Source organism: Larus michahellis, chromosome W (assembly GCF_964199755.1).
Source record: "Larus michahellis chromosome W, bLarMic1.1, whole genome shotgun sequence".
NCBI classification, from domain to species: Eukaryota; Metazoa; Chordata; class Aves; order Charadriiformes; family Laridae; genus Larus; species Larus michahellis.
In genome coordinates, this window is record NC_133929.1 from 24,205,435 (window position 1) to 24,477,470 (window position 272,036).

Consider the following 272,036-nt stretch of genomic DNA (forward strand, 5'->3'; position numbering starts at 1 on the left):
TCATACATCCAGTTTTTAACCCAGCCATGGGCAGACAGATTCTCCAGGAGAATGCTGTGGGAAACCATGTCAAAGGCCTTACTAAAGTCCAGGTACACAACATCCACAGCCTTTCCCTCATCCACCAAGCGGGTCACCTTGTCATAGAAGGAGATCAGGTTAGTCAGTCAGGACCTGCCTTTCATGAACCCATGCTGACTGGGCCTGATCGCCTGGCTGTTCTTCACGTGCCGCATAATGGCACTCAGGATGATCTGTTCCATAACCTTCCCAGGCACCGAGGTCAGACTGACAGGCCTGTAGTTCCCCAGATCCTCCTTCTGGCCCTTCTTGTGGATGGGCATCACATTTGCTAGCCTCCAGTCAACGGGGACCTCCCTGGTTTGCCAGGACTGATGGTAAATGATGGAAAGTGCCTTGGTGAGCACTTCCGCCAGCTCCCTCAGTACCCTTGGGTGGATCCCATCCGGACCCATAGACTTGTGTATGTCTAGGTGCTGTAGCAGGTCCCTCACCATTTCCCCTTGGATTACGGGGGCTTCATTCTGCTCCCCATCCCTGTCTTCTAGCTCAGGGGGCTGGGTACTCGGGGAACAACTGCTTCTACTACTAAAGACTGAGGCAAAGAAGGCATTAAGTACCTCATCCTTTTCCTCATCCCTTGTCACCATGTGACCATCCCCGTCTAATAAAGAATGGAGATTCTCCTTAGTCCTCCTTTTATTGCTAATGTATTTATAGAAACTTTTTTTATTGTCCTTAACATTGGAAGTCAGGTTAAGTTCTAGTTGGGCTTTGGCCTTTCTAATTTTCTCCCTACATAGTCTTCCTGAGTGGCCCGCCCCTTCTTCCAAAGGCCATAAACTCTCCTTTTTTCCCTGAGTTGCAACCATATCTCTCTGTTCAGCCAGGCCAGCCTTTTTCCCCGACGGCTCGTTTTTCGGCACATGGGGATGGCCTGCTCCTGCACCTTTAAGACTACCTTCTTGAAAAATGTCCAGCCTTCCTGGATTCCTTTACCCTTCAGGACTGCCTCCCAAGGGACTCTGTCAAGCAGGCTCCTGAAAAGACCAAAGTCCACCCTCCAGAAGTCCATGGTGGCAGTTCTGCTGACCCCCCTCCTTGCTTCTCTGAGAATAGAAAACTCTACCATTTCATGATCACTATGCCCAAGATGGCTTCCAGCTGTCACATCCCCCACAAGTCCTTCTCTGTTTACAAACAACAGGTCCAGCAGGGCTCCTTCCCTAGTTGGTTCCCTCACCAGCTGTGTCAGGAAGTTATCCCCAACACACTCCAGGAACCTCCTAGACTGTTCCCTCTCAGCTGTACTGTGTTCCCAGCTGATATCTGGTAGGTTGAAGTCTCCCACCAGGACAAGGGCTAGTGATCTTGATATTTCTCCCAGCTGCTTGTAGAATATTTCATCTGCCTCTCCATCCTGGTTGGGCAGTCTATAACAGACTCCCGCCATGATATCTGCCTTGTTGGCCTTCCCCCTGATTCTTACCCATAAACACTCAACTCTATTGTCACCATCATTAAGTTCTTGACATTCAGAACGCTCCCTAACATACAGGGCCACCCCACCTCCTCTCCTTCCTTGCCTGTCCCTTCTGAAGAGTTTATAGCCATCCAATGCAGCACTCCAGTTGTGCGAGTCATCCCACCGCGTTTCCATGATGGCGACTACATCATAGTTTTCCTGCTGCACAGTGGCTTCCATCTCCTCCTGTTTGTTGTCCATGCTGCGTGCACTAGTGTAGTGATGTCAGTTGCTCTTCCCTTATCCACCAACACTGTAACACCATCGTAGAAGGCCACCGAATTTGTCAGGCATGATTTGCCCTTAGCAAAGCCATGTTTTAGCCATCACCAATCACCTCCTTATTTTCCACGTGTCTTAGTAGAGTTTCCAGGAGGATCTCCTCCATGATCTTGCCAGGCACAGAGGTGAGAGCGACCAGCTTGTAGTTCCCCTTATCATATCCCCATATCATATTCCATACCATATAGTGTCATGCTCAGCATATAAAGCTGGCGGAAGAAGAGAAAAGGGGGGGACGTTCAGAGTGATGGCATTTTCTTCCCAAATAACCATTACATGGGATGGAGCCCTGTTTCCTGGAGATGGCTGAAGACCTGCCTGCTGATGGGAAGTAGCGAATGAATTCCTTGTTTTGCTTTGCTTGCATGCATGGCTTTTGCTTTACTTATTAAATTGTCTTTATCTCAACCCACGAGTTTTCTCACTTTTAGTCTTCTGATTAGAAGGGGGGCGGTGACAGCTGAGAAGACGTGGGCGGAGCCAGCACCCCCGGCGGCAGATTTAAACGAGGCATAAACACGCCAATGGTTACTCGCCGACGAGACCAGCTCCAGTGCAGGTAAATCCGTGCTGGGGAAGGGAATCGCAGCAAAAAAAGGCCGGCAAGGGGCTCGTTTTTGAGGCTTTTCGAAGCCGGGAAAAGCGGCAAGCCCGGGCCGGTACCCGGCAGTTCCGGGGGGCGGTGATAGCTGAGGAGGCGTGGGCGGAGCCGGCATCCCCGGCGGCAGATCTAAACGAGGCGTAAATTCCCCTCCCCTCTCCGCTCCACTACAAAAGAAGCCTTTAGGGAGAACACCGACCAGGTCGCTGCGCACTTGAGTAAATAAGCAGTAGGTGGGCGTTGCCTGAGAGCACCACGACAAGGGTTGTCATCCCGCTGTCTAAGGAGCTTAGCTGTGGTTTCCACCCGGAAGAAGGTTGTACGCTCAGCCTCAGCCAGAAAGGATGTGGGAACCCAAACGGAGCTCCCACAGAAACACACAGCCACCCAGGTCACCGGCTGCAGGGAGTGCCAGAGCCTTTTGCTGGCAACGGGAGGCAGCTATGAGAACAAGTGTGTACCTTACAAACAAGTAAATGATCTGCTCAGCCTGGTGGCAGAGTTGAGAGAGAAAGTTGAAAGGTTAAGAAGCATCGGGGAGGCTGAAGAAGAAACTGACTGGTGGAGCCAGGCTCTGCCCTCCTTGATACAGAAACAGGAGCACCTGGCAGAAAGTAGCCAGGATCAAGGGGCCCCTGTACCCTGCTCCTGTCAGGCAGAAGCCTGAGTGAATGGAGGTGAGTTCATGGTCAGGGCAGTGGGCAAACTCTCTCCTTGTCTACCCTGTCCCCCCGGTACCTCTGAATAACAGATATGAGGTACTGGATGAGGAAGGCCAGTCAAATGAGGATGTGGATGATGGCCAATCTATGCTAGAGTCATCTTCACAGTCAGAAAGGCGTACCGCTCGTATCATTACCACATCCACAAGGAAGAAAAGAAGGGTTGTAGTCATTGGTGACCCCATCCTGAAGGGGGCCTGAGGGTCCCATATGCCGGGTAGACCCTCCTCACAGGGAAGTCTGCTGTCTTCCTGGAGCCCGGGTTAAGGACATAACTAGGAAACTCCCTAGTTTGATACAGTCCTCAGACTATTACCCATTACTGATTTTCCATGTAGATGAAGTTGTGACTCGTAGACCAAGAGCAATCAAGGGGGGCTTCAGGGCCTTGGGAAGGTTGGTGAGGGAATCTGGGGCACAGGTTATTGTCTCCTCACTCCTTCCAGTTGCAGGCAGTGACATTGGAAGGAACAGATGCATCCAATCCATTAATACATGGCTCCGTGGCTGGTGTCGTCGTCACAATTTTGGGTTTTTTGATAATGGTATGGCCTACATGGCACCAGGATTGCTGGCATCAAATGGGAGACACCTTTCTCAAAGGGGGAAGAGGGTCTTTGCCCAAGAGATTGCAGGGCTGATTGACAGGGCTTTAAACTAGATGTGAAAGGGGAGTGGGATGATAATATTAGGCTTGTCTGTGACAAGCTGTGGGATAACACATCAGGGTTAGAGGGATAGGATGCTAGTAAGGGCCTTTGACCTGTTTCCCTGAGGCATGCTGGGGACACTACATCACAGTCAAAGTCTTATGGAGACGAGCCAGGGGCTCCTGAGGTAGTCCAAGTCAACAGGGAAACACCCCAAGGGGTGCTCCTCTAAGAAGGCATCACAGCCAACAGCCCAGCTGAAGTACCTCTACACGAATGCACGCAGCATGGGCAACAAACAGGAGGAGTTGGAAGCTACTGTGCTGCTGGAAAGCTACAACATAGTGGCCACTACTGAAACCTGGTGGGACAAATCCTATGACTGGAATGTGGCTATCGATAGCTACAGGCTGTTCAGAAGGGACAGGCGAGGAAGGAGGGGCGGAGGTGTTGCCCTCTATGTTAAGGAAGGGATAGAGTGTGAAGAGATGTCCTTAAAGAATAGCCAGGAGGAAGTCGAAAGCTTATGGGTAGGAATTAGAGACCGAGGCAACATGGGGAACCTTGTGGCTGGTGTCTGCTACAGGCCGCCTGATCAAGGGGAACCTACTGATGAAGCCTTCTTCCTCCAGCTACAGGAGGCATCGCGCTCGAAGGCTCTCATCCTGCTGGGGGATTTCAACCACACTGACATCTGCTGGAAAAGTAACATGGCGAGCTGTAGATGATCCAGGAGGTTCCTGGAGTGCCTCGACAATAACTTCCTAAGACAGGAAATAGACAGCCCTACCTGAGGGGATGCCATACTGGACCTGATAGTCACCAATGCAAGTGAGCTCATCGGGGATGTCAAGATTGGAGGCAGCCTGGGCTGCAGTGACCACGCACTGGTGGAGTTCACAGTCCTGAGGGATACGTGCCAGACAAGGAGCCTAGTCAGGACCCTGAATTTTAGGAAAGCAAACCTCTGGCTCTTCAAGGAGTTAGTCAATAGGACCCCTTGGGAAAGGGTCCTCAGGGACAAGGGGGCAGAACACAGCTGGCAGATCTTCAAGGATGCTTTCCATAGAGCACAAGAGCTCTCGATCGCCAGGTGTGAGAAATCAAGCAAGAAAGGGAAGAGACCAGCATGGCTAGGCTGGGACCTGCTGGTCAAACTAAAAGGCAAGAAGGAACTGCACAGGCAGTTCAAGCAGCATCAGGTGTCCTGGGAAGAGTGTAGGGATGCTGAACTTGGCAAGGGATGCTAAGAATAACAAGTAGGGCTTCTACAGGTATGTCAACCAAAAAAGGAAGGTTAAAGAAAGCGTACCCTCCCTGATGACCAAGACTGGCAGACTAGTAACAACAGACGAGGAGAAGGCTGAGGTTCTCAACAACTTCTTTGCCTCGGTCTTTACTGCCAGCCTCTCTCCTCGTGCCTCCCAAGTTGAAGGATTGCAAGACAGGTACCTGGGGGACAAAGTCCCTCCCACTATAAGTGAAGACAAGGTTCATGACCACCTGAGGAACCTGAACATATACAAGTCTATGGGACCTGATGAGATGCACCCCAGGGTCCTGAGGGACTTGGCTGATGTAGTTGCCAAGCCACTCTCCATGATATTTGAAAAGTCATGGCAGTCAGGTGAAGTCCCTGGTGACTGGAAAAAGGGACACATTGCACCCATTTTTAAAAAGGGTAGAAAGGAGGACCCCGGGAACTACCGCCCTGTCAGCCTCACCTCTGTGCCTGGGAAGATCATGGAAGAGATCCTCCTAGAAGCTATGCTAAGGCACATGGAGGACAGGGAGGTGTTTCAAGACAGCCAGCATGGCTTCACCAGGGGCAAGTCCTGCCTGACCAACCTGGTGGCTTTATACAATGGAGTGACTGCATCAGTGAACAAGGGAAGAGCAGCAGATATCATCTACCTGGACTTCTGCAAGGCCTTTGACACTGTCCCTCACAACATCCTTCTCTCTAAGTTGGAGAGCTAGGGATGTGATGGGTGGACTGTTTGTTGGATAAGGAACTGGCTGGATGGTCAGTTGCATCCAGAGGGTGGTGGTCAGTGGCTCGATGTCCAGACAGAAAGGGGTGACAAGTGGTGTCCCTCAGGGATCCGTACTGGGACGAGTGCTGTTCAACATCTTCATCAATGACATAGACAGTGGGATCAAGCGCACCCTCAGCAAGTTTGCAAATGACACCAAGCTGAGTGTTGCGGTTGACAGGCCAGAGGGACAGGATGTCATCCAGAGGGACCTGGACGAGCTGGAGAGGTGGGCCCGAGCAAACCTCATGAAGTTCAACAAGGCCAAGTGCAAGGTCCTACACTTGGGTTGGGACAATCCTCATTATCAATACAGGCTGGGGGATGATGAGATAGAGAGCAGCCCTGCAGAAAAGGACTTGGGGGTACCAGAGGATGAAAAGCCGGACATGAGCCAACAATGTGTGCTTGCAGCCCAGAAGGCCAATCGCATCCTGGCCTGCATCAAAAGAACTGTGGCCAGCAGATCCAGAGAGGTGATTCTCCCCCTCTACTCTGCTCTGGTGAGACCCCACCTGGAATACCATGTCCAGCTCTGGAGCCCTCAGCACAAGAAGGACATGGACCTGTTGGAGGGGGTCCAGAGGAGGGCCACGAAGATGATCAGAGGGCTGGAACACCTCTCCCATGAGGACAGGCTGAGAGAGCTGGGGTTGTTCAGCCTGGAGAAGAGAAGGCTCAGGGGAGACCTTATAGCAGCCTTCCAGTACCTGAAGGGGGCCTACAAGAAAGCTGGGGAGGGGCTGTTTGCAAGGGCACGTAGCAACAGGACGAGGGGCAATGGTTTTAAACTAGAGCAGGGTAGGTTTAGATTAGACATTAGGATGAAGTTCTTCACAGTGAGGGGGGTGAGACACTGGAACAGGCTGCCCAGAGAGGTGGTGGAGGCCCCATCCCTGGAGACATTCAAGGCCAGGCTTGCTGAGGCTCTGCGCAATCTGATCTAGTTGAAGATGTCCCTGCTTACTGCAGGGGGGTTGGACTAGATGACCTTTAAAGGTCCCTTCCAACCCAACACATTCTATGACTCATCATCTAGGACTCTATACAGCAGCTTTCCACTTCTGATGTTTTCTTATAATACAAAAAAATCCAACAGTGAACAGGGCACACCATTTCTCATTATCTGAGAGTTCATTATACAGTGGGGCTTCTACACCACAAGTCACCACCTCATATGGTGGCATTCTGGAGTTTTTGCCTTCGGGCCAGTTTGTGATCACTTCTACGATTCCTGGACGATTGGGGTTTCCTATTCAAGTCTTCTATGCAATTAATGCAATCCATTTACTCCAGGTAGCATCGGTGGCATGATGAGTAGAAGGAACTTTACCCAGCCCAGTAGTGTTAATTGAGGCACCAGGAGGAGCTGTGCTTCAGTACCAATTACCTCTGAAGCAGCTCTAACTCCTTCATATGCTGCCAAGATGTCTTTCTCAGTTGGGGTATAGTTGGCCTCGGAGCCTTTGTATCCTCGACTCCAGAATCCTAGGGGTCGACCTTGAGTCTCCCCTGGTGGTGTCTGCCAGAGACTCCAGGTAGGGCCATTGTTCCCAGCTGCGGTGTAGAGCACATTTTTGATGTCACATCCTGTTCAGACTGGTCCAAGGGCTACTGCATGCATAATCTTTTGTTTAATTTGCTCCAAGGCCTGTTATTGCTTAGAGCCCCACATAAAATCATTTTTCTTTCGAGTCACTTCATAGAGAGGTTTCACAATCTGACTATAACCTGGAATGTGCCTTCTCCAGAAATCCACAACACCTAAGAAGGCTTGTGTTTCCTTTTTGTTAGCAGGTGGGGACATAGCTGTTATTTTGTTAATCACATCCATTGGGATCTGGCGACACCCATCTTGCCATTTAATTCCCAAGAACTGGATGCCTTGTGCAGGTCCCTTGACCTTACCTCTTTTTACAGCAAAACTTGCTTTCAGAAGAATCTTGATTATTGTCTTACCTTTCTTGAAAACTTCTGCTACCATTTGGCTGCCTTTGACTCCATTTCATACTGAAGTTGTAGCATGTCTGGTACAGCAGCACTCAGTGGTGGTGTGACTTCATTCAGGCCATGATAGTCTACTGTTAATCCCCACTCTCCATCAGACTTTTGCGCTGGCCATATAGGGCTGTTAAAGGGTGAGCGAGTCTTGTTGATGACTCCTTGGCTCTCTATCTGACGAATCAGGTTCTGGATGGGAACCAGGGAGTCTCAGTTAATGTAATAGCCTCAGTCTCTATATCTGCTGTACCAAAAGCACACCGATACCCTTTCGGGTCTTTGAAATACCCTCTTTTTGAGGTAGTCTATGTCAAGGATGCATGGAGCACCTGGGCCTGCCACACCAGAAATAGTGACAGATTCTGTCCCTTTATGATTTGATGGCAATAGGGTACACTGTGCACCAGTGTCCACTGGGGCTTTACACTTTTGTGGCTCTAATGTGCCAGGCCATCGAATCCACACAGTCCAATAAACTCGGTTATCCCTCTACTCCTCCTGGCTGGAGGCAGGGCACCTCTAATGTTGAGAACAACATCTACAATTAGCAGATGAGTTCCAGACTGGACTGGACAACCACTTACCACGGACTGGAGCTGGTGCTGATGGGGAGGTAGCTTGGGGAGTGGTTTATGTCTGTGCCAGCTGTGAATTGGCTTGTGGGATATGAGTAGCAGAAACACATGTCGCACAATACCCACTCCTGCAGCGATGTTTAACACAAAACCACCCCTACAACACATTCAGGAGCACCAGCAACAAAATCGCAATCTTTTCAAAGTAACATTCATTTTCTAAGCAGCCCAAAAGGTTTCCATCCCCTAGCTCTTTGACATAAGCATTGAAGGGCAAGATAAACCTTTCCCAGGTGAAACCAAAAGTGTAATTAGTAATAGAATCCATCATGTGATGCCCAAAACATACAGGCATAGCCATTATCCAAGTAACCATATTATACATCTGAACGCCAATCCAGACAAAAATAGCATGTTTAAACCACCGCATACAAATCCAAAGAGCAAGTAAACCATGCAACATATTCAGCAAGTCCAGCAGCATTGCATCTATTAACTTCAAACAATGCTCTCTAAAGGCACAATATAACATTTCGCTTAGGAACGACATTCCCTGAGCAAGCTGGAAGCTCGTGCCCCACGATGGGTGCCAATTGATCTGTCATGGTTTGGGACGGGGTGGACAATGACAAGACAACAGATGCTCTCCCCCATCTCTCATTCCAAGGAGAGGAAGAAGAGAGATAAAAAGATTTATGAGTTTAGAAAAAATTAAACTAATTTAATAAAATATTCATAATAAAATAAAAAAGGAAATAACAAAATAGATACAATATATAAAAAACCGTATCAAGCTCCCAGGGAGATATCACCAGCAGGCACTGGGGATGTTCCAGACTGGACTCAGGGACAAACGGGAACTGGATTCTGTATCTTCATTCAGGAACCCACAGGTCAGGATCAAAGGTAGAGAAACTGACAGGGTCCTCCTTGGACATTAGTCATTGAGGAAAGAGCACTATTGAAGAAGCCAAGCCATTGAAGAACAGCCAACCTGATTCATTTGGTCCCTCAGCTTTTTATACTGAGCATGGCAGATAGGATGGAATACCCTATTGGTCAGTTTTTGGTTACCTGTCCACTCCTCCCCACAGGTGTGACCCCTCCACAGGGTAAACAACCAAGTCAGCTGACCCTGGTTGCCATAGCAACGAGTGTAAGCAAGAGCCTCTCTCACTGAACAGAAAGTTGGCTCTGCTCCACCCCAAACCAGGACATGTGGCTGCCACAGTGAGGGGACAAGAGAGACTGTCTTCATATTGTCGTACGTTGTTAGTCACTTCACTTACAGTTGGTGTGTCGGCATCAGATCCTCCCCAGACCATTGTTGACAATGTGTAGGAACACATTGATGGTGCACTCTGCACAAACTTCCGCAACATAGGTTGTTTGGATGGCATTTCATCAGGGTCTACATTCACTTGCCAGTCACCATAAATCGCCTCTCGCACAGCCAGTTCTCTCAGGTATTTAATACCTTTCTCCATGGTGATCCATTTGCTTGGACAGCATTTGATAACATCCTTAAAGGCATACATGCCCTTATGGCTGACACGAGTTGCCTCCAGAGACTGAGTGTGTGTGACTTACTCACAATCGCTTTATCAATACCTCCATCTTTGGCCAGGTTTCCCAGATGCCTAGCTTCTCTACCTTCTAAGTCTATTGTATCAGCCCCATTGTCCCAGCATCGGAGCAACCAGGAGATTAGTGTCTCATGTTTATGACGGCTAAAGTCCTTTCTCACGTTTCTCAAATCCTTCATAGATAATGATTGAACAATTACCTCTGGATCTGATTCCTCTTCCTGTGCTGACAATGCCTGAGAAGGACTCTCTCCGTGATCTGCTTGAGAAGGACCCTTTCCTGGATCTACTTTAGAAGGACACTCTCCCTGATCTGCTTTAGGAGGATCCTCTCCTGGATCTTCACCAGAAGAATTCTCCCCCATGGTGTCTTGCTTGATCTGGTCTTTGTCATAAGTGGCAGGGGAATGAGCTGATCTCTTTTTTTGCTTCCTGGTCACTGGGGCAACTTTTACCGGTTCTAATGGAGTTGGAGTAGCAGTGGTACTCATTGTCAGAGTAGTGACGGCGTGTCATGGTTTAGGCCAGATTGGCCAATAATGGATAACAGATGCTCTCCCCCCACCTCTCGCTCCAAGGAAAGGAGGAGGAGAAATAAAGAGATTTATGAGTTTAGAAGGAACTAAACTACTTTAATGAAATATTAATCATAAAATATAAAGGAAATCATGAAATAGATACAATATACACAAAACCATATCAAGCTCCTAAGATGACATCACCGGCAGGCACTGGGGAACTCCCAGGCTGGACTCAGCGACAGGTGGGAACTGGATTCCAGATCTGTAGTCAGGAATGCACAGATCGGGATCAAAGGCAGACGAACAGACAGGGTCCTCCTCAGATATCAACCACTGAAGGAAGAGAGAGCTGACCCTTTGATCCCTTAGCTTTTATACTGAGCATGGGGCAGATGGAATGGAATACCCTGTTGGTCAGTTTTGGGTTACCTGTCCTGTCCGCTCCTCCCTGCAGGTGTGACCCCTCTACAGTCTTCTGCTTCCTAACCTCCAATGTGGCACACAGCAAAGTTAGCTGACCTTGGTTGTTATAGCAATAAGTATAAGCAGGAGCCTCTCTGCATACCGTTCCTTGGTATTCACTATAAACATCAGACCTTATCTGCTAGAAATGGACACTGTCTGAAGAATATGCCATTAATTTCAGAGAGTTAGAAGAGGCTTAGCTGAAAAGTAAAATTACTAAACAAAAAATTGGTTCTGTTTTACCTCAAACCAGGACACCCCACTCCTCTTTTTTTGCAGGCTCAACTTCACTTCTTTATTCTCAACTCCTCTACCTCCTTCCCCACACCAAGTGGTGCAGGGAGAGTGTTGGGGGGTTACAGTTAGTTCATATCAGTTCCTCTCTGCTGCTCCTTCCTCCTCACACTTTTCTCCTGCTCCAGCATGGGTCTGCTCCACAGGCTGCAGTCCTTCAGGATAAACCTGCTCCTGCATGGGCCACAGTTCCTGAGCAGGCTCTCCATGGGCCACAAGTTCTTCAGGAAATATCTAACTGCTTTTGCATAGAGTCTTTCACAGACTGCAGTGTGGATATCTTTTCCACTGCAATCCTCTCCACGGGCTGCAGAGGAATCTGCTCTAGCACCTGGAACACTCTCTCCCCCCCTCCTTCTTCACTGACCTTGGTGTTTGCAGGATTGTTTCTCACACTTTTTTTCCTCTCTCCTCTCACACTGCTATGCAACATTTTGCCCTTTCTTAAATATGTTTTCACAGAAGTGTCACCAGCTTTGCTGATTGGCTCAGCTTTGGCCTGCAGTAGGTCTCTAACTGATCCAGCACAGGGACAGTCCCTGGTCTCTCCTCACAGAGAGAGCTCACCTCTGAGCTCCTCCCACCAACAAAAAAACCTTGTCATCTAAACCCAATACAGGGCTAAAATGCTGACCCAGGGTGTTCAGAAGGGAATCCTAATATGGTTTGTGAGAGTAAGGATCATCTCTAGTTATGCGAGTCCTCAACAAAGTGATACCTTGGAGGATCCTGTATCTGCAGTAGGAAAACTTATTTCAGAGTGAAAGCTTCAGGCATAAAAGAGTTTATTTTGTGGCAATGTAACTATATCATTAGGGCACAGCCTTGAATTAGCCATATTGATAAAAGCTCTATCATGCACCCAGCTCACTGGTATAAAGATGCCCTACATAAATTAGTCCCGTTCCCACAAGTAAACAGTTATACCGGCAACATTTTCCACCACATTAAAACTCAGATTCTGAGGCGAGCAGCTCCGGTGCCAGCATGATCTGCAGCAGAGCACTCAAGCACAGCATACAGGGGGCTTTCCTGACCTGGGAAACCTCAGGGGAGTGGAGAGAGCCGCCAGGAGGCTGCAGCTCCTGTGAGAGTGGCTGACAAGACCTGGGCGGAGCCAGGAGCAACTGTGTCCAAGCCCCCCACACCTATAAAAGAAAGCCCTAGGGAGCGCTAGCGACTAGGAAGGGCACTGTAACTGCCAGCTTGACCAGGGAGCAATGGTATCCACCCCGCAGAAGGCTATCCTCTCTAAACTCTGTACCTGCCACAACTGACACAGCTTCCCAGACAGAGCTCAGATGGGAACATGCTGCTACCCAGGTGTCAGGCTGCAGGGTGTGCCCTGCTCTTATGCCAGTACCGGACAGCAGTAGTGAATACACCTGTGGGAGGTACACCCAGGTAAAGAAACTTCTCAGCTTAGTGGCAGAGCTCCAGGAGGAGGCGAGTTGGTTGAGGAGTATCAGGGAGTCTGAGAAGGAGATTGACTATTGTAACTGCACCCTACCATCCCTGGGACATACCTGTCAGGCAAACAGGACACATGATTCGGAAGATTCCTTATCTTCTCTCCACCCAGCAGAACATGGTGACTTAAGGGAGAAGGGGGAATAGCAACAAGTTCCTGCCCGGTGCAGCAGGCACATCTCCTCTATGACTACCTCACCTTCCCAGGTGTCCTTGTACAACAGGTATGAGGCTCTGCAAGTGGAACTTAACAATGATGAGGATAATGGTCCATCTAGGTTGGAGGTGTCACCAAGGTTAAGTTGACCTACACCCTGCATCAAAACTACTTCCATTAAGAAAAACAGATGGGTTGTTGTCATAGGAGAGTCTTCTGAGGGGAACAGAAGGCCCAATATGCCAACCAGACCCACTTCTTAGGGAAGTCTGCTGGCTCCCTGAGGCCCAGGTTAAAGATGTTGCAAGAAAACTTCCTACCCTGATATGGCCCTTGGATTATTATCCATTATTGCTTTTTCATGTAGACAGCAACGAAGTTTCAATAAGAAGTCCAAGGGCGATCAAAAGAGACTTCAGGACCTTGGGACAACTAGTTAAGGGATCAGGAGCACAAGCAGTGTTTTCCTCTGTCCTTCCAGTTGCAGGGAATGATGAAGGAAGAAACAGGAAGGCCCAGCAGATCAATACCTGGCTCCGAGACTGGTGTCACCAGCAGAATTTTGAGTTTTTTGGTCATGGGTCCGTCTACACAACACCAGGCCTGCTGGTGACACAGGGTACACCTGTCTCAAAGGGGGAAGGGATCTTTGCGCAAGAGTTAGCAGGGCTCATTGAAAGAGCTTTGAACTGGATTTGAAGGGGGAAAGGGATAAAACCAAGCTCGCTAGAGATAAGCCATGGAACAACATGCCAATGTTTGAGGGATGATGTGCTAGTGAGGTCCTTCAGTCTGCTTCATGATGTGCTGAGTACACTGGAGCACATTTGAAATGTATCTATACTAATGCACACAGCATGAGGAATAAACAAGAGGAGCTAGAAGCTTTGGCCCAGTCCCAGAGCTACAACATCATTGCATAAGCGAAACCTGGTGGGATGAGTCCTGTGACTGGGGTGCCATGATGGACAGTTATAGGCTCTTCAGGAGGGATAGGCAGGGCAGGCGAGGCAGGGAGGTGGCGTTGTATGTAAAGGAGGGATTGGATTCTATGGCACTTACAGCTGGCGACGATGGTTGAGAGCCTCTGGGTAAGGATGAAAGGGAAAGCAAATAAAGTGGATGTTGTTGTGGGAGTCTACTATTGACCACCCAGCCAGGATGATGACACTGATAAATTATTCTATAGGACTTAAGGGATATCTCTAGATGAATTGCCCTTGTCCTTATGGGTGATTTTAACTTCCCAGACATCATCTGGGAATATCATACAGCAGACACAAACAGGTCCAGGAAATTTCTGAAGCATGTTGAAGATAACTTCTTAGTGCAGGTACTAAGGGAGCTGACTAGGAAAGGTGCCCTCCTAGATTTGTTCGTAAACACGGCGAAGTGGTGATTGGTGGCTGCCTTGGTCACAGTGACCACGAAGTAGTTGAGTTTCAAATCGTTGGCGATAGGAAAAAAACTACCAGCAAAACTTCGACCCTGGATATGGGGAGAGCAGACTTTGGGCTGCTGAAGGAGCTAGTTAGTAAGGTCCCCTGGGAATCTGCTTTTGAAGGTATTGGGGTCCAGGAATGCTGGTCACTTTTTAAGAGCCATCTCTTAAGGGCAGAGGACCAGGCAATTCCAAAGTGTCAGAAGTCAAGCAAGTGGGGCAGAAGGTTGGCTTGGCTGAGCGGGGATCTTCTTCTAGAACTTAGGCAGAAAAGGAAAGTGTACGGACATTGGAAGCAAGGACAGGCAACATGGGAGGACTACAGGAATTTCTTCCTAATATCTAATCTAAATCTCCTCTCTTTCAGTTTAAAACTGTTACTCCTTGTCCTATCACTACACTCCCTCATAAAGAGTCCCTCCCCATGGTTTGAGGTAAAACAGAACCAGTTTTCATTTCAGTAATTTTACTTTTCAGTTAAGCTTCTTCTAACTGACTGAACTCTCTGAAATTAACGGCGTATTTTTAAGGCAGTAGTTGGCTCCCAGAGTGATAAGACCTGATTGTTTCTAATATATGCCTGTCATGGTCCTCAAACCAGGACAATGCCAAGGAATAGTATGCAGAGAGGCTCTTGCTTATACTTATTGCTATAACAACCAAGGTCAGCTAACTTTGTTATATGCCCCATTGGAGGGTTGGAAACAGAAGAGCGTAGAGGGGTTCCACCTGCAGGGAGGAGCGGACAGGACAGGTGACCCAAAACTGACCAACAGGGTATTCCGTCCCATCTGCATCATGCTCAGTATAAAAGCTAGGAGATCAAAGGGACAGCTCGCTCTCTTTCTTCAGTGGTCATGTAAGAAAGGCAGGTATTGCTTTTGCAGAGGAGAAAAGCTGTTTCCATCAGAGGTGACATGATAAGGGAATGACTAAGACAAAGAGGCTCCAGCAAAGGCTTGTAGAACATCTCTTATCACACAGACAAAAGGACAAACTGATTCCTACTGGATTAGTGTCTAGAAGGGTAGTCAAACATTTAACCAGGGCTAATGACATTGAGCAATTTTTTTACCAAAAAGGAAAGAAATAAACTAGTCAGATAATCCCTTTAGGTGTAGCATAAAGAGAAGTAAACAGAGGCAAGACATCCGGGAAGAATTTTAGGTGCCTCGGACAGACTGTGAACCCTGGAGTACCCAACCAATGGGAAAAAGGGGAGGGAAAAATTCGGCCGGGATTAGGAAATAAAAAGGTGTGTTTCAAGAACTGGAAGTGTGCCTACTTGCTAGGTCACCCACTCTTGCAAGAACGTGAATAAAAATGTGCCTCACAGAGGATTCTGCCTGAGCCTATTTCATTCAGACCGGAACTTGTTTCTCACAGTCAGGGTCCAAGGAGGACCCTGTCTGTTCATCTGCCTTTGATCCCGATCCATGCATTCCTGAATCCAGTTCCTGAGTTCAGCTCCTATCCGTTGCTGAGTCCAGTCTGGGACTTCCCCAGTGCCTGCTGGTGACGTAATCATCATCCCGGGAGCTCGATATGTTTTTGTATATGTTGTGTATATTTCATTATTTTCTTTTTATTATTTTATTATTATTTCATTAAAGTAGTTTAGTTTCTTTTAAACTCATAAATCTCTTTCTCTCTCTTCCTCCTCTCCCTGAAGGTAGAGGTAGGGGAGAGCATCTGTCGTTTGTTTCAGTGGCCAGTCCAGCCCAAACCACAACACAGGGAAAGTTCATAATGGACATTAGGAAAAGGTTCTTAACTAAGAGGGTGGTTGGTCACTGGAACAGGCTCCCCAGGGAAGTGGTCACAGCACCAAGCCTATCAGAGTTCAAAGAACATTTGGACGATGCTCTTAGTCATATGGTTTAGATTTAAATAATCCTGTGAGGAGCAGGGAGTTGGACTTGATGATCCTTATGGGTCCCTTCCAACTTGAGATATTCTATGATTAAAAAAATAAATGTAACTTCAGACTGACATCTTCCTATTTCTTATTAAAGTATAACAGATGGCTTCCAGCACTGGCTGAATTTAAGACTGATGCTTTTCTTAGAAGCCTGCACTTGTAAGTTAATAAAAAAAGTGCAAAGGTCACAAACTGACATGCCCATATTTGAGAATGAAACTGTTAATAAAGAATGCATTAATATATACAGTTTTAAAATCAACCTTTTTTTGTTTAATGGCACACATTATAATGCAAAATGGAACCCATTTCTCTCAGAGGCACTAACACATGCCAAATAGGCAATTATCACAGTGAAATAGATGTCTGTTCAGAAGGAAACGGCTCCGGCCTGGCAGCTGCCCATGATAAACAAGGAAAGAGAGGCTGAGCAGGTCAAACAGTACTTAAGTTGATCAGAATAGAATTTTAAAAGTAAGCAGATTTAGGAAATAAATGGATTTGCTTACTTACATTCAGTTCTCCCTGGTTCTGTACTGCATAGCATATAGAATAGATGGGCAGCATAGGGAGGCATACAGAATACAGAGACATATAGCAACTGATGAGTGAGTGGGAAATATGAAGATGATTCTTTTCATATTTGGGAAACAGAAAATAATAGGTATAACAATTATTAAGTATTCTTATCCAGAGATTCAACAAGGATAAGTGCTGGGTCCTGCACTTGGGTCACAACAGCCCCATGCAACACTACAGGCTTCGGGAAGAGTGGCTGGAAAGCTGCCTGGTGGAAAAGTGTCGGAGGATGTCGGAGTGGGAGACGGACCCGGAGTAACGATGGAATCTCAATATGAGTATGATCGTTCTCCCTTTATTCAAGTTTTCACAGAGTATATATAGACAGGCAATAAGAGCACGCGCTAGCGGCAGCTATAGGATTGGCTTACAGTCTCTGTTCACGCGCTGTCCATGCAGTTCATTCACAGATCAGATTGGTTACAAGAATTCACATAGTAAATTGCTTAGTCATTAGCACAACATGTTTTCTACCTTCTCAGTTCCCGTTTTTCCCATGTACTAATTCCATCTTCTACCACCTGTTTTGCTCTTAATCTAATCTCTCATAGTAGGGAGGCTGGCTCACGTGATCATTTTCTCTCAGACACATTCCTACAATCCCCCCTTTTTCTTCTTGAGCCAGCCAGACCTTATGCATGGCATTTTCTATCATGTCAGTCACTTTGCGGAGAACACACGAGGCTACCATAATCAATAATAATATAACCAACAATAGCATGAGCCCTTGCTTTAGTAAATCTGATAACCATCCCGTTATACCCCATGAGCTTAACCAATCGAAACCCTTTTTAACCGCTTTTAATTTGGACATGTTATCCTTGTTGTGACGCTCTTAGCAGGTTATATACTAAACACAATTAAAAACAGAATCAAAAAGAACCCTGCTAAGGCAATAAATACCCAGATTCCTAAATTTAGCCCAGAAAGCCAATTTCTTTGGATTTACCCACGAGAAATCCTTTTGTAATATTTCAAATACATTGCGGTTGCTGACAGCACGAGCGACCCTGGAAAAACAATCGTGGTAACATTTCGATCATCATAGTTACTGGTTTTGAAAAGGTATGTGGCAAAAATACCCACTCTAACGCAGTCAGGCTCTTTGCGAGTGCATCATCCCACTGTCCTATCAGGGCATAAAGTTGAAATTCTTGTAGGAAGGTGTTCAGTGCATCTTGCAGCAGTAGTAGACTATATCTTATCTTGCAACATACTGTAATGCCTTCGGAGCTGTTGGGGTTAATGAACATAGAACGTATGGGGGGGGGAGGGGCGCGGGGGCAGACACAGTGCTTCAGGGCATCCCCTGTACCTTCAAAGTGTGCTCATGTCTCTCTCCCCCTCTCTGACCTGAGACAGCCTCCTTATATCCTGCACTGGATTGAGTGGAGAAGTACAGGCTAGAGTCGCTGCATGCATGGCCAGTGCACGCAGCGAGTCCCACCAGACTCTCCTGCGCTGGATCGAGTAGAAAAGTACAGGCTAGAGTCGCTGCACGCGTGGCCAGCGTATGCAGTGAGTCTCACCAAACTCATGATCCAGCTTTGCTAACAGCAGCTGTCTGATACGTGACTACATTGTTGTAATCCCTTCTTGTTATCTTCTTCTGTGAAGGTCGGGTTCTCATGGATACACACATAGTTTTTAGAGCAACATATTCTACAACTCGTGCAAGGGTACGATGCAAAGCGGCATCTACAGCTGATCGTATAATGCTTATTAAACACGGCAAACAGCATACTAAACATAACAGACAAATTCCTTCCACACAGGCAATGAGTATAATTTGCTTCAACCAACCCCACCCCCAAGTCCATCCAGCAAAGAGATTTCACCCAGTGGTCTCCACAAGTTGCTGGTTCGGTCGGTGCAGTTCCTGCAGCTGGGCATGGATGGATTTGGAGTGGTCACTTAGATTCATACAATGCAGTCCTTTAAAATCTTGACAACCATGCCTGTGAGCTGAAAGCAAAAAACCAGTAGCAGTTCTGTTTTGCAACATCGCATATCGAATACTATCTACATCTAGCAATACCTCAGAAATAGCGGTACTAGTAGCATTGTTAAACTTATCCTTGGCAGCAAGAGAGTCCTTGTTATCAAGAATCCTTGGCAGCAAAAGAGTCCTTGTTAGCTAGAGAGCATGCGGACTCCCTGTTCTTGCTGGTACTGTGCTTTGATCTTCTTCCACAACAGGCCAAGATTCTCAAGCAGCTAGATAAGGTGTCTGTGAGTCCATTACAGGCTTATGTCATCCAAATGTTTTTCTTGCAAGCACCCGAGAATGAATAACAATTGGTGTGATATATGTGTTTTCCAGCACCCAGGTGCGAGTCCCTTGAGTGTATTTACAGTCCTCCTCGCCGATCTGACGTTGCTTTCCCCTATTCCACCCCCTTGCTCAAGAGACCGCTTCTGCTGGGGTTCATTTTAGTCTCGCAGGGTATAACACAGAGCAATCTACTAAGGCATGCAATAACATATACACATATAGGAAAAAACCAAAACCATATCTCTATGGTATTGCTTTGAATCAGGTGTCCTATTTCTCTTTTTCTGATGCTTTTTCATAATGCTTATGGCATACTTTTGTGCTAACATGGCACATTTCCCATCTAATTGTTCCTGTTTGGTTTCTTTTTTTTTTTTTTTTCTTTTCTTTTTTTTTTCTTTTTTTCTTTTTTCTTTTTTTTTTTTTTTCCCCATCACTTACGACTGACATAAAAGTCTGCCTTTGCAACAAGAGCTCAGTTTCTCATTTTTCCTTAAGTTTCTCATTTTCCTACAGAGCATCCTATAGATTTTGGCTCAACTCCTTTTCCCAATCAACCATGACCTTATAGACAAACAACAAACAACCAGCGATACGCCCTGCATGGACGAGCCGTTCCCGAGACCGTAAACGTGTCGGCTCGTGAAAACTCCCCCAATATTTCAGGACTTCCATCGGTTCTACAGCCCATCCTGGTGTATCTACCTGGGGCGCGCTCGCCTTACGTCTAAACATTGTGTATACACAAACTTCTTCACTTGACGGAGTGTCAGCCCTAGATGCATACGAGAACAGTACCACACCGGGCAGAACGCCTGCTCCAGTGGAGTCACCTAACGACACTGCACACAACAAAAAGCAAACAGTAGCACACATGCTGATCAGCAGGTATAAGCCGGCGCCCACACACACTTACACAGCAGACATACAAAACCAGCACTTTTATCTCAGGGGGACGACTGGGGAGGGGAGGGGGTGAGGTGGGCAATGGCAGGAGCAAACAGCTCCGGCTCTGTCCTTCTCTGCTGACATTCTGCCTCCTCCATCGGCCTCAGGTGGAGCAGAGGGGCTCAACAGGGGATCGTCCCGGACCTTCGGACCTGGCCTGTTCGATCCCCCTCCCGTGGGTTGTAATGCTGCAAAAGCCCCGGCTGCTGTGGCTCGCTCCGCCTTCATATCTTGTAAGGTCGATAACACCAACCATCATGTCGTCGCCAACGGTGATGCCTCTTTGTCTCCTTTACTTATCATTTCCCACAGTTTTTTCCCAACAGCCTCCCATATTTCTGGTTTAAAAGCTGTCTGGGGCTCTGGTGCGAATCTGTTCTCTCTGCACCAGGTTAACAACCTTCGGAGCATACGCTCATCGTATTTCACCCCTCTCTTAGAGAGGATATGCAGGAGAAGTCTTAATATAGCCCCTTCTTCTTTTGTTACTTGTTGTCCCATCTCCTGCCCCGGCTTAATCAGTTTGAGCAACAGTTTCGCTGGTGTTTCAATCCCTCTCTTAGAGAGGATCCCAGCGAGTAGCGTGGCCGCAGCTTCTGTTTCCATAGCTGCGCCTGGGAGGTGAGGAGTGACCTCACACCGTTGTCTGCTCCCGCTGATGCGCCCAAGCAGCACGTCTCCCAGCCGAAGTTTCCCACTCCCCTCCTCTAGCTGCTTACCGCAGTCTCGGAGAACTCAGTCGCGCTGAACCATCCTCTGCTACCAGATGTCGGAGGATGTCGGAGTGGGAGACGGACCCGGAGTAACGATGGAATCTCAATATGAGTATGATCGTTCTCCCTTTATTCAAGTTTTCACAGAGTATATATAGACAGGCAATAAGAGCACGCGCTAGCGGCAGCTATAGGATTGGCTTACAGTCTCTGTTCACGCGCTGTCCATGCAGTTCATTCACAGATCAGATTGGTTACAAGAATTCACATAGTAAATTACTTAGTCATTAGCACAACATGTTTTCTACCTTCTCAGTTCCCGTTTTTCCCATGTCCTAATTCCATCTTCTACCAGCTGTTTTGCCCTTAATCTAATCTCTCATAGTAGGGAGGCTGGCTCACGTGACCATTTTCTCTCAGACACATTCCTACAGGTTTTGATGATTCCTAAGTGTAACTTCAGTAACAGTGGTGGTTTTGTGCTAACCCAGCAATTAAATAGAATAAGAAAAATAAAAAGAAAGGACAGTCCAGTTAGCAGATGATACTTTCTGTAATTCACTGGAAAATGCAAGGCACGTCATTCAGTCTTACTTTACTACATCTCTCTGTCTGCAACAGAACAATTACAATTTTGGCTAAGTAATTTATCCATGAATTAAATACTTGATAAAACATTTGTGGTTTGTGTGTGCACGTGTGTAGTTGCTGTTGGTTTTGTCACAGATGTCACAAAGTTAAACTGAGCAGAAACCTGTCTTGAAAATTACTATGACCAGAAAGCAAGAGGCTACACTGGGATCCTGTTTACTGGTGACCACTGGGAATGAACAGGGATTACTGATGGGTTAGCCTGGCATGGCTGGCTAGCCTGTCCCTCCTCCTTCCCACAGACAGCTCTGTGGGCCACAGGACATTTCTGAGGGCCTTTTACAAAGGCAGAATTACATAGTTCTTCTTTCATTTACATTTTACACATAGTCTTACTGGAAGCTAGTAGAACAGAAACTGTGATTCCTCTTGTTCAAGAAATTACTTTTTAGTTACAATAAAGCAATGAAATTTAATGCATTTTCTGAGATATCAAACTTTAAAATTGAAGTCACTGGTGAATTACACTTGCCATGATTTCTGTATTTGATGTACACTCCTAAAAGTTATTATTGAGTAGAAACACCTCAGATGGTGGTTTTCACAATTCCTTGTTGTTTTTGTTGATATTTATAGGAGAAGCCCAGGTGTACAAGCTAAAGAAGAATTGTGGAAACATATTCAGTAAGTAGTCCTCATGGGATCTGACTGCTGCATTGCTCCTAATAGTTATTTACACTCCATGCACTGCAACTATAAAGCATTATGTTCTGAGTTAGCTATGTGCCACGAAACATTATACAGGTGTAAATGACTTTACCTGGATATGTGTAGAAGATACCACAGACCACTGAACACAGATGACCATCAAATGTAGAGGAATTAAACAAAACCACGGTATTTTAAAGATTTATTCCTGTGAGTCTTCCAAAATGCCTTTGTTTTTAATATTGACACTCCTATTCTGTTACACACAGAACTACCAGTTAGGAAGATAGTTACCCATTCCAAAGAATATTCAATGTTCAATATTCACAATATTCATATATATTATGAAGCAACAAGATCAGATTGCAGGGAGGTGAGAAGGGTGGAACAGGATGCGACATGCAGTTGAAGCAATCAAGGTGAAGTTAGACACATTTCTCAATAGGTCAAGATAGCTTCAGGGCTGAAAACAGCTTGCTTCAGTAGATCTTTTCAGCCTAATATAATAAAAAAAAAAATGGTTATGCAATTGGTTGCTACTGTAACATTATTTACTTTGCTTAATCCTTTCCAGGAGCAAACTTGTGGAACCATCTGGCCTGTCTGAGGAGCAATTGAAAGAAATCCCATACACTAAAACAGAGCAAGCTTATATCAGGATTTTTCTTGGTGAACATAAAAGCCCACTTTTCTTATTTTACTGTGAACTCTGTCATACTGAAATAGGAGTGGGCTTACACATAATCCCTAAGCTTTTATCCTCTCAAAATGCTTATCTAGGATGGGTTGAATAGAATCATAGAATCATTTAGGTTGGAAAAGACCCTTAAGATCGAGTTCAACCGTTAACCTAACACTGCCAAGTCCACCACTAAACCATGTCCCTAAGCACCATGTCTACACATCTTTTAAATACCTACAGGGATGGCGACTCAAAACACTTCCCTGGGCAGCCTGTTCCAATGCTTGATAAACTTTTAGGTGAAGAATTTTTTCCTAATATCCAGTCTAAACCTCCCTTGTCACAACTTGAGGCCATTTCCTCTTCTCCTATCACCTGTTACTTGGGAGAAGAGACTGACCCCCACCTTGCTACAACCTCCTGTAGAAAGCGATAAGGTCTCCCCTGAGCCTCCTTTTCTCCAGGCTAAACAACCCCAGTTCCCTCAGGCGCTCCTCATAGGACTCATGCTCTAGACCCCCTCACCAGCTTTGTTGCCCTTCTCTGGACCCGCTCCAGCACCTCAATGTCTGTCTTGTAGTGAGGGGCCCAAAATGGAACACAGCACTCAAGGTGCAGCCTCACCAGTGCAGAGTACAGGGGAACAATCACTTCCCTAGTCCTGCTGGTCACACAATTTCTAATACACTCCAGGATGCTATTGGCCTTCTTGGCCACCTGGGCACACTGCTGGCTCATATTCAGCCAGCTGTTGACCAACACCCCCAGGTCCTTTTCTGTAGGAATGTGTCTGAGAGAAAATGATCACGTGAGCCAGCCTCCCTACTATGAGAGATTAGATTAAGAGCAAAACAGGTGGTAGAAGATGGAATTAGTACATGGGAAAAACGGGAACTGAGAAGGTAGAAAACATGTGCTAATGACTAAGCAATTTACTATGTGAATTCTTGTAACCAACCTGATCTGTGAATGAACTGCATGGACAGCGCGTGAACAGAGACTGTAAGCCAATCCTATAGCTGCCGCTAGCGCGTGCTCTTATTGCCTGTCTATATATACTCTGTGAAAACTTGAATAAAGGGAGAACGATCATACTCATATTGAGATTCCATCGTTACTCCGGGTCCGTCTCCCACTCCGACATCCTCCGACATCTGGTAGCAGAGGATGGTTCAGCGCGACTGAGTTCTCCGAGACTGCGGTAAGCAGCTAGAGGAGGGGAGTGGGAAACTTCGGCTGGGAGACGTGCTGCTTGGGCGCATCAGCGGGAGCAGACAACGGTGTGAGGTCGCTCCTCACCTCCCAGGCGCAGCTATGGAAACAGAAGCTGCGGCCACGCTACTCGCTGGGATCCTCTCTAAGAGAGGGATTGAAACACCAGCGAAACTGTTGCTCAAACTGATTAAGCCGGGGCAGGAGATGGGACAACAAGTAACAAAAGAAGAAGGGGCTATATTAAGACTTCTCCGACAAAAACCCATGCAGCTAAAAGGATTAAATACATGCTTTACATGGTGGCAGGGACTACAGCTGTATTAAGAGATTAGATAACTTTTTTCATTGGGATTATATAAACTCAGTATAGACAGATAAACTGTTCCATACCTTCTGAGATGTGAGAAATGCAGTTTTTGAAAGGATTTAGCCCATAACAAGGCGATCCTTCTATTAAATTTTTAATGCCAGATCACAATTCCTCTTTTGCTTTTTTTTCAACTTTTTATTGTAACTTGTTTTGGAACCCACAGTAGAAACCTAATGGGAATTCCTAGCAAGTGATGAGTCACTGGCAGGGAGTGGTGGTGGTTTTTGTGTCTGCATCTGCACCCTTATTAATAATTCACCATTTGATTTCATGATTCAGAAATGGCAAATTTAAATAGTCATGGAATTGTAATGGCCATTCTTCTTAACTAAAAAACCCCTTTGGCTACGCAGATGTTTTACTTGAACTATTGAAAATAAACCCTGTAGAACTATACTTGGGAGCTTTCTATATTTGCTGTTTGCTTTAGAAGAAAGCAGACTTAAATTCTTGTCAAATATTTTTATACCCAAGACCAGTGAGAACACCCCCCTGCCCACCAACAATGATTAATATTGCTCATTGTCAAACAAATGAAATGCAGTGTGCCAGACACAATAACAAATATTTCAACCTTTACTTCAGGCTTCCAAAGTGGTCCTCTGGTTAAGCTGACTGCAATATCAATCTTATCTATACTATTAAATGTGCAAATTGAAGTGACCATATGACCAAATTAAAAAATAAAAATAACTATACTCTACACCCTAGGGATTCACTTGTTTCCCTTCTCTTTGACAAGCAGACAGTCATGTAAGCAAACAGCTGAGCCAAACTAAATAAAATATATTCATCATGAACACAACAGGGAAGAGAAATGAGGAGTTACCCCAAATCTTCAGGATTTCCTCCTTTCTTTGCTTTCTCTAGGACATTGCATTGTTACATAAGACACACTACACTACACATTCATGCTTTTTGCTAATAGTAGTTTAAATAAAATATAATGGAGAATATCACTGGACTGGAAGATAAAAGGCTTTTTATGTTAGCCACAAGAGGAAGCCTGTGCTGTCCAAGTAATGAAACTTGGCATAAGGAAAAAAAGAAAAGTTGGCTATAAATTTCATCTAACCATTATTAACTGAGTGCATTTCCTAGTTTACAGAAATTTCTGTATATAGTAAAAAACAAGTAAATCAATCAATCTGCTACATTTTGTGCCTTCTGTACAAGTGAGCATTAATATTAATGTTTAGCAGTATATTGTTGTATATTTGCACATAATAACATTTGACTTTTATACAGCTGAGAGGAAGCAGGTCTGGACAAAGCCAGTAAAAGTAGAAATTCTGACATTTGGTATTTTAATAAAAATTCTATTTTTCATAAAAGAAGGAAAACTATAAACTATGGACCTGGAGATAAAAATGGGTTCTGACAAACATGGGTAACTGAGAACAGAACTCAGGTGGATTTTAATATCAGAAACATCAGTGTAGATCACAATTTCAATAGGTAAGAATAAAATAATCATATATGGTGCATGTTCTTAATAAGGTTGAAGCTGATTTTCTCAAAAAAGAGATTAATAAAATCTTTTCAATCACAAGTGTGTTTTTTTAAAAAACATCTTTTAAACATAACTATATTAACACAGCTTTAAGAGACAAACTTTCTTCTTCCTCCCCCTAGCCCAAATTAAGAAGGTTGTTGGGAATGTGGGGGCTGATAGTGAAAATTACACTTAGCTATAATAAAATTTCACCAATTAAATCAGGGAGACTCATCCTTCCCTTCATGAGGATAAATATGTTCTTTTTGTGGGGAGTGAAAAAGAAACAAGGAGCAGCCACTGCATTATGCTCAAGGATTTCTATTCCTTCTTCTATTGCATCCATAGGTCAATAAAAGTAAGCACCCTTGATCCTCCCCTACCACCATGCATGCTTGGGAATTTCAAATGCTCTGACATTTGGCATATGGGAAATGCAGCAAAGTGCAAGTCCTTGAAGAGATTCAAATCTGTATCCTACTATTTTATTACAAATATTTCATTGTTCTTTATGGTGTACTGGGTCTGGCTGGGATGGAGTTAATTTACTTCAAAGCATCCGGTATAGTGCTGTGTTTTGGATTTGTGACTACAACAGTGTTGATAATACACCAGTGTTCTGGCTATTGCTGAGCAGTGCTGGCACAGCAACTCAAGCTTTTTCTTTTTCCCCCTGTTGTGGTTTGGGCTGGATTGGCCAATGAGAATGACAGATGCTCTCCCCCACCTCTCGCTCTGATGTTAGGAAGGAGAGACATAAAGAGGTTTATGAGTTTAGAAGGAACTAAACTACTTTAATGAAATATTAATCATAAAATAAAAAGAAAATAATGAACTAGATACAATATATACAAAACCGTATCAAGCTCCCAGGATGACAATCACATCACTGGCAGGCAATGGGGAAGTCCCAGACTGGACTCAGCGAAGGATGGGAAATGGATTCCAGATTTGGAGTCAGGAATACTTGGATTGGGATCGAGGGCAGATGAACAGAGTCCTCCTCGGATGCCAGCCATTGAAGAAAGAGGGTCGACCCTTTGATCCCTCAGCTTTTATACTGAGCACGATGCACATGGGATGGAATACCCCTGTTGGTCAGTTTTGGGTCACCTGTCCTGTCCGCTCCTCCCTGCAGGTGCGACCCCTCTACGCTTTTCTGCTTCTGACCCTCCAATGGGGCAAATAACAAAGTTATCTGACCTTGGTTGTTATAGCAATAAATATAAGCAAGAGCCTCTCTGCGTACCATTCCTTGGTATTAACTATAAACATTGGTCTTATCACTCTGAGAATGAACCATTTTCAACACAACATGCTGTTAATTTCAGAGAGTTAGAAGAGGCTTAGCTAAGAAGTAAAATGACTGAACAGAAAGTCGGTTCTGTTTTACCTCAAACCAGGACACCCCTGCTCTTTCCCCTTCAGCAAGTAGGCTGGGGTGGACAAGAAATTGGGAGGGGACACAGCTGGGACAGTTGACCCAAACTGACCAAAGGAATATTCCATGCCATATGATGCCATGCTCAGCAATAAGGGGAGAGGGTTTTTGGGGAAGGTAGTCATTGCTTGGAGACTTGCTGGGCACTGGTCTACTTGTGGGAGGCGTTGAGTGATTTGCATCACTTGTTTTTTTCACTTTTTTTCCTTTCTTGTTCCTCTTTCTTGCACTTATTATCTCTCTTTATCTTGACCCATAAGTTTTCTTGCTTTTGGTCTTCATATTCTCTCCCCTGTCCTCCTGGGGAAGAGGGGGAAGTGAGGAAGCAGCTATATGCTGTTTACCTAGCAGCCCAGGTCAACCCACCAGAAATGCTTACAAAGCAAAATAAATTTATCAATTCAAGGCATTACACAGTTTCTGTTGGTCTGTCTTAACATGAAACGTTGTGCTGGGTTGACCTTAGCTGGCTGTCAGGTGCCCACGAAGCCACTCTATCGCTCTACCTTTTCAACAGGACAGGGGGAGAAAATAAGATGAAGCAGCTCATGAGTTAAGATAAGGACAGGGAGATCACTTACCTATTATCATCACAAGCAAAACAGACTCGCTTTGGGGAAGATTAATTTAATTTATTACCAATTAAAATAGAGTAGGATGTTGAGAAAAAAAAAGACAGAACTTTAAAAAAAACCCTACCCTCCTCCCACTCCTCCTTTTTCCCAGGCTCAAATATACTCCTGACTCATAGAATTGTCTAGGTTGGAAGGGATCTTTCAGATCATCTAGTCCAACCATCAATCTAACTCTGACAAAAAACATCACTAAGCCATACCTCTAAGCACCATGTCTACCCATCTTTTAAAAACCTCCAGGGATGGTGACTCAACCACTTCCCTGGGCAGCCTGTTACAATGCTTAATAACCCTTTCAGTGTAAAAAATTTTCCTAATATACAGTCTAAACCTCCCCTGGCACAACCTGAGGTCGTTTCCTCTTGTCCTATCATAGAATCATAGAATTGTTAGGGTTGGAAGGGACCTTAAAGATCACCTAGTTCCAACCCCCCTGCCATGGACAGGGACACCTCCCACTAGATCAGATTGCTCAGAGCCCCATCCAGCCTGGCCTTAAAAACTTCCAGGGATGGGGCTTCCACCACCTCTCTGGGCAACCTGTTCCAGTGCCTCACCACCTTCATGGTGAAGAACTTCTTCCTAACATCCAGTCTGAATCGACCCATCTCTAGTTTTAATCCATTCCCTCTAGTCCTACCATTACCTGACATCCTAAAAAGTCCCTCACCAGCTTTCTGGTAGGCCCCCTTAAGATACTGGCAGGCCACTATAAGGTCTCCTCAGAGCCTTCTCTTCTCCAGGCTGAACAACCCCAACTCTCTCAGCCTGTCTTCATAGCGTAGGTGCTCCAGCCCTCTGATGATCCTCGTGGCCCTTCTCTGGACACGTTCCAGCACATCCATATCTTTCTTGTAGTAGGGGCTCCAGAATTGGACGCAGTGCTCCAGGTGGGGTCTCACGAGAGTGGAGTATAGGGGCAGAATCACCTCCCTCGACCTGCTGGCCATGCTTCTCCTGATGCAGGCCAGGATAAGATTGGCTTTCTGGGCTGCTAGTGCACACTGACAGCTCTTGTTGAGCCTCTCGTCCACCAGCACCCCCAAGTCCTTTTCTTCAGGGCTGCTCTCAAGCCAGTCACTGCCCAGCCTATATTGGTGCTTGGGATTGCCCCGACCCAGATGGAGGACCTTGCACTTGGCCTTGTTGAACTTCGTGAGGTTGGCATGGGCCCACCTCTCCAGCCTGTCAAGGTCCCTCTGGATGGCATCTCTTCCCTCCAGCATGTCAGATGCCCCACACAGCTTGGTGTCGTCGGCAAACTTGCTGAGGGTGCACTCTATGCCACTGTCCATGTTGCTGACCAAGATGTTAAACAAGACCCAGTACCGATCCTTGAGGGACTCCACTTGTCACTGGCCTCCACTTGGACATGGACCCATCGACAGCCACTCTTTGGGTGCGGCCATCAAGCCAGTTCTTTATCCACTGAATTGTCAGTCCATCAAACCCATATTTTATCAGCTTGGAGACCAGGATGTCATGTGGGACAGTGTCAAAGGCTTTGCTCAGGTCCAGGTAAATGACGTCAGTTGCTATCGCCTGTTACTTGGGAGAAGAGACCAACCCCCACTTCTCTACAACCTCCTTTCAGGTAGTTGTAGAGAGCAATAAGGTCTCCCCTCAGCCTCCTTTTCTCCAAGCTAAACAACCCCAGCTCCCTCAGCCGCTCCTCATAAGACTTGTTCTCCAGACCCCTCACCAGCTTTGTTTCCCTTCTCTGGACCCGCTCCAGCACCTCAATGTCTTTTTTGTGGTGAGGGGCCCAAAACTGGACGCAGTACTCGAGGTGGGGCCCACTTCCCTAGTCCTACTCACAACACTGTTCTTGATACAGACCAAGATGCTGTTGGCCTTCTTGGCCACCTGGGCACACAGCTGGCTCATATTCAGCTGGCAGTCGATCAACACCCCCAGGTCCTTTTCTGCCAAGCAGCTCTCTAGCCACTTTTCCCCGAGCTCGTAACCTGCAAAGTTCTACCTGCTCCACACCCAAGCAGCAGAGGGGAAGGGAAATGGGGGTTGTGGTTAGTTCATAACAGTTCATCTCTGATGCTCCTTCTTCCTCACACTTGTTCTCTGTTTTGGCATGGGGTCCCACCCACAGGATATAGTCCTTCAGGAACAGACTACTTCAGTGTGGGTCCCCCACAGGCCATAGTTCCTGCTAGAAAAACTGCTCCTTCATGGACTCTCCATGGGCTGCAGCTTCCTTCGGGGCATATCCACCTGCTGTGGTGTGGGGTCCTCCATGGACTGCAGGGTAGATATCTGCTCCATCATGGTCATTCATGGTCTGCAGGGGGACAACCTGCTTCACCGTGGTTTTCTCCATGGGCTGCAGGGGAATCTCTGCTCCAGCACCTGGAGCACCTCCTCTCCCTCCTTCTTCAACAACTTTGGTGTCTGCAGGATTGTTTCTCTCACATTTTCTCACTCCTCTCTCTCTCACAGCTGCTGCGCAGTGTTTTTCACCGTTTCTTAAATATGTTATCACAGAGGCACCACTAGCATCACTGATTGACTCAGCTTTGGCCAGCAGTGGGTCCATTTTGGAGCCAGCTGTAATATGCTCTGTCTGACATGGGGGCAGCCCTTAGTCTTGTCAGATAGAGGCCACCCCTGCAGCTCTCCCCCACTACCAAAATCTTGCCACGTAAACCCAATACACAAATAAATAGCATTTTCAGTTATACCTTACAGAGTCTGAGTACTTTTCTTACTGGGATCATAACAGACCAGCACTCCTGATGTAAAACATTTGGTGTAGTTGGCAAGATCCTGTGAGACATGCCTTTTTGGAGAAAGAACAATGAAGAGAGAAACAGAGTGCCTAGGTGGCCCCTGAACACAGCTGTGGAGGGTAGTTGCAAGGCATTTAGTCTAGGTGGTTTCCCTGGTGAATTGGGAAACTGAGGAGGAATTGTCTGAATGCTCCACTCCAGATGAAGTATTATGTTGTCTTAGCAAACAGGGGTTAGGGAAAGGAAATTAAAGGAAAATTTGTACTGTCTTTGGTTTTTTCTAACATGCTTGAAATGGACATGGTGACATTTAGAGATGATGCAAAAAGAACTGAAAGCGCTGCAGGTGCAGCTCTGCTTGGCAGACACTGGGCAGCTAGCAGGAGGTGCAGACACCTGCAGTGCAGGGGGGGTGCACGGAGCAACCTGGGAAGGGCACCACTGAGGTACGAGCTATTTGCCATGGGACGAGGTTAGTAAGGATGAGTGGACAGAGGGGTCAGAGGATGAGTGCGGCAACAGCATTTCTGTCTGGCCATTAGTGACTCACAAAGCAAAGGGGCCCCCAGGGGCACCCCAGCACACAGTCTGGGTGTGCAATTTTACACAGCCTGAGTTGCAAGATCTAGCAAAAGCATACCAGCAAAAGCCAGGAGAAAGGCTGACACACTGACTGTTTTGAGTATGGGACTTGGAAGGAAATACTGAACTTTTAAATCCTAAACAATTAAGGTGTTTGGGTGTCATCTCGCAAAAGCCTATGATTACCCAATGGCTAAGAGGAGCACAGGGTAATATATCCCACTCCCTGCAGGAGCTTTAAAAGTAGAGTATCCCTTGCCTACTGACTGGGATGATAAATCAGCATCCTGGAAAAGTATAGCTGAGGCTGGTCAGTATTTACGGGAACTGACCGCATGACAAGGTGTGTATTCACATAACTTTTTAGGTCCTGATATGGAAACTTTTACACCCATCATGAACACCTGGATATTAGAGGGTGCCCCATTTGCCTTGAAAGGGACAATAATTTCCTTGCTAGGGGCTGCTCCAGGAAAACCAGTGGGAGATGTTATTCTATCACTAGGACAACTTGATGCTTATCACAGTGAAAAAGAGGAGACAGAGCCTGAAGTATTTCAAATGCAACAACTCAAGGGAAAGGTTACTCAGTGTGAAAAATAGTGAAGGTATTGTTGGCTTTCGCCATAATAACAAGGCTATAAATCTTTGACTTATAAGGATAACTAACCTTTAGTAAATTAGGAAACACGAGAAACCTCAAAGATAACAACTAACAGCAACTATGAAGCAACATCTGAGAGAAACGAAAGAGAACTTCTCCAAAAGACCCCACAAATGATTAACAGAAGGAAACGGATGCATAGGAGAAGGGAGTTGATGATAATCGATCCTACCAGAAGGAAACAGATGCATAGGAGAAGGGAGCTGATCCTACCAGAAGGAAACAGATGCATGGGAAAAGGGAACGGAAGATCATCGATCCTCAGAAACAATTGCCAGAAGGAAACACACAAATAGAAGAGAAAAGGGACTAATGATAATCAATCATTATCAACAATTACTCTGCCTAAAATAGTGAATACGTATGCAATATTGAATGTCTATAAGACATGGGTGAAGTATTAGCTGGGGTGCCTCTGACTTGAGTCATGCACCCAGCACTGTGCTTTTGCTTTATTGACTTGGTCCCTATAATAAAAAAAGTGCCATTTCTGTTTAAGGGATATGGCTGTTTATTACAATTTTGGGGGCTCGTCCGGGAGAATTCACTTGGTCCCAGTGGGCTCCGAGACCCCGAGCAGGAGGTGCACCCCACCGATTTCGGCGGCCTGCTCGAAGGACTTCCCGGTGCCTGTTGAGACTCCAAGCTGATAATCCCACGAGAGGAGGGACTCATAAAGCAAAAGGGGTAAGTCTCCCCAGGAAAAAACGTGGTAGCCCATAATTCTTGTGCATGAAGACCCAGGCAAGAAAACAGGACTGTAAGTACTGCTTGGTTGGGTGGGTTTGGGGCTTGATTGCTGTGTGTGTGGAACTCGGACCGGACAGTCTGGATCTGGGGAGCGAGTGTGGAGTCTTTCTAACCGCGGTTCCAATCTCCCGCGAGGGAATTGGCCGGTGAAGAGACGAAGCGTCAGAGATTGAGTGAAAGACAGCCCCGGGAAAATTGGGTGCTTGACTGCTGTGGTAAGCAGAAGACAGCCCCGGGAAATGGGACAAAAGATAAGTAAAAAGAGTCCCAGGGAAAAGGGGAGCGGGAAAGTGCCGGCAGATATACCCCAAGACAGTCCTTTGGGGATAAAATTGGCTAATTGGAATATTGATCCGGATACTAAAAATAAGGATAAAGTTAAAATGATTCAGTATCATATGATAGAATGGACAAAGGAACCTATATGAGCAGACCATTTGTATTGGCCTAGATATGGGTCCTTTGAAGGGTGGATATGCCAGGCTTTAAACCTTTATGTAAACTCTAAAGAATCATTCAGCCCAGAGGAGAGTGAATATGCCTCCTGCTGGAAAGGGGAGATTTGGCCAAAAGGAGTTAGTACCTTTAAAATATCTGAGATCTCAAGGGAAGAAAAGGAGAAGCGGTGGGATCCTCTGGAAGTTTTGCCCCCTCCCTACCGCCTCCCTCCAACAGCCCCCCTTCTCCTGGAAAAGAGCTGACACCTAGTGCTAGGAGAAGGTCGGACAGGTCTCAGAGGTTAATTGAAAAAGTATCACTTACAAACTCTCCTAGGTTACGGAGGAAAACTTCTGTTAAAGTAAAGGAATCGGAAGACCAAGACACGGTGCAAGAAACACCAGGAGTTAGTTTATTCCCCTTAAGGGAAGTACCCCTGGGGGGAGCACAAGGGGGGATAGGATTTGTAAACGTTCCTTTGACTCCCACTGAAGTCAGGAACTTTAAAAAGGAATTAAAAGGGTTACTGGAAGATCCAATAGGCCTATCAGAACAATTAGACCAATTCCTAGTCCCTAATATTTATACCTGGGAGGAAATGCAGTTGATAATAAGTATAATATTTTCTCCCGAAGAACGGCAAATGATTAGGACAGCTGGGATGAGAATTTGGGAAAGGGAAAATCAGCAAGGCCCACCTGGGGACCAGAAGATGCCAATAGTACACCCAAATTGGAATCAAAATGATGTAGAGGGTCGTAGGAACATGAGTGATTATCGAAATTTAATTATTAAAGGTTTAAAAGAAGCCGCTCCTAGAGGGCAGAATGTAACCAAAGCATTTGATGGGCAGCAGGGAAGGGAGGAAACCCCGACCGAATGGCTTGAAACGCTGTGACCTGACATGAGACAGTGCTCAGGAAGAGATTCAGAGAGTCCCACAGGGCAAACATTACTGAGAGTTCAATTTGTTACACACGCCTGGCCAGACATTCAAAGAAAATTAAGAGAAACTAGAGGACTGGCAGGATTGGGGCCTGAACGAATTATTGAGGGAAGCTCAGAAAGTATATGTACAAAGAGATGAGGAGAAGGCTAAAGCAAAAGCTAAAATCATGGTAGCCACCATGAGGGAAGGAAATATTCAGAAAAATCCCAGGGTGATGGGGGGGATGGGACGGAATCCTGAGAGGCGGGAGGAGACTTTTAGACGGAATCAGATCCCTCCCAGAAGGGGACCATCGTGAACTGAGAAAAGGAATGAAGGAAGTGGATGTTTCTATTGTGGGAAACTTGGGCGTTTTAAGAAGGAATGTCCTCAAAGGGATAAAGATCAGAAAATGTTTAGAGAAATTGAGGATTAGGGGTGTCAGGGGCTCTACCTCCTGGGGGATAGCTATCACCTTGAGCCCTTGATAAACCTAAGAGTGGGCCCCCAGGAGGAAGTATTAGAATTTCTAGTAGATACAGGAGCTGAGCGAACTTGTGTTTGTAACATACCTAAAGGATGCATTATAAGTAAAGAAGTAATTAATGTAATGGGAGCAAAGGGGGAAAGTTTTAAAGCCCCAGTGATCAAGCAGGTGGTTTTTGAAGGTAATGACAAAATAGGTGTAGGGAATATCTTGTTAGTGCCTGGAGCTGGGTGCAATTTGTTAGGAAGAGACTTGCAGATCCAGCTGGGGGTTGGAGTAATCCCCGAGGAGGGGAAAATGATTGCAAAAATAAGATTAAGTCAGGAGGACGAATCCAAAATTAATCAGCAAGTTTGGGCTGCGGCTGGTAACAGAGGAGGTCTGAATATCCACAGGCAGTACCCCATTTCAATGGAGGGAAAAAAAGGCCTCCAGACAGTAATTGAAGAACTCACCTCTGATGGGACACTCGAACCCTGTATGTCTCCTCATAACACTCCTATCCTACCTGTAAAGAAACCTGACGGGACATATAGGTTGGTGCAAGACTTACGGGAGGTGAATAAGAGAACTTTGACTCGGTACCCTGTTGTACAAAACCCTTATATCCTTCTGAGCAAAGTTCCCCCGGAACACAGCTGGTTTAGCGTAGTGTATTTAAAAGACGCGTTTTGGGCATGTCCCCTGGCTGAGGAAAGTCGAGATATCTTTGCTTTTGAATGGGAGGACCCAAACACCGGACGTAAACAGCAGCTTAGATGGACAAAGCTACCTCAAGGGTTTACGGAGTCTACCAACCTGTTTGGACAGGCTCCGGAGGAGCTGTTACAATCTTTTCACACCCCTCCGAAAACTCAAATCACTCAGTATGTAGATGACTTATTAATATCAGGGGAAGAAGAAAAATTAGTCAGAGAAGTAACAATTCAGTTATTAAACTTTTTAGGAGAGAAAGGTTTAAGGGTTTCCAAGGGAAAGTTACAATTCGTAGAACCTGAAGTACGATACTTAGGGCATATAATAAGTCAGGGAAGCTGCAAATTAAACCCCGAGAGGATTGCCGGAATAATATCCCTCCCACCCCCAACTACAAGAAGAGAAGTAAGGAAGTTATTAGGACTACTAGGGTACTGTAGATTATGGATTGAGGGGTATACCCAGGCGGTGAAATTTTTATACGAAAAATTGACGGGGGAAGATAAGATAGAGTGGACACAGAATGACAATGAAAAACTAGAAGAACTAAAGTCAAAACTGATAAAAGCTCCAGTTCTGAGCCTACCATCATTAGAGAAACCCTTCTATTTGTTTGTCAATGTGGAAAATGTGATAGCCCATGGAATTTTGGCCCAGGAATGGGGAGGGGTGAGGAAACCGGTAGCGTACTTATCAAAATTATTAGATCTAGTCAGCCGAGGTTGGCCAATATGCATCCAAGCAGTAGCCGCTACCTCAATACTAGTGGAAGAAAGTCGAAAACTCACTTTCAGGGGTAAGCTAATAGTTCACACTCCACACTCTGTATGGAATATCTTAAATCAGAAAGCAGATAAATGGTTGACGGATTCTAGGATGTTGAAATATGAGGCCATTTTACTAGACAACGAAGACCTAACCTTGGTAACAGGTAAGAATCAAAATCCTGCCCAGTTTCTATATGGGGAACCTAAAGAGGAACTAGTACACGATTGTTTAGAAGTAATAAATTATCAGACAAAAATCAGAGAAGATTTGACCGACCAAGCCCTATCAGTAGGAGAAAAGATATACATAGATGGATCATCTAGGTGTATACAAGGGAAAAGAATGTCTGGATATGCAATAATAGATGGGAGTAACATGACGATTATAGAAAAAGGAAAACTGCCATCTAATTGGTCTGCTCAAAGCTGTGAGTTATACGCCTTAAAAAGAGCATTAGAATTTCTAGCACATAAGGAAGGAACTATTTATACAGATTCTAAATATGCATTTGGGGTGGTACATACTTTTGGAAAAATCTGGGAAGAAAGAGGATTACTAACTTCAAAAGGAAAAGGACTAGTTCACGAGGAGTTAATATTGGAGGTATCAGAAGCTTTAACTCTACCTAAGGAAATTGCAGTAGTCCATGTAAAGGGGCATCAGAAAGGACTAACACCAGAAATAAGGGGAAATAATCTAGCCGACCAAGAGGCGAAAGAGGCTGCTGAAAATGGGGAAGAGAAATTATTAGTTGTTCAACAGAGAAAAGAGGAGCGAGATAATATTCCTCAATTCACTGAAGCTGAAGAAAAGGAATTGACTAGAATAGGAGGAGAAAAGACTCTGGAAGGAAAATGGGTGTTGCCTGATGGGCGTCAGATAGTAAATAAAACATTAGCGAGAAAAATATTGGAGGAATTGCATAGAGAAACCCACTGGGGAACACAGGCCATTTGCGATCACTTTCTTAGAAAATTTGGATGCATAGGGGTGTTCGGAGTAGCTAAACAAATCACCAATAGGTGTATAACTTGCCAAAAGGTGAATAAAAAGGTAATGAGAAAACCCATCCATGGAGGGCGGGAGTTGGCCTTACGCCCCTTTCAAAGTATACAAGTGGATTTTACAGAACTTCCACAAGTCCAAAGGTGGAAGTTCCTCTTGGTATTAGTAGACCATCTTACCCATTGGGTGGAGGCAATTCCAGTCACTAGAACATCGGCTAATGTAGTAACAAAGATCCTGCTAGAACAAATTATTCCTAGATACGGAATGGTTCATAGAATAGACTCTGACAGGGGAACACATTTCACCTCCGAAATAATCACCCAGATAACTCAAGCCTTAGGTACTCAATGGGAGTTACACACTCCATGGCATCCCCAAAGCTCAGGAAGGGTTGAACGAATGAATCAGACTTTAAAAAAGGCTTTAACCAAATTAATGATAGAAACTCAACTGTCATGGGTCAAGTGCCTCCCTTTAGCATTACTCAGGGTTCGAACTCAACCCAGAACGGATCTCGGAGTCTCTCCCTATGAAATGATGTTTGGTTTGCCCTTCTTGGCTTCACAGCAGGAAATGGCTACTTATGAAGGAGGGGAGGCTAGTATTAAACAATATGTAATGCAGATTGCAAAGAACTGGGAACAACTAAGAAATAAAGGGTTGCTCCCACAAACTACCCTGTTGGATTTTAAGATCCATAACATTAAAATTGGAGAATGGGTTTTAGTAAAAACATGGAGAGAGCAATCTTTAACTCCCCAATGGGAGGGTCCCTTTCAGGTGCTGTTGACTACGGAAGCTGCAGTACGGACGAAGGAAAAAGGGTGGACTCACGCCAGCAGAATAAAAGGACTAGTAGAAGAACCTAGAGATTGGACTCTGACTTCAACTCCCGGGGACACCAGACTCACCTTAAAACGCCAACCAACGCGGTGATGTATGGGAGAGGAACTGAATAATAACTTAGAAATCACAGAAACTTGGGGAGTGAAACCAGAACTTTATCGTTGGTTTTGGGTACGGCCGGGACAAACCTTAAGGAAAATTAAATATCCTCCTTGGGGAAGAGCACTCCCGTTACAGACAGAAGGGTCAGGGTTGTATAAAACTGAAAACACTCTGTTTGCACTTGCATGTGATTTATATAAAGAAGATAGTCGGCTATATCCTAACCTTGAGGAAGAACTACAGCCCCCTCCAGTACCCCGTAGTATACCTTGTCTGATACATCCCTATGCTAGACATCATAGTTGGGTGAAGTGCGAATGCTTAGGTTGTAAGCAAAATTGGTATTACCATTCATCCCGAAGACATCCCTTCTGTTTAAATTGCCGGAAGCAAAATTCGAGTTTGGCTCAAACTCAGATACGATATACCAATATCATAACATTAATTTGTGGGTGGGAATTGCTAGTGCAGGTTCTGTGGGAAATTCCTGAAGAATGGTGGGAAACAGTGGTCTCTAAGTGTAAAAACCGATTTGCTTGGAAAAAGAGATAAGAACCCTACCTGCTGCAAGAGCCAGGGATACCGGATCAAAAGAGGATGGAGGGCAAGACCAGGTTGGCCACTGTACTCGCTGCCAAGAAGAATTATTTCTCGGCTGTTGGAAGCACCCCAATAGGCATGAGAGGTAGGAGTATAAGCCATACTGGACCTCCACTCCTCATATTGTTATTAGCGGTATCCTTAGTATCCAGTAACGAATGCATGAAGTGTTACCAGCAGGTCTCCTGGAATAGGAAGATGGTTTCCACTATGACAGTGCATTCGCATATCAACAGCCACTGTTATAACTGCCATGAGTTAACAGTGTGCAAATACGACCAACACAAATATTAGGTTGGGAAGAATTTAGGAATAGGTGGAACAAGACTAGGAGTACATTGTCCTAGAGGGGAGCAATGGCTCTGCTTTACTAAAGCCGGGCATTGGGACATATCAGACAGAGGTGGGGTACAAGATATGATAAAAGCCAAAATAGTGAAAAATAAAATAGAGCAAATTAAGAAAAAAATAACTCCAAGATTTAATGGAGAATTGTATGCAAAAATCAGAAAGCAGTTGGAGGAAGAAATAGGACTCCCAACATTAGGAAAGAATTTGTTTGTAGATTTGGGGGAAAGAATAAGCAGGGAATTAAATGTAACAAATTGCTGGATTTGCGGAGGGCCTTTAATGACGGAAGAGTGGCCTTGGAAAGGGAGCAGTTTAGGGCCAGTGGAACTCCTTAAATGGAATCGTACCAGTAGCACACGAGAAGACCGACCTGAGGGATGGATTTTGAGTTCTAACACAATAGGGGAAGAATGCCTATGGAGAGAGGGTAAAAATTATTTAAAGAGTGTGGGACATTCTCCTTGTAAAAGACTTAAAATCAGCAATGGGACTTCCACCTGGTGGTACCCAGAAAAGCCAAAATGGGTATGGGCCCTAACTAATAATACAGGAAATTGTGAATATGACAGTATGACCAGACTTTTTAAATGTAAAAAAACAGTCCTAAACCCTTATCAAAACATTCCAGAAATATCCAAGTTTTGGGAAAATATAGCAGAGACACACAGAGTTTTGGAAAGCCCCTGAAGGGTTATTCTGGATGTGCGGAAAAAGAGCTTATTCAGAACTACCTTCTAAGTGGAAGGGTAGCTGTACCCTTGGTATTATCCAGCCGGGATTTTTCTTATTGCCTGGACCAAAAAGAGATGATTTAGGAGTACCAGTATATGAGTCCTTAAAAAGAACTAAAAGAGATATTATAGGAGGATCTCAGAGGTGGGGTGAAGAGGATTGGCCTCCTGAACAGATAATCCAAGTATACGGACCAGCCACTTGGGCTCAAGATGGCAGCTGGGGTTACTGGACTCCCATTTATATGTTAAACCGCATTGTCTGACTACAGGTGGTTGTAGAAATAATATCTAATAGAACAGCTCGAGCAATAAATCTAATAACGAAACAGCAAAAACAAATGAGGGCTGCTATCTACCAAAACCGATTAGCCTTAGACTACTTACTGGTGGAAGAAGGGGGCGTTGGTGGAAAATGGAACACTTCAGATTGTTGTTTAAAGATAGATGATAATGGGGATGCAATATTGGAAATAACAGAAGAAATCCGGAAAATTGCACATGTACCGGTTCAAAAATGGGAATCTATGTTAAATGATAATTGGTGGAATAATGTTTTTGGGGGAACCTGGTGGAAGAAACTAGGCTACATTCTCTTATGTCCAATTGCTGGTTTATTATTTCTTCCTTGCTTAATCCCTTGTTTTATACGCTTAATTACAACAGTAGTCCAAAGCATGCAAGAAGTTTCCATACCCAAGAATCCAAAATTGGCAGCCTCAGGCTCAACTAAAAAGATAATGGTATTAAGGAAAATAAGAAATACTCCACAACAATTGGAAGAAGCAGAATTGATCTATGAACAAAACAAATGGATTAAGCAAAATGAAAGTTATGGCTCAAGCCAAATGTAGTATAAAAGACAAAAAGGGGGAATTGTGAAAAATAGTGAAGGTATTGTTGGCTTTCGCCATAATAACAAGGCTATAAATCTTTGACTTATAAGGATAACTAACCTTTAGTAAATTAGGAAACACGAGAAACCTCAAAGATAACAACTAACAGCAGCTATGAAGAAAAACAACATGAAGAAAAACATCTGAGAGAAACAAAAGAGAACTTCTCCAAAAGACCCCACAAATGATTAACAGAAGGAAACGGATGCATAGGAGAAGGGAGTTGATGATAATCGATCCTACCAGAAGGAAACAGATGCATAGGAGAAGGGAGCTGATCCTACCAGAAGGAAACAGATGCATGGGAAAAGGGAACGGAAGATCATCGATCCTCAGAAACAATTGCCAGAAGGAAACACACAAATAGAAGAGAAAAGGGACTAATGATAATCAATCATTATCAACAATTACTCTGCCTAAAATAGTGAATACGTATGCAATATTGAATGTCTATAAGACATGGGTGAAGTATTAGCTGGGGTGCCTCTGACTTGAGTCATGCACCCAGCACTGTGCTTTTGCTTTATTGGCTTTGTCCCTATAATAAAAAAAGTGCCATTTCTGTTTAAGGGATATGGCTGTTTATTACACTCAGAAAGAAGTGTTTCTGTCACTAATACAGGCAGGAGTGCCTGGGGAACAGATAGATGGCAAACCAATTCCTTATTTGTAGAGTTTGTATAAGAAAGAAAAATCAAAGGAGAAGGGCAGAGGGCCCATACTGGGCAACAGGGACAACAGGGTCGAGTAGTCAGTTACCCCTGTGATTATGGGGACAGCAGAAGCAGGGATTCCTCTTCCAAGGAATGGACTGAAGGGTCCGAGGATGAAAGTAGTAGACCAGTCCCTGTGTGCCCTTTAGTTATGTAATAAATAAAATCATGTTTGTTAATCAAATCAGGCTTTCTTAAAGGCTTGTGAAAAATTACAATGTTTTGACTCTCCACATAATTAAATCACAGGCATCTGGTGTGCTTTAACACTTCAAAGGGAAGAGCTAAATTGTGCGATAAGCTGAAAAGAGTCACCCAAAGGACATCGATAAAGGTGAGGAGCCTTCAGCCTCACGACCACCAGGAGGCGGGACAAGACTGACCCCCTAGCAACACGTCGCTCAGACACGGAATATACCAGGATTGACACATATACGGGAACCAGAAGAGTATATAATCAGCTACTTTCGGGAAGTGGGTGTGCGCCGTTGGCGGAGCAAAGACTCCCCGGCCGCCCAGCGCTGTTTTGCTTGCTGCCGCTTGCTTATAAACTAATTTGATTAATTGGACTGGTTCCTGTCAATTATTGGGCCACAATCTATAACAGTTATTAACAAAGCAAAAGGACCCTCTGAGGTGCCACAGCATACAATATCGGTGCAAGATTACACTCAGAGCTGCAGTGTGGCAGATTTGTATGAGCAAAAGCTGGGAGAGAGATTAGGACAGTGATTACTGCAAGCGTGAGACCGAGGGGGCAGTGTACAACTGAGCCCCCAAGAAATTATGTGCCTGCAGTACTCTAATGCGGTTTAGAGATGGGGGAGGGGGGCAGTATTTGAGAGAACTGGCTATTCAACAGGGTGTTTAAAACGCTTCCTTCACTAGCCACGATTCAGAGGTATTCACCTCAGGAACACAATCCTGGCTGTTAGCTAGAGCGCCTTTTCATCTTAAAGGGACCGTCACATTGCTTCTGAGAGCTGCCCAGGGCAAAGCAGTCGGGGATGTAATTCTCGTGTTAGGGCAGTTAAGAGAATACCAAGCTGAAAGGGAAGAGAGGAGATTATGCTCTGTGGATAAACCACAAAAGAATAAAGTTACCCAAAAGGAGATGTTCATAGCTTTACTCTGGTCTGGAGTCTCACTAGACAAAATCGATGGGAAATCCACCCCCTGTTTGTGGGAAAAATATAAGCAATTAAAAGGGAAAAAGAGATCACAAAAGGAAATTAGGATGATGGATAAACTGATTATGCCCTCTGCTCCCCCCTCTTCAATGAAGAAAGGGAGAGTATGCCAGGACCAAAAAATTACCCTGATCTCGCCTCAGTGGCTCACTGGAAAACATACAAACCACCATATGCTGTACATAAAATGCCTTTGTTTTATCTCATGCAGAACTGCTATGTGAAGCCTCACACTACTGCTTTCACTTGCTGTGTGCTACATATCAACAAACATGAAGTGCTGGACGCTCCTGCCCATCAGCTGCTCTGAAGCTCATTCCTGTCTGCTACATCACACAAGCAACTGGACTGTTTGGTGAAATTTGCACCACCATTGTCTTACAGACATGGGACAGGGGATGAAATTTTCAGGATGTCTTCAGTGGTCCTAGCCCTAATATCATTGCTGTTCTACACTTATTTTCACAACCAATATTTGTTTTACTTGTCATTATTCTTGTATTATTATTATTCATAGTGACTGCTTTGTATATAAGAAACTTTCTATTAGCTAAATCGCTTACTAGTAAAATCTGTAATTTATATCTTTAAGAAAGGTAAACTGTATGTGGACCAAGGGGTGGAATTTAGTGATCCTGACTAAGAGACCATTGTACATCAAGGAGTTGGTGATCCGCATAACAGTTAACCTGAGTAGGGCCAGGCCTGTGCTGTGCTGCACTATATTGCACATACAGTTTGGTCTTCAGGCCTGTGTTATGCTGCACAAATCCCTTGGCCACAGGATAAACTGGTACTGGTGATTACACCACCTGCATGGCCTTGCCTTTATCTAGGAGTGCAGATAGAAGTTCTCATGAGGATATCCTTTCTGTTTGACAGTGGTAATGATGAATAGAGTTATTTTCTTGTAGTAAATTCTATAATAGCTTGAATGACCAAGAGGGGAGAACCTCTTCTATGGAGAGGGTCTGCCCAGCGTACTGTGCATGGATGAGAGGCCTGTTTGATGCTACACCACCTGGGATTCCCAACATCTAAAGGGACATAAGATTATCTATACTGTTCTCTCCTTATAGCTTTAGCTCTAATAAATAGCATTTTAGATGATACCTTACAGAATCTAAGTGCCTTTCTTACTGGGATCATAACGGACCAGCATCTCCTGGTGCAAAACAGCCACTATCTTAAAAGAAAGTGGAATTAGTCTGTAGAAATGTCCACTATAAACATATTAAAACTTCCAATAAAAAATGGAAATTTAACTTCTTGTGGCCATTTCACCTTGTTTGTTTCCCAACTGGAAAACAAAACTTAGTTTTAACTGTCCCTTACACAGAGTCAAGGCCTTTTCTGCTTCTCACACTGCCCTGCCAGTGAGTAGGTTGGAGGTGCACAAAAAGTTGGGAGGGGACACAGTTGGGACAGCTGACCCCAACTGACCAAAGGGATATTCCATACCATATGACGTCACGCTCAGCAATAAAACTAGGGGGGAGAATGGCAGGGGGGCTGCTGCTCAGGGACTGACTGGGCATCGGTCAGTTAGTGGTGAGCAATTGTTTTCATTTGCATCATTTGTCTTTCTTGGGTTTTATTTCTCTCTCTCTGTTATTTTCCTTACAATTATTTTATTAGTAGTATTATTTTAAATTATTATTTTTATTATTTTCAATTATTAAACTGTTTTTATCTCAACACATGAGTTTTCTCACTTTTACACTTCCAATTCTCTCCCCCCATCCTGCTGGGGGGTAGTGAGTGAGTGGCCGTGTGGTGCTTAGTTGCCAACTGGGGTTAAACCATGACAATACTGCTTAGAGAGACTGCGGTTATCTATGGTTATCTGGAAGTTTACATCAGCACTGTAAATACTGTTACTACCAGTGGACTAATGATGATAGACTTTCAGAAGGAATGAATACCTAGTGTAGAGATGGCTATGGGTGTAGCCATTTGGTCTCACTGATACTGACTGTGGGAAAGCAACGGAAGATCGGGGAGGATTGTAAATACGCTCAAGTGACTCGCACCTGGGGTGCTGTAAAACACATATATCACACCAATTGTTATTCAGTCTTGGGTGCTTGCAAGTAAAACACTTGTGCTTAGATAACATAAGCCTGTGATGGACTCAGGGACACCTTATCTAGCTGCTTGAGAATCCTGGCCTGTTGTTGAAGAAGACCAAAGCACAGTGGGAAAACTATGCCTGTTTGAACCCTTTAAATACCAGTGAGAACAGGGAGTCCGTGGGCGCTCTTGCTAACGAGGACTCTCTCACTCCACGGTGCCTGTGTCCCCTGCTTGCATGCCTCTGCCCAGGTGTTGCTTTGGAGATTCCCCGGTCTGTGAGGTATCGAGATTAAACTTGTTCTTTGCCTTTCATCCATGGTTTTGTGGTTGTTCCTGTGTCCTGCCTGCATCGGCTCACACACTGACACATTAGATTAAATGGAGTTATATCTGGCTTGGATCCAGTAATTCAGGCCCCAGAGCTTCTTTTACAAGGAAACAGTAGCAGCATCTCAGATAAAAATCACACAACTGAGAGTACACTGATGATAGTAACAATCAGAAATGTCAACATTTCAAATTACAAAAGTTATGTCCTTTACACAAGATCATCTACTTGTGTAGATACTTGGATAGCTTGCTAAATGTTTTTGACTTTTATTTGCATTAATTTCTTGCATTATTGTATTGTATTTTATTATGTACTGACATATGAGATGATTCATATGTTTTCAATTAAAAATTAGACATTTAAGTCTAAGTTGGTCCGTCTAGAGTCCCTTTATAATTAGTGGAAAAAACAGGTACCTACAGAGGGTAATTTATCTTAAATGTCTAAAATAAGTTTGATGAATTACCCCATGGGGTATCTTTGATATGACTTCAGATGCCTGAAATGTGTCTTACCCAGGGTGTCCAAAACCATGTCCTATCCAAACAGCAAGCTGTATTATCTGCCATATTTATGTGAATGTCACAGATATTAAGGCTTAATATGGATATAATTATTACAATATGTACTGGAGTATAAACATGCAAACACTGAAAAGTATTGCTCCATTTCTCTCTTCTCACTGAGCTGCTGTATTGACTGCTGGAGGAGGGGTCCAATATTTGGAGAAAGAGGATACACTACGATAAATCTCAGTTTAGGCACCCTTCAGCTTCCATACCTGATTGCATGTGTGTATGCCTCTCTGCCAGAGCGAATTGGCTTTTTGTAGTCTGTCTGTCCTCCATCTGACAGTACTTCATTCTCCATAACCAAGTCAGGCAACCCTTCAGTGATTACTTATGTTTTGCTGTGTGGTGGGTTGATCCGGGTCAGCAACTAAGCACCCACCAGCTACTCATTTCTGCAGCAGGATGGGGGTGTAAAAGTCAGTTCTTTGCCGGACAAGGAGAGAGGCAAGAATGCTTAGCATAGAATTACCAAGGGAATTTATTCTCTTATTTTAGCTATGCACATAACAGTACCCCAGCCTAATGTGCATGGGGGACCGCGATACAGAGGAAAGCAGGGTTTATATATGTTACAATACAGTTGTGTAGACCAATCAAATTACTCATGTTTAAGGGGTGGACTAATCAATTACTATTGCACATGTAATTGGTATATGCTTGTCCCGTGCAGGTGGTACAGACATATGATCAGTGGTGTGCTAATCCTCATTGTTCTAAATTGATGTCCCGTGCAGGTGGTACAGACATATGATCAGTGGTGTGCTAATCCTCATTGTTCTAAATTGATGTCCCGTGCAGGTGGTGGTGGTGATTTATCCTGAATTCTGGTTGATTGCAGTTCTGTCTGTGGTTATATGCCTGGTTTCATTGAAGGGTTAATCTTCTATTGTTTTGTTGTTAGTATGGGGTGTTCTCAGCTGGCAAGAGCTAGCTTAGGTTGCGTCTTCCGGTCATATTGACCCCGAGGTAAAAGCTCATAGTCCCAGGTAACGTTCATTCTTCTAAGCAAGTCATACTGGAGTTAGCATCTTGTCTTTCACGAGGGAGAGAATCTGAAGGCAGTCACTCACAACCTCCCACAAGCAGACTGATGCCCAGCCAGTCTCTGACCAATAGCTACCTTAGAATACACCCCCCCCCCTTGTTTTGTTGCTGTTGTGGTTGGTTTGCTGTCACAGCTGTGTCCCCTCCTAACCTCTTGCCCATCCCCAGCCCACTTGCTGGGGGCAGGAGAGTGGGTAAAGTGAGAAACAGAGAAAGCTTTGATGCTGTGTTACCTGAAATAAAAGCTCTTGAAAACAAAAGTAGTTTAGAGAGGAGATATTGCTTTATTCGACATCGGGTGCTAGGGGGAAAACCCACAAATCTAGCACACCTTACCGGGAATATTCACCCATTATTTATACACAAAATAGTCTCATAATTCCACCTACCTAAATACATAGAATCATAGAATCAGAATTGCTGAGGTTGGAAGGGACCTTTAAGATCATCGAGTCCAACCTTTAACCTACCCTGACAAAAGCCACTTCTAAACCATGTCCCTAAGTGCCCCATCTACCCTTTTTTTAAACACCTCCAGAGATGGTGAATCCACCACCTCCCTGGGCAGCCTGTTCCAATGTTTAATAACCCTTTCAGTGAAAAAATTTTTCCAAATATCCAATCTAAACCTCCCCTGACATAACTTGAACCCGTTTCCTCTCGTCCTATCACTTGTCACCAGGGAGAAGAGGTCAGCCCCCATCTCTCTACAACCTCCTTTCAGGTAGTTGTAGAGGGTGATAAGGTCTCCCCTCAGCCTCCTCTTCTCCAAGCTAAACAAACCCAGCTCCCTCAGTCGTTCCTCATAAGGTTTGTCCTCCAGACCCCTCACCAGCTTTGTAGCCCTTCTCTGGACATGCTCCAACACCTCAATGTCCCTCTTGTAGCGAGGGGCCCAAAACTGAACGCAGTACTCGAGGTGGGGCCTCACCAGTGCCGAGTACAGGGGGATGATCACCTCCCTAGTCTGGCTCACCACACTATTCCTGATACAGGCTAGGATGCTGTTGGCCTTCTTGGCCACCTGGGCACACAGCTGGCTCATATTCAGCCGGCTGTCCACCAACACCCCCAGGTCCTTTTCTGTCGAGCTGCTTTCCAGCCATTCTGCCCCAATCCTGTAGCACTGCATGGGGTTGTTGTGACCCAAGTGCAGGACCCGGCACTTGGCCTTGTTGAACCTCATACCATTGGTCTCAGCCCATCGGTCCAGCCTGTCCAGATCCCTCTGCAGAGCCAACCTACCCTCAAGCAGATCAACACGGCCGCCCAGTTTAGTGTCATCTGTGAACTTACTGAGGGTGCATTCGATCCCTTCATCCAGATCATTGATAAAGATATTAAAGAGAACCGGCCCCAGCACCGAGCCCTGGGGGACACCACTTGTGACCGGACACCAACTGGATTTAACTCCATTTACCACCACTCTCTGGGCACGGCCATCCAGCCAGTTTTTTACCCAGCGAAGAGTACACCTGTCCAGGCCACGAGCAGCCAGTTTCTCCAGGAGAATGCTGTGGGAAACGGTGTCAAAAGCTTTGCAAAAATCCAGGTAGATAACATCCACAGCTTTTCCCTCATCCACTAAGTGGGTCACCTTATCATAGAAGGATATTAGGTTTGACAGGCATGACCTGCCCTTCACAAACCCATGCTGACTGGGCCTGATCACCCTGTTCTCCTGCATGTGCCGCGTAATGGCACTGAGGAGGATCTGTTCCATGACCTTCCCAGGCACTGAGGTCAGACTGACTGGCCTGTAGTTCCCCGGATCCTCCTTCCGGCCCTTCTTGTGGATGGGTGTCACATTTGCTAACCTCCAGTCAGCTGGGACCTCCCTGGTTGTCCAGGACTGCTCATAAATGATACCAAGTGGCCTGGCGAGCACTTCCGCCAGCTCTTTCAATACCCTTGGGTGGATCCCATCCGGCCCCATAGATTTGTGCACCTCCGGGTGCTGAAGCAGGTCCCTCACCATTTCCCTTTGGATTACGGGGGCTTCATTCTGCTCCCCATCCCTGTCTTCTAGCTCAGGGGTCTGGGTACTCAGGGAACAACTGGTCCTACTGCTGAAGACTGAGGCAAAGACTTCATTAAGCACCTCAGCCTTTTCCTCATCCTTGGTCACTATGTTGCCGGCCCCATCTACTAGAGGACAGAGATAATCCTTAGTCCTCTTCTTATTGCTAATATATTTATAGAAGCTTTTTTTGTTGTCCTTGACAACAGAAGCCAGGTTTAGTTCTAGCTGGGCTTTGGCCCTCCTGATTTTTTCCCTACATAGCTTCACTACCTCTTTGTAGTCCTCTTGAGTGGCCTGCCCTTCCTTCCAGAGGCCATAGATCCTCTTTTTTTCCCTAAGTTGCAACACTAACATAACTCCACCTAGACTCGCATATTCATTAGGATGACCAAATAGCCTTTTTGCACATGCATATTAAATTTTGCTGTGTTGGCAAAACACTTCTGTGCAAGCGTGAGCGTCTCAGTGGTCATTTGGGTAAGGAGACCCTTCCTCACATTATCCTTTTAAGGTATTGAGTCATCTCAGGACAGTATAAGTTTACTGTAAGTTTGCCAACTTCTTGAGGATGATAAGGATGTTCCTTGAAGTAGCCACAGCTCTATCCTAATTGGTATAGGAGTACATACTTGATGCATAAAAGAACCTTGAAGTGATTTACTACTTCTTGTTATCCCATCCTCGGTGATTAGCTACTTCTGGCTGTCTCCTCATTATCACTGTCTGTAACATCAGCTCAGTGACTAACTATTTTCTCACACAGTAAGAAGGTCAGTAGGAAACAAACAACATTTTAGTTAGCATATGGTTATAAACAAAGCAGAGGCCTGTCTTTGGTAACAACTGTGCAAGGACTATTCAGTAATAGCCAAAACACATATTTGTTACCAACACTGTTTTAGCCACAAGTCCAAAACACAGCACCGTACAGGCTGCTATGAAGAAAGTTAACGCCATCCCAGCCAGCCCCAGTACATGCTGTTCCTATTTGATTACTATTTCGGGCTCTCGCCATCTGACAGCTTTGCCCTGCCAGCACAGCACAGCACAGCACAGCACAGCACAGCCTGTATACCTCCAGGTCTCCCTGTGAGAAAAGGAGCTCGCTGCACTCAGCACCTTCTCCAACCCCACACCACAGCCAGGAACCGCAAAAGTGGCTAGTGGTGGACGGTGGATAATGGCCACCCTTCCACACCCTTCACCCCACCTCCACTGCTGCCCACCTCTTGCAACAGGTGTGTGCCAAGAGAAGGGAGCAGGAGAGTTAAGTCCCTTGTGCATGCGCACCTCCGCTGCAGAAGCCGGGGTTCCCTCAGTTGCGCCTGCGTGCACATTGTGAGCCAGATGGTGGTGGGGACATTAGTCTGAGGGAGTGAGGGGGTGTGTTTGGGGCATTGACCTCGTGGGTCCTGGTGTGTCCGAGGTACTATTGACAGGTATGGGTTGAGCCCACGTAGAAGCTGGTGAGGTGGTCAGAGCTTCCTGGAGTCTGCTGGAGGGATAACAAGCTGGGGAGACAGGTCAGCGATCAGCTCTCGCCAATGAAGGAAGAGAGGTGGATGCTGGACCCCTGCTCCTTATGCACGCCCAGCTCCCCCGACTGTTACTTCATGCCGGCTTGCCTTTGTGGGTCTGTGGCAGTGGGAGGAATCGAAGGAATCGCAGTGCTGCTGCTGTTGCTGGGTGGGGAGAGTGCGGCAGGCAGGTGAGTGCCCTCAGTGGAAGAGCTGGCCCCTGATGGACACCACCCACTTCCCTGGGCAGCATTCCTTTCCACTTCCTTCTCCCAGGCAGTGCCCACCAGTGGCAGTTTCATTCTCTCCTTGTCTCCGCTTCGGTCAGCTGTCTCTTTGGACTTATACTATGCCTGTCCTTCCCAGGTGCACTGGCTGACAGCACAGTAGTTCCTTGCTAAATGGTCCCTTCAGAAAATGAGCGAGTGAGCTTGTCTCTGCAGTAGCAGCCTTGGGGATGCTGAACTGCGAGGCAGGATGGGGAAAGGATGGGTTTGAACCAGGCATCGGTCTGGCAAAGACTTGTGTGTGCTTCTTCTTGAAGCCACCTGCTCCTGTCTCTTGCCTTCTGTTTTTCTGCGGTCTAGCTAGATTGTCACTGTTCTGGGATAGGGGCTATCTTCTGTGGGCACTGCCCCTCACGCAGTATGAATCTGATCTTGTAGGTGTTAAATAATAAAGCTATTGCTAACTCTTTAACTGTAAGATGTGAGTTGACTTTATTTGATGCTTTTATACTTTAAAATCGGACCAAAAGTTTGCAGATATTTGATAGCTAAGATACTGCTGGAATACAAAGGCAATAGTTGTAAGGCACACAAGCTAGCTTCTTTCTTCTGTGAAAAGATATTTATATTTAAAGTCCTTGACATGAAAAACCTTTCTGTAACTGTTAGATTAGTATTTGACTTCAAAGCTCTCTATTAGTAGGGGTTATTTCTTCTATTATGTTTTCTCTCTAACCTCTTGTAATGAGGGGTGGATCTGTACAGGTGTGTCTGAATACACCCTCAGTTTCTGAAGACATTCTTGCCTCAAGTGCCACATATAGCTTCAGAAGTGATTGAATGTAAAGCAAAATAATTCAGAATTCTATAAAAGTCAGTTTCATTGTGGAGCTACAGGGGAAGAGAGAAGTGAAGATGCAGGTATACTAAAATACATAATTGACTTTGTTGTACTTCTGCCCCTAATAATAATTATGACCTCTATGATGGTAGTGGCTTGTAAAACTGGGAAGACAGGCCTATTGGTAAAACTGTGACAAAAACTTTTAATTTTCCTAAAAATAAAATTTCTGCAGAAATTTTGATTTCACGTGTTGGCTCTACCAACTACTAATCAACAAGAGAAGGATTCTGTATACTAGTGGAGAAGCACATATTTGAAAGCTTTGCTTCAGGAGGTTATGTCTGAATTGATATCACTACTAGAAATAATGCTTTGATAAATTAGGACTACTGCAAAGGTTGATTAAGATAGTCACTAATTTAAATGACAAAGAAACAGAACTTTTTCTCCTGTTGTCTTCAGATGCTGTAATCTTATTTTTAAACTGTTTGACAAAAAATTTGCCAAATGGTTTCATCCAATCCTAAGCACTCAAGAAATATTAGTCTTGTTAAAGTGAATGTCATGAGGTAGTTGTAATGCTTCAACTTCCTTGTTATGATGAAGGCTATTCATAGAATATTTCTGCTCAATTACAAGTACTTACTCTCCTTGGATGTTTTAGGTTCCAAAATATAAATGGGTTACTTAGTAAAAAGTATTTATACTTAGTGGTATAATGGGGAGGAGGGGGAGAATGAACTAAACTCAGGAAATCCAAGTGGTGGCATAGATGATGATAATTTTTTTTAATTTCTAAACAGTGCAGTAGCAAACACTAGGGAGCATAAGAACGTGTCTTAGCAAATGTAATGAAATACATGTTTGTGTATGTGAAGTTTTGATACCTAGAAATCTGTTAGACAATGCTTGTCAAGTAAGATAACAAAGTTTCCTTAGAATGTCAAACTAACACTGTTAAGGATGTGCTGTGCTGCCATGTGCACAAAACTTTAGATACTGTTTTGGTCAGTACTAGTACTAAACTAATAGCTGTTAGCCCAAGTGAACACCTGTATCTTGCACTTAGAGTACCTTGTGGATGCTTTCAAAAGGTGTGTGTTTGGTTTTTGTTTGTTTTTTTTTAAATATACATATGCATGTATATATACTTTTTTTAATTTTGTAAAGACTTCTAGATTACTTCTAGAGCCTTCTTATATCTACTTAATCTTTTGGGTGAGGGAATTGTGTCCTTCCATGATCGTATCAATACTAAATAAAACTTTTTTTTTTAATCCTATAATGATCAAGTGGGGAAAAACTAGATCTGGCTAACTTTATTTTGTCTAGACTCTGAAAATTCTTACTTTGAGTAAACCCCAAATAGTTTGGATTGTTTTATATTGGTTAACTTGTCCTGTTTGTTTCAGGCAGCTCAGTAACAATAGAATTATTTATGCAGGTGTTATATGTGCTATTTGAAATACTTTATGGTAGCAAGTTGTTATGAAGTATCACGACTGGCATATGAGAGCATACAATTGGTTTAGTATAGCGTGCAAGTTACTATTTTTCACTGCTATGCTATAGAATTTTTCATAGCATTATATGGTAGAAATTCATGAATTCCAGGAAACTCTCTCATCCCATCTGAAACTGAGGCCTCACCATTTTCTGTTGAGTTGTCCCAATTTAATTTGGACAGTAGAAAGCAAATGTCTCTCTTCTGTTTCAAACTACTATGTTTTCACAGTGTATTTCTAGTAGCTTGTATGACGATGACTGAATAAGTAATGAATGAATGGAATGAAATTAGATAGCTAAACAACTTGGTAAGTAAAACACATCGCTAATCTCATTTTAATAAGGATACCAGTATTTTGAATGGTAAAATAAAATCCTGTGATGCACCTGAATTTAGCTTTTAATGAAGTCTCTATTGTAGGTTTAAAAAAAGCAACCTGACCTTACTAAATGAATATAGGAGGACTCAGCTTGGAAATGGCAATCCAGTAGTTGTAACTGATCTTTAAATGGATCTTCTAGTAGTTTGCATTAATATTATCTTCATTTATTACAATTAATAGGAAAGCAAAAGCACTGTATAAACTTAGTGTTCTGATATTTAATGCCCCACGCTGCTGTTTTGGTTTTGTTTTTTTTTTTGTCCTAATTAATTTGGATTATGACTAGAAATACCAGTTTGCTAAAGTAGTGTTAAAAGCCTGTGATAATGACTTCAGTAGCAACTGATGCTGTGCTGTTGTAGAATTCTATTTTAGTTGTTGGATGGTAATCATTCAGTTTAGTTGAAAGCTTGCATCGGGTGTAGCTGGAGGATGAAGCTGCTAGGCAATAAGCACTCACCCAATGTCAGAGGCCTATATTGAGTGGGGGTGCTATTTTCTGTTAAAGCTTATGGGGGAGGTAGGCAGTTGGAAAATTTAAAGAACAATACTTGCTTTGTCTTATCTGCACGTGCTACTATAATAGTACCTCTGATACTATTTGCTGGACATAGTCACAAGACTAGTCTATGCTAATTTGACTCGACAGACAAAGATTAATAGGGTTCCATGAGTATGTTTGTCTTCATTAGAGGATGATTGTTTTAATATTAATTATTGCTAGTGGAAGTAAGAAATTTCAAAAGTATGAACACTTTGAGACTAAAGATAATTTATTTTTGCCTTTGTCATGTGGATTTTCAGAAGGTGAGGAGTAAAATTCAGTATACAAGAACATCTTTTTGAACTAGTTAGTATAGTTGTAGTAGAGCATGAATATTTTGATTCCTATTGAAACGATAAGCTAAAACACTAAAGTTTGAGGCTAAATAGCATTTTTAAGTATTGTTCATAAGTGTAATGCTATTTTTTTTAGGGATGCATTTTAATCTCAAACTGATTGAACTATTAATCTCTAATAGAAGAGTAGACCTTAGTTAGGTGGACTTGTTAATTCAGCTTAAAAAGGATTTAGGTTTATGTGAAATAGGACAATGCTTCTGTTAATGCTGTTTGGTTTTTTTCTTAAGATATGAACTCCTGTGGCAGAATGCCAGTGGCACGATAAAACATCACTCAAGGCTTAGTTCACGAGATTAAATTGTTTGTGTGAACGTTGCACTCTTTCTGGAAAGCAGAGATCAATAACATCTTTATTTGTGCACTTAATGATACGAATGTTGCTTCCTTCAAATAAATTCTGGAAGGTGCTGAGTTTCACAAAACTGAATTTGGCTGTTAGTAGATTGGCCTTTTTGTAGTAACTGGTGTGTGGGGCAAACTGGAAGGAAACTAGAACTTCTCATTGTTGTATGGCAGGAATGCAAAGAAATCATGAAAGCATAAATTGTGAGTTGACTCTTCCTTTATTAGTGGGAAAAGGTTCTCGGGGTCACACAAGCTTTTTTCCTCTCAAAAATCCCTGCTGTGGTGATCCCACATAGCTGATGCTCTTTAAGTGGAAGAACAGCAGTTAAGAGTTTGTTTAATATAATCGATGTTTTTCTTGGTCATTTATATAAATAAAAATATACATGAGAGCTTGGTGTGTTTAAATTTTATGCAGAAATTTAGTTACCTTGCACACATAGTCATCAGCTTCCCTCCCCCCCCCTTAAGTTAAGTTGGTCATAAAAAGAGTTTTATGACTTCATCGTGTTTGGCTGCTACTTCTTGGAGTAAGATTTTTCAGCTTTTTTGGTTATACTGTAAATTTAATTAAATTGATCAATAACAAGCATTTCCCTCAAGCACCCCTTCTCCCCCCCCCCCCCAATTTTTTTTGTTACAGGCTCTACTGGAGTTTGCATTTGTATTGCAAACTTACTGTTTAGGTAGTGGGATGACTTTTATCAAATAAAATTATTTGAATGCCTGAGTAAGTGTGTCAGGATGGGATTTACAGCTATTAGATTGAAATGGATTCCTCTTCCTTGTTTTGATTTGTCTCTTTATTTATGAGTTTCTTTTTTTGATATACAGTTGAGAAAACTGATTTTTGGGAATATGGGAAGATAAGTATTAGAGGAAATAAATATGTTGTGGACTGAGGCTCTCTGGTTATGTAAACAAGAACTGAGGTTCAAGCATGGTGATGAAATCAAAAGTACTGTAATATTAAACATATCCCTATGGCTTTAGTAGAAACCTGTTGGTCACAGACGACGTATTCTGGTGTATATATCTGAACAGATCTCAATCCATGTTGCTGCTTCTGTTATCCTTGGAGAAATAGTAATCTTGAGTCATAGGAACAAATTGTTACTACATGAGAACTATTACTAGGAGTCTGCCTATCTTAGTAGCTTTATGTAAAATGGCTTTGTATTGTAATTATTTCCACAAAATTGTAGGGTATTAATAAAAACAAGGAAATACAGCGCATAGTGAGCAGAGATATTTTTTTGCAAAGAGGGTTTCTTGTTTGTGGTTTTTATGAGGTTTTTCATAACTAGTCTTCATAATAAATTTGCAGCCTTCTTTGTTTAGGATAATTAATAGTTTTCTTCTCTGTAATATAACAATTATAACTATGTTTCTCCTGTCTGTTATAAGTAGCTGTTACTGCACTGTGTGTGTAAAGTTCTTGCTCACAATGTCTTATCTTGTAGCTGTTATGTGCTCTCAGAGAACAGATTGATTTGCCAGCCTTGTGCTGTTTGATATGAATAATGTTACCTTTCATGCCAGTTGTGCTTGGATTTGGAGGAGAATATAAAGCAAGCTGTTGATGGCTAAAGGATTAGTTATATGCTGTAACTAACAGAAATAGAGGAGTATGCTGCAGAACAAGCTATATTGAAATGTTGAGGGGAGTGAATATCTGTACTTAAATCAGTGGTTTCTTGGTTTTGGGGATTTTAGTTATTCCTCCTTCAAGGTAGACCTAAAGGCCAAACTTACTACTGCTCCTTTACAAACTGTATGAGTATATGCTATTATAAGAGGACTATATATTGAAATGACTCTGCTCACATATGCGAGTTCTGTGTTGCAGAATTGGATCATCTTTTTCCATGGATATTCTGTACTTTTTTTTTTATATATAAGCTATTGTCCTGGTTCCGGTGGGGATAGGGTTAATTTTTCCTGGTATTCCATGCCATGTGAGCCATGCCCACCCTGAGCTGCCGGGGGAGGGGGCAGGAAGTTGCTGCTTAAAAGCGGGCTGGGGCGTCCCGGGTCCGGTCCGGCCGGCGAGCGGCGGGGAGCGGCGGTTCCGTAATCGCGTTTGTATATTCCCCTATCCGTGTTGTTGTTGTTGTTTGCCTGTTCCCTTTACTGTCCTGTTAAACTGCCTTTGTCTCAACCCAAGAGTCTTGCCTTTTCTTACGATTCTTCCTGTATTAGGAAGACGCGAGCGAGCAGCACGTGGTTCTTTGTTGCCGTCTGAGGCTAAACCACGACAGTCCTTTTTGGCGCCCAACGTGGGGCTCGAAGGGTTGAGATAACTGGTCATCATGTTGCTTGGTTTGTTCTCATGGCTGTGTTACATAAATTCCTATATGACTTATGTACTCCCTGCGATGCTGTTTACCATGTCTGGAAGAGGGATGAGGATTATCATTCTCCTGTCCTGTGGGTTATCTGTTTATGATATGATAACATCACTGTTCAGACGGCTATTTTGGGGTGTTTATGTGGTTTTGCTGTCCTGTCCGTACATTGGACACCATCTCTCAGAATTTGTTAATAATTTCCCCAGCCCTTTTGCCTCCCTTTTCTCCTTCGGGTCAGGTATGACAGCTTTTGAGAATTTTGAGTATCCTTGGGATACTCAAACCAGTGTGTTCCTAGTGCTATGTCTCCTGAATACGTTCCAGGTCTTGTTTAGGGTTAAGCGACTATTTAAGACTACCACCCGGAGATCTGCTCCGAGGCTGGATAGTCAGGGGTGGCATGGCATGTGGGAGAGCATGGGCAGGTACCTAGAGAACTACTCACCTCCAATGGTCTGGGACTTCACCCCTGAACAATTACAGGACCCTGATAAAGTGGTAGAATATTTGAAGGGAAAATGCTGTGGCTATTCTAGAGAGGCACAACTCACCGCGCTGTGCTGGGCCCTGGCCAGTATCTACCAGGCACTGCTCAGAATTATGCAGCACCCTCAAGGGGAAGAGATGGAAACCAGACCGGCGGCCCCTGCGGCTGCTGCAGCCCCTGCGGCAGCCCCTGCGGCTACTGCAACCCCTGTGACGGACACTGCGGCTACTGCAACCCCTGCGTCAGCCACTGCAGCTACTGCAACCCCTGTGGTAGACACTGCAGTTACTCCAACCCCCACAGCAGCCACTGCCACTGAACCAGGGAACCAACCCGTGCCGGTATCAGTTGCCCCCATACAGAAGAAGAAGTACACAAAGAAATCAGTTCGCTTAGTAAGAGATGATGATGAACCAGGGCCATCACAAGAGCAGGAGGAAGAGGCAGAACCAGAGATAATTACTCGATCCCTATCCTTGAGTGAGCTGCGGGATATGCGAAAAGATTTCAGCCGACTTTCAGGCGAGCACATTGTCACCTGGCTGCTCCGGTGCTGGGATAATGGGGCCAGTAGCCTGGAATTAGAGGGTAGGGAGGCCAGGCAGCTGGGATCCCTGTCTAGGGAAGGCGGCATTGACAAGGCGATTGGGAAAAAGACCCAAGCCCTCAGCCTCTGGAAACGACTCCTGTTAGGCGTGAGGGAGAGGTACCCCTTCAGTGAGGATGTTGTATGTCAGCCAAGCAAGTGGACTACCATGGAAAGAGGTATCCAGTACCTGAGAGAATTAGCCGTGCGGGAGATGATTTATTATGACTTGGACAATGCAGACTTACCCACAGACCCTGATGAGGTGCGATGCACAAGGCCCATGTGGCGGAAGTTTGTACGGAGCGCACCATCGTCATATGCCAACTCCCTGGCAGTAATGGAATGGAAAGGTGAAGAGGGACCAACGGTGGATGAGGTAGCTGGCCGGCTCCGGCGATATGAAGAAAGTCTCTCTTCCCCCCTTGTCTCAGCTGTGGAGAAACTGTCCCGGAAGGTCCAGCCACTTGAAGAGAATATGTCCTACTCCCCACCTGCACGGGCCAGCATCTCAGCTATTAGAAGCAGGCATTTCCCCACTCAAGAGAGAGAGTACAGAGGGTACACACCACGAGGCACCCTGTGGTTCTACCTGCGGGACCACGGAGAGGACATGAGGAAGTGGGATGGACAACCTACTTGGATCCTGCGGACACGGGTACAGGAGTTGCAAGGAAGGACAACCATAAAAGGGGATCCCTCCAGGAAAAGTGCCGCCCCAGTTTCCAGTGGGCCGTTCCCCAGACAAAGCAGAAGGCCTGATCTTGCTTCTGATCCTCTTGAAGGAACTTCCAAGTCATTTATGCAAGAAGTGAGTAATGGATACTATGACCAGTATTAGGGGGCCCCTGCCTCCGGCCAGGTGGAGGAAAGGGACAACCGGGTTTATTGGACGGTGTGGATTCGATGGCCTGGCACATCAGACCCACAGGAGTATAAGGCTCTAGTGGACACGGGTGCGCAGTGTACTTTAATACCATCAAGCTATAGAGGGGCAGAACCCATTTGTATTTCTGGGGTGACAGGGGGATCCCAAGAGTTGACTGTACTGGAGGCAGAAGTGAGCCTAACTGGGAATGAGTGGCAAAAGGATCCCATTGTGACTGGCCCAGAGGCTCCATGCATCCTTGGTATAGATTACCTCAGGAGAGGGTATTTTAAGGACCCAAAAGGGTACCGCTGGGCCTTTGGCATAGCTGCTTTGGAGACAGAGGAAGTTAAACAGTTGTCTGCCTTGCCTGGTCTCTCGGAGGATTCTTCTGTTGTGGGGTTGTTGAGGGTCAAAGAACAACAGGTGCCGATTGCTACCACAACGGTGCATCGGCGGCAGTATCGCACTAACCGAGACTCTCTGATTCCCATCCATGAGCTGATTCGTCAACTAGAGGTTCAAGGAGTGATCAGCAAGACTCGCTCACCCTTTAACAGTCCCATATGGCCGGTGCGAAAATCTAATGGAGAGTGGAGGCTAACTGTAGACTATCGTGGTCTGAATGAAGTCACGCCACCGCTGAGTGCTGCCGTGCCGGACATGCTAGAACTCCAGTACGAACTGGAGTCCAAGGCAGCCAAGTGGTATGCCACGATTGATATAGCGAATGCATTCTTCTCAATCCCTTTGGCAGCAGAGTGCAGGCCACAGTTTGCTTTCACTTGGAGGGGCGTCCAATACACCTGGCATCGACTGCCCCAGGGGTGGAAACACAGCCCCACCATTTGCCATGGACTGATCCAGACTGCACTGGAACAGGGTGAAGCTCCAGAACATCTGCAGTACATTGATGACATCATTGTATGGGGAAACACAGCAGAAGAAGTTTTTGAGAAAGGGAGTAAAATAGTCCAAATCTTTCTGAACGCTGGTTTTGCTATAAAGCGAAGTAAGGTCAAGGGACCTGCGCAGGAGATCCAGTTTTTAGGAATAAAATGGCAAGATGGACGCCGTCAGATTCCAATGGATGTGATCAACAAAATAGCAGCTATGTCTCCACCAACTAGTAAAAAGGAAACACAGGCTTTCTTAGGTATTGTGGGTTTTTGGAGAATGCATATCCCAGATTACAGTCAAATTGCAAGCCCTCTGTATCAAGTAACCCGGAAGAAGAATGATTTTAAATGGGGTCCTGAGCAACGACAAGCTTTTGAACAAATCAAACAGGAAATAGTCCATGCAGTGGCCCTGGGGCCAGTCCGGGCAGGACAAGATGTTAAAAATGTGCTCTACACCGCAGCCGGGGAGAACGGCCCTACCTGGAGCCTCTGGCAGAAAGCACCAGGGGAGACTCGAGGTCGACCCCTAGGGTTTTGGAGTTGGGGATACAGAGGATCCGAAGCCCGCTACACTCCAACAGAAAAAGAGATATTGGCAGCATATGAGGGGGTTCGAGCTGCTTCGGAAGTAGTTGGTACAGAAGCACAGCTCCTCTTAGCACCTCGACTGCCGGTGCTGGGTTGGATGTTCAAAGAAAGGGTCCCCACCACACATCATGCAACCGATGCTACATGGAGTAAGTGGATTGCACTGATCACGCAGCGAACTCGAATGGGAAACCCCAGTCGCCCAGGAATTCTGGAAGTGATCATGGACTGGCCAGAAGGCAAGGATTTCGGAATGTCACCAGAGGAGGAGGTGACGCGTGCAGAAGAGGCCCCACCATATAATAAACTGCCAGAAAATGAGAAGAAATATGCCCTGTTCACTGATGGGTCCTGCCGTATTGTGGGAAAGCATCGAAAGTGGAAGGCTGCTGTGTGGAGTCCTACACGACGGGTTGCAGAAGCCAGTGAGGGACAGGGTGAATCGAGCCAGTTTGCAGAGGTGAAGGCCATTCAGCTGGCTTTGGACATTGCTGAGCGAGAAAAATGGCCAGTACTTTATCTCTACACTGACTCATGGATGGTGGCAAATGCTCTGTGGGGGTGGTTACAGCAGTGGAAGCAGGGCAACTGGCAGCGCAGAGGCAAACCCATCTGGGCTGCTGACCTATGGCAAGATATTGCTGCCCGGATAGAGAATCTGGTTGTGAAAGTACGCCATGTAGATGCCCACGTACCGAAGAATCGGGCCACGGAGGAACATCAGAACAACCAGCAGGTGGATCGGGCCGCTAGGATTGAAGTGGCTCAGGTGGATCTGGACTGGCAACGTAAGGGTGAACTCTTCATAGCTCGGTGGGCCCATGACTCCTCAGGCCATCAAGGGAGAGATGCGACATATAGATGGGCTCGTGACCGAGGGGTGGACTTGACCATGGACACTATTGCACAGGTCATCCATGAATGTGAGACATGTGCTGCGATCAAACAAGCCAAGCGTTTGAAGCCTCTTTGGTATGGAGGGCGATGGCTGAAATACAAATATGGGGAGGCCTGGCAGATTGATTATATCACACTGCCACAAACCCGTCAAGGCAAGCGCTATGTGCTCACAATGGTGGAAGCAACCACTGGATGGCTGGAAACATACCCTGTGCCCCATGCCACTGCCCGGAACACTATCCTGGGCCTTGAAAAGCAAGTCCTGTGGCGACATGGTACCCCAGAGAGAATTGAGTCAGACAACGGGACTCATTTCCGAAACAGCCTCATAGACACCTGGGCCAAAGAGCATGGTATCGAGTGGGTGTATCACATCCCCTATCACGCACCAGCCTCTGGGAAGATAGAACGATACAATGGACTGTTAAAAACTACACTGAGAGCAATGGGTGGTGGGACTTTCAAACACTGGGATACACATTTAGCAAAAGCTACCTGGCTAGTTAACACTAGGGGATCTAACAATCGGGCTGGCCCTGCCCAATCAAAACTTCCACATACCATAGAAGGGGATAAAGTCCCCGTAGTGCACATGAAGAATATGCTAGGGAAGACAGTCTGGGTTAGTCCTGCCTCAGGCAAAGGCAAACCCATCCGTGGGATTGCTTTTGCCCAAGGACCTGGGTGCACTTGGTGGGTGATGCGGCAGGATGGGGAAGTCCGATGTGTACCTCATGGGGATCTGATTTTGGGCGAGAATAGCCAATGAATCAGATTGTGTGCTGTTAATTGCTAAGTAACACTGTCACTGTATGTCCTCATTGCTATAATTGCTATCAGTTGTACTACAAGTAAGGCACAGGGATGATGGGATAAGAACTGATCTCAGCAGCTGGCGCCCAGCAGTTTCCTCAAGATCTACATCTTCAGCCCACGGACTGCGTGCATGAGCCACACCAGGTGCACCAGTCACAAGCTCCGAAAAATACAGCATGCAACAGACCAGCACCACCCAGCATCTCACCTGCCCTGAGAGACTGTTCTAACAGATGGAGCCCAAAGCCGTGGATTAAAAGAACTCAACGGACACTTTGGAGGGATGGCCCATAAACTAAGGGCATTATATGTGTGTGTATATATATATATATATATATAACAGGGGAAAGTGGTGGCAATTCATTGGAACCTGCTGGGCATGGCATAGATGGTATGGAATAAGGGGTGGATAATGTCCTGGTTCCGGTGGGGATAGGGTTAATTTTTCCTGGTATTCCATGCCATGTGAGCCACGCCCACCCTGAGCTGCCGGGGGAGGGGGCAGGAAGTTGCTGCTTAAAAGCGGGCTGGGGCGTCCCGGGTCTGGCTGGTCGGCTGGTCGGCGAGCGGCGGGGAGCGGCGGTTCCGTAATCGCGTTTGTATATTCCCCTATCCGTGTTGTTGTTGTTGTTTGCCTGTTCCCTTTACTGTCCTGTTAAACTGCCTTTGTCTCAACCCAAGGGTCTTGCCTTTTCTTACGATTCTTCCTGTATTAGGAAGACGCGAGCGAGCAGCACGTGGTTCTTTGTGGCCGTCTGAGGCTAAACCACGACAGCTACTTTCTAGAATTTACATTTAATATGCAAGTCCTTATTGCGTAGTTAATACTAATGTACCTTTCTTTGGACATGTGTGAGAGTATATAAACAATGTCTTGGGAAATAAATTTACTGTGTTGATCTCCACTTATTTGCCTTGGAATTCAGTAGTTCAGAGACAAGACTCAAAGTTCCTAACTTTCAAAAAAAATTTTATTTGTACATACTACAGTCCAGGACAGTACTGTTATTAACTTCCTTATTCTAGGAAAGGAGCTTTTCTGAGGGCTATGGTATAAAAATTTGAGCAGGTTATGTACACGTTGTACAAGAATCAATCATGTGACTTGTTATCCTAATAGATACTTTAATGATCAAGGTTTCTTCCAGTAGTGTGGAATAACAGCTTTTATTTGAATGATAGCTGCTGTTAGACTGCTTGAAATACAGAAACATTTTTTGCTTTTAAAAAAACAACTACCCTTCTAGAATAAAAAAGACATATTTCTGATTTATTTAATAACGCAATCCATTCCTTGCTGACTTGAACCATCTGAAAAGAGACTATTAGAAAGCATAATTGTTAATTGGCACTTCTATCAGCAACAGTTATCTCCATTACTTTGTGTATGTATAATATCCCTTGGAATAGGGTAAGACTTATTCAACTGTGAAACAAGACATACCTTCTGAAAATAGAGAAAAATAGTTTGATCAAACAAGTTCAAAATCTTCTGTTTAGTGTGTACAGTATCTGAAGAAAAACACAAAGTTAATCAGTGTCTCCTTCTTGGAGACTGATCATAGGAGGGCTCCCTTAAAGGATTTAAATTGTGATATAAATCTTGCAAAGAATTTCCCCTTTGCCTCAAGTTGCTAACATCTCAATATAATACTGTCGATGTTTTTTTGTCTTGGTTTATGCTAATCAGAAAAATATTTCTTCTGTAGTTTTCAAAACCCAGTATCAATATCAGATGCATTTTGAAAATTAAACATTTCTTGTTTAATTAACACCTCACCTTAGTGTTGATGGCTGCAAAGGTAGTGGAAGTCACAAATTTGAATCACTAGCAGTTAGAAACTATTCAGTAAAATTTCATAGAATCATTTAGATTGGAAAAGACCCTTAAGATCATTGAGTTCAACCATAAACCTAACACTACCCAGTCCACCACTAAACCACGTCCCTAAGTGCCATTTCTACAACTCTTTTAAATACCTACAGGGATGGTGACTCAACCACTTCCCTGGGCAGCCTGTTCCAATGCTTGATAACCCTTTAGGTGAAGAAATTTTTCCTAATATCCAGTCTAAACCTCCCCTGGCACAACTTGAGGCTGTTTCCTCTTGTCCTATCGCCTGTTACTTGGGAGAAGAGACCGACTCCCACCTCTCTACAACCTCCTTTCAGGTAGTTGTAGATGGCGATAAGGTCTCCCCTGAGCCTCCTCTTCTCCAGGCTAAACAACCCCAGCTCCCTCAGCCACTCCTCATAAGACTTGTTCTCTAGACCCTTCACAGATGTGTAGTCAGCATGCGGTTTTCTTGCTAACAGATGTATTAATCATTAAATGTAATGATTAATGTCAGATTTTTGGATCTTCTTTTGTTTTAGAAGTGTTCTTGCTTTCTTAAGCTTAATTCTTTACCATGAAATGGTAAATGGATGATCTGGGTCTCACTCCACTGGACCCAGTATTGACCCCTGGGGTACACCACTAGTTCCTGGCCTCCAACTAAACTTTGTGCCACTAACCACCGCTCTCTGGGCCCAGCCATTTAGTTTCAAACACACCTGCTCATCCAGCCTATACATCAGCTTATCTATGAGAATGTTATGGGAGACGGTGTCAAACACCTTACACATGTCAAGGTAGACGATACCCACTGCTCTCTCCTGATCTACCAAGTCAGTCATTTCATCATAGAAGTTTGTGAATCCTTTCTCCTCCCCTTGGTGAATCTTTGGAGACTATTCCCAATCACCTTCTTGTCTTTCATGTATCTGGAAATATTTCTCAGGATTAACTGCTCGATCACCTTCCCAGGGATTGAGGTGAGGCTGACGACTGTAGTTCCCTGGGTCCTTCTTGAAGACAGGAGGGACATTTGTTTTCCTTCAGTCTTTGGGCATTTCTCCTAATTGCTATGATTGATCAAAGATTATGGAAAGTGGCCTTGCAATGACATCAGCCAGCTCCCCCAGCACTCGTGGGTGCATCCCATCAGGGCCCATAGACTTATGTATATCCAATTTGCTTCAGTATTCCCTGACCTGATCCTCTTCCACCAAGGGTACATCTTTCTTGCTCCATATTTTCCCGCTGGTCTCTGCTCTGGGACCTGGGATTTCTGAAGGCTGGTCTTGCTAGTAAAGGCTGAAGGAAAGGCAGCGTTCAGTACCTCAGCATTTCCCATGTCCTGTGTCACCAGGTTCCCCATCTCGTTCAGCAGTGGGCCCATGTTTTTCCTAGCTTTCCTTTTGTCACCTTTGTACTTATAGGAGCCCTTCTTGTTGCCCTTGACATCCCTCATCAGATTAAATTCCAAGTGGACTTTGGCTTTCCTAACTGTGCCTCTGTATGTTCAGACAGTGTCTCTATATTCCATTGTATTGGGTTTATGTGACAAGGTTTTGGTAGTGGGGGGGATGGCAGGTGTGGCCTCTGTGAGAAGAGACCATGGGCTGCCCCTGTGCCAGACAGAGCCAGAACAGACCCACTGCTTGCCAAAGCTCAGCTAATCAACAGAGCTGATGGCACCTCTGTGATAACCTATTTAACAGAGGATAAAAAACACAGCATAGCAGTTGAGAGAGAAGTGAGAAAAAAGTGTGTGTGTGGGGAAAAAAAAAAAATAAATAAATCCAGCAGACACCAAGGTCAGTGAAGAATGCCAGGGGGAAGAGATATCAGCAGTACAGCCCTTGGAAGACCCTGGCCAGAGCAGGTGGATATGCCCTGAAGGAAGCTACAGCCCATGGGAGGGACTCCATGCTGGAGCAGGGGAAAAGTGTGAGGAGGAAGGAGCAGCAGAGAGGAACTGTTAAGAACTGAAAGAAGAAGAAAAAAAAAAGTGGAAATCTAGTACATTAGTATAATGGAAAAATCTTAAAAGAAAAATTTAATTTCTGATTCTCTATACCCAGTATGGATTTTTTTCAATTTATTTCTGTAGGACTAGTATCTAGGATGAGTTGTATGCATATTTTCTGGATGATGCAGTGTTCCCTTTCTCTATTCTCTCTCCATCTGCATGAGAAAGGTGGTGCTTTAGTTTCTTGATCCTCAGGAAACATTTTCTGATAGCTTGTAGTTAGAGATTATCTGTATGGAGAAATAATATGCAGTGTTTTTCAGAGAATCCTGACCTACAAAGTAGGAATACAGCATTACATAGTCAAAACACAGACATGAATGCTGATGGTAGGTTATGAGTATGACTGTGTGTATATGATCCTAGTCACAAGGATAAGACTCAGAGGGAACAACAGGCAGTCTGTGTGTGGTAGAGAGAGATGAAAGAAACTTTACTTCACAACATCCAAAGAAAGAAGAAGCAAGAGAACATGTTTAACAACTTATTTTTAAAATAAAGTTGATGGAAAGGAGGTGATTTTTTTCAGTTGTAGCAACAGGTAAAATATGTTATCAACTTCTGTATGAAGATGAAATTTGCATCTAGGTAAAACAAATATGAAATATCTTTGTTTTCTGTTAATAAAATTTTTTAATGCAGCTTTTTTACAAGATGCAGCTTGATGTAAATAAATGTGTAAAACTTGCATTTTATATTAGTAAACAAAGTTCTGAAGACAAATATCTTAAGTTGCCAACACTACGCTTCACATTTGTGAGTAATACCGAGCATAGTGCCTGACAACAGAGAGAGACTTCAACACATTATCCAACCCACTCACTCGGCCTAGAGTCAGGTAGTACTGTGCGTATGTGATAACTAGTTATGAAATATCAATTTTTTTAAGTATATAAAGTGGTGAAAAGCCGCTGGGGAGAAGGGTACTGCTGCAGAAGGCACATAAAACTGTCCCATTTATGATCAAGCTATCAAAAAACCACAACCTCTTGCACTTTATGTTGTAATACTTCTGATTTTTATGAAGTAAATGTTTGCAGTATGTGCTTTGTTTTTCAAAAACGTGGATGATCTGAAAGTTTCTGTATAACACTATTAGATTTTCTGTTTAACACTATTTTGTAATTAGGGAGACAAGCATTGGAGTAAAAATGAAAAACCCAACAACAAACAGGGTTATGCTTTAATTTTATTTGATCTCTAGCTGAATTTTTATAAACACAGTAAGAGGCTGGGAAATATTTAGTGCCTGAATTATGCAAAGTATTCTATGAAAAGATTGTAAATTCCTCTTCTGGACCAGAATTCCCATTTAGCTGTCTGAGAACACTGCTGGGTAGACTTACAGGGATCTGGTCCAAATTAATAAAAATAATTGGATTGTGCATACTGAAACTGAGCTGATGATTTTTGGATAATGAAACTGTATCTCTAGGAGTTGATAGCTTACATGCAAAGATTTAGGATTTTTTTAAATAGACTTCAACACTTTTACATAATACATAGTAGGTATTCCCAGATCTGTCTTGGGTTTTGGTAATGGTATATTTCAAAGAATGAAAAAACAGATTATTATTTCTGCCATGTGGTTTTATTTTCAGTTAATTATTTTCTAAGTCAAACAAAACTTTCTTCTCTAAAATTCCTTTCTGTGCTCCCTCCTACCCCGGAGTCTGACCTTTTATACTCAAATGCTGTTTCATTGATATCAGTAGCATTAGCAGATCATAGAATCATAGAATGAATCACAGAATGTGTTGGGTTGGAAGGGACCTCTAAAGGTCATCTAGTCCAACAAGGGGAGAGCAATGGATATCATCTACCTGGACTTCTGCAAGGCCTTTGACATGGTGCGTGTCCCCCCCCCCCAACATCCTTCTCTCTAAGCTGGAGAGATACGGATTGGATGGGTGGACTGTTCAGTGGATAAGGAACTGGCTGGATGGTCGCATCCAGAGGGTGGTGGTCAGTGGCTCGATGTCCAGACAGAAAGGGGTGACAAGTGGTGTCCCTCAGGGATCCGTACTGGGACGAGTGCTGTTCAACATCTTCACCAATGACATAGACAGTGGGATCAAGTGCACCCTCAGCAAGTGTGCTGATGACACCAAGCTGAGCGGTGCGGTCGACATGCCAGAGGGACCTGGATGAGCTAGAGAGGTGGGCCCGAGCAAACCTTATGAAGTTCAACGAGGCCAAGTGCAAGGTCCTGCACTTGGGTTGGGACAATCCTCATTATCAAATTAGCAAGTATAAGTTTAGGCCTTGGGAGAGAGCGGAGACCTGTAGTATTATTTTAAAGTGAGCTTTTCTTTTTGAGATGTTAAATAAATACTGTAATAAAACTAAAGTTTTTTAAACTTACCTTAAAACACTGAAAATCTCCAGTCTCTCCACTGTTTTTGAAAGCTGAGCAATGCCTTCTTTGTCATAAACCATGTCAACAGACTGGACTTCCTGCTAGGAAGTATAGCACTGGTAAAATGGTAGGGCTTATCACGACAGATCAGAAAAAGATTATATGAAAATTGAAAGGTTTATCTAAAAACTGTTTTGAAAGGTTGCTTTAGTTTTCAAAGTCAAGTAGATTTGATTAACAGTTTTCCCTTACACAGCCTGGAAAGGGATTTCTGTAGGAATCTAAAAGCACAAAGTTTCTTGAGCAACCACCAATCCATTAAAACATTAATACATAATCAAAACCAAAAGGCAATAATAGGAATGGTGATACACACAGATATATAGGTTGCAATACCTTCGTATTAGATGCCTCAGCTTCCAGCTTTGTTAGGTGATTTGAGTTGTCCTCTAGCTCTTGTTGAAGGTTGTAGTTCTCCATCTTTAATGCCTCAACTTGCTTTAACAACTGGTCATACGAAACTGCAGCCATCCTGGGCTACCTTCAGCCCTGGAAAAATAAGAGAAAATACGAGATTTAAACATTTTAGAAAAAAACCAAACATATCTAAACATAAAAATACATCTCAGTCTTTCCCATTTACCACTCAACTTACTAAATGTTTCATTCAAATACATTAAACCAAACCATCTGGACTTCTGCAAGGCCTTTGACACGGTCCCCCACAACAGCCTTCTCTCTCAGTTGGAGATACACGGATTTGATGGGTGGACTGTTTGTTGGATAAATATGTTTTCACAGAGATGCTACCAGCTTTGCTGATTGGCTCAGCTTTGGCTGTTCTAGTACATGTAGAACCTTTTTCTTTTTATATACCTGAATATTATCAGTGCTGTGTCCTTTTATTGAAAGGAGAAATAGAATGATAATATTAACAATCTGAGTAATGCAGATACTTGTGAGACTTTCTACAGGGAGAATTTAAATGTCTTACCCATGACTACAGAGTTAAGTGTTAATGCTGAAATACAGAATTGGAGATGCTTTTGCATTAATGTACACATCTTGCCTACCCTCTCAGCGGTCCAAAACCTACCCGAAAGTTGGATTACGAGCATACGTTGTCACTTAATGCTACAGGGACAGGCAGGTTCTTCTAGGGATTACTAGTTTATTGTTACACGGAATTTCTAGCAATTAGCATAGCTTTCAGTTAAACAGAATTTCTAGTAATCAGTGTAGCTTTCTTAATATCTAGAGTTTTTAGTTACCTGGACTTTTAAGTCACCAAATTGGGTCAAATTCTTAATAATCAGTGAGTGATACAGTAATCAATCTAGATTCAGTCTTTACCTAAAAAACATGAGTCACTCAATCCTTGGAGGAAGAAGACAATGGTGGAGGCATCCCTGACCACTGGGGGATCATGGGTTTTGCCATCCAGCAGCAGTTCTGGTCTAAGTCCCACATAGGACTTGCAGCTGCTTGATTTTATAGTCAGTATCTCATGTGCTGTTATGCTTTCCTGTTCCATATTGGGTGGCACCACATCCTGGCTGGCAATAATGCTTGGTGGGCAAATAGTCTTGTCCTAATGCTGACAGGGGGTTTATCTGTTCTATAATGGGAGGGTCATCACATCCTGGTGGCAACTAGTGTTGAAAAGGGAAAGAGAGAAAGAAGGGGTGATATGTGATCAGCATGCTTACATATTATGGCCGTTTTGTCTTAGAAAATGGTGTTGGTTATGCTAGCTATGCTACCAGGGGTCAGAAGCAGGGGGTACTGGTCATATGTGTATTAACAGAAATCATATTCTATATTCTGTAATGTGTGCATAGTAGGTGTATTCAGACTGGCAACAGATTTTAGATGGCTTAATTTACTACTTAGTGGTGTGTCCTTTCCATAGCATTGTAATATTGATTGAGATTAACACAACCTTGTTATTCTGGAATGAAAATGTCTGCACAGTTATTCAGATGCAACTAGTGCTTTAATTTGTCTAGCTTCGTTTGCACTAATTTTCAGGCAGAGGTATACCCTTGGGTCCTGCTTTTCACTGTTGGCGGCCGAGGGGCGTGGGTTTAATTTTTTTTAACTATTCCTCTCCCTTCCTTAACGCTGTGGATGAATCCGCGTTAAAGAGGAATGCGGCAGCCACTCAGAGGAAGCTCCCCCCTCCCCCTTCCCGACAGTGCTGTCCAGTCCGCACGGCTGCTCGTTAGCCCCTCTGAAGCATTTAATGTCGGCGGCGCGTACTGTGTTTGGTATTGGTAGGGCTGCTTCCGGTGCCGAGAGCAGCAGCTCGCCGTCGTTTCGGCAAGTACTAAATGCAGCGAAGCGTACGTTTTCAGGAAGCGGCTCTCGCCAGAGCCCTCCCGCCTAGGAATATGGCCCGGAGTACACAACTGTTTCCCGGGGAGGGGGGGAGGACGGGACGCATGACTGTCTCCGGGGCGCGTCGTCCCATTGGCTGTGCGGCGGCTCCGGGCGGCACGTGACTGGGGGGCTGTATGGGTCGCGGCACTAGCGCAGCCGCTAGGTGTGGGTGGGGTCGTCGGTAGTGGGATTGAAGCACAAGCGGTTGCGGAGATGGGGTGAGTGCGTGCGTCGGCGCAGGGTTGCTGGATCCTGGGCCTTGCTGCGGGGGGAACCGAGGACGGCCCTCTGCGGTGCTCAGCTGTGCCTGTGGCTGAGGCAGTGGCGCCGGAAAGGAAGGAAAAAATGCTTTTGTGGTTAAAATGGGCGGGGGAAGGCTTGTTGCCATAAAAGGGCGGGGGAGCCGTACCTGAGGAAAGGAGCATCCGATAATGAAGAATAGAAGGGATATATAGCGAGTAGGGCTGAAGTCGTCCTGCCCCCTCGCGCTGCCATAATGGCAGCTGCCGGCGAGGGTCACAAAGCCTCTACCGTTGTGCCCTGGCGCGGCTGTGCTGCGCTGCAGCGATGGGGAGGAGGGAGAGGCGGGTATTTCAGAATGCGCAGCCCTTCTTTGCCTGTCGGGTCGGAACATGAACGTGTTCCTCTGAGGATGATGCACGTCCCGTTGTGAAACGGTAAGGAGCTCCCTTGTGCGTGGCACTAGCCTGGTGCTGTTAGTTACAGAACGCGGCGGTGCCGCCTCTGCGCTTCGCTGCAGCGGCTTTTTCTCTTCGTTGGAAAATGAGAGCCGTAAAGCGATGGGAAGCCGGCCTGTACTGCTGCACTCGGAAATGTACTGATAGGTGGCCAACTGCGAGCTATGGAACAGCAGCAATTCTTATAAGAAGAAGGTTGTATGTTTAGCGAACCCTAAAATTCTCTTTCTTAAAAATGTATTTAATATTGCAAAGATATGCTTAGATCTGTGATTTAACCTGAATGTTCTGGGAAACGTTAATGGGTGGGTCCTTTCTTTCTCTTTGTCAGATATGCAGCTTTTATTCCAGTAGTTAGGTCATTGTCATCAAAATACACTTTAGTTTTGCAAAAAACAAGATTCTTTGGAAGATGCATGATGTCAAATTATTCGATTGTATTTACTGTTTGAGTCAAAACTTAAGATCTTTTCTGTTGACTTAGGTGTAGGACTTTGACTATGAACTGTAGGGAGCATTTTTCATTATAGTTTTCTTCAGTGGATCAGCAAAACTCAGTTGACTGGTTTGGATAGTCATATGTTGAAAGATGCCTTTTAAAGGTGTAGCAGGAAATGTACAACTTCTTAGTTTGCATAAAAGTATTTTTATTAAATTGCTTATACGGATAATACAGTATAGATTAATTCCGATTTAAATCTTTTTCCTTCCTCTGTTTGTTCTGTTGACAGTGCACCTTAATATTTTTATACTTTATTTTTACTATTTAGTTCACTTCTTTGTTATTTCTAATGCACTTAATTTCTGAATGTTTAATCAAAATTACAGTTCTTTGAAAATGCACAGATATATGCACTGAAAGTAGTTTCCTGGAACCAGACTTCTGTATTTTTAAGGAAACTCCAAGAAACTGATAAAACTTTTTTTCCCCTCCTCTTTAGTTCTGTTAAATGCAATGATGCGCAAAAAAGGTTTGACAAAGACAACTCTTAACTTACTGAGTATGTAACAAAGTCCTTGTTACTAAAACAACAAGCATGTGAACAACCAAAGAACAGTTTTCGGTGATGGCTGTTTTCTACTCCTTCCTGCACATCTCTGATGACCTGGGCACACTTAATGCAAAATGAATGAGAATAGGAACTGAAGGTATGAGATTTGTAACACTGATGTTCCATTCATGGACACTCTTAATTTTGTACTGTTTTCTTAATTCTGTTTAACTGTACCCAAAGCCTTAGAGCCCTTCTAGTGTCCTCATTATGTCTATGTGCCCACATAGCCCAGATAAGGAAAAAAACAAACAAAATAACCTCCCTTCTGCTGAGTAGGCATTTTTTTGTTTGTTCTTTGATGCATGTGGAGATAGGAAGATTAAATAGGTTCACAACAAAAGCCATTTTAGTAAGGCTTAGGCATGCCACCAGGTGGAAATATTGTGATTTTCTTCAGTGTGATGCTGGAAAAGGCACGGATATTATTCTGCTCTATCTAGAAATACTCAGGATAATGGGCTTTTATGACTTGAGGAGGATGGAGTATTTTTCAGTGAGTATCTAAGGAGAGTATTAAAACCTGTGAATGATAAGTATTTTGAAATTAGCAGGCCTGGAAAAATTGTCCCAAACAGAACCAGATAAGACAGTCTCTGTCCCACTGATGCTTTGATAAATTCTTAAATGCCAACTAAGACTTGGAAGACTGTTGATATTTTGCCAGATTTGTAAAAAGGACAAGCAGAAGGATATCTATATATAAACCATTTAATCTGAAGTCCAACCTGGTGGCCTTCTATGATGGAGTGACTATGATGAAGTGACAAGTTCGGTGGATAAGGACTGCAAGACGGGGACCTGGGGGAGCAAAGTCCCTCCCACTGTAAGTGAAGACAAGGTTCATGACCACCTGAGGAACCTGAACATACACAAGTCTATGGGACCTGATGAGATGCACCCCAGGGTCCTGAGGGAATTGGCTGATGGAGTTGCCAAGCCACTCTCCATGATATTTGAAAAGTCATGGCAGTCAGGTGAAGTCCCTGGTGACTGGAAAAAGGGACACATCGCACCCATTTTTAAAAAGGGTAGAAAGGAGGACCCCAGGAACTACCGCCCTGTCAGCCTCACCTCTGTGCCTGGGAAGATCATGGAAGAGATCCTCCTAGAAGCTATGCTAAGGCACATGGAGGACAGGGAGGTGTTTCAAGACAGCCAGCATGGCTTCACCAGGGGCAAGTCCTGCCTGACCAACCTGGTGGCTTTCCACAATGGAGTGACTGCATCAGTGGACAAGGGGAGAGCAACGGATATCATCTACCTGGACTTCTGCAAGGCCTTTGACACGGTGTCGTCCCCCCCCCCACATCCTTCTCTCTAAGCTGGAGAGATACGGAGGATGGGGCCAGTATTTTTTCAGTGGTGCCCAGGGACAGGACAAGGGGTAACTGGCACAAACTTGAGCATAGGGAGTTCCATCTCAACATGAGGAGGAACTTCTTTCCTTTGAAGGTGGCAGAGCACTAGAACAGGCTGCCCAGAGAGTTGGTGGAGTCTCCATCTCTGGAGACATTCAAAACCTGCCTGGACGTGTTCCTGTGCAATCTGCTCTAGTGAACCTGCTTTGGCAGGGCAGTAGGACTAGATGATCTCCAGAGGTCCCTCCCAACTCCTATCATTCTGTGATTCTGTAATAAGAATGATTTTCTCCAGTAAGTCCCAATCTAAACAATACTGAAGTCAACTGGGGCTCTAATTCATTACACCAATTTTGGATCATGAACTTCATTGAAAGAGCAATAAATCAGATGTCTGACTCACTAATAAGGAAACAGAATTTAGCATTCTACTACCAACACTACTGGTAAACAGACGTGCTAATGACCAAAGATTTTTTTTATAATGGAACTATTATTCATAAGATAGCAAGTTATGATCATTGTGCCTACAATTCATTGATATCTAGATTATAATTTAGTGCTGTTAGAAAGGACTATCAATTCTGATTTCTTTCTACAGCCACAAGTTTTACACAACTATCCTATGCTAAACCAAATATCTCATTCTTATTACTTTACTATTCTGTTCGTTTTCGTAATTTACTCCCAGGTGACTAATGGGGAATTGTTTCTTCAAGGGCATATCACACTGAATTCAGGAAAAAAAAAACAAAACAAACTTATTCAGTGTTAGATCATACTGTCATTAAAGCATATTTTTGAGATTTTCAAATTAGTTTCTTATTAATCCTTTTAACATATTTCAAAAAAAAATTTCAAGCACTAAGTCTAAGGGTTCTGACTTGGAAGAGATTACTGCTAATGGAACAGTGCCTGCCCTACCCATCTCTGCAAGGTTCTCAGCCAGGGGAGAGGAGGGCTCAGCTGCTCACATAGCAGCTACTGAACCACTGCAGATTACTGCCTGACTATAAATGTAATCTGAAACAAGCATGTGTTTAACTTAATATACTGGGCCATTAGCAACAATGGTTCAACAGCTATTACAGGGGGAGGCGTTCCTGTGCAATCTGCTCTAGGTGAACCTGCTTTGGCAGGGGGGTTGGACTAGATGATCTCCAGAGGTCCCTTCCAACCCTATGATTCTATGATCTCCAAAAGACAAGCAGAGCTGAAAGACAAGGGCAAAAACCCTGCATAGCTGTTCTACTGTAAGCTCCACCCATTAATTTCAGCCATAAATGTACAATTTTTATAGAGTTACTTTTATCAATAGACTTAAAACATCAAGAAAATCAAGTAAGGTTTATTTTGTCATAATATTTTTAATATATCAAACCATGCTGACTTGCATTAATTCAATTTCTCTGTTGCCCGAATCTTATATGAGCTTCTCCAGTCTTCTGTCTGAAGCTTGACTCCATAGAATAGTTTGGACTGGGGAAGGTAGGGACCTTTAAAGGTCATCTAGTCAAACCCCCCTGCAATGAGGAGGGACATCTTCAACTAGATCAGGTTGCTCAGAGCCCCATCCAACCTAAACTTGAACGTTTCCAGGGATGCGTCAACTACCACCTCTCTAGGTAGCCTGTTCCAGCGTTTCACCACCCTCATCGTAAAATATTTGTTCCTTACACATAGTCTGAGAGAAGCCTCTTTTAGTTTAAAACCCTTACCCCTTGTCCTATCACAACAGGCCCTGCTAAAAAGTTTGCCCTCATCTTTCTTATAAGCTCCCTTGAAGTACTAAAAGGCCAAAATAAGGTCTCCCCAGAGCCCTCTCTTCTCCGGGCTGAAAAACCCCAACTCTCTCAGCCTGTCCTCATGGCAGAGGTGTTCCAGTCCTCTGATCATTTTTGCAGCCCTCCTCTGGACCTACTCCAACAGGTCCACGTCCTACCTTAGCTCTGGAGCTAAGGGCTCCAGAACTGGACGCAGTAGAATCATAGAATGAATCACAGAATGTGTTGGGTTGGAAGGGACCTCTAAAGGTCATCTAGTCCAACCCCCCTGCACCAAGCAGGGACATCTTCAACTAGATCAGATTGCCCAGAGCCTCATCAAGCCTGGCCTTGAATGTCTCCAGGGATGGGGCCTCCACTACCTCTCTGGGCAGCCTGTTCCAGTGTCTCACCCCCCTCACTGTGAAGAACTTCTTCCTAATGTCTAATCTAAACCTACCCTGCTCTAGTTTAAAACCATTGCCCCTCGTCCTGTTGCTACATGCCCTTGCAAACAGCCCCTCCCCAGCTTTCTTGTAGGCCCCCTTTAGGTACTGGAAGGCCGCTATAAGGTCTCCCCGGAGCCTTCTCTTCTCCAGGCTGAACAACCCCAACTCTCTCAGCCTGTCTTCATAGGAGAGGTGTTCCAGCCCTCTGATCATCTTCGTGGCCCTCCTCTGGACCCCCTCCAACAGGTCCATGTCCTTCTTGTGCTGAGGGCTCCAGAGCTGGACACAGTACTCCAGGTGGGGTCTCACGAGAGCAGAGTAGAGGGGGAGAATCACCTCTCTGGATCTGCTGGCCACAGTTCTTTTGATGCAGCCCAGGATGCGATTGGCCTTCTGGGCTGCGAGTGCACATTGTTGTCTCATGTCCAGCTTTTCATCCTCCGGTACCCCCAAGTCCTTTTCTGCAGGGCTGCTCTCTATCACATCATCCCCCAGCCTGTACTGATAATGAGGACTGTCCCAACCCAAGTGCAGGACCTTGCACTTGGCCTTGTTGAACTTCATGAGGTTTGCTCGGGCCCACTTCTCAAGCCTGTCCAGGTCCCTCTGGATGACATCCCGTCCCTCTGGCCTGTCAACCGCACCACTCAGCTTGGTGTCATCTGCAAACTTGCTGAGGGTGCACTTGACCCCACTGTCTAAGTCATTGATGAGGATATTGAACAGCACTCGTCCCAGTACGGATCCCTGAGGGACACCACTTGTCACCCCTTTCTGTCTGGACATCGAGCCATTGACTACCACCCTGTGGATGCGACCATCCAGCCAGTTCTTTATCCAACAAACAGTCCACCCATCAAATCCGTGTATCTCCAACTGAGAGAGAAGGCTGTTGTGGGGGACCGTGTCAAAGGCCTTGCAGAAGTCCAGATGGTTTGGTTTAATGTATTTGAATGAAACATTTAGTAAGTTGAGTGGTAAATGGGAAAGACTGAGATGTATTTTTATGTTTAGATATGTTTGGTTTTTTTCTAAAATGTTTAAATCTCGTATTTTCTCTTATTTTTCCAGGGCTGAAGGTAGCCCAGGATGGCTGCAGTTTCGTATGACCAGTTGTTAAAGCAAGTTGAGGCATTAAAGATGGAGAACTACAACCTTCAACAAGAGCTAGAGGACAACTCAAATCACCTAACAAAGCTGGAAGCTGAGGCATCTAATACGAAGGTATTGCAACCTATATATCTGTGTGTATCACCATTCCTATTATTGCCTTTTGGTTTTGATTATGTATTAATGTTTTAATGGATTGGTGGTTGCTCAAGAAACTTTGTGCTTTTAGATTCCTACAGAAATCCCTTTCCAGGCTGTGTAAGGGAAAACTGTTAATCAAATCTACTTGACTTTGAAAACTAAAGCAACCTTTCAAAACAGTTTTTAGATAAACCTTTCAATTTTCATATAATCTTTTTCTGATCTGTCGTGATAAGCCCTACCATTTTACCAGTGCTATACTTCCTAGCAGGAAGTCCAGTCTGTTGACATGGTTTATGACAAAGAAGGCATTGCTCAGCTTTCAAAAACAGTGGAGAGACTGGAGATTTTCAGTGTTTTAAGGTAAGTTTAAAAAACTTTAGTTTTATTACAGTATTTATTTAACATCTCAAAAAGAAAAGCTCACTTTAAAATAATACTACAGGTCTCCGCTCTCTCCCAAGGCCTAAACTTATACTTGCTAATTTGATAATGAGGATTGTCCCAACCCAAGTGCAGGACCTTGCACTTGGCCTCGTTGAACTTCATAAGGTTTGCTCGGGCCCACCTCTCTAGCTCATCCAGGTCCCTCTGGCATGTCGACCGCACCGCTCAGCTTGGTGTCATCAGCACACTTGCTGAGGGTGCACTTGATCCCACTGTCTATGTCATTGGTGAAGATGTTGAACAGCACTCGTCCCAGTACGGATCCCTGAGGGACACCACTTGTCACCCCTTTCTGTCTGGACATCGAGCCACTGACCACCACCCTCTGGATGCGACCATCCAGCCAGTTCCTTATCCACTGAACAGTCCACCCATCCAATCCGTATCTCTCCAGCTTAGAGAGAAGGATGTTGGGGGGGGGGGACACGCACCATGTCAAAGGCCTTGCAGAAGTCCAGGTAGATGATATCCATTGCTCTTCCCTTGTTCACTGATGCAGTCACTCCATTGTGGAAAGGTACTAGGTTGGTCAGGCAGGACTTGCCCTTGGTGAAGCCATGCTGGCTGTCTCGAATCACGTCCCTGTCCTCCATGTGCCTTAGCATAGCTTCTAGGAGGATCTGTTCCATGATCTTCCCAGGCACAGAGGTGAGGCTGACAGGGCGGTAGTTCCTGGGGTCCTCCTTTCTACCCTTTTTAAGAATGGGTGCGATGTGTCCCTTTTTCCAGTCACCAGGGACTTCACCTGACTGCCATGACTTTTCAAATATCATGGAGAGTGGCTTGGCAACTCCATCAGCCAATTCCCTCAGGACCCTGGGGTGCATTTCATCAGGTCCCATAGACTTGTGTATGTTCAGGTTCCTCAGGTGGTCATGAACCTTGTCTTCACTTACAGTGGGAGGGACTTTGTCCCCCAGGTCCCCGTCTTGTAGTCCTTATCCACCGATTTTCACCCAAACGTGTCTGTCTAGTGTTTATTGGCTAGGTGTAGGCCTTTGGAGCCACCTATCCAAGAGGAAACACTAAGCTCAGATGGAATTTATCTTCCTACTGATCAAAATCCATCTATAGGTATAGTTGTATTTGTGTGATACGTGGCACTGAACACGGCAGAATTTCACAGGCAATATAGCTGCATTAATTTAGTGCCTTTCCTGAGCTGACAAATCCTGTTTCTTGGTGCTACAGCTGGGAAAACCGTGCTGCTTTTGGTACCTAAGCCAACATGGCTTAGAAATTTTTGGTATCTCTGCATATACTACTGTATAGTGTAGGCATACTCTAAACATTAAACAACATTTGTATGCCCATCTCCTTGCTTTATCATGTTCACGTGGTAGATTTATTGTTACTTTATATTAAATGTGCCTATTTGATGAATGTAGCAACTTAAATATATTTGTAATTGAACTTTCTTTTACTCTAGCATCTAGATTGAGCTATGTGTTCATTATAAGAAGAAAATCTTTCTTGTGTTCTGAATTACTGACATTAGTTATGACAACACTTGAAAGAACTACATATTTTTTTAGTTATATTTAATCTTTGCATTGCACTGCAAGATGAAAATGACTGTGCTTTCTGAATCGAAGTGAAATTATAGTCCTTTACACCAGCTACTTGAAACTCTTATTTGGTATTAACAACTCTGAAAATAATTGCTTGTTTGCTTAACTATGTATCAGAAAATTTGAGCTAGATCTGTCACTTATACTGTTTTTCTTAAGATAATACTATAACCAATTTATCAGTAACTTTCCCCTTCTCCCTGCCATTGCAGTCTAAAATTAAGGGAGTGAAGAGTAGGAGAGGTGATGATGATCCTCACAGGGACAGAGAAAAAAATATCTTTTTATTTCCCTTCTTTTTCCCCATGTAGTTATCTTTTTTTCTTTTGACTTTTGTATATGTAATTAAATTTCCAGTGACTTGGAAACAGACTAGCTGTATAAGGTGGTCTCTAGGGCATTAATTTGGGATGTGGGACAACTTTATGTCCTTACTTCAAATCTGGCAGATCACCAAACAGAAAGCGATTCTATCACACTCCACAGAACTGTTGTTATTAATATATTTTGAGTAGATATTTCATATTTTATTTTTCTGAAATGCTTTCCTGGACCTGAGGAATGTATCCTAGAAAACCTCCATCAAACTTAGCAGCCCCCCTGCTACCAAACCCTTGCCATGTAAACCCAATACATTATCACAAAGTAGCGTTTTAACTTCAAACTCAAAGAGGAAAGGAAAATAGATTTTAATATAAAATACAGGTCTGGAGGGTTTTTCTTTGGTAGCTATTTTAAAGTGAATCGTATTTTGTGCTATTTTGAAGCTTATTTGCATTTTGCAGTTTCTTCATTTGATTAGGTAAATTCAACATGAACTGGCTAATATTTGTCTAGCTCATTTCTTCTTTGGAATACTTGAGATTAAAAAAAACCCAAAACATAGAATCATAGAATACCAGGTTGGAAGGTACCTCAAGGATCATCTGGTCCAACTTTTATTTTGCAAGCTAAAGCCCAGATAGAATTAAATCTGGCTAGGGGCATCAAGGATGACAAGAAAAACTTCTATAAGTACGTCAGGGGTAAAGGCAAGACTAGGGAAGACGTGGGCCCTGTCCTGGTTCCGGTGGGGATATGGTTAACTTTTCCTGGTATTCCATGCCATGTGAGCCACGCCCACCCTGAGCTGCCGGGGGAGGGGGCAGGAAGTTGCTGCTTAAAAGCGGGCTGGGGCGTCCCGGGTCTGGCCGGTCGGCGAGCGGCGGGGAGCGGCGGTTCCGTAATCGCGTTTGTATATTCCCCTATCCGTGTTGTTGTTGTTTGCCTGTTCCCTTTGCTGTTCTGTTAAACTGCCTTTGTCCCAACCCAAGAGTCTTGCCTTTTCTTACGATCCTTCCTGTATTAGGAAGGCACGTGTGAGCGGCACGTGGTTCTTTGTTGCCATCTGAGGCTAAACCACGACAGTCCTTTTTGGCGCCCAACGTGGGGCTTGAAGGGTTGAGATAACGACAGAATCCAACTAGAACGTGGAAAAAACGGTTTTGTTTTTTTTTTTTTCTTGCATGCATTTATTTTATTAGGTAAGTAGTCACTGGTCATCATGTTGCTTGGTTTGTTCTCATGGCTGTGTTACATAAATTCCTATATGGCTTATGTACTCCCTGCGATGCTGTTTACCATGTCTGGAAGAGGGATGAGGATTATCATTCTGCTGTCCTGTGCGATATCTGTTTATGATATGATAACATCACTGTTCAGACGGCTATTTTGGGCTGTTTATGTGGTGTTGCTGTCCTGTCCGTACATTGGACACCGTCTCTCAGAATTTGTTAATAGTTTCCCCAGCCCTTTTGCCTCCCTTTTCTCCTTCGGGTCAGGTATGACAGCTTTTGAGAATCTTGAATATCCTTGGGATACTCAAACTAGTGTGTTCCTAGTGCTATGTCTCCTGAATACGTTCCAGGTCTTGTTTAGGGTTAAGCGACTATTTAAGACTACCACCCGGAGATCTGCTCCGAGGCTGGATAGTCAGGGGTGGCATGGCATGTGGGAGAGCATGGGCAGGTACCTAGAGAACTACTCACCTCCAATGGTCTGGGACTTCACCCCTGAACAATTACAGGACCCTGATAAAGTGGTAGAATATTTGAAGGGAAAATGCTGTGGCTATTCTAGAGAGGCACAACTCACCGCGCTGTGCTGGGCCCTGGCCAGTATCTACCAGGCACTGCTCAGAATTATGCAGCACCCTCAAGGGGAAGAGATGGAAACCAGACCGGCGGCCCCTGCGGCTGCTGCAGCCCCTGCGGCGGCTGCAACCCCTGCGGCAGACACTGCGGCTACTGCAACCCCCGTGGTAGCCACTGCCACTGAACCAGGGAACCAACCCGTGCCGGTATCAGTTGCCCCCATACAGAAGAAGAAGTACACAAAGAAATCAGTTCGCTTAGTAAGGGATGATGATGAACCAGGGCCATCACGAGAGCAGGAGGAAGAGGCAGAACCAGAGATAATTACTCGATCCCTATCCTTGAGTGAGCTGCGGGATATGCGAAAAGATTTCAGCCGACTTTCAGGCGAGCACATTGTCACCTGGCTGCTCCGGTGCTGGGATAATGGGGCCAGTAGCCTGGAATTAGAGGGTAGGGAGGCCAGGCAGCTGGGATCCCTGTCTAGGGAAGGCGGCATTGACAAGGCGATTGGGAAAAAGACCCAAGCCCTCAGCCTCTGGAAACGACTCCTGTTAGGCGTGAGGGAGAGGTACCCCTTCAGTGAGGATGTTGTATGTCAGCCAAGCAAGTGGACTACCATGGAAAGAGGTATCCAGTACCTGAGAGAATTAGCCGTGCGGGAGATGATTTATTATGACTTGGACAATGCAGACTTACCCACAGACCCTGATGAGGTGCGATGCACAAGGCCCATGTGGCGGAAGTTTGTACGGAGCGCACCATCGTCATATGCCAACTCCCTGGCAGTAATGGAATGGAAAGGTGAAGAGGGACCAACGGTGGATGAGGTAGCTGGCCGGCTCCGGCGATATGAAGAAAGTCTCTCTTCCCCCCTTGTCTCAGCTGTGGAGAAACTGTCCCGGAAGGTCCAGCAACTTGAAGAGAATATGTCCTACTCCCCACCTGCACGGGCCAGCATCTCAGCTATTAGAAGCAGGCATTTCCCCACTCAAGAGAGAGAGTACAGAGGGTACACACCACGAGGCACCCTGTGGTTCTACCTGCGGGACCACGGAGAGGACATGAGGAAGTGGGATGGACAACCTACTTGGATCCTGCGGACACGGGTACAGGAGTTGCAAGGAAGAATGACCACAAAAGGGGATCCCTCCAGGAAAAGTGCCGCCCCAGTTTCCAGTGGGCCGTTCCCCAGACAAAGCAGAAGGCCTGATCTTGCTTCTGATCCTCTTGAAGGAACTTCCAAGTCATTTATGCAAGAAGTGAGTAATGGATACTATGACCAGTATTAGGGGGCCCCTGCCTCTGGCCAGGTGGAGGAAAGGGACAACCGGGTTTATTGGACGGTGTGGATTCGATGGCCTGGCACATCAGACCCACAGGAGTATAAGGCTCTAGTGGACACGGGTGCGCAGTGTACTTTAATACCATCAAGCTATAGAGGGGCAGAACCCATTTGTATTTCTGGGGTGACAGGGGGATCCCAAGAGTTGACTGTACTGGAGGCAGAAGTGAGCCTAACTGGGAATGAGTGGCAAAAGCATCCCATTGTGACTGGCCCAGAGGCTCCATGCATCCTTGGTATAGATTACCTCGGGAGAGGGTATTTTAAGGACCCAAAAGGGTACCGCTGGGCCTTTGGCATAGCTGCTTTGGAGACAGAGGAAGTTAAACAGTTGTCTGCCTTGCCTGGTCTCTCGGAGGATTCTTCTGTTGTGGGGTTGTTGAGGGTCAAAGAACAACAGGTGCCGATTGCTACCACAACGGTGCATCGGCGGCAGTATCGCACTAACCGAGACTCTCTGATTCCCATCCATGAGCTGATTCGTCAACTAGAGGTTCAAGGAGTGATCAGCAAGACTCGCTCACCCTTTAACAGTCCCATATGGCCGGTGCGAAAATCTAATGGAGAGTGGAGGCTAACTGTAGACTATCGTGGTCTGAATGAAGTCACGCCACCGCTGAGTGCTGCCGTGCCGGACATGCTAGAACTCCAGTACGAACTGGAGTCCAAGGCAGCCAAGTGGTATGCCACGATTGATATAGCGAATGCATTCTTCTCAATCCCTTTGGCAGCAGAGTGCAGGCCACAGTTTGCTTTCACTTGGAGGGGCGTCCAATACACCCGGAATCGACTGCCCCAGGGGTGGAAACACAGCCCCACCATTTGCCATGGACTGATCCAGACTGCACTGGAACAGGGTGAAGCTCCAGAACATCTGCAGTACATTGATGACATCATTGTATGGGGAAACACAGCAGAAGAAGTTTTTGAGAAAGGGAGTAAAATAGTCCAAATCTTTCTGAACGCTGGTTTTGCTATAAAGCGAAGTAAGGTCAAGGGACCTGCGCAGGAGATCCAGTTTTTAGGAATAAAATGGCAAGATGGACGCCGTCAGATTCCAATGGATGTGATCAACAAAATAGCAGCTATGTCTCCACCAACTAGTAAAAAGGAAACACAGGCTTTCTTAGGTATTGTGGGTTTTTGGAGGATGCATATCCCAGATTACAGTCAAATTGCAAGCCCTCTGTATCAAGTAACCCGGAAGAAGAATGATTTTAAATGGGGTCCTGAGCAACGACAAGCTTTTGAACAAATCAAACAGGAAATAGTCCATGCAGTGGCCCTGGGGCCAGTCCGGGCAGGACAAGATGTTAAAAATGTGCTCTATACCGCAGCCGGGGAGAACGGCCCTACCTGGAGCCTCTGGCAGAAAGCACCAGGGGAGACTCGAGGTCGACCCCTAGGGTTTTGGAGTCGTGGATACAGAGGATCCGAAGCCCACTACACTCCAACAGAAAAAGAGATATTGGCAGCATATGAAGGGGTTCGAGCTGCTTCGGAAGTAGTTGGTACAGAAGCACAGCTCCTCTTAGCACCTCGACTGCCGGTGCTGGGTTGGATGTTCAAAGAAAGGGTCCCCACCACACATCATGCAACCGATGCTACATGGAGTAAGTGGATTGCACTGATCACGCAGCGAACTCGAATGGGAAACCCCAGTCGCCCAGGAATTCTGGAAGTGATCATGGACTGGCCAGAAGGCAAGGATTTCGGAATGTCACCAGAGGAGGAGGTGACGCGTGCAGAAGAGGCCCCACCATATAATAAACTGCCAGAAAATGAGAAGAAATATGCCCTGTTCACTGATGGGTCCTGCCGTATTGTGGGAAAGCATCGAAAGTGGAAGGCTGCTGTGTGGAGTCCTACACGACGGGTTGCAGAAGCCAGTGAGGGACAGGGTGAATCGAGCCAGTTTGCAGAGGTGAAGGCTATTCAGCTGGCTTTGGACATTGCTGAGCGAGAAAAATGGCCAGTACTTTATCTCTACACTGACTCATGGATGGTGGCAAATGCTCTGTGGGGGTGGTTACAGCAGTGGAAGCAGGGCAACTGGCAGCGCAGAGGCAAACCCATCTGGGCTGCTGACCTATGGCAAGATATTGCTGCCCGGATAGAGAATCTGGTTGTGAAAGTACGCCATGTAGATGCCCATGTACCGAAGAATCGGGCCACGGAGGAACATCAGAACAACCAGCAGGTGGATCGGGCTGCTAGGATTGAAGTGGCTCAGGTGGATCTGGACTGGCAACGTAAGGGTGAACTCTTCATAGCTCGGTGGGCCCATGACTCCTCAGGCCATCAAGGGAGAGATGCGACATATAGATGGGCTCGTGACCGAGGGGTGGACTTGACCATGGACACTATTGCACAGGTCATCCATGAATGTGAGACATGTGCTGCGATCAAACAAGCCAAGCGTTTGAAGCCTCTTTGGTATGGAGGGCGATGGCTGAAATACAAATATGGGGAGGCCTGGCAGATTGATTATATCACACTGCCACAGACCCGTCAAGGCAAGCGCTATGTGCTCACAATGGTGGAAGCAACCACTGGATGGCTGGAAACATACCCTGTGCCCCATGCCACTGCCCGGAACACTATCCTGGGCCTTGAAAAGCAAGTCCTGTGATGACATGGTACCCCAGAGAGAATTGAGTCGGACAACGGGACTCATTTCTGAAACAGCCTCATAGACACCTGGGCCAAAGAGCATGGTATCGAGTGGGTGTATCACATCCCCTATCACGCACCAGCCTCTGGGAAGATAGAACGATACAATGGACTGTTAAAAACTACACTGAGAGCAATGGGTGGTGGGACTTTCAAACACTGGGATACACATTTAGCAAAAGCTACCTGGCTAGTTAACACCAGGGGATCTAACAATCGGGCTGGCCCTGCCCAATCAAAACTTCCACGTACTGTAGAAGGGGATAAAGTCCCCGTAGTGCATATGAAGAATATGCTAGGGAAGACAGTCTGGGTTAGTCCTGCCTCAGGCAAAGGCCAACCCATCCGTGGGATTGCTTTTGCCCAAGGACCTGGGTGCACTTGGTGGGTGATGCGGCAGGATGGGGAAGTCCGATGTGTACCTCATGGGGATCTGATTTTGGGCGAGAATAGCCAATGAATCAGATTGTGTGCTGTTAATTGCTAAGTAACCCTGTCACTGTATGTCCTCATTGCTATAATTGCTATCAGTTGTACTACAAGTAAGGCACAGGGATGATGGGATAAGAACTGATCTCAGCAGCTGGCGCCCAGCAGTTTCCTCAAGATCTACATCTTCAGCCCACGGACTGCGTGCATGAGCCACACCAGGTGCACCAGTCACAAGCTCCGAAAAATACAGCATGCAACAGACCAGCACCACCCAGCATCTCACCTGCCCTGAGAGACTGTTCTAACAAATGGAGCCCAAAGCCGTGGATTAAAAGAACTCAACGGACACTTTGGAGGGATGGCCCATAAACTAAGGGCATTATATGTGTGTGTATATATATATATATAACAGGGGAAAGTGGTGGCAATTCATTGGAACCTGCTGGGCATGGCATAGATGGTATGGAATAAGGGGTGGATAATGTCCTGGTTCCGGTGGGGATAGGGTTAACTTTTCCTGGTATTCCATGCCATGTGAGCCACGCCCACCCTGAGCTGCCGGGGGAGGGGGCAGGAAGTTGCTGCTTAAAAGCGGGCTGGGGCGTCCCGGGTCCGGCTGGTCGGCGAGCGGCGGGGAGCGGCGGTTCCGTAATCGCGTTTGTATATTCCCCTATCCGTGTTGTTGTTGTTGTTGTTGTTTGCCTGTTCCCTTTGCTGTTCTGTTAAACTGCCTTTGTCCCAACCCAAGAGTCTTGCCTTTTCTTACGATCCTTCCTGTATTAGGAAGGCACGTGCGAGCGGCACGTGGTTCTTTGTTGCCATCTGAGGCTAAACCAGGACAGGCCCTCTCTGGAAGGAAACAGGAGACCTGGTCACCCAGGATATGGAGAAGGCTGAGGTGCTGAATGACTTTTTTGCCTCGGTCTTCACTGGCAAGGGCTCTAACCACACCACCCAAGTTGCAGAAGGCAAAAAAAAGGGGCTATGAGAATGAAGAACCGCCCACTGTAGGAGAAGATCAGGTTCGGGACCATCTGAGGAACCCGAAGGTGCGTAAGTCCATGGGACCTGATGAAATCCATCCACGAGTCCTGAGGGAGCTAGCAGATGAAGTCGCCAAGCCGCTTTCCATTATATTTGAAAAGTCATGGCAGTCTGGTGAAGTTCCCGCTGATTGGAAAAGGGGAAACATAACCCCCATTTTCAAAAAGGGGAAAAAAGGAAGACCTGGGGAACTACAGACCGGTCAGTCTCACCTCTGTGCCTGGCAAGATCATGGAGCAGATCCTCCTGGAATCTCTGCTAAGGCACATGGAAAATAAGGAGGTGATTGGCGACAGCCAACACGGCTTCACCAAGGGCAAGTCATGCCTGACAAAATTGGTGGCCTTCTATGATGTTGCCACAGCATTGGTAGATAAGGGGAGAGCAACTGATGTCATCTACCTGGACTTATGCAAAGTGTTTGACGCTGTCCTGCATGACATCCTGGTCTCTAAATTGGAAAAGCATGGATTTGATGGATGGACCGCTTGGTGGATAAGGAACTGGCTAGATGGCTGCACTCAAAGGGTTGCAGTCAATGGTTCAATGTCCAAGTGGAAACCAGTGACGAGTGGTGTTCCTCAGGGGTCAGTACTGGGACCGGTGCTGTTTAATATCTTTGTCAGCGACATGAACAGTGGGATTAAGTGCACTCTGCAAGTTTTCCAAGAACACCAAGCTGTGTGGCACGGTCGACACACTGGAGGGAAGGGATGCCATCCAGAGGGACCTGGACAGGCTTGAGAGGTGGGCCTGTGTGAACCTCATGAAGTTCAACCAGGCCAAGTGCAAGGTCCTGCACCTGGGTCATGGCAATCCCAGGCACGAATACGGCTTGGGCGGAGAATGGCTTGAGAGCAGCTCTGAGGAGAAGGACTTGGTGGTGCTGGTGGACGAGAAGCTCAACATGAGCAGGCAATGTGTGCTTGCAGCCCAGAAAGCCAACTGCATCCTGGGCTGCATCAAAAGAAGTGTGGCCAGCAGGTCGAGGGAGGTGATTCTGCCCCTCTACTCTGCTCTGGTGAGACCCCACCTGGAGTACTGTGTCCAGCTGTGGAGCCCTCAGCACAAGAAGGACATGGACCTGTTGGAGTGGGTCCAGCGGAGGGCCACAAAGATGATCAGAGGGCTGGAGCACCTACGCTATGAAGACAGGCTGAGAGAGTTGGGGTTGTTCAGCCTGGAGAAGAGAAGGCTCCAGGGAGACCTTATAGCAGCCTTCCAGTACCTAAAGGGGGCCTATAGGAAGGATGGGGAGGGACTCTTTATTAAGGAGTGTAATGATAGGACCCAGGGTAACGGCCTCAAATTGAAAGAAGGTAGATTTAGATTGGATATTAGGAAGAAATTCTTTACTGTGAGGGTGGTGAGGCACTGGACCAGGTTGCCCAGGGAAGTTGTCAATGCCCCATCCCTGGAGGTGTTCAAGGCCAGGCTGGATGAGGCTTTGAGCAGCCTGGTCTAGCGGGAGGTGTCCCTGCCCATGGCAGGGGGTGTTGGAACTAGATGATCTTTAAGGTCCCTTCCAACCCGAACCATTCTGTGATTCTTGGAAAAAGCATGGTCTAGTCAAGATGGCCCAGCGCCCTGTCCAGCCAAATCTTCAAAGTGTCCAATGTTGGGGAATCCACCACTTCCCTGGGGAGATTATTCCAATGGCTGATTGTTCTCATTGTGAAAATTTTTCGTCTTGTGTCCAGTTGGAATCTCCCCAGGAGTAACTTGTACCCATTACCCCTCGTCTTTTGGAACCAGTGATGTAACTTATGTATTTAGCTTTCTGCTCTTTCAGATGCAAATTTCGTTGCTTCTCACACTCACACACTGCCTGTGCAGCATTTCCCCTTTGTTAAATAGGTTTTCACAGAGGTGCCACTAGCTTTGCCAGTTGGCTCAGCTTTGACCAGTAGAGCTGGCTGAAATCAGCCTTGTCCAGCACAGGGGCAGCCCCTGGTCTGTTGCCACAGAAGCTACCCCTGTAGCCACCTACTGCTACCAAAACCTCGCCATGTAAACCCAATACATTCTGTTGTGCAGCTGGCTGTAGATGAACAGATCTGTAGATGAGTTACATTGAGGAACCAGTATCTGTATTATGTGTTTTGGGGGGGTTTACTTTTGTCTAGCTCCATGGATTGAATGCCCATTAATGGCCTGAGTGTATGTCATGGTTTGGGCCGGACTGGCCACTGAAATGAAGGACAGATGCTCTCTTTTACTTCTCTCTCCTTCAGAGAAGGGAGAGCATCTCCCTTCAGGGAGAGAAGGATGAGAGAGAAAGAGACTTATGAGTCGAACAGAGTCCTCCTTGGACACTGACCACTGAAGAAAGAGAGTTGACCCTTTGATCCCTCAGCTTTTATGCTGAGCATGATGCAGATGGGAGGGAATACCCTGTTGGTCAGTTTTGGGTCACCTGCCTGTTCGTCTGCCTTTGATCCTGATCCATGCATGCCTGAATCCAGTTCCCATCCATAGCTGAGTCCAGTCTGGGACTTCCCCAGTGCCAGCTTGTGACGTGATTGTCATCCTGGGAACTTGATAATGGTTTTGTATATATTGTATATATTTCATTATTTTCTTTTTTGATATTATTAATATTTCATTAAAGTAGTTTAGTTTTTTTTTCTAAACCCATAAGTCTCTCTCTCTCCCTCCTCTCCTTGGAGAGAGAGGTTAAAGAGAGCATCTGTACTTCGTTTCAGTGGCCAGTCTGGCCTAAATCATGACAAGTACAGAAAGGCTCACTATTATATCTGTTAAAGAATATGTTGACTTTGTGTAGATGCTGGTTTTGTTCTCTTTGAACAGAGTAAAATGTATTTAAAGTGTACCTTCTGTACAAGTTGCAAGAATTAATAACATTGATAGTAAGGCATGCTAGTTTTCTAAAAGAGAAAAATAGTGTTGTGGAGATTTTTATAATTACCTAAAATTCATTAGATTTAAGATCTGAACAGATGATGTTACCATTCCAAATGTAGGGTCTGTGTATGAGAAGTATGGAATATATCTCATTACTTAGAGTTTTTTCTTGACTGCTGCTTCTAAAAATATTTTGTTTTCTATAATATGAAAAATCATATTTTAAATTATAAGTGCTTTGTGGCCAGGCTTTTCAATTTATTATTGCTATTGATGTACCTGCTATTATGATATGGAAAAGGCGGTCACTATAACTTGCATTTAATTTTCCACCTCAGTTTAGGCCACTGAGTTTTTGGACGTGGGGGCTTACATTATTTACTATGAATCTTTTTATGCATTAGAAGTATTTTCCTTTAGCTGTATAATTTGATCATATGTAGTTTTGATAGCATGCAGGGATATTCTTAACAGAGAAGCTTTGGCTGCATGAAGGAGTACTAAATTTTTGCCTCATAGGCATTATGGTAGTAGTAGTAACAGAATAATATGACCTCATGAAGGAGCCCTAAATCTTTTCCTCATAGGCATGATAGTAGTAGTGAGAAAAATATGAGTCTCTGCTGGCTTACAGTGGTCTCGCAGGAAGAAAAAAAAAAAAAAACCAACCAAAAAAAACCCAAACCCCAAAAATACCCCAAACCAACCAAAAACCTACAACAAAAAAAAAAAACCTGGATAGGGTTTCTTCTGATATCTTTGAGGTTCAAAAAATGCAGTATTCGAGACTCTGTAGTAACTTTTAGTTATGTATCCAAATTTTATATTTACAAGACTAACTTTAGGAACACAGATTGAAGAAATTTGACTTGACTTTGTGCTTCCATTTCTCCATCTGTAAATTGGAGGTAAGTGATATTCACTTTGAGAACTTTTAAATAAGCTGATAAATTCTGTTATCAGATAAGATGAAATATTCAGTATAGCCTTTATGTTGTGACAGTGTTTGGGGAAATACTGTAGAATATATTCAATGGAAATTAAAGTTACGACACTTGATCACTGCTCACACAAAATATAGTTAACATCAGTGTCACAGTAACTATTGCATAAATGTGTGCTTGAGGGCAGGATAAGATGTATTTATCTTGGTTTATTATTGTAAGGTTTTATTAATTATGCTTAATTTCTTGTAGGAGGTGCTGAAACAGCTACAAGGAAGTATTGAAGATGAGACAATGGCATCTTCTGGACAAATTGACTTAATGGAACGACTTAAAGGTAAATTTAGACTTATGCTTTAAGTAAGTTCATTTGTTTCTTAGTTGTTGTTGCTTTAGGATAAAATTTTCCGACTCAGCTGCATCTTCTTTCCATTGCTAACTTTGCAAGTTAGGCATAATCTCAGTGTCTGTTATTTTTGGCCAATTATTTTAAGACACATTTTCAAAAAAGAATATGTTCTTCTGTTGCTTTTGTGCTTTTGCTGCTGTTACCCCAAGGCTTCATATGAATTGCATTTGATATATCTTACACTTTATTTACTTCCTCATGAAAAAAATGGTTTTAATTGTTTAAATTATTGGTGGATTAGTTCCACCAAATTTTCTGAACTCATTTACATGCCCTGCCCTTTCCCTGTCACATTACTAGAACCGTATCTGTCATGCTGAAAATTGATGCCCCCTTCCCTAGAGCATGTGGTGGAACACGTACCCATCCCATTATGTGGGATGTGCAGAGGAAGCCCAGATCAGTGACTCCTTGTGTAACATCTGTTATCCCTATCACAGATCCAGAAATATTGTAGAGTATGTCCACATTTAGGCTCCTATGGTGGAAAAACTTATCATTTACGTGATGGTGGAGCATCTGTGGGATCCCTGAGAAAGAGACTATTAGGAAGTGGGACACAAGAGCATTTCATATTATATTTATGCCACACACTGCCCATTTTTAAGGCAGGCAGGCATACTGGTGTCATAATACTGTTCTGGTTGTCAGGATTGTAGTTTGGGCATCTCCTCATTCAGAAGATTAGTATTCTCTAACTGTACCATTAAGGTCGGTTTTGTTCACATTGTGTTCTGTGTATCCTAAAGCAAAACGTTTTAACTGTTTCCATCAAAAAAGTCATAGATTTGTTCATGAAGTATGAAATTAAGATAGAAATGATCTTTTAGATTTGTGCTCTGAAAATGTTTGCTCTTTATTATCCAGAACTGAACTTGGAAAGTAGTAACTTTCCTGGAGTGAAGTTAAGGCCAAAGGTGCTCACACGTTCATATGGGAGCTGGGAAGGGTCAGCATCAAGCCCTTCAGGAGAGTGCAGTCCTGTTTGCATAGGATCATTTCCAAGAAGAGGATTTATGAACGGAAGCAGAGAAAGCACTGGTTATTTAGAAGAACTAGAAAGAGAGAGGTAAACTTCATTTATTCATTCAGTATGCATTGACTTCTAATTTTAATATAAATATTTACTAACATACCTAATATTTAGCTATCATGCATATGATTTTGATCAGTGGTATACTTATCCTATCGGGGAAGGAAAGCAGGAATATAAATTAGATTAAAATACACAAAACCATCAGAAATCCTAAAACACATAATATAGCTTCTGCATATATGTATTTCATTGTTACTGTTTGTTTGCTGAAGGTTACTTAATTTTGCTCAGCAGACTTTCAGCACCTTAAATAATTTTTGGAGGTGTGGGGTGGAGCATCCCAAATGCCTTCATACCTCCTCACTACTATTGATAAGTGCTGAAACTGTAGCAGTGTGATGGTGCAGTTTTTCTCTTGTTTACAAATAGTTATAGCTACCATAGGTGGTTGATTGGTTACTTAATATTAGGAGTCATTTACCTAGTGATTCTCTTAACAAAAATGACTGCTAAACAAAGGCATCTTGAAGCTGTCATCCCCATATGATGTTTTATCTGTTGGCGGTTTGTGAATAAACACAGAATTTAAGGCTATAGAGCTGTGAATCTAACATCTCCCACCATCACTGAATTTACTTAAATCTATGCTAGCTTGTGAGTACCGGGTTCATAAAGCTATAGGTCAGGACTAACAGGAATCTTTTCACAGGCTGAGAACTGTAGTTTATAGCTCTTCAGCATTTCAGGAAATGCAGTTTAATGTGTGTAGAATGAATGGAATATATTATGAAATCTTTGATCTCTGATATTCCCATTTGGCATTCTAGAAATGTATGTGAAAACTAAGTTAAAAATAAGCTTGAGAAATACTTAAATGTGTACTTTAGCTTTAAAGGGTATCAGTTTCTCCAGCATTTAGTATGTCTTTGCACACTTAAAATAGTCATTCTAGACTTCATTGCACTTTCAAGTTATGAACAGGATTTAAAGCCATCACTTGACTGACCTCATTGGAATATAAGCCACAGTTCATATTATAGCAACTTGCCAACTAGGTAACATGAGTGGTTTGAGGTATGCTAACTTAATTTTAAGATAAAGCTGCGCAGTAACAACTGGGAGTGCTTTGTTTCCCTTCTTTGAGGGCAGGAATGGTGGTGTATATCAAAGTGAGATGGCTTTAGGTCTAATGCAAAATTAGGTTCTAAACTATAACTATTAGGAGTGATGTGATAGTTCATTGCAGCTGAAGGATTATTAACTCACTAGTACAGTCTCTGTAGTATATTTGAGTCTAAAATGAAACAGGGGATCAAAAATCAGGAGGCTATCAAATATTGCTGTAATTAATGGAAGCTTTTTAGCAAAAAAATAAAGTAGCATAAGATGCTTTTCTTTCTCCTCATCCTAGAGAGCCACTCCTTGAATGCCGGCCCAGTTAACTTTGTTTATGGTTTACTAACAGTTTATGTGATGGGAGTTCTGTAGTTAGCTGTACTGATGAAGTCAAAGAGGACTTAGTGTGATACCCTGTTGAAGGTAGCAGATAACATAGTCGAGCATTATCTCCTCGTTCTTGAAGACCTTTGAAAGTTTAACTGGTAAAGAGCATCTTTCCTGAGAGTGGACTACTGTCTTCTATGACTCTGGAAAAATGAGTAATGAAAACACAGCTGAAACAAAAGTAGTAATATTTAAATATCTGTGGTGCAATTGCTTACATTTCCTATACAAGTCTGTAGTGCCTTTCATTTCACTTGGTCCTGACCGTGAGGTATTATGAGCCTACTAGTTTCATATGAATCAAATGATTATAGGAAGAATGAAATTTCCTCTGGCACATTAAGAATATATATTTTTTAATGAGCTGTCTACCCTTATGTCCACTTGCATAAGCAAATATCTCCATAGTTTGTAATGTGCCACAAGGGAAGGGCATTCACTTGCTTTGCTCAAACCATTGCATTTTAAAATGCATTCTATCAGTCACTCTTTTGCTGAGATGTTGGACTGCAATGCTCACTGATTTATTGTAGAATACTTCTTCCAGAGTATAAAAAACCCCACCGCCTTAATATTGTGCTGTTTTTACAAAGCTGCCTTTTATATTCGAACTGGATTGCTTAAACAATATCCCACTTACTACCTGGTGTGGTGGGTTAGCCTTGGTTAAAAGACAAACCCACCCAGCTGCTCACTACCCCCCTCCCCCAATGGGATGGGAGGAAATAGGATGAACAGGAGTGAGAAAGCTTTTGTGGGTCAAGATAAAGACAGGGAGATTGCTTACCAATTACTGCAAAAACAGACTCAACTTGAAGAAAATTAATTTATTGCCAATTAAAATAGATATTGATTTGGGTAGTGAGAAACAAGATGACAGACATTAAAACAGGTCCTTTCCTTCTCTCCTCCCCACCACTTCACTCCACTCCAGCCTCCTCTAATCCTCACAATGGTGCAGGGGGGAGGGAATGGGTATGGGTGTGCTTGCAGTCAGTATGTAACATTTTCTCTCTACTGCTCCTTCATTCTCTTTTTCCCCTGCTCTGGCATGGGTTCTCCATGGACAGCAGTTCCTTCAGGAATATCCATCCGCCTCAGCATAGGTTCTCCATGGGCTGCAGGGAATATCTGCTCTACCATGGAGCTCTTCCTCCTTTCTCTGATCTTGGTGTTCCCTCTGTTTCTCGCTTCCCCCCTGTGGCGGTGTGCTCTCCCCTTTTCCTCCTTTCCCCCCCGCCTCCGGCTCCTGCTCAAGCCATGGTCATCAGCGGGAGTTGTTATGAGTTGCACTTGGACTATGGGGGATGGCTGGCAACATAGTCAAAACACTGTCTGGAGTGGAGACCTAGATATCTTGTTCCCATGTGAATATGACTATAGGTCAATTCTCTTACTCTATAAATAGTGGACAGCCCAAGAGCCCTTTGAGCTCTCCTGCATGGCAGGGGGCTGCATGACAGGATCTCCCCTTGAGTGTGGACGCTCGCTTAAGGTTCTACTCCTCGAGGTTGAGAGATTCCTTGCCACAACAGATTCTCGGTAAGTGACTAATAGCACGCTAAACTTTGAAATCTTAGCTAAGTGATATAAGGATTGATTGCACATATATAATCCTTTAGACATAAAGCATTGGCCAAGTCTGGGACTAGAATTGGATCCAGCCGCACCTAGACTCCTCTCTGAGAAGGAGTTTAGAAAGCACGGGGGTCCTTTCTGAGCCTCGTGACTCAACAGGAGGGTCTCCCTGACATCTCTGTCTGACCCTGTCCTCTATGCAGTAAATAATCAAGTGTACCTTTCCATCGAATCTTGTAAAACACTGTTGCATTCACTACTAACTTTGTTAAATCACTGTTTTATGTTAATAAATATTTCACTACTTCTCTCTTACAAGTGAAGTTAATCACTCCGCCTGCGACACTGCCCCCCCCCCCCTTCTCCTCTGTCTGTCTGGTGTTTCCTACCCTTTTTTAAAATATGTTTTCACAGAGATGCTACCAGCTTTGCTGATTGGCTCAGCTTTGGCTGTTCTAGTACATGTAGAACCTTTTTCTTTTTATATACCTGAATATTATCAGTGCTGTGTCCTTTTATTGAAAGGAGAAATAGAATGATAATATTAACAATCTGAGTAATGCAGATACTTGTGAGACTTTCTACAGGGAGAATTTAAATGTCTTACCCATGACTACAGAGTTAAGTGTTAATGCTGAAATACAGAATTGGAGATGCTTTTGCATTAATGTACACATCTTGCCTACCCTCTCAGCGGTCCAAAACCTACCCGAAAGTTGGATTACGAGCATACGTTGTCACTTAATGCTACAGGGACAGGCAGGTTCTTCTAGGGATTACTAGTTTATTGTTACACGGAATTTCTAGCAATTAGCATAGCTTTCAGTTAAACAGAATTTCTAGTAATCAGTGTAGCTTTCTTAATATCTAGAGTTTTTAGTTACCTGGACAACCACATTGTTGTACTCCCTTCTTGTTACCTTCTTCTTTGAAGGTCAGTTTCTCATGGATATGCACATAGTTTTTGCTGTGCTGTGCTTTGTACTGGTACCTAGAAAGGTGTTGGTAACACACCAGTGTTTTGGCTACTGCTGAGCAGTGCTCCCACAGCATCAAGGCTGTCTCTCCAACATTCTCCCCCTCACCAGTAGGCTGGGAGTGGGCAAGATCTTGGGAGGGGACACAGCCAGGAAAATAAAAAAGGAAATAGTGAAATATATACAACATACAAAAATATAAAAAATATTAAAGAAAACCCTCGAGTCTCCCTATGTGCTTTCTGCCAGAAGCTCCAGGTTAGAGGCTGCATAACAGACTTATGTCATTTAAGTGCAAGTGTTTTTCTTGAAAGCACCCGAGACTGAACAACAATTGGTGTGATATATGTGTTTTCCAGCAACCAGGTGCGAGTCCCTTGAGCGTACTTACAATCCTCCTCGCCGATCTTCCATTGCTTTCCCATATTCCACACCCTCGATCAAGAGACTGCTTCTGCTGGGGTTCATTTAGTCTCGCAGGGCATAACACAGAGTAATTTACAAAGGCATGCAATAAACATATATATATAGAAAAAGGAAAAAAGAAAACAACAAAAAACCATATCTCTACAGTACTGCTTTGAATCAGGTGTCCCATTTCTCTTTTTCTGCCGCTTTCTCGTAGCGCGTACAGCATACTTTTGTGCTAACACAGCATATTTCCTTTGTAATTGTTCCTGCCGTTTTTGGTTTTTTTGTTCGGTTGGTTTTTTTTTCCCCCATCACTTGCGGCTGACATAAAAGTCTGTCTTTGCAACAAGAGCTCACCCTTAAGTTTCTCATTTTCCTACAGAGCATCCTATATATTTTGGCTCAACTCCTTTTCCCAATCAACCATGATCTTATAGGCAAACAGCCACCAATCAGCCATACACCCTGCATGGGCGAGCTGTTCCCGAGAGTGTAAGCGTGTCGGTTGGTGAAAACCCCCCCAGGATTTCAGGACTTCCATCGGTTCTACGGCCCCCCAGGGTTCTGGCCCCACACGAGTGCACGTTTCCCACTTAACCCACAGGGTACACCATGGCTCCACGGTCCACCCTGGTCTATCTACCTGGGGCGCGCTCACCTCCTCCTTGTCCTTACGCCTAAACATTGTGTATATACAGACTCTTCGCTTGACGGAGTGTCAGCCCTAGTCGCGTACGAGAACAGTACCACACCGGGCAGAACGCCTGCTCAAGTGGAGTCACCTAACGACACTGCACACAACAAAAAGCAAACAGTAGCACACATGCTGATCAGCAGGTATAAGCTGGCGCCCACACACACTTACACAGCAGACATACAAAACACCACTTCTACCTCGGGGAGACAATGCTCCGACCATGGGCAGTTCCAACCCCCCATACAGGGACAGCACGATCTTGGTGCAGCCATGCACCCCACTAACCAAGCCCCACCCACTATTCACTGGTGTGGGGACAGCATGATCTTGGTGCGGCTGTGCACTCCACTGAGCAAGCCCCATCCATATCTCTACTGTAATGTTTTTGCAACACAGACTGTGAGATTTTTGTTTAAAGCATAGTGTGACTTTGTTTTCTGGACCCGTGGCCCTTCCCACTGTATTCCTTTTTAAAGTGGGAAATGTTAGCTTTAGGCTTTTTTTTTTTTTTTAACATTGCATAGTCATTTGCTGTCATGCAGTTTGCTATTTCCATATTACCACAGCTAAAGAAACATAATTATCTCACAAAAATGATGTTAAATAATGACTTCTTTGACAATACAAGTAGTATTCGAAGATTAAGATAAGATATCAGTATTTCACCTGTCAGCATAAACCAATCATCATATACAGTTTAAAATGCAGCTCTTTAACCTGTATTGTATGACATTCTTTAATTCTATTTTTTCTTCCATTCTATCCATTATAATGTACGTGTACAGCGAGGAATATAGTTTTCAGTCCTACTTAGTTAAAATACTTTACATTTGAAGTTAAAAGTATGTAACTGGTTTGTATTATTGGAATCCCGTCCTTGTCGCCAATTATGTAATGGGTTCTTTTTTGGAGAGATTCCAACATACAAAGCAGAGCTCACACAAGGAAAAAAAAAGGTTAACTCTGCTTTATTGTGAAGCCTTGCTACAGAGAAAAAAAAAAAAAAAAAGCAGTGAATTCAGCTTTATTGCGAAGCCTTGCAAAGCGGTTCCCAGATGTCCCAAAAGTTACTTCAGAGAGTCTTACCAACCCCATAGACCGTAGTAGCACCGCTGAGCAGCAGGATAACGAGAAGCCACATCAGTATGGCACAGGGAGGCAGGCACAGCGCTTGCTAAGCAGTTCCCAAATGTCCCAAAAGTTACTTGAGAGAGTCTTACCAACCCACAGACTGTAGTAGCACTGCCGAGCAGCAGGATAACAAGGAGCCACATCAGTATGGCAGAGGGAGGCAGGCACAGCGTTTTCCAGGGCGTCCCCTGTATCTTCAAAGTGTGCTCATGTCTCTCTCCCTCTCCAGCGTCCTTATATCCTGCCCCAGACTGAGTGGAAAAGTACAGGCTAGAGTCGCTGCACACGTGGCCAGCGCATGCGGCGAGCCTTACCAGACTCATGGATCCAGCTTTGCTAACAGCGGCTGTCTGATATGCGACCACATTGTTGTACTCCCTTCTTGTTATCTTCTTCTTCGAAGGTCAGGTTCTCATGGATACGCACATAGTTTTTGCAGCAACAGTACTGAGGTCCTTTTTCTCAGCACGTATACTGGGTTTGGTTCAACTAGTAATTTTCCGTCGTGTCTCACTCTGACCATCCTCTATTATCCCTTACACACATGCTCAGATCACTAATACTTCTTATCTATCAAATACATACACACATATATATACACACAGATCAGTCAGTCACTTATGACTTTATACACGAAAGTTCTTTAAGTTCATAACTACAGAATTTCATCTATCATAGCAGACTCGGGATTGTGTATTCTCACCCAGGGTCAAATTTCCTTGAGGCACACATTGACTTTCTCCATTCTTCAGCATCACCCACCAAGTACATCCAGGAAATTGAGCAAAAACAGTCCCACAAATGGGTTTGCCTTTGCCTGAGGCAGGAAAAACCCAAACGGTTTTCCCCAGCATGTTCCTCTCATGCACCACAGGGACTTTATCCCCTTCTACAGTATGCAAAAGGTCTGGTTGAGCAGGACCAGCTCGATTGATGGATCCCCTGGTGTTAACTAACCAGGTAGCTTGTGCTAAATGCTTGTCCCAATTTTTAAAGGTTCCACCCCCCATTGATTTCAGGGTGGTTTTTAATAGTCCATCGTATCGCTCAATTTTCCCAGAAGCCGGTGCATCATAGGGGATATGATATACCCACTCAGTGCCATGTTCTTTTGCCCAATTACTTATAAGACTGGTTTTGAAATGAGTCCCATTGTCTGACTCAATTCTTTCTGGAGTACCACGTTGCTATAACACTTGCCTTTCAAGGCCCAGGATGGTATTCTGGACAGTGGCATGGGGTACGGCATAGGTTTCCAACCATCCGGTGCTTCCTTCCACCATTGTCAGCACGTAACGCTTACCCTGGCGCGTTTGAGGGAGTGTGATGCAGTCAATTTGCCAGGCCTCCCCATACTTATATTTCAGCCATCGTCCCCCATACCACAAAGATTTTAACCATTTAGCTTGCTTGATTTCGGCGCACGTTTCACAGTTGTGGATAACCTGCGCAATAGCATCCATGGTTAAATCCACCCCTCGGTCACGGGCCCATTTATATGTTGCATCCCTTCCTTGATGACCTGAAGTGTCATGGGCCCACCGAGCTAAGAATACTTCACCTTTATGTTCCCAGTCCAAATCCGTCTGGAAAATCTTAGCAGCCTGGTCCACTTGCTGATTGTTTTGATGTTCCTCAGTGGCCCAACTCATGGGTATGTGGGCATCTACATGGCATACCTTCACGACTAGTTTCCCTAGCAGGTCAGCAATATCTTGCCACAATTCAGCAGCCCAGATGGGTTTACCTTTGCGCTGCCAGTTGCTCTGCTTCCACTGCTTTAACCATCCCCACAGAGCATTGGCCACCATCCATGAGTCAGTACAGAGACAGAGCATTGGCCACTTTTCTCATTCAGCAATGCCTAGGGCCAGCTGGATGGCTTTTACCTCTGCAAGTTGACTCAATTCACCTTGTCCTTCAGCAGCTTCTGTGACTTGCCATGTAGGACTCTATACAGCAGCTTTCCACCTTTGAGGTTTTCCTACACTATGACAAGATCCATCAGTGAACAGAGCATACTGTTTCTCATTATCTGAGAGTTCATTATATGGTGGGGCCTCCTCAGCACGAGTCACCACCTTCTCTGGTGGTATTCCAAAATCTTTGCCTTCGGGCCAGTTTATGATCACATCTACGATTTCTGGACAATTTGGGTTTCCTATTCGAGCTCGCTGAGTGATTAAGGCAACCCACTTACTCCAGGTAGCATCGGTGGCACGATGAGTAGAGGGAACTTTACCCTTGAACATCCACAGCCCAGCACTGGTAATTGGGGCACCAGGAGGAGCTGTGCTTCCGTACCAATTACCTCTGAAGCAGCTCTAACTCCTTCATGTGCTGCCAAGATGTCTTTCTCAGTTGGGGTATAGTTGGCCTCGGAGCCTTTGTATCCTCGACTCCAGAATCCTAGGGGTCGACCTCAAGTCTCCCCTGGTGCTTTCTGCCAGAGACTCCAGGTAGGGCCATTGTCCCCGGCTATGGCATAGAGCGCATTTTTAATGTCCCATCCTGTTCGGACTGGTCCAAGGGCTACTGCACGCACGATCTCTTGTTTAATTTGTTCAAAGGCCTATCATTGCTCAGGACCCCACGTAAAATCATTTTTCTTCTTTCAAGTCACTTCATAGAGAGGTTTCACAATCTGACTGTAACCTGGAATGTGCAGTCTCCAGAAACCTACAACACCTAAGGCGGCTTGTGTTTCCTTTTTGTTAGCAGGTGGGGACATAGCTGTTATTTTGTTAATCACATCCATTGGGATCTGGTGACACCCATCTTCCCACTTAATCCCCAAGAACTGGATGTCTCATGAAGGTTCTTTGACCTTACCTCTTTTTATGGCAAAACCTGCTTTCAGAAGAATCTTGATTATTGTCTTACCTTTCTTGAAAACTTCTTGTGCTCTATTACCCCACACAACGATGTCATCAATGTACTGCAGGTGTTCTGGAGCTCCAGTCTTCTCCAGTGCAGCCTGGATCAGTCCATGGCAAATAGTAGGGCTGTGTTTCCACCCCTAGGACAGTCGATTCCAGGTGTACTGGACACCCCTCCAGGTGAAAGCAAACTGTGGCCTGCACTCTGCTGCTAAAGGAATAGAGAAGAATGCATTAGCAATGTCAATTGTAGCACACCACTTGGCTGCCTTGGACTCCAGTTCATACTGCAGTTCTAGCGTGTCTGGCGCAGCAGCACTCAGTGGGGGTGTGACTTCATTCAGGCCACGATAGTCTACTGTTAGCTGCCAGTCTCCATCAGACTTTTGCACTGTCCATATCGGGCTGTTAAAGGGTGAGTGATCACTCCTTGGGTCTTTAGCCAACAAATCAGGTTCTGGATGGGAACCAGGGAGTCTCGGTTCGGGCGATACGGTCATCAATGCACCATGGAAGTAGCAAAGGACACCTGCTGTTCTTTAACCCTCAGCAGTCCCACCACAGAAGGATCATCTGAAAGGCCAGGTAAGGTAGGCAGCTGTGTAATGTCCTCAGTCTCTACGGGTGCTATACCAAAAGCCCTCCTACACCCTTTCGGGTCTTTGAAATACCCTCTCTTGAGGTAGTAGTCTATGCTAAGGACGCATGGAGCATCTGGGCCAGCCACAATGGGGTGCTTCTCCCATTTATTCCCATTCAGGCTCACTTCAACCTCCAGTACAGTCAGTTCTTGAGACCCTCCTGTCACACCAGAAATAGTGACAGATTCTGCCCCTTTATGATTCAATGGCAATAGGGTACACTGTGCACCAGTGTCCACTGGGGCTTTATACTTTTGTGGCTCTAACATGCCAGGCCATCGAATCCACACAGTCCAATAAACTCGGTTATCCCTCTCCGCCTCCTGGCTGGAGGCAGGGCACCTCTAGCGTTGAGGACAACATCTAGAATTAGCAAACGAGTTCCTATCTGGACCAGAGAACTGCTTACCACGGACTGGAGCAGCCGCCCTCCTGCAAAAATTCTTTCTTCCATCTGCTTTGCCTTGCAACTCAAGCACTCGTGCCTGTAGGACCAGGGTAGGTTTTTTTTATCCCATTTACTCATGTCCTCTCCATAGTTGCAGAGGCAAAGCCACAGGAAGTGCTGGAGCGGGTCCTATTTCTCTTGAATCGGTTTTGTAGGAGGGTGTTTTTTCTTAATGACTGAGACATGGGTCTGTTGAGGGGAAGAGTAGGATCCTTTCTCCATCCCAGACAGTTTTTCCAACAGTTTGTCATTTTTCTTAGCTATTGCCTCATTTTGCTCAGCTATTGTCTTGGTCATTTTCTCAGGGTTTTTTTTTTTTTTTTTTTTTTTTTTACAGCTGCCACAGTGAGGGGACGATAGAGACTGTCTTCATACTGGTGTACCCTGATAGCCGCTTCATTTACAGTTGGTGCATCAACATTGGATCCTCCCCAAACCATTGCTGACAATGTGTGGGAATACATCGATGGTGCTCTCTGCACAAACTTTGTTAGCAAAGATTGTTTGCATGGCATTTCATCAGGGTCTACATTCACTTGCCATTTACCATAAATCACCTCTTGCACAGCCAGTTCCCTCAGGTACTCAATACCTTTTTTCCATGCTGGTCCACTTACTGGGATGGGATTTGTTATCATCCTTAAAGGGATACCTGCCCTTTACAGCTGATAGCATTTGCCTCCGGAGACTGAGAGTATTTGTCTTCTTCCCAATTGCTTTATCAATACCTCCATCTCTGGCCATGTTTCCCAACTGCCTAGCTTCTCTACCATCTAAGTTTATGCAATCAGCCCCATTGTCCCAGCATTGGAGCAACCAGGAGATAAGTGTCTCCCCTTCACAATGACTAAAGTCCTTCCTCATGTTTCTCAAATCCTTCATAGAGAACGATTTAACAATTTTCTCTACATCTGAGTCCTCCTCCTGCATTGATGCTGCCCGAGAAGGACCCTCTCCTGGATCTGCTTTAGTAGGACCCTTTCCTTTATCTTCAGCAGAAGAACTCTCTCCCATGCTGTCTGGCTTGAGCTGGTTTTTGTTGTACAGGATAGGGGAACAAGCTGATCTCCTTTTCTGCTTTGATGCTGCCCGAGAAGGGTCCTCTCCTGGATCCTCAGCAGAAGAGGCAGGGGAAGGAGCTGATTTCCTTTTCTGTTTCCTGGTCACTGGGGCAACTTGTACCAGTTGTGTTGGAGTTTGAGTAGCAGCAGTACTCATTGTTGAAGCAGCTGGAGTAGTGACAGTAGGAGCTGGTGCTGATGGGGAGGTAGCTTGGGGAGTGGTTTATGTCTGTGCCAGCTGTGAATTGGCTTGTGGGATATGAGTAGCAGAAACACATGTCGCACAATACCCACTCCTGCAGCGATGTTTAACACAAAACCACCCCTACAACACATTCAGGAGCACCAGCAACAAAATCGCAATCTTTTCAAAGTAACATTCATTTTCTAAGCAGCCCAAAAGGTTTCCATCCCCTAGCTCTTTGACATAAGCATTGAAGGGCAAGATAAACCTTTCCCAGGTGAAACCAAAAGTGTAATTAGTAATAGAATCCATCATGTGATGCCCAAAACATGCAGGCATAGCCATTATCCAAGTAACCATATTATACATCTGAACGCCAATCCAGACAAAAATAGCATGTTTAAACCACCGCATACAAATCCAAAGAGCAAGTAAACCATGCAACATATTCAGCAAGTCCAGCAGCATTGCATCTATTAACTTCAAACAATGCTCTCTAAAGGCACAATATAACATTTCGCTTAGGAACGACATTCCCTGAGCAAACTGGAAGCTTGTGCCCCTAGTTGGGCACCAATAAACCTGTCATGGTTTGGGCTGAGTTGGCCAATGACAACATGACAGATGCTCTCCCCCATCTCTCGCTCCAAGGAGAGGAAGAAGAGAGATAGATTTGTGAGTTTAGGAAAAAACCTAAACTACTTAAATGAAATATTAATGATAATAAAAATGGAAAAAATGAAATATATACAATATATAAAAATATATACAAAACCATATCAAGCTCCCAGGGAGATGTCACTGGCAGGCACTGAGAAAGTGCCAGACCAGACTCAGTGACAAATGGGAACTGGAACACACTGGCCAGGATCAAAAGGCAGAGGAGCTGACAGAGTCCTCCTCAGACATCAGTCATTGAAGAAAAGTCAACCTGATCCCTCAGCTTTTATACTGAGCATGGCAGATGGGATGGAATACCTGATTGGTCAGTTTCGGTCACCTGACCTGTCCACTCCTTCCCAGAGGTGTGACCCCTCCACAGGGTAAAAAAAACAAGTCAGCTGACTATGGTTGCCACAGCAACGAGGATAAGCAAGAGCCTCTCCCACTGAACAGTCGGCTCTGCTTCACCCCAAACCAGGACACAACCCCATACAACGCTACAGGCTTCGGGAAGAGTGGCTGGAAAGCTGCCTGGTGGAAAAGGACCTGGGGGTGTTGGTCAACAGCTGGCTGAATATGAGCCAGCAGTGTGCCCAGGTGGCCAAGAAGGCCAATAGCATCCTGGAGTGTATTAGAAATTGTGTGACCAGCAGGACTAGGGAAGTGATTGTTCCCCTGTACTCTGCACTGGTGAGGCTGCACCTTGAGTGCTGTGTTCCATTTTGGGCCCCTCACTACAAGACAGACATTGAGGTGCTGGAGCGGGTCCAGAGAAGGGCAACAAAGCTGGTGAGGGGGTCTAGAGCATGAGTCCTATGAGGAGCGCCTGAGGGAACTGGGGTTGTTTAGCCTGGAGAAAAGGAGGCTCAGGGGAGACCTTATCGCTCTCTACAACTACCTGAAAGGAGGTTGTAGCAAAGTGGGTGTCAGTCTCTTCTCCCAGGTGACAGGACAAGAGGAAACGGCCTCAAGTTGCGCCAGGGGAGGTTTAGACTGGATATTAGGAAAAAATTCTTCACCTAAAAGGTTATCAAGCATTGGAACAGGCTGCCCAGGGAAGTGTTTTGAGTCACCATCCCTGGAGGTATTTAAAAGACTTGTAGATGTAGTGCTTAGGGACATGGTTTAGTGGTGGACTTGGCAGTGTTAGGTTAACAGTTGGACTTGATCATCCTAAAGGTCTTTTCCGACCAAAACGATTCTGATTCTATCTAGGGCATATTGCAAAGTTGTCCCACAATATCAATCAATTGTGAAGGAAATTAGAGACATGCAGCTGTTTCCATTGAAAGCTTCTTTACGTCCTAAAATGAATCTGACTGAAATCCCAGATGTTTTCAGAGGCCTCTCTGCAAGACAGGTTTCTAAAGATTTGGGCATTGAAAGCTACTTGATAGATTGGATGTGTGGTGGGTTCAACTTGGCTGGCTGCCAGGTACCCACCCAGCCGCTATCTCCCTCCCTCTCCTCAACAGAACAGGGGGAGAAAATACAATGAGAAAGTTCATGAGTCAAGGTAAGGACAGGGAGATCGCTCACCTATTATCATCACGGGCTAACCAGACTTGACTTGGGGAAATGTATTTTACTGCCAATTAATAACAGAGTAGGATAGTGACAAATAAAAACAAAACTAAACACACCTTCCCCCATCCCTCCCTTCTTCCCAGGCTCAACTTCACTCCCAACTTCTCCGTCTCCTCCCCCCACTTCAAGTGGCGCAAGGGGATGGGGAATGAGGGTTGTGGTCAGATCATAACACTTTGTCTCTGCTGCTCCTTCTTCCTCATGCTGTTCACCTCCTCCAGCATGGGGTCTCTCCCACGGGGACACAGTTCTTCATGAACTGCTCCAATGTCGGTCCTTCCCATGGGCTGCAGTTCTTCAAGAACTGCTCCAGCATGGGTCCTTTTCCAAGGGATACAGTCCTTCAGGAACAGACTGCTCCAGCGTGGGTCCCCCACGGACCACAGATCCTGCCAGAAAACCTGCTCCTGTGTGCGTTCCTTTCCACAGGCCGCAGTTCCTGCCAGGAGCCTGCCTCCAGTGTGCCCTCTCCACGGGCTGCAGCTTCTTTCAGGGCATATCTACCTGCTATGACAGAATCTAATGTGTCTGACATTTGAACTAATGGCTATCTTCCCTTCCAGTTTTCCATTGAAATGGTCTTTTTTCTTAGTTCCTAGAGTATTAGCAAGATTAATGGAACAGAGTTCTCTGTGTATAGTATTTCATAGGGACAGGGCACCTTGGTTCTTATCCAGAATAAGTAGTCTTTGATGTCCATCTTAAAACAGCATACTTGTTTGTATTCTTTCCAGTGCTGTGTTCTACCACGTGATAGTAAAATCTTTAAGTGTACTTGGGGCTTTCAGTTAAGCTTTAAACGAACTCCAGGTCACTCAGAACAAGGAGTATTAATTTATAGCAACTGGAGTTCTTTATGATCTGTGATCCTTTCCCACTGTTGTGGACTCTAAGGCGACAGGTTTTTTTTATTTTTTTATCAATGATAATGACAGCTTAAGCAGTAAACTGATCTTTGTTTAAAATAACCCTGGGGAAAAAAGGGAGAGGGATATTTTAATTTGAGATGAGTTCGCTGATCTGGTTATGAAACACTACACACGCAGTGTTACCATCACAATTGAGGGGGTGAAGATTCGTGCTGCTGAGAAAATGATCTGTAGAGACACGGTCAGATAACATCTGGCTTCATTATTAGTGCAACGATTAATAATCAGAACTGCCCTATTCATTATGCTGTTTGAGGGGACATGTAAGAACACTTAGGGCATCAGGATAGACCCTGAATAGCCAAAAGAATCAGAATTTGAGGGTGGGGGACACAGGACAGTGCATCTGGAATCACTAATTTCTGAAAGGAAAACCAACCACTTGTTTTCCTATGCTTTGTGTTTAAATTTGTTTGGCATGTTTAGTAAGTTTCTGTGTTTCTAAACATATATTTAACAAATATTTCTTTTCTAGTAGATTTTATTGTTTGCATTAAAACAGACTTTCAAAGAACTCATGGAATTTGAAAATCTCAATATTAAAACAATTTGGAAAGAAAACTAATATTTTTCAGAGACCTGAAATGGGAACACTTCCACCCAGGAATCTAATACATTGGGCACAATACATGCTGCTCGTGGGCAAGAGTGTTGGATGAGGACCAAGTGATTTATTAACTGTGTGTGAATTTGGCAAATTCACTAGATGTTTAGCTTGGCCAAAATGATCTTCTGAAGGGAAAAAAAATAATAATGGATTCAGTTACCAGAATAAATGATTAAATTGTCTGCATGTTTCTCTCTTGCTCATCTCCCCTCTAGTTCCAAAGTGTTTAAAGGGGGGGGGGGGGCGGGGTGTGTGGGGGTGTGTTTAGGTTACCAGTTTAGAATATAATTCCTATTAAATGTATCCTGCTTTCTCTCTGGCTAGTTCCAGGTGGATTTGGTTTTACTGAATTACTGAAGCACGTACCTAAAAAATTTTAATAGTATTTTCTGTATAAACAGCTAACATTTAACAGCTAAAAATTTGCCGTCTCAAACAATAATATTTTTTTTTTCTATGCAGACAATTCTGTTTAATTTTCCTATTTTATGTATTGCTTGGTTGAAAGAGAATTGTACCTGTTTTGTCTCTGGTGTTGAGCAAAAGCTACTGTTTGACATATCGGTAGCTTTGAGAGTAATTTTCAGGAATTTGTTACCTTTTCAAGGTTTTGTCATTTTATGGCCTACCAATGGAAGTGAAATTTTTAATTATAATTGTAATTATGTAATCTAAGTAGAGTAGCATATATTTTGTTGCCCTTCTTACTGGGAATAACATTGACATATTTATCCAAAAAATATTTCCAAAAGAAGAAACCACTTTTCTGTGACCCTGCACTCATTCAGCTATACTTATTGTTGGGTGCTTCAAAAAAAACCTCACAAAACCCCACAAAAAACAAACCACCACCACCCCCCACACACACATTGGGCAAGTCTTTTGAAATACTGATCTTGTAGAAAATTTCTCAAATTGAAAACCTTTTTTCCTCATAAAAGCATTATAATGTTCAAAAAACCACAACTTCATTTGCCTTGCTGCAAATGAAATAACTGTATTAGGGGAAGCTGTTGTCAGGAAAATCCCATTCCTGAACTATTGTATCAATTAGTCTTTACAATATGAAATTGTATGAACTTTCTTAAGATATATAGTTTACGCTGTATACTGCATAGTTGTGGTTAAGTCTGCATGACTAAAGGACCTTAGCTTGTTAGGGGCTGTTGTCACCCTCCTTGCACCCTAAAGAAGAAAGGTGTCGTGGTTTTGGCTGGATTGGCCAATCAGAATGACAGATGGCCCTCCCCCCCCTCTCTCCTCAGAGAGGAGAGGAAGAGATAAGGAGATTTACGAGTTTAGAAAAAAAATTAAACTACTTTAATTAAAATAACAATAAATAAGGAAATAAGAAATAATAATAAAATAATAATAATAAAAAAGTATACAATATATACAAAACCGTATCCAGCTCCCAGGATGACGATCGCGTCACCAGCAGACACAGGGAAAGTCCCAGACTGGAGTCAGTGACAGACAGGAGCTGAATTCCGGAACTAGAGTCAGGAGTGCTCGGATCGGGATCAAAGGCAGATGAACAGACAGGGTCCTCCTCAGACGTCGGCCATTGAAGAAAGAGAGCGAGCCAGAGCCCCCTTGCCCCTTTGATCCCTCAGCTTTTATACTGAGCGTGATGCATATGGGATGGAATAGCCTGTTGGTCAGTTTTGGGTCACCTGTCCTGTCTGCTCCTCCCTGCGGGTGGGACCCCTCTATGCTTCTCTGCTTCCGACCCTCTAACGGGGCAAACAGCGAAGTGAGCTGACCTTGGTTGTTATAGCAATAAGTCTAAGCAAGAGCCTCTGTGCATACCATTCCTTGGTATAATCAGGTCTTATCACTCTGAGAGTGAACAGTTTCTGAACAATATGCTGTTAATTTCAGAGTTTAGTCAGTTAGAAGAGGCCCAGCTAAAAAGTAAAATTACAAATCAGAAAATTGGTTCTGTTTTACCTCAAACCAGGACAAAAGGATACCCTGAACTACTGAGATAGAGGGGCTAGGATGCTGGCATTAATAGGGGCAGTATCAAAAGCCTTACTAAAATCCAGAAAAACTACGTCCGCCGCCTTCCCTTCATCCACTAGGTGGGTGACCTTATCGTAGAAGGATATTAAGTTAGTTAAACAGGACTTTTCCTTTGTGAACCCGTTGGCTGTACCTGATGACTGCATTGTCCTTTAAATGCCTTTTAACAGTACCCAGTATAATATTCTCCATAACTTTTCCAGGTACTGAGGTTAGACTAACAGGTCTGTAGTTTCCTGGGTCTTCTCTCACGCCCTTTTTGTAGATTGGAATAACATTGGCTAGCTTCCAGTCAGCAGGGACCTCCCCAGACTCCCAAGACCGTTGGTAGATGATCGAGAGGGTTCCTGCTGTAACATCCGCTAGCTCCTTCAGTACTCTGGGATGAATTCCATCAGGCCCCATGGACTTATGAACATTCAGCTGATACAGCTGGTCCCTTACAATTTCATTGTCCACAAATGGAAAGTCACTGTTCCCGCAGTCATAGTCCTCTGACTCAGAGGACCAGGAAGACCAAGGACTATCAATATTATTAAAGACTGAGGCAAAAAAACCCACATTGAATGCCTCTGCTTTTCCTTCATCCCTATTAGTCAGGTGACTATGTTCAAGAAGTATTGGTCCAATGTTTTTTTTTAGACCTCCTCTTGCTATTGACGTACTTAAAAAAGCCTTTCTTGTTGTCTGACACAACACTGGCCAGTTTTAACTCTAATTGAACTTTGGCCTTTTGTGTCTTCTCCCTGCATACATGAACCACAGCTCTGTACTCTTCCTGCAAAGCCTGACCTCGCTTCCAGAGATCGCACAATTTTTTTTTTTCCTCTTGAGCTCCACAAGGAATTCCCTGTTCACCCAAGCTGGTCTTCTGCCCTGCTTGCTTGACTTTCGACACAATGGGATTGCCTGCTCCCATGCTTCTAAATATGGTTCTTAAAGACTGACCAGCACTCATGGACTCCTAAGCCCTCAAAAGCAGATTCCATGGGGACACTGCTAACTAGCTCCCTGAATAGCTTAAAGTTTGCTCTCTTGAAATCCAGGGTAGCAACTCTGCTGTCCTTTTTTCTCATTACACTGAAAATTTTAAACTCGGCCATTTTGTGATCACTGTGGCCAAGACAGCCACCTACCATAATATCTCCCACGAGTCCTTCTCTATTCGCAAACAACAAGTCTAGGAGGGCATCTTTCCTAGTTGGCTCACTGAGTACTCGTGACAAGAAGTTATCTTCCACAAACTTCAGGAATTTCCCAGACCTGCTCATCTCAGCAGTATAGTATTCCTGGTTGATGTCTGGGAAGTTGAAATCTCCCATAAGGACAATGGCTACTGATCCAGAGATTTCTCTTAATTGCCTATAGAATAACTCATCGGTGCTGTCATCCCGACTGGGCGATTGATAGTAGACACCCACTACAACATCTCCCTTGTTTTCCATTCCCCTCTCGACCGCATCATCCCTAACTGTAAGGGCTGTACAATCAAACCTCTCCCTTACATATAGTGTGACATCTCCATCTCGCCTGCCCTGCCTATCATAGAATCATAGGGTTGGAAGGGACCTCTGGAGATCATCTAGTCCAACCCCCTGCCAGAGCAGGGTCACCTAGAGCAGGTTGGACAGGAATGCATCCAGGCGGGTTTTGAATGTCTCCAGAGATGGAGACTCCACCACCTCTCTGGGCAGCCTGTTCTAGTGCTCTGCCACCCTCAAAGGAAAGAAGGTCCTCCTCATGTTTAGGTGGAACTTCCTATGCTCAAGTTTGTGCCCATTACCCCTTGTCCCGTCCCCGGGCACCACTGAAAAGAGCCTGGCCCCATCCTCCCTTTAAGTATTTATAAGTGTTGATAAGATCCCCCCCTCAGCCGTCTTTTCTCCAGACTGAAGAGACCCAAATCCCTCAGCCTTTCTTCATTAAGAGAGGTGTTCCAGTCCCCTAATCATCTTGGTAGCCCTTTGCTGCACCCTCTCCAGCAGTTCCCTGTCCCTCTTGAACCGGGGAGCCCAGAACTGGACACAGTACTCCAGGTGCAGCCTCACCAAGGCAGAGTAGAGGGGGGAGGATGACCTCCCTCGACCTGCTGGCCACACTCTTCTCGATGCACCCCAGGATAACATTGGCCTTCTTGGCCACAAGGGCACATTGCTGGCTCATGGTCATCCTGTTGTCCACCAGGACTCCCAGGTCTCTTTCCACAGAGCTGCTCTCCAGCAGGTCAGCCCCCAACCTGTACTGGTGCATGGGGTTATTCCTCCCCAGGTGCAGCACCCTACACTTGCCCCTGTTGAATTTCATAAGGTTCCTCTCTGCCCAGATCTCCAGCCTGTCCAGGTCTCTCTGTATGGCGGCACAGCCTTCCGGTGTGTCAGCCACCCCTCCCAGCTTTGTGTCATCGGCAAACTTGCTGAGGGTGCACTCTATCCCCTCATCCAGGTCGTTGATGAATATATCGAAGAGGACTGGACCCAGTACTGACCCCTGGGGAACACCACTCGTCACTGACCTCCAACTAGACTCTGTGCCCCTAATCACGACCCTCTGAGCTCTGTCTTTCAACCAGTTATCTATCCACCTTACTGTCCATTCATCTAGCCCACTCTTCCTAAGCTTCCCTATGAGGATGCTGTGGGAGACAGTGTCAAATGCCTTGCTGAAGTCAAGGTAGACCACATCTACCACCCTCCCCTCATCTATCCATCCAGTCATGACATCATAGAAGGCTATCAGATTAGTCAGACATGATTTCCCCTTGGTGAATCCATGTTGAGTACTTCTGATAGCTTTCTTTTCCTCCACATGCCTTGAGATGACGCCCAGAACGAGCTGTTCCATCATCTTTCCAGGGATGGAGGTGAGGCTGACCGGCCTGTAGTTCCCCGGGTCCTCCTTCTTGCCCTTCTTGAAGACTGGAGTGACATTGGCTTTCCTCCAGTCCTCAGGCACCTCGCCTGTTCTCCAGGACCTTTCAAAGATGATGGAGAGTGGCCCAGCAATGACTTCCCCCAGCTCCCTCAGCACTCTCGGGTGCATCCCATCGGGGCCCATGGACTTGTGGATATCTAATTGACCTAAATGATCCCTCACTCGATCCTCCTCAACCCAGGGGAAGTCGTCTTCTTTCCCCCAGGCCTGGGACTCCTGAGGGCTGGGCCGAGCAGTAAAGACCGAAGCAGAGAAGGCATTCAGTAACTCCGCCTTCTCCGCATCCTCCGTCACCGTGGCTCCTGTCTCATTCAACAGTGGGCCCACAACTTCTCTGGTCTTCCTTTTGGTTCCAATATACTCGTAGAAGCCCTTCCTGTTGAGCTTGACATCCCTGGCCAGGTTTAATTCCAAGGCGGCCTTGGCTTTCCTTGTTTCATCCCTGCACGCTCTGGTGGCATCCTCCTGAACAGCCTGTAGCCCTCCATCCCAGCACTCCAATTGTGGGACTCATTTCACCAAGTCTCGCTAATGCCAATGATATCTTAGTTCTCGGAACTAACCAATGCTTCCAGTTCATCCTGTTTGTTTATCCTACTGCATGGATTGGTGTACACGCATTTCAGATATGCTCCTGAGCCCTCCGTGTCCCCAGGAGCAGCACAAGTGTTCCCACTAGCATTGCTACCCTCAGGCAATACCATTCCAACCCTTGGCTTACCTTTGGCAATCCTGTTGGTATCCCCTTCCCCCACCGATTCTAGTTTAATACCCTCTTGATCAGTCCCGTCAGGTTACGCCCAAAGACGTGTTTTCCTCATCGGGACAGGGGGATCCCGTGAGGCCCCAGCATTCCTTGTGCCTCAAATACTCTTCCATGGTTATAAACACCAAAGTTTTGGTGGAGGCACCAGGTATTGATATTTTGGGCTTGTCTGTTTTTTCCAAGGTCTCTGTTGCTGAGAGGATCGAGGAAAACACTACTTGTGCTCCTGAATTTTTTAGCATTCTTCCCAAGGTCCTGAAATCTCTTTTGATTGACCTTAGACTGTTTGTTGCAACATCATTAGTACCCACATAAAAGAGCAGGAGTAGATAGTAGTCTGAAGGTTGTACTAAGCTCTTCAGTTGTCTGGTGGCATCCCTAATTCTGGCCCCAGGGAGGCAGCAAACTTCCCTGAAAAGAGGGGCCGGTGTGCAAATGGATGCCTCTGTTCCACACAGGACGGAGTTGCCGATGACCATAACTCACCGTTATTTCTTCTCGGCCCTGGTCTTAATGCGGGTCTTGTTGTGATGCATTGGTCTATCTGACCTTGGCAAGAATGCTTGCTTAGGCTCCTCCTGTCTCATTACGCGCCTCATCTACCATACCCAGGGCCTCATACCTATTCTGTAAGGTTATCTTAGAGGGTAAGGAGGGGTTTTTCTCTTACAGGTCCACGCAGTAACATTCTCCCACCCCTCCCCACCCCTCGTAACCCTGCCTGCCTCCTGGCAACAAACAGATCCTGGACCTGACTCCGTAGTGAGTTGGCTTGCACACATCAGAAATAGCAGAGCACAGCTCCATTGGTCAATCTCCTTCTCAGACTCTCCTCCTGCAGCTTGGCCACCAGGCAGAGCAGTTCATCTACCCGGTCACACATCCCACAGGCTTGTTTGCCATCGTCCTCCACCTCCAGGAATATCCCTGCACACACCCCACAGCCAGAAACCTGTGTGGTCACTTGCTTTGACAGAAGCTCTGTCTGTGTGGCTGCATTGGTTCTACCAGGTGCTAGAAGCTCAGGAGACAGGACAGAACGGCTATGTAGTCACCATACTGCCACGCACCTGCCCACTGGGAAATATACATGCTCACCCATTGCAATCAGCTGGGCCTGTTTAAATCTCCTGTGCTGCCAGGTGCAGGCCCTGCCCCTTGCTGGCTCATCCAATCAGTGGGTCCAGAAGCAGAAGCCACTTGGCTGGTTAACACTAGAAGATCTGCTCACCAACCTGGGCCCACCCAAACAAAACCCCTACATACTGTAGAAAGAGATAGTGTTCATAGGGAACTTGTTTGGAAAGACAGTGTCAGTTATTCCTTCCTCATGAAAAGGTAAACCTGTTCATAGGGTTGCTTTCATACAAGGACCTGGGTGTATTTGGTGGGTAATACATCAAGATGGGGAAATCTGGTGTGTACCTTCAAGGAGACTTAACCTTGGGGGAAATAAGCCATGATGTGAGTTACTTTTTATCTTAGCAGCCCATATGGTGCTGTGTTTTAGATCTGTGACCAAAACAGTGTTGATAACACACCGGTGTTTCAGCTATTCTTGAACAGTGCTTGTGTAGTATTAAGGCCGCCTCTTTTTCACTCTAACCCTCTCCAGTGAGTAAGCTGGGGGGGTGGGCAAGAGATTGAGAAGGGACACAGCCAGAACAGCTGACCTCGATGACCAAAGAGATATTCCATGCCATATTACATCATGCTCAGCAATAAACCTTGGGGGTGGGTAGGGGTAGTCTTTCCACAGTAGCTCTTGCTGGGAGACTGGCTGGGCATCAGTCTGCTTGTGGGAGGTGGTAAGTGATTGCCTTTTGCCTTTTTTCCTTTTTTTTTTTCTTCCCCTCTTCACTTAAATTGGCTTTATCTTGACCCACAAGTTTTTCTCATTTCTGCTCTTCCAATTCTCTTCTCCATCCCGCTGCGTGTGTGGGAGACAGCAAGTGGCTGGTGGGTGATTAGTTACTGGCCAGCATGAACCCACACCACAAAGCAAGTTTTCTGAAACCTTTAGTGCTCTGCTGTTTTAGCCAATTTTTAAAGCTCTTGGAATAAATTCCTACAAGAATGATCTTTATTTTTGAGAGAGATTTTAAGAAAGTCTACACCTAATGACATAATTTTTATTCTGGCATGAAGGAAAAATACATTCTATGTGAACATGATTTCAAGTCTTGAAATTAGAATTTATTTTTTAAGATTTTACTGTACTGGGTCTGGCTGGGATGAAGTTAACTTTCTTTATAGCAGCCCCTATGGTGCTGTGCTTTGTATTTGTGGCTAAACACACCAATGTTTTGGCTACTATTGAACAGTGCTTGCACAGCATCAAGGATTTCTCTCTCTTCCCTCCCCCAATAGCATGTAGGCTGAGGGTGGACAAGAGACTGGGAGGGAACACATCCAGGACAGCTGACCCCAACTGAACAAAGGGATATTCCATGCCATGAGACATTTTGCTCGGCAATTAAAGTTCATGGAAAGAAGGAGAAAAGGGGAGACATTCGTGTTTATGGCATTTGTCTTCCCAAGCAACCATTACACGTGCTAAGGTCTTGCTTTTCAGGAAGTGGCTGGACATCTGCCTACTGATGGGAAGTAGTGAATGAATTCTTCTTTTTGCTTTGCTTGCACATGCAGCTTTTGCTTTCCCTATTAAACTGTCATTGTTTTGATCTTTTCAACTTCCTTCTATTTTGTCCCATCCCATGGGAGAGGGGAATGAATGAGAGGCTAGGTGGGTGTTTGGGTGCTGGCTTAGGTCAACTCACCACATTTACAAAAATGAAATTTTACTTCTGCTTATAAGTATTGGACTGCAATATTTAAATAGTCAAAATAAAATGTGATTAACTACGTCTTTTTCTTTTTTCAAACAAGAACTACCATGTGAAGTTTAAATGGATAAGCTAAAATAAATTGCTAACACTACTAATGCATCTTTTTTAATAACTGTTGGGCATGTGGTTGTATACAAACTTCATAAAGGATAATGCATAAATAGTAAGTTGCTGTGAGCTAACTAATGTACACAGTGTTTCAGAAGAAGGTTAAAGGAAGCAAGTCCCAGTGATGAGAGAGGGAGAAGGCTATTATTTTAATATTAATTTAAGGTCCAGGAGAAAAGGCAGCTAGTACATGAATTCCTTGGCCAGCGGCAGGTTATCAGCTCTCTCACAGAATAAGTATTTGGGGACTATTAATACAGAGTTGTCTGAAATGCCAGTCTTTATATAGCTCAACTTTTCTCTTCTTCCAACTTACATTTGGCATTATATTCTGTATCACAATCACGGAGGAACAAAAATATAGAGCAAAATGAAAGTTGAAAAGCTAGCAAGTTCACTACACCTGCCAAATAAGAAAAGTTCAGTTTTCACATTTGAACGTTACAGTGGAATAATCTGGAATTCGCTTTTATGTATTTATACAACCATTAACTTCTACACGGTTTTGGCACCTGTCCTTAGTATAATAAAACCAATGCAGATTAGTTATTTCCTATTTTATTATCTTTACATAATCCTAATAGACACTAATTTCCATAAGTAGGGCTAACCAGACATACACAGACAATTCTGAGTCTTTTCTGCCTTCATTTGGAGCTGGTTGCACACAAGTAGCACATCTATATTAGTGCAGGGCAGCACCATAGCTGATAAACCTCTATAACACAGCCATATGACTTCCAGACCAGAGCCAGTTATCCAAGCAGCTTAAAACAAGGAAGAGTGAACTTTGGTCTGTCTGAGTACGTCAATATAGATCCTTACATGGCCTTAATGTACATACCTCATAGAGTGAGCTCTACAATTAGAGGATGCATATTTTGCTAAAAACTCTAACCATAAGAATTTTCTGAAAAGTTCTACTAAATTACTTGCTTTAGAAAAAGCTGTTTTAAATTTTAATTACAAACAGAATACATTAGAAATATTTCATATGTAGAATTTTGTGTTGAGGTAAATTTGATGCAGAAAATGAAGCCTAAAGAGACTATTTTCATTAAAAGTTGGCTATTAATAACAAAACTGGCTATTTAACATTGTGGTGGGTTGACCTTGGCTGGATGCCAGGTGCCCACCAAGCTGCTCTATCGCTCCCCTCCTCAGCAGGACAGAGGGGGGGAAAATAAGATGGGAAAAAACTTGTGGGTCAAGATAAAGACAGTTTAATAAAGCAAAAGCGAAGGCCACGCATGCAAGCAAAGGAAAACAAAAGATTTTACTCTCTACTCATCCAATCAGTGGGTCAAGGGTCAGTTTCTTGGGGAAAGCCTGCTGTTCACTTGTAGTCTCTCCTTGTCCTTGTGTGTCCCTTGCCGCTGCTTGCTGCTGCTGGTCCTCGCACTGCTCCAGCGTCCTTTGCAATCTGAGAAGTTTCCCCTTCAGGTCCAAAATTGAGTAAAATCTCTGGCTGAATGGGAAAATCAGGGGCATTCCACATTCAGCTCTACTTGCCTATCCTACTGCTTTTACTCTGGTTTCTGCTCCAGCTACTGCTACTGCTTCTGGTTTGTAAGTACCTCTCCAACAAAAATTATAGGGCCAGGACTGGAACCTAGCCAGTTTCCTGTGGGAACAGTCCACGTGCCATTTGCACCTGCTCATTTGGTTTCTGGGCAACAGCAAGTGCCCAGACTGGCATGATCTGCAAAAGGTGATACAAAGTATATGTGGCATCTTTCGCATTTATAAGCCTACGTGGGCTGACATGCAGCAACTCTTTGAGACTGTCTTTACTCCTGATGGAAAAAATTAAAATCTGTGAAACAAATCACAGATGGCCTGGGGAAGCACAGGGCAGAACCCCCATGGCCAGCCAGTGACCCAGGTCGGTCTCCCAAAGTTACCAGCCGATAGAACTGACAGGAATGAAGACTGTAAACTGAGCTAAGGTCCGAGAATGCCATCAAGGAAATGCTAAACATCCTTCCGAATATTTTCCCAATTGGTTAAACAAGTGAGAATGCTTGGAGGGGTCAACTCTGAGAAGGAGGAAAATCAATCTTTAATGGTATCTTTCTTTGTATATCTGTCAGCCCCAGATATTAAGAATTTTATGGATGTATTTATGGATGTATTTAATGTACCTGGATGGCAGGGCAAAGGATTGGATTAAATAGTCAGCATTGCCATGTTTGTGTGTAATGGAAGAGGTGAGAGACAGGTGAAGAAAAAAAGAAAAGAACATGAACAGAAAGCTAGTCTATTGGCAGCAACGTCGAATAGCAATCTTAGACTAAGGGAACGGGGATGTGGATGTCTTCAAGGGAGGAGCAAAGGAGGGAAATTTTAAGAGCAGTGGGCCTCAAGGAACAGGAGACTGTTGTAATTGTTGTGGACAACAAGGTAATTGGAAATGGGAATGCCCAGTACGACCAAAGAGCTTCCCAAAAGAACCTCTCAATCCTATGGTGCAAAACTAGCCCAGACAGTGCCGAAGAATTGGTTCGTGACAGGAATTTATGCTGCAGCCTAATAGGTAACCGTGTCTTGCATGCGCTACCTTTAGCCTTAATGAATATTTAACAAAGATCTCAACAAACAACAAAACTGTCTCCCTATGAAATACTACTTGAAAGACTGATACAGCTCCCCGGAACTGATGCAAATTACAATTTTGCCAAAATATCTCATTTTCAAAGATTATTCCTTGATACATGCTTTCTGGTCAAGGAGACTTAACAGTAACTGGAATTTACTCTAAACTTAAAAGCACAAACTTAAACAACAGCACGACAAACAAAGCAGTTGCAATTACATGTTTGTTCAAAGCTAAAATTGCAATAAATTGCAACCAAATGATCAAGAATTACTTTATTTTCAAGACTGCCTACTACTCCCACCTACTCACAAGCTTTCTTTTAAACAGGCAGAGAAAGGTCCTTTTAGTTGAGTAGGTATCTTCTATGTTTTGATTCTTATTTTTTTATTGAAAAGGCTAGATAAGTGTTCTAACGTATCCACTGGGCTTACATACAGTTTAAAGATATAAACCATCAATAACTTAATGAAAGCACAGGAAAACCCTTTCCCATTCCTTCTACTAATGAAAGAAAAACTATACCTGTGCTCGCTTCTCCATGTCCTGACAAGTACCTAGTTGTTCTTCCATTGCTGCTCTGATTTGCCTTGCCTCGTACTCTAACTGCCTTCTGGTCATATCTGTTTCCAAGGAGAACTGAAATTGAAGTACAAAGAAGACAATTTAAATAAGGTCGATGTAAACTATTTATTTCTCTGAACAAAAGCAAAACAATTACATTTCCACACTAAACTTCATAAACAAAGCATGAAAATAGACACTTAAAATATTACTACACTGTTTAAAACAAGAACACGCGATATTGGTAAACCAACAGGCTACCTGCAAGTCTTGTCAAATAACTAAAAGCAATATATAAACATTGAGACAATATAATTCATTAACATTTTTTAACTAACCTGTTGTTTTAAACATAGCTGTTGAATTCATAACCTACAACATCGCTTAAGGAAGGGTACTGCAACCAATATATTTTTCAAGGCATCAGCAAAGCTAGTTTATAATTTTTATGTTTATTTTAAAAAAACAGATCTTTGCAACTAAGGGAAAATACTAAAAATTAGCAAGAAACTTGATTTAAGTTCAACTCCCTCAAGCTTTATTTTAAAAGACTGTAGCAATATAGAAAAGTCTAGGCTGACAGGGACTCCTGGAGATCACCTGGTCCCACCTTCTGTTGAAAGCAGGGCCTTAGATTAGGTTATCCAGGCCCAAGTCAAGGTAAGTTTTGAATATTTCCAGCAAGGCAGATTCCACCACTCCATCATATGTACACAGGTGAGTTATTCAAGAATGTGGAAAACAGTAACAGGTCCAGTAAACATGTTTGCTCAAAAAGTGAATTAGTTGATACCATCTTTTGATACACATGATTACCTTTCACTCTGTTCTTCCTAGATGAATATAAATTTATTTAATTTCTTGTCAGGTCAGTGGTTTCAAATATATAGCTATACGGGAGTGGCAAGTAAAATGAAATGAATGCCGTGGAAGATTAGAAGATTCATCATTTAAATATCAGTGAGAACCATCTTTCTGGAAGAGGATAACTCTTTCAAAAGACAAAGCATTTTCAAAAAAGGGAGGCGATGAGCAAATATGGCAGCTGTACTTAATTTTATGAAGACTTTTCTCTAGTCTGCTCTCCAGCAAAATGATACTAGTAACTAAATAGACTACAAACCAAAAAAACCAATGACTGCATGAATGTATGAAAAGCAAAACTAGAAGGCATAGTCATTCTTCAATATTAGGAACAATTATACACAAGTATAATAAGACTGATAAAATTTTAAATTTTTCAGGAAGAAGTTTTACAAAGCACCTAACTACTTGTGGTGGGTTGACCCTGACTAGTTGCCAGGTGCCCACCAATCCGCTCTATCACTCCCCCTTCTCAACCGGACAGGAGAAGAAAATATGATGAAAAGCTCATGGGTCGAAATAAGGACAGGGAGATTATTTACCAATTACCGTCACAGGCAAAAAAGACTCAACTTGGGGAAGATCAATTTAATTTATTGCCAATTAATAACAGAGTAGGATAGTGAGAAAATAAGAACAAATCTAAAACCACCTTCCGCCCACCCACCTCTGATAGAATGTGGCACTAAGTTCCACCTGTTTGTAAGAGCTTTTTTCCCATGGTTAGGGATCATTGAACTAGAAAGAGCTATTGTAAACATATCAGCAAAAGTAGAAAAAGCTCTTAATGTAACCACATTTAGTATAGTAGCCTTACAGGAAGAGATTAAATCATTATCTCAAATGGTAATACAGAATTGATTAGCCTTGGACTACCTATTAGCATCATGGGACAGAATATGAGCACTATTGAATAATAGCTGCTGGTTTTATGTAAATCAACACCAGAAAAAATTAAACTGATATAAACAAGATAAAGACTCATTTAAAATTTACATGAAGTAAGATAGGGATCTCCTGTACATCTGTTTGGATGGTTAACCTCTTGACTCCCAGACTTAGGTATAGGACTGTGAACTAAAAGGATTTTGGTTGTTGTATTCACCGTCTTATTTTGCTTTGTAATTATATATGTGTGTTTGCAGTGTTGTATTACCTTATGCACTTGACTTACTACTAAAATAATGAATAGTATAGTGTGACTCTGACAGTCGAAAGAAAAGGAGGGACTGTGAGGAAAAATCTCATTCCCAAACTATTGTGCCAATTAGTCTTTATAGTATGAAATTGTATGAACTGTCTTAAGATATATAGTTTACATTGTATACTGTGTAGTTGTGGTTAAGTCAGCATGACTAAAGGACCCCAGCTCATTGCAAGGAGGAGGATGACAGTGCCCACCCTGAAGAATAAAGGATACCCCTGGACTACCGAGATAACGCCAGCATCCTAGCTCCTCCAACACCTCTGTGAAGCCCTCCTATTATCTGGCGTCATAGATAAGTAACTGTAGCAAGACTGACTCCAGGGATGTCTAGATCAAGAAAGAAGCATGTGGATGATGATGCCATAGAATTAGAGTTGCTTTGCAAAACATTAGTATGTGTGTGTTAAGTAGTGATTGGTCAAATCATGTTGTACCTGAACGCTTGAAAGGTATAAGAACCATGTTTAAAACTGCATTCAGGGTGCCACAATTTGAATGGGGCACCTCAGGCACATGAATAAAGAATTAATCTTGTAATTCTATACTTTGCGTCCTAGCCTCTCCGCTCGGTCGTCACGGGCCAGTTGTGAAATTTTCATGACACTGTGCAGAATGCCTGCATGTACAGAAATCAGGCAGCCAGGGTATGTGTTAGAGGTTTGGGAAGTTGGGAGGCAAAAACAGTGACTCTTTCACAGACTTTCCCTGAGCAGAATCTATTAGCATTTTGTTCAGTCTGACTAATGTGTCCCAACAACAGGGTTACAGCCCTTGACTTAGGGAGTTCCTGCCCAGACCCATCCTTGTGACTGAGGAATTCCAGTTATCCTGTAATTCTGCTATAGTTACCTGCAACAGTAGGGTAGTTGTTCGGTTCTTTTCACTGATTTTTGATTGTAAACCAATCTGGTATAACAGCTGTCCAAGTAAATTACTTACTGTGTGGTCTTGACATTCTTTATTTAAAAAACAAAACAACAAAACAAAACAACTCCACAGTTCTATTTCAACATAGCTGTTGAATCAAATCTCAAAAGTTCTGTTACTCTATTTGTGTTTAAAAACATTCAGCACTCTCAGGTTTGTGTAGTTTTTCAGTCTTTTGCAGATAAATTGAGGGAGAACAGCTGGAGAACTGAATTGTTAGTATAACACTATGGTTTTCCTTAACCTCTTTCATAGGTAATGTAGCTGTCATTAAGAATGTGATTCAATAGAATAGGCAATGCCAGTTACTTCTTTATACATCTGAATTTTTACAAGAATTCTATTTTTTTCTTTTCCAAGATGTATTGAATCCTGTCAGTATTATTCTGAGTTCTGTCCATGTGTCCTTGAAGAAAAATTAGAGGTATTAGTTTAGCAGTAACTAATATAAACTAGATCCTGGAAATTTTAATTTTCCATTTGAACAATGTTCAGGTTACTTGCTTTGGGTATGGAATATTAATCTTAAGTCATTTAAAACTAATTTGAAATATTTTAAAAGCAGAAACTAAGATACTTTAAAATATGCATTTTAAAATTCTTTATCCTACATGAAATTCTTTCATGTGAAAGCTTGATTATCTTCTTTCCAAATCATGATTGAGATGCATTAAGAAAGTAGTCAAGGGGAATTTTTATTTTTGTTGTATGTTGGTTCTGTTTCTTAACAAAATATTTATAGTATTATCCATGACTTGTTTGTGCGTTTTACAAAGGTTCATATGGCTCTTGCTCAGAAATACTACAACCTGAGTTTAGAGAGAGAAGGATGTAGAAATTAAGGGATGGGAAATAATACCGGGCAAACTTGTATGCAGCTTTCTGTCCTCTAGGTTAGTGTTTGAGTTCATGCTTAAGCATTATCAGTCCAGCTTTGTTTATGAATACTATACTTATTTAATTTTTTAAGTACCTCTATCTTTATATTGGATGTAAATAATATGATTTTAACATTTCCTTTTATGTTAATGAGCAATATTAAAATGTCAGAAGGAAGAAGAGTGCTTGCAGAAAGCACTTACAAGAAATTAATAAACTTTTATTTAAGAAAAAAAAAAGTGGGTTGTCTGTATACCCCTACTAGCAGGATTTGGGCTGTAAAATTTTAAAATGTATTTTTAAAAAGTGTAATAACAATAAACAATATGTAACTATATTGATAAATTTTGCAGCCATATAAATGTAGTTTATAAAGGATTGATAAAATAGTATGTAAAACTTTCAATATTTTTTCATAATTTGCTCATAAATGTCTTCAATTCCTTATATTGGAGTGCCCCCCTCCCAAAAACCTTGTCACATAAACCGAATACACTACTATATTTCACCATCAATCTTAAAACAGTGCTATGTATTACAGGGACATGGCAAACCTTTTGGCATTATTGATGATCACTGACAGAAGACAGAAATTACCTTTGCTTCTTTGTTCTAGAGGTTCTCCTGGTATGGAGAAAGGAAAAATCAAAGCCAGTATACACTAGTCACTCTGTTCCACCAATGTTGACAATTGAATGTTTATGTTAATGTTTATGTAAAAGTTAAAGTTGTGTTTATAATGTTTATGTTAAAGTTTATGTAAAACTTTCAATATTTTTTCATAATTTGCTCATAAATGTCTTCAATTCCTTATAGTGGTATTCTGATATCTTTATAATTCTAAATGGGTATCATAAGCATGACTACTCAGGTCTGCAATATGCTTATGATACCCATTTAGAATGCATTAAGCAGCTGTAAATGTATCCTGTATATAACATATGATGTAAAAATACTCTTTGAAAGTGTTTTCAATAGCATAGTTTTGTGTGTTTTAACATTGTTTTGTCATGGATGACTGAGGAGGCACTACGAAGGCAGAAAAGATAACTGAATTTAGTAATGGGATTCTGAGGTGTATATGTTTCTGCAATATCTAAGCCTTTTCTTAAATAGCAGTTGTAGTTTGCTGCATTGTATAAAGCATATTGTCATAAAGAAGCAGGATGCGAGTTAGCAAGTGACTAATAACTGCTTAGATTTCACAAAATGCTTCTCAGCTATAGATTTCAAACTGGTTTTATAAAGAACTACAGGTATTCTTTCTTTTACAGATGTGGATCTAATATACAAGAAGTTAAGTGACTTGCTTAGCACAGCATAGTTGGATAGTTTGATTAGCTAGGGCCAGAGAACAGAACCCACCTTCTCAACTTCTTGTTAGTGCTATCTTCATCAAACCTCATTTCTTATTTCACCTTTTATATAAGTATCAATGTTTATCGCTGTACTTGTATTTGATAATGAAGACTTACTAGTGAGACATTTCTGGCTTTTGTTTTTGATAGATCGCTGTTGCTTGTGGAGCTTGAGAAGGAAGAGAAAGAAAAGGACTGGTATTATGCTCAGCTTCAGGACCTTACTAAAAGGATTGATAGTATCTCCCTTACTGAAAATGTGAGTAACTACAGCATGCTCATTTATGTATCTGTTGCTATGATCTCTGTTTAGATGCTGTGTATATTTTATGAATTTAGGGACATTCTGTACTATTGTTTTCATTTAAAGCATTTTTTTGTTTCACTATGCAAAGTTAATTCAGCCTAAATAATGTATTTTTTCCTTTGCAATTCCCTGGTTTTCAGGGGTTATTTTACCTGTTAGAAGTCGTACCCATCAGTATGAATGTCAGTGATAGAGAGGAGCACTGAAAAGTTGTTATGACAAGTGAGTTATATGTCAGTAGGTTTCTTCTTTAACTGTATCCCCCAAAGGCCTTTTTTTCTATCAGTTCTGTTATTTTATGGATTCTTTTAATTTTGAGAGCAATATTAGCCTAAGAGACCATTTACACAGGAGCTCTTAATTCAGAACAGTGAGTAAAATGGTGCTGTAGCTTATGCAGATATTAATGCCCCTGCAAACATTTACCTTGGCATCTCCAAACTATAGTCAAATCACTGTTTTCTGGGATAATGAAGATCTCCAATATCCCAGGTAATACAGGTTTTCCTGCTGTCACACCTCGGCAGCTTGGATATATTTGCAGTGCATTCTTTAGTACATATAGTTATGGGAAGACTCGGTTGCCCATCTTTACAGAGACATATCTGTTAAGGAATCAGTTTAGCTGTATTTATGCAGTACTGTCAGAACTAGTTATCTTCCTGGAAGTAAAAACAGAATATGGAAACACTTTAGTGCCTGGGGTGAAACAGCTAGACTTCAGCAAATCTAATATTGAGTCACAGACAAGTTAATCAGAAAACCAGGGACAAGGGGAGAAAGAAGGAAAAAGGACTTTGAGGAAATGTAATCCATTTCCCAAAGGCATTGTCAGCTGTATCTGTGTCACTCTAAATGTGTCATAGGTTTTAAGATGAAGTTTCCTCAACTTCATAGGTAATCAATTAACTTAGTTCTTTGTATTATTAGAATGTTTTACTTAACATCTATACTAAATTTCTTTTGTGGCAATTTATGTCCATCAGTACTTATTCCATCCACAGTGGAAGGATAGATCCCATTCTTTTTTATCAGTTTTACATATTTGTAGACTGTTATATCTCTTGTTGGCTTTCTGAATTGACCTTGGTGAAGTCTTCTGAGAAACCTGCTGTTGGTGACTCGTTTATCTGCAAACTGAATAATTGTCAAAATACAGCGAAGAGTTGACCAATAATGAAAAAATATATCAGCCATAATTGAATTTTACAATAGCTCTTTCTAGTTCAATGATCCCTAACCATGGGATAAAAACTCTTACAAACAGGTGGAACTTAGTGCCACATTCTATCAGAGGGTTGTAACACTTCTTCCCATATATAACAGTGGTTATGAGCTACAGAGGCAGAAGAGATACTGGTTCTAACCTGCAGGAATGGTATTAATGCACTTAGAATACTCTCTTCAGCTCAGATTGAGGGTAAATACTCAAATGCCCTTTCTCCACATACTAAATATCGTCCTGGTAGTTGTGTAAATAGGGTAGTATAATCTTCAAATAATTCTGAGTAATGTAAACCGTTTCCTGCAAAAGGGTTAGCATGTGCCAGATTTGGTTGTTTAGGTAAACCAGTAAAGCTTGGACCTGGATTAAAGGACTCAGAGCAATCAGGATCCTACAGGCCTGTAGTGGAAACCAAAATTTTATAATTATCTTTCATTCGATTATGGCTTCCTACAGAATACCAAGTTAATCTATCTGCGAATATCCACTATGTCTCAGAGTCTGCAGGACCTGATAAACTCCATCCAGGAACATATCTACAGCGTGATATCTTATTATAATAGCTTTTATGTAAAGACTTTTGGAGAATATCCTTTCCACACTCAATGGATGTAGTATATAATAAGGTTTTGTAGGAATCTGTGGAGGAATACCGATGGCCTTTAGGCATAGGAACAAATCTATGGAACATTCCAGGCATAAGAGTCCCTTTTTCATCTATATGGTCACAAGATCTGAATTGTCTATTCCCATTAATTCTATTAATTTTAAAGATATATTGGCATTTCTAATTCCCAGCCCCTACAAAGTGAATATGCTTGTCAATAGGTTTGCTCTCCAAGCACACCCAGGGGTCTCCTTTCAAACTAGTGACAAACCCTTCTCGGTGGAAGGGCAGTATCCTTCCTTTCTTTAGTGAAAACTCATAATGTATACGCCCATCCTTTACCATTGAGTAGTCAATGGGACAGAAACCCAGGAGAGTTGATTTCCAGTAGAGGATAGGCTTTTCATGCATATCCAACACTTGGGCTTATTTGCTGCTGCTGCTATAGTTTGGACTGTTGCTATGGCCGAATTATGGAATGAATCAATATTCCATCACAGGGCTAATAAGAAAGGCTATCGTATTAAAATGTAGGCTTCCAAATCACTATTAACAGGAAAAACAGACACAAATAGCAAAAATAATTATCCCTTGGTTGCACTCTAATTCTAATTAAGGGTATGGTTCAGTCCATATGCAACCAGGCGATCAGGCCCAGTCAGCATGGGTTCATGAAAGGCAGGTCCTGCTTGACAAACCTGATCTCCTTCTATGACAAGGCGACCCGCTTGGTGGATGAGGGAAAGGCTGTGGATGTTGTTTACCTGGACTTTAGTAAGGCCTTTGATACAGTTTCCCACAGCATCCTCCTGGAGAAACTGGCTGCCCATGGCTTAGACGGGAGTACTCTATGCTGGGTTAAAAACCGGCTGGAGGGCCGGGCCCGGAGAGTTTTGGTGAATGGAGTTAAATCCAGTTGGCAGCCAGTCATGAGTGGTGTTCCCCAGGGCTCGGTACTGGGGCCAGTTCTCTTTATCAATGATCTGGATGAGGGGATCGAGTGCACCCTCAGTAAGTTTGCAGACAACACCAAGTTAGGTGGGAGTGTCGACCTGCTTGAGACTAGAATGGCTCTGCAGAGGGATCTGGACAGGCTGGATAGATGGGCCAAGGCCAATGGCATGAGGTTCAACAAGGCCAAGTACTGGGTCCTGCACTTGGGTCACAACAACCCCATGCAGTGCTAGAGGCTTGGGGAAGAGTGGCTGAAGAGCTGCCTGGCAGAAAAGGACCTGGGGGTGTTGGTCGACTGCCGGCTGAATACAAGCCAGCAGTGTGCCCAGGTGGCCAAGAAGGCCAACAGCATCCTGGCCTGTATCAGGAACCGCGTGGTGAGCAGGACTAGGGAAGTGATCGTCCCCCTGTACTCGGCACTGGAGAGGCCCCACCTCGAGTACTGTGTCCAGTTTTGGGCCCCTCAACACAGAAAAGACATTGAGGTGCTGGAGCGTATCCAGAGAAGGGCAACGAAGCTGGTGAGGGGTCTGGAGTCTTATGAGGAGTGGCTGAGGGAGCTGGGGTTGTTTCGCGTAGAGAGAAGGAGGCTGAGGGGAGACCTTATTGCTCTCTACAACTACCTGAAAGGAGGTTGTAGAGAAGTGGGGGTCAGTCTCTTCTCTCAAGTAACAGGTGATAGGACAAAAGAAAACGGCCTCAAGTTGTGCCGGGGAGGTTTAGACTGGATATTAGGAAAAATTTCTTCACCTAACAGGGTTATTAAGCATTGGAACAGGCTGCCCAGGGAAGTGGTTGAGTCACCATCCCTGGAGGTATTTAAAAGACAGGTAGACATAGTGCTTAGGGATATAGTTTAGTGGTGGTTTTTATCAGTGTTAGGTTGATGGTTGGACTAGATGATCTGAAAGGTCCCTTCCAACCTAGGCAATTCTATGATTCAGGTTTTACCTTTCTTTTCATGTCTGTAGCTGAAGGCTTCCTTCTTTTACGACCTTTTTCCAGAACCAAAAGGGTAATGAATTCTGCCTTCATAAGATCTCTGCATATTATTGGTGGAACAGAGTGACTAGTGTATACTGGCTTTGATTTTTCCTTTCTCCATACCAGGAGAACCTCTAGAACAAAGAAGCAAAGGTAATTTCTGTCTTCTGTCAGTGATCATCAATAATGCCAAAAGGTTTGCCATGTCCCTGTAATACATAGCACTGTTTTAAGATTGATGGTGAAATATAGTAGTGTATTCGGTTTATGTGACAAGGTTTTTGGGAGGGGGGCACTCCAATATAAGGAATTGAAGACATTTATGAGCAAATTATGAAAAAATATTGAAAGTTTTACATACTATTTTATCAATCCTTTATAAACTACATTTATATGGCTGCAAAATTTATCAATATAGTTACATATTGTTTATTGTTATTACACTTTTTAAAAATACATTTTAAAATTTTACAGCCCAAATCCTGCTAGTAGGGGTATACAGACAACCCACTTTTTTTTTTCTTAAATAAAAGTTTATTAATTTCTTGTAAGTGCTTTCTGCAAGCACTCTTCTTCCTTCTGACATTTTAATATTGCTCATTAACATAAAAGGAAATGTTAAAATCATATTATTTACATCCAATATAAAGATAGAGGTACTTAAAAAATTAAATAAGTATAGTATTCATAAACAAAGCTGGACTGATAATGCTTAAGCATGAACTCAAACACTAACCTAGAGGACAGAAAGCTGCATACAAGTTTGCCCGGTATTATTTCCCATCCCTTAATTTCTACATCCTTCTCTCTCTAAACTCAGGTTGTAGTATTTCTGAGCAAGAGCCATATGAACCTTTGTAAAACGCACAAACAAGTCATGGATAATACTATAAATATTTTGTTAAGAAACAGAACCAACATACAACAAAAATAAAAATTCCCCTTGACTACTTTCTTAATGCATCTCAATCATGATTTGGAAAGAAGATAATCAAGCTTTCACATGAAAGAATTTCATGTAGGATAAAGAATTTTAAAATGCATATTTTAAAGTATCTTAGTTTCTGCTTTTAAAATATTTCAAATTAGTTTTAAATGACTTAAGATTAATATTCCATACCCAAAGCAAGTAACCTGAACATTGTTCAAATGGAAAATTAAAATTTCCAGGATCTAGTTTATATTAGTTACTGCTAAACTAATACCTCTAATTTTTCTTCAAGGACACATGGACAGAACTCAGAATAATACTGACAGGATTCAATACATCTTGGAAAAGAAAAAAATAGAATTCTTGTAAAAATTCAGATGTATAAAGAAGTAACTGGCATTGCCTATTCTATTGAATCACATTCTTAATGACAGCTACATTACCTATGAAAGAGGTTAAGGAAAACCATAGTGTTATACTAACAATTCAGTTCTCCAGCTGTTCTCCCTCAATTTATCTGCAAAAGACTGAAAAACTACACAAACCTGAGAGTGCTGAATGTTTTTAAACACAAATAGAGTAACAGAACTTTTGAGATTTGATTCAACAGCTATGTTGAAATAGAACTGTGGAGTTGTTTTGTTTTGTTGTTTTGTTTTTTAAATAAAGAATGTCAAGACCACACAGTAAGTAATTTACTTGGACAGCTGTTATACCAGATTGGTTTACAATCAAAAATCAGTGAAAAGAACCGAACAACTACCCTACTGTTGCAGGTAACTATAGCAGAATTACAGGATAACTGGAATTCCTCAGTCACAAGGATGGGTCTGGGCAGGAACTCCCTAAGTCAAGGGCTGTAACCCTGTTGTTGGGACACATTAGTCAGACTGAACAAAATGCTAATAGATTCTGCTCAGGGAAAGTCTGTGAAAGAGTCACTGTTTTTGCCTCCCAACTTCCCAAACCTCTAACACATACCCTGGCTGCCTGATTTCTGTACATGCAGGCATTCTGCACAGTGTCATGAAAATTTCACAACTGGCCCGTGACGACCGAGCGGAGAGGCTAGGACGCAAAGTATAGAATTACAAGATTAATTCTTTATTCATGTGCCTGAGGTGCCCCATTCAAATTGTGGCACCCTGAATGCAGTTTTAAACATGGTTCTTATACCTTTCAAGCGTTCAGGTACAACATGATTTGACCAATCACTACTTAACACACACATACTAATGTTTTGCAAAGCAACTCTAATTCTATGGCATCATCATCCACATGCTTCTTTCTTGATCTAGACATCCCTGGAGTCAGTCTTGCTACAGTTACTTATCTATGACGCCAGATAATAGGAGGGCTTCACAGAGGTGTTGGAGGAGCTAGGATGCTGGCGTTATCTCGGTAGTCCAGGGGTATCCTTTATTCTTCAGGGTGGGCACTGTCATCCTCCTCCTTGCAATGAGCTGGGGTCCTTTAGTCATGCTGACTTAACCACAACTACACAGTATACAATGTAAACTATATATCTTAAGACAGTTCATACAATTTCATACTATAAAGACTAATTGGCACAATAGTTTGGGAATGAGATTTTTCCTCACAGTCCCTCCTTTTCTTTCGACTGTCAGAGTCACACTATACTATTCATTATTTTAGTAGTAAGTCAAGTGCATAAGGTAATACAACACTGCAAACACACATATATAATTACAAAGCAAAATAAGACGGTGAATACAACAACCAAAATCCTTTTAGTTCACAGTCCTATACCTAAGTCTGGGAGTCAAGAGGTTAACCATCCAAACAGATGTACAGGAGATCCCTATCTTACTTCATGTAAATTTTAAATGAGTCTTTATCTTGTTTATATCAGTTTAATTTTTTCTGGTGTTGATTTACATAAAACCAGCAGCTATTATTCAATAGTGCTCATATTCTGTCCCATGATGCTAATAGGTAGTCCAAGGCTAATCAATTCTGTATTACCATTTGAGATAATGATTTAATCTCTTCCTGTAAGGCTACTATACTAAATGTGGTTACATTAAGAGCTTTTTCTACTTTTGCTGATATGTTTACAATAGCTCTTTCTAGTTCAATGATCCCTAACCATGGGAAAAAAGCTCTTACAAACAGGTGGAACTTAGTGCCACATTCTATCAGAGGTGGGTGGGCGGAAGGTGGTTTTAGATTTGTTCTTATTTTCTCACTATCCTACTCTGTTATTAATTGGCAATAAATTAAATTGATCTTCCCCAAGTTGAGTCTTTTTTGCCTGTGACGGTAATTGGTAAATAATCTCCCTGTCCTTATTTCGACCCATGAGCTTTTCATCATATTTTCTTCTCCTGTCCGGTTGAGAAGGGGGAGTGATAGAGCGGATTGGTGGGCACCTGGCAACTAGTCAGGGTCAACCCACCACAAGTAGTTAGGTGCTTTGTAAAACTTCTTCCTGAAAAATTTAAAATTTTATCAGTCTTATTATACTTGTGTATAATTGTTCCTAATATTGAAGAATGACTATGCCTTCTAGTTTTGCTTTTCATACATTCATGCAGTCATTGGTTTTTTTGGTTTGTAGTCTATTTAGTTACTAGTATCATTTTGCTGGAGAGCAGACTAGAGAAAAGTCTTCATAAAATTAAGTACAGCTGCCATATTTGCTCATCGCCTCCCTTTTTTGAAAATGCTTTGTCTTTTGAAAGAGTTATCCTCTTCCAGAAAGATGGTTCTCACTGATATTTAAATGATGAATCTTCTAATCTTCCACGGCATTCATTTCATTTTACTTGCCACTCCCGTATAGCTATATATTTGAAACCACTGACCTGACAAGAAATTAAATAAATTTATATTCATCTAGGAAGAACAGAGTGAAAGGTAATCATGTGTATCAAAAGATGGTATCAACTAATTCACTTTTTGAGCAAACATGTTTACTGGACCTGTTACTGTTTTCCACATTCTTGAATAACTCACCTGTGTACATATGATGGAGTGGTGGAATCTGCCTTGCTGGAAATATTCAAAACTTACCTTGACTTGGGCCTGGATAACCTAATCTAAGGCCCTGCTTTCAACAGAAGGTGGGACCAGGTGATCTCCAGGAGTCCCTGTCAGCCTAGACTTTTCTATATTGCTACAGTCTTTTAAAATAAAGCTTGAGGGAGTTGAACTTAAATCAAGTTTCTTGCTAATTTTTAGTATTTTCCCTTAGTTGCAAAGATCTGTTTTTTTAAAATAAACATAAAAATTATAAACTAGCTTTGCTGATGCCTTGAAAAATATATTGGTTGCAGTACCCTTCCTTAAGCGATGTTGTAGGTTATGAATTCAACAGCTATGTTTAAAACAACAGGTTAGTTAAAAAATGTTAATGAATTATATTGTCTCAATGTTTATATATTGCTTTTAGTTATTTGACAAGACTTGCAGGTAGCCTGTTGGTTTACCAATATCGCGTGTTCTTGTTTTAAACAGTGTAGTAATATTTTAAGTGTCTATTTTCATGCTTTGTTTATGAAGTTTAGTGTGGAAATGTAATTGTTTTGCTTTTGTTCAGAGAAATAAATAGTTTACATCGACCTTATTTAAATTGTCTTCTTTGTACTTCAATTTCAGTTCTCCTTGGAAACAGATATGACCAGAAGGCAGTTAGAGTACGAGGCAAGGCAAATCAGAGCAGCAATGGAAGAACAACTAGGTACTTGTCAGGACATGGAGAAGCGAGCACAGGTATAGTTTTTCTTTCATTAGTAGAAGGAATGGGAAAGGGTTTTCCTGTGCTTTCATTAAGTTATTGATGGTTTATATCTTTAAACTGTATGTAAGCCCAGTGGATACGTTAGAACACTTATCTAGCCTTTTCAATAAAAAAATAAGAATCAAAACATAGAAGATACCTACTCAACTAAAAGGACCTTTCTCTGCCTGTTTAAAAGAAAGCTTGTGAGTAGGTGGGAGTAGTAGGCAGTCTTGAAAATAAAGTAATTCTTGATCATTTGGTTGCAATTTATTGCAATTTTAGCTTTGAACAAACATGTAATTGCAACTGCTTTGTTTGTCGTGCTGTTGTTTAAGTTTGTGCTTTTAAGTTTAGAGTAAATTCCAGTTACTGTTAAGTCTCCTTGACCAGAAAGCATGTATCAAGGAATAATCTTTGAAAATGAGATATTTTGGCAAAATTGTAATTTGCATCAGTTCCGGGGAGCTGTATCAGTCTTTCAAGTAGTATTTCATAGGGAGACAGTTTTGTTGTTTGTTGAGATCTTTGTTAAATATTCATTAAGGCTAAAGGTAGCGCATGCAAGACACGGTTACCTATTAGGCTGCAGCATAAATTCCTGTCACGAACCAATTCTTCGGCACTGTCTGGGCTAGTTTTGCACCATAGGATTGAGAGGTTCTTTTGGGAAGCTCTTTGGTCGTACTGGGCATTCCCATTTCCAATTACCTTGTTGTCCACAACAATTACAACAGTCTCCTGTTCCTTGAGGCCCACTGCTCTTAAAATTTCCCTCCTTTGCTCCTCCCTTGAAGACATCCACATCCCCGTTCCCTTAGTCTAAGATTGCTATTCGACGTTGCTGCCAATAGACTAGCTTTCTGTTCATGTTCTTTTCTTTTTTTCTTCACCTGTCTCTCACCTCTTCCATTACACACAAACATGGCAATGCTGACTATTTAATCCAATCCTTTGCCCTGCCATCCAGGTACATTAAATACATCCATAAATACATCCATAAAATTCTTAATATCTGGGGCTGACAGATATACAAAGAAAGATACCATTAAAGATTGATTTTCCTCCTTCTCAGAGTTGACCCCTCCAAGCATTCTCACTTGTTTAACCAATTGGGAAAATATTCGGAAGGATGTTTAGCATTTCCTTGATGGCATTCTCGGACCTTAGCTCAGTTTACAGTCTTCATTCCTGTCAGTTCTATCGGCTGGTAACTTTGGGAGACCGACCTGGGTCACTGGCTGGCCATGGGGGTTCTGCCCTGTGCTTCCCCAGGCCATCTGTGATTTGTTTCACAGATTTTAATTTTTTCCATCAGGAGTAAAGACAGTCTCAAAGAGTTGCTGCATGTCAGCCCACGTAGGCTTATAAATGCGAAAGATGCCACATATACTTTGTATCACCTTTTGCAGATCATGCCAGTCTGGGCACTTGCTGTTGCCCAGAAACCAAATGAGCAGGTGCAAATGGCACGTGGACTGTTCCCACAGGAAACTGGCTAGGTTCCAGTCCTGGCCCTATAATTTTTGTTGGAGAGGTACTTACAAACCAGAAGCAGTAGCAGTAGCTGGAGCAGAAACCAGAGTAAAAGCAGTAGGATAGGCAAGTAGAGCTGAATGTGGAATGCCCCTGATTTTCCCATTCAGCCAGAGATTTTACTCAATTTTGGACCTGAAGGGGAAACTTCTCAGATTGCAAAGGACGCTGGAGCAGTGCGAGGACCAGCAGCAGCAAGCAGCGGCAAGGGACACACAAGGACAAGGAGAGACTACAAGTGAACAGCAGGCTTTCCCCAAGAAACTGACCCTTGACCCACTGATTGGATGAGTAGAGAGTAAAATCTTTTGTTTTCCTTTGCTTGCATGCGTGGCCTTCGCTTTTGCTTTATTAAACTGTCTTTATCTTGACCCACAAGTTTTTTCCCATCTTATTTTCCCCCCCTCTGTCCTGCTGAGGAGGGGAGCGATAGAGCAGCTTGGTGGGCACCTGGCATCCAGCCAAGGTCAACCCACCACAATGTTAAATAGCCAGTTTTGTTATTAATAGCCAACTTTTAATGAAAATAGTCTCTTTAGGCTTCATTTTCTGCATCAAATTTACCTCAACACAAAATTCTACATATGAAATATTTCTAATGTATTCTGTTTGTAATTAAAATTTAAAACAGCTTTTTCTAAAGCAAGTAATTTAGTAGAACTTTTCAGAAAATTCTTATGGTTAGAGTTTTTAGCAAAATATGCATCCTCTAATTGTAGAGCTCACTCTATGAGGTATGTACATTAAGGCCATGTAAGGATCTATATTGACGTACTCAGACAGACCAAAGTTCACTCTTCCTTGTTTTAAGCTGCTTGGATAACTGGCTCTGGTCTGGAAGTCATATGGCTGTGTTATAGAGGTTTATCAGCTATGGTGCTGCCCTGCACTAATATAGATGTGCTACTTGTGTGCAACCAGCTCCAAATGAAGGCAGAAAAGACTCAGAATTGTCTGTGTATGTCTGGTTAGCCCTACTTATGGAAATTAGTGTCTATTAGGATTATGTAAAGATAATAAAATAGGAAATAACTAATCTGCATTGGTTTTATTATACTAAGGACAGGTGCCAAAACCGTGTAGAAGTTAATGGTTGTATAAATACATAAAAGCGAATTCCAGATTATTCCACTGTAACGTTCAAATGTGAAAACTGAACTTTTCTTATTTGGCAGGTGTAGTGAACTTGCTAGCTTTTCAACTTTCATTTTGCTCTATATTTTTGTTCCTCCGTGATTGTGATACAGAATATAATGCCAAATGTAAGTTGGAAGAAGAGAAAAGTTGAGCTATATAAAGACTGGCATTTCAGACAACTCTGTATTAATAGTCCCCAAATACTTATTCTGTGAGAGAGCTGATAACCTGCCGCTGGCCAAGGAATTCATGTACTAGCTGCCTTTTCTCCTGGACCTTAAATTAATATTAAAATAATAGCCTTCTCCCTCTCTCATCACTGGGACTTGCTTCCTTTAACCTTCTTCTGAAACACTGTGTACATTAGTTAGCTCACAGCAACTTACTATTTATGCATTATCCTTTATGAAGTTTGTATACAACCACATGCCCAACAGTTATTAAAAAAGATGCATTAGTAGTGTTAGCAATTTATTTTAGCTTATCCATTTAAACTTCACATGGTAGTTCTTGTTTGAAAAAAGAAAAAGACGTAGTTAATCACATTTTATTTTGACTATTTAAATATTGCAGTCCAATACTTATAAGCAGAAGTAAAATTTCATTTTTGTAAATGTGGTGAGTTGACCTAAGCCAGCACCCAAACACCCACCTAGCCTCTCATTCATTCCCCTCTCCCATGGGATGGGACAAAATAGAAGGAAGTTGAAAAGATCAAAACAATGACAGTTTAATAGGGAAAGCAAAAGCTGCATGTGCAAGCAAAGCAAAAAGAAGAATTCATTCACTACTTCCCATCAGTAGGCAGATGTCCAGCCACTTCCTGAAAAGCAAGACCTTAGCACGTGTAATGGTTGCTTGGGAAGACAAATGCCATAAACACGAATGTCTCCCCTTTTCTCCTTCTTTCCATGAACTTTAATTGCCGAGCAAAATGTCTCATGGCATGGAATATCCCTTTGTTCAGTTGGGGTCAGCTGTCCTGGATGTGTTCCCTCCCAGTCTCTTGTCCACCCTCAGCCTACATGCTATTGGGGGAGGGAAGAGAGAGAAATCCTTGATGCTGTGCAAGCACTGTTCAATAGTAGCCAAAACATTGGTGTGTTTAGCCACAAATACAAAGCACAGCACCATAGGGGCTGCTATAAAGAAAGTTAACTTCATCCCAGCCAGACCCAGTACAGTAAAATCTTAAAAAATAAATTCTAATTTCAAGACTTGAAATCATGTTCACATAGAATGTATTTTTCCTTCATGCCAGAATAAAAATTATGTCATTAGGTGTAGACTTTCTTAAAATCTCTCTCAAAAATAAAGATCATTCTTGTAGGAATTTATTCCAAGAGCTTTAAAAATTGGCTAAAACAGCAGAGCACTAAAGGTTTCAGAAAACTTGCTTTGTGGTGTGGGTTCATGCTGGCCAGTAACTAATCACCCACCAGCCACTTGCTGTCTCCCACACACGCAGCGGGATGGAGAAGAGAATTGGAAGAGCAGAAATGAGAAAAACTTGTGGGTCAAGATAAAGCCAATTTAAGTGAAGAGGGGAAGAAAAAAAAAAAGGAAAAAAGGCAAAAGGCAATCACTTACCACCTCCCACAAGCAGACTGATGCCCAGCCAGTCTCCCAGCAAGAGCTACTGTGGAAAGACTACCCCTACCCACCCCCAAGGTTTATTGCTGAGCATGATGTAATATGGCATGGAATATCTCTTTGGTCATCGAGGTCAGCTGTTCTGGCTGTGTCCCTTCTCAATCTCTTGCCCACCCCCCCAGCTTACTCACTGGAGAGGGTTAGAGTGAAAAAGAGGCGGCCTTAATACTACACAAGCACTGTTCAAGAATAGCTGAAACACCGGTGTGTTATCAACACTGTTTTGGTCACAGATCTAAAACACAGCACCATATGGGCTGCTAAGATAAAAAGTAACTCACATCATGGCTTATTTCCCCCAAGGTTAAGTCTCCTTGAAGGTACACACCAGATTTCCCCATCTTGATGTATTACCCACCAAATACACCCAGGTCCTTGTATGAAAGCAACCCTATGAACAGGTTTACCTTTTCATGAGGAAGGAATAACTGACACTGTCTTTCCAAACAAGTTCCCTATGAACACTATCTCTTTCTACAGTATGTAGGGGTTTTGTTTGGGTGGGCCCAGGTTGGTGAGCAGATCTTCTAGTGTTAACCAGCCAAGTGGCTTCTGCTTCTGGACCCACTGATTGGATGAGCCAGCAAGGGGCAGGGCCTGCACCTGGCAGCACAGGAGATTTAAACAGGCCCAGCTGATTGCAATGGGTGAGCATGTATATTTCCCAGTGGGCAGGTGCGTGGCAGTATGGTGACTACATAGCCGTTCTGTCCTGTCTCCTGAGCTTCTAGCACCTGGTAGAACCAATGCAGCCACACAGACAGAGCTTCTGTCAAAGCAAGTGACCACACAGGTTTCTGGCTGTGGGGTGTGTGCAGGGATATTCCTGGAGGTGGAGGACGATGGCAAACAAGCCTGTGGGATGTGTGACCGGGTAGATGAACTGCTCTGCCTGGTGGCCAAGCTGCAGGAGGAGAGTCTGAGAAGGAGATTGACCAATGGAGCTGTGCTCTGCTATTTCTGATGTGTGCAAGCCAACTCACTACGGAGTCAGGTCCAGGATCTGTTTGTTGCCAGGAGGCAGGCAGGGTTACGAGGGGTGGGGAGGGGTGGGAGAATGTTACTGCGTGGACCTGTAAGAGAAAAACCCCTCCTTACCCTCTAAGATAACCTTACAGAATAGGTATGAGGCCCTGGGTATGGTAGATGAGGCGCGTAATGAGACAGGAGGAGCCTAAGCAAGCATTCTTGCCAAGGTCAGATAGACCAATGCATCACAACAAGACCCGCATTAAGACCAGGGCCGAGAAGAAATAACGGTGAGTTATGGTCATCGGCAACTCCGTCCTGTGTGGAACAGAGGCATCCATTTGCACACCGGCCCCTCTTTTCAGGGAAGTTTGCTGCCTCCCTGGGGCCAGAATTAGGGATGCCACCAGACAACTGAAGAGCTTAGTACAACCTTCAGACTACTATCTACTCCTGCTCTTTTATGTGGGTACTAATGATGTTGCAACAAACAGTCTAAGGTCAATCAAAAGAGATTTCAGGACCTTGGGAAGAATGCTAAAAAATTCAGGAGCACAAGTAGTGTTTTCCTCGATCCTCTCAGCAACAGAGACCTTGGAAAAAACAGACAAGCCCAAAATATCAATACCTGGTGCCTCCACCAAAACTTTGGTGTTTATAACCATGGAAGAGTATTTGAGGCACAAGGAATGCTGGGGCCTCACGGGATCCCCCTGTCCCGATGAGGAAAACACGTCTTTGGGCGTAACCTGACGGGACTGATCAAGAGGGTATTAAACTAGAATCGGTGGGGGAAGGGGATACCAACAGGATTGCCAAAGGTAAGCCAAGGGTTGGAATGGTATTGCCTGAGGGTAGCAATGCTAGTGGGAACACTTGTGCTGCTCCTGGGGACACGGAGGGCTCAGGAGCATATCTGAAATGCGTGTACACCAATCCATGCAGTAGGATAAACAAACAGGATGAACTGGAAGCATTGGTTAGTTCCGAGAACTAAGATATCATTGGCATTAGCGAGACTTGGTGAAATGAGTCCCACAATTGGAGTGCTGGGATGGAGGGCTACAGGCTGTTCAGGAGGATGCCACCAGAGCGTGCAGGGATGAAACAAGGAAAGCCAAGGCCGCCTTGGAATTAAACCTGGCCAGGGATGTCAAGCTCAACAGGAAGGGCTTCTACGAGTATATTGGAACCAAAAGGAAGACCAGAGAAGTTGTGGGCCCACTGTTGAATGAGACAGGAGCCACGGTGACGGAGGATGCGGAGAAGGCGGAGTTACTGAATGCCTTCTCTGCTTCGGTCTTTACTGCTCGGCCCAGCCCTCAGGAGTCCCAGGCCTGGGGGAAAGAAGACGACTTCCCCTGGGTTGAGGAGGATCGAGTGAGGGATCATTTAGGTCAATTAGATATCCACAAGTCCATGGGCCCCGATGGGATGCACCCGAGAGTGCTGAGGGAGCTGGGGGAAGTCATTGCTGGGCCACTCTCCATCATCTTTGAAAGGTCCTGGAGAACAGGCGAGGTGCCTGAGGACTGGAGGAAAGCCAATGTCACTCCAGTCTTCAAGAAGGGCAAGAAGGAGGACCCGGGGAGCTACGGGCCGGTCAGCCTCACCTCCATCCCTGGAAAGGCGATGGAACAGCTCGTTCTGGGCGTCATCTCAAGGCATGTGGAGGAAAAGAAAGCTATCAGAAGTACTCAACATGGATTCACCAAGGGGAAATCATGTCTGACTAATCTGATAGCCTTCTATGATGTCATGACTGGATGGATAGATGAGGGGAGGGTGGTAGATGTGGTCTACCTTGACTTCAGCAAGGCATTTGACACTGTCTCCCACAGCATCCTCATAGGGAAGCTTAGGAAGAGTGGGCTAGATGAATGGACAGTAAGGTGGATAGATAACTGGTTGAAAGACAGAGCTCAGAGGGTCGTGATTAGGGGCACAGAGTCTAGTTGGAGGTCAGTGACGAGTGGTGTTCCCCAGGGGTCAGTACTGGGTCCAGTCCTCTTCGATATATTCATCAACGACCTGGATGAGGGGATAGAGTGCACCCTCAGCAAGTTTGCCGATGACACAAAGCTGGGAGGGGTGGCTGACACACCGGAAGGCTGTGCCGCCATACAGAGAGACCTGGACAGGCTGGAGATCTGGGCAGAGAGGAACCTTATGAAATTCAACAGGGGCAAGTGTAGGGTGCTGCACCTGGGGAGGAATAACCCCATGCACCAGTACAGGTTGGGGGCTGACCTGCTGGAGAGCAGCTCTGTGGAAAGAGACCTGGGAGTCCTGGTGGACAACAGGATGACCATGAGCCAGCAATGTGCCCTTGTGGCCAAGAAGGCCAATGTTATCCTGGGGTGCATCGAGAAGAGTGTGGCCAGCAGGTCGAGGGAGGTCATCCTCCCCCCTCTACTCTGCCTTGTTGAGGCTGCACCTGGAGTACTGTGTCCAGTTCTGGGCTCCCCGGTTCAAGAGGGACAGGGAACTGCTGGAGAGGGTGCAGCAAAGGGCTACCAAGATGATTAGGGGACTGGAACACCTCTCTTAATGAAGAAAGGCTGAGGGATTTGGGTCTCTTCAGTCTGGAGAAAAGACGGCTGAGGGGGGGATCTTATCAACACTTATAAATACTTAAAGGGAGGATGGGGCCAGGCTCTTTTCAGTGGTGCCCGGGGACGGGACAAGGGGTAATGGGCACAAACTTGAGCATAGGAAGTTCCACCTAAACATGAGGAGGACCTTCTTTCCTTTGAGGGTGGCAGAGCACTAGAACAGGCTGCCCAGAGAGGTGGTGGAGTCTCCATCTCTGGAGACATTCAAAACCCGCCTGGATGCATTCCTGTCCAACCTGCTCTAGGTGACCCTGCTCTGGCAGGGGGTTGGACTAGATGATCTCCAGAGGTCCCTTCCAACCCTATGATTCTATGATAGGCAGGGCAGGCGAGATGGAGATGTCACACTATATGTAAGGGAGAGGTTTGATTGTACAGCCCTTACAGTTAGGGATGATGCGGTCGAGAGGGGAATGGAAAACAAGGGAGATGTTGTAGTGGGTGTCTACTATCAATCGCCCAGTCGGGATGACAGCACCGATGAGTTATTCTATAGGCAATTAAGAGAAATCTCTGGATCAGTAGCCATTGTCCTTATGGGAGATTTCAACTTCCCAGACATCAACCAGGAATACTATACTGCTGAGATGAGCAGGTCTGGGAAATTCCTGAAGTTTGTGGAAGATAACTTCTTGTCACGAGTACTCAGTGAGCCAACTAGGAAAGATGCCCTCCTAGACTTGTTGTTTGCGAATAGAGAAGGACTCGTGGGAGATATTATGGTAGGTGGCTGTCTTGGCCACAGTGATCACAAAATGGCCGAGTTTAAAATTTTCAGTGTAATGAGAAAAAAGGACAGCAGAGTTGCTACCCTGGATTTCAAGAGAGCAAACTTTAAGCTATTCAGGGAGCTAGTTAGCAGTGTCCCCATGGAATCTGCTTTTGAGGGCTTAGGAGTCCATGAGTGCTGGTCAGTCTTTAAGAACCATATTTAGAAGCATGGGAGCAGGCAATCCCATTGTGTCGAAAGTCAAGCAAGCAGGGCAGAAGACCAGCTTGGGTGAACAGGGAATTCCTTGTGGAGCTCAAGAGGAAAAAAAAAAATTGTGCGATCTCTGGAAGCGAGGTCAGGCTTTGCAGGAAGAGTACAGAGCTGTGGTTCATGTATGCAGGGAGAAGACACAAAAGGCCAAAGTTCAATTAGAGTTAAAACTGGCCAGTGTTGTGTCAGACAACAAGAAAGGCTTTTTTAAGTACGTCAATAGCAAGAGGAGGTCTAAAAAAAAACATTGGACCAATACTTCTTGAACATAGTCACCTGACTAATAGGGATGAAGGAAAAGCAGAGGCATTCAATGTGGGTTTTTTTGCCTCAGTCTTTAATAATATTGATAGTCCTTGGTCTTCCTGGTCCTCTGAGTCAGAGGACTATGACTGCGGGAACAGTGACTTTCCATTTGTGGACAATGAAATTGTAAGGGACCAGCTGTATCAGCTGAATGTTCATAAGTCCATGGGGCCTGATGGAATTCATCCCAGAGTACTGAAGGAGCTAGCGGATGTTACAGCAGGAACCCTCTCGATCATCTACCAACGGTCTTGGGAGTCTGGGGAGGTCCCTGCTGACTGGAAGCTAGCCAATGTTATTCCAATCTACAAAAAGGGCGTGAGAGAAGACCCAGGAAACTACAGACCTGTTAGTCTAACCTCAGTACCTGGAAAAGTTATGGAGAATATTATACTGGGTACTGTTAAAAGGCATTTAAAGGACAATGCAGTCATCAGGTACAGCCAACGGGTTCACAAAGGAAAAGTCCTGTTTAACTAACTTAATATCCTTCTACGATAAGGTCACCCACCTAGTGGATGAAGGGAAGGCGGCGGACGTAGTTTTTCTGGATTTTAGTAAGGCTTTTGATACTGCCCCTATTAATGCCAGCATCCTAGCCCCTCTATCTCAGTAGTTCAGGGTATCCTTTTGTCCTGGTTTGAGGTAAAACAGAACCAATTTTCTGATTTGTAATTTTACTTTTTAGCTGGGCCTCTTCTAACTGACTAAACTCTGAAATTAACAGCATATTGTTCAGAAACTGTTCACTCTCAGAGTGATAAGACCTGATTATACCAAGGAATGGTATGCACAGAGGCTCTTGCTTAGACTTATTGCTATAACAACCAAGGTCAGCTCACTTCGCTGTTTGCCCCGTTAGAGGGTCGGAAGCAGAGAAGCATAGAGGGGTCCCACCCGCAGGGAGGAGCAGACAGGACAGGTGACCCAAAACTGACCAACAGGCTATTCCATCCCATATGCATCACGCTCAGTATAAAAGCTGAGGGATCAAAGGGGCAAGGGGGCTCTGGCTCGCTCTCTTTCTTCAATGGCCGACGTCTGAGGAGGACCCTGTCTGTTCATCTGCCTTTGATCCCGATCCGAGCACTCCTGACTCTAGTTCCGGAATTCAGCTCCTGTCTGTCACTGACTCCAGTCTGGGACTTTCCCTGTGTCTGCTGGTGACGCGATCGTCATCCTGGGAGCTGGATACGGTTTTGTATATATTGTATACTTTTTTATTATTATTATTTTATTATTATTTCTTATTTCCTTATTTATTGTTATTTTAATTAAAGTAGTTTAATTTTTTTTCTAAACTCGTAAATCTCCTTATCTCTTCCTCTCCTCTCTGAGGAGAGAGGGGGGGGAGGGCCATCTGTCATTCTGATTGGCCAATCCAGCCAAAACCACGACACCTTTCTTCTTTAGGGTGCAAGGAGGGTGACAACAGCCCCTAACAAGCTAAGGTCCTTTAGTCATGCAGACTTAACCACAACTATGCAGTATACAGCGTAAACTATATATCTTAAGAAAGTTCATACAATTTCATATTGTAAAGACTAATTGATACAATAGTTCAGGAATGGGATTTTCCTGACAACAGCTTCCCCTAATACAGTTATTTCATTTGCAGCAAGGCAAATGAAGTTGTGGTTTTTTGAACATTATAATGCTTTTATGAGGAAAAAAGGTTTTCAATTTGAGAAATTTTCTACAAGATCAGTATTTCAAAAGACTTGCCCAATGTGTGTGTGGGGGGTGGTGGTGGTTTGTTTTTTGTGGGGTTTTGTGAGGTTTTTTTTGAAGCACCCAACAATAAGTATAGCTGAATGAGTGCAGGGTCACAGAAAAGTGGTTTCTTCTTTTGGAAATATTTTTTGGATAAATATGTCAATGTTATTCCCAGTAAGAAGGGCAACAAAATATATGCTACTCTACTTAGATTACATAATTACAATTATAATTAAAAATTTCACTTCCATTGGTAGGCCATAAAATGACAAAACCTTGAAAAGGTAACAAATTCCTGAAAATTACTCTCAAAGCTACCGATATGTCAAACAGTAGCTTTTGCTCAACACCAGAGACAAAACAGGTACAATTCTCTTTCAACCAAGCAATACATAAAATAGGAAAATTAAACAGAATTGTCTGCATAGAAAAAAAAAATATTATTGTTTGAGACGGCAAATTTTTAGCTGTTAAATGTTAGCTGTTTATACAGAAAATACTATTAAAATTTTTTAGGTACGTGCTTCAGTAATTCAGTAAAACCAAATCCACCTGGAACTAGCCAGAGAGAAAGCAGGATACATTTAATAGGAATTATATTCTAAACTGGTAACCTAAACACACCCCCACACACCCCGCCCCCCCCCCCCCTTTAAACACTTTGGAACTAGAGGGGAGATGAGCAAGAGAGAAACATGCAGACAATTTAATCATTTATTCTGGTAACTGAATCCATTATTATTTTTTTTCCCTTCAGAAGATCATTTTGGCCAAGCTAAACATCTAGTGAATTTGCCAAATTCACACACAGTTAATAAATCACTTGGTCCTCATCCAACACTCTTGCCCACGAGCAGCATGTATTGTGCCCAATGTATTAGATTCCTGGGTGGAAGTGTTCCCATTTCAGGTCTCTGAAAAATATTAGTTTTCTTTCCAAATTGTTTTAATATTGAGATTTTCAAATTCCATGAGTTCTTTGAAAGTCTGTTTTAATGCAAACAATAAAATCTACTAGAAAAGAAATATTTGTTAAATATATGTTTAGAAACACAGAAACTTACTAAACATGCCAAACAAATTTAAACACAAAGCATAGGAAAACAAGTGGTTGGTTTTCCTTTCAGAAATTAGTGATTCCAGATGCACTGTCCTGTGTCCCCCACCCTCAAATTCTGATTCTTTTGGCTATTCAGGGTCTATCCTGATGCCCTAAGTGTTCTTACATGTCCCCTCAAACAGCATAATGAATAGGGCAGTTCTGATTATTAATCGTTGCACTAATAATGAAGCCAGATGTTATCTGACCGTGTCTCTACAGATCATTTTCTCAGCAGCACGAATCTTCACCCCCTCAATTGTGATGGTAACACTGCGTGTGTAGTGTTTCATAACCAGATCAGCGAACTCATCTCAAATTAAAATATCCCTCTCCCTTTTTTCCCCAGGGTTATTTTAAACAAAGATCAGTTTACTGCTTAAGCTGTCATTATCATTGATAAAAAAATAAAAAAAACCTGTCGCCTTAGAGTCCACAACAGTGGGAAAGGATCACAGATCATAAAGAACTCCAGTTGCTATAAATTAATACTCCTTGTTCTGAGTGACCTGGAGTTCGTTTAAAGCTTAACTGAAAGCCCCAAGTACACTTAAAGATTTTACTATCACGTGGTAGAACACAGCACTGGAAAGAATACAAACAAGTATGCTGTTTTAAGATGGACATCAAAGACTACTTATTCTGGATAAGAACCAAGGTGCCCTGTCCCTATGAAATACTATACACAGAGAACTCTGTTCCATTAATCTTGCTAATACTCTAGGAACTAAGAAAAAAGACCATTTCAATGGAAAACTGGAAGGGAAGATAGCCATTAGTTCAAATGTCAGACACATTAGATTCTGTCATAGCAGGTAGATATGCCCTGAAAGAAGCTGCAGCCCGTGGAGAGGGCACACTGGAGGCAGGCTCCTGGCAGGAACTGCGGCCTGTGGAAAGGAACGCACACAGGAGCAGGTTTTCTGGCAGGATCTGTGGTCCGTGGGGGACCCACGCTGGAGCAGTCTGTTCCTGAAGGACTGTATCCCTTGGAAAAGGACCCATGCTGGAGCAGTTCTTGAAGAACTGCAGCCCATGGGAAGGACCGACATTGGAGCAGTTCATGAAGAACTGTGTCCCCGTGGGAGAGACCCCATGCTGGAGGAGGTGAACAGCATGAGGAAGAAGGAGCAGCAGAGACAAAGTGTTATGATCTGACCACAACCCTCATTCCCCATCCCCTTGCGCCACTTGAAGTGGGGGGAGGAGACGGAGAAGTTGGGAGTGAAGTTGAGCCTGGGAAGAAGGGAGGGATGGGGGAAGGTGTGTTTAGTTTTGTTTTTATTTGTCACTATCCTACTCTGTTATTAATTGGCAGTAAAATACATTTCCCCAAGTCAAGTCTGGTTAGCCCGTGATGATAATAGGTGAGCGATCTCCCTGTCCTTACCTTGACTCATGAACTTTCTCATTGTATTTTCTCCCCCTGTTCTGTTGAGGAGAGGGAGGGAGATAGCGGCTGGGTGGGTACCTGGCAGCCAGCCAAGTTGAACCCACCACACATCCAATCTATCAAGTAGCTTTCAATGCCCAAATCTTTAGAAACCTGTCTTGCAGAGAGGCCTCTGAAAACATCTGGGATTTCAGTCAGATTCATTTTAGGACGTAAAGAAGCTTTCAATGGAAACAGCTGCATGTCTCTAATTTCCTTCACAATTGATTGATATTGTGGGACAACTTTGCAATATGCCCTAGATAGAATCAGAATCGTTTTGGTCGGAAAAGACCTTTAGGATGATCAAGTCCAACTGTTAACCTAACACTGCCAAGTCCACCACTAAACCATGTCCCTAAGCACTACATCTACAAGTCTTTTAAATACCTCCAGGGATGGTGACTCAAAACACTTCCCTGGGCAGCCTGTTCCAATGCTTGATAACCTTTTAGGTGAAGAATTTTTTCCTAATATCCAGTCTAAACCTCCCCTGGCGCAACTTGAGGCCGTTTCCTCTTGTCCTGTCACCTGGGAGAAGAGACTGACACCCACTTTGCTACAACCTCCTTTCAGGTAGTTGTAGAGAGCGATAAGGTCTCCCCTGAGCCTCCTTTTCTCCAGGCTAAACAACCCCAGTTCCCTCAGGCGCTCCTCATAGGACTCATGCTCTAGACCCCCTCACCAGCTTTGTTGCCCTTCTCTGGACCCGCTCCAGCACCTCAATGTCTGTCTTGTAGTGAGGGGCCCAAAATGGAACACAGCACTCAAGGTGCAGCCTCACCAGTGCAGAGTACAGGGGAACAATCACTTCCCTAGTCCTGCTGGTCACACAATTTCTAATACACTCCAGGATGCTATTGGCCTTCTTGGCCACCTGGGCACACTGCTGGCTCATATTCAGCCAGCTGTTGACCAACACCCCCAGGTCCTTTTCCACCAGGCAGCTTTCCAGCCACTCTTCCCGAAGCCTGTAGCGTTGTATGGGGTTGTGTCCTGGTTTGGGGTGAAGCAGAGCCGACTGTTCAGTGGGAGAGGCTCTTGCTTATCCTCGTTGCTGTGGCAACCATAGTCAGCTGACTTGTTTTTTTTACCCTGTGGAGGGGTCACACCTCTGGGAAGGAGTGGACAGGTCAGGTGACCGAAACTGACCAATCAGGTATTCCATCCCATCTGCCATGCTCAGTATAAAAGCTGAGGGATCAGGTTGACTTTTCTTCAATGACTGATGTCTGAGGAGGACTCTGTCAGCTCCTCTGCCTTTTGATCCTGGCCAGTGTGTTCCAGTTCCCATTTGTCACTGAGTCTGGTCTGGCACTTTCTCAGTGCCTGCCAGTGACATCTCCCTGGGAGCTTGATATGGTTTTGTATATATTTTTATATATTGTATATATTTCATTTTTTCCATTTTTATTATCATTAATATTTCATTTAAGTAGTTTAGGTTTTTTCCTAAACTCACAAATCTATCTCTCTTCTTCCTCTCCTTGGAGCGAGAGATGGGGGAGAGCATCTGTCATGTTGTCATTGGCCAACTCAGCCCAAACCATGACAGGTTTATTGGTGCCCAACTAGGGGCACAAGCTTCCAGTTTGCTCAGGGAATGTCGTTCCTAAGCGAAATGTTATATTGTGCCTTTAGAGAGCATTGTTTGAAGTTAATAGATGCAATGCTGCTGGACTTGCTGAATATGTTGCATGGTTTACTTGCTCTTTGGATTTGTATGCGGTGGTTTAAACATGCTATTTTTGTCTGGATTGGCGTTCAGATGTATAATATGGTTACTTGGATAATGGCTATGCCTGCATGTTTTGGGCATCACATGATGGATTCTATTACTAATTACACTTTTGGTTTCACCTGGGAAAGGTTTATCTTGCCCTTCAATGCTTATGTCAAAGAGCTAGGGGATGGAAACCTTTTGGGCTGCTTAGAAAATGAATGTTACTTTGAAAAGATTGCGATTTTGTTGCTGGTGCTCCTGAATGTGTTGTAGGGGTGGTTTTGTGTTAAACATCGCTGCAGGAGTGGGTATTGTGCGACATGTGTTTCTGCTACTCATATCCCACAAGCCAATTCACAGCTGGCACAGACATAAACCACTCCCCAAGCTACCTCCCCATCAGCACCAGCTCCTACTGTCACTACTCCAGCTGCTTCAACAATGAGTACTGCTGCTACTCAAACTCCAACACAACTGGTACAAGTTGCCCCAGTGACCAGGAAACAGAAAAGGAAATCAGCTCCTTCCCCTGCCTCTTCTGCTGAGGATCCAGGAGAGGACCCTTCTCGGGCAGCATCAAAGCAGAAAAGGAGATCAGCTTGTTCCCCTATCCTGTACAACAAAAACCAGCTCAAGCCAGACAGCATGGGAGAGAGTTCTTCTGCTGAAGATAAAGGAAAGGGTCCTACTAAAGCAGATCCAGGAGAGGGTCCTTCTCGGGCAGCATCAATGCAGGAGGAGGACTCAGATGTAGAGAAAATTGTTAAATCGTTCTCTATGAAGGATTTGAGAAACATGAGGAAGGACTTTAGTCATTGTGAAGGGGAGACACTTATCTCCTGGTTGCTCCAATGCTGGGACAATGGGGCTGATTGCATAAACTTAGATGGTAGAGAAGCTAGGCAGTTGGGAAACATGGCCAGAGATGGAGGTATTGATAAAGCAATTGGGAAGAAGACAAATACTCTCAGTCTCCGGAGGCAAATGCTATCAGCTGTAAAGGGCAGGTATCCCTTTAAGGATGATAACAAATCCCATCCCAGTAAGTGGACCAGCATGGAAAAAAGGTATTGAGTACCTGAGGGAACTGGCTGTGCAAGAGGTGATTTATGGTAAATGGCAAGTGAATGTAGACCCTGATGAAATGCCATGCAAACAATCTTTGCTAACAAAGTTTGTGCAGAGAGCACCATCGATGTATTCCCACACATTGTCAGCAATGGTTTGGGGAGGATCCAATGTTGATGCACCAACTGTAAATGAAGCGGCTATCAGGGTACACCAGTATGAAGACAGTCTCTATCGTCCCCTCACTGTGGCAGCTGTAAAAAAAAAAAAAAAAAAAAAAAAAACCCTGAGAAAATGACCAAGACAATAGCTGAGCAAAATGAGGCAATAGCTAAGAAAAATGACAAACTGTTGGAAAAACTGTCTGGGATGGAGAAAGGATCCTACTCTTCCCCTCAACAGACCCATGTCTCAGTCATTAAGAAAAAACACCCTCCTACAAAACCGATTCAAGAGAAATAGGACCCGCTCCAGCACTTCCTGTGGCTTTGCCTCTGCAACTATGGAGAGGACATGAGTAAATGGGATAAAAAAAACCTACCCTGGTCCTACAGGCACGAGTGCTTGAGTTGCAAGGCAAAGCAGATGGAAGAAAGAATTTTTGCAGGAGGGCGGCTGCTCCAGTCCGTGGTAAGCAGTTCTCTGGTCCAGATAGGAACTCGTTTGCTAATTCTAGATGTTGTCCTCAACGCTAGAGGTGCCCTGCCTCCAGCCAGGAGGCGGAGAGGGATAACCGAGTTTATTGGACTGTGTGGATTCGATGGCCTGGCATGTTAGAGCCACAAAAGTATAAAGCCCCAGTGGACACTGGTGCACAGTGTACCCTATTGCCATTGAATCATAAAGGGGCAGAATCTGTCACTATTTCTGGTGTGACAGGAGGGTCTCAAGAACTGACTGTACTGGAGGTTGAAGTGAGCCTGAATGGGAATAAATGGGAGAAGCACCCCATTGTGGCTGGCCCAGATGCTCCATGCGTCCTTAGCATAGACTACTACCTCAAGAGAGGGTATTTCAAAGACCCGAAAGGGTGTAGGAGGGCTTTTGGTATAGCACCCGTAGAGACTGAGGACATTACACAGCTGCCTACCTTACCTGGCCTTTCAGATGATCCTTCTGTGGTGGGACTGCTGAGGGTTAAAGAACAGCAGGTGTCCTTTGCTACTTCCATGGTGCATTGATGACCGTATCGCCCGAACCGAGACTCCCTGGTTCCCATCCAGAACCTGATTTGTTGGCTAAAGACCCAAGGAGTGATCACTCACCCTTTAACAGCCCGATATGGACAGTGCAAAAGTCTGATGGAGACTGGCAGCTAACAGTAGACTATCGTGGCCTGAATGAAGTCACACCCCCACTGAGTGCTGCTGCGCCAGACACGCTAGAACTGCAGTATGAACTGGAGTCCAAGGCAGCCAAGTGGTGTGCTACAATTGACATTGCTAATGCATTCTTCTCTATTCCTTTAGCAGCAGAGTGCAGGCCACAGTTTGCTTTCACCTGGAGGGGTGTCCAGTACACCTGGAATCGACTGTCCTAGGGGTGGAAACACAGCCCTACTATTTGCCATGGACTGATCCAGGCTGCACTGGAGAAGACTGGAGCTCCAGAACACCTGCAGTACATTGATGACATCGTTGTGTGGGGTAATAGAGCACAAGAAGTTTTCAAGAAAGGTAAGACAATAATCAAGATTCTTCTGAAAGCAGGTTTTGCCATAAAAAGAGGTAAGGTCAAAGAACCTTCATGAGACATCCAGTTCTTGGGGATTAAGTGGGAAGATGGGTGTCACCAGATCCCAATGGATGTGATTAACAAAATAACAGCTATGTCCCCACCTGCTAACAAAAAGGAAACACAAGCCGCCTTAGGTGTTGTAGGTTTCTGGAGACTGCACATTCCAGGTTACAGTCAGATTGTGAAACCTCTCTATGAAGTGACTTGAAAGAAGAAAAATGATTTTACGTGGGGTCCTGAGCAATGATAGGCCTTTGAACAAATTAAACAAGAGATCGTGCGTGCAGTAGCCCTTGGACCAGTCCGAACAGGATGGGACATTAAAAATGCGCTCTATGCCATAGCCGGGGACAATGGCCCTACCTGGAGTCTCTGGCAGAAAGCACCAGGGGAGACTTGAGGTCGACCCCTAGGATTCTGGAGTCGAGGATACAAAGGCTCCGAGGCCAACTATACCCCAACTGAGAAAGACATCTTGGCAGCACATGAAGGAGTTAGAGCTGCTTCAGAGGTAATTGGTACGGAAGCACAGCTCCTCCTGGTGCCCCAATTACCAGTGCTGGGCTGTGGATGTTCAAGGGTAAAGTTCCCTCTACTCATCGTGCCACCGATGCTACCTGGAGTAAGTGGGTTGCCTTAATCACTCAGCGAGCTCGAATAGGAAACCCAAATTGTCCAGAAATCGTAGATGTGATCATAAACTGGCCCGAAGGCAAAGATTTTGGAATACCACCAGAGAAGGTGGTGACTCGTGCTGAGGAGGCCCCACCATATAATGAACTCTCAGATAATGAGAAACAGTATGCTCTGTTCACTGATGGATCTTGTCATAGTGTAGGAAAACCTCAAAGGTGGAAAGCTGCTGTATAGAGTCCTACATGGCAAGTCACAGAAGCTGCTGAAGGACAAGGTGAATTGAGTCAACTTGCAGAGGTAAAAGCCATCCAGCTGGCCCTAGGCATTGCTGAATGAGAAAAGTGGCCAATGCTCTGTCTCTGTACTGACTCATGGATGGTGGCCAATGCTCTGTGGGGATGGTTAAAGCAGTGGAAGCAGAGCAACTGGCAGCGCAAAGGTAAACCCATCTGGGCTGCTGAATTGTGGCAAGATATTGCTGACCTGCTAGGGAAACTAGTCGTGAAGGTATGCCATGTAGATGCCCACATACCCATGAGTTGGGCCACTGAGGAACATCAAAACAATCAGCAAGTGGACCAGGCTGCTAAGATTTTCCAGACGGATTTGGACTGGGAACATAAAGGTGAAGTATTCTTAGCTCGGTGGGCCCATGACACTTCAGGTCATCAAGGAAGGGATGCAACATATAAATGGGCCCGTGACCGAGGGGTGGATTTAACCATGGATGCTATTGCGCAGGTTATCCACAACTGTGAAACGTGCGCCGAAATCAAGCAAGCTAAATGGTTAAAATCTTTGTGGTATGGGGGACGATGGCTGAAATATAAGTATGGGGAGGCCTGGCAAATTGACTGCATCACACTCCCTCAAACGCGCCAGGGTAAGCGTTACGTGCTGACAATGGTGGAAGGAAGCACCGGATGGTTGGAAACCTATGCCGTACCCCATGCCACTGTCCAGAATACCATCCTGGGCCTTGAAAGGCAAGTGTTATAGCAACGTGGTACTCCAGAAAGAATTGAGTCAGACAATGGGACTCATTTCAAAACCAGTCTTATAAGTAATTGGGCAAAAGAACATGGCACTGAGTGGGTATATCATATCCCCTATGATGCACCGGCTTCTGGGAAAATTGAGCGATACGATGGACTATTAAAAACCACCCTGAAATCAATGGGGGGTGGAACCTTTAAAAATTGGGACAAGCATTTAGCACAAGCTACCTGGTTAGTTAACACCAGGGGATCCATCAATCGAGCTGGTCCTGCTCAACCAGACCTTTTGCATACTGTAGAAGGGGATAAAGTCCCTGTGGTGCATGAGAGGAACATGCTGGGGAAAACCGTTTGGGTTTTTCCTGCCTCAGGCAAAGGCAAACCCATTTGTGGGACTGTTTTTGCTCAATTTCCTGGATGTACTTGGTGGGTGATGCTGAAGAATGGAGAAAGTCAATGTGTGCCTCAAGGAAATTTGACCCTGGGTGAGAATACACAATCCCGAGTCTGCTATGATAGATGAAATTCTGTAGTTATGAACTTAAAGAACTTTCGTGTATAAAGTCATAAGTGACTGACTGATCTGTGTGTATATATATGTGTGTATGTATTTGATAGATAAGAAGTATTAGTGATCTGAGCATGTGTGTAAGGGATAATAGAGGATGGTCAGAGTGAGACACGACGGAAAATTACTAGTTGAACCAAACCCAGTATACGTGCTGAGAAAAAGGACCTCAGTACTGTTGCTGCAAAAACTATGTGCGTATCCATGAGAACCTGACCTTCGAAGAAGAAGATAACAAGAAGGGAGTACAACAATGTGGTCGCATATCAGACAGCCGCTGTTAGCAAAGCTGGATCCATGAGTCTGGTAAGGCTCGCCGCATGCGCTGGCCACGTGTGCAGCGACTCTAGCCTGTACTTTTCCACTCAGTCTGGGGCAGGATATAAGGACGCTGGAGAGGGAGAGAGACATGAGCACACTTTGAAGATACAGGGGACGCCCTGGAAAACGCTGTGCCTGCCTCCCTCTGCCATACTGATGTGGCTCCTTGTTATCCTGCTGCTCGGCAGTGCTACTACAGTCTGTGGGTTGGTAAGACTCTCTCAAGTAACTTTTGGGACATTTGGGAACTGCTTAGCAAGCGCTGTGCCTGCCTCCCTGTGCCATACTGATGTGGCTTCTCGTTATCCTGCTGCTCAGCGGTGCTACTACGGTCTATGGGGTTGGTAAGACTCTCTGAAGTAACTTTTGGGACATCTGGGAACCGCTTTGCAAGGCTTCGCAATAAAGCTGAATTCACTGCTTTTTTTTTTTTTTTTTCTCTGTAGCAAGGCTTCACAATAAAGCAGAGTTAACCTTTTTTTTTCCTTGTGTGAGCTCTGCTTTGTATGTTGGAATCTCTCCAAAAAAGAACCCATTACATAATTGGCGACAAGGACGGGATTCCAATAATACAAACCAGTTACATACTTTTAACTTCAAATGTAAAGTATTTTAACTAAGTAGGACTGAAAACTATATTCCTCGCTGTACACGTACATTATAATGGATAGAATGGAAGAAAAAATAGAATTAAAGAATGTCATACAATACAGGTTAAAGAGCTGCATTTTAAACTGTATATGATGATTGGTTTATGCTGACAGGTGAAATACTGATATCTTATCTTAATCTTCGAATACTACTTGTATTGTCAAAGAAGTCATTATTTAACATCATTTTTGTGAGATAATTATGTTTCTTTAGCTGTGGTAATATGGAAATAGCAAACTGCATGACAGCAAATGACTATGCAATGTTAAAAAAAAAAAAAAAGCCTAAAGCTAACATTTCCCACTTTAAAAAGGAATACAGTGGGAAGGGCCACGGGTCCAGAAAACAAAGTCACACTATGCTTTAAACAAAAATCTCACAGTCTGTGTTGCAAAAACATTACAGTAGAGATATGGATGGGGCTTGCTCAGTGGAGTGCACAGCCGCACCAAGATCATGCTGTCCCCACACCAGTGAATAGTGGGTGGGGCTTGGTTAGTGGGGTGCATGGCTGCACCAAGATCGTGCTGTCCCTGTATGGGGGGTTGGAACTGCCCATGGTCGGAGCATTGTCTCCCCGAGGTAGAAGTGGTGTTTTGTATGTCTGCTGTGTAAGTGTGTGTGGGCGCCAGCTTATACCTGCTGATCAGCATGTGTGCTACTGTTTGCTTTTTGTTGTGTGCAGTGTCGTTAGGTGACTCCACTTGAGCAGGCGTTCTGCCCGGTGTGGTACTGTTCTCGTACGCGACTAGGGCTGACACTCCGTCAAGCGAAGAGTCTGTATATACACAATGTTTAGGCGTAAGGACAAGGAGGAGGTGAGCGCGCCCCAGGTAGATAGACCAGGGTGGACCGTGGAGCCATGGTGTACCCTGTGGGTTAAGTGGGAAACGTGCACTCGTGTGGGGCCAGAACCCTGGGGGGCCGTAGAACCGATGGAAGTCCTGAAATCCTGGGGGGGTTTTCACCAACCGACACGCTTACACTCTCGGGAACAGCTCGCCCATGCAGGGTGTATGGCTGATTGGTGGCTGTTTGCCTATAAGATCATGGTTGATTGGGAAAAGGAGTTGAGCCAAAATATATAGGATGCTCTGTAGGAAAATGAGAAACTTAAGGGTGAGCTCTTGTTGCAAAGACAGACTTTTATGTCAGCCGCAAGTGATGGGGGAAAAAAAAACCAACCGAACAAAAAAACCAAAAACGGCAGGAACAATTACAAAGGAAATATGCTGTGTTAGCACAAAAGTATGCTGTACGCGCTACGAGAAAGCGGCAGAAAAAGAGAAATGGGACACCTGATTCAAAGCAGTACTGTAGAGATATGGTTTTTTGTTGTTTTCTTTTTTCCTTTTTCTATATATATATGTTTATTGCATGCCTTTGTAAATTACTCTGTGTTATGCCCTGCGAGACTAAATGAACCCCAGCAGAAGCAGTCTCTTGATCGAGGGTGTGGAATATGGGAAAGCAATGGAAGATCGGCGAGGAGGATTGTAAGTACGCTCAAGGGACTCGCACCTGGTTGCTGGAAAACACATATATCACACCAATTGTTGTTCAGTCTCGGGTGCTTTCAAGAAAAACACTTGCACTTAAATGACATAAGTCTGTTATGGAGCCTCTAACCTGGAGCCTCTGGCAGAAAGCACATAGGGAGACTCGAGGGTTTTCTTTAATATTTTTTATATTTTTGTATGTTGTATATATTTCACTATTTCCTTTTTTATTTTCCTGGCTGTGTCCCCTCCCAAGATCTTGCCCACTCCCAGCCTACTGGTGAGGGGGAGAATGTTGGAGAGACAGCCTTGATGCTGTGGGAGCACTGCTCAGCAGTAGCCAAAACACTGGTGTGTTACCAACACCTTTCTAGGTACCAGTACAAAGCACAGCACTATGAGGGCTGCTATGCGGAAAATTATCTCCATCTCAGCCAGACCCAATACAATCTCTACTCCTTGTCCATACTATTTGCATCATGGTCAGGTCACACATATTTTAAGACATATATATATATATATATATATTTTCTAACCATTCCATCGTATTTAATTCTCGTTAGTGAAATCCCTTTTTACCAACACTTACAACTTAAGCTACGTACTTAAACTATCTTTATACCCAAAGTACAGATTTATACATTCTCATTAACTACTATCCCCTGTCCTTTAACAGATATTACTCTCCCATTCCATGGGCTTCTTCCAGTCCTCTAGATGTTCACAAGAACAGGCTATGACTTGGGCGCCATCTGTCAAGATGGGTGTTCAGGACAGGAGAAGCAGTATGCTCGACTGTTGGGCAGCAGCACCAGTTTGGTTTGGGTAATCGTTGCACTTGTCTGGTTCATTGTGCAACTCAGTCTGTTATTTCAGGTCATTCCTACTACGTTGCTTCCTCTAACATACAACTCACATCACAGATTATTTTTCCTCCAAGGTTAAATCTTGAGGCACACACTGGGTCTCCTCATCCTTCTGCGTTACTCACCAAGTACACTCAGGTCCTTGAGCGAAGACAATCCCACGAATGGGTTTGCCTTTTCGCATGGGAAGAGCAATCCACACTGCCTTCCCCATCCACTTCCCTATGTGCATTATGGGTACCTTATCTCCTCCCACAGTATGTAGGGATTTTGTTTGGGCAGGACCAGGATGGTTAGCAGATCCTCTGGTGTTAACCAGCTAAGTGGCTTCTACTAAATTTTATCACAGTGCTTCCATGCCCCATTGCCCAACACTTTCAACATAGTTTTTAACAGTCTGTTATATCTCTCAATCTTTCCAGAGGCTTGTGGGTGATAGGGGATGTGATACACCCAGTCAATGCCATGTTTGGCCAGCAGTCAATGCCTGGCCAGCAGTGTGCCCAGGTGGCCAAGAAGGCCAACAGCATCCTAGCCTGTATCAGGAATAGTGTGGTGAGCCGGACTAGGGAAGTGATCATCCCCCTGTACTCGGCACTGGTGAGGCCCCACCTCGAGTACTGCGTTCAGTTTTGTGCCCCTCGCTACAAGAGGGACATTGAGGTCTTTGAGCGTGTCCAGAGAAGGGCTACAAAGCTGGTGAGGGGTCTGGAGGACAAACCTTATGAAGAACGACTGAGGGAGCTGGGGTTGTTTAGCTTGGAGAAGAGGAGGCTGAGGGGAGACCTTATCACCCTCTACAACTACCTGAAAGGAGGTTGTAGAGAGATGGGGGCTGACCTCTTCTCCCTGGTGACAAGTGATAGGACGAGGGGAAACGGGTTCAAGTTACGTCAGGGGAGGTTTAGATTAGATATTAGGAAACATTTCTTCACTGAAAGGGTTATTAAACATTGGAATAGGCTGCCCAGGGAGGTGGTGGATTCACCATCTCTGGAGGTGTTTAAAAAAAGGGTAGATGGGGCACTGAGGGACATGGTTTAGAAGTGTCTCTTGTCAGGGTAGGCTAAAGGTTGGACTCGATGATCTTAAAGGTCCCTTCCAACCTCAACAATTCTATGATTCTATAATTCTATGTTTCTTTGCCCAGGAGTTTATGAGGTTATTTTGGAAATGAGTCCCATTGTCTGATTCAGTTCTTTCTGGGGTACAACGTCGCCACAAAATTTGCCTTTCAAGGCCTAAGATGGTGTTTCGGGCAGTGGCATGGTTTACAGGGTATGTTTCTAGTCAACCAGTAGTTGCTTCCACCATGGTGAGTATGTAGCACTTGGCTTGGCGTGTTCGTGGCAGTGGTCCAATATAGTCAATTTGCCAGGCCTTGCCATATCGAAAACCCAGCCACTGCCCTCTATTCCAGGGAGATTTTACTCATGTCCCTCACTTGATTGCAGCACATGTTTCACATTCATGCGTGACCTGTGTGATGGCTTCCATGGTCAGGTCCACCCCTCAATCACGAGCCCATCTATATGTTGCATCTCTCCCTAGATGTCCCGATGTTTTGTGGGACCATCGAGCTACAAATAGCTCACCCTTACACTCCCAGTCCAGGTCCACTTGAGCCACTTCAATTTTGACAGCCTTGTCTACATGCTCATTGTTTCGATGTTCTTCAGTGGCATGGCTTTTGGGCATGTGAGTATCTACATGACATACCTTTAGAGCAATGTTTTCTACCCAGGCAGCAATGTGCCACAACGCAGCAGCCCAGATGGGTTTACCTCTGCACTGCCAATTGGTCGTCTTCCACTGCTGTAGCCACCTCCATAGGGAATTAGCCACCATCCAGGAGTCAGTATAGAGATAGAGTACTGGTCACTTTTCTTGTTCAGCAATCTCTAGGGCTAGTTGGATGGCCTTCCCTTCTGTAAACTGACTTGACTCACCTTCTCCTTCAGTGACCTCAATGACTTGGCGTGTGGGACTCCACAAAGCAGCTTTCCACTTCCAACGGTTTCCTACCACACAACAGGATCCATCAGTAAACAAAGCATTAACTCTTGTCATCTTCTGATAAGTCATTATATGGTGGTGCCTCTTTGTCACGAGCCACCTCCTCAGGCAATGCTCCAAAATCTCTGCCTTCTGGCCAGTCCATGACCTCTTCCAGGATTCCTGGGCGGTTGGGTTTCCCCATTCAAGCTCGTTGCATGATCAACGCTACCCACTTACTCCATGTAGTGCTGGTTGTGTGATGTGTAGAGGGGATGTTTCCTTTGAACATCCAGTGTAGCACGGGCAGTCGTGGTGCCAAGAGGAGATATGCTTCTGTACCAATGTTATGGTTTGAAAAACCCATAACAATTTATTGTCATTTAGACAATTATTCTATCACCCGATGACCCCTCCCCACCTGGAAAGGGGAATCGGGAAAACAAGGAAACATAAGGATTGAAATATAAATAGAATTAATAGGATAAGACCAAATAATTAACAATAATAATAAAGAACCAGTATTAATCCTGATACTAATATAAGATATACAAGAATTATACTCAGCCAATTCTATCAGTAGGAAGCTGTGCACTCCCAGCAGTGGACAGCAAATGTCAGACACTGCGAGCGCTATGGCTTCAAGAGGAAGGGAAGGCCTCAGGGGTCCAGCACCAGGGCAAGAAGTTCTCTGGACTGCCACCATCAAGGGAGAGAGTGAACTATGCAGCAAACTTTCTAATTTATATTGAATGTGACGTTCATGGTATGAAATAATCCTGTTGGCCAGCCTGGGTCAAGTGCCCAGGTCTCGCTCATCCCTGCACCTGGCAAGGCTCGAAAACACTGAGACCTTGAATCCAACATAGCCTAGCTAGCTCTGAAGTAAATATTTTCACAAATTCAGACACTAGAGTCTTCTAAAAGTGGAGTTTTCCCCAGCATTAGAAGAGAAATTAGTCCTGTGTGGTTCAAACCAGGACAACCAACAACTTCTAAAGTGGCTCAAACCCCCTCATATGCTGCTAGTATCTCTTTTTCAGTTGGGGTGTAGTGGGCTTCTGATCCTCGATACCCCTGTCTCCAAAACCCTAATGGTTGACTTTGGGTTTCTCCTGATGTTTTCTGCCAGAGGCTCCAGGTGAGACCATGCTCACCAACTGCAGTGTAGAGTACATTTTACACAGCTGGTCCTGTCCAGACAGGCCCAAGAGCTACCACACAAGCTATTTCCTGTTTAATATGCTCAAAGGCTTGTTGTTGATCAAGGCCCCATTCAAAATAGTTCTTTTGGTTTACTTGCGAGAGGGCTCACAAACTGACTATAACCTGGAATATGCATTATCCAGAACCCCACAAGGGCTAGGAAAGCTTGTGTTTCCTTCTTGTTAGCTAGTGGAGACATAGTTGCTATCTTGTTGATCACATCCATAGTCACATGATGGCGTTCATCCTGCTATTTTATTCTCAAGAACTGAATCTCCTGTGCAGGTCCCTTGACCTTGCTGCATGGACTATTTCCTGTTTAATTTGTTCAAAGGCTAGTCATTGCTCAGGGCCCCATTTAAAATAGTTCTTCTTACGGGTCACTTGATATAGAGGGCTCACAATTAGACTGTAATCTGGGATATGCATCCTCCAAAAACCCCCAATGCCTAAGAAGGCTTGTGTTTCCTTTTTGCTAGTCGGTGGAGACATATCTGCTCTTTTGTTGATCACATCAATTGGGGACTCTCAGCATGCATCCTGCCATTTTATTCCTAAAAACTGGATCTCCTGCACAGGTCCCTTGACCTTACTTTGTTTTATGGAAAAAACGTCTTTCAGAAGTATTTGAACTATTTTATTCCCTTTCTCAAAAACTTCTTCTGCTGTGTTGCCCCACACAACAATGTCATCAATATACTGCAGGTGTTCAGGAGCTTCACCTTGTTCTAGTGCAGTCTGTATCAATTCATGACAAATGGTAGGACTGTGCTTCCACCCCTGGGGCAGTCAATGACAGGTGTATTGGACACCCCTCCATGTGAAAGAAAACTGTGGCCTGCACTCTGCTGCCAAAGGAATTGAAAGAAAAGCATTGGCAATGTCAGTTGTAGCATACCACTTGGCTGCCTTCAACTCCAGTTCATATTGCAGTTCTAGCATGTCTGGTATAGCAGCACTCAGTGGTGGCGTCACTTCATTCAGGCCACGATAGTCTATTGTTAATCTCCACTCTCCGTTAGATTTTTGCACTAGCCATATGGAACTATTAAAAGGTGAGTGAGTCTTGCTGATCACTCCTTGGCTCTCCAGTTGATGAATCAGCTCATGGATGGGTGCCAGGGAGTCTCAATTGGTGCGATATTGCTGTCGGTGCACCATCCTGGTAGCAATTGGCACCTGCTGTTCTTCAACTCGCAACAATCCCACGACAAAGGGATCTTACGAGAAGCCAGGCAGGGTAGATAGCTGTATGGTCTTCTCTGTGTTCACAGTGGCTATACCAAAAGCCCATTGGTACATGTTTGGGTTCTTGAAGTACCCTTTCCTGAGGATACAAGGGGCCTCTGGGCCAGTCACAATGGAGTGCTTTTCCCACTTGTCCCCTGTTAAGCTCACCTCAGCCTCCAATACAGACAATTCTTGGCATTCCCCTGTCACTCCAGAGATCCAGATGGGTTCTATGCTCCTATACCCTGATGGTACCACCATACACTCTGCACCAGTGTCTACCAAAGCCTTGTACTTCTGTGGGTCTGATGTGCCAGGCCATCGAATCCACACAGTCCAGTATACCTGGTCATCCCTTTCCTCCTCCTGGCCGAAGGCAGGGACCCTCTATTCCTGTTCCTTGTCAGGGTATTCACTGTCTGAGCCTTGCAATGCCAAACCAGAAGTCCCCTCAGCAGGATCAAGGGAGGTGATTTCAGTTGTTCTGTGTCTGTGAGATCACTGATTGCCTTCTTGTGTCTCTACAGCAACTATGCTGATAGCCTTCTTGGGTGGCCCTTTCTTAACAGCTGTCTTCCCCCCTCAGTTTGTGTACATAGGCTTCCAGCTTAATGGTGGGCTCACCATCCCACTTCTTCATGTCCTCCACCTGGTCACGCAGGAAGAACCAGTGTGCCACACAGCATGCACCTGGGGCTCCCTTTCCCTCTGACTGGGGCAGGAGAGGACTGACTCCTTGGGGTGCCCCTGACAGCCAAGGCGCTGGCCCGTAGGGATGAGGAGGTACAGAGATTTTCTTCGAAGTTTTTGAGCCAAGAAGATGCTCTCCCCACAGTTGGTGTATCCATATCCGGGCAATACATCATTGCCAAGCTGTTAGAATATGATGCTGAGGCACTTTGAATCACCTTCCTCCATGTGCGCAGGACATCATCTGGATCTCCGGAGACCTCATCATTATCTAGATCACTGTAGATGACTTTCAGCACTGCTAATTCTCTCAGGTACTGGATGCCTTCATCTGCGGTAGTCCACTTTCCTGGGGAGTTGACAAGATCTTCCTTGAATGGATATCTTGCCCTCACGCTTGAGAGGAGCTGTCTGCAGAGACTGCAAATTGCTGCCTCTTTTCCAATTCCTCTCTCAATTCCCCAATTTCTAGCAAGGGATCCCAGCTGTTGGGCTTCCTTACCTTCCAGTTGCTGACTGTTGGCCCCATTATCCCAGCATTGGAGCAGCCAGGCAGCAATCCACTCACCTGGCTGATGGCTGTAATCTTTCCGCATGTCTCGAAGTTCTGATGAGGTCAGGGACCAGGTAGTTTCCGCTTCCTGTCTGAATTCTCTCACTTCTTCCTCCAACATCTTTGTTGAAGGACTAGCTGCTTGATCAAACCTTTCCTCCTCTTCCTCCTCCCTTACTAACCGATGATATGGACCTGTTGTTCTCCTTGTCCAATGTTTCTTTTTCACTACTGGGGCAATTACTGTAGTTGTTGTTGTTTGGGTCCCTATCTCAACCACGGTGCCCTCAGATGCAGTTTGGGTCCCTGCCTCAACCACAGTCCTCTGAGAGTACTGAACTGTGGCTTGATAGGCACAGACCAGGCCCTAGTACAGTGCTAGAAGCTGCTGGTTTTCATTAGGGTAGGCAGGGCACCCTTCTATCAGGTGACACATCAGTTTGCCAGGGTCGCTTGCCTGTTCAGGTGTAAAATCCCAGGCTTTGGGAGGTGATAACTGTCCTAGGAACCTGCCCAAATCTTTCCACACACCCTGCCACCCAGGGACCAGCTGCCTCAGGGCACATTTCAGTATCACCTCACCCAACAGTTGTCTTCTCTTACACCAGGACAAGACCAGATTCCACAAAACCCACAATATGCCAACAGCATTAATTAGTAGTATTAAACAACTCACATAAGGGTGAACAGGGACCTCGGGAGCCTGCATAATAAAACCATCCACATCACTCCCGAGTAGGAAGAGGGAGATGTATTCCTTCGTTCTCTCCAAAAGATAGCTCCCGCAGCATAGCAAGGCCATCAATTCCAGGACAAAGCAGATAGCCATTGTTTGTACTAGCATGTTCCCAAGTTCCTTCATCCTCCCCACAAAATAGCTCCCCCACCACAGTAAGGCTATGAATGCCGGGGCAAAGCATATACCCATCATTTGTATTAACATCTTTCCCAAGCTCAGCAAAATGAGATAAGCAGTGCAGCCAACAAACTCCGTGACCCAAACAGGAGCTTGCCACTTAATAACTACTATAGCTACAGCACACTTAATATAAAACTGTCGTTGTCTCAAGCCCCACATTAGGCACCAAAAAGGACTGTGGTGGGTTGACCTTGGCTGGATGCCAGGTGCCCACCAAACTGCTCTATCTCTCCCTTCCTCAACAGGATGGGTGGAGGGGTGGGGGGGGATAGAAAATAAGATGGAAAAAAGCCTTCTAGGTCAAGATAAAGGCAGTTTAATAAAGCAAAAGCAAAGCCACATGTGGAAGCAAAGGAAAACAAAAGATTTATTCTCTACTTCCCATCAGCAGGTGATATCCAGCCACTTCCTGGGAAGCAGGGCTTATGTATGCATAGCGGTTGCTCCAGAAGACAAACATCATAAATAACGAATGCCCCCCATTCCTCCTCCTTTCTCTTAGCTTTTATTGTTGAGCAGATGTCATATGGTATTGAATGTCCCTTCGGTCATTTTGGGTCAGCTGTCCTGGCTATGTCCCCTCCCAAGATCTTGCTCACTCCCAGCCTACTGGTGAGGGGGAGAATGTTGGAGAGACAGCCTTGATGCTGTGGGAGCACTGCTCAGCAGTAGCCAAAACACTGGTGTGTTACCAACACCTTTCTAGGTACCAGTACAAAGCACAGCACTATGAGGGCTGCTATGGGGAAAATTAACTCCATCTCAGCCAGACCCAATACTGGGAGAAGAACTGGCTGAAGGGCAGAGCTCAAAGGGTTGCTACATCTGGCTGCAACTGGTCACTAGTGGTGTTCCTCAGGGTTCAATTCTATGGCCAGTCCTGTCCATTATATTTACCAACCATCTGGATGCAAGAGTTGAATGCACCATTAGCAAGTTTGCTGAGCATACCAAACTGGGAGGTGCTGTTGACTCTCTTGAGGGACAAGAGGCCTTGCAGAGGGATCTAAAAAGATTGGAGCATTGGGCTATGATTAATGGGATGAAATTTAACAAGTCCAAATGCTGGATTCTGCACCTGGGATGGAGTAATGCCAGGCACAAGTATAATTTAGGAGAGGTGTGGCTGGAGAGTAGCCCTGTAGAAAGGGATCTTGGGGTGCTGGTTGACATTAGGCTCAATATGAGTCAGCCCTGGCAGCCAAGAGGGCAAACCGCATCCTGAGGTGCATTTAAACACAGCATAACCAGCTGCTCAAAAGAGGCAATTATCCCATTGTATTCAGCATCGGTGCAGCCTCACCTTGAGTACTGCATGCAGTTCTGGGCCACACAATTTAAGAAGGATGTTAAGGTACTTGAATGCATCCAGAGGAGGGCAACAAAGCTGGTGAAAGGGCTGGAAGGCATGTCCTATGAGGAGCGTCTAAGGACTCTGGGTTTGTCTAGTTTGGAGAAAAGGAGACTGAGGGGCAACCTCATTGCTCTCTACAGCTTCCTGAGGAGGGGAAGTGGAGAGGGAGGTGCTGATCTCTTCTCCCTGGTATCCAGTGATAGGATGCATGGGAATGGTTCAAAGCTGTGTCAGGGGAGGGGAACCTCAATCCATCCCACTCCTACCAGTTTGATGCCAGTGCCAGCAATAGATGCCCAGATCCTGGAGAAGGATTGCAGGTCAGCAGGAGAGCACTTGGAGTGCAGCACAAAGGAATTCCAGATACTCGAGCAAGTAAGTCAGCTTCATCGGGGGCCCAACTTAAATGCCTCTATACAAATGCACGTAGCATGGGAAATAAATGGGAGGAGTTAGAGACGTGTGCATGCCTGCAGGGCTATGATCTTATTGGCATCACGGAGACACGGTGGGGTTGCTCCTATGACTGGAGTTTTGGAATGGAAAGATGAAGGATCTTTGGGAAAGACAGGCAGGGGAGATGAGGAGGGGGTGTTGCCCTCTATGTCAAGGACCAGCTTGAATGCATGGAGCTTCTCTTGGGGATGGATGAGGAGCTGACTGAGAGCTTATGGGCCAGGATTAAAGGAAGGGCAGGGACAGGTGATGTTACAGTGGGAGTCTGCTACAGGCCACCCAACCAGGAAGACCGAGCAGATGAGGCCCTCTATAGGCAGACAGGAGCAGCCTCATGTTCACAAGCCCTGGTCCTCATGGGGGACTTCAACCACCCCGATAGCTGTTGGAGGGACAACACAGCAGGGCATAAAGCAATCCAGGAAGTTCCTGAAATGCATTGATGATAACACTTCAAGTGACAGAGGAGCCAACAAGGAGAGTTGCCATGCTAGACCTTGTTCTCACCAACAAGGAGGGGCTGGTGGGGAATGTCAAGCTCAAGGGCAGCCTTGGCTGCAGTGACCATGAGATGGTAGATCCTTAGGGCGGCGAGGAGGGCGCACAGCAAGTTTGCTACCCTGGACTTCAGGAGAGCAGACTTTGGCCTCTTGAGGGATCTGCTTGGTGCAGTACCATGGGATAAAGCCCTGGAGGGAAGAGGGGCCCAAGAAAGCTGGTTAGTATTCAAGGATCACCTCCTCCAAGCTCAGGAGCAATGCATCCCAACAAAGAGGAAGTCAGGCAAAAAAGCCAGGAGGCCTGCATGGATGAACAAGGAGCTCCTGGACAATCTCAAACAGAAAAAGGAAGCCTACAGAGAGTGGAAGCAAGGACAGGTTGACTGGATGGAATACAGAGAAATTGTCTGAGCAGCCATGGATCAGATTAGGAAAGCTCAGATAGAGTTAAATCTGGCCAGGGATGTCAAGGACAACAGGAAAGCCTTCTATTGGTAAGACTAGGGAAAATGTGGGTCCTCTCCAGAAGGAAACAGGAGATTTATTCATCTGGGATATGGACAAGGCTGAGGTACTCAATGACTTTTTTGCCTTGGTCTTCACTGGCAAGTGCTGTAGCCACACCACCCAAGTCGCAGACAGCGAAGGCAGGGACTGTGAGAATGAAGATCCGCCCACTGTAGGAAAAGGCCAGGTTTGAAACCATCTAAGGAACCTGAAGGTGCACAAATCCATGGGACCTGATGAGATACATCTGCAGGTCCTGAGGGAACTGATGGACGAAGTTGTTAAGCCACTGTCCATCATATTTGAGAAGTCGTGGCAGTCTGGTGAAGTTCCCGATTTAGATTTAGAGACATCCTGGTCTCTAAATTGGAGAGACATGGATTTGATGGATGGACCACTTCATGGATAAGGAACTGGCTAGATGGCTGCACTCAAAGGGTTGCAGTCAATGGTTCAATGTCCAAGTGGAAACCAGTGACGAGTGGTGTTCCTCAGGGGTCGGTACTGGGACCGGTGCTGTTTAATATCTTTGTCAGCGACATGAACAGTGGGATTAAGTGCACTCTGCAAGTTTTCCAAGAACACCAAGCTGTGTGGCACGGTCGACACACTGGAGGGAAGGGATGCCATCCAGAGGGACCTGGACAGGCTTGAGAGGTGGGCCTGTGTGAACCTCATGAAGTTCAACCAGGCCAAGTGCAAGGTCCTGTACCTGGGTCAGGGCAATCCCAAGGCACAAATATAGGCTAGGCAGAGAATGGATTGAGAACAGCCCTGTGAAGGATTTGGGGGTGTTGGTTGATGAGAAGCTCAACATGAGCTGGCAATGTGCGCTCACAGCCCAGAAAACCAACTGCATCCTGGGCTGCATCAAAAGAAGTATGGCCAGCAGGTCAAGGGAGGTGATTCTGCCCCTCTACTCTGCTCTGGTGAGACCCCACCTGGAGTACTGTGTCCAGCTCTGGAGCCCCCAACATAAGAAGGACATGGTTCTGTTGGAGCAAGTCCAGAGGAGGGCCACTGTCGTGGTTTTGGCCAAATTGGCCAATGGCCAGCAACAGATGCTCCCCCCCAGCCTCTCGTACACAGAGAGTAGGAGGAGAAATAAAGAGATTTACGAGTTTAGAAGAAACTAAACTACTTTAATGAAATATTAATAATAAAATAAAAAGGAAAATAATGAAATAGATAAAGTATATACAAAACTGTATTAAGCTCCCAGGATGATGTCACCGGCAGGCACTGGGGAAGTCCCAGGCTGGACTCAGCGACGGGTGGGAACCGGGTTCCAGAGTTGGAGTCAGGAACACACGGATTGGGATCAAAGGCAGATGAACAGACAGGGTCCTCCTCAGACGTCGGCCATTGAAGGAAGAGAGCTCACCCTTTGATCCTTCAGCTTTTATACTGAGCATGGGGCAGATGGGATGGAATACCCCTGTTGGTCAATTTTGGGTCACCTGTCCTGTCCACTCCTCCCTGCAGATGGGACCCCTTTACACTTTTCTGTTTCTGACCCTCCAATGGGGCAAATGACAAAATTAGCTGACCTTGGTTGTTATAGCAATAAGTATAAGCAAGAGCCTTTCTGCATACCATTCCATGGCACAAACTGTCTCATCACTCTGAACGAACCGTTTTAGACACAACATGCTGTTAATTTCAGAGAGTTAGAAGAGGCCTAGCTAAGAACTAAAATTACTGAACAGAAAGTTGGTTCTGTTTTACCTCAAACCAGGACAACCACGAAGATGATCAGAGGGCTGGAACACTTCTCCTATGAAGGCATGCTGAGAGAGTTGGGGTTTATTCAGCCTGGAGAAGAGAAGGCTTCAGGGAGACCTTATAGCAGCCGTCCAGTACTTAAAGGGGTCCTACAGAAAGATGGGGAGGGACTCTTTATGAGGGAGTGTAGCAATAGGACAAGGGGTAACGGTTTTAAACCAAAAGAAGGGAGATTTAGATTAGATATTAAGAAGAAATGCTTTACTGTGAGGGTGGTGAGACACTGGAACAGGTTGCCCAGAGAGATGATAGATGCCCCATCCCTGGAGGTGTTCGAGGCCAGGTTGGATGGGGCTTTGTGTAACCTGGTCTAGTGGGAAGGTGTCTCTGCTCATGGCAGGGGCGTTGGAACTAGATGATCTTTAAGGTTCCTTCCAAACCAAACCTTTCTATGATTCTATGATTAGGAAGCATTTCTTTACTTAGAGGATCGTCAAACACTGACACAGGCTTCCTAGAGAGGTGGTTGATGCCCCACGCCTGTCAGTGTTTAAGAGGCATTTGGACAATGCCCTTAATAACATGCTTTATCTTGCTCAGCCCTGAACTGATCAGGCAGTTGGACTACATGATCATTGTAGGTCCCTTCCAACTGAAATAGTCTATTCTTTTTTATTCTTTTTTATTCTATTCTATTCTATTCTATTCTATTCTATTCTATTCTATGCTATGCTATGCTATGCTATGCTATGCTGTTCTGTTCTGTTCTGTTCTGTTCTGTTCTGTTCTGTTCTAAATTTGTATCCCAGTACTTAAATTTCCCAGCAGCTCTCAGTATAGTCTTCAACAGTCCATTGTATTGTTCAGTCTTTCCAGAGGATTGTGGGTGATAGGGGATGTGATACTCCCAGTCAATTACATTTTTCTTGGCCCAGGTCTCTATGAAGTTTTTTCGGAAATGAGTTATGATGACTCATTTCTTTCTGGGGTGCTGTGTTGCCGTAGAACTTGTTCTTCAAGACCCAGGATGGTGTTTCTGACAGTTGTACGGGTCACAGTGTATGTTTCCAGCCACCCAGTAGTCACATCTGCCATAATAAGCATGTGGCACCTGCCTTGGTGATATAATTGATCTGCCAGGCCTCCCCATACTGATATCTCAGCCACCATCCTCTGTGCCAGAGAAGCTTTACCTGCTTGACTTAATTATGGTACATGTTCCACATTCGTGGATAACCTGTGCGATAGTGGTGGTGGTCAGGTCCACCCCTCAATCATGAGCCCATCTGTATGTTGCATCTCTCCTTAGATGTCTTAATGTTTCATGGACCCACCGAGCTATGAATAGTTCACCCTTATATTCCCACTCCCAATCCATCTGAGCCACTCCAATTCTGGCAGTCTGGCCTACCTTCTCATTCTTTTGATGTTCTTGGGTGGCACAGCTCTTGGGCATGTGAGCATCTACACAATGTATCTTTAGAGTGATGTTTTCTACCCAGGCAGCGACACCTTGCCACAATGCAGCAGCCCAGATGGGTTTATCTCTGTGCTGCCTGTTGGTCTTCTTCCACTGCTGTAGCTACCCACACAGGGCATTTACCACCATCCATGAGTCAGTATAGAGTGCTGACCACTTTTCCCATTTGGGAAATATCTAAGGTCATCTGGATGGCTTTCACTTCTGCAAATTGACTTGACTTGCCTTCTACTTTGATGATTTCTGCAGCTTGTCACATGGGACTCCACAAAGCAGCATTCCACCTCCAATAGTTTCCCACAATACAGCAGGACTTGTCAGTAAACAGAACATATTGCCTTTCATTTTCTGGTAATTTATTACGCAGTGGGACCTTAGTCACGAGTCATCTCCTCAGGCGATGCTCTGAAATCTCTGCCTTCTGGCCAGTCCATGATCTCTTCCAGGATTCCTGTGTGGTTGGGGTTCCCCATTTGAGCCCATTGTGTGATCAACGCCACCCACTTACTCCATGTAGTTTTGGTCGCCTGATGTGTAGAGGGGACTCTTCCTTTTAATATCCAGTGTAGCAAAGGCAGTCACAGTGCCAAGAGGATCTGTGCTGTACTGACTACTAATGAAAAGTGGCCCGAACCAGTTCATATGCTGCTAGTATCTCCTTTCAGTTGCAGTGTAGTGGGCCTCAGATCCTCAATACCCCCAGCTCCAACATCCTAGAGGTTGACATCAAGTCTTTCTGGGTGCTTTCTGCCAGAGGCTGCAGGTGAGGCCATGCTCCTTGGCTCCAGTGTAGAGCATGTTTCTTACATCTGGTACTGTCCAGACTGTCCCAAGGGGTACTGCACAAACCATCTCCTGTTTGATCTGTTTGAAGACCTGTTGCTGCTTGAGGCCGCAATTGAAACAATTATTCTTTCGAGTCACTCAATAGAGAGGGCTCACAAAGCTGACTGTAACCTGGAATATGCATTCTCCAAAATCCCACGAGGCCTAGGAAAGCTTGAGTTTCTTTTCTGTTAGCTGGTGGGGATATCGACCCCATCCACTGGGATGTGATGATGCCCATTTTGCTGTTTTATTCCTAAAAAGTGGATCTCTTGTGCAGGTCCTTTGGCCTTCCTTTTTTATATGGCAAAACCAGCTTGCAGAAGGATCTGGATTATTCTTTTTCCCTTCTCTAACATTTCTTCTGCTTTGTTGCCCCCCCCCCCCCAATGATGTTATCAATTGTCGTGGTTTAGCCTCAGATGGCAACAAAGAACCATGCGGCTGCTTTCTCAATCCCCCCATGGCCCTGCGGGAGGATTGGAAGAAAAAGGCAAAACTCAGGAGTTGAGACAAAGGCAGTTTAACAGAACAGCAAAGGGAACAGGAAAACAACAACAATAACACTGACAGAGGAATGTACAAACACATTTGCTCACAGACACAGGATGCCCCAGCCCACTTCAAGCGGTGACTTCCTGCCCCCTCCCCCAGCCAGCTTCCAGCTATAGACTGGGCATGGCAGCTATAGACTGGGCATGGCCTTGGGCATGGCATCACATGGTATGGAATACTTGTGTCCCTGCCAGAGCCTGGGGAAAATTAACCCTATCCCCCCCGGAACCAGGACATCAATATATTTCAGGTGTTCAGGAGCATCACCCTGTTCCAGTGCAGTGTGGATCAATCCATGACTAATGGTAGGACTGTGCTTCCACCCCCAGGGCAGTCAATTCCAGGTGTATTGGATAGCACATGAAAGCAAACTGTGGCCTGCACTCTGCTGCCAAAGGAACTGAGAAAAATGCATTGGCAATATCAACTGTGGCATACCACTTGGCTGCCTTTGACTCCAGTTCGTATTGGAGCTCTAGCATGTCCGGTAGAGCAGCACTCAGCGGTGGTGTGACTTCATCCAGACCACAATACTCTATCCTCTGTCAGACTTTCCCACTGGCCACATGGGACTATTAAAGGGTGAGCAAGTCTTGATGATCACTCCTTGACTCTCCAATTGATGAATAAACTTATGAATGGGATCCAGGGTGTCTCGGCTGATGCAATATTGCTGCCAGTGCACCATCATGGTAGCAATTGGCACCTGCTTTTCTTCGACCCACAACAACCCAGCAATGAAGGGATCTTCCAAGATGCCAGGCAAGGTAGAAAGCTGTTTAATCTTCTCTGTATCCATGGTGGCTACACCAAAGGTCCGCTGGTACCCCTTTGAGTCCTTGAACTACCCTCTCCTGAGGTAGCCTATGCCAAGGATACATGGAGCCTCTGTGCCGGTTACAATAGTATGCTTTTGCCACTTGTCCCCTGTTAAGCTCTCCTCAGCCTTCAATACAGACATGGTGGGTTGACCTTGGGTGTCCACTAGGTGCTCACCAAGCTGCTCTGTCACTCCCTCTCCTCAACTGGACAGGAGGAGAAAATACAACAAAAGGCTCATGGGTCGAGATGAAGACAAGATCACTCAGCAATTACTGGCACGAACAAAACAGACTCATCTTGGGGAAAATAATTTATTGCCAATCAAAATCAGAGTAGGATAATGAAAAATAAGAAACCTAAAAACACCTTCCCTCCAACCCTCCCTTCTTCCTGTGCTCAAGTTCACACCTGACTTCTCTACCTCCTCCCCCTGAGAGGCACAGGGGGATGAGAATGGGGGTTGCAGTCAGTTCATCACAGGTCATCTCTGCCATTCCTTCCTCCTCATGCTCTTCCTGTGCTTCAGCGTGGGGTCCCACCCATGGGAGGCAGTCCCTCATGAACTGCTCCAATAAGGGTCCTTTTCATGGCATGTAGTTATTCAGGAACGGACTGCTCCAGTGTTGGTCCCACACGAGGCCACAGTTCCTGCTAGAAAACCTTCTCCAGTGTGGGCTCCTCTCCATGGGGGGCGCAGTTCCTGCCAGGAGCCTGCTCCAGCGCAGGCTCTCCACAGGGTCATAGCTTCCCTCAGGGCACATCCACCTGCTCCGATGTGGGGTCCTCCATGGGCTGCAGCGTGTATATCTGCTCCACTGTGGACCTCCATGGGCTGCAGTGGGACGACCTGTGTCACCATGGGGAATCTCTGTTCCAGCACCTGGAGCACCTCCTCTCCTTCCTTCTTCACTGACCTTGGTGTCTACATAGTTGTTTCTCTCAGATATTCTCACTCCTCTCTCCCAGCTGCTGTTGCACAGCATTTTTTACCCTTTCTTAAATGTTATCACAAAGGCACCACCAGCTTCGCTGACTGGTTCAGCTTTGGCCAGCAGCAGATCCGGCTTGGAGCTGGCTGGAATTGGCTCCACCCAACGTGGGGGAAGGTTATGGCATCTTCTCACAGAAGCCACCCCTGTAGCCCCCCCTCACTACCAAAACCTTGCCAAGCAAACCCAATCACAGAATTACAGAATGCTAGGGGTTGGAAGGGACCTTCAGAGATCATCTAGTCCTACCACCCTGCCAAAGCAGGTTCACTTAGAGCAAGCTGGACAGGAATGCATCCAGGTGGGTTTTGAATATCTCCAGAGAAGGAGACTCCACAACCTTTCTGGGCAGTCTGTTCTAGTGCTTTGTCACCCTCAAAGTAAAGAAGTTCCTCCTCATGTTTAGATGGAACTTCCTGTGTTCCAGCTTCTGTCCGTTGCACCTTGTCCTGTCACCAGGCACCACTGAAAAGAGCCTGACCCCATCCTCTTGACACCCACCCTTTAGATATTTATAAGCATTGATGAGATCCCCTCTCAGTCTTCTCTTCCCCAGGCTAAACAGACCCAGGTCTCTCAGCCTTTCCTCATAAGAGAGGTGTTCCAGTCCCTTGATCATCTTTGTAGCCCTCTGCTGGACTCCAGTAGCTCCCTGTCCTTCTTGAACTGGGGAGCCCAGAACTGGACACAGTACTCCAGATGCAGTCTCACCAGGGCAGAGTAGAGGGGGACCTGCTGGCCACGGTCTTTTTAATGCACCCCAGGAAACCATTGGCCTTCTTGGCCACAAGGGCACATTGCTGGCTCATGGTCAACTTGTGGTCTACCAGGACTCCCAGGTCTCTCTCTGCAAAGCTGCTTTCCAGCAGGTCAGCCCCCAACCTGTACTGGTGCATGGGGTTATTCCTCCCTAGGTGCAGGACCCTACGCTTGCCCTTGTTGAACTTCATTAGGTTCCTCTCTGCCTCTAGCCTGTCCAGGTCTCTCTGAATGGCAGCACGGCCTTCTGGTATGTTAGCCACTCCTCCCAGTTTTGTATCATCAGCAGACTTGCTGGGGGTACAACTCTGTCCCCTCATCCAGGTCGTTGATGAATATGTTGAACAAGACCAGATCCAGTACTGACCCCTGGGGAACACCGCTAGTTACAGGCCTCCAACTGGACTCTGCGCTGCTGATCACAACCCTTTGAGCTCTGTCAATACAGGACAACTGTTGGGATCACCCTGTCACTCCAGAAATCCAGGTGGGTTCTATGCCCTTATACCCTGGTGGCATTATACCACATATGCCCATATACCCTGGTATACTGTGCACCAGCGTCCACCAAAGCCTTGTACTCGTTTGGGTCTGATGTGCCAGGCCACTCAATTCACATAGCGGAATAAACCCAATTCTCCCTTTCCTCTTCCCGGCCAGAGTCAGGGCCTGTCTATTCCCAGTCAGAGCATTCCTTACCTCACTCCTGTAATTGCAAACCAGAAGTCCATTCATCAGGAACGGAAGTAGGATCAGCCTTTCTACTCTGTCTGGGGAATTGCTCAATATCAACCAAAGCTGTCATCTTCCTGGATGGACTCTTTTTGGACGCTGTTTTTTCTCGCAATTCACATGCGTGAGCTTCTAGGTTTGATGTAGGTGCACTGTCCCAATTCCTCATGTCGTTCCTGTTGTCATGCAGATAGAACCATAGAGTAGCCCGCAGTTCCCTTTCCCTTGAGCAGAAAAAGTGGTTCCATGTGGCATTATTGAAAGCTGAGGCACCACCCTGTAGGGACAAGGAGGAAGACATTCACTTTGAATTGTTGGACCTGTTGGGATAGTTTTTCCATAGCTGAGATGCAGGCCCATAGTGTCAGGGAAGATGAGAGTTTCTCTTTGAATTGCCAGAGCTAGCAGGCCAGTTTATCCACAGTTGGTGCCTCAATGTCTGTCCAGTCCATTATCACCAGGGTGCTGGCATACAATGTCAGTGTGTTCCGGTACAAACTTCCACCACATGGACATGTGCACTAAATTTCATCCAGATCTTTGGAGGCCTGGTTGTTGTCCAGGTTGCTCTAGATCATCTCTACCACCACTTATTCCCCCAGATACTGGGCACCTCCCTTAGTGGTGGTCTACTTGCCTTGGTAGTTTACAACATCTTCCTTTGAGGAGTTACCTTGCCTTCACACCTGACAGGAGCCACCTTCAGAAGCTGCAGATTATTGCCCCTCTTATGATCCCTTTTCTGATTCCCCAGTCCCTAGCTGGGGATCCCAGCTGCTGGACATCCCTACCCTCTAATTCCTGACTATGGGCCCCGGTATCCCAGCATCAGAATGAACAGCTGATAATTCACTCTCCTGGCTGGTGGCCGTATTCTTTTTGCATATTTCACAGCTCACTCAGGGATAGGGACTGGGTGGTTTCTACCTCTTTTATGATTTCTGTCTCTTCCCCCTCCTGTCCTCATGACTGTTTTGTTGCAGAACAGGCTGCATCTTCTGATTCTTCCTCATGCTCCCTCTCAGGAAGAGCTTCTTCCTCCCTTACTAAATGGGTCAACCTCTGCTGCTATTGTTTCTTCCTGACTACAGGAATGACTGTTATAATCAAGGGTTGGGTCTCTGGTTTATCCACAACCCCCTTAAGTGTGCTGGACAGAGTCTCAGTAGGTATAGGCCAGACCCCAACACAATGTGAGAAGTTATGTCTCTCTGGTATAGACAAGGCATCCTTTCTTCATGTGGTCTGCCACTTCAACAGGATTCTGCACCGTTTGGATGTGAAGTCCCAGACCATTGGAGGTGAAAACCGTTTTAGACACTTACCCAAATTCTCCCCCACACTTTTCTGCCCATGATTCAACTGCTTCAGGGCACATCCCCATGCGGTGTTCCCAACCTCAGGGCACATCCCTGTGTGGTGTTGGTTAACCTCAGGAAAAGCCAAAATCAGATTCACGGTGCATACCAATACAAGCATTTTGGGATATTCAAGAAAATGAAGGGCCATTGCAACAAGGGAGGAAACATCTACCCTGGAGGAGAAGAGGGGGGAGGTGCCATTCTTTATTTGCCCCACAAAGTGGCTCCCAGAGGAAAAAAGGAAAAAGGTGTAATTGTTATTTGTCTCCACAAAATGCTTCCTGGAGTACTGGGACAGCAGCAGTGCAGGTCCTAAATACCAGATTAGGCTGAAGGACAGTCAGTGCTTTTATCATCTCTCTCCCAGGAAAAACAATAAAAAACAAGTGATGAACCACACAGCAAACAGCAAAAGGTGAAAGCAGCCATTAACAGGCACTGGAGTTTGATGTACAGCAAGAGAGGGAACAATCAACAGAGCAGATGAGGGAACAAATAAATCAGTACTGAGAGCAAACAAGTCAACATTGTGACTGGCAACAGCAAGTAACAGTCTGCCAGCTATAACGGCTATGAATTCAATCTAACACACTCCAATCAAATCTGTTCTTATCTCGAACACCTCAATCCCCACGTTGGGTGCCAAACGGACTGTTGTGTGTTGACCCTGGCCAGCAACTAAGCACCCACACAGCTGCTCACTCGCTCACTCCCCACCACAGCAGGATGGGGGAGAAAATCAGAAGAGCAGAAGCGAGAAAAACTCATGGGTTGAAATAAAGGCAGTTGAGTAAGCGAAGAAGGGGAAAAATGGGGGGGGAAACAAGTGATGCAAAGTCAATTGCCAGTCTCCAAGCAACAGCGACTTTGGAAAGACTCCCCCCCCGATTTTATTGCTGAGCTTGACATTATATGGCATGGAATAGCCCTTTGGTCATTGGGATCAGCTATCCTGACTATGTCCCCTCCCAACTTCTTGCCCATGCCCAGCCTACTTGCTTTGTGGGGGCAGAGTGAGAAACAGAAGGCCTTGACACTGTGTAAGCACTGTTCAGCAATAGCTAAAACACTGGTGTGTCATCTACACTGTTTTGGTCACAGATCTAAACCACAGCTCCATAGGGGCTGCTATGAACAAAATTAACTCCATCTCATCCATATCCAGTACACCTGGAGTCTTGCACAGATCAAGAATTGAGCACTGTTAGATTTCTACATTTGTCTTGATTGTAACTGTAATGCAGCCCAACCCATTAATAATTTTCTCTACTTTTTATGTTATACTTTTATTTGAAGAAAAGACTATCTGTGTTTTTAAACCAAAGTATTTTAAAGCAAAATTCTATTCCTTATTTTTATTTTTTTGGTAAGTGATTATTTTTCTGTCACTCTGAAGAGAGGAATTTTTTTTTAGAAATCTTACTAGGGCAGTGAAATGCAAATAATTTCTAATTTTAAATGTTAAGATACTTCAACCATAGATCTTATGGTGATGCTTTAATTTAATAAAATTAATAGGAATATACTATGAACAAATAGGAAAAAAGTGATGTTTCTTGTATAGATTTTAAAGTTAAAATGATTCCTAAATGCATGCAGATACTTGAAAGTTCATTCCTAGTCATGCAAAAGCACAAGTAATCAAATGACATTGTTAACTAATGTAAAAATAGACATAGCAGTCACATAATGCAAAGCACTGAGATGTTTTCTTATTTTATTTAAAAATAAATTATTAAATAAATTATTTGTATAAAAATATTATGATTAAAATTATTATAAAATTGTTTATTTAATATTTTTCTTATTATGTAGTTTAGAACCCTTTGTCTTCTATAATATTAAACTGTTTGCCTTTTTAATCATAGAATCATACAATGGTTTTGGTTGGAAGGGACCTTTAAAGGTCCAACCTCCCCTGCAATGAGCAGGGACATCTTCAACTATGTCAGGTTGCTCAGAGCCCCATCCAACCTGACCTTGAATGTTTCCAGGGATGGGGCATCTACCACCTCTCTGGGCAGCCTGTTCCAGTGTTTCACCATCCTCATCATAAAAAATTTCTTCCTTATAGCTAGTCTGAATCTACCCTCTTTTAGTTTAAAACCATTACCTCTTGTCCTGTCGCAAGAAGCCCTGCTAAAAAGTTTGTCCCCATCTTTTCTATAAGCCCCCCTTAACTATTGAAAGGCCACTATAAGGTCTTCCCAGAGCCTTCTCTTCTCTAGACTGAACACCCTGACTCTCAGCCTGTCCTCATAGGCAGAGCACTGGAACAGGCTGCCCAGAGAGGTGGTGGAGTCTCCATCTCTGGAGACATTCAAAACCTGCCTGGACGCATTCCTGTGTAACCTGCTCTAGGTGACCCTGCTCTGGCAGGGGTGTTGGACTAGATGATCTCCAGAGGTCCCTTCCAACCCTATGATTCTATGATTCTATGAGAGGTGCTCCAGCCTTCTGATCATTTTTGTAGCCCTCCTCTGGACCCGCTCCAACAGGTACATGTCTGTCTTGTACTGAGGACTCCAGAGCTGGACGCAGTACTCAAGGTGGGGTCTCACGAGAGCGGAGTAGAGGGGGAGAATCACTTCCCTCAACTTCCTGTCCATGCAAATTTGAGGTCTCTTGTAAGATACCCAGTAATATGAACATTTTCTTGATATTTTTTGCCTTCCCCTTATCATCTTCATCTAAGTAAAGCTCATCATTATTCCTACTGCTATGCTTTGTTATTTTGTGTTTGCATAGCAAAAAGTATCATTTGTCTTTATTCAGTGATTTACTGACTTTAGGTTCATTTCAGATTCATTATTCAACAAACTAAATAAGGTTCTTAGGGTTTTGATTACTGTTCATCAAACTTACCACTATTGATTCCTGGTACTTCTTTGACTGTTTACTACTGTATGTTTGTCTTTGGACTGTAAACCCTTTGGGGCAGGAAATACGTTCTTTTTTTCTGCTTGTACAGTGTGTGGTGCAAAATAGTTGATGGATCTCCTCGAGTCCCCTGTAATATAAATAATGAATAAGCAGAGACAAGAATGTTCTGATGTTTAAATCTCTGGACTAAAATTTGGGAGATATGGACTGAATTGTTGTCCTTTTGAGAACTTCATCATTGATACTGGACAAATCATGTAATCTTTATTTCTTTTTCTTCTGAAAAAAAAATCCCTGCTTTTAGATATATTTATATATACGTATACTCAGTTTCTCTCAAGACCTTTATGAAATAAATTATTGGTTAAACAGAAAGAAACTCAGTTTGGGGAAAATTTAAGTCATTCTTAAAAACAAAAATGAGAGATGTGTTATGTCAGTCGTGCATCACTACACAAATGTATAGTTATTTCCAGTAATATATTGTTATTATCTTTCTAATACTTAAGAATTTCCTGATCCAAGAGAGAAGGGGAATGAATTAGCTGTCTGCCTCATGTTTTGCTGAGGCTTCTGTGTGTGTATCTTTCAAATTTTATTGGCATTTTTTTCTGATATTTTGCTTTGCAAATAATTATCTAATTTATAGTTTACTATTTGTAACTCCACTAAGTGTTGGTGTTTAGGATGCTTTTCCCACAGCTTATTATCCTGCATATTTTAAAAATTCATTCTGTTCTTTGTGATTATATTTTTTTCTGTGTTTCTGAAATTTCTAGATTATATTGTACTTCTATTACAATTTAAAAGTATTCTTTGGTGTTTGCAGCTTTTTTTAAAGTTTATCTTATTTCCATTTTCATATTATAAAAATGTTAAATAAGGCTTGTTATAATGATGATCCTTGCAGTGTCAACTAGATTCACATAGCCTTTCCTCTTTTAGTACAGCACTGTAAATGTTATTCAGGTAAAATGATCAGGATTTTTTTTTTAAACTGTGCATTCATTTTTTAAGCTATCCATCATAAAAATCACACCCCTATTTTATCAGTTCAGTTTTGTTTCTGTCCTGTTATTATTGGACTAATTATTTTCTGCGCACTTTTAAAGTCAAATGATATCAATTTATTGTCAAGCTGATAGAGGGATATATCACTTATTGCATTCACTTATTGTTTCACAGGTTCATAATGCGTCCTGTGCTCCACAGTATAACTTACATGGAGTACATGTGTCCTGTAAAATTTAATTTTTCAATGTTCCATTTACTAACCACAGAAGGATTGCAGTGGGAAGTGTCAATATAACTATAAAAGACTCACATCAGAAATATCTATAAAATCCCAGACAAACAAAAGAAGCAGTATGTAGTTTTTACTAACCCTGTAAATTCTTTGGAATTTGTAGGAACAGAAAATATTCAGAGGCTGTGCACAGGCAAATTTCCCAAATCATCATAGTAACTGAAAATAATCAAAGACATTCAGGATTTTATACCTTCAAAACACTCCACAAATATAAATCTCTCTCAAATCTCTGTAAGGCAAGTAGAAGTCTAACATTTGAGATGAAAATGAAATAATTTGCTAAAAAACTGCATAGAATGTCAGTTTCAGAAAATTGTGCAAGTTTATTTAAATGTTTTTCTATACCCGGGCTTGTACTGTGTAACAATCTAATATTATATCCATATTAGTGTCAGTTTTATTAAAAACCCAACTACCTGTTATATTTTGAATATTTACAATCATGCCTGTTTTTTTATTGTCAAGAACATTTGTGGAATTACCACATGAATGAAGTAATTCTGTTTTGTATTCAGCTATCTTTGCAATGAACTCTTCTCATTGTCATTCTGTACAGTAAGTATAAGGATTTTTTTAAAAAAATCAGACATGAAAATACATCCATTTCAGGTAAGGGTGATGAGGATTCAACAAATAGAGAAGGACATTCTTTGTATACGACAGCTCCTGCAATCACAAGCAGCTGAAGCAGAGGTTAGTGAGCAATTTCTTGCCTTCTTTTGATTAGGATATGTATCTTTTTTAAAAAGCAAATCTACTCAAACGAGTATATTGGTGGGCAGCATTATTTGTATCAGCAATTAATGTCATGGTTCATAAATTAGTCAATATTCATAGGCTGTAGCTGCCTTGGGAATAAAATTTGTTAGTGTGTTACTTGCTCGGTTAGCAATGAACTGAGGGTGGAAAACTTGGAATATTCTTTATGCTACTGTTGAATTTTAATCAATAATTACATATCAGTTAAAAGTTTAACTAGCAATTTCAATAAAAAGGTCAGTGCAATATATTATAAAGGCTGAGCATTGGTTTTAGCAAATAATTATAACAGTTTTGCATCTCTTTCTAAATATGAATCTCTGATAAGCAGCTTTATGGTTTGCTTATCTTTTGATATTAAAAAAGGGCGAATACAGTTTATGTCAGACTTCATTAGAGAAGCCTTGCATGTTTTTAGTGTTTAAGCATTGGGTTCTATATTAAGAAGTACAACATAATGTTTCCTGTAAATGGCAAAGTCCATAATAGTAATTGTCATTAACAAAAACTGCACTCACAGTGGAAATTAATTTACAAGCTCAACTCTTTCTCATACTTGTAAATTAACTATAAATTATATGTCGGACCTGAATATTTTTTTTTGGTTTTGCTCAAAATAACTACTACAAAAGTTCAGGGCAACTTTTCAATTATTAAGGGATAGAGATTTTCCCGCTGTAGAAAATAAATTATTTCACAGTTCCAGTTTTTGGGGGAAATCCTGGTATTATAAGTGAAGCTGATGGTAGTGTGTATAATTAAAGTTGTCTAAGCTTTTGACATGTTAGCCAGTCCATCTGCAATTTTGTTTGATTTATGCCCTTGATTGCTGCTTTTAAAAATCGCTAAACATTTTGGAGAATTAAATTATCAGTTTATTTTCATAACCTTTTCAGCACACTTACTTGTGGTAAAACATGGATTTGATTTTTTTGGAAGAAGTGACTTTTGCTTTCATAGTAAAATGTCTCCTAGTTTGGTTTGTGTAAGTCTTCTAAAATCTGACTAGCAGACGCACAGTTGCATTAAGGAACTGAATTAAATGACAATAGCATTGGTCTTTGTGGTCCAAACAGTAATGGAGTCTGACAAGATGTTATAAAAGAAAGCTCTATTGAGGCAGTAGGAAATATGAGCAACAATGCAATCATACAGTGACTCACCCAATCACTGACAGCAAATGCAGGATCATAAGCCATGCCCTGGCTCCGGTGGACTGCCAGGGACACTTGGTGTCCGGGTCATCTGTCAGCAACAGCTAATCATGTAAATGCCTTTTGAATGCGGATAAGAGTTGCACCGCCTCTTGGCTCCACCAATGGCAGTGTGATTTGAGAGAATCATGCCCTACATGAAGAATGTGGGTGGCATCCTGCCTATGCTGACAATGTCAGTCAGGGGGCAGGGTGTCAGGAGGCATCGTGTCAGGCTTCCAGTTTCCTAATAAAACTTTTATGTTGTATGGATAGAAATTGTTGCAGAGGTATGTAGCAACCACAGGGAAGGTGCAATCTGGTAGATGTCAGAAATAGTCAATTATAAGAATTAATCTCTAGTTTTGTTATGAAATTAAACTCTGTACACTTCATAAGTAATTTTTATCAAAATTACACATCTTTCCTTCCTTTCTCAAGTAACCTTAATTGAGCAGATACAGTAGATCACATCTATTAAAGCTTGTTTCTAAAGTAACAAGCTCCTCTATTAGCTATAAACCTTTTTTGAATTAATATATTTAAATGTCAAGTATGTAGTCTGAAGACAACTTTATTCTTCAACCAGAAAAAGAAACTAGGATTCTTATTCTCCAGCAGTCATTTGTCAATGGTTTACAAAAAACTTTAACATCCTTTTTCCTGAGCTGTTTTCTCTGTATCTCGGATAACAGCCTCTTCCTATTAGCAGACATTCTTTTAAGGCAAATCATGCTGATTAGTGCTTTGGATTTTAAAGGTATTTGTTACTAACCTGACCAGTGACCAGTGTCACCTATGAAGGTATTTCTATTTTCCCAGATGGTGTAAGACATACTTATTTTTAAATAAAGCAAAAATATGTTAAAAATAATAAAATTGCTTAGTACTGAAAAGTTAGCAGTGTAAAACAACATAGCCTCATTTACTGTAAATATGATACACTTGTTAAATACACTTAGTCTTTACTACATAGTATGTAGGACTTGGCTAAATTCAGGGCATTGAATAGAAGACAAATGGGACAGTGATAAAAGAGAGGATATCCTTCTGTCTTTAAAGCCTAGGACTATAGTCCAGGAAGGTCAGGGTCTTGTCCATGTTCTGACATGGACTTTTAGTAAGCAATATTATTACAGTATAATTTTTTATTTTCAGATAACTATATGTTTCTTTGCATAATGTTTGTAATTTTCTCTAAAATCAGTGGTACTCTTGTCATGTGACATTTAGAGAGAGGTGCCCATCTTTATTTCAGGATGAAAATACATTTCATTTACATTTTTTTGTTCCACTATTCAGTATTAAAGTTGACGCATCTTTTCAGGAAGATGAGAGGGAAGCACAAAAATTACCAATCTAATGTACAGGTTTTCTCTGCATAGAATGTCTAGTTTGCTATTGGACAGATATAATTAGTAGAATTTTCAAAACAATTTGAGGATATTTTCAAAAAATGTGTTATGAAAGCTTTCAAAATGCTTCTGAAAAAAATGCCCAATTTATTATTAGTAATCTTATTTCTATTTATTTATTTACTCTAAGTTTAGAGAGAAGTTGGACATGAAATCTGTAATTAATTCTGATGAGACCATACTTAGGGATTGTCGTGGTTTTGGCTGAATTGGCCAATGACGGAGACGACAGATGCTCTTCCCCCACCTCTCGCACAAGGAGAGGAAGAGGAGAGATAGAGAGATTTAAGAGTTTAGAAGAAACTAAACTACTTTTATGAAATATCAATAATCATAGAATCATAGAATCATAGGGTTGGAAGGGACCTCTGGAGATCATCTAGTCCAACCCCCCTGCCAGAGCAGGGTCACCTAGAGCAGGTTACACAGGAACACGTCCAGGCAGGTTTTAAATGTCTCCAGAGTTGGAGACACCACCACCTCTCTGGGCAGCCTGTTCCAGTGCTCTGCCACCCTCAAAGGAAAGAAGGTCCTCCTCATGTTTAGGTGGAACTTCCTATGCTCAAGTTTGTGCCCATTACCTCTTGTCCTGTCCCCGGGCACCACTGAAAAGAGCCCCATCCTCCTGACACCCACCCTTTAAGTATTTATAAGCATTGATAAGGTTCCCCCCTCAGCCGTCTTTTTTCCAGACTGAAGAGACCCAAATCCCTCAGCCTTTCTTCATAAGAGAGGTGTTCCAGTCCCCTAATCATCTTGGTAGCCCTTTGCTGCACCCTCTCCAGCAGTTCCCTGTCCTTCTTGAACCGGGGAGCCCAGAACTGGACACAGTACTCCAGGTGCAGCCTCACCAAGGCAGAGTAGAGGGGGGAGGATGACCTCCCTTGACCTGCTGGCCACACTCTTCTCGATGCACCCCAGGATGCCATTGGCCTTCTTGGCCACAAGGGCACATTGCTGGCTCATGGTCATCCTGTTGTCCACCAGGACTCCCAGGTCTCTTTCCACAGAGCTGCTCTCCAGCAGGTCAGCCCCCAACCTGTACTGGTGCATGGGGTTATTCCTCCCCAGGTGCAGCACCCTACACTTGCCCCTGTTGAATTTCATAAGGTTCCTCTCTGCCCAGATCTCCAGCCTGTCCAGGTCTCTCTGTATGGCGGCACAGCCTTCTGGTGTGTCAGCCACCCCTCCCAGCTTTGTGTCATCGGCAAACTTGCTGAGGGTGCACTCTATCCCCTCATCCAGGTCGTGGATGAATATATTGAAGAGGACTGGACCCAGTACTGACCCCTGGGGAACACCACTCGTCACTGACCTCCAACTAGACTCTGTGCCCCTAATCACGACCCTCTGAGCTCTGTCTTTCAACCAGTTATCTATCCACCTTACTGTCCATTCATCTAGCCCACTCTTCCTAAGCTTCCCTATGAGGATGCTGTGGGAGACAGTGTCAAATGCCTTGCTGAAGTCAAGGTAGACCACATCTACCACCCTCCCCTCATCTATCCATCCAGTCATGACATCATAGAAGGCTATCAGATTAGTCAGACATGATTTCCCCTTGGTGAATCCATGTTGAGTACTTCTGATAGCTTTCTTTTCCTCCACATGCCTTGAGATGACGCCCAGAACGAGCTGTTCCATCATCTTTCCAGGGATGGAGGTGAGGCTGACCGGCCTGTAGTTCCCCGGGTCCTCCTTCTTGCCCTTCTTGAAGACTGGAGTGACATTGGCTTTCCTCCAGTCCTCAGGCACCTCGCCTGTTCTCCAGGACCTTTCAAAGATGATGGAGAGTGGCCCAGCAATGACTTCTGCCAGCTCCCTCAGCACTCTCGGGTGCATCCCATCGGGGCCCATGGACTTGTGGATATCTAATTGACCTAAATGATCCCTCACTCGATCCTCCTCAACCCAGGGGAAGTCGTCTTCTTTCCCCCAGGCCTGGGACTCCTGAGGGCTGGGCCGAGCAGTAAAGACCGAAGCAGAGAAGGCATTCAGTAACTCCGCCTTCTCCGCATCCTCCATCACCATGGCTCCTGTTTCATAACATAATAAAATAAAAAGGAAATAATGAAATAGATACAATATACACAAAACTGTATCAAGCTCACAGGATGATTGTCCTGGTTCCGTCAGGGATAGGGTTAATTCTCCCCAGGCTCACAGGTATTCCATGCCATGTGAGCCATGCCCACCCTGAGCTGCTGGGGGAGGGGGCAGGAAGTCCTGCTTGGAGCAGGCTGGGGCATCCCCGGGTCTGGTCGGGGAGTGGCGGGGAGCGGGGGTTCTGTAATCGTGTTTGTATATTCCTCTGTCCGTGTTACTGTTGTTGTTTTTCTTGTTCCCTTGGCTGTTCTGTTAAACTGCCTTTGTCTCAATCCAAGAGTTTTGCCTTTTTCTTCTGATTCTTCCTGTATTGGGAAGGCCCAAGCAAGCGGCACTGGCTCTTTGTTGCTAAACCACGACAACGATGTCACCTGCAGGCACTGGGGAAGTCCCAGACTGGAGTCAGTGATGGGTGGGAACTGGATTCCACAGATGGAGTCAGGAACCCACGAATCGGGATCAAAGGCAGATGAACAGGCAGGGTCCTCCTCAGACGTCGGCCATTGAAGAAAAAGCGTTGACCCTTTGATCCCTCAGCTTTTATACTGAGCATGGGGCAGATGGGATAGAATACCCTGTTGGTCAGTTTTGGGTCACCTGTCCTGTCCACTCCTCCCTGCAGGTGGGATCCCTCTACGCTTTTCTGTTTCTGACCCTCCAGTGGGGCAAATAACGAAATTAGCTGACCTTGGTTTTTATAGCAATAAGTATAATCAAGAACCTCTCTGCATATCCTTCCTTGGCATGAACTATAGACATCGGTCTTATCACTCTGAGAACAAACAGTTTTCGGCACAACATGCTGTTAATTTCAGAGAGTTAGAAGAGGCCTAGCTAAGAACTAAAATTACTGAACAGAAAGTTGGTTCTGTTTTACCTCAGACCAGGACAGGGATAAGGAAATCAACTGTCACTTATGGTGGTAACTATGTTGTCAAACCTAACAAACTTTTTCAATCGATGTTTATGGAGATCACAATTGACTAAAATGACACTTATAACTTTTGGAGGTAAAATTGTAAAATGAGGCATCTGTGCGTGCACACCACTGTGAAAGCAGTTCATTATCAGATTATCAAACAGCTATCAGCTTCCTTAGTAGGGAAACTAAGCAATACCTAAGGGACTACTTTTGCAACTCATTTTTACAAAGTACTAAGTAAAATTATTTGTAATTGGTTATCTTAGGAAAAAGAATCAAGGCCTACCATTCTTGAAAACGTCACACTGAGAGATTTGTCTTTATTCTACTAGTAAATACAGGGAAATTAACAATTGACAAGTGATAGTTCCTGTTTACTTTAAAAGCATTTAGAGCATAGTGACAAGATGAGGGGAGCCTGTAATAGGCACTTGCAGTCTTTCACCATTTTGCTACAAAAGCAAACAAGCATACTGTTTCTTTTGTAGTGTGATGGTAGAATTCAGGAATGACAGAGGAGCTCTAAACCCAGCTAATGCCTGAATGAACACTTTTATAATTTAAATGAACAACTACAGAGAAAGAGGTTTCTTCAGAAAGCAGAAAGGGAGACTGTAATAAGATTTACAGTATTTCAGTTTCACCAAGCCCTTGCAGATAAATCATGAGAAATCGTTTTCCTCTCTGCATCTAGCAATTTCACTTTGGCTTGAAAGATTCAACTTTTGAGCTTTCCACAGACAAATTTAGTATGAAAAAGTCTTTTATTAGGAGAAAAAAAGGTACGCTAAAGTATGAACATGGCCCATAGATTAAGCTCAAGACAAGGCTTTTCAGAAACCAATTGTATTGGGTCTGGCTGGGATGGAATTAACTTTCCCCATAGCAGCCCTCATAGTGCTGTGCTTTGTACTGGTACCTAGAAAGGTGTTGGTAACACACCAGTGTTTTGGCTACTGCTGAGCAGTGCTCCCACAGCATCAAGGCTGTCTCTCCAACCGCCATCCCCACCCCGAAAGGCCAATAAGCTGGTGGTGGGCAAGAGTTTGGCAGGGAACATAGCTGAAACAGTTGACTCACACTGACCAAAAGGATATTCCATACCATATGACGTCATGCTCAGCAATAAAAGCTAAGAGAACAGAGGAGGAGTGGGGGGCATTCGTTATGAAGGCATTTGTCTTCCTAAGCAACCGCTACGCGTACTGATGCTCTACTTCCCAGGAAGTGGCTGGATATCACCTGCTGATGGGAAGTAGAGAATAAATCTTTTTGCTTTGCTTTGCTTCCACACGTGACCTTTGCTTTTCTTATTAAACTGCTTTTCTCTCGACCCATGAGTTTTTCATCTTAGTTTCTCCCCCAGTCATGCTGAGGAGGGGGAGTGAGAGAGCAGCATGGCGGGCACCTGGCAGCCAGCCAAGGTCAACCCACCACACCAATGTTAATATTTCTTGTGCGCTTCACAGTCATCGCATTCCATGTATGAGATTTTGTTATTCATCCATTTCAGGGATGATTAAATAAGAACTTCTGTAAGGACACTTCACACGAGTACACAGCCAGCTTCTGAGATAACAGAATCATAGTTCACTCATTCTGCTTCACAGTTCTTCAAAAATGATGTTCCAGAATTGGACATTCTGTTTAATGCACTGGATCTGTGTGCCATTCCTAGATGCTGTATCACATGTAGAGATTATAGACTATGTTGTTGTTTACATTTTGTGGTTCTTTAGCTCATGTGGTTGGTAGCCTATATATTTTCATTCACAGATCCTACCTTCAGTGTTAAAATAATAATAATAATACTGCAAAGAAGGGGCATACTTCTAGTGGTTATGCTATCTTTATAACAACTAAATCACAGTTTGACAGAGATTAATATTAATTTTTTACCATAATGTTATATATATTTTTTTTTAAAATGATATAAAGTATATTTTAGTCATCCTTCTGTGTGTGTATATATATATAAATAGACTAGAATACAATAGAGTAGAATAGTTTCAGTTGAAAGGTACATACAATGATCATGTAGTCCAACTGCCTGACCACTTCAGGGCTGACCAAAATTTAAGCATGTTATTAAGGGCCTTGTCCAAATGCCTCGTAAACACTGACAGGCTTGGGGCATCGACCACCTCTCTAGGAATCACAGAATCATAGAATGTGTTGGGTTGGAAGGGACCTTTAAAGGTCATCTAGTCCAACCCCCCTGCAGTAAGCAGGGACATCTTCAACTAGATCAGGTTGCGCAGAGCCTCAGCAAGCCTGGCCTTGAATGTCTCCAGGGATGGGGCCTCCACCGCCTCTCTGGGCAGCCTGTTCCAGTGCCTCACCCCCCTCACTGTGAAGAACTTCTTCCTAATGTCTAATATAAACCTACCCTGCTCTAGTTTAAAACCATTAACCCTTGTCCTATCACTACATGCCCTTGCAAACAGCCCCTCCCCAGCTTCCTTGTAGGCCCCCTTCAGGTACTGGAAGGCCGCTATAAGGTCACCCTGGAGCCTTCTCTTCTCCAAGCTGAACAACCCCAACTCTCTCAGCCTGTCTTCATAGGGGAGGTGCTCCAGCCCTCTGATCATCTTTGTGGCCCTCCTCTGGACCCCCTCCAACAGGTCCATGTCCTTCTTGTGCTGAGGGCTCCAGAGCTGGATACAGTACTCCAGGTGGGGTCTCATCAGAGCAGAGTAGAGGGGGAGAATCACCTCTCTGGATCTGCTGGCCACGGTTCTTTTGATGCAGCCCAGGATGCGATTGGCCTTCTGGGCTGCGAGTGCACATTGTTAGCTCATGTCCAGCTTTTCATCCTCTGGTACCCCCAAGTCCTTTTCCATAGGGCTGCTCTCTATCACATCATCCCCCAGCCTGTATTGATAATGAGGATTGTAGGACCTTGCACTTGGCCTTGTTGAACTTCATAAGGTTTGCTCGGGCCCACTTCTCAAGCCTGTCCAGGTCCCTCTGGATGACATCCCATCCCTTTGGCATGTCAACCGCACCACTCAGCTTGGTGTCATCTGCAAACTTGCTGAGGGTGCACTTAATCCCACTGTCTATGTCATTGATGAAGATGTTGAACAGCACTCGTCCCAGTACGGATCCCTGAGGGACACCACTTGTCACCCCACTCCATCTGGACATCGAGCACCTGACACCGACCACCACTCTCTGGATGCGACTGACCATCCAGCCAGTTCCTTATCCAACAAACAGTCCACCCATCAAATCCATATCTCTCTAACTTAGAGAGAAGGATGTTGGGGGGGGGACTGTGTCAAAGGCCCTGCAGAAGTCCAGGTAGATGATATCCGTTGCTCTTCCCTTGTTCACTGATGCAGTCACTCCATTGTAGAAAGCCACTAGGTTGGTCAGACAGGAATTGCCCCTGGTGAAGCCATGCTGGCTGTCTCAAATCATGTCCCTGTCCTCCATGTGCCTTAGCATAGCTTCTAGGAGGATCTGTTCCATGATCTTCCCAGGCACAGAGGTGAGGCTGACAGGGCGGTAGTGCATCTCATCACGTCCCATAGACTTGTATACGTTCAGGTTCCTCAGGTGTTCACAGGAAGCCTGTTCTGGTGTTTGACCATCCTCTCAGTGAAGACATGCTTCCTAATATCTAGTCTGAACTTCCCCTGACGCAGCTTTGGGCCATTCCCATGCATCCTATCACTGGATACCAGGGAGAAGAGATCAGCACCTCCCTCTCCACTTCCCCTCCTCAGGAAGCTGTAGAGAGCAATGAGGTTGCCCCTCAGTCTCCTTTTCTCCAAACTAGACAAACCCAGAGTCCTTAGACGCTCCTCATAGGACATGCCTTCCAGCCCTTTCACCAGCTTTGTTGCCCTCCTCTGGATGCATTCAAGTACCTTAACATCCTTCTTAAATTGTGTGGCCCAGAACTGCATGCAGTACTCAAGGTGAGGCTGCACCGATGCTGAATACAATGGGATAATTGCCTCTTTTGAGCAGCTGGTTATGCTGTGTTTAAATGCACCTCAGGATGCGGTTTGCCCTCTTGGCTGCCAGGGCTGACTCATATTGAGCCTAATGTCAACCAGCACCCCAAGATCCCTTTCTACAGGGCTACTCTCCAGCCACACCTCTCCTAAATTATACTTGTGCCTGGCATTACTCCATCCCAGGTGCAGAATCCAGCATTTGGACTTGTTAAATTTCATCCCATTAATCATAGCCCAATGCTCCAATCTTTTTAGATCCCTCTGCAAGGCCTCTTGTCCCTCAAGAGAGTCAACAGCACCTCCCAGTTTGGTATGCTCAGCAAACTTGCTAATGGTGCATTCAAGCCACCTCTTTTGTAAATAGCATGTAGTAAACAAAAGAGTGTGAAGAGAGGGACAGAGAATGTGGGAGAGAGTTCTCTTATGTTGTCAGGGAATGAAATAGATTCCTTTTTGTTCTCTAGATGCATCAAAACTATTTAATAAATTACTCCCCCCCACTCCTCAGGCCCCAAACTTGGAACTGTTCTTGGAAGAATAACATATAAATAGCATCAACTGGGCAACACAGTGATTCAGAGCCTTGCTAATGAACGGTTCGGCTTTTTGCCTCTAGATACTTTGAATGCTACTTTCTTCATGGGATTAAAAATTATTGTTATCTAATGACTGTTTGGAAAGTTCTGTCCTGTGTTACATTGGAGGCTTAGATCTAGATTTTATGTCAAACTCATCACTTCACTATACTATACTATACTCAAGATTGAAAGTACTCTGAGACAGGGAGAGTCCTTATACTGTATTCAGCACATACTACAACGGCTTATCTTGACTGGGTCCTGCTGTTGCATTGGGAACCAAAATTTCTTTAGTCATTGTATTAGCAGCAATAACAATATAATTTCATACACACTGATAGAGATGGTAAATTTTAAAACTACAGATCAGGTTTAAAAGAATAACAACACTTTATCTGCTAAAATATTTTGAGAGTTTTGCCTTGTGGTTATTCATTCTCCATACTTAAACATATAATATTAAGGAAAATGTTACCAATTATAACTTTCAATTTTGTCGTTATTACTTTGTTTAATGTTCCTGTGTTCTTTGAAGTATCTTCTTCCATTACTTAACCCATATGGATTTAATTTTTTAATTTTTATTTCTAAATTATTATTTCATGTGTATTTAATCAGTTATTTACTGGTTTCTGAAATCCTTTTGGATGTTAAATATTTTCTGGGTTTGAAACTAATGTTTTTATATGAATAAAACAACTTAAGAGTGCATGCCAGTGGTACTGTATGAGTGCGTTCACCATTTTTTCAGGTAATGAAAGTCATTTTAGTATACGTACATTGAAGAGAACTATGTTTCTGCTAGATGTTACAGAGAAATTTGCATAAAGCAAGATGAAGCAGACTATGCTGTCATAGGCTGAACTGCTCATAAAAATTGTGAAGTCCCATAGAAATGGAATTTGATAAACCAAGTATAGTTATGCAAATGAAATGAGAGGGACCCAAGAGAGAACTGTCTGTTATGGTAGTAGCCTCTGAGCCAGAAAAATGAGGCTTGGCATCAAAATATAAGAATAATCCTGCTTTGGAGATAAGGTAATACCTTTTGAATTTCAGACTTCAAGCCAGTTACAAGGACAAGAATGGTTTATGTCATTCTAAAAAACTGTAACATTTTAAACAAATTAGTGGATGATGTTGGACACTTTGCACAGTATTCTGTTCAGTTATTCTATTTGCTTTATTAAGGAAATATATAAAGCCCTATTTTTGGTGTTGATCTCATGATCTCTCTGAGTGGAAGTGACAACAGTTTAATTTTCATGTCGTACTGAAAATTGTATTGCCTTAAGAAACTGGAACATGTGTCTGTACTAGGTTGCTGTATCATTTGCATTCATTTTGATAAAATATGATTAGGTTGATCAGTGGCAGATTATTTAAAATTTATTTGCATCAAAGTGATTACTCCTGCACTGTTTGTCATTAAAATATAGAAAGATTCGTCCTATATGTGTACCCTTCTGTTCACCCAGAAAATGTTTGTGTTTGAATGGGAATCTTAATTTAACTGTGCTAGGCCTTGTCTCCAAGTAAATGCACAGATCACATGACACTGCGGAAAAGACAGTTTTTTGCTCCAATTCTGTTACGTTTCTGATAGTGATGTGAGCACAGCTGGTAGAGAATGGTGTTTTGTGTCTCACAGCAAATCCTTTGTCTTGCAGGACTATAATCCTGAGAGGACATGCTTTGCTTTCATCTTGCAATTTTTCTAAGACACTCTGTCTCAGCTGTTAATTACTGAGGCTAAGAGTTATGAAATACAAAGCACTACTCAGTGGCATTTTGAAGATACAGCATTGATACATTTATAGTTTAGAGAGCTTTGAATGTTAAAGTGTACTTCATTTCTGTATATAATTTCATACATTCTTGTATTAACAGAGGGCACCTCAAAGCAAACATGATGCGGGTTCCCATGATACAGAGAGGCACAATGAAGGTCAAGGAACAGCAGAAATCAGCATAGCAACTACTGGTACTGGTCAGGTAAATTGATTATTTTCTATGTTGATAGTACAATTAAATACTTGAAATGTACAATGCTTATATTTTGGTATCTACCTTATTGTGTTTGCATGCCTGTTCATTTTTAAAAGATTTACAATTTTCTTCATTACATTTGGAAGTGAGAATATTTCTTGCATTTATTAGAAAGAAATGTTTTAATAGGATGAAGTGTAAACATTCCATAATGCAAGGATCCATTTTCTTTTATTTAAACAATTAATGAGCCTATTACTAAGAAGCAAATAAAAAGAATTACTATGGAAAATGCATTTTATTCTAGGTGAACTGTAATATTAGAAGTATGGTTTAATTATGGTAAATTGCTTGAAATTTCACTTGAGAAATGTCAGTGATTTTAAAAATGAAAACAATCAAATGGCAGGTTTATCATTAATATTTTGTTAATGCTATTTTAGATAAAGCTTTGAAACAGTATTATCAATGAGACAATCTCCTGGAAGTGTGCTGAAGGATTATATAAATGCTTTTAAATAGTCTTTCATTGTCATTCCTTTTATTAGTGAAGGACATTAGCACTGTATTTAGAGGGCTACATTAAATTCTTCTTTACTTATGTTTTTATATTAATATTTTTGCAAGTTTGGGACCTCTTTCTTTGGCTAAAGATACTTTAATTATATATCATGCACTAATTAATGTTCATTCACTTCATAATCTCCAGTTGTAGTTGAGACAGTCACATTAGTAATTTGAGCTCTTAAAGCTTCACGCTATAAATTTGATCATTTAATTCATGTGTAAAATATTTGTGCTACTTTAGGGAAGTAGAATTACTTCTGAAAGTGTCCTGTACAAGAAGATTTATCAGAAAGAATATAAATTGTTGTTTGGCTTGAGTGTTTAATTTGATTTAACATCAAGCTTAGCCCATACTTTTGCTTTTGAAAGATTTGATCACCATTTTGAATTAAGTTCTCTCTGCTATATCTGAACAGTTACTTGAGGCTCTCACTCTAATTCTTATGACAGCTTTATTGCTTGGGAAAAAAAAATAATTCGGCGCTGCTTTGGGGCTGGAAGCATAATGTATTTAAATAATTGATGCATTGTGGCTGTATTTTCTTTCTTGATTGTATGAATCGGGAGTTATTTTAGACAACAGATATTTTACAAGGAAGGAAGAATATGCCTTGGCAGACATTATGCAAGTAGACCATTAATTCTTCATTTGAGGTTTTATGTTTAGGATTTGAGCAATTTTGAACTTTGCCTCATTAAAATATTTAAAACATTTGTGTTCTTTCCTCCTGGAGGTCGATAGATCCAGGGCTCTGAATCTGTGGTCTAAGAGACATCTGAGGATGTCAGTTTTAACTGAATAATTTGGGGCTAATTGGTTTTGTAGTCATATGAGCAATGCTAATTGAAAATTTGCCAATTGAAAATTTGCCAATTGAAGAAAGGATTTTTCAGGATTCAACCATGTCCTTTTCTGTACCATCTTACAGCTATCTTCTCTTCTGTTCCACTATGCTCACTATTCTGCCACTGTAGTGAAATTTATTGAAACATTTATTTTGCAAATTTTATAAAGGAATTCAATGAGGTATTAATAAAATATGCCACAAAATAGGGAACACAACCTGACAGAGTAAATAGCAAGTATAGTACAACAAACAACAAGTGAAAGACAGGAAAGTATAAAAAGAGAAAACAAGATGAAGTAGAAGGATAGGAAAAGATTTGGAAAGGTTCTACACAAGAAGGGTCCATGTCCATCTCTGTCATTGTCCAGTTTCTCAGATGAATGGCTACACATGTCTTATACTGCTTCTTTCAGATCAGTCTTTAGGAGCCAGTAAGAAAGGTAATTGCATTTAATTTGGTCCTCCTGGTATCCTCAAAGTAGTGAGGCCAAAAATGAAGGCTTTGAAGGAAATAATAGTTATTTTTATCAAAGTTGATACTGTTTTTTAGAAACAATAGGAAAAGTATGCTATTTCTGCCTAAACTATGCTGGACTTTAATAAGTAGTGCTCCAAACTTGCATCTTTTTTTCCTTCTCGGATAAAATGAGTATATTGAACTTAAGAGTGGAGAATTTTGGCATGTACATATACAAAATCTGTAATCCTCTGAATGTAATCTGAGGTTAAGATGATATTAATGGATCAGTCAGTGTAAAAATCTCAGGGTTCTTTCCCATATTCATAGCACTGCAGATTATTAAAGTGAAATAATTTAGGAAGGCTAATATAGTTTTCATTCCAAGCTTTATGTTTTTCAAATTTTCCCATCCATAACAGCAAAAAGAAGTGCTTGTTTACATAGGAAATATATATTGGAATAAAATAATGTGTGAATTTAAATCATTCTAGTTGTACTTATTTAGTATCCTATGTTAATACTTATTCTGGAACATGCATGAAATGTTCTGGATTCAAATGGAGAATTAAATGAGTCTGTTTAAATATTCCAGTATAACTAGAATTTTTTTCTGTTATTTTTTATAATTTCTACCAGAAATTACAAGTCAGTAGATTAAAAGACCTGTGTCTTTAAAATAGTATACATTATTTTGTACATGACTTTTTAAATGTCACTGATATGGTCCAGTAATATTTACGATTTATGATTCCTTCACAGTTAGTGTTTAACAGTTAAAATATGAAGTAATTTTTCAAGTTCTGGAGTTTATTTTTTTATTTGGGCTTTTTTGTTAAGAGGACAAACATGATTCCAGATAAATATTTATCATATTACCACCTATTTTGATCACAAGGGGTAGCATTTTCACCTAGGTATATATAAAATGATTAAGAACTCTTAGGAAATTTTCTTCCCTCTATTAGAGCTGATACAGGAAAAAGTCACTTAATACAGTGACGCAGGCTCAGGACAATGGAATGTTGGGTAAACTTCAATATAAGAAAGCACTCAGCTCAATTTTGAGACAAAATAAAGCTCACCCAGTACAGCAATGAAACAAATGGAACAATTTTCCCTTAAATTGTATACTATTGAAATGTATTTTTAAGTGCCCCAAACTGAATGGAATCTTCTTGTGAGAGAGGGACATAGTAAAGGAAGCTTCACAGACAGGAAGCAGAGAAAAAGAAAGAACTAAACAACTAAACACACACTCACACACACAAAAACACCACTCCAAAGAAGTGCATGAGAAGATAAAAGGGGGGTTGTGTGTAAGTACACAAAATAGATTAAAAAAGGGCAAAGATGTTAATAACTGAGTGTTGTTACAAGAGGTAGAAACATGTTATCTACCATACTTTCTTGAGAAATTACAGTAAATAATGTCAGCATTATTTCATAGCATTTCATTGAAAAATAGAACAGATTAATCTACCTGTGATTTGCTTTTGATAAAGACAAGTTCAAGTAGGTTACTCCTTGTCAAGATGAATCTCTTTCCTTGTCAATTCCTGCATATCCAATGGTGTTCTGAAGGTAGTACAGGCTTATTCCTACTCACTATATAATCTGACCTAAAAGTAGAGGGTTTAATAGTGACATTTAAGTTATGTCCAGGTGGGGGAACTTGACTTAACCAAAACACATGCTGCCAGTTCAATATTATAAATATGATTTCATCATCCAAGGCTGAAACTGATTTAGGCAATAGTTGGTATTGCAGTTAGACTTTGTGTTATACTGAGTTGTTGCTTAAATTTTTAGGGTTCTGCTGCTCGAATGGACCATGAGACAGCCAGTGTTATGAACTCTAGTAATAACTATTCTGTTCCTTGCAGACTGACAAATCATCTGGGTACCAAGGTAACCGAAGATTACAAATCACAGGTTGCTAATGCTACATTTTTACTAATACAATAACCTCATTGTTTCTGCCAATAGTGCCAATATTAGCTGAATGATCAATAAGGAAAATTTGATTGCAAGAAATAATTTGAGTACCTAAAAAACTTGTGATGGTGATCCATAATCCATTATGAAAACTAACCCTTTTAAAAGCAGTTCTTGGAATATGTTACTGGAGTCTGAGTCCTCAAAATTGATGGCATTGCTAAGAGATTTAAATTTAAAAAAAAAGTTACATAAAACCTTGATGGTAATAAATGTCTGCTCATTGTCTCTATAGTGATTCAGATAATATGACGTAGAATAATGGAGAATGGAAAATGCTTGTCGTGACTAAAATATTTGAATTGAATAGTCATTGAAAATAGAAAATGTGAAGGGACTTTGAGGAGATCATCAATTAAAAATCTCCCATTATTGTTATCAAGATCATTCTTGACAGCACGTGAAAGCTGTCTAGACTATTTGTAAAAGCTTTAATGATAAGCAATCTATCATTTTTTCAGTTTTTACTATTAAAATTTTTCGTATTTAACCTAAATCTCCTTAGCTGCAATTTCCTTTTTCTCAATAGAAATAGGAGGTCCTCTTTCCATCTTTTGAAGCAACCTTTCATATATATCTGCAGTGTATTCTAAAAAGTTACTGAAAAAATAGAGATGGAGCTTACAATAGAGAGTGTACTCAAGATATATGAGCAGCATGAAGAGAGGAAAAAAGGGCAAATCTGTAACGCACAGTTGAGTTCCTGAACCACTGAAGTTTATACTGCCTCTGGCATCAGCAGCAATATAGATATTATCAATGTGGTGCTGATCCCAGTCTTCTGGGACCTTGATATAGTATTAAGTTAGGTTGGACCTTAAAACAGTGTTATGTTGTAATTTCTGCCCTTCATTGTATGCATGCACCAAATGGAGGTGACATTAGTTAGAGTGTCTGTTTGCTACTTCCCAATATAAAGTGTAGAATTCCCAAAAGGTGCAGACAAGGGGAGAGCCCTGAATGCAGAGAAAGGGACTGAGTGTAGAAGGAAAAAGACAAATAGGTCCATCTTAGTGTGCTGTGGGGTAAGAAAATCTTGAAAATAATGCATGAGAAGAAGGGAAAACAGTGGAGATTACAGATCCAAAAAGAGATACCTCTGTGTATAGTGTATATATAAAGAATATATGTATATATTTTAGAGGTTTTCCTGTAATATATGTGCCACAAATCTAGACACCAGATTTTGATGTCTTCTATAACTTTATTCTCTCACAAAAACTTTACCTTCCAAATCTAAATAACGGTGGACTATAGCTGCTGCTTAAAATGTTTGTAAAGAGGTGTGCATAAAGCAGACTGAACTCACTCTCATTTAAGAATCCAAGTGGATTGTCTTAATACTGTGTTTGATTTTTTTCCCAAACCAGGAAGTAAGGATCTACAAACTGGGATGCTAGGATGTTATAAAATTGGCTCCAAGAGTATTTTGGTGGATTTTGCATGTGATCATGCAATTTTATAAATTTTAAGATTTCTATTGCTTCAGCAATTCTAGTATTTAGAAAAATGCATATTAACAGACTTATTGCTTAGTCTACCCACTGCTATCCATTTTTTTAATAACTCGGTATTTGTACTCATAGAATCACAGAATCACAAAATCACAGAAACTTCAGAGTTGGAAGGGACCTCTAGAGATCATCTAGTCCAACTCCCCTGCTAAAGCAGGATTGCCTAGAGCACATCACTCAGGACTGCATCCAGGCGAGTCTTGAAAATCTCCAGAGAAGGGGACTCCACAACCTCCCTGGGCAGCCTGTTCCAGTGCTCTGTCACCCTCACTGGAAAGAAGTTTTTCCGTGTATTTGAACGGAACTTCCTATGTTCTAGCTTGTGCCCATTGCCCCTTGTCCTGTCACTGGGAACCAATGAAAAGAGTCTGGCACCATCCTCCTTCAACCCACCCTTTAGATACTTGTATGCCATAATAAGGTCTCCCCTCAGCCTTCTCTTCTCCAGGCTAAAGAGTCCCAGCTCTCTCAGCCTTTCCTCATAAGGGAGATGCTCCAGTCCCATAATCATCTTGGTTGCCCTTCGCTGGACTCGCTCCAGCAGTTCCCTGTCCCTCTTGAACTGGGGAGCCCAAAACTGGACACAGTATTCCAGTTGTGGCCTCACCAGTGCAGAGTAGAGGGGGAGAATGACCTCCTTCGACCTACTGGCCACACTCTTCCCTATGCAGCCCAGGATTCCATTGGCCTTTTTGGCAACAAGGGCACATTGTTGGCTCATGGATAATTTACTGTCTACCAGGACCCCCAGATCCTTCTCCTCAGAACTACTTCCCAGCAGGTCCACCCCTAACCTATACTGGTGCTTAACATTCTTCCTCCCCAGGTGCAGGACCTTGCACTTGCTTTTGTTGGACCTCATTAGGCTCTTCTCTGCCCAGCTCTCCAGCCTGTCCAGGTCACGCTGGATGGCAGCACGGCCCTCTGGAGTATCAGCCACCCCTCCCAGTTTGGTATCATCAGCGAACTTGCTGAGGATACACTCTGTCCCATCATCCAGGTCATTAATGAATATACTGAATCATAGAATAGTTTGGGTTGGAAGGGACCTTTAAAGGTCATCTAGTCCAACTCCCCTGCAATGAGCAGGGACATCTTCAGCTAGATCAGGTTGCTCAGAGCCCCATCCAACCTGACCTTGAATGTCTCCAGGGATGGGGCCTCCACCACCTCTCTGGGCAGCCTGTTCCAGTGTTTCACCATCCTCATCATAAAAAATTTCTTCCTTATGTCTAGTCTGAATCTACCCTCTTTTAGTTTAAAACCATTACCTCTTGTCCTATCACAACAGGCCCTGCTAAAAAGTCTGTCCCCATCTTTCTTATAAGACCCCTTTAATTACTGAAAGGCCGCAGTAAGGTCTCCCTGAGCCTTCTCCCTTCTCCAGGCTGAATAACCCCAACTCTCTCAGCCTGTCCTCATAGGAGAGGTGTTCCCTTCCTCTGATCATTTTTGTGGCCCTCCATGTCTTTTCTGTGCTGAGGGCTCTGGAGCTAGAGAAACCAAATAAAATAATTCATTGGTCTGGTAACCAGTTCAAAAATGTAGTTATTATTAGAAAATTTTGTATAACAATCTGCAAGTTTTATTTATTCCTTAGTTGGTATATTTTAAAGAAACACACCCACTGCTACTTTGCAATTCCCTCTGAAAGTTTCTTTATGTTGTGCTATGATTTTGGAATTTGCTGTATTCTTGACTTTAGGAGTTTGCGGTTTATAGATAGTATCTAATATTACCTTGTAGTATTGTGTTTGAGTGACCAGATTTTGGTAGCAGGGGATCTACAAGGGTGGCTTCTGTGAGAACCTGCTAGAAGCTTCCCCCGTGTCTGATAGAGTCAATACCAGACGGCTCCAAGATGGACATGCTGCTGGCCAAGGCCGAGCCAATCAGTGATGGTGGTAGCACCTCTGTGATAAAATATTTAAGGGGGAAAAAACCTGAGCAATGCAAACTGCAGCCAGAGAGAGGAGTGAGAAGATGTGAGAGGAACAGCTATGCAGACACCAAGGTCAGTGAAGAAGGAGGGGGAGGAGGTGCTCCAGGTGCTGGAACAGAGATTCCCCTGCAGCCCATGGAGAAGACCATAGTGAAACAGGCTGTTCCACTGCAGCCCATGGAGGTCCACGGTGGAGCAGGTGGATGCCCAAAGGAGGCTGTGACCCCATGGAGAACTCATGCTGGAGCAGGTTTGCTGGCAGGACTTGTGACTCCTCGGGGGATCCACACTGGAACAGTCTGTTCCTGAAGGACTGCACCCTGTGTAAAGGACCCACACTGGAGCAGTTTGTGAAGAACTGCAGCCTGTGGGAAGGACTCACGTTGGAGAAGTTCATGGAGGACTGTCTCCCATGGGAGGGACCCCATGCTGGAGCAGGGGAAGAGTGTGAGGAGTCCTCCCCCTGAGGAGGAAGGAGTGGCAGAGACAACATGTGATGAACTGACCACAACCCCCATTTCCTGTCCATCTGCACCTCTCCGGGGGAGGAGGTAGAAAACTCATGAGTAAAGTTTAACCCAGGAAGAAGGGAGGGGTGAGGGGAAGGTGTTTTAAGATATGGTTTTATTTCTCATTATCCTACTCTGATTTGATTGGTAATTAATTAAGCTAATTTCCCCGAGTCGAGTCTGTTTTGCCCATGATGGTAATTGGCGAATGATCTCTCCCTGTCCTTATCTTGACCCATGAGCCTTTCGTTATATTTTCTCTCCTCTGTCTAGCTGAGGAGGGGGAGTGGTAGAGCAGCTTTGGTGTGCACCTGGCATCCAGCCAGGGTCGACCCACCACACCTCGTACATCATGTTGTTCTACTAAAAGTTCACTAAAAGAACCAAACACATTTCTCAATCTAAAGCTATTACTGAAGGAAATAGAATGCAAAAGACAAACCAAATAGTGCATTGACCACTATGTTATATGGCAGCCAAAGGAACCCCTCAAAAATTGCTATTTTTTAATTTGAAATTTGGTTGCTCTGAGTTAAATGTGTAATGCTGTTTTTTCATGGCTTGATTTAGTTGGACAAATGCTTAGTACTTTATACTGTATGTACTAAATGAAAATTTGTTTGCTCCATTGGTTTTATCCCTGTAAACTTGAAGAAAGTGTTAAATTGACTCTTCAATTTTGCATTAGCTGTAAATAATTTGGCCTGGAAAACATTAAAATATGTGTAAGATTTTTAGCACAATGTATGTTAAAAATTAATGTAAACAGTCTTATCTTTTCTGGAGTAACTGTATTTAATGCCATACATTAAATAATTTTTCACTGAAGAGCATCTTTTCATGAAAGTATGATTCATACAGAACATACTCTTCTGAGGTAAAATTAATTTAAATTATATTCCTGCATTCCCAAACTAAAGCACTTGCATTAGTATGTTTCTAATTTCTTGTGTGCAATGGAAAGTTAGAAGTCTTTGCCATTAGTCTTGCAGATTAATACAGTTAGATATAATTACCATTCTAGCCATTTAACCACTAAGTGAGATTTATTAAGATTATAAATGGTGAAGAACTAATAGTGCTTATTTATTTCAAAGTAGTACAAAACTGGATGATGGATGGATTGAGAGTAGACCTGCAGAGAAGGACTTGGGGATATGAGGTATATGAGTCTGGGGTCCCCAGCACAAAAAAGACATGGACCTGTTAGAGAGGGTCCAGAGGAGGGCCACAAAAATGGTGAGAGGGCTGGGACACCTCTCCTATGAAGAAAGGCTGAGAGAGTTGGGGTTCTTCATCCTGGAGAAGGGAAGGCTCCGAGGAGACCTTATTTCAGCCTTTCAATATATAAAGGGGACTTATGAGAAAGACGAAGAGAGGCTTTTTAACTAGGGCCTGTAGTGACAGGACAAGGGGCAATGGTTTTAAACTGAAAGAAGGTAGATTTAGATTGGATTAAAGGAAGAAATTTTTTACAATGAGGGTGGTGAGACAGCGGAACAGGTTGTCCAGAGATGTCATGGATGTCTCATACCTGGAAGTGTATACATACAAGGTCAGATTGTACGGGACTTTGAGCAACCTGATATAGTGAAAGATGTCCGTGCCCCTGGCAGGGGGGGTTGGAACTAGATGGTCTCTTCCAACCCAAACCATTTGATGGTTCTATGATGCTATAAAATTCTTGCGCCATTACATAAATACATCTTCTTTTTTGCTCATGCATGCTATTGAGAATTTTGTTTTAATTTGATATGTATTTTTTAAATGTAATTGTATTTTTAAAATCATTTGACCTGCAGGTGGAAATGGTGTATTCATTATTGTCGATGCTTGGTACTCATGATAAAGATGACATGTCACGGACATTGCTAGCGATGTCTAGCTCCCAAGACAGCTGCATAGCTATGCGTCAGTCTGGATGTCTTCCTCTCCTCATCCAGCTTTTACATGGCAATGACAAAGACTCAGTGCTGTTAGGAAATTCCCGTGGTAGTAAAGAGGCCTGTGCCAGAGCCAGTGCAGCACTGCATAACATCATTCACTCCCAGCCTGATGATAAGCGAGCCAGACAGGAAATCCACATGCTTCATCTCTTGGAGCAAATACGTGCCTACTGTGAAACGTGTTGGAAATGGCAGGAGGCACATGAAGAAGGCATGGACCAAGACAAAAACCCAAGTAGGTTCTGTAAACTGCATAAAGATGTTTAAAGGATATTTTGCAAGCAGTGAATTTACAAAAAATTCAGCTTTTATCTGACTTCTTGTTGAATGTATGTAAGATTTCTTTTATTTTTATATTTATTCTTTTATTTATGTATATTCAAGTTCAGGTAGTATCAGGAAATAGTGTCTATTATAGATATGATATCTCATTTATAAACTTGTTCTTTAAATCATAGGCTTTGGTATGCTTTCCAGATATAATTCTAGTTGTTTATATTTATAATCTACAAAATAAAGATAAATTTCTACTCATTGCTATTTTACTTTTGAATGGATAATGAAATATATCTAAATAAATAATCTCAAATTGCTCCTCATTCAGATGTGTTCAGAAGATAAAAATTTCATCTAGGAAAGGGATAGAGGGCACAAATTAAATAATTTCAGTCTATTCAGTATAATGTGAACTGTTATTTAGAACATGATACATAAGAAATAGTTGAGTGTTAAAACACCAGAGAAGTGACAATTTAAGTGAATTGGAGTTTTCTCACATAACAGTTGTTTTTTAAAAAGCAAAAAGATGTAACCTTCTAGATTACTCAATAACTGCTTTTCTTAAGTAAGGGAGGATTGAAGTTGCCATTTTGTAAAGATATGCTGTAGACATCTATATCAGAAATACTACTGAAATCGGTGGGCTCTATTCTGGATGTTGGATTTTACTGCAAGAATCATTTTGTATAAGTGGGTCTCTGAATAAGGTGCATCAATACAATTTGTGCTTTAAGGAAAGTTTAGCTCACAAAATTATGAACTTAAAAATCTCTGTTATGAAACAAAGGGCTTAATTAACCATCAGGACATAACACCCAAAGAAACATCTTATTTAATGTATTATTTAATGCTACCAGAAAATTTAAACTTACTGATTTGTTTCACTAAGATTATTATTATGGGCTCCCCGGTTCAAGAAGGACAGGGAACTGCTGGAGAGGGTACAGCAAAGGGCTACCAAGATGATTAGGGGACTGGAACACCTCTCTTAATGAAGAAAGGCTGAGGGACTTGGGTCTCTTCAGTCTGGAGAAAAGATGACTGAGGGGGGATCTTATCAACACTTATAAATACTTAAAGGGTGGGTGTCAGGAGGATGGGGCCAGGCTCTTTTCAGTGGTGCCCGGGGACAGGACAAGAGGTAATGGGCACAAACTTGAGCATAGGAAGTTCCACCTAAACATGAGGAGGAACCTCTTTCCTTTGAGGGTGGCAGAGCACTGGAACAGGCTGCCCAGAGAGGTGGTGGAGTCTCCATCTCTGGAGACATTCAAAACCCACCTGGACGTGTTCCTGTGCAACCTGCTCTAGGTGACCCTGCTCTGGCAGGGGGGTTGGACTAGATGATCTCCAGAGGTCCCTTCCAACCCCTACCATTCTGTGATTCTGTGATTATTTTTCCCAATGAAATAGATAATTTTTTGTACTTGAAGTCATATTTTTTACTAAATACATACATTCAGAATTCTCCCTAAATTCTTTTCCATAACGAGTCTTTTCAGCTTCAAGTATTTTTCTAGTACATATATGTAATCTTGGTTGTATGTGCACATATTCAAGCTTCTGTGTACTCACATTTATTAGTAATGTTCTTAATTAACTGTCTGTTCTTGAGTTACTGGGAAGATACAAACCCTGAAAAAAACTGCACTTTATTTATTTTAAGATTAGATTCTCTTTGTAAAGCTTATGATCTAGACAAAATTATACATCTAAGAAATACTAATAGTTACCTATTTCCTGATCAGTGCCAGTTCCAGTTGATCATCAAATCTGTCCTGCAGTGTGTGTTTTGATGAAACTTTCATTTTATGAAGAACAGAGGCATGCTATGAATGAGCTTGGTAAGACTAAATTTGTTTCTCTAACTTCCTTTGAGATGCTTCCTGAAAATGTGGACATTCCTTTCTTGTATACTTCACTGAATATGTGGCTTTTTTTTTAACCACTAGTTTAAACTCTGATTGATGCAGTTTAAATGAACTTATAGCTAGACTATTTCCTAGTAGACGGCTTGTTATGCAAGTTACTCTTATATCTGGCATGAGCTGTGAGTTTTGGAAGGGTATTTGAGTCCTAAAACTATTTGCAATTTTAGAAGTATTTGACTTATAATGGAGACTACTTTCTGAGGGTTTTTTTGCATCATGAATTAAACATATTGGTTCCTGTATAAGAGCCTGAATGCTTTAGTCCATCTTTAGTCAATTCTGTGCACGCAAGTTTCCATTATTTGACACTTTTCATTATCAATGAAAAAAATATATGTATTTTTTCTGGAATAATAAGATTCAGTGATAATAATTATTAAATTAATAATTATCAGATTTAATGAATAGCTTTTTATGTATTTGGTGTGAGTTCATCAGTCAAATGTGATTTTTGACTGTGTGGAATTAAAAGATGGGTGTGCTTCTTACTTCTTTATAAATGCATCTGTTCTCATCTTCCCCAAAATCTCAACATCATGATACCATACCTTTCAGCTTGTACTAAGCACACAATTCAAGATCCAGAGTTAATATTTAACAGTGTATTAAAGAAATTATTATTTAGCTTTCTGAGCCATTTGTTTTTCAGATGTTTGAGATTCACTCCTTGATGTGTGTATACTGTATTCTTGATATTAGGATTGACATTTAGTAGTAGTAGTAGTATTGTTTATTATTATTCATTTTATTACTTATTTATTTTTAAAGGAGGTTTGCAGGCCATTGCAGAACTGTTGCAAGTGGATTGTGAAATGTATGGACTTACAAGTGATCACTATATTGTTACGTTAAGGAGATATGCTGGAATGGCTCTGACAAACTTGACTTTTGGAGATGTGGCAAACAAGGTAAAAATAGAATTTCAAACATATAATAATTTCAGTTCATAGCTGTGTTTGACTTGTAGTTCTCAGAAAGGTGATGAAAATCTCTGGGATAGGCTATTGCATTTCTGGGATAGAATATTGCATTTCGGCTCAACACAGAAATTCCCCCAAAACTTTGCCATTCCATCCTGTTCCTAACACAGAGCACAAACTGAATGTTATATCATAAAAGTATAGTATCAGCTTTTGTATTAAATTATGTTACTTCTATTTTGTCACTGAATGTAAAGATTTTATCTATTGACGTTATTTATGTGTAAACAATACACTAGATCTTTCCATAATGTACCAATGATCATGGATAATAGATTTTTCTGAGGATTTTGAACTAAACCTGTTAATTTAGTCAAATTTTGTAAAGTTATCACTTATTTACTAATATTATTACTGTCTGACAAATTTTTGCAAACGTCTCCAACCTGGATCCTCTTTCTTAAATGTTTGGAGCTTGTCTGGCTCATAATGGATGCTATTTCAAATGACTGGAAAAAATAGATTCCCTAATTTCTACCAAGGATTTTGCTTATCAAAAAGATACAAATTTTTAATAATTTCTTGCCCCAGAGTTTTCCAAGACATGGATCTTCAAATAACTTCATTCTGACAAGACTTTTATCTTTCTACTCTAATGGAAGACACTTCAGGAGCGAATGAAAATTACATCCCAACAAGCAGGAACTTAAGCAAAAAAGCCAGAAGGCCTGCATGGATGAACAAAAGAGCTCCTGACAAAACCCAGATATGAAAAGGAAGTATACAGAAGGTGGAAGCAGAGACATTTAACCCGAGAGGAATATAGAGACACTATCTGAGCTTGCAGAGATGTGGTTAGGAAAGCCAAAGCTCACCTGGTGTTGAATCTAGTGAGGGATGTCAAAGGCAACAAGAAGGGCTTCTATAAGTACATAGGTGACAAAAGGAAGACTAGGGAAAATGTGGGCCTGCTGCTGAAGGAGATGGGGACCTGGTGACACAGATCATCATAGAGAAGCTGATGAAGTATGGGCTGGATGAGCAGACAGTGAGATGGACTCAGAACTGGCTGAACAGCCAGGCCCAGAGGGTAGTGATCAGTGGCATGAAGTCTAGTTGCAGGCCAGTAACTAGCAGTGAACTCCTGCACCAGGCAGGGGGTTGGGACTGTTCAGCCTGGAGAAGAGAAGGCTCAAGGGGGATCAGGGATTTATGTGTATAAATACCTGAAGGGAGGGTGCAAAGAAGACAGAGACAGGCTCTTTTCAGTAGTGCCCAGGGACAGGACAAGAGGCAATGGGCACAAGGTGAAACACAGGAGGTTCTGTCTGAACATCAGGAAACACTTCTTGACTGTGAGGGTGACCAAGCACTGGAACAGGTTGCCCAGAAAGGTTGTGGAGTCTCTCTCCTTGGAGATATTCAAAAGCCATCTGGACATGGTCTTGGACAACTGGCTCTGCTTGAGCAGGGGGGTTGGATCAGATGACCTCTGGAGATCCCTTCCAACCTCAACCATTCTGTGATTCTGCAAAAATAAAACCAGATTTCATGCTACTCACTTTTTGCTCTCAGTTTTAAACAGAGTGAAACAAACCCCTCCTACAAATGAAGTGCTTCACAAAATACTGCCTATTAAAATCATCTGATTAGTAATTGCTGCAAAGCTGCAGTTATTGGGTTTATAGCACAAACTAAAATATTCAGTGATGTACATGCTATCCAGCTAATGAATCATGCATTTCTAACATACTTTTGTTCTTGAATAATTTTTTAATTGTGCTTTGTCACAACCATTGTATACCTTGTATATCACTGTATGCCTTACAGTTTTTTAATTACTAGTGTATTCTTAAAAAGTAACTTGGTCTTCAGAAGTCAGGAATGTTGTTGTATTTGTGTCAGTTTTAAATTGTCGTATTACTTTTCATATCATGTATATTTGAAAGAAAAAGTATGATTGTGAGACTCAATAGACATCACGTAACAACACATTGCCAGCTTACAGGTGAGTGTCCAGTTTCATATCCGGGACATAGTGAAGAAGGCTTCTAAACTATTAGTGTTCCAGATTTGTTCCTAGACTTGTTATCAAAAGTATAAAATTTAGCACGATTTCACCACTTATGTATTTCCCAGAATAAAAAATGGTATTTATGCTTAACATTTTAATAACTGTAGATCAAATATCTGTTATTGGAAACATTTTACTAAGCTTTTTTGAACTTCAGAGATGAATAGCTTAAAATATCAAAGAATTGTGCACAATCAAGCCACCTAATGAGTCATTTAATACTCTATTTATTTTCTTTTTTCTCCTGATTCCTAACAGGCTACATTATGTTCTATGAAGGACTGCATGAAAGCACTTGTAGCCCAATTGAAGTCTGAAAGTGAAGACTTGCAGCAGGTACTTCCTTTTGAGATGAAATATTTACTTGGCTTGCACATTTCCATCATCTTGCATCCCTTCAATTTCATTGAGTTACAATGTTGTATGAAAATGTTGTATTTCTGCTCCCCTTTCTTTTCATTCATTTGGCCTCTCCATGAGTTATTTTTATGCTTGAATTTGTATCTTCTTTCATGACACTGGCTGAGTATGAGCCAGTAGTGTGCCCAGGCGCCAAAAAGGCCGATAGCATCCTGGCTTATATCAGAAACAGTGTGGCCAGCAGGACTAGGGAAGCGATTGTCCCCCTGTACTCGGCACTGGTGAGGCCACACCTCGAATACCATGTTCCGTTTTGGGGCCCTCACTACAAGAAAGACATTGAGGTGCTGGAGCGTTTTCAGAGAAGGGCAACAAAGCTGGTGAGGGGTCTAAAGAACAAATCTTATGAGGAGCGGCTGAGGGAGCTGGAATTGTTTAGTCTGGAGAAAAGGAGGCTGAGGGGAGACCTTATTGCTCTCTACCTGAAGGGAGGTTGTAGCAAGGTGGGGGTTGGTCTCTTCTCCCAAGTAACAAGTGATAGGACAAGAAGAAATGGCTTCAAGTTGCACCAGGGGAGGTTTAAATATTAGGAAAAATTTCTTCGCTGAAAAGGTTATGAGGCATTGGAACAGGCTGCTCAGGGAGATGTTTGAGTCACCATCCCTGGAGGTATTTAAAAGATATGTAGATGTGGTGCTTAGCGATATGGTTTAGTAGTGGACTTGGCAGTGTTAGGTTAACGGTTGGACTCGATGATCTTAAGGGTCTTTTCCAATCTAAACAATTCTATGATGCTATGATTCTATGATTTTTAGTGCTCTGTTCATAGAACGCTTTCTCTTTTTTTAATTAGGGTATATCTTTGAAATGTTCCATCCTTCCCAGTCTAATTTTCTTCTTCATACTCATCCTTATGTTATCTTGTCAGCATTAGCTTTGATGCAAAGTTTGTACCTGTATTTGTTCTGTAAATTATGAAGTACAACTTTGTGGTTATAAAAATGCTTAACTCTGGGTCAAATTCTGTTTTCTCACCAAAGTATATATATATCAGCTATAAAACTCACTTTTATGACCCTGATCTGTTAGTGGAAGTTCAGTTTTCAAGATAAGTTTGAGCAATCTGAAATTCACTGATTTAGTTTACTAGTGATAGTGTTAATAGACTAGAATTACTCTGAGGGTTAATGCAGTATCATGGCATCTGAGACTCCTCCTACACTAGCAGCAAATAAATAATAGACTAATAACAGTAGAGGAACCTCTACTTCAAAGGAGAATCTGTATGACACTTGATAAGGTTGTTCTCTTAGTACATATATACCCACTTTTTACACCAGCACCTCCTCCTAGAGAAACTTTGTTCAAGTGTCAGCAGTGTTTGGTGTTAAACCAGTGTGTCTCTTCCAGTGTCTCATGCTGTGTAAAGAAAAAATATCCTGTAAATAAACAGTCTTTTCTTAAATCTTATAAAGTGCTTAGGGCGATCCTGAAAGTTGAGAGCACTGAACTTTTATTCAGTGGTGTGGAAGTTAAAAATATTAAATATGAAATTATAATACACTTTAATAAATAGATAATGTAAATAAATCAGAACAGATTTTGGAAAGGAAACCCCTGTTTTCCTCGCAGTTTGAGTGAATCATCAGAAAAAAGATAAAAGAACAATTTTAAGTAAAATAGACTTTCTATCTTAAAGACACTGTTGACAAAAAGAATTTCCCCACTACTTGAGAAGCTAAGTAATTATGGTTGAGAAAATAGTTAAAATTACAATAAAGGATACTTGGTACAGTCTCTGATTTGTTATTAGGACAGATATTAAGTATATTTAGGACTCTTGAAAAGGAAGTCAATTGCGGGGTGCCAGTGTTGTATAATTATTTAGATTCATCAAGATTAAAGAGGACTGTGAGGAAGTCCAGAAGTGTATAAAACTTTTTAAAATAAGCAGCACAGGAAATCATTATTTAAATGGAAAGTACTGTATGTTGGAAGAAGTAAATGCAACTGTTCATACGCATTACTACTTTTCTGAATGGTTGCAGCTTATTTAAAACAAGAGCTTGAAATCACTGTAGTGACAAGCACAAAAGCACCTGCTCAATATGCAGCAAGTGTTTAAAAAGCAAAGAATAATTTGCAAAAGATGGAATATTTTTTTTATTTCTGATCAGCTAATGATCAAAAAAATGTAGAAAAGATTTGAGATAGGTAAAATAAGTGATTTTAAACATTGAAAGATGTTTATATTGAAAGGGTATTATAAGTATTGAAAGACGGACTGGTTTGGCCGTAAGCAAATGGGGACATGAGAGAGGTAAAACAACATAAGGAATGATGTAACACAGGTAAATTGTGCCAGTTACTCATTTTTATCATTGAAATGAAAAACAACAAATTTAAATTAACCATTAAATGTCAAGACCAATAGTTCAGTAATATTTTTAAAAACTTTGCTAGGGAGGGCCGAATCCAGTATCCCAACAGAGGTGAGGCCGTTGCAGCTCCATTGCCTCCAGATCCAACCAGTAGTGAGGATGAAAATGTATTCCCAGTAGGCACACACACACACACAGTAAATGTATACACCACATATATATGTAGGTACACAGCTGGCCACAAAGATCACAGACGGACATGCAGAGCACTCCCACAAGCACAGCAACAGCCTTATCCTGCTCCCCTCTCTGGTTGAGCGGGATGGAGATCCGGTAATGAGAATATATATATGCATATGTGCAAGGTGGATCCCTCCAGCAGCTGGGCTCAGACACTCAGTCTGCCCAGTAGCTGACTCCTGGATCCCAGTCTCCCCAGTTGCTGGTGCCTGGACATAGGAGTCCCTGAGACCACAGCCCTACTTCAGTTGCTGGTACAGACCATCTCTCTCTTGTGCACACACACACATGCAGAGCTGTCCAGGACTTTCCAAGTCCCAATAGCTGACCCCCCCCATGCTCTTGCCCCTAGAGACACACAGATGCTCACACAGACAGAGCTGGGCCTTATAGACACACTCACCCCCTTGCTCCTAGGCCACTTCACCTATTTACCAGCTAGTCCAGCTTGATATTTGCTAGTCTCACACGCTCACTTGCACACCTGCACTCGCTTCTGTTACTGTCACCACAGACACATGGGCCCCTATGACCCTCACCCAGGGAGTTAGAAAGGAATTTAATAAGAAGATAGGACAGACACAGGAAAAAGAATAGGTATAAAACATATCAAGTGCAGGGTGTAGCCAGACCAGCATATCGACCAGCAAGCTATTTATATGTGACCAGCCCCTCTTCTCCCAAAATTTCTCTATTTTCCTACACTTGTTTCTCCCCATATCACCTAGATGTCCCCTTTTCCTCTCCTTTGGTTCCTCCCCTAAACATCACATAATAAGTCCTGTGCAGTCCCGAAATGCTCTTCCATTGCATCCCATAATGTGTCCTTTACCCCAGGGCAGTAACTCCTCTCAGTCTGAAAGGTGCTTCGGAGAGTGCTCGCCTTGATGGGGTTCACACCTGGATAACGGGGCTGATGGCTCTTCTGGGACAGCCTTGGGAGTGTCCTTTCTTCTGAGTCCTTAATTTGGGTTCCCGCCTGCCAATGTGCATCCCTGTGCTCCTCTGGGCTTCTGCAGATGGGTCTGTGATGGGCTGCTGGCTCCTGTGATGGGCCTAGGAGGAGCTGGGGCAGGGTATTATTTGGGTCCCCCACCTACCATTGCCTCTCTGAGCTCCTTTGTGGGTGTGCAGATGAGCTTTTATCACATAACCCAACAAGGTTATACACTTTTGTGACAATGAGAACATCCGTAGATAACAGTATTCTATCAAATATGTTTTTATGAGGGATATACATGCTTATAGCTGCCCATAAATGGATGGAGTTAAATATTTAATAACTGTCCACTGTCTTGACAGTTGCACTTTACTTTGAAGCATCTCAGTCTAGCTGCTGCCAAGACAAGAACCTAGGCTGAATGGCTACCCATCTTTGATGGAAAACTATTCTGATTATAAAAGACACAGTGTATTCAAAGATCTTGATAACCATTAATAAAGGTAATCATACCATACTGTCGTGGTTTGGGCTGGACTGGCCAATGACAAGATGACAGATGCTCTCCCCTACCTCTTGCTCCAAGGAGAGGAAGGAGCAAGATAAAGAGATTTACAAGTTTAGAAGAAACTAAACTACTTGATGAATATTAATGAAATATTAATAATAGAATAAAAAGAAAATAATGACATAGATACAGTATATACAAAACCGTATCAAACTTCCAGGATGACGTCACCGGCAGGCACTGGGGAAGTCCCAGGCTGGACTCAGCGATGGGTGGGAAATGGATTCCACAGCTGGAATCAGGAACACACGAATCGGGATCAAAGGCAGATGAACAGACGGGGTCCTCCTCGGATGTTGGTCATTGAAGAAAGAGGGCTGACTCCTTGATCCCTCAGCTTTTATACTGAGCATGGGGCAGATGGAATGGAATACCCCTGTTGGTCAATTTTGGGTCACCTGTCTTGTTCGCTCCTCCCTGCAGGTGGGACCCCTCTACACTTTTCCTTTTCTGACCCTCCAGTGGGGCAAATAATGAAGTTAGCTGACCTTGGCATTAACTATAAACATTGTTCTTATCACTCTGAGAACAAACAGTTTTCTGCACAATATGTCATTAGTTTCAGAGAGTTAGAAGAGGCCTAGCTAAGAAGTAAAATTACTGAACAGAAAGTTGGTTCTGTTTTACCTCAAACCAGGACACATACCTCTAAGGGACAGGTTAGTATGATTGTCCTATTTTACAAGGGGAAAAGCTGAGGAAAAAAATTATATCAATCTCTCTCCTGAGACTACATAATAAGTCTACAGCAGATATCAGAGTAGAGCACAAATCTGAGGTTTTGGTCCCAATTTTTCAGCCAGTGTGGAAAGCAGGGAATCTACTTTCAGATCTTTATTTTATACACAAAATCCAGTACCTTTGATCAAACTTCATATTGTAATCTTAGGACAGTCTAGCTGGCAATAGAACAAAAAGTGAATTTCAGCAAAAAAGGTAGTTCAGCAGCTGAACATTGACACTGTTAATTAATTCTATAATGTTCCAGAAATCCAGGAGGAAATGCTGATAACCTACTAAAGGAGTAGCTATTTTGAGAGACATTATTTTTCTTTCATGTTTTGCAGGTCACTGCAAGTGTTTTGAGGAACTTGTCCTGGCGAGCAGATGTAAACAGTAAAAAGATTCTACGTGAAGTTGGAAGTGTGAAAGCATTGACGGAATGTGCTTTAGAAGTTAAGAAGGTATCATATATGATTATGAGATAAATTTTGGAGAGATTGCATTAATTTTGCACATAAGCAGTTAGTCAGATATTTGCGGTGTTTCAGGTACTTTCCTTTGAAGAGAATTGCTTTGAGTTAACTGGGCAGCAGATCACAAGGTAGCCATGACATCTGAGAACTACTAGTGTTTCTGTAATTTTATTTACAAGGGTTGATAGATTTCACTCTTCAGTTTCATGAGCTGTACTGTTCCAATAGCCTTTTTTATAATTGTGCGGTTTTAATAAAACCCTCTTCTGATTTTGTGAATTTGTCATTCTAGAGATGTCTACTTGATATCCCAATGGGATTATATTTCATCCCGGTGTCCCCTGACAGCTAATCTACAAACTTTTTACTGTTATGGCAGCTGACAAGTATTGTGGAGCATACTTCTGAAGCTTTCTGTCAAGCGATAGCAAATACATAGCTGAGGAAAGGAGAGAGAAGCAAACAAAAGTAGTTATGTGTTCACTGTTGCTTGCCTCTAGTTTATCAGCAGAGAAAGCAGAGCCTCAAACACACTTAATTCTCATTTGTCAAATTCTGCAGTGAACTGGAAAGAAGTTAAATTCCATGTTTAATGAATTCTGTTATTTGCAAATCTGGATTAGAATAAGTGAGGTAGTTTGTGTCTCTGAGATGTATTTTTAGACTGTGTGCAGGTTCAGCAGGAATTATTTCTTTAGGCTATTCTTGGTTCACATTTTCAAAGCTATCTTTGCATCCATGAGAGCTAGAAAAACAAGTTTGTCACTACCTCCTTGAAGCTAACTTACATACTTCTGAGGGTTTATGATCAATGGTTGAAAACTCTCTAATTCTGTCATTTTATTATTCTCCTAGGAATCCACCCTAAAAAGCGTTTTGAGTGCCTTATGGAATTTGTCAGCACACTGTACTGAGAACAAAGGTGATATATGTGCTGTTGATGGTGCTCTTGCATTTCTAGTTGGTACACTGACATACCGGAGCCAAACAAACACTTTAGCCATCATAGAAAGTGGAGGAGGAATATTAAGAAATGTTTCTAGCTTAATTGCTACTAATGAGGACCACAGGTGAATATGCTTTCTGTTTTTCTGAGAATCGGCAGTGGTACCAAAAGTATATTTAATAGTTTCTATGACCAAGTCTTAATAGGAATGTGCATTTTAAGTATAGTAATTAAGCATTAATTTTTTAAATGGATTTGATAAGGCAAGTATTTAATTTAGACAACAGGAGCATGCAAAAGGTTTCATACATCTGCTGCTTGTTAAATGATGGGTTGTACTAAAAGCTTTTCCTGGAAAAAGAGAGGAAATTCATAAGTTAATATCAGCCATAGAAAACCACTTGGAATGGTTTATATGGAAAGGATAGTGTGGGAGCACACTTCATATTTGTATAGGATTTGATTAACATTCAGATGAAAACTTGAGGAAAAATTAAGATAAATTTACACTGAAGAATTCATCATTATCCTTACTATGGATTAAATTTGCCTATAGCATAATAGGTTTTTGTTTTGCTTTGTCTCTTATCCTTTTGAAATGCCACTTACTGATTTTTGTTTTCAATCACGCAACACCAGGCAAATTTTGCGAGAGAACAGCTGCTTACAAACCTTGTTACAGCATTTGAAGTCACACAGTTTGACAATAGTCAGTAATGCATGTGGGACCCTGTGGAATCTTTCAGCACGAAATGCAAAAGATCAGGAGGCGCTGTGGGACATGGGAGCAGTGAGCATGCTCAAAAATCTCATTCACTCAAAACACAAAATGATAGCAATGGGCAGTGCTGCAGCTCTAAGAAACCTGGTGGCAAATAGGCCAGCAAAATATAAGGATGCCAACATTATGTCTCCAGGATCAAGTTTACCATCTCTTCACGTTAGAAAACAAAAGGCACTGGAAGCAGAATTAGATGCTCAGCATTTATCAGAGACTTTTGACAACATAGATAATTTAAGCCCAAAAGCATCTCACCATAATAAGCAGAGACATAAGCAAAATATATACAGTGAGTATGTTTTGGATTCCAGGGGACATGATGATGAGATTTGCAGATTAGAGAGTTTTAATACTGGACATATGACTGTACTTTCACCATATTTAAATGGTACAGTATTGCCTGGCTCCTCTTCCTCTAGTAGAGGAAACATAGAAAACTCTCAATTTGAGAAAGACAGAAGTCTCGATAAGGATGGAGCAGTAGGTTTAAATAGCTATCATCCAGCTACAGAGAATACTGGGAACTCCTCTAAGAGAATAGGAATGCAGATTACTGCTGCATCTCAGATTGCCAAAGTTATGGAAGAAGTAACAAGCATGCATATTCCGCAAGAAGACAGAAGTTCTTGTTCCACTTCTGAAATGCACTGTTTGACAGAAGACAGAAACATTCCAAGAACAGCTGCTGCCCATACTCACTCAAATACATACTTTCCTAAATCTGAGAATTCAAACAGGATATGTCCTATGCTTTATACAAAAATGGAATACAAGAGAGCTTCAAATGATAGCTTAAATAGTGTTATCAGCAGTGATGGTTATGGTAAAAGAGGCCAAATGATACCTTCCATTGAATCTTACTCGGAAGATGATGAAAGTAAATTTCATAGTTATGGTCAATACCCAGCTAACTTGGCATATAAGATACATAGTGCAAATCATATGGATGACAATGATGAAGAGCTAGACACTCCTATTAATTATAGTCTTAAATATTCAGATGAACGGTTAAATTCTGGAAGGCAAAGTCCCTCTCAGAATGAAAGATGGGCAAGGCCTAAGCATATAATAGATGATGAAATAAAACAAAATGAACAAAGGCAGTTAAGGAGCCAAAATGCAACTTATTCCATGTACACTGAAAGTGGAGATGATAAGCACATGAAATATCAGTCACCTTTTGGACAGCAAGAGTGTGTTTCTTCTTTTAGATCAAGAAGATCCAATGGTTCAGAGCAGAGCAGAGTAGGCTCAGCTCTTGGAATGAATCAGAAAGTAAACCAGTCCTTGTGCCAGGTTGATGATTATGACAATGATAAACCAACCAACTATAGTGAACACTACTCTGAGGAGGAACAACACAGAGAGGAAGAAGACAGACCAACCAATTATAGCATAAAGTACAATGAAGAGGAACATCATGTTGATCAGCCTACTGATTATAGTCTAAAATATTTAACAGAAGTTCCTCCCTCTTCTCAGAAGCCATCTTTTACTTTTTCAAACAGTTCATCAGTGCAAAGCACTAAAACTGACCATATTTCCTCAAGCTGTGGGAACATATCAAGCCCTTCAGGTAGTTCAGAGAGACAGAATCAGCTTCACCCAAGTTCTGCACAGAGTAGAAGCAGTCATGCTCAAAAGACTGCCTCATGTAAGACTCCCTCTATTAATCAGGAAACTATACAAACTTACTGTGTGGAAGATACACCAATATGTTTTTCAAGGTGTAGCTCTTTGTCATCTTTGTCATCAGCTGAAGATGAAATAGGACATGATCAATCCACACGTGTGACAGATGCTAACAACACATTGCAGATAGCAGAACTAAAGGAAAACAATGGGATTCTGTCTACAGAAAGTGCAGTAAGTGAAGTTGCATCAGCATCTCAGCACATCAGAACAAAATCTAGTATACTTCAGACTCCTAGTTTATCTACTTTTGACTCTTCTAGAAGTAAAGCTGTTGAATTTTCTTCAGGTGCCAAATCTCCCTCAAAGAGTGGTGCACATACTCCTAAAAGTCCACCAGAACATTATGTGCAGGAGAGTCCACTCATGTTTAGCAGATGTACTTCTGTAAGTTCTCTGGATAGTTTCGAAAGCCATTCAATTGCTAGTTCAGTTCAAAGTGAGCCTTGCAGTGGAATCGTAAGTGGTATTATAAGTCCCAGTGATCTTCCAGACAGCCCTGGACAAACAATGCCTCCAAGCAGAAGTAAAACTCCACCCCCTGCTCAAGGAGCTCAAATAAAGAGGGAAGTAGCTAAAGGCAAAGTACCTAATGCAGAAAAGAGAGAGTCTGTTCCTAGACAGGTAACTATAAATGAAGCTGTTCAAAGAGTTCAGTTACTGCCAGATGCTGATACATTATTACATTTTGCCACAGAAAGTACACCGGATGGATTTTCTTGCTCTTCTAGCCTAAGTGGTCTGAGTCTTGATGAACCGTTTATACAGAAAGTTGTAGAGTTAAGAATAATGCCTCCTGTACATGAAAATGAACATGGAAATGAAGCAGAACCTGAACAGACAGATGATACAAAGGATAACCAAGAGAAGAAATCAGAGAAGCCTACTGAAGCAGAAAAAGACATTATGGATGATTCTGATGATGATGATATTGAAATATTGGAAGAATGTATTATTTCTGCAATGCCAACAAAATCTTCACATAAAACCAAAAAGCCTTCTCAAGCATCTACTTCAAAAATACCTCCTCCTGTAACCATAAAGCCAAGCCAACTGCCAGTTTACAAACTTTTGCCTTCACAAACTGGATTGCAATCCCAAAAGCATGTGAGTTTTACACCTGGAGATGATATGCCACAGGTATATTTTGTTGAGGATACACCAATAAATTTTTCAACAGCTACATCTTTGAGTGACCTCACAATAGAATCACTACCAAATGAGTTGGCCAATGTAGAGAATGTGGGTACAAGGGCTGAGTCGGGGGAGTTTGAAGAGAGAGACACCATTCATACAGAAGGTATAAGTACAGATGACTCTGAGAGAGCAAAAAGCTCAACTAAGACTGCCCCAGGACTGGATGATGACAAAACAGAAGAGGGTGATATCCTGGCCGAATGTATTAACTCAGCTATGCCAAAAGGAAAAAGTCACAAACCTTTCAGAGTGAAGAAGATAATGGATCAAATTCAACAAGCATCTTTATCTGTAAGTAACAAAAATCAGTTAGAAAAGTCCATTCCCCAAAATAATGAATATAGAGCACATGTAAGAAAAAACACAGAGCCTAAAAGCTATATTAATAATGAAAGAAGCTATTCAGAGAACAGACACACAAAGAAACAGAATCTTAAAAATAATTCAAGATATTTTAATGACAAACTTCTAAATAATGAAGAGCGTGTAAAAGGAAGCTTTGCATTTGATTCCCCTCATCATTACACGCCTATTGAGGGAACTCCTTATTCTTTTTCACAGAATGATTCCCTAAGTTCTTTAGATTTTGATGATGATGATGATGATGTTGACCTTTCAAGGGAGAAGGCAGAACTGCGAAAAGGAAAAGCAAAGGAAACAGAAACGGAAGACTACAATAATATAGAACAGTCTTCAAATCAGCAACCAAGTAATGGGACACAAGTTTGTCAAAAATACCCAACAGGCAGAAACCAACCTAAAACTTTCTCTCAGTCAACTAAAGATATTCCAGACAGAGGAGCAGCTACAGATGAGAAAATGCAGAATTTTTCTATCGAAAACACACCTGTATGTTTTTCTCACAATTCATCTCTTAGTTCCCTCAGTGTTATTGATCAAGAAAACAACAACAAAGAAAGTGAACCTGCAAAACAAACTGAGGTTCCTGATTCACAGATAGAATCAAATAGACCACAGATTTCTGGTTATGCACCTAAATCATTTCATGTTGAAGATACTCCTGTATGTTTCTCTAGAAACAGCTCTCTGAGTTCTCTTAGTATTGACTCAGAAGATGATCTGTTGCAGGAATGCATTAGTTTTGCTATGCCTAAAAAGAAAAAATCTTCAAAAGTAAAGAGTGAAGCTGAAAAAAATAATTCCAGAAATATGGGTGATATACTGGCAGAAGAGTTAACACTGGATTTGAGAGAGATACAGAGGCTGGATTCAGAACATGGTTTCTCACCTGATTTGGAGAACTTTGATTGGAAAGCTATACAAGAAGGTGCAAATTTTATAGTTAGTAGCTTGCACCAAGCTGCAGATGCTGCATCACTGACTAGACAAGCTTCATCAGACTCTGACTCTATCCTTTCATTAAAATCTGGTATTTCTCTAGGCTCACCATTTCATCTTACCCCAGACCAAGAAGAAAAGCCTTTTACTAGTAATAAAGGTCCAAGAATTCTTAAACCAGGGGAGAAAAGTGCATTGGAGTATAAAAACATAGAATCTGAAAATAAGGGAATCAAAGGAGGAAAAAAAGTATATAAAAGTATAATTACAGGAAAAGCTTGTTCCAATTCAGAAGTTTCAAGCCAGTTAAAGCAACCACAGCAAACAAGTATGACTGCAATTTCATGTGGTAGGAAAATGATTCATATTCTGGGGGTTCAAAATAGTTCCTCAAGTACTAGCCCTGTTTCCAAAAAAGGTCCCCCACTAAAAAATACAAACTCCAAGAGTCCCAGTGAAGGCCAAAGTTCCTTTAGTTCTCCAAGAGGAATCAAGTCATCAGTGAAACCTGAGTCAGCTCCTGTAACTAGGCAACCATCTCAACAGAGTGGATCAAGTAAAGGACCTTCTAGATCAGGATCTAGAGACTCTACTCCTTCTAGACCTCAACAGCAGCCATTAAGCAGGCCTCTGCAATCTCCAGGCCGAAACTCAGTTTCCCCAGGAAGAAATCGTATAAGTCCTCCCAACAAATTGTCTCAGTTGACAAGGACATCATCTCCTAGTACAGCTTCAACTAAATCTTCAGGAAGAATGTTATATACAGCACCAGGCAGGCAGATGAGCCAACAAAACCTTACGAAGCAAACTGTCTTACCAAAGAGTAGCAGTGGCATTCCCAGAAGTGAGACTGCTTCAAAAGGATTAAACCAAATTCTCAATAGTGGTGGATCAAACAAAAAGGCTGAACTATCCAGAATGTCATCTACAAAATCTAGCGGAAGTGAATCTGACAGATCTGAAAGACCTGTTCTGGTTCGTCAGTCAACTTTTATTAAAGAAGCTTCAAGTCCAACTCTAAGACAGAAATCAGAAGAGTCTGCTTCATTTGAATCTCTGTCTCCCTACAGGCCAGGCTCTCCCTCTAGGTCCCAAATAGAGACTCCAGTTTTAAGTACATCTCTTCCTGATATGTCTTTATCCACTCATTTAACTGCCCAGCCTAGTGGTTGGCAAAATTTACCCCCTAATCTGAGTCCTTCTGTAGAATATGATGGGAGACCAGCAAAACATCATGACATAGCTCGTTCTCATTCTGAGAGTCCATCTAGATTACCAATAAATAGATCGGGAACATGGAAGCGTGAACATAGTAAGCATTCCTCATCACTTCCTCATGTAAGCACATGGCGAAGAACTGGAAGTTCTTCCTCAATTCTGTCAGCTTCTTCAGAATCTAGTGAAAAGGCAAAAAGTGAAGATGAAAAGCAACATGGAAATTCTGTTTCTAGACACAAACAAAGTAAAGAAAGTCAAGCACCAGCAAAATGTACTTGGAGAAAAATAAAAGAAAATGAAATTCCTCAAATAATGAATGATCCTCAGTATTCTTCCTCAGGTGCAACAAATGACTCTGATTCCAAAACTCTAATTTATCAGATGGCACCAGCTGTGTCTAAGACAGAGAATGTGTGGGTGAGGATAGAGGACTGCCCTATTAATAAACCTCGCTCTGGAAGATCCCCAACTGGAAATACTCCCCCTGTTATTGACAGTGTTTCAGAGAAAGGGAGTGTGAATGATAAAGATTCTAAAGAGATCAATGAAAAACAAAATCCAGGGAATGGAAATGTTCCTGTTCATACCATTCGTTTAGAAAATTGTCCAAACTCTTTTTTTCAGATTGGCAGTCCAGACAAGAAAGGAACAGAAGCAAAACTTGTACAGAATAATCTTATTCCTGCACCAGAAAATAATGAAAGTACTGTTAGTGAGCGTACACCATTCATTTCCAGTAGTTCAAGCAAACATAACTCCCCAAGTGGTACTGTTGCAGCAAGAGTGACTCCTTTCAACTATAGTCCAAGTCCCAGGAAGAGTAGCGCAGACAACAGTTCTGCTCGGCCATCACAAATACCAACACCAATAAATAACAGCACAAAGAAATGTGATTCAAAGACTGAAAATACAGACTCCAGTGAAACTCATAGTCCTAAACATCATTCTGGCTCTTACCTGGTGACTTCTGTATAAGTACATCAAAAAATAAATGCAATTGATGTATTATATAGAGCAGCTATTTAGAAATTTTGTTTCAAATGAAACTTTAAAAGACCGAGTATTGGCTTTATTGTTTTTATCTTTTGTAAATAGATTTGATTCTTGTTAGAGGGTCCTTGTTCTGGAAGCCATGTTTGATAGTATACTTTGTCTTCACCAGTAATATTTTGGAGGAATGCCTAATTGACAGCTTGGAATAAAATTGCTAATGCAATTATATTTGTACAGTTTGTTTATCATATTTAATTAGCATCCCACACCATGATCCTTTAGACATTGCTTGTCTTGAAATCATGAGCATTACAAATAGAGATGATACAGTCATATTGCTTTATCAATTATTTATGGATTACAGACTGACTAAACGACATCAGGGAAGACTTGGTATTATTTATTTTTAAAAGTAACTAAGTTTTAGTATTTGTGAGTCCTTCTAACACAATAATTAATCATGTGGCTGTGAAATTCACAGTATTATGGTTTCTCCTGAACAAGCTTTCCCAGCCTGCTTTTCTGCATGTATAGAACTGGTGGTTCATTTTCTGAAGTAATGATTAACATATCTGCAGTCACATAATGTGCGTAGATAGTTATGGTGTAACAATTTACACTTTCTTTGTGCTCCACAAAAAACCAGACAACTGTGTAACTGTAAAACCTTGAAAAAAATTATTTTATCTGAACTAGATTTTATCTTAAAGTAAGTAGATTTTTTTTGCTATGCTGTAACTTGTTATATATTCTGGTACTTGAGGTGAGGTGGCTGTTCTTCTATTAATGAGATATGAGTGATATCTCAACAGAGACTAAAATGAACATTTCAGAATAAATTATTACTATATGTAAATTCTATATGTTACTTCTGCATTACATAAAACCACAGTATTTTATTTTGAGATGTCACCTTATAATGTGTTGTATAATGCACTTACACTTAAGACCTGATCCAGCAGAAACTTGCATCTCCAATATTCACTCTTCTTTATCACCAACAAATGGATGTTGTAGGATGCTTATAACCACTGCAGGATCAGGCCCTAGGTCTTCTTACTATATTTGTAAATGAGACAGTTTCACACATCTCAGGAGCATAACAAGGCTAAAAGCTTTAAATCCAGAAGCCAAGCAGTATAATTGTTTTCATGACTGCAAGTCTGAAACAATATCAGATTTTTTTTTTAATATTTTGTTTTATAAATATTACTTTTAATTGGGGAAAATAATGTAGAATGTGAAATAGTGACTATAAGATGAAACTTTAATTCTATTTGAAATCTTAATGCAGTATTTAATTTTTTTAAAATATGATCAAGGGAAAATATTGCAAAAATCCTATGACAAGAAATTCCTTATCATAGTAGAAAAAGTTTTATATGGAAACCAGGACATTTGCTGCCTCAAGCCTTTTTGATGTCAATATGGTTTATGCTAAAACCTTAAAAAATATAGCCTGAATTTAGATGAGATTTGGTTCAAGGTAGAAATGCTTAGGATAGAACATAACATTTGCCATTTTGTGCATGATTGAATGAACTATGAAATGGTATCTCAGTTTTATTGTATCTTAACTTGACTATTCTAAAGTTAGCATTCTAAATAATTGGTAATCAGGATTCAAAATGCCCTGATTTCAGGAAGCATTGAAATAGAGCAATTTGACTTTATGGTATCTTTTACACAGTTGCAGACTGTATCACTGCTGTGGCTTTTGTACTTCATCTGATTTTGAAATGAATCTATTTTTATCTTGAATTCAGCATATGTCATACACTGTTTATGAACAGAAATGAGATACTATCAGCAGACAGAAATCAATTTAGATCAGTTTAAAAGCCAATACCAAAATATCTTTTTTGAAGAAGTGGTATCTTATTTGCTCTTTTGTTCTTTGTCTCCCATCAAATTTGCTTATAGACGTGCCATACTTCTGTATGATCTGGTGAATTTGTAAATAAACAGCACTCCTCATGTTAGCATTTAAAATATTTTCTATATAGTAGCCCTCACAAAACCTTTGATATGAATGTTATTGTCCTTTTAAAGATGAAATAGAGATAGAGAGAGATTATGCAATTTGTTCAAAGTCAAGACTTCGCATTGGAGTAAAATACAGAACACCATCCCTGTGTTTAAAATGCAAGAAAATTCTTCTTATAAATGATGTGATATTTTTTGTGCTGAGTTAACTATTCATTTGAAGGTATACCACATAATCCAGGATTGTCAGTTGACATCAACTTTACATCTACATCCTGTTGATTTAAGAGTTTAAAGGTAAATTGAATCCATATAAAGAAATTCTGATTTCAGTTTTATAACTAAATAATTGTATGTGTATCAAACACCAGAATGTCTTTGAAAATTATAATGGCTTCTCTAGGTAGTCTTGGAGGTAGTTCATGATCATTATAATTGAGAAGTTTCTCTTAATATCCTCATTGCTAGCCTACATTTGTAGCAAAGGTAAGTAAGATAAACTTTCCAACTATAAGGGTAGTGAAACACTAAAATACGCTTCCCATGGAAGTTGTTAAATTTTTATTATAGAAGTTTTAAGAAGAGGTTTAGCAAACATCTCTCTGGGATGGACTTTAATATATTTCATATTGCCTGTATGTAGACAGATGGGCTTAGGTGACCTTCTGAAATCCCTTCCAGACCTACATTTCTCTGATTCTATATCTAAAATGCTTAGTACCCATTAAGAGCCTTTTTGAATATTTAAGGACATCCATGATGTTTCATTTATTTTAGTGATTAGGATACAAAGTTATGTTCTAAGCTTAACTATAAAAATGGATGCTGGAAATGCAAAATCAGAAAAATGGAAAATGGCTGTAAGTAATATATTTGGTTCTTAGATTTTGTTAATGATGCCTAAGATTAATGATAGCCATATTTGGTTCATGCTGCTAAAGATTTACTCTTTTTCCTTGGTTTTATTTCTATGAAGTCACTACAGCAGGTAACAGGACATTATTTATGTCAAGTCAAAAGGAGGAAAAGCAAGGAGCTAAGGAAACCAAGACTCATTTTACTGTTCTTCTGAGATGTGCTGCCTTTATTTCTCTAGATTTTGGTAGAACTTTTGTGATTTGTATGTAGACCTTTAGTTGTCCTTGCCATTTGCAGTACATATCAAACTTGTACTTGAAAATCAGTTTACACTGAAAATATATTCATAAAGCTGATTTCAGACTGACAACTTTGTCCTCTTGTGAAAACTGGAAACCTGACCTCCCCACAAAATTCTAATTAGTTCATTGTTTTAAGTGTACATTCATTTTAGCTTCTCTCTGGAAGTTACATAAGTGTGCCGTAGTAAGGTTATTGCTCAATTTCTGTGAAAGCTCTTCTGACTAAATATTGCAGACTTGAAAAGGGAACTAAACTATTTACATTTTTCATGTGCAGTTCTCTATCAGAATATTTCCCCCAGTGAAAGCTTAAAGATAATTCTCAAAACTCTTTGTCAGAGATGCCAGCTTAGATGCCAGGATTTCCTGACATGACTGGAATATTGTTTCAAGCAAGACTTGGCTTCAGAATACAAATATAATTTATACTGTATTCTTCAATGTGAACTATCTCTGATGGCTTTGGGGAAGTTAATTGTTGTGTCTTGGGCAAAGGGGAAAAAAGGAAATTGATAATTTCAGAGACTGTCAGCCATACTTCCCCATATACTTTCATATCTTCCTCAATAAACTGCATAAGCTGCATAGGAAGGAGAATAACATTTGTCCACAAATTAATGAGATTTTATTTCGAAAGTATACCAGTAGGCCATGAAACTTATGTATGCTAATCTGACAGCTGAATTCTTTGATCTTCACTTCAGAATATTTCCTAGCTGTCTGTCTGTCCACCCCCTCAGTCAGAGGTAAGAGAAATGGGGATAGCAAGAAGATAATGAGCAGTTTATTAATAGATGTCTTCATTCTTTTTTAAGGGTAAAGACTGCATGTTATTTATGAACTGAAGTAACAGCTTGCACTGTTGAAAGGAGAAGTTTCCTTATCCGTTCCCATGCTCTTGGCTGCTCCTGCAGTCTGGCACTCATCCAACCCTTCAGTGGGCCAATTCACCTCTTACCTGGCAGAACTGGCAGGGGAATAAGATTAGTGCTGCTTTACTACTGTGAATCGGATCAGTGCAGGGTCAGGCAAGTGCTGCCTGAGCCAGCAGAAAGGAGAAGATTGCAAATAGCTAGGACTGGTGGGAGGAGAGGGTGGGATAGCTTCCTTTATGGGTGGTGAGTGTTATATTAGATCAAACCATTACATGAAATTTTAAACTGGTATGCCAAGTTTCAGAACTGTTCTTTGCCCTTTTTGAGACAGCAAAACCAAATTACATCCAATAAAAAGATTTACTGCAACTAGTTGTTTTCTCAAACAGGCTTGAAGGGGGAAAAACATATCCCTTTCCTAATGAAGACAGTACTACTTGTAGGGATGATTGGGAAAATGTTTAGGTGAACTCAGAAGCTCTTGTATTCTCTTTTTACTAGATGCCTCCCAAACTTTTTTCTCACCTAGCTCTCATTAAATAATATGAACAGCCACAAAAGCGTCTCTAGAATCCCATGTAGACTTCCACCTAAACATAACCTCATATACCTACTGTAATGTCTTGCAGTCTCATCCACCCGACAGCTTTTTTCTTGATGAGATGTGTGATCTAAATAAAGCTGTGAATTAGAAGTGAATTGTTAGTCAATAAGCAGCCTGACTTCCTCCACATGCTTATAACTCTGAGGACTTTCTTGATACCAAATCACCCAAATGTGTTCACTCTTTGCTTCCACAGCCATCTCCTTTGCACTTTTAAGTATAACCAGAAACAATGCTTATGCTTCTTTTTCATTTCAAATCACATTAGAACCTTCATCCCTGCTTCATAGTTTCCTGTATGCAGAATAACAGGTTGTATCTGTAAATGTGTTTATAGAGAATGTTAATGTAGTTAAGGTTGAGTTTTTGGTCAAAGTGGTAAGTTGATTGGTTATGCGTTGTGTTTGGTTACATATTGGAGGTGCAAGGGAATTTGGTGTGGGGTTGAAGAGCTTAAGAGCTTACAACAGTACTGTAGATGTTTGAATGAATTGGTAATGTCCAGATGAATATAAGGTGTGGTTTTAATATCTAGGTTTTCTGCTGTCAACTTTCAGTCTACCAGATGTGCTGTTTACTTATTGGAAGACTGGTTAATGGTTCCCTAGCAAAGTTTTGCAAGCAATCTATTTTTCATGAAATTTCCAAACAGTTCTGGGTTTATGTATTTTCTGTCACTTCAAGATTTGAGGAAACGCTTCTAATTTTGCTGTTTGTGCAAGCATCCTTTGCCTGAGTGGCTGTGGAATTGCAATTAGGATATTATGAAGATTTAGAGGGAGCTTGTTCACTCAGTGAAATGCACTTCTGTCCAGAGTACAAGCCCAAGACCTACATACAAACTGAATATCTCTTATGCCCTACTTTTTGGTAGGATTTAAGATGCATAAAGCTTGTGCTGGTTCTCTGCAAATAATTAAATCATCATCCTCTGAGTTTGGATGCATTTTCCCACCTGCAAATGTTGTTTAACAACTCAGCCCACAATTCTTTCCTTTGGTTTTGTTGTTTGCTTCTTCCTGAGATACATTACTGTTTATATCCTAACTCTGTAATTAATTCTTCTTTCAACTATTATAATGTATTTTGCTTCACAGTATACTAATTCTGAATTTAGTTTTGCTATGCATAACATTTATTACTTGCAGTGTTATATAAAATTTCCTCTTGATTGAACCTTGTCATTCTTTTCTTGGCTACTACTAAAAGTTACGTGTCATTTTGCTGTGTTAAAATACAATTTAATTAAAAAGGAAGTTGCTGTTAAGGTTTTTAGGCAATGATAGAGCATACTAATGTCTCAAAAACCCTTTCCGTTTCATTTTGGTCATAGTCACAAGTTTCATGTTAACAAAAAGTGGAAAAAAGACATAGAGAAACATAGAATTCATCATTAGAGCTCTCTGTTCTTTTGCATGTTTCATTTTAAAATGAACTAACAGAATAAAATCTAGTTCCAACATGATGTAAGTCCATAATCTCTCTCCATTATTTACAAGATGTTCCCAAGAGATCTTATTTCATTATGACTTTTAAGCACAGTAGAGACTCAGTTAACTCCTAAGTCTTTCTTTTACATAATGAATGCAATTCTTTAGTCCCTAATTAGACACTATTAAGGGACCTAGATTAGTTGGATTCCCAACATGCACACACACATTTATATACACATGCATATTTTGCACTCTTTTGTTCACTTTAGGCTTTGACATATAGTTAGAAGCATTTAAATGAAGAAAAGATGCAGTTAGTAAGATCCTAAGTTTCCTAATACATGTAACTTCATAATTTAGAAGATGAGTTCTGATTTCGGGATTAATAAGCTTGGTTGACTGATTAGCTGGTACTTTATTTTTGAAGTGTTCTAGAGAAAAAAAAATATATGATATATGATATATATAATAAAGGAAATTCCCTTACTAGTAATTTTTAAAAAGCTAGATTACATTTCATAGCCAGAATATACAAAAGGCATTATTGCTATCGTCTGCTGTTTAAAGTCAATAAGGATTAAAATACCTGGGATATTTTGACTGATTACATTTAATACAAATTAGCTTATGGCTAATTCTGTCCCTTCTCCTAACAATCCTCTTTGTAAAATAGCATATGGGGGGGGCAGTTTGGATATACAATAAACAGAATTCAGATTTGCTTGTTCATCTCATCTCATCTAGATTGTTACTAAGGTCTGCGTTGGCAGATACTTTATATAGAAGTACCTAGGGAAGATCAAGAAGGTAGATTAAGCCATAATATGAATGGCTAGAAACTTCACATTTTTTATCTGGTTTTTGTTGGTGTTTTTTTTTTATTGGATGATGAGAGTTGTCACCTTTTTTCTTAGAATAATCGTGATAGATTATTTGATGCTTTTAGGTGTGTTTAAAGTAATTTGGAAGCTTTTCAGAGAGAAATCCCCTAGCTTAAGTGAATGCTATGAGTTCAGTGCAAATACTGTATTATCGTGTCACATATACATGTGGATGACTGATGGTTCCTTTTGGTCTTGCAAACTGACTTTACAGTTGTGATTTTATACAGCTGTCAACTGTTCTACGAGGCAAAAAAGGAAGTCCAAAGGGCAACTGAGTGTAAAACTGAAACCTCTACTTTTTTCCCAGTCACATATTCTTTTAAATAGCAAGGAATTAGAGATGAGTAGTGTAAGGGACGGACTGTAAATTCCCTGACGAGAGGCAGAAGCCTTCAATGGAATGCCTCAAACACTCGCAAGGAAATAAATAATGCAGGCCTGGCCTTCAAAGAACTGATAAGGCTCACACTTCTGGCGCCTGAAAGTGTGGGAGAACTGTCTTGTGAAGACGGGATAGTTCTGCCACTCGTGTGGTGAGCTTGCTAGTTCTCAGTTCTCAAGGCCATTGTGTCCGATGAGTGACCTTTGCTTCATTATCCGGGAAATGCATATGAAAGCGCACACCCCTGCATATGCTAATGAAGATTATAGAGATCATGCTAAACATGTATGACTATGGCACTCGTCTCTCCACCCAAATCATGCTACACATCACCTGGGAGAAGGGAGAAACCTGAGACCAGGCTGTCCTCGGCAAGGGGGGTGGACCATGCTCATTCAGCAAACATAAGTGCCCCTAGAGAGGGGAACAAAGAGGAAACAAAAGAAGAAGATAGTGCCTGGGAAGATTCTTCCTAAGAAAGAAGACCGTACCTGGGAAGATTTTTCCAAGGAAGAAGAAGATTATGCCTGGGAAGATTTCCTGAAAAAGACACTGGAACCAGGACCAGTGATCTCTTTATCTCTGTCTTTTTCTCTGTTTTTTCCTTTCTCTATCCCTTGGTTTCTCTTTTCTCTTAGAACTGTTAAGTAACAGTTAGAGTTGTTAAGTAACAACCTTAAGTACTGCTTGCCATAAGTTGTCCTATACCTGTTGTTAAGTAACACAATGCATACCTCACTGTTTGCCATAATTTGTTATATACCTAACCAATTATCGTGGACTTGTTAAGACCTATACTAATCATTTTGGGAAACTAATAAATGTTTCTGTATGGACCTTGAGATTTATGTCACCTTAGTCTGCGCCGTGGAGAATTTACAAATCTGAAGTCGCTTACCCCCCCTCTTTCCTGAGAGTGGGTCGTGACAGGTAGAAATCCCTTTTTCTTGTATTTGCATTGTGCCAGTTCTGTTGCCAGTTAAACAGGGATTTGGATAGAGTCCATTGGCAGTGTGGTCCATGCTAGTCTCCTCCATATGTCAGTGAAATAGTGTATATAGTGTCTGCTGTATTTTCTAAATCACTTCATGTAAGTCAAGGCTTGGGTCTGTTTAAAAAAGTTTTAAAAGACAAGCCATTAATCCACATATCTTGGTATTAAGAAGTCACATGGATTCAAAAAAAAGTGAAAAAATGGCATGCAATTATCAAATATAACAACATTAAAGACAAATATACAAAAGGTTTTTCAGGCTGAGGAGACTGAGAGCAAAATTAATATGTAATGACAGTACTGGACCACTCACAAATTGCAGCTGTGTTTGCTGCCATCTTTAATGTAATGTCAGAGCAGCATTTCTCATGTTGTTGTCCAATGGCACTCCATTATGCACAAGAAAGTGGTATACAAAGTAAATTAGAAATTAAAAAAAAATACAGAAATCTAAGGAAAAAACTGCAGGGTAAAGAAGCAAGTGGAAGGCTCACTGGATGTGGAAGGCCAGTCAATGGATGATGTGGATGATGGTCCATCTTCACCAGAGGTGTTGCCAAGGTCAGAAAGGCCTACCCCCCTGTATCATGACCACCTCGATGAGGAAGAAAAGATGGGTTATAGTTATAGGTGACTCCCTTCTGAGGGGAACAGAGGGTCCAATATGCCAGACAGACTCTCCTCTTAGGGAAGTCTGCTGCCTCCCTGGGGCCTGGGTTAAGGATATCACTAAGAAACTCCCTAGCTCTTCCATGTGGGTGTTGATAAAGGTGCAACACATAGTCCAAGGGCAATCAAAAGAGACTTCAGGGCCTTGGGATGGTTGGTAAGGGAATCTGGAACACAGGTAATTTTTTCCTCTCTCTTTCCAGTTGTGGGCAGCGACACTGGAAGAAACACACAGGCCAAGTCTATTAATACATGGTTCCATGGCTGGTGTCACCTCCAGAATTTCAGGTTTTTCGATAATGGGATGGTCTACACAGCACCAGGCTTGCTGGCGTTGGATGGGATTCACCTTTCTCAAAGGGGAAAGAGGGTCTTTGGTCACAAGCTAGCAGGACTCATTGACAAAGCTTTAAACTAGACTTGAAGGGGGAGGGGGATAATATCAGGCTCGCCCATGACAAGCTGTGGGACAACACACCAAGGTTAGAGGGACATGGTGCTAGTGAGGGCCCTCAGCCTGTTGCTCTGAGACTTGCTGGGTACACTGGAGGACATTTGAAGTCCTACGGAGATGAGCCAGCGGCTCCTGAGGTAATAGGAGCCAACAGGGAAACACCAGAGCAATACCTCAAGGGAATTAAGGTGCGTTCCTCCAAGAAGTTGACACGGCCAATAGCTCAGCTGAAGTGCCTCTACACGAATGCACACAGCATGGGCAACAAACAGGAGGAGTTGGAAGCTGCTAGAAAGCTATGACCTAGTTGCCATTACTGAAACTTGGTGGGACGAATCCCATGACTGGAGTGCGGCTATTGATGGATACAGGCTGTTCAGAAGGGACAGGCGAGGAAGGAGGGGTGGAGAGGTTGCCCTCTACGTCAAGAAATGGCTAGAGTGTGAAGAGCTGTCTCTGAAGAATAGTCACAAGCAGGTTGAAAGCTTATGGGTAAAAATCAGAGACTGAGGCAACAAAGAGAACCTTGTGGTTGGTGTCTACTACAGGCCACCCAATCAAGGGGAGCCTATTGACGAAGCCTTCTTACTCCAGCTACAGGAGGCATCATGCTCACAGGCTCTCATCTTACTGGGAGACTTCAACCACCCCAACATCTGCTGGAAAAGTAGCACGGTGAGCTGTAGACAATTCAGGAGACTCCTGGAGTGCATCAAGGATAACTTCTTAAGCCAGGTAATAGACACCCCTAACAAAGAGGATGTGATACTGGACCTGATGGTCACCAACACAAGTGAGATCATCGGTGACATCAAGACTGGAGGCAGCCTGGGCTGCAGTGATCATGCACTGGTGGAGTTCACGGTCCTGAGGGATATGTGTCAGACAGAGAGTGTAGTCAGGACCCTGAATTTTAGGAAAGCAAACTTCCACCTCTTCAAGGAGTTAGTCAATAGGACCCCCTGGGAAAATGCCCCCAGGGACAAGGGAGCAGAACAGAGCTGGCAGACCTTTAAGGATGCTTTCCATAGAGCACAAGAGCTCTTGATCCCCAGGTGTAAGAAATCAGGAAAGGAAGGCAAGAAACTGGCATGGATAAGTCAAGACCTTCTGGTCAAACTAAAGGGCAAGAAGGAAATGCACAGGCAGTGGAAGCAGGGACAGGCATCCTGGGAAGAGTATAGGGATGCTGCCCGGTTGTGTAGGGATGGGGTCAGGACAGCCAATGCACAGATGGAGCTGAACTTGGCAAGACATGCAAAGAATAACAAGAAGGGCTTCTAGAGGTATGTCAGCCAGAAAAGGAAGGTCAAAGAAAGCGTACCCTCCCTGATGACCAAGACTGGCAAACTGGTAACAGGAAGAGAAGGCTGAGGTACTCAACAGTCTTTTTTGCCTCAGTCTTCACTGGCAACCCCTCTCCCCACACCTCTCGAGTGGATGGACCGCAAGGCAGGGACTGGGGGAGCAAAGTCCCTCCCACTGTAAGAGATGATCAAGTTCGTGACCACCTGAGGAACCTGAACATACAGAAGTCTATGGGACCTGATGAGATGCACCCCAGAGTCCTGAGGGAATTGGCTGATGGAGTTGCCAAGCCACTCTCCATGATATTTGAAAAGTCATGGCAGTCAGGTGAAGTCCCTGGTGACTGGAAAAAGGGAAACATTGCACCCATTTTTAAAAAGGGTAGAAAGGGGGACCCCGGGAACTACCGCCCTGTCAGCCTCACCTCTGTGCCTGGGAAGATCATGGAACAGATCCTCCTAGAAGCTATGCTATGGCACATGGAGGACAGGGAGGTGATTCGAGACAGCCAGCATGGCTTCACCAAGGGCAAGTCCTGCCTGACCAACCTAGTACCTTTCCACAATGGAGTGACTGCATCAGTGGACAAGGGAAGAGCAACGGATATCATCTATCTGGACTTCTGTAAGGTCTTTGACATGGTCCCTGTAAATTGGAGACATATGGATTTGATGGGTGGACTGTTCAGTGGATAAGGAATTAGTTGGATGGCCACATCCAAAGACTTATAGTCAATGGCTCAATGTCCAGATGGAGATCAGTGACAAGTGGTGTCCCTCAGGGGTCCATATTGGGACCAGTACTGTTCAATATCTTCATCAATGACATAGACAGTGGGATCAAGTGCACCCTCAGCAAGTTTACAGATGACACCAAGATGAGTGGTGCTGTCAACATGCCTGAGGGAAGGGATGCCATTCAGAGGGACCTTGACAGGCTTGAGAGGTGGGCCCATGCAAACCTCATGAAGTTCAACAAGGACAAATGCAGGGTCCTGCACCTGGGTCAGTGCAACCCCCAGTATCAATATCGGCCGGGGGATGAAGGGATTGAGAGCAGTCCTGCGGAGAAGGACTTGGGGGTACTGGTGGATGAAAAGTTGGCCACGAGCTGACAATGTGCGCTTGCAGCCCAGAAAGCCAACCATATCCTGGGCTGCATCAAAAGGAGTGTGGCCAGCTGGTTGAGGGAGGTGATTCTCCCCCATACTCTGCTCTGGTGAGACCCCACCTGGAGTACTGCATCCAGCCCTGGGTTCCCAGAAGACAAGAAGGACATGGACCTGTTGTAGCAAATCCAGAGGAGGCCCATGAAAATGATCAGAGGGCTGGAACGCCTTTCCTATGAGGACAGGTTGAGAGAGTTGGGGTTGTTTAGCCTGGAGAAGAGAAGGCTCCAGGGAGATGTTATTGTGTCTTCTCAATACTTAAAGGGAGCTTATAAGAAAGATGGGGACAGACTTTTTAGTAGGGCCTGTAATGACAGGACAAGGGGTAATGTTTTTAAACTAAAAGAGGGTAGGCTCAGACTAGATATAAAGAAGAATTTTTTTATGAGGGTGGTGAGACACTGGAATGAGTTGCCCAGAGAGGTGGTAGATACCCCATCCCTGGAAACATTCAAGGTCAGGTTGGACGGGGCTCTGAGCAACCTGATCTATTAGAAGATGTCACTGCTTATTGCAGGGGAGTTGGACTAGATGACCTTTAAAGGTTCCTTCCAACCCAAGCTATTCTATGATTCTGTGATTCTATGCATATTATTATTGGACAAAAATAAACTGCAATGAGCTTGACTTGTAATGTGCTTAAATGACTGCACATCATCCAGTTTGATGGTAATCAGATTATCCTCTGAAAATCTGTCTTCAGCGTTGGACATCTATTGGATTAAAAGTTTCCTTCATAACTTGATTCCGCTCAGTTTGTGGAGGTTTTTTTTTAGCTGAAAAGCTTGTTGTGTCATCTTTGTGAAGAGCTGCCAAATCATCCGTCTTCTCTCCCAGACCTGCAACAGCATTTTAAAAGCTGCTACTGCAAATTTGTTCAGTATTAACCATTTCTGGCATAGTGAAAAAAAAGACAGAAAGGCAACAAAACTGCCCATCATTCAAAAGACTGAATAGTCCAAATAACTCAATATTGGGTGCCAAATGCCACCCTAATTCTTCCTGAAGGTTCTACATGTCTCTTAACTCTTCCAAGTTTTCATGAACTGGTTTTGGCTGGGATAAAGTTATTTTTCTTTCTAGGAGCTCATATGGTGCTATGTTCTGAATTTGTCTTGATGTGCCCAGTGACAGGACAAGGGGTAACAGGCACAAACTTGAACATAGGAAGTTCCACCTAAACATGAGGAGAAACTTCCTTACTTTGAGGGTGGCAGAGCACTGGAACAGGCTGCCCAGAGAGGTGGTGGAGTCTCCATCTCTGGAGACATTCAAAACCTGCCTGGATGCATTCCTGTGCAACCTGCTCTAGGTGACCCTGCTCTGGCAGGGGGGTTGGACTAGATGATCTCCAGAGGTCCCTTCCAACCCCTATCATTCTGTGATTCTGTGATTCTCACTATCTGTCTACCTACCTGATGGAATCCCTCCATGTGTCTGATGGAATTCATCCATCTATCTATCTGTATGACAGAATCCATCTTATGTGATAGAATCCGTCTGTTGATCTATGTGACAGTGTACTTGTTTGGTCTGAGATAGAGTTAATTTTCTTTTGATGATCAGAGGGCTGGAACACCTATGCTATGAGGACAAGCTGAGAGAGTTGGGGCTGTTCAGCCTGGAGAAGAGAAGGCTCCAGGGAGACCTTATAGCAGACTTCCAGTACCTAAAGGGAGCCCACAGGAAGGATGGGGGGACTCTTTATCAGGGAGTGTAATGATAGGATGAGGGGTAACAGTTTCAAACTGAAGAAGGGCGGATTTAGATTAGATATTAGGAAGAAATTCTTTACTGTGAGGGTGGTGAAGCACTGGAATAGGTTGCCCATGGAGATTGTGGATGCCCCATCCCTGGAAGTGTTCAAGGCCAGGTTGGATGAGACTTTGAGCAGCCTGGTCTAGTGGGAGGTGTCCCTGCCCATGGCAGGGGGGTTGGAACTAGATGATCTTTAAGGTCCCTTCCAACACGAACTATGATTCTATGATTTTTCATAGTAGCTGATATGGTGCTATCTTTTGGATTTGTGACCAAAACAGTGTTGATAACACAGCAATGTTTTAGTTATTGCTACACAGTGCTTGCACAGCATTAAGGCCTTTTTTGCTTCTCACCCCACCCCACCGGTAAGTAGGCTGGGGGTGCCCAAGAAGTTGGGAGGGAACATAGCTGAGACAGTTGACCCCAACTGACTAAAGGGATATTCCATACCATATGACATCTTGTTCAGCAATACATGAGTAGAGCATCTGGTTTAGACACTTTACTAAAACAGAAAGACTTTGATTATCTTGTTTTATTGCCTTGTTTAATGAGTTTTACTATTATGAATTTTAAAACTTAACATTACATGATTTCACCTGTGTAAATCAACAAAATAAAACAAGTTAGTATGTGAAAAATGAGTGGAGTTTTAAAATGCTGTTGTCTTTGATCCTGCTTTTCCAGTTATTAAATGGAAAAGGGATTTGGGAGAATGTTGTGTGATTGCTATGTGGAACAAAACAGCCATTCAGTTTTGGTTTACTGTTTTGTTGGGGATCATGTTTGTTAATTTTTTTTCAAAACAGAGGAGTTGGTATTAAAAGAGCTAAATTCCACATTTTTCTTGGGTTATATGCATCAATTAAGCATTGGTAGAGATGACAAATTGATACATGACAACATGGAGCATGTAATTTAGTTTCCTACTAACCATTTTGATAAATTAAAAAGAAATGGGGAGGCCCTAAAACAGTTTCTTAAATTACTTGTCATGCAAAATGAGCTATTCCTGTTAATGACTTTGTAAATAAATAAATGTGGCAGCCTGAGCATTTTTATTCCTGCTAAGTAATCAGTATATAAAAGGGAAGTGAATATCTATCTGATGGAATCTTGCTATCTGCCAAATTATCTTGATGGAATCGATGGATCAATATACTGACCTATCTGGATGGAATTGATGGGTAAATCTACCTATCTGTTGTGGGTGGAGTGATTAACTTCACTTGTAAGAGAGCAGCAGTGAAATATTTATTAACATAAAACAGTGATTTAACAAAGTTAGTAGTGAATGCAACAGTGTTTTATGAGATTCAATCGCAAGGTACGCTTGATTATTTACTGCATAGAGGACAGGGTCAGACAGAGCTGTCAGGGAGACCCTCCTGTTGAGTCACGAGGCTCAGAAAGGACCCTCGTGCTTTCTAAACTCCTTCTCAGAGAGGAGTCTAGGTGCGGCTGGATCCAATCCTAGTCCCGGACTTGGCCAATGCTTTATGTCTAAAGGATTATATAAACGCAATCAATCCTTTATATCACTTAGCTAAGATTTCAAAGTTTAGCATGCTATTAGTCACTTACTGAGAATCTGTTGTGGCAAGGAATCTCTCAACCTCAAGGAGTAGAACCTTAAGCAAGCGTCCCCACTCAAGGGGAGATCCTGTCATGCAGCCCCCTGCCATGCAGGAGAGCTCAAAGGGCTCTTGGGCTGTCCACTATTTATAGAGTAAGAGAATTGACCTATAGTCATATTCACATGGGAACAAGATATCTAGGCCCCCACTCCAGACAGTGTATTTGGCTGTGTTGCCAGCCATCCCCCAAAGTCCAGGTGCAACTCATCACAACTCCCACTGACAGTTATGGCTTGAGCAGGAGCCGGGGAGGGGGGAAGGGGGAGAGCACACCGCCACAGAACCTATCTGACAATTTATCAATGTGATGGAAACTATCTACCTACTGACCTGGCTCATGGGATCAACCAATTGATGTACCACTCTATCTATCTGATATAACTGATCTATCTGATGGAATCTATCTACCAATCTGACCTATCCCATGGGATCAAAGGATCTACTGACCTAATTGATTGATCTGATGGAATCTATCTCACAGAATCTACGTGTCTACCTGCTCATCTGACAGAAGTGATCTGCCTGTCTACCTACCTAGCTGATGGAATTGATCAATCTGTCTACCTCCCTATCTGAAGGAATCAATCTACCATATGGAATCAGTCTATCTTTCTTGTGAGATTAATGAATCTATCTACCAGCCTATCTGACGTGATCAATGGATTCATATACCAACCTGACAGAATCAATCTACTGACCTGACAGAATTGATCGATCTGATGGACTCTCTCTTTCTACCTGTCTACCTCTCAATCTCTCTACTAATCTGGCAGAATCTATCAATCTATTTACCTGCCTCTCTGACAAAATCAATGTAGCTGACAGACTCTATCTGCCCATCTGACGGAATCTTCCTCCCTCCCTCCCTGTTGGGCAAAATCTATCTATCTACCTCTCTGAATCAATCGATCTATCTACCTATCTGATAGAATCAATCTGCCTAGCTGATGGAATCAATGTATCTGAGGGAATCTTTCCATCTACCTCTCTTATGGAATCAATCTATCTATCTACCTTTTTGACAGAATGGATGGATGGAGGGATGGAGGGATGGATCTGTCTGTCTCCCTACCTATCTGACAGAATCTGCCTACCTGCTGGAATCTGTCTACCTATCTGATGGGATCGATGTACTGACATATCTGACTGAATCGATTGATCTGACAAAATTTATCTACCTCTCTGACTGAATTGACTGATTGATCTATCTACTCATGTCATGGGATCTATTGATCTACCTGTCTCACGGAATCCATTGATTGATAGATCAATCAATCTAGCTGTCTGACAGAATGTTCTTTTTGTCTACCTACCTATCTAATGGAATCTATTGACCTACATACCTATCTGATGGTATCAATTGATTTGATGGAATCAATCTATCTACCTACCTGTCTGACAATCTATCTGCCTATCTACTTGCCTGTCAGAATATATTGATCCATCTGATGGAACCTATCTACCAATCTGATCAACCTATCTATCTGTCTATCTGACAGAATCTATCTACCTATCTGACAAAATCAATGTATCTATCTACCTCTCTGACGGAATTGATCGATCTGTCTATAGAAGTGACAGAATCTACCCACCTACCTGATGGAATCAATCTCTCTGATGGGATCTATCTACTTGCCTATCTGATAGAATCTGTCTACCCATCTGATGGGATCGATGGATGGATTTACCAACCTATCTGATGGGATTGATGAATCCATGTACCAACAGATCTGATGGAATCAATTGATCCACCAAACTATCTGACAGAATTGGTTGGTCTGATGGAAGCTTTCTATCTATCCACCTATCTGATGAAATCTCTTTATCTATGTGATGGAATCTATCTACATATCTACCTACCTATCTGATGGAATCTATCTATCTGTTTACCTATGTGAATGAATCGACCTATCTGTCTGATGGAATCTATCTACCAATTTATCTAACTTTATCTATCAATCTCTCTATTTACTTATCTTATGTAATCTATTGATCTACCTATCTGTCTGACTCGATCTATCTGATGGGATCTATATGTCTACCTACCTATATGATAGAATACGATTTACCTATCTACCTACCTGAATGAATTGATCTACCTATCTGACAGAATCAATCTATCTGATGGAATCAACATATCTATCATCTACCTACCTATCTGACAGAGTCCCTCTATCAACATATCCGATAGTATCAATCTATCTGTTTATCTATCTGATGGAACCTATCTTCCTCTCTGATGAAATCTATCTGCCTATATATCTGACAGAATCTATCTGTCTACCAACCTATATGACAAAATCTATTTACCTATCTGACAGAATCTATTGACCTATCTGATGGGAATGATGGAACAATCTACTGACCTATATCTGATGCGATTGATGGACCTATCTGACAGAATATATCTACCTATTGGACAGTACCTATCTGCCTATCTACTTGCCTATTGGATGGAATTGATCTAAACTGACAGAATATATCTAACAACCTATCTGATGAAGTTGACCTATCTACCGATTTGGCTGATGGAAAGGATGGATCGATCTTCCAACCTATTTGATGTGATCAATGGACCTATCTAATGCAACATATCTACCTATCTATCTGCCTACCGGACAGAATCTATCTACCAATCTGATGGAATCTATCTACTTATCTACCTAGACATATGACGGAATTGATCTGACAGAATCTGTCTACCTACCTATCTGATGGAATCAATCTATATCATTGCCTATCTGATGGAATCTATCTGTCTATGTACCTGCCTGACAGACTCAATCGATTTATCTGCCTGTCTGATGGAATCAATCTAGCTGTGTAGCTAGATACCTGATGGAATCTAACTAGCTAATGTGGAAGTATTTATCTGATGAAATTAATCTATGTGACAGAATCTGCCTGATGGAAAATTTCTATCTGTCTGATGTAAATATTCTAGCTGTATCTATCTGTCATAATTTATGTATCTGTCTATTTATCTGATGGAATGTGTCTATATGATGGAATGTGTCTATGTGACAGAATCTATCTATCTATCTATCTACCTACCTACCTACCTACCTACCAGACATAACCTACCTACCTGACGGAGTCTATCTATCTCTTGGGATTATTTCTATCTGTCTACATAACTGATAGAATAGATCTATTTGACAAAAATCTATCTAACAGAATCTGTCTATGTGAATCTGTCTACTGTGTCCAGTTCTGGGCTCCCCGGTTCAAGAAGGACAGGGAACTGCTGGAGAGGGTATAGCAAAGGGCTACCAAGATGATTAGGGGACTGGAACACCTCTCTTATGAGGAAAGGCTGAGGGACTTGGGTCTTTTTAGTCTGGAAAAAAGACGGCTGAGGGGGGATCTTATCAATGCTTATAAATACTTAAAGGGTGGGTGGCTCTTTTCAGTGGTGCCCAGGGACAGGACAAGGGGTAATGGGCACAAACTTGAACATAGGAAGTTCCACCTAAACATGAGGAGGAACTTCCTTACTTTGAGGGTGGCAGAGCACTGGAACAGGCTGCCCAGAGAGGTGGTGGAGTCTCCATCTCTGGAGACATTCAAAACCTGCCTGGATGCATTCCTGTGCAACCTGCTCTAGGTGACCCTGCTCTGGCAGGGGGGTTGGACTAGATGATCTCCAGAGGTCCCTTCCAACCCTTATCATTCTGTGATTCTGTGACTCTGTGACATCCATCTATCTATCTATCTATCTATCTATCTATCTATCTATCTATCTGATGCAACTCATCTGTCTAATGGAATTTGTCCATCCATCCATCCATCTCTCTGATGGTATCCATCCATCCATCCATCCGTCAAAATCCATCCTTTTGTCTACCTGTCTGATAGAATTCCTCCATGTGTCTGATGGAATACATCCATCTATCCATCCATCTTAAAGAACCTGTACATCCATCCATCTGTCTGATGGAATTCCTCCATCCATTCATCTGTCTGATGGAATCTGTCCATCCATCCATCTCTCTGACAGACTCTGTCTAAATGTCTGATGGAATCTGTCATCCAGCCATCTGTCTGATGGAATTCATCCATCTATCTATGTTTCTATTTATCTCTGTATCTGAGAGTATTCGTCCATCTGTCTGACAGAAACCATCCATTTAGAATCATAGAATCATAGAATGTGTTGGGTTGGAAGGAACCTCTAAAGGTCATCTAGTCCAACCCCCCTGCACTAAGCAGGGACATCTTCAACTAGATCAGGTTGTCCAGAGCCTCATCAAACCTGGCCTTGAATGTCTCCAGGGATGGGGCCTCCACCGCCTCTCTGGGCAGCCTGTTCCAGTGTCTCATCCCCCTCATTGTAAAGAACTTCTTCCTAATGTCTAATCTAAACCTACCTTGCTCTAGCTTAAAACCATTGCCCCTCGTCCTATCACTACATACCCTTGCAAACAGCCCCTCCCCAGCTTCCTTGTAGGCCCCCTTCAGGTACTGGAAGGCCGCTATAAGGTCTCCCCGGAGCCTTCTCTTCTCCAAGCTGAACAACCCCAACTCTCTCAGCCTGTCCTCATAGGAGAGGTGCTTCATCCCTCTGATCATCTTTGTGGCCCTCCTCTGGACCCCCTCCAACAGGTCCATGTCCTTCTTGTGCTGAGGGCTCCAGAGCTGGATACAGTACTCCAGGTGGGGTCTCATCAGAGCAGAGTAGAGGGGGAGAATCACCTTTCTTGATCTGCTGGCCACGATTTTTCTGATGCAGCCCAGGATGGATGTATGTATGTATCTGTCTGTCTGTCTGTCTGTCTATCTATCTATCTGTCTATCTATCTATCTATCTATCTATTTATCTCAGTGTCTGACAGAATCCATCCATCTATCTGTCTGTCAGAATCCATCTATCTGTCTCTCTGTTCTTTTGTCTATCTGTTCATCTTTGTGTCTAATGGAATACATCCAACTGTCTACCTACCTAACAGGATTCATAATCTGACAGAATTTGTCCATCCATCGATCCATCTGTCTAACAGAATCCATCCATCCATCTATCTGTATTTCTGATGGAGTCTATGTAACTGTCTGCCAGTCTGATGGAAGATGGAATCTGATGGAATCCATCTAGCTCTCTGAAGGAATCCGTATTACAGAACTGTCTATATGATGGTTATCAAGCATTGGAATAAGCTGCCCAGGGAAGTGGTTGAGTCACCATCCCTGGAGGTATTTGAAAGACGTGTAGATGTGGTGCTTAGGGACATGGTTTAGTGGTAACTTGGCAGTGCTAGATTAACCGTTGGACTTGCTGATCTTAAAGGTCTTTTCAACCAAAACAATTCTATGATTCTATGACAGATTCCATCTTTCTTTCTTTCTTTCTTTCTTTCTTTCTTTCTTTTTCTTTCTTTCTTTCTTTCTTTCTTTCTTTCTTTCTTTCTTTCTTTCTTTCTTTCTTTCTTTCTTTCTTTCTTTCTTTCTTTCTTTCTCTCTTTCTCTCTTTCTTTCTTTCTTTCTCTCTTTCTCTCTTTCTCTCTCTCTTTCTTTCTTTCTTTCTCTCTCTCTTTCTTTCTTTCTTTCTCTCTCTCTTTCTCTTTCTCTCTTTCTCTCTTTCTCTCTCTCTTTCTCTCTTTCTCTCTTTCTCTCTTTCTTTCTCTCTTTCTCTCTTTCTTTCTTTCTTTTTCTTTCTTTCTTTCTTTCTTTCTCTTTCTTTCTTTCTTTCTTTCTTTCTTTCTTTCTTTCTTTCTTTTTCTTTCTTTCTTTCTTTCTTTCTTTCTTTCTTTCTTTCTTTCTTTCTTTCTTTCTTTCTTTCTTTCTTTCTTTCTTTTTCTTTCTAACTATTGCCAACTAGGATCTATTTATCTATCTGGAGCCAACTAGGAAAGATGCCCTCCTAGACTTGTTATTTCCCCCCAGAGTCCTTAGCTGCTCCTCATAGGGCATACCTCCCCCCCCTTCTTCCCAGGCTCAACTTCACTCCTTCATTCCTGACTCTTCAACTTCCTCCCCCACAAGTGGCACAGAGGAATGGAGAACAGGGAGTTGTGGTCAGTTCATAACAGTTCCTCTTTGCCTCTCCTTCCTCCTCACACTTTTCACCAGCTTCAGCATGAGGTCCCTCCCACAGGACACAGTCCTTCATGAGCTGCAGCAGCATGGGTCACCCATGGACTGCAGTTTCTGCCAGGAGCCTACTCCAGCATGGGCTCCTCTCCATGGGCTGCAGCTTCCTTTGGGGCACATCCAGCTGCTCTGGCATGGGGTCACCATGGCTGCAGTGTGGATATCTGCTCCACTGTGGTCCTCCATGGGCTGCAGGGGCACAACCTGCCTCACCATGGTCTTCTCCATGGGCTGCAGGGGAATCTCTGCTCCAGCACCTGGAGCCCCTCCTCCCCCTCCTTCTTCACTGACCTTGGTGTCTGCAGAGTTGTTTCACATTTTTCTCACTCCTCTCACAGCTGCTGTGCAGTGTTTTTTGCCCTTTCTTAAATACATTTTCACAGAGGTGCTACCAGCTTCACAGATTGGCTTGTCTTTGAACAGTAGTATGGCTGTTTTGGAGCCAGGTGAACTGGCTCTGTCTGGCACAGGGATAGCCCCTGGTCTTTTCTCACAGAGGCTACCCCTGCATCCCCTTCCCCGCCCCCAAAACATAAACCCAGTACATTTTCTGATGGAATACATCTACCCAATAGAGTCTGTCTATTTATTTACCTGATGGAATATATCTATCTATCTATCTGACAGAACCTCTCTCTCTCATGGAACCTATCTCTCTGATAGAATCTGTCTCTCTGTCTGACAAAATCTATCTGAAAGAATCTACCTACCTCACGGAATCTATCTATCTGTCTATGTGATGGAATGTCATTATCTATCTACATATCTGACAGAATGTATCTGCCTGACAGAACGTATCAGTCTATCTGACGGACTGTGTCTATGTGATGGAATCTATCTAATGGAAACTTTCTGTCTGTCTGATGGAATAATTCTGACTGTATCTATCTATCTGTCATTCTCTCTCTCTCTCTCTCTCTCTGATGAAATCTCACTATGGACTCTGTCTACCTGATGGAATCCATCTATCTACCTGACAGAATCGATCTATCTATTTATCTATCTGATGACTCTATCTAACTGTCTGAACAAATATATCTATCTGGCAGACTCTCTCTCTCTCTCTGATGGAATCTCTCTCCCTGTCTGATGAAATCTCTCTACCTATCTGACATCTATGTATCCACCTATATGACAGAATCTGTCTATGTGATGGAATCTCTCTACCTGATGGAATTTCTCTATGTATCTATCTGAAAAAAAAATCTGATGGAATATCTATATATATGTCTCCATCAGACAGAATCTGCTTATCTGGAATCTATCTATCTGATGGAATATGTCTATGTGAAGGAATCTATCTATTATCAGATGGAATCTATAAATCTATCTATGAAGGAATCCATCTCATGTAATCTGTCTTTGATGGATCCCTCTATCTGATGGGATCTATATATGCATTGATTGGACAGAATCAATTGATCAGACAGAATCTATCGATCTATCCTTCTGATGGAATCTATCTGACATAATCTATAAATCTGTCTGACAGAACTCATCTGTCTGACAAAATCTCTCTGTCTCTCTAGGAATCTTTCTATCTATCTGTCTGTCTATCTATTTTTCCATCTTAAGGAATCTATCTGTCTGAACTGTGTCTGGCTAGGACAGAGTTAACTTTCTTCACTTTCTTCATAGTAGCCCCTATGGTACTGCATTTTGGATTTCTGGCTAAAACAGTTTTGAAAAATGCATGAACATTTTGGCTGTTGCTGAACAGTGCATGCACAGTGTCAAAGCTTTCTCTGTTTTTCAGTCTACTCCCCCCCCTTCACCAGCATTTAGGCTGGGAGTTGGCAAGAAGTTGGGATGGGACACAGCTGGGCTGAATTGGCCAAATGGATATTCTCTACCATATACCATATAAAGTCATCCTCAGGAATAAAAACCGGGGCAGAGGAAGAAAGGGGTGGATTTTTTTGGCTTTGAAGGTGGCCATTGGTCAGAGGGTATCCAGCTGACTGGGTATCCATCTGCTTGTGGGAGGTGGTGAATGATTGCCTTTGCATTGCTTGTTTCTTTTCCTTTTTCCTTCACCTATTAAACTATCTTTATCTTGATTCACAAGTTTTTTCACTTTTCTTCCTCTTCTCTCTCCCATCCTGCTGGGGTGGAGGTGGGAGTGGGCGAGTGGCTGTATGGATGCAGTCAACTCACAACAGGCCTTTTGGCACCCCACATGGTGCTCAAGGGATTTGAGATAACAACAGATTCGATCAACGTATGCCAGGTTGAATTTATAGCTGTTTAGCTCTTATTTTACAGGGCTTGCTAATGGCTGCTTTCAATCTTCACTGTTTCCTGAGTTGCTTTGCCCGGAACACATATGATAAAAGCAGTGTCCTTGATGCTAGTCTGGCATTTGGCCCCTGCATTGCTGCTGTCCCAGTACTCCAGGAACACTCTCATGGAGACAATCATCAATTACATCTTCCCTCTCTTCTCTTCTGGGATAGATCATAGAATCATAAAATGATAGAATGGTTTGGGTTGGAAGGGACCTTTAAAGATCATCTTGTACAACTCAGTCAGTCAGTCAGTCGCCAAGGGGAGCTGCTCTGGAGCCGGCCCAACCCGCAGCGGAGCGTCAGAGCTTGACGCACAGGCAGTTTTCCTGAGGTAAGGACACGCCAGAGCAGCGGAGAGACACGCCAGGAGTCGGCAGCTCTTGCGGGAGGTGCTGAGGAGGCGTGGGCGTGGCCGTGGCCAGAGCAACGGCGACTACCCCCACCCCTCCGCCTATAAAAAGCATCCCGGGAAGCACAAACGATCCAGGGCACGGTGTGGTACTTTGCACAGAAGGGCACCTCCTCGAAGGAGGAGCGTTCCACTGGTCGAGCACTGGGCACTGTCCTGTGACCATTTGCACGGGTTAAGGGCGCTCATCCTACCTGACCCTCAAGGCAGGCACTCATAAAGGCTGCAGCTCAGGCTCCGGGGGTCTGCACCATCTGCCCCAGCGGTGGCGGATGCCTTCATCCAGATGGAGTTGCTGAAGGGAGAGGCTGCAGTGCAGATCTCAGACTGCAGGAGGTGCCTAGACCTTTCTCCTGGGGCAGGGATAGGCAGCACACATGCCTGCTGCAGGAGGCGATGAGATAGCTATGTAACATCAGGGAGGCCGAGAAGGAGATAGATAGCTGGTTACAAATGCAGTCTGCAGTGGATCCACAGCCTATGGTCAAACAAGTCAAAAACTCCCACTCTGGCACACGCAGAAGGGAGGGAGGCCAGTAACACGGAAGAATGGAAGCTCGTGACAGGAAGGACCAGCAGGAGGAAGAGACTTCCCCTGAAACCTGAGGTGCCCCTGCAGAACTGCTTCACAGCTCTGCAGAGCAAGGAGGAAAGACCCACTGCATCAGGAGAGATGCTGGGGCTAAGTAAGGCAACCCGATCTGCTCCCTGTATAACAACCAGTACAAGCAAGAAAAGACGATGGGTGATAGTAGTAGGTGACTCTCTTCTGAAAGGTACAGAGGCATCCATTTGCCAACCTGATGCACTCTCTAGGGAGGTGTGCTGCTTACCAGGGGTTTGTATCAGGCCATGGCAGGGGGGTTGGAACTAGATTATATTTAAGTTCCCTTCCAACCCTAACTGTTCTATGAACTCCCCCTGCCATGGGCAGGGACACCTTCCACTAGACCAGATTGCTCAAAGCCCCATCCAAGCTGACCCTGAACACTTTCAACAATGGGGCATCCACAACTTTTCTGCACAACCTGTTCCAGTGTTTCACCACCCTCACAGTAAAGAATTTCTTCTTTATGTTCAACCAAAATCTACCCTCTTTCAGTTTAAAACCGTTGCCTATTGTCCTGTCACTACAGACCTTGGTGAAAAAAGTCACTCTTTGTCTTTCTCATAAGCTCCTTTAAGTATTGAAAGGCCATAATAACATCTCCCTGGAGCCTTCACTACCCCAACTCTCTCAACCTGTCCTCATAGGAGAGGCGTTCCAGCCCTCTGATCATTTTCATGGGCCTCCTCTGGATTTGCTACAACAGGTCCATGTCCTTCTTGTCTTCTGGGAACCCAGGGCTGGATGCAGTACTCCAGGTGGGGTCTCACCAGAGCAGAGTATGGGGGAGAATCACCTCCCTCAACCAGCTGGCCACACTCCTTTTGATGCAGCCCAGGATATGGTTGGCTTTCTGGGCTGCAAGCGCACATTGTCAGCTCGTGGCCAGCTTTTCATCCACCAGTACCCCCAAGTCCTTCTCCGCAGGACTGCTCTCAATCCCTTCATCCCCCGGCCGATATTGATACTGGGGGTTGCACTGACCCAGGTGCAGGACCCTGCATTTGTCCTTGTTGAACTTCATGAGGTTTGCATGGGCCCACCTCTCAAGCCTGTCAAGGTCCCTCTGAATGGCATCCCTTCCCTCAGGCATGTTGACAGCACCACTCATCTTGGTGTCATCTGTAAACTTGCTGAGGGTGCATTCAATCTCACTGTCTGTTGCTGATGAAGATATTAAGTAGTATTGGTCCTAGTACAGACTCTTGAGGGACACCATTTGTTACTGGTTTCCACTTGGACATTGAGCCATTGACTGCAACTCTTTGGATGCAGACATCCAGCCAATTCCTTATCCAACAGTCCATTGATCAAACCCATATCTCCAATTTAGCATCAAGAATATTGTGGACGATTTACAGAAGTCCAGGTAGATGACAGCAGTTGTTCTTCCCTTGTCCACTGATGTAGTCACTCCATTGTAGAAGGCCACCAGATTAGTCAGGCCCTTGGTGAAGCCATACTGGCTGTCTCTTATCACCTTCCTGTTTTTCATGTGCTTCGACATGTCTTCCAGGAAGATCTGTTCCATGATCTTACTGGGCACAGAGGTGAGGCTGACACATCGGTAGTTCCCAGGGTCCTCCTTTTTAAAAATGGGCACAATGTTTCCCTTTTTTTCCAGTTACTGGGGACTTTGCCTGACTTTGGCAAATGGTAGGAATGGCCTACCATTCCTTGACATAAACTACAAACATAGGTCTTATCTCTCTGAGAGCGAACAGTTTCTGCACAATATGCTGTTAATTTCAGAGAGTTTCAGAGAGTTCAGTTAGGTAGAAGAGGCTCAGCTGCAAAGTAAAATTACTGAAAAGAAAATTGGTTCTGTTTTATCTCAAACCAGGACATCAGCTCCCAACAGACCCAGCTTCTCAAAGGTAGATCTGTGATCATAGAAGCCAACACCTTGAGTATAGCACCAGCCACGCAACCAGGCATTCACCTGTTCAATTCATCTCATCCTTCCTGAACCTGTGACTGGGAGGATAGTGGAGACCACCACCTGTGCTCCTGATCCTTTTAATGTGTCCCTGAGGGACAAATAGTCCCTTTTGATGGTTCTGAGTTGTCTTATCGCAGTATTATGAGACCCTAGGTGGAATAGTAGGAGCGGATGATAATCTGTGGAATTCACCAGGTTTGTGATGTCATGAATGCAAGCTCCTGGTAGGCAGCAGACTTCTCTAGAGAAATTGTCTGGATGACAAATGGTCGAGTTTTTAGTATGCCTGAGATTACACGTAAATAAGCCTTATGTGATAGGGGACTGATCCTTTGCTAATGTGCCTACAGTGTTAAATTTGTAACCAACCTTCTAGAGCTTTATGTGGGCATCCAAACAGGACCTGTGCTAGTAAATCCTTGGGTTAATTGGAACAATTTGATTGAAAATATATTTACAGAACATTAGAGGCACAGTAAGAAGTGTAAATGGCTCAAACTGCAGGTCTAGTGACTGGAGTTTGTAGTTCGGGAGATCAATAGAGAGGTTTATCAGAGTATGTACAAGACCTATGTCCTGGTTCCAGCGGGGATAGGGTTAATTCTCCCCAGGCTCTGGCAAGGACACAGGTATCCCATGTGAGCCATGCCCAGTCTGAGCTGCTGGGGGAGGGGGCAGGAAGTCCTGATTGGGAGTGGGCTGGGGCATCCCGGGTCCAGTAGGTGAGCAGTGGTACCGTCATCGTGTTTGTATATTCCTCTATCCGTGTTATTGTCGTTGTTTTCCTGTTCTCTTTGCTGTTCTGTTAAACTGCCTTTGTCTCAAACTACGAGTTTTGACTTTTTCTTCTGATTCTTCCCTCGGGGGGGGGGAAGCTTTGAGAGAGCGGCCACGTGGTTCTTTGTTGCCGTCTGAGGCTAAACCACAACAACCTCCTGTAAGTAACAAATCAATTCCATCTATCAAATCGAGAATAATATTGGCTATAAAGCAGGAGGAAACCTGAGAGAACCAGGCTACGGCTGAGCTCTCTACAAACAGAACATTCATATTTGTGAAAAATCAGGTAGAGAAGGGAAATGCACAGTTGCAATGGAGCCAAGCCTGCCTCTGTGTGGGCTCTCCACAGGGTCACAGCTTCCTTCAAGGCATATCCACCTGCTGTGGCATGGGGTCCTCCACAGGCTGCAGTGTGGATATCCGCTACACCATGGTCCTCTATGGGCTGCAGGGAGACAACCTGTTTCACCATGGTTTTCTCCATGGGCCGCAGGGGAATCTCTGCTCCAGTGCCTAAAGTACCTCCTCCCCCCCCTTCTTCTCTGACCTTGGTGTCTGCAGAGTTGTTTCTCTCACATATTCTCACTCCTCTCTCCCAGCTGTTGCACAGTGTTTTTTACCCTTTCTTAAATATGTTATCACAGAGGTGCTACCAACATCATCCATTGGCTCAGCTTTATTAATCATAGGTATATTGCTTGTGGAGCATGGATTCACGGACTCTGGCAGGGTACAGACCAAAGACCTTTATTGCAACAATCTGACAGGTTTTATAGCTATACACACTCTCCACGTGCAAGTTGTGTCCTGCTGATAGGTTGAAGGTCGACTGCCATGCGTTTCTCTACTTCTTCCAATTGGTTTCTGCTGTCTGTTCACGAGGAGCAACAACTTCATTCTCACATCCTGTTTCTTGCTGATTCTTACTTGTTTTTCTGTTCTCTCAAGCCCTCTCTCAAGGACGCAGCTTTATCTCATCAAGGTCGAACAGACCTATGCTGCTCTCTATTCCCACAATTGCTTGTGTTGATTTTTGTGGTATTGGTGGCAATCTGTAATAAAGTAAAGAAATTTAGAGGATAAAGCCTCCGTGTCCTTGTGTATTATGGAATCCTACAAACCCATGGTCACAATCTCTATATGCTTGCAGGCTGGCTAACCCTTTAGGTCATGACAACATGGTGCAAAGATGTTACATTTCTGGAGCCCTGCTGAGACTTGGGGATTATTAGTTCAGATGTAGTTCTTCACTTAAAGCGCTCGTACTGAGTATAGATCTGATTTGGCATGGCATTCCTTTTATTTGTGTGAATTTGCTAGTTTGGTATTCTGCAAGATAAAGCAGCAAGTGGTACATCACTTAGCCCCCCAAAATAATGAAGGGCATAAATACCAAAACATCTCTGCATAAAGAATGGAGTAAAATGACAAGCATAGTAAAGTAATTTGCATATAGATCTCCCTAATTTAAAATCTTTTTCTCAGAGAACTATGCATCTTTTGGCCAATACTCACACCTTTTATTTTTAAAAGTTGTTTCTGTGTACCCACATTCCAGTTGCTCTTAACAGCCTTTTCAAGGGAAACTTTTGCAAATTCCATGTCTGTGGAGACTGCAAGGTATAACAGATGAAAATTAGGTAAAAATAATCCAGAGATACAAATGAAGAGAGTCCTGGGGGAGGGTCATGGAGTCCTTTCTCAAGAGGAAACTAGCAAGCAGGTCTGTCATTCTATAGGTTTGTACTCTGAAGACTCGAAGGAGCAGTCTCAGAAAGGTCAACTTACCCTTTAGATAAAGAGATACCGAGGATCTGATTGTGTTTTGTTGGATTATTAGGAGATGATATTCAGTAACACAGAACAGGTTTTTTTTACAGATACCAGTTACAAGAAGGACAAAAGTACTTAGGGAAAATTTGAAATGATGAAGAGGAGCAACATTCCAAAAGACACAGCTACAGTTTTCAGTAGCTGCATTTGAAAATTTCATGTTCATTTTTCATTATAAAATCAACCATTTCTTAGTTCTGGGCACAATTCTCTTTTTGTGGAGTATTTACAAGCTTTGATGCAGCCATGTAGCTCGTAAGAAATTAGAAAGCTTATAATTGAAATTATAGTCAAAACTGGCAAAGAAACATAGACAATGATTTGTCTGTTTAGAAAGCTTAGAAAAAAAGTTTGTTAACTTCAGAATCTACAAGCTTTTATCTTCCATAAACTGTTTAAAAATGGCTACTGTCTACAAAAGCCTGAAGGAATTATTTTCCATTTCAGTTAAGCTTGTTTCATAATTGTAACTAATCAAACTGGGAAGAGTTGCTTTAAATTTGATTCAAATACGTACAAATTGACAAGTAGGAAGCTAAGCTTTACATAAACAACTGTCTGCTTGGAATGCAGGAACTATATTCATATGACAATCATTACTTCAAAATAACTTCTATTGTTTGAACAAAATTGGTTTATATTTAGAAAAATATTTGGTCATCCTTTTTCTATCATATTTTTATATTCCCAAGTTAAATGATAAAACCAAAACAGCAGTACAAATCATTCATCAAAGTAGGTGAATTACAAAATAGTTGAAATAAATCCTAGAAAACTAGCTAAAATCATCTTATTTTTGACTCTCCCTTTCACCTTTGTGGTGTGTTGACCCCAGTCAGCAGCTTTGTCCCCACCCAGTTGCTCACTCCCTCCCCCCTCTGCAGGATGGGGGAGAGAATTGGAAAGGTGAAAAAAACTTGTGGGTCAAGATAAAGGCAGTTTAATAAGCGAAGGAGGGGGAAAATAAAAACAAAACAAGAGATAGAAAAGCAATCACTTACCACCAGCAGACCAATGCCCAGCCAGTCCCCAAGCAACAGCTACTTTGGAAAAACTCCCCCCATGATGTTATATACCATGGAATATCTCTTTGGTCAATTTGGGTAAGCAATGAGAGCTTTATCTTTGTCCCAGTAGCAATAATGCTTTTTTATTTATCAGCTCTATCTCTGCTCATCGTAGACAGCAGAATCTGAGTCGATCCCTATCTGACCCTGATTTGTGCTCCAATCAATCTAGTACTGTTCCTCTATGGGATTTGACTGTGATTTTAGTCAAGGTACATACAAACCATGCAATTTACTACTTGAGACTTTTTTGATAATGCCTTGAGTAAAGCTAGTCCAGTAAGAGCTCTGGATTTTGTAAAGAATGACAGCAAAAGATGCCTCCTCAGAGACCAATGCACACATCCAGCTATCAGGTAGGCTCTGGTATTAGGTGTGAAACTGTTATTGAAGTATTCCAAACGAGTCTGACCATCTCCAAGTAAGTACTCTATTAACATGTAAAAAAAATGGTGATATTTACAAAGTCTTTAAAACAGCGATTTATTTTTATTTGCAGCAACATATGGTAACAAATGGCTGTGTTCCACTTCCAAGACAAAAATGCTTATAGAAAATCATGTAGTATCTAGTTCTGTATTATTCTAGACAGATGGTCTTCAGAAGACTTTTACTATTAATAAATAAAGAAAAGCACACAAGCACCATTCAAGCATATAAATTTTGATGCAAATCTATTTAACATCATTGTTAACAACATGGATGTCAGGATTGAGTGCACCCTCAGAAAGTTTGCTGATGACACCAAGCTGTGTGGCGTGGTCAACATGCTGGAGGGAAAGGATGACATCCAGAGGGACCTGGACAGGCTTGAGAGGTGGGCCTGTCTGAACCTCATGAAGCTCAACCAGGTCAAGTGCAAGGTCCTGCACCTGGGTCATGGCAATCCCAAGTACAAATACAGGCTGGGAGGAGAATGGCTTGAGAGCAGCCCTGAGGAGAAGGACTTGGGGGTGCTGGTTGATGAGAAGCTCAACATGAGCTGACAATGTGCACTTGCAGCCCAGAAGGCCAACTGTATCCTGGGCTGCATCAAGAGAAGCATGGCCAGCAGATCGAGGGAGATGATTCTGCCCCTCTACTCCACTCTGGTGAGACCCCACCTGGAGTACTACGCGCTGGTCTGGGGCCCCCAACGTAAGAAGGACATGGACCTATGGACCTGTTGGAATGGGTCCAGAGGAGGGCCACGAAGATGATCCGAGGGCTGGAGCACCTCTCCTATGAGGACAGGCTGAGAGAGTTGGGGTTGTTCAGCCTGGAGAAGAGAAGGCTCCAGGGAGACCTTATAGCGGCCTTCTAGTACCTAAAGGGGGCCTACAAGAAAGCTGGGGAGGGACTTTTTACAAGGGCATGTAGTGATAGGACAAGGGGTAATGGCTTCAAACTGGAAGAGGGTAGATTTAGATTAGATATAAGGAAGAAATTCTTTACTGTGAGGGTGGTGAGGCACTGGAACAGGTTGCCCAGGGAGGTTGTGGGGGCCCCATTCCTGGAAGTGTTCAAGGCCAGGCTGGATGGAGCTTTGAGCAGCCTGGTCTAGTGGGAGGTGTCCCTGCCCATGGCAGGGGGGTTGGAACTAGATGATCTTTAAGGTCCCTTCCAACCTAAACCATTCTATGATTCTATGAAATTCTGCCACTCCTTGGTCTATGTGTTGAAGAATTAGAGTGGTTCTGCTGTGAAGAGGATACAGGAGTGAATATGTATGGTATGGTTTCATAAGATCACTTGTGCTAAATTAACAGCTTTCCATGACTGAAAGAAGCACGACCTGTTTCCTTCTCTTCTACCTATCCACCCTACTTTACCCTCTCTGTGGCACATATCTGTTCACATAATAGTCTGATTCAGCTAGCTAAACCAGCAGAAAACTAACTTGGCAAGCAAGCAAGCCTGCTGGGTTAGTTAATTTAAAAAGGAGGACCCTGGGAACTACTGACCAGTCAGCCTCACCTCCGTGCCCAGTAAGAACATGGAACAAATCCTCCTGGAAGATATGTCAAGGCACATGGATGACAGGGGGGAGATTAGAGACAGCCAGCAGGGCTTCACCAAGGGTAAATCATGCCTGACTAATCTAGCGGTCTTCTACAACGGAGTGACTGGATGAGCGGACAAGGGAAGAGCGACTGCTGTCATCTACCTGGACTTCTGTAAGGCCTTTGACAGGACCTCCCACAACATCCTTCTCTCTAAATTGGAGAGATATGGGTTTGATCAATGGACTGTTAGATGGATAAAGAATTGGCTGGATGGCCACATCCAAAGACTTATAGTCAATGGCTCAATGTCCAGATGGAGATCAGTGACAAGTGGTGTCCCTCAGGGGTCCATATTGGGACCAGTACTGTTCAATATCTTCATCAATGACATAGACAGTGGGATTGAGTGTACCCTCAGCAAGTTTGCAGATGACACCAAGATGAGTGGTGCTGTCAACATGCCTGAGGGAAGGGATGCCATTCAGAGGGACCTTGACAGGCTTGAGAGGTGGGCCCATGCAAACCTCATGAAGTTCAACAAGGACAAATGCAGGGTCCTGCACCTGGGTCAGTGCAACCCCCAGTATCAATATCGGCCGGGGGATGAAGGGATTGAGAGCAGTCCTGCGGAGAAGGACTTGGGGGTACTGGTGGATGAAAAGCTGGCCACGAGCTGACAATGTGCGCTTGCAGCCCAGAAAGCCAACCATATCCTGGGCTGCATCAAAAGGAGTGTGGCCAGCTGGTTGAGGGAGGTGATTCTCCCCCATACTCTGCTCTGGTGAGACCCCACCTGGAGTACTGCATCCAGCCCTGGGTTCCCAGAAGACAAGAAGGACATGGACCTGTTGTAGCAAATCCAGAGGAGGCCCATGAAAATGATCAGAGGGCTGGAACGCCTTTCCTATGAGGACAGGTTGAGAGAGTTGGGGTTGTTTAGCCTGGAGAAGAGAAGGCTCCAGGGAGACCTTATTGTGGCCTTTCAGTACTTCAAGGGGGGCTTATTAGAAAGGAGAGAAACTTTTTACCAGGGCCTGTAATGACAGGAGAGGGGGTAATGGTTTTAAACTAAACAGGGCAGATTTAGATTAAGGCTTTATGGATAACTTTATGCTCGACATTTCTAATTCCATAATGATGGTCATGCTTGTCTTTTTTTTTTTCCTTTAGAAGTAACCCATCTGAGTTAAAGAACATGTTGCCCTCTTCATTTCAAGATAAAGTGCCCAAAGTCCGCATGGCATATGTTCTATGGTTTCCAAACTCAACCTTGGTTAATTGTAAAGGTAGTATCTAAAACTTTGTTTTCAATTGCATATATTTATCTTTATTTTTTTCAGTATTCTTGACACCTGTGATGTATCAGAGATTGAAATGCTCTTGTCAAAGAAGAGATCATCCATTCATGATGCTAACAAAACTTCAGTTGTATCAGTAGGAGAATTTATAGTGCAAATATGTCATCCTTTATTGTGAACTTGCAAAAGTGCATTGGGTGTGAGGTTCTCCTTTCCAAAAATAACTCATGAAATCGGAATATTTTATAGGTTGGTTATTTGTGTAAGACATAAATTGAGTCTACTGAAGAACCAAGCAGCCTATGTTCTGCCCTTTAGGCTTGTTTTCCATTCATACAAACCAAAACCTCATATAAATAAAATGTTGAAGACTTGACTCATAATAAAATATAACACAGATGTATGTATTTTTATGCATTCTGTTTTAGGGATATAGGAAAGAAAGCAACTGCTTGCATTTTCAGGGTCAGTTATAAAGTAGAGCTTCCTAAGAGAAAAATCTAGTGTTTTGCAGTCCAGTCCATTTACTGTGATTTAGCTTTCTCTAGAAGGGAAGAGAACATAATATTTTGAATAGATTTAACACATTAATTCAGGATCTTTCTTTAATCTCCTGAAATGTGTCACAGCCTTTCCTGAACATTCATCTTTTTGGTAAGGAAACAAGCTGCTCCTAAGGCTGCAGCAGAGACAGATGAAATGCCCCTTGCTTCAGTATGAGACTGTAAAGCACGTTATAATAATAAGGAAAAACAGATTATGAACTGATCAGCTTCCCAGTGTACTTTTTATCTAGCAACATAAAAATTAACATATTATAGTCCACTCACCAGACCAGAGAGAATAAAATACAGAGCATTTAGGTTTAGGTAATATAAGTAAAAGTACAAATACAAAAAAAAGAAAATAGTTGCAGAGTGCAATTTGGACTGCTTAATGCTAGTGTTCATAGTAATGAGGGTAGGTAGGAAAACTACAGTAAATAAGTAAAATGGAAAAACATATGAGTTCTCCTCTTATTACTATGTTATTTCACTGGGGCTGAGGTACCTTGCTGAGTACAGGTACAATTGTAATGCAGTCCAGTTTATATAGGTCTGGAAAAGCTTGAGCAGAGAAGGGAGAAGGGAATGGGTGTCAGAGTTAAGTCATGGAGCTGTGCAGATTCACAACTGCTGAGAAAAGTGCCCTGGTGATATCTGAGTTCTGATTAATCAGACTGTGTTTATCCTTCTGTAGGAAATAGGTCCAGTGCTCCCATCATGAAAAACTTAGTGGAAAAACATATTAGTTAATCACATAGAGAAAACTAAGGCTCCCAATGCCAAAAGGGTCAAATAAATTAGTGTTTTCAAATGGAAATAAAGAGAACTGAGCCACTGCTGTTTGCATTTCACTAAAACACCTATTCCATTCTACAATCCCGTAAACTGAATAAAAGCTGTTTATTCAGAGGCCCTGTGGCTGGCTCTAGTCTTTTATAGTTGCAGAGCTACATGGCAAAGGCTAGTGGTTCCTAAGAGGCACACTTCAAATAAATTCAAGATTTATGCACACATATTTATTTATTCTCCACCCCGAGTATCATATCTGTTACATAGGGGCACTTAAGAGAAAGGGGGAAGGTTCTTCCTTCTGCCCCAAGCAGAGACAAGGGTCCAGGCTCCTTCATCTTGTGACTTACTCGTGTCAGTCAGCTCGAGGTTGAATTCAGGTTTACCTTTCTCTTACACAGCCTTAAAGCAGGGCTGTCACTCAGCATGGGATAGCACACAATACCACATATTGATCTCCTGCTCACACTCCCAGATACTGTGCTGCCTGAGGGGAGACCTTATCGCTCTCTACAACCACCTGAAAGGAGGTTGTAGAGAGGTGGGGGTCAGTCTCTTCTCCCAAGTAACAGGTGATAGGACAAGAGAAAATGGCCTCAAGTTGTACCAGGGGAGGTTTAGACTGGATATTAGGAAATTTTTTTACACTGAAAGGGTTATTAAGCATTGGAACAGGCTGCCCAGGGAAGTGGTTGAGTCACCATCCCTGGAGGTTTTTAAAAGACGGGTAGACATAGTGCTTAGAGATATAGCGTAGTGATGGTTCTTGTCAGAGTTAGGTTGATGGTTGGACTCAGTGATCTGAAAGGTCCCTTCCACCCTAGGCAATTCTATCATTCTGTTCTATGATAGTAAAGACATTTTCCCCTATACATAAATGCACGAGTTTCTCTATACTCATAGTAATATAGCTACCAGTTTCATTACTTCCCTTTTATAAATTCAGTGGATATGTCATATGTGTTCACTTGCTGTCCAAAAATATTACAAAATTCATTAGAAGAGCTATGCTAGTTGAATTTCTGTTGGCTTATTCCTGCCCAAAGTCTGCTTTCAGATATAGAGATGAGAGATTCTCTTTCTGTAAAAATATTCTAATGGATTCAGAGACTGATTGCTAATTTAAGTACCCCAGATAGCATTCTTTACATCATAAAATGTAGTCTTTGTGCAACTAATCTACTCCAGTACTGCTTTTGTTGGCAATTTTAAATGACAGGATGTAAATGAGAAAAAAATACTGTTATAAGATTACTATGAAATCACTTCTACATGGTATAAATATTATTTATGAACAAATAGCCATAAAAAATAATTATTGCCATATTTACAACTAATCCATTCCCTTGTTCGTAGTTTAACATAACATTTTAGAACAATTAATTATCTAAAGAATTTTTAAAAAAATTTAAATTTCTATACAAGCAAAAAAATTTGACAAAGTATTTAAAATTATTTCAACTTCACAGTAATATATTTTGTAAATAATGATTAAAAAAGAAAAGCAATCAATTAGTCTTGTTTACATAAAAGGGCTATAGAGCTTCACATACTGTCTCAGAGATGGGCCAAAAGCATATATCTAGGGAAGAACATAAGAATGGGACAAGTATGAATGAAAATTCCCATGTGTATTTATTGAAACAAAGACCACTGGACCTTCCTGTGACTGACTAAGGTCCTACAAAGGCTACAGTATACTGTAGTACTCAAAGAGTTTGTGGTGGGTTGGCCCTGGCTAGCAGCCAAACACCCACACAGCTGTTGTCCCAAAGCGGGGTCATTTACCTGGTGTGCAGATGCCAATATACACACAGACTAGAGGTATTTGTTTATTTCATTTCTGCAGAGATGGATGCTAGGTGGTAATCCACAAAGCTAGCACATCAGCCTAAAAACTCTTGGGAATATTTATACAGTTCAAAACACAGAAATACACACCCTTAATTATAATTATTGGTTAGTACCTTATCTTAACAATTTATATTGGTTAGTACAATCTCTCGCTTTCCTTTAAAGTTACAAGATCCTTTAATTGATTTGCGCATGCTCCAGCACCATGGGGAGGGTAGTCCAATTCAGTCTCCAGTTGAGTTGGTGGTCACGATCTCCCACTGCCACCTTTACCTTTCCCCCAGTTACTGCAAATTTTTGTTGACTTTATGCCTTATCCAGCAGCTGTCTGGTTTTCAGCCAGTTTCGATGCTCTTTATTCTTGCTTAATGAGAGATTCTACCTTCTAAAATATATTTTACCTTTTTAAAAGTACATTCTACCTTCTTAAAGTACATCACAACTGCTCACTCACTCTCCTCCCCTGCCCCTAGCACAATGTGGGGAGAAAATAGGAAAAATAAGAGCAAGAAAACTCATGGGTCAAAATAAAGACAGGGAAATCGCTCATCAATTGCTGTCATGGGCAAAACAGAAATGACTCGGGGAATGTAACTTATTGTATTGACAATTGGCATAAATATTTAATTACTGATTTGGGTATTGGGAAACAGACAAACAAAAGATAATAATTTTAAACGTTTTTTCTCCCCCTTTCCCAGGCACAACTTCACTCCTTCACTCAAGACACCTCTCCTTGCCCCTTGTTATCACCGCAAGGTACACTCAGGCCCTTCAGTGAGGCAACAAGTAGCACAGGGTTTGGGGTCAGGACATAGCAGTTTATCTCTGGTGCTCCTTCTTCTCACTCTTCCTGTGCTCCAGTGTGAGTTCTCCAGTATGGCTCTGTTGTGTGAAAAGGGACAAAGCGGTTTTGGCAGAAAATAAACCCCCTTGCATTCTAACACTCCTCACCGAGGTGGGAGGCTAGGTGCAGCTAGGTTTAAATTCTGAGTGATGCCCAATTCAGCACTATCGATCCAATCACATTTAATATGTATTAAACTATTACGATTTGGATACACTAATAGTGGACTGCACCTTCAGTCTAGTCATGCTCATGAACTAGCACAGCCACTCTCCAGTCTTTGGTCGCGTTCAGTGAGAAACCGAAACGACTAGCTACTTAAACAGTGCAGTTTATTTAAGCAACAGATATATAGGTTCTTAGGATTGCCGGTGATAAATACACTGTCTGCAAAGCACGTGCAAATAAAGATATTGTTAAGTATACAAAACACATGACAAACTTATAAACAATACAGCCTGGCTATAAATGTAGGAGAGAGATTCTCTAGAGAGATTGCTAAATTCCCCGAGAAAGCACTCGGTATAATCTAAGTCTTACCCAAAGGCGTCCCTATGGAGGGGGGAAGAAAGGCTCAGCCTGTCGACTGATCCCAGAAGTCAGTGATGGAGTTCTCCTCGACTGGTTTGCGATGGTGTCTTCCCTGATATTCCCCCTCTCTTGGGCTATTTTTATACTATTTGTTATCTTCAAGGTGGAGTTTGAGTGACTTTAGTCATACATACTTTTATCATGATTGGTGTAAATTTCTCTCGCTTCACAATTAAAGGTATAGTTTACGAGAAATTCAGGGCGCAGACTCAAGAAGGAGTGGTCGCACCTTGGAGGCGGGTAGCCTTTGGGATGGAGGTGTGTTTTGGTATTATAATGACATCATAATGAGCGAAGTTCGCACAAAGGACGGCATTTCATCAAAATTTGACAAAATGTTGGCTCAGGGTAGCGAGTAGGCAGCTTATTTCTTCCACAGTAAGCTAGTTAGGCAGCTTATCTGTTTCATGGTACCATCTCATTCCTGTATCTGCATAAGACAAGGCCATGGAATAATTATCTTCCGTCCCGTATCTCATGTAGCTTCACAAGCATCCTCGTACAGGGAACCGCAGATGTTGCATTCTTTGCATGCCAGCTGCGGCTGTTTTCTACCTCAGAAGCCTCTTGATTTTATACTTTTCCTTAATGTGTGAACAATGCTGTACTTTTGTATTTTTGGCCAATTTAGTAATTATTCCACAGGCTTCTCCATGAGCTGCAGTCCCTCCAGGGAAGTACCTGCTCCGGCATGGGCTTATCCACAGGCTGCAGTCCCTTCAGGGGTGTGCCTCCTCTGCCATGGAGCACCTCCTACTCCCCTGACCTTGTCATTCGCTCCTTCTCTCCCTTCCACCATTTTCTACTCTTTCTTAAACACATTTTCACAGAGGCACCACAAACTTCACTGATTGGCTCAGCTTTTACCTGTGGTGGGTCCATTGCCAAGCCATCTGGAATCAGCTGTGTCTGGCATGGGGCAGCCCCTGGCCTCTTCTCACAGAGGCTACCCCTGCTGCACACCCTTTTCCCCCTGCTTCCAAAACCTTGCCATTTACACCCAATACAGTTGCATACTTTGAGAGAAATAAATGAAAAATGATATATTTTTACTGAATGCATCCAAGCATCTATAACTATTTACAGCCAAAAAAATTAGTAATAAACTCGTTGGGGTCCTGAGCATACCTCACACCCCCAAGGGTTTTGCTGCCTGTGCTCAAGGTCAGCTTTGATATTGGTACAGCTGTGAGTCCCTGAAGCAGAGAGCTGGGTTCAACTATGCTGTAGCTATGCCTGTATTGATAACATACCTCATTTATCCAGAGCCAACCCTGACCCACTGGATTGACTTCCTGGCTTGGCCTCGAACCTGCCTCATCACTACGTATTTGTGTGGCAGCCACTGGATTGTTGGCTGACCATAATTACCACCACTGGACTGCTCTGCTCTTTTTCTTTGGCCACAACTTCAGCCAAGAAAGCACACGTCCCTTCAGCGCCCTCTGTCATGGTTTGGCCTCAGACGGCAACAAAGAACCACGTGCCGCTCTCTCGGGCCTTCCCAATACGGGAAGAATCAGAAGAAAAAGGCAAAACTCTCGGGTTGAGACAAAGGCAATTTAACAGAACAGCAAAGGGAACAAGAAAACAACAACAATACCATGGATAGAGGAGTCTACAAACACGCTTACGAAACTGCCGCACTGCCGCTCACTGACTCGGACCCGGGACACCCCAGCCCACTCCAAGCGGTGACTTCCTGCCCCCTTACCCAGCATCTCAGAGTGGGCATGGCTCACATGGGATGGAATACCTGTGTCCTGGGGAGAATTAACCCTATCCCCACCGGAACCAGGACACCCTCCCTTCTTTTCCCATTTTCATCAGGTAAACAATCTGCTGGCCCTTGGCCACTTCACCAAGAACTGAAGAGAGGACCACTCTTTTTGACAACTTAATGATAGGAGTTTAACAGGTTAGTAATGTTTCATGTGTAGGATCATAGAATCATAGAATCACAGAATGGTAGGGGTTGGAAGGGACCTCTGGAGATCATCTAGTCCAACCCCCCTGCCAGAGCAGGGTCACCTAGAGCAGGTTGCACAGGAACACATCCAGGTGGGTTTTGAATGTCTCCAGAGATGGAGACTCCACCACCTCTCTGGGCAGCCTGTTCCAGTGCTCTGCCACCCTCAAAGGAAAGAGGTGAGCCTCGTGTTTAGGTGGAACTTCCTGTGTTCAAGTTTGTGCCTGTTACCCCTTGTCCTGTTGCCGGGCACCACTGAAAAGAGCCTGGCCCCATCCTCCTGACACCCACCCTTTAAGTATTTGTAAGCATTGATAAGATCCCCCTCAGTTATCTTTTTTCCAGACTGAAGAGACCCAAATCCCTCAGCCTTTCTTCATTAAGAGAGGTCTTCCAGTCTCCTAATCCCCTTTGTAGCCCTTTGCTGTACCCTCTCCAGCAGTTCCCTGTCCCTCTTGAACCGGGGAGCCCAGAACTGGACACAGTAGACAGATTCACATAGACAGATTCTGTTAGATAGATTTTTGTCAAATAGATCTATTCTATCAGTTATGTAGACAGATAGAAATAATCCCAAGAGATAGATAGACTCCGTCAGGTAGGTAGGTTATGTCTGGTAGGTAGGTAGGTAGGTAGGTAGGTAGGTAGGTAGATAGATGCAGCCTCACCAGGGCAGAGTAGAGGGGGAGGATGACCTCCCTCGACCTGCTGGTCACACTCTTTTTAATGCACCCCAGGATGCCATTGGCCTTTTTGGCCACAAGGGCACATTGCTGGCTCATGGTCAACTTGTCCATCAGGACTCGTCGCGGATGGAAATATTTGATGCAGTTATGATTGTGTCATATTGGGCTGGTGGCATCGATATTTTAGAGAGGGCAGAACCCCTATTAATACCTATCCAATCTCTAAGTGAGCTCTCCACAGCTTTTAAAAAGGCTGCCTGTATTCAAGCCATGCATCAATGCAACTCTACCTGCTGTGCTTAAACCACTAGTAAAAGGAGCCCCTGCTGCACTCAAACCTTTCCTTATTGCAAAAAGAGATGAAATCCATAGGAACTTAAATTATAATGAATTAATAAATTTAACACAGGACATTAAAGAGGGTCAGGGCAAAGAGGATGAAGAAGATGAGCAAGATCACAGAGAGGTCCCCACCTGGGTACTGTTAATGCATGAAGCTATGAATCATATGCGAGAAATGGGATGGGATGAAATTCCCAGTGAAACAAAAAATACAGGTCATGCTGTTGGGCAAATTCGGCAATCGCATCAAAACAGGTCTCAAGAAACAAAATCCTCTGACCAGCAATTAAAGGGCCAGGAGTAGAAAAATGAGTTATGGAAACAAGCATTGGCACTAGGAATTCCTAGAGCCACGATTCAGAGACAGCCTACCAGCATCATTCTGAGTCTAATTCAAGCATTCCAGAAATGCGACCATCCAAACACTTCAACTCCTCCGTTGACAGCTCCTAGAAAGAGAAATAACCCTTTTTCCCCTCGTAGCAATCAGTTACAAAACACAAAACCAAATTAATAATAGCGCCTGGATGGCAATTGGGCCTGCCTGTCTGGCAAGTAGAAGCTTATCAATGGCTAAATGAGAACGGTCCTTACATATTAATTCCAGTTGGTCCTTGAAAACAATTAACAAAATTTTTAATTGATACTGGAGCGCAAATTTCAATTATTACACAATAGAATGCTGACAAGCTAGGCATATGACCTGGACAGCAAAGAGTTAAAATTACTGGAGTTACAGGAACTTTTTCTGTGTGCCAAACTGCAAAAGCTAATTTATGGTTCCCTGGTGAAAAGCGTATCCTGCATCACAAAAGGGGGTAACCTGTCCGGCCTTCCCCACTGAGACCTACCTCCTTTCTTTCTCTTTCTCTCTCTCTTTCTTTCTTTCTTTCTTTCTTTCTTTCTTTCTTTCTTTCTTTCTTTCTTTCTTTCTTTCTTTCTTTCTTTCTTTCTTTCTTTCTTTCTTTCTTTCTTTCTTTCTTTCTTTCTTTTTACCAGAAATTATGAACTCCACCAATGACATGTAGGAACAAATAACATCTCTAATGATCCCACTAATAGCACTGTGGAAGCAACCCTCATCTTCAACATCAGCATCTTCATAGCATTGTGTCTACTCCTTCTCTCCCACACTGCACTGATCTGCTAGGATATACATCAATGGCAACAACGATGATGGATATATGCCCCTTCCCCACTCTCTCTCTCTCTCTACTCCTTGGAGTAAGTATGCTTACAGTGGCACACACACAAGATCCATGGGACCATGCACTACTAAGATAGACTGGAAGTATTGGTACATCACAAAGTAAGGCAGGCCTAAGTCTTTCTACTTTAGTCTTACATAGGAAAAAAGTATACACAAAAGAGGAATGGGGTTGGGATGACTCTCATCGAATGGCTCAACTTCAAGCCATGCCAGGAGGGAAAATACAAATTGGATGTTGGGTAATCAATAGATCCATGTACCATAGGCCAACTGAAATGAAAATATTTTATACTGATTTTTCCAGACCAGAAAACCACAATAACTATTGTTATAAAATAACAGAGCCAAATTTAGATTGCTGGTATAATTTCACCTTTACCAAACCTGTAATGGCATTCTGTATCTGGGGCCATAAAAACACAGATCTACTATTTGATTTTACAATTGGCACACATATGGAACTCGTGTACAACAGGATGCCCATGGATCCATGCTCATATAGGCTATAATGGATATGCACCCAACACTTACCCTGCCAAATCTCTAAATTTGTCTGTAGTAGCGTTACACAATAATTTTGCCTTCCACAAGCAAAAATGGAGTATAAAAGATGAAGATAAAGATTGGCAAAATCCATCTCTAAAAGGGACAAGTGGAGACACCATTTCAATAGGATGCTGAATTGAAAACCATACTGACTGTATAACAACTTTACACATTACTGTAGAATATACTGGAAATAGACATGATTTTGACCACGCACATGCTTGTCCTTATCACAGAATCATAGAATCATGGAATGGTTTAGGTTGGAAGGGACCTCAAAGATCATCTAGTTCCAACCCCCCTGCCATGGGCAGGGACACCACCCACTAGACCAGGCTGCTCAAAGCCCCATCCAGCCTGGCCTTGAACACTTCCAGGGATGGGGCATCCACAACTTCTCTGGGGAACCCACCCCACTGCCTTACCACCCTCACAGTAAAGAATTTCTTTCTAATATCCAATCTAAATATACCCTCTTTCATTTTGAAGCCGTTACCCCGTGTCCTATCATTACACTCCCTGATAAAGAGTCCCTTCCCATTCTTCCTGTAGGTCCCCTTTAGGTACTAGAAGGCTGCTATAAGGTCTCCTTGCAGCCTTCTCTTCTCCAGGCTGAACAACCCCAACTCTCTCAGCCTGTCCTCATAGGAGAGGTGCTCCAGCCCTCGGATCATCTTTGTGGCCCTCCTCTGGACCCACTCCAACAGGTCCATGTCCTTCTTGTGCTGAGGACTCCAGAGCTGGACGCAGTACTCCAGGTGGGGTCTCACCAGAGCAGAGTAGAGGGGCAGAATCACCTCCCTCGACCTGCTGACCATACTTCTTTTGATGCAGCCCAGGATGCAGTTGGCTTTCTGGGCTGCAAGTGCGCATTGCCTGCTCATGTTGAGCTTCTCATCAACCAACACCCCCAAGTCCTTCTCCTCAGGGCTGCTCTCAAGCCATTGGCCGCCCAACCTGTATTTGTGCCTGGGATTGCCATGACCCAGGTGCAGGACCTTGCACTTGGCCTGGTTGAACTTCATGAGGCTTGCACAGGCCCACCTCTCAAGCCTGTCCAGGTCCCTCTGGATGTCATCCCTTCCCTCCAGCATGTCGACTGTGCCACACAGCTTGGTGTCATCGGCAAACTTGTTGAGGGTGCACTCAATCCCACTGTCCATGTCACCAACAAAGTTGCTAAACAGCACTGGTCCTAGTACTGACCCCTGAGGAATGACACTCGTCCCTGATTTCCATGTGGACATTGAGCCATTGACTGCAACTCTTTGAGTGCAGCCATTTAGCCAATTCCTTATCCACAGAGTGGTCCATCCATCAAATCCATCAAATCCATGCCTTTCCAATTTAGAGACCAGGATGTCATGCAGGACAGTGTCAAACGCTTTGCATAAGTCCAGGTAGATGACATCAGTTGCTCTCCCCTTATCCACCAATGCTGTGGCAACATCATAGAAGGCCACCAAATTTGTCAGGCACGATTTCCCCTTGGTGAAGCCATGTTGGCTGTCACCAATCACCTCCTTATTTTCCATGTGCCTTAGCAGAGATTCCAGGAGGATCTGCTCCATGATCTTGCCAGGCACAGAGGTGAGACTGACCGGTCTGTAGTTCCCTGGGTCTTCCTTTTTTCCCCTTTTTGAAGATGGTGGTTCTGTTTCCCCTTTTTCTGTCAGCGGGAACTTCACCAGGCTGCCATGACTTTTCAAATATAATGGAAAGCGGCTTGGCGACTTCATCCGCCAGCTCCCTCATGACTTGTGGATGGATTTCATCAGGTCCCATGGACTTATGCACCTTCAGGTTCCTCAGATGGTCCTGAACCTGATCTTCTCCTACAGTGGGCAGTTCTTCATTCTCAAAGACCCTGTTTTTGCCTTCTGCAACTTGGGCAATGTGGTTGGAGCCCTTGCCGGTGAAGACCGAGGCAAAAAAGTCATTCATTATCTCAGCCTTCTCCATATCCTAGGTGACCAGGTCTCCTGTTTCCTTACAGAGAGGGCCCAGTCTACCTGTCCTTGCTTCCACCCTCTGTAGGCCTCCTTTTTGCTTTTGAGCATGTCCAGGAGCTCCTTGTTCATCCATGCAGGCCTCCTGGCATTTTTGCCTGACTACTTCTTTCTTGGGATGCATCGCTGCTGAGCTTGGAGGAGGTGATCCTTGAATACTAGCCAGCTCTCTTGGGCCCCTCTCCCCTCCAGTACTTTTTCCCACGTTACCCTGCCAAGCAGGTCCCTCAAGAGGCCAAAGTCTGCTCTCCTGACGTCCAGGGTAGTGAGCTTGCTGCGTGCCCTCCTCACTCCCCCAAGGATCTTGAATTCTACCATTTCATGATCACTGCAGACGAGGCTACCCTTGAGCTTGACATTCCCCACCAGCCCCTCCTTGTTGGTAAGGACAAGGTCCAGCATGGCTCCTCTCCTCGTTGGCTCCTCTACCATTTGGAGAAGAAAGTTGTCATCGACACATTCCAAGAACTTCCTGGATTTCTTGTGCCCCGCTGTGTTGTCCTTCCAATAGATATCGGGGTGGTTGAAGTCCCCCATGAGGACCAGGGTCTGTGAACACGATGCTGCTCCTATCTGTCTATGGAGGGCCTCATCCGCTCTGTCGTCCTGGTGAGGTGGCCTGTAGCAGACGCCTACTGTCATGTCACCTGCCCCTGTGTTCCCTTTAATCTTGACCCATAAGCTCTCCGTTGGGTCTTCATCCATCCCCAGGTGGAGCTCCATGGACTCCAGCTGTTCATTGACATAGAGGGTGACACCGCCTCCTCATCTCCCCTGCTTGTCCATCCTGAAGAGTCTGTATCCCTCCATTCCAATGCTCCAATCATAGGAGCCATCCCACTACGTCTCTGTGATGCCAATAAGATCATAGCCCTGGAGGTGTGTGCACATCTCCAACTCCTCTTGCTTGTTTCCCATGCTACGTGCATTTGCGTAAATGCACTTCAGCTGGGCGCCCAATGAAGCTGTCTCACTGGCTGGAGTGGCTGCTTTTCCTTCATGCTGCTCTTCAGGTGGCCTTCCTTTGAGGTGTTTTACCTGTGACTCCCTGGTTCCTATTGCCTCAGGAGCCCCTGGCTCGTCCCCATGAGACTTCGAGTGTGCTGCAGCATACCCAGCACATCTTGGAGCAACAAGTTGAGGGCCTTCACTAGTGGACCCACCCCTCAGACCTTGGAGCATTGTCCCTTGGCTTGTCACGAGGAAGTTGGGTAATATCCCCCTCCCCCAACAAGCCTAGTATAAAGCTCGGTCAATGAGCCCTGCTAGCTCATGAGTAAACACCCTCTTCCCCCTTTCAGAAAGATAAGCCCCATCTGACACCAACAATCCTGGTGCCATGTAGGCCATCTCATTGTTGAAAACCCCAAAACTGTGGCGGTGACACCAGCCACGGAGCCATGTATTGACAGACTGCACACGTCTGTTTCTTTCAGAGTCCCTGCCTGTAACCGGGAGAACAGAAGAAAAGATTATCTGCACCCCAGACTCCCTTATTAACCTTCCCAAGGCCCTGAAATCTCTTTTGATTGTTCTTGGGCTATGTGTTGTCACCTCATCACCACCTACGTGAAAGAGCAACAGTACATAGTAGTCTGAGAGCTGAACCAGGCTGGGTAGTTTCCTAGCGATGTCCCTGACCCGGGCCCCAGGGAGGCAGCATACTTCCCTATGAAGAGGGTCTGCCCGGCATATTGAGCCCTCTGTTCCCCTCAGAAGGGAGTCACCTACTACTATAACCTGCCTCTTCTTCCTTGTGGAGGCGTTTTTTAAACAGGGGCTAGGCCTTACCTTATGGACACGAATGTTGGTATACTTTTACCATATCCTGCTCAGTACTCATAACGTGTTTCTGGGCTGACTTTGATTTCCATTCCAGTTTGGCCCTCCAGGTTAAAATTGAAATTCAACAACTATCCTTGCCAATTCGGCCTCCTATTAAACTCTCTCCTCACATTTATAACACAGGTCCTTACATAATTAAAAATACAGGACAGCAGCAAGTTCTCCTTAACCCCAGTTGGTCTCTAAAAAGAGTGGAACTAGTGCTGCACATTGATGTGTCAGCAATTAGACCAGACTGTTTGTCTACCTTTTTGTGAGTTGCTCATACCGGCTGTCTAGCATGGTTACATGGACAATCTTTTAACGATAAGCAATCCCAACACATACAACAGGATACCACCAGGTTATTTGGAACAGGATTAGGAGTACTAAATAGCATAGACACTGAAGTCCTAATGAACAAACTAACTGCTACTACCTACGACCTAACCAAATTGGAATGCCTACTAAAGTCATCTTTATCAGCCTTGGAAGCAAGTCAATGGCTCCTATCAGACACTCTACCTCATTGGGAATGAATTGAAGAAAATGATCATCAATTAATTGTAAAAGCCCTTGGAGGAACCCAAGGTAATACTTCTCTTGCCTTGAGTTGTATCCAAGCACAATTGTGGATACAGTCTATAGTAGCAGCCATTATTAGAGAAGGAGGAACTCTACCCACTGAAATTTGTAAATTGATTTGGGACAATGCCTCAGAATTTGAAAAGGAGTTTCAATCATGGTGGCAATTAATCAACTTCACATATCACACAGAAAGTTATAAGATTGTCATCTTCGTCCTCACAATATGCAATGCTTTGGTGTACACTATATACCCAATTATTGCGTTAGGACTGAATCACAATGGAACCATACTCTATTCCTTAGAGCATAGTGCGGGCCCATCAAAATGAGGAAAAGTGGCAAACAATTGATGTAAATGCATGCATTGTGCGAGAACAATAAGGTTTAATTTGTGAAAGTAATACTCTTGAAGCTCAAGACATCTATTTAGACACATAACAAAACATCTGCCACTGAAATCCACCCAAATGAGATTCCTGAAACTCTAGTCATATATGTTGGAAAAGGTTGTGTCTGCATGCAAACATTGTGTGAATCTTTACTGATAGATGATCTTGCTTATAATGTAACCAATCGGCTTAACTTATGTGTATGCAACTTTTCTATGATTATTGGTTGTGATTTTAATTTCTCTGTACCAATAACTGCTCACGATGATTCGTCTTTTGATTACATGTTATATCACGAGCTACAACCCACACCTATCGAAATGAATCTAACTATAATCAAACAACTCCTTCACCACCCTGATTTAATCAATCTCCTACAACAAGCAAGAGAAACTGGACAAAAGACTCTAAACAGTCCACCAAGATGTTGAAGAAATACACTGAGTATTAAAAAGAGTCAAAGGAGATGGAGAACACCGATGGTGGGAAATCCTGTTTGGATGGTCTCCAACGGCAACTGGAGTACTAAACCTGGTGTTGCACCCTATTGTGATCTTACTGATTGGTGTTTTATTATGCTTGTTGTTAAACATTGTTCTATATATTAGAGTTTGAACGATGGCTAAACAAGTTACATTTTTGCAAAAATTTCCTCACGTATATAATGTCACTTAACCACATTTAATGAAAATCTGAGGGAACAGCTAAACACAAAATTTCCCTCAAATTATAATTGTTTTGTGACTGTGGAATAAATATTAAATTGGCTAAAAAATATAAAAGTACAGCATTGTTCACACATTAAGGAAAAGTATAAAATCAAGAGGCTTCTGAGGTAGAAAATAGCCGCAGCTGGCATGAAGGACACAACATCTGTGGTTCCCTGATAAGCTACATGAGGTACGGGACGGGATGCAATTATTCCGCGGCTTTACCTTATGATGTATAGCGGATACAGGAATGGGATGATACCATGACACAGATAAGCTGCCAATGAGCTGCCCGCTTGATACTCAGAGCCAACATTTTGTCAAATTTTGATGAAATGCTGTCCTTTGTGCAAACTTTGCTCATTATAATACCAAAACACACCTCCATCCCAAAGGCTACCCGCCTCCAAGGTGCGACCACTCCTTCTTGAGTCTGCGCCCTGAATTTCTCGTAAACTATACCTTTAATTGTGAAGCGAGAGAATTTTACACCAATCATGATAAAAGTATGTATGACTAAAGTCACTCAAACTCCACCTTGAAGATAACAAATAGTATAAAAATAGCCCAAGAGAGGGGGGATACCCAGGGAAGACACCATCGCAAAGAATTCCATCACTGACTTCTGGGATCAGTCGACGGGCTGAGCCTCTCTTCCCCCCCATAGGGACGCCTTTGGGTAAGACTTAGATTATACCGAGTGCTTCCTCGGGAAACTTAGAAATTTCTCTAGAGACTCTCTTTTCTACATTTAAAGCCAGGCTGTATCGTTTATAACTTTGTCGCGCGTTTTGTATATGTAACAATACTATCATTTGCACGTGCTTTGCAGACAGTGTATTTATCACCGTCAATCCTAAGAACCTATATATCTGTTGTTTAAATAAACTGCACTTTTTTAAGTAGCTAGTCGTTTTGGTTTCTCACTGAACGCGACCAAAGACTCGAGAGTGGCCGTGCTAGTTCATGAGCACGACTAGACTGAAGGTGCAGTCCACTATTAGTGTATCCAAATCGTAATAGTTTAATACATATTAAACGCGATTGGACTGATAGTGCTGAATTGGGCATCACTCAGAATTTAAACCTAGCCGCACCTAGCCTCCCACCTCGGTGAGGAGTGTTAGAACGCAAGGGGGTTTATCTTCTGCCAAAACCGCTTTGCCCCTTTTCACGCAACAGTGACATTCCCTGTTTATAGGCACAGAGGCATGAGGCAACTACACTGACACTCTATGGACGAGATAAATTGACTTTAGTCACTGGGCGGATTGTGGTGGTGCAACTCCTCCCCTTTAGGACACTTGGTAGTTGGCGCAATTTCTTCCACACCTGGGCCACATACTAATCATAGAATCATAGAATTGTCTCGGTTTGAAGGGACCTTTCAGATCATCGAGTCCAACCATCAACCTAACGCTGACAAAAACCATCACTAAACCATGTCCCTAAGCACTACGTCTACCCATCTTTTAAATACCTCCAGGAATGATGATTCCACCACTTCCCTGGGCAGCCTGTTCCAATGCTTGATAACCCTTTTGGTGTAGAAATTTTTCCTAATATCCAATCTAAACCTCCCTCGATGCAACTTGAGGCCATTTCCTCTTGTCCTATCACCTGTTACTTGGGAGAAGAGACTGACCCCCACCTCTCTACAACCTCTTTTCAGGTAGTTGTAGAGAGCACCTCCTTTTCTCCAGACTAAACAATCCCAGCTCTCTCAGCCACTCCTCATAAGACTTGTTCTCCAGACCCCTCACCAGCCTTGTTGCCTTTCTCTGAACTCACTCCAGAATCTCAATGTCTTTCCTGTAGTGAGGGGCCCAAAACTGGACACAGTATTTGAGGTGGGGCCTCACCAGTGCCGAGTACAGGGGGACGATCACTTCCCTAGTCCTACTCACCACGCGGTTCCTGATACAGGCCAGGATGCTGTTGGCCTTCTTGGCCACCTGGGCACACTGCTGGCTCATATTCAGCTGGCAGTCGACAAACACCCCCAGGTCCTTTTCTGCCGGGCAGTTCTCCAGCCACTAAATAGAATGAACCAGAATGCTACATAATTTTGAATCGCTGCTAAGTCATAACCATGTCAAATATTTCCATCTGCAACAGACTACCAGGTCCTTCTCCACAGAGCTGCTTTCCAGCAGGTCAGCCCCCAACCTGTACTGGTGCATGGAGTTATTCCTCCCTAGGGGCAGGACCCTACACTTGCCCCTGTTGAACTTCATTAGGTTCCTCACCCCCCAGCTCTCTAGCCTGTCCAGGTCTCACTGAATGGTGGCACAGCCTTCCGGTGTGTCAGCCACCCCTCCCAGTTTTGTGTCATCAGCAAACTTGCTGAGGGTACACGCTGTCCCCTCATCCAGGTCGTTGATGAATATATTGAAGAGGACTGGACCCAGTACTGACCCCTGGGGAACACAACTAGTTACAGGCCTCCAAAATGGACTCTGTGCCACTGATCACAACCCTCTGAGCTCTGCCATTCAGCCATTTCTCAATCCACCTCACTGTCCACTCATCTATCCCACACTTCCTAAGCTTACCTAG

General features: G+C 43.2%; 2 protein-coding genes and 1 long non-coding RNA gene across 17 annotated transcripts; 1 reads left to right on the forward strand and 2 right to left on the reverse strand.

Moving 5' to 3' along the window:
- Positions 1 to 20,897: 20,897 nt before the first annotated feature.
- On the reverse strand, positions 20,898 to 111,085 carry LOC141735605 (adenomatous polyposis coli protein-like). 2 transcript variants are annotated; one of them, XM_074568665.1, is made up of 4 exons: positions 98,140 to 111,085; positions 68,296 to 68,448; positions 67,906 to 67,997; positions 20,898 to 22,579 (listed from the first exon to the last, which is right to left on the reverse strand). In XM_074568665.1, the coding sequence occupies exons 2-4, from the start codon at positions 68,428 to 68,430 to the stop codon at positions 22,540 to 22,542; spliced, it is 267 nt and encodes an 88-aa protein (XP_074424766.1). In that variant the 5' UTR covers positions 68,431 to 68,448; positions 98,140 to 111,085; the 3' UTR covers positions 20,898 to 22,539. The 2 variants fall into 2 exon arrangements, 1 of the variants encoding a protein (XP_074424766.1); XR_012584805.1 differs by lacking the exon at positions 20,898 to 22,579 and having other exon boundaries at positions 67,345 to 68,000.
- On the forward strand, positions 70,266 to 230,082 carry LOC141735603 (adenomatous polyposis coli protein-like). Of its 13 annotated transcripts, XM_074568649.1 has the most exons (16): positions 70,266 to 70,499; positions 76,676 to 76,828; positions 90,561 to 90,645; positions 91,585 to 91,786; positions 124,277 to 124,385; positions 132,756 to 132,869; positions 179,848 to 179,931; positions 192,073 to 192,177; positions 195,856 to 195,954; positions 201,809 to 202,187; positions 203,980 to 204,075; positions 204,931 to 205,070; positions 207,415 to 207,492; positions 212,713 to 212,829; positions 213,697 to 213,911; positions 214,427 to 230,082. In XM_074568649.1, exons 2-16 carry the CDS (start codon positions 76,694 to 76,696, stop codon positions 220,947 to 220,949), a joined length of 8,481 nt encoding a protein of 2,826 aa, XP_074424750.1. In that variant the 5' UTR covers positions 70,266 to 70,499; positions 76,676 to 76,693; the 3' UTR covers positions 220,950 to 230,082. The 13 variants fall into 13 exon arrangements, with proteins under 13 accessions (XP_074424750.1, XP_074424756.1, XP_074424757.1 ...); XM_074568655.1 differs by lacking the exon at positions 201,809 to 202,187 and having other exon boundaries at positions 195,930 to 195,978; XM_074568656.1 differs by lacking the exon at positions 201,809 to 202,187 and having other exon boundaries at positions 195,930 to 195,954.
- Positions 171,503 to 181,250, reverse strand: LOC141735606 (uncharacterized). 2 transcript variants are annotated; one of them, XR_012584807.1, is made up of 3 exons: positions 181,161 to 181,250; positions 177,912 to 178,056; positions 171,503 to 173,962 (listed from the first exon to the last, which is right to left on the reverse strand). It is a non-coding gene; the product is annotated as an uncharacterized LOC141735606 (long non-coding RNA). The 2 variants fall into 2 exon arrangements; XR_012584806.1 differs by lacking the exon at positions 177,912 to 178,056.
- Positions 230,083 to 272,036: the final 41,954 nt, after the last annotated feature.

What these genes read in the sequence shown, in the direction of transcription:
- LOC141735605 (XM_074568665.1), bottom strand. Translation starts at nt 68,430, where the DNA reads ATGGCTGCAGTTTCGTATGACCAGTTGTTAAAGCAAGTTGAGGCATTA. An exon ending in CTGAGGCATCTAATACGAAG is followed by an intron (nt 67,998 to 68,295) that starts GTATTGCAACCT and finishes ACTTCCTAGCAG; the next exon opens with GAAGTCCAGTCTGTTGACAT. An exon ending in GAGATTTTCAGTGTTTTAAG is followed by an intron (nt 22,580 to 67,905) that starts GTAAGTTTAAAA and finishes TTATTATATTAG; the next exon opens with GCTGAAAAGATCTACTGAAG.
- LOC141735603 (XM_074568649.1), top strand. Translation starts at nt 76,694, where the DNA reads ATGGCTGCAGTTTCGTATGACCAGTTGTTAAAGCAAGTTGAGGCATTA. An exon ending in GTATCTCCCTTACTGAAAAT is followed by an intron (nt 124,386 to 132,755) that starts GTGAGTAACTAC and finishes CTTCAATTTCAG; the next exon opens with TTCTCCTTGGAAACAGATAT. An exon ending in GCATGCTATGAATGAGCTTG is followed by an intron (nt 204,076 to 204,930) that starts GTAAGACTAAAT and finishes TTATTTTTAAAG; the next exon opens with GAGGTTTGCAGGCCATTGCA.